Source organism: Balaenoptera musculus, chromosome 9, assembly GCF_009873245.2.
Source record: "Balaenoptera musculus isolate JJ_BM4_2016_0621 chromosome 9, mBalMus1.pri.v3, whole genome shotgun sequence".
Taxonomy (NCBI): domain Eukaryota; kingdom Metazoa; phylum Chordata; class Mammalia; order Artiodactyla; family Balaenopteridae; genus Balaenoptera; species Balaenoptera musculus.
In genome coordinates, this window is record NC_045793.1 from 18,097,308 (window position 1) to 18,346,573 (window position 249,266).

The 249,266-nt window shown below is 41.7% G+C and overlaps 4 protein-coding genes, 1 long non-coding RNA gene and 1 pseudogene across 8 annotated transcripts; 3 read left to right on the forward strand and 3 right to left on the reverse strand.

Annotated features, from left to right (window-relative positions):
- The first annotated feature begins 47,237 nt into the window (after positions 1-47,237).
- FAM180A (family with sequence similarity 180 member A) lies at positions 47,238-62,151 on the forward strand. The gene is made up of 3 exons (XM_036864192.1): positions 47,238-47,545; positions 57,746-57,846; positions 59,395-62,151. The coding sequence occupies exons 1-3, from the start codon at positions 47,470-47,472 to the stop codon at positions 59,737-59,739; spliced, it is 522 nt and encodes a 173-aa protein (XP_036720087.1). The 5' UTR covers positions 47,238-47,469; the 3' UTR covers positions 59,740-62,151.
- Positions 62,152-64,961: 2,810 nt separating this feature from the next.
- On the forward strand, positions 64,962-105,055 carry SLC13A4 (solute carrier family 13 member 4). The gene is made up of 16 exons (XM_036864191.1): positions 64,962-65,345; positions 70,474-70,602; positions 82,461-82,597; positions 84,492-84,664; positions 85,107-85,161; positions 87,780-87,819; positions 88,559-88,636; positions 90,355-90,539; positions 92,354-92,473; positions 93,779-93,880; positions 94,222-94,323; positions 95,043-95,140; positions 95,348-95,472; positions 98,690-98,851; positions 100,122-100,259; positions 103,745-105,055. The coding sequence occupies exons 1-16, from the start codon at positions 65,247-65,249 to the stop codon at positions 103,880-103,882; spliced, it is 1,881 nt and encodes a 626-aa protein (XP_036720086.1). The 5' UTR covers positions 64,962-65,246; the 3' UTR covers positions 103,883-105,055.
- On the reverse strand, positions 80,236-98,809 carry LOC118901138. Of its 2 annotated transcripts, none has more exons than XR_005021299.1 (5): positions 98,676-98,809; positions 96,305-96,374; positions 93,579-93,797; positions 92,335-92,675; positions 80,236-80,311 (listed from the first exon to the last, which is right to left on the reverse strand). It is a non-coding gene; the product is annotated as an uncharacterized LOC118901138 (long non-coding RNA). The 2 variants fall into 2 exon arrangements; XR_005021298.1 differs by having other exon boundaries at positions 93,579-94,581; positions 96,295-96,374.
- Positions 105,056-110,617: 5,562 nt separating the features above from the next.
- On the reverse strand, positions 110,618-120,464 carry STMP1 (short transmembrane mitochondrial protein 1). Its single transcript, XM_036864365.1, has 3 exons — positions 120,347-120,464; positions 112,471-112,524; positions 110,618-111,534 (listed from the first exon to the last, which is right to left on the reverse strand). Exons 1-3 carry the CDS (start codon positions 120,359-120,361, stop codon positions 111,460-111,462), a joined length of 144 nt encoding a protein of 47 aa, XP_036720260.1. The 5' UTR covers positions 120,362-120,464; the 3' UTR covers positions 110,618-111,459.
- A 9,190-nt stretch (positions 120,465-129,654) lies between these two features.
- On the reverse strand, positions 129,655-213,919 carry NUP205 (nucleoporin 205). 3 transcript variants are annotated; one of them, XM_036863661.1, is made up of 43 exons: positions 213,857-213,919; positions 206,994-207,136; positions 205,587-205,758; positions 203,616-203,760; positions 203,069-203,228; positions 202,039-202,267; positions 200,653-200,817; positions 195,737-195,912; positions 192,950-193,066; positions 192,630-192,767; positions 190,280-190,430; positions 189,024-189,229; positions 186,831-187,013; positions 185,661-185,711; positions 184,930-185,139; positions 181,729-181,828; positions 181,151-181,288; positions 179,807-179,996; positions 178,351-178,471; positions 176,500-176,581; positions 176,019-176,183; positions 175,561-175,685; positions 172,494-172,608; positions 168,365-168,514; positions 167,731-167,802; positions 167,211-167,368; positions 166,610-166,690; positions 165,531-165,722; positions 164,443-164,710; positions 164,252-164,350; positions 155,372-155,520; positions 154,241-154,432; positions 153,232-153,353; positions 151,565-151,703; positions 149,410-149,536; positions 144,300-144,376; positions 142,118-142,246; positions 141,770-141,896; positions 134,177-134,343; positions 132,119-132,242; positions 131,206-131,334; positions 130,560-130,633; positions 129,655-130,010 (listed from the first exon to the last, which is right to left on the reverse strand). In XM_036863661.1, the coding sequence occupies exons 1-43, from the start codon at positions 213,882-213,884 to the stop codon at positions 129,858-129,860; spliced, it is 6,039 nt and encodes a 2,012-aa protein (XP_036719556.1). In that variant the 5' UTR covers positions 213,885-213,919; the 3' UTR covers positions 129,655-129,857. The 3 variants fall into 3 exon arrangements, 2 of the variants coding, with proteins under 2 accessions (XP_036719556.1, XP_036719557.1); XM_036863662.1 differs by lacking the exon at positions 166,610-166,690 and having other exon boundaries at positions 213,857-213,912; XR_005021239.1 differs by lacking the exons at positions 129,655-130,010; positions 130,560-130,633; positions 131,206-131,334; positions 141,770-141,896 and having other exon boundaries at positions 213,857-213,912.
- LOC118900848 lies at positions 168,822-170,166 on the forward strand (annotated as a pseudogene).
- Positions 213,920-249,266: the final 35,347 nt, after the last annotated feature.

Genomic DNA, 249,266 nt, shown 5'->3' on the forward strand with positions numbered 1-249,266 from the left:
GAGTTTTTTATCATAAATGGGTGTTGAATTTTGTCAAAAGATTTTTCTGCATCTATTGAGATGATCATGTGGTTTTTGTTCCTTAATTTGTTAATGTGGTGTATCACACTGATTGATTTGCGTATATTGAAGAATCCTTCCATCTCTGGGATAAACCCCACTTGATCATGCTATATGATCCTTTTAATGTGCTGTTGGATTCTGTTTGCTAGTATTTTGTTGAGGATTTTTGCTTCTATGTTCTTCAGTGATATTGGTCTATAATTTTCTTTGTGATATCTTTTTCTGGTTTTGGTATCAGGGTGATGGTGGCTTTGTAGAATGAATTTGGGGGTGTTTCTCCCTCTGTAATTTTTTGGAAGAGTTTGAGAAGGATCAGTGTTACCTCTTCTCTAAATGTTTGATAGAATTCACCTGTGAAGCCAGCTGGTCTTGGACTTTTGTTTGTTGGAAGATTTTTTATTACGGTTTCAATTTCATTATTTGTGATAGGTCTGTTTATATTTTCTAATTCTTCATAGTTCAGTCTTGGAAAATTGTACCTTTCCAAGAATTTGTCCATTTCTTCATGGTTGTCCATGTTATTGGCATATAGTTGTTTGTAGTAGTCTCTTATAACCCTTTGTATTTCTGCAGTGTCAGTTGTGATTTCTCCTTTTTCATTTCTAATTTTATTGATTTGCGTCTTCTCCCTTTTTTTCTTGATGAGTCTGGCTAAGGGTTTATCAATTTTGTTTATCTTCTCAAAGAACCGGCTTTTAGTTTTATTGATCTTTGCTATTGTTTTCTTCGTTTCTATTTCATTTATTTCTGCTCTGATCTTTATGATTTCTTTCCTTCTACTGACTTTGGGTTTTCTTTGTTCTTCTTTCCCTAGCTGTTTTAAGTGTAGGGTTAGATTTTTCATTTGAGATTTTTCTTGTTTCTTGAGGTAGGATTGTATTGCTATAAACTTCCCTCTTAGAACTGTTTTTGCTGCCTCCCATAGGTTTTGGGTCATCGTGTTTTCGTTGTCATTTGTTTCTATGTATTTTTTTATTTCTTCTTTGATTTCTTCAGTGGTCTCTTGGTTATTTAGTCACGCACTGTTTAGCCTCCATGTATTTGTGTTTTTACAGGTTTTTCCTGTAACTGATTTCCAATCTCATAACATTGTGGTCAGAAAAGATGCTTGATACAATTTCAATTTTCTTAAATTTTCCAAGCCTTGATTTGTGACCCAAAATGTGATCTATCCTGGAAAATGTTCCATGTGCACTTGAGAAGAAAGTGTATTCTGCCACTTTTGGGTGGAATGTTCTATAAATATAAATTAGATCTATCTGGGCTATTTTGTCATTTAAAGCTTGTGTTTCCTTATTTATTTTCTGTTTGGATGATCTGTCCATTGGTGTAACTGGGGTGTTAAAGTCCCCTATTATTATTGTGTTACTGTCAATTTCTCCTTTCATGGTTGTTAGCATTTGCCTTATGTTTTGAGTTGCTCCTATATTGGGTGCATAAACATTTATAATTGTTATATCTTCTTCTTGGATTGATCCTTTGATCATCATGTAGTGTCCCACCTTATCTCTTGTAACAGCCTTTATTTTAAAGTCTATTTTATCTGACATGAGTATTGCTACTCCAGCTTTCTTTTGATTTCCATTTCCATGGAATATCTTTTTCCATCCCTTCACTTTCAGTCTGTACATGTCCCTAGGTCTGAAGTGGGTCTCTTGTAGACAGCATATATATGGGTCCTGTTTTTGTATCCATTCAGCCAGTCTGTGTCTTTTGGTTGGGGCATTTAATCTGTTTACATTCAAGTTATTATCGATATATATGTTCCTATTACCATTTTCTTAATTGTTTTGGGTTTGTTTTTGTGGGTCTTTTTCTTCTCTTGTGTTTCCCGCTTAGAGAAGTTTCCTTGGCATTTGTTGTGAAGCTGGTTTGGTAGTGCTGAATTCTCTTAGCTTTTGCTTGTCTGAAAAGCTTTTGACTTCTCCATCAAATCTGAATGAGATCCTTGCTGAGTAGAGTAATCTTGGTTGTAGGTTTTTCTCTTTCATCACTTTAAGTATATCCTGCCACTCCCTTCTGGCCTGCAGAGTTTCTGCTGAAAAATCAGCTGATAACCTTATGGGGATTTCTTTGTATGCTATTTTTTGTTTTTCCCTTGCTGCTTTTAATATTTTTTCTTTGAATTTAATTTTTGTTAGTTTGATTAATATGTGTCTTGGTGTGTTCTTCCTAGCGTTTATCCTGTATGGGACTCTCTGTGCTTCCTGGACTTGGGTGACTATTTCCTTTCCCATGTTAGGGAAGTTTTCAACTATAATATCTTCAAATACTTTCTCAGACCCTTTCTTTTTCTCTTCTTCTTCTGGGACCCCTATAATTTGAATGTTGGTGCATTTAGTGTTGTCCCAGAGGTCTCTGAGATTGCATTCAATTATTTTCATTCTTTTTTCTTAATTCTGCTCCTCAGCAGTTATTTCCACCATTTTGTCTTCCAGCTCACTTATTAGTTCTTCTGCCTCAGTTATTCTCTTATTGATTCCTTCCAGTGTATTTTTCATTTCAGTTATTGTGTTGTTCATCTCTGTTTGTTTGTTCTTTGGTTCTTCTAGATCTTTGTTAAACATTTCTTGTATTTTCTCAATCCGTGCCTCCATTCTATTTCCGAGATTCTGGATCATCTTTACTATCATTACTCTGAATTCTTTTTCAGGTAGATTGCCTACTTCCTCTTCATTTATTTGGTCTTGTGGGTTTTTACCTTGCTCCTTCATCTGTGACATATTTTTTTGCCATCTCATTTTTTTTTTTTTTTTTTAATGAATGGGATTGTGTTCCTGTTTTACTGGTTGTTTGGCTGGAGGCTTCTAACACTGGGGTTTGTAGGCTATTGGGTAGAGTTGGGTCTTGGTGCTGAGATGAGGAACTCTATGATCCCTCACTCCGATGAATATTCCCTGGGGTCTGCCAGGGCTTGTGAACCAAGATCCCGTAAGCCACCTGGAGTGGCAAAACAAAACAAAATACAACAATAACAAAGTAAAAAATAAAATTAGACTAGGAAACTAACAGATATGTTAGGAAGAATATAAAAATAAAAATATAGATGAGTCAACAGCCAGAAGGTACATCAGTACCACAATACTAAAAAGAGGGGGAGGGAAAAGAAAAAAAAAAAGGGTGGGAAAAGACCTTGGCTGTGGAGGGTGGGGCCTAAGCAAGGGTGAGGTTTGGGTGGTGGGCAGGGCCAATGCTCAGGACCCACAGGGCTGGAAAAGGCCCTGGGGGCTGTGGGGGGTGGAGCTTAGGCTCAAGGAACAGAAGGGGCCCTGGCGTGCCCCCCACCCCTGGTCTCAGAGGGCAGGGGACCTCACCTGGGAGCCCAGCAGCCTTCCTGGACTCAAGTGGGCAGGCCAAATGCCCTCCTGTCCTCTCCTGCTCCTCTGGTCTGGGAGGGCCCCTCCCTGGAGGGCCACTCCTGCCCTTCTCTCCTGATCTCCCAGCCTCCCTCCTATGCCCCCAAGGACCCACGTGGCCTGGAGGGGGCTTTGGAGGGCAGGGGATTGGCCTGGGAGATCAGCAGGCTCCCCAGGCCAGAGTGGGCGGGGCAATCACCCTCCACTCCTCTCCCGCTCCTCCTGGAGAGTCCCTCCCACCTGCCTCTCCTGATCTCCCCAGCCTCAGGGGCACCGATCCTGTCTGACCTCCACTTCTCCTGCCCCCTCAGCCCCACTACGTCCTACTGGTTCACTTTGGGGTTCCTCCCGTCTCCTTGGGCATCAGAGTCCTCCACCAGCTGCTGGCAGACGCCCTAGTTGTGGGGACATGCTAACTCTACACGGCCATCTTGACCCCCAACTCCCACATTTCTTATAAAGTCTCTAAGCCCCTAGCTGCCTAAGTTAGTAAGAAATCAAGACGTACTTCCAGAACTTCCTTCCAAAAACCATTCCAAAACATCCCAGGCTTGCCTATGCACACCAAAGGGCAGTCCCACCTACTCTCAGCACATAGCAGCTAAGCACACAGCTTTCCTACTTAAAGCAGATCCGGTTCCAAAGGGCCATTAGTCTAAAGTTAAGAAGCCACCTCTGGATTCACTGCCATCAATAGGACTGTGATTCAACCACGTGAAGCTTTCACACCACTTGTGGATAATATGTGTCCTTTGGGGCAGTCTTCTCCAGAAGAAGCCAATGTGGTCATCATCAAAAAGACAAGAGGTAACAAGTGTTGGGGAGACTGTGGAGAAAAGGGAACCCTCGTGCACCTCTGGTGGGAATGTAAATGGTGCAGCCACCATGGAAAACAGTATGGAGTTTCCTCAAAAAATTAAAAATAGAACTACTGTACAATCCAGCAATCTCACTTCTGGGTATATATCCAAAGGAAGTGAAAATAGGATCTCAAAGAGATCTGTACTCACATGTTCACTACAGCATTATGTACAATAACCAATACATGAAATCAACCTAAATGTCCATCAACAGATGAACAGATAAAGAAGATGTGGTACATATACACGATGGAATATTGTTAGGCCATGGAAACAAAGAAATCCTGCTGTATGCTACAACTTGGATGAAACTTGAGGGCATTATGCTAAGTGAAATAAGTCAGGCAGAGAAAGACAAATACTATATGATCTCACTTATCTGTGGAATCTACAAAAGCTGAACTTAGAGAAACAGAAAGAGGAATGGTGGTTACCAGAGGGTGGGGTATTGGGGGAAATGGGAAGGTATTGTTCAAAGAGCACAAACTTCCAGTTATATAAGTAACAAATTCTAGGGATCTAATGCACAGCATGGTGATTATAGCTAATAATACTGTAACATATATTGAATATTGCTGAGAGAGTAGATTTAACTTATTATTATTATTATTATTTTGGCTGCGTTGGGTCTTCGTTGCTGCGCGAGGGCTTTCTCTAGTTGCGGCGAGCAGGGGCTACTCTTCTTTGCGGTGCACGGGCTTCTCATTGCAGTGGTTTCTCTTGTTGCAGAGCACAGGCTCTAGGCACGTGGGGTTCAGTAGTTGTGGCATGTGGGCTCAGTAGTTGTGGCTCACGGGCTCTAGAGCGCAGGCTCAGTAGTTGTGGTGCATGGGCTTAGTTGCTCTGCAGCATGTGGGATCTTCCCAGACCTGGGCTCGAACCTGTGTCCCCTGCATTGGCAGGCAGATTCTTAACCACTGCACCACCAGGTAAGCCCGAGAGTAGATTTAAATGTTCTCATCACCAAAAAGAAATATTAATTTTGTGGGATGGAAGTGTTAGGTAATACTATCATGGTAATGATTTTGCAATATCTAAGTATATCAAATGAATACGTTGTGCATTTTATTTTTTTAAACTTTGAAAAAAACAAAGTTTATTACTTACAGGTCCTGGAAATTACACGGCACACAGGGGGGCCACACAGTGAGGTTGCAGGTAGAGAGAGAAAGAGCCTTTGTGCATGTTAAACTTACACAATGTTATATGTCAATTACATCTCAATAAATCTAGAAAATAAATAAATAAATAGGCCAATATCACCTACACTGAACGCCTGTTGCGGCAGGTAATCCCCCACCCCCACCCCGCTCCCTGCCGCCCCCGGATGATCTCTGCAAGTATCCTAAGAAAATCCTTAATATCTGTGATCTCCAGGCCAGTGTGTCTGATGTCAGCCCCTCAAATTCACTCTTCGATGCGGAGCAGATTTGAACAGGCCTTGAACCTATGGGCCACGTGTGGCTTGTGATGGTTCAGGAGAAGCATTTTACCACCTATAGGCTTTAAGGTCCTGAAGAAACTCCTAGCTCTCATCTGAACCAACATTAAGCCAAGACTTCCGACAATGGTGTTCATCCTCTCATCACAGAGGCAAATGTCTCTGATTTCACCAGTTGCTCTTCTTGCTCTCCTGTGACTTGACAAATACCTCACGTGTTGCTTGATCTACACTTTGCTCTTCTAACCGCCCCTACTGTCTCGTAAAAATTCACTATACATATGCAAAACACACTAAACTAAAAAACAGTATGGCTGCTATGAAAGGACATTGTGTGACCTCCCCTCCTGCCATCTGTTGTGGGCAGGCAGAGCTGGTGCACTTCAGCTCTGAAGCAGGGTTCTGCACGTGGAGATTTGAAGGTGGAGAAGCTTCTGTGCTCTACTCAGTACCCCGATAGTTCCATTCTCCATCCTTGATGCCTCTGCTCCTAAAACATGATATCACCTCCAATGCAAGAGACCCAACAGCCCAGGACCGGCCCATTCACCTAAGGAGTCATCAGGACAACGTAGCGGAGACTGCAATCCACAGGGATAAAGCTGCCCCAAGGCACAGTGCTCCCTTCAGCTGCAAACATGCAGGGGCTCCTCATCCCCCAGCATTGCACCCAGCATCCCATGGTGCATCCTATGAAAGGGGGTGGGAACCTGGACTTCAAATGTTACAGGTCCAATAACCCACTCTTCCCATCTGTCCATGCAGGAAGATACACACACACACACACACACACACACACAGAGTTATTTTCTCCCTAAAATCATATTCATGGCTCCAAGATAGTTGGATCTAAAGTAGTTCCTGAAAAGGCCAAATACTGTGGCCAAAATTAGCCCTCTCTGAGTCCTAGGCCAGACTCCCCAACCCTCTGGTGAGCTTTCTCTCAGAGTCTTCTGTTATCCTTTCTTGCCATCTAACCTGCTGGGCAATTCAATTTATAACATATGTTATAACAACATTAAATTTCCTAAAGAGGGAATAAGGGTCTCAAACCATTCCCTCTCTGGAGATACCTGTGCTCCATATGTAAATATCCCCAAACTCTCTCCATTACAGTGAACTTGCTCTGCACATGTATTACTGAAGAACCATTCCATTAACTTTCCTAGCACAAGACAAAAGAAAGTAGAGATATAAAAAAATTGGAAAGGAAGAAGTAAAACATCACTATTTACAGATTCTATGATGATACACCAAACAACCCAAAAAAAATTGACAGAAAAACTATCCAAACAATAAGAATATTTAGTAAGGTAGCAGGCTCCAGGACTAATAAACAAACAATAACCCTCTGAAGATATAATGGGGGAAACAGGTGCCATTTACAAGAGGAACTAGAGAGAAAAAACATAAAGTTAACCAAAAAAGTTCAAGGCCTATAGGAAAAAAATTTGAAAACAGTTCTGAAAAGAAACAGAAGACGATTTGAACAAACAGAAAGGCATACTATGTCGTGATATGTCAATATTTTGTAAAGAAATTAATAAATTTAATATACCAATATAAATACCAACAAAGTTTTTTTTCCTGGAGCTAGACAAGATGATGCTAAAGTCCTCAGAGACAAATAAAGTAGGAAAATTCTGAAAAGAACAATGAGTAGTATTCATATTAGTATTATTAATGATCACAGTAGTATTACCAAAATTTTAATTTAGTATTACTAGTGTATAAATAAGCAGACAGACTAATGTAACAGTAGAAAATCCAGAAATAGTCTCAAATACATGAAGGAATTTGGTATATAATAAATCTGGAAAATCTGTGGGGAAAACAAGGACTTTTCAATAAAAGATATTATTACAACTAGTTAGGCCATCTGGAAATAGTTTGTAAGCCATACCTTATGCCATAAACGAAGAAAATTTTCAAATGGATCAAGAATTTAAATATAATGATAAAAAAATCTGAAAACAAGAGAATTCTTTTAAGGTTATAACCTTAGAATGGTTAAGACGTTTCTAAAATGATTCAAAATCCAGATGTCATGAAAGAAAAGATTAAAATTTTTTACTATATAAAAATTGAAACTTCTGCATGAATAAAAACAAATAGCCAAATGAACTATTATAGACAAAGACCAATGACAAACAGAAAAATATTTGCAACTCACATTCCATATATACAAAAGGCTCTCTCACAAAATGACAAGTAAAAAGATCAATGGCCTAGAGTCACATGGGTGAAGGATACCCCATAAAAAGGAAATACAAATGCTCTACCTCACTCATAATAAAAGATGTAAATTAAAGCCACTGAGATACCATTTTCTTAATTAACAAATTGGCAAGAATCCAAATGTTTAATAAGGCAGAAGCCTGCAGAGGAAACAGGTCCTCTCACTTATGGCTGGTGGGAGTATAAATTGATACAGTCCGTTTGGAAGCAATTTGGCAATATCTATTAAATCACAAAGGCATGTTCCCTCTGACCCAACAATTCCACCTGCAGGGATTCATCCCACAGTCATTCTTTTACACATGCAAAATGACCTGTGTACAAAGTGACTCACTGAGGCATTGTATGCAATAGCAAAAGATTAGAATCAACTTAGATGTACATCAATAAGAACCTGATTAAATAAATTATGGCGCAGCTTAGATAGGCTGGGACCTGGGACCCTTTACCGGAATGCTTGCACTTGTGCCTGTCTCCATGGGCAACAGAATACAAAGAAACTATAGGAACTAAAAATAAACACATGCGCAGTTGGGGCAGTCATGAACAATAAGAGACAAAAAGGCCACAAACCAATTGCCATTTCAGAGGTGCTGGGAGCAAAAGTAGGGTACTACCCAAGATCCCTGCACACAGCACCACCAAGGCGGCGGGCAGACCACCTATGCCACCCCTCCGGCCTGACCCACCCCTACCCTCACCGCATTTAAGGAACGAGGCTGCCCTCCTCCTCAGAGAGCGAGCAAGGGCACGTGTTACTTGTTTTCACTCCTTTGTGCTAGAGCATGAGTCCCAGTAAAGCTTTGCCTGAATTTCTCACTTTGCCTCTTATCAATTTCTATTGATTAAAGAGTCCAAGGACCCGAGTCAGTAACACAGCCACAAAATGGAATATTATGCAACTCTAAAAAGGAATAGGAAAACTCTTAAGGAACTGATATGGAAAAGTCTCCAAGATAAGATGGTAAGAGGAAAAAGTAAGGTACAAAATGTAAGGAACACTGTTAGTTGATTTTTAAAAGTTGGGAGAGGAAAGGCTGTATATTCCTATTTGTTTGTACCTGCTTTAATAATACCTCTTAAAGGATGCACCAAGAAACAAATAATATGGGATAGCTGCTGGAGGAAGAGAAGCTGGCAGGACAAGGGAGAGAATTGTGAAGGAGCCATTTAACTATATCTATTTATAGTTTTCATTTTTGAACTATGCAAATGTATCACCTATTTTAAAAAAGAAAATGGTAATTTTTTAAAGAATATGCTGAACAAGGGAGATTAAATGGTATTTCCTTTGATTAACACAGGTTGTTAAAGCCACTCTCACAAACATAAAATTAGGCTACTCTCTGCATATTGCCTAGGGGGCCACTGTGCTGGCATTCCACTCCGAACCAGTGGGTCTCAGCCCCCAAGGTGGGGACAGTGAACTGTCAGCTCACATTCCCTGTTTTGGAGCCAAACCCTAACCATCCCTGGATTAGTGGGGGAAAAAATGCAAAAATAGGTAGCCTGGCCCAAGAAAGTCTTTCTTTGAGAAACTAAAGCTTATTTCCCAAACCATACAGTAAATTTTTAATGAGTTTATGCAAACTCAATACTCATTATGGAGCTACAACTAAATAATCTGCAATTATATTTTAAGATAGAAATTGCTTTTAGGCAAGAATACAAAAGAATAAAAAGCCTAAATGCACCTGATACCTCCCACTGTTTCTCCATAATTGTACTTTTACACATGACGGTGGTGGTCTGGTCTACAATTCTCTCAGAAGCAACATTTCATGCTCTACCACTTGTGCACTTACTATTTGATGTGTTAAGGTCAGTTCTTTTTTTTTTTCTTTTTTTAATTAATTTATTTATTTTTGGCTGTGTTGGGTCTTCGTTGCTGCGTGCGCACTTTCTCTAGTTGCGGCGAGCAGGGGCTACTCTTTGTTGTGGTGCGCAGGCTTCTCATTGCGGTGGCTTCTCTTATTACTTCTCTTGTTGCAACAAGAGAAGAGAAGAGTAGCGTGAGCTTCTCATTGCGTTTCTTGTTGCGGAGCACAGGCTCTAGGCTCGCGGGCTTCAGTAGTTGTGGCATGCGGGCTCAGTAGTTATGGCTCACAGGCTCTAGAGCACAGGCTCAGTAGTTGTGGCACACAGGCTTAGTTACTCCGTGGCACGTGGGATCTTCCTGGACCAGGGCTCAAACCCATGTCCCCTGCATTGGTAAGCGGATTCTTAACCACTGTGCCACCAGGGAAGTCCCAAAGGTCAGTTCTTATCTCTTAGATACCACAACATAGGCAGATTTTTGAATACTTTCTTTCCATTAGAACTGTGGCTATTTAAGCAACAATGTCACTCTCTGAGTTAAAATGGAGGAAGTGGAGGCCCTTCATGACAGCCCATTGTTGACATATCTATTCCCTTGACTTGTGCGCAAAGCAAGAACATGTTTGGAAGTTCTCTGGGGCCAGAAGCTGTGCCTTCTTCTTCTGAATCCTCAAAGACTGAAATGTATCACCTGGCACACAGTAGTGCTCAGCAAAGGTTTGATAAATGAATGATGAGGTGAGAGAGAGGAAATTGACCTACCAATGCTTAGGAGACAGCAGAGTCCAATTTTTCTTCTACCATCAGATAGCAAATACAGGAGGATTATTTAGGAAGCCTGAGAATTGCCCAGGGATGTGGGTGGTCCATACAATTCAATCTCTGGTGGCAAATCTTTAAGTGGATCATTAACTTTCCATGGACAGTGGACATGACCAGTAGGAGAACAACGGCACCAGCATGTTTCCCCATAGAGCTCCTGAGTCATAGAAGCTGTACCCACAGGGGTTGAAGAAGATCAGAAGACTGGGGAGGAAGGTGTTACTAATAGCAAAGGCCCCGATGGGAAGCTGAGTCTCAAAGAAAGGAAGTTCAAGACCTGGATTGTTGGAGAAGACGGGGAAAGAGTGGACAGAGGCAAACGGCAGGGTGGGTAGGACGGCCAGTCACAGAGGTGGACATGAGCCTCTCTTTCCCTGCCACCTTCCTTCTCTTTCCCCTACTCCTCCCTTTAAAAGCTGGGCTATGGCCTAGAGGGGGAAACTAAAGTTGAAGAATAAAGCCCACACAACGCGTAACCACAAAAAAATTAATTTGAACAGAGTCAGCCAAGGAAAAACAGGTGGAGGTGGCAATCGGGAGCTATTGTGAGTTCTTGAGTAAGGAGATGCAAAAGCAATGTGTTGATAAGATCAATTTGACAGAGACGTGCAAGACCTATTGGGAAGATGCTAGACTGATCAAGGGTGCCCAGTGAAGTGCTGTTAGAATGATGGGAGTTGGAGTGAGAGTCAAGGCAAATATTTCATTTCTAAGGAAGAAAATAATTGCTGCCTGGCGGACCGATTAAGGACCAGGTGTGAAGTGCAGGGAAGTTATCATAGAAGATTCTGAGACATCTGAAAAACAGGCAATGAGTTCCCCTGGTAGGAAGTGGGTAATTGGGAAAGGAAGCTCGGATTTGGGATGCAAAGATGATTAATGACGTTAACTAATGAGATGAGTATGATTGTGGGCAGTAGCCCACTGAGGTGATGGCAGAATCATCTGTACTAAATACCCTCATGTGGATCTTCACCTGGAGGAAAGACCCCGGCCTGTCTTTATGGTCCACAGTACTGGACTTTCCCACATCAGAACGTGTTTTCATATTTCAACTCAGTGACAACTTCTATGATATATGATTTTTAAGTCCATTGCCTATAAGCTCAGAAAAGGCGTAAAGGCTGTCATTTGGGGGCTCACTCCTTTTGCACTCAGTGTCATCAAGTTCAATGAACATCAGATTTACAAGCCCTGAATGAGCTGCTCTTCAGGGGCTCTGCTCGCCAATCTGCTGATGGGCCCATTTTACCTTTTGGCTTTCCCATAATTACGTGTGTGTGTTGGCCTGGCTCACTTCACACCACTGACAGGACCCTGACCTTTGATTGAGTTTGTGAGCTCAAACTTGGTAGAACTCACAAATCTTTTCCTACTGAATGTCTCATTGAAGATAAGTGTTTTCAGGTTGCCTTACTTGGAAGGAAAAAGCAGCTCAGAATAGAAATCTCCTTCTTGCAGAGAAATATACTCCCCTCCCAAACGAAGTCAATATAGAGAGGGAGTCCCTGGAAAGAGTAGGGCCCAGAGTGGGAGTGGGTGAGGCGGAGGCTATTTTTAGGCCCTGATGTCGCCGCCGGATGGCCATTGGCATCAATGGACAAAGGAGGTCCGGCCCATTGGACTGTGTTCCTTGGCCGACATTCCAGGAGCTGCTGGCTGAGGAAGGTTATTTTCTGCAAGGAAAAACACACTGTCCAGATGAATGGTGGGTCTGTCTGAGGACTTGCTGAAAGGTCTTGGTGTATTTCAAAAGCAATCCTGGCTTCAGTGAAGCAAAACTGAAGAGCTTCACTTCCAGGCCCACCTGGGTCTCCTCCCCCCACATTCCCCTCTCCTCCCTTCTTCCCTGTCCTCCTTTGCCTTCCATTTTCACCTGCCCTCCTCCCTTCCTCATCTCACCAGACAGCTGCCTTGGCAAGGAGGGAAGGGCGGACAGACGCAGGAGCCCTTCAACAGGAGGCAGGAGCAGCTGCAGCCCACAAGTCACAGGATCCCTGCCCGGACACGTGGCCGGAAAATGGGTCTTTCAGGACAGGCAGGACCAAGTTTACTGCCTTTCACGCTGCTTGAACCCAGTGTGACCTGGTGCACCTCTCAGATCACGTCCTAGTTTTTGGAATAAAAAGTAGTGTGTTGGTATGACGTAGTTGCAAAATTACAAAAAAAACCCAAAACAAACCTGGAAACAGGGGGATTGATTGGAACAAGACTAAATTCATGTCAAGCCATCTAATTTGAGATTTTGGAGTCCCACGTTTCCTTGCCTCAAATAGGGTCTGGCTCAACTCCAGAGCCCAGCAGTGGACTCAGAATGGAAATGGAACCTATCAACTGGCCCCCTCTGTTGGGATGGCAGCTCATTCAGGGCTTGTAAATCTGATGTTCATTGAACTTGATGACACTGAGTTCAAAGAGTGAGCAGAATTCGGAGGGTCAGGAGTTCTTTGTGATGACTATCCAGGACGTGGGCAGGCCTGAGGATACCTGCGCTCCTGACTCAGGGTCCCCTCATCTCTCAGAAAAGCAGGTAAGAGTCCTCTTGCCAAAAATGGTAGGCAGCCAGGAGCCTAGCCAATAGAATGTGTCTATTGTGAGGCTCGCCTGCCAAATATCTCAGCACATATATGTATCCCTGAATGAGTCTTTGTTTGGTTTTCGCATTTTTGGAAACGTTATAGAAATGGAGTCATGTGTTCATTCATGAATGGCTCCTTTCACTCAACATTGTTGCTGAGATTTTTTTCCCCAAGTTAATGCATGAGCTGTCATGCATTCATTTTTCAGTGTATATAGCACAATTTATGCATTCATTTTCTCCTGTTTCTCCTGTTGTGGATATTTGTGTTGTTTCCAGTTTTCTTCTTTTGTTTTTAACAACAGTTCTGTTACAAAGATTCTTGTGCTCCTCTCCTGGAGTTCATACGGAAGAATTTCTCTAAGGGGTACATAGTGGAATTTCTGGGCCATGTGGCATCTTTAGCTTTTCTAGATAAAGCCAATTTTTTCCCCAAAGTACTAATTTACACATCCACCAGTAGTGCTTTGCTCACATCCATGGTATTGTCTGAATTATTAATTTTTGCCAGTCTGGTGGCATAAAATAGTATTTCCTCCTTGTTTTAATTTACAGTCCATGTTTAATCATGAAATTGAGCGTTTTTTCATATGTTGTTATCCGTGTTTCCTTTCCTATAATGTTCCTGCTCTTATATTTTCTCTATTTGTATAGTGTGGTTTACTTGTTTCTTAGTGGTTTTTAGGAGTTATTTATATATTCTGGATAATAATCTCTTTTGTTTATATGTGTTACAAATACTTTCCCCCTGCTTGGAGCTTTTATTTTCACTCTTTTTATAGTCTTATAGTAGTTCTTAAGGTGGTAGAATTATCAGTCTTTTCCTTGCTGCCTTGCACTTTTGTGTAACATTTAAGAAATCCTTCCCTACCCTGAAGTCTTAGAGATGTTCTGTGTTTTTTCTAAAAGGGCTTAGAATTTTGTCTTTTACCTTTGAGCCCTTAATCATTCTGAATTGAGTTTTGTACGTGGAGTGATACAGAGTTCCAATTTCATTTATTTTCCATATGAATAATTATTGAATAGTGTAGCACTTCCCCACTTTTCTGTAATGCCACTTTTTCCATTTATCAAATTTCCAAATATGCTAAGGTCTGTGTCTAGGCTGTTTTGTGCCAGTGGTCTTTCTGTCTATCCCTGCACTAATACCTCACCTTTATTATTATTTTATAATGAGGCTTGATAGCTAAGAAGGCAAATCCCTCCTCTCTGTTCTTTTTTCTTGTAGACTGTGTTGGCTAGTCTCGGACTTTTGCCCTGCCACATAAATATTAGAGCCAGCTTGCCAACTTCCATGAAAAACCATGTTGGTATTTTTACTGGAAATGCATTAAATCTCGAGCTCAAATTTGGAAAAATGGACATACTTTCCTTACATTTTTATTGCTATTGTAAATGATAACTTTATCAAATTAAATTGTCCAAATGTTACTGGTGTGTAAAAATGCAATTGCCTTGTTTATATCATGTTTATAATTGGCAACCTTGCCAAACTCTTATTATTCTAACAAATTGTCTGTGACTCTATGCAAACAATCATATCATCTGTGAATAATGATAGTGTGGTGTCTTCCTTTCTAATCCTTATACCTTATAAATCTTTCTTTTTTTCCTTACTGTACTGGCTAGGAAGTGGTAAAAGCAGGGATTCTTGTCTTGTTCCTGCTTGCTAAAGGATCTGCTTTTTCAATTTCATCATTAAGTGTGGCATTTGCTGTAAGTTTTCTTTGTACACCGATGGTCTTTATCTGGTTTAAAAAATTCCATTCTATTCCTGATTTGTTAAGAGTCTTTATCATTAAGTTAACGTTGGATTTTATCAAACAGTTTTTCTGCTTTTACTGAGAGAATGCCATGCGAATTTTCTCACTGGATCTGTGAACATGGTAAATTATATCAGTCCATTTCAAATGTTGAACCAGTCTTGGATTTCTGGGTTAAGCCCTTATTCCAATTTAGTCATGATTTGTTGTCGCCCTATATATTGTTCATTCAGTTTGCTGATATTTTGTTTAGGATATTTGTATCTATGTTCATTGAGTAAAATCAGCCTACAATTTTCCTTTCTCATATTGTCCTCATCTGCTTTGGGTATGAAGGATTTTTACTAGCATCATAAACAGAGTGTTCTTTCTTTTTCTATTCTAAGAGTTTGTGTAATATTTTAATACTCTGTTTCTTTAAGTCTAGTGAAACCTACTTATAGGGCTGGCATTTTCCTAATGGGAAGAGTCCGTATTAATAATTCAGTTTATTTTATTCAATGATTATAGAACTATTTAATTTTTCTATTACTTTTAAGTCAGTTTCAATACTGACTTATAATACTGACTTCAATACTGAGTTATATTTTCCCCACTAATTTGTCCATTTCACCTAAGTTCTACTGGTATAAATTTGTTCATAACAATCTCTTATTATGTTTAATCTCTGCTGTATCTGCTGCATGGTCCCTTTTTTTTTTTTTAATAGTTTTAAATGTATTTATTTATTTATTTTTGGCTGTGTTGGGTCTTCGTTTCTGTACAAGGGCTTTCTCCAGTTGCAGGGGCCACTCTTCATTGCGTTGCGCGGGCCTCTCACTATCGCGGCCTCTCTTGTTGCGGAGCACAGGCTCCAGACGCGCAGGCTCAGTAATTGTGGCTCACGGGCCTAGTTGCACCGCGGCATGTGGGATCTTCCCAGACCAGGGCTCGAACCCGTGTCCCCTGCATTGAGCAGGCAGATTCTCAACCACTGCGCCACCAGGGAAGCCCTGCATGGTCCCTTTTTTATTCCTCATATCTGTTTATGTCTTCCTTCTTTGTCTCATCAATTTTTCTGGAAGTTTGTCAATTTAATTAGTCATATCAAAGAACAAACTCTTTGTATTGATCATCATTTTATTCTATATTTTACTCTGTTTACTACTTCATTAATTTCTTCTCAAATATTTATTATTTTCTTTATTCTACTTTCTTTTAACTATTTTAATGTCCTTTTACTAACTTCTTAGATTGAATGCTCAATTCCCTGATTTTTAGCCATTCTTATTTTGTAACATAAGCATTTAAAGCTATAAATTTCCCTCCAAATACCACCTTAGCTGCATCTCACAAATTTAGATATATAATATTTTCATTATTTACAAGTCAAAGTGTGTATTTTATTTTTCACAAAGTAGCATATAGTTCAATGATTTTTTACCAAATGAACACTCAACTAACCACCAACTAGGTCAAAAAATAGAATATTACATGTACCCCAGAAAACCCCTGAGCATCCCTTCCCATCTCTATACTATCCCCCCCTCCCCAAAGCTAACCATTATCCTGACTTTTATGGTTATCTTTTCCTTTTCTCATAGTTTTAACTCCAAAGTGTTTGCCCCTAAATACAACAGTTTAGTTTTGCCAAACTGTTTTGGTTTTCTGTTTGTTTTCTGTTTGTTTATAAATGGGTTCATACGGAGTATATTCTTTTGAATTTAGTTTCTTTCACTCAACATTAGGCTTGTGAAATGCATCCACATTATTGTTTATAACTAGAGTTTGTTATAATTGCTTATAATTCTCCATTGTATAAATATATCATGATTAATTATCATCCTACTCTTAATGGACATCTGAGTTATCGCCAGTTTCAGGCCATTATGAATAATGTTGCTATGAATAATCTTGTAAGTCTCTTAGTGAATATGTGCCTCTATTTCTGTTAATTATACACTTATCAGTAGAATTACTAGCTCAAAGGGTATGAGGAGCGTCAACATGAGTAAATAATGACAATTGTTTTCTAAAAGGGTTGTACCCAATCACACTCCACCAGCAGTGTAACTACTGTTCTACATTCTTATCAACATTTGGAACTGTTTTTCTTTTCAATTTTAGCCATTCTGATGAGAAGGTAATAATTCCAATTTGCGTTTTCCTGCTTATAATGCTGTTGAATACATTTTCATGTGTTATTCTCAAGAAGAAGAGAATATTAGCCACTGTTAAAGAAAGAATTAGTAAACTGGAAGATAGATTTGGAGAAACTATCCAGAATACAGCACAGAATGGGGGGGAAAGATGATTAAATAGAAGTTAAATGACATGAAAGATAAAGTAAGAATATTTAACATATAATTACTTGGAATTCTGAAATAAAACAATATAAATAATGGGAAGAAGTAACATTTGAGGAGATATTAACTGAATTTTTCAAAGAATTGATGAAAACCACAAATCCTCAGAATCAGGAAGCCCTATGAATTTCAAGAGATGTAAAGTTTAAAAATCCACACTTTTTTTAGTCAAAGAATACCAAAGAAAAAAAGAAGATCTTAAAAGCAACCAGAGAGAAAAGAAAAATTACCTATGATAGAATAACAATTAGATTTACTTCTGACTTCTCAAAGCAACAAATAAAGCCAGAAGACAGTAGAATAATATTTTCAAAAACCTAAGAGAGGGCTTCCCTGGTGGCGCAGTGGTTGAGAATCTGCCTGCCAATGCAGGGGACACGGGTTCGAGCCCTGGTCTGGGAAGATCCCACATGCCGCAGAGCAACTGGGCCCGTGAGCCACAATTACTGAGCCTGCGCGTCTGGAACCTGTGCTCCGCAACAAGAGAGGCCGCGATAGTGAGAGGCCCACGCACCGCGATGAAGAGTGGCCCCCGCTTGCCACAACTGGAGAAAGCCCTTGCACAGAAACGAAGACCCAACACAGCCAAAAATAAATAGTAAATAAATAATTATTTAAAAAAAAAAAAAAACAAACCTAAGAGAGAGTCTTAGAATGTCGACTTAGAATGTATATCCAATGATAGTTCCTTTTAGGAACAAGGATGAAATAAATATATTTCAGACCAGCAAAGAGTGAAAAAGTATACTAACAGCAGACTCTCACTAAAGCAAAAGACCAGATCATTGGCTAAATGTTGTGGAAGCCAATAAAAAACAGGAAATTCATAGGAACCAAAATAGAAGCTATAGTAGATAACTTTGAGGTATCAACTCAATCCTCCTACCCTTTTTTTCTGAAAACTAAAAAAATATATAATGTTCAAAAAGTTAACAACATGCCTCTCATACAAATACAAAATAAACATATGTCAAGATTTGCCCACTTCATTACTGAGGAAATCAGCAGTATAGTGAGGCTGGTTCAAAGGAGAAGTATAGTTAAAGGAATATACAGTCATTAAAGAAAGAAAATGTTGGAATAAGATTGCTAGGTTAGGTACAAAACTAGTTAACATGCTTATGGGCAATAAAACCAAAAACTTTGGTTATATTTTCTACCAGATAGAAATCATTTGAATATCTACTGGACAAAATCTATAAGTTATCATGTAATTTCAGAGTCTGGGCCTTTAATCAGTAGGAGAAAGTGAGTCATATAAAGATACATTCCTCTAGATAATTAAAGAACCCTAAGGTGGTTAAGCAACACTCCAATATGACATTGAATGGACAAGCTGTCTTTCTTTTGCCTTATTTCCAAATTTGAGATAATTTTTCTTAACAGAATAAATCCCCACCTAATGAACTAAACAATGGCAGTAATGCTGGTATCACATGACTCACAGCCTAGGTCACAACTGACCCAACCTACACTGCTCAGCTTCTCTACCAGGTGTTGGGAGTTGGGACACCATCCTCAAGACTCCCCTTTGAACTAGGGAGCAAAGTGTGCCATTTTGTGGCAGCCATGTTTATCCATGCTCATGCCAAAGAAGTAAAAGCTGGTCTACAGACAAAAAGAAGCATGGATCATCCTTGAGAAAGAAGCAAAGAGTCCAGCTGGCCCCACGTGAGAGAGAGAAAAGTGAGAATGAAATAACTGCTAGGTTCTTGATGGCTTTCCACTCAGTTCCTAGTTCCAGGTTTTCATGAAGCTCAGGCTATAGTTCTTGGCCTTGATTCTTGAGATACTCCAGTATTCATCCAATAAATTCCCTTTTGTGCTTAAGGAGAGTTAAGTGACTTTAAAAACAAGAACAACAACAAAAGAGTAATCCATGATTTGAAAACCCAGAGAATCAAGACAGAGAGCAATGAGAGACTTTGTCCAATCAATGCAGATCCACAGATCCTGGGGCAAGACCCCCTTCCTGAGTCAGAAGACATCATTCTTGTGTGTTTCCTGTTAACCCAGGGTAAGGGTTCTCTGCTATGCAGCTAAGTACCACATAGCAGACAATTAGCTAGGACTTATCATGAGCCAAGAGCTGCAATGGGCTAAGCCCATGAACTCATTTACATGACGTATGTGGCAGATCAAGGAAGACAGTCACATCTCTGTTCTTTCCAGCTCCTTATTGGCCATTCAGATAGCTTACAGCTGACATCTCACAGCATGTGGCATGTCCTCTCTTGCTTATATTGGTATAAAGAAAAGCACAAGAAAATCTCTGTAGCTCTTTAGTTTGACTTATCAGGGAGGTGCAATCATGAAATTAAAATACCGACATCTCCAGTGGAAATTCTCGCTTTTATATTGAATTTTGTTTTTATATGTTCAAGCTTCCAAGCTAATACTAGACACTAGGACCTCTCTAGAAAGATGCAAAGAAAAAGGAAAGAGAGCCACAGGGAGGAGGGAGGGAAGGCAGTGATGAATGCATGGGAAGGTAGCTGGAGCAGGACAGGACCCTGTGAGAGAGAGAAAATAGGGCCGAAATGACATAAATTAAATCTGATAATCTATGGCAAACATGGGAAAACCAGATATCACTAATTGTTTGCCCTGTATAAATCTTTTTAAATTTACCCTGGTGTGTGTGACAGGAAATAAGAAACTGGAAAGGGACTTTTATGAAAAAGCTTTTCAGAATATGTTAAATAACAAAAGGTCCAGCTCTTTTGTGCAATCACATCAGATAGAAACTCAGCAGGCCCGAGGGCCACTGCTGCTTCTAATTAAGGCCTCAAGGTAAGGCAGCCCTTTAGGGGGTCTCATCCCAGCAAAACATAAATTCCACCTCTGTCTCTAGCAGCAGAAGGCTGGCTGGGGCTCAGTATACTGTGTTTGTTCTCAGCTTGCATGAAAAGTGGCAGGCCTCACCTGCCTTCCAGACACCCTGCAAGCAAGTTTATTCTAACTCCGATGCTCTTGTTCAAAGGACTCAAAGCATGGGTAACAGACGTTAAATAGAGGAGGAATGAGAAGCAAAGCATTTTTCCTTTTTATGTGTATTTTTGTGTGTCTGTGTGTGTGGAGGAGGGGTTTTATACGTGAAAGAATTACTACTGCTTTCCTCTGCAAAAAGATGCCGCATCTGTCACACAGGTGTCGGTGCTGAAATCGTAGGCTCGGGTAGAGGGTCTTATTTCAGCCATGGGTCTCAAGGAGAGGGGTTCTCAAAGTTTAGTGATCATTAGAATCACCTGGACAGCTTGTCAAACAACAGATCACCAGCCTCACCCCCAGAGTTTTTGATTCAGTCGGTCTGAGGTGGTGTCCAAGAATTTGCATTTCTAACAATTTACCAGGGAAGGCTGATGCTGCCACTTCAGGAACACCACTTGGAAAATCACTGTTCTAGGAGAGCAAAGAGAAAGTGAAAAGGCGAAGAATCACCCGCTGTGGAACCTCAGGCCCAGCCTGATTGATTTTTTGAGACACAGGTGGTAGACAAAGAAAAGACAGCTGTGTTTGGATCTGAGCAGCTATGTGAAAGGGCAAGCTGACAGCAGGCAGAAGAGAGTTCTTAAGTGATTGCCAAGTGTGGAACAGTTTGCATGAGGAGCGGGTACTTAGCCAGAGGGTGAGTGGGATTCACGTTTACGGCAGGAGGGGGTGTGGGTCTTCTTAACCCCTGCCCCAGCTTCCTAGGCCTCTGTCAAGGCCTTGGGTGGGACCTAGCTCTTCATTTCTTCCCCCTCTTAGACGCTGTGGGTGTCCGGGCCCCCCAGGCCCAGCCCTGCCCCAGTTATTGCCACGTCTCTTGCCCCTCACTGCCTGTGTCTCCCTCTGTAGGAAAACCGGGCTGGTGAGAAAGACCCTTCCTCCCCTTGGCTCCTAGTGAAGGAGGACTGAGAAAGCATCTAGGTTTTGGCCTGAGCTGCAGGGCACTGTCTGCCTCCAAACTCATTCCCCAGCCAAGCACCCCTCACACCCAGTCAGTCCTGCCCGGGGTGGGTCATTTTGTCAGCTGTGGGCGCAGGGAAGGGGCTCTGTCTTACAGAGGGTGTTAAAGTAATCAAACAAGGAGGCCATTTGACAAGGCTCTAATGCCATGGCAGCCTACTCAAACCAAAGTCTAATCCTGTAAGTGCCTCAAAGTCACAAAATCAAGATGCTAAGGACGACCAATCACAAACACCCAGCCAGGCTTTACGCTATAGCCAATCAAATAATTCCCTTACTTTGCTTCCCCACTTTCTCTCTGTAAGTCTCTCCCCAGCTCCTGCCTGTCAGGGAGCTCCTAACCATACTTTTGTCTCAAATAAACTCTCAAAATTTTTAATATGCCTCCGTTTATCTTTTAATATGGGGAACAGGAATACAGCATTCATTTTTCCACATGGTTTTCCCTTCCTCACTGACCACCCCTCCACCAGTTCTCAGTGAGGTAGTACAGGCTGTACTAAGGAAACAGCCATGGCTCCTGATCTCAACCACAGGTGGCATGAGTCATGGCAGGACTACCTACGTAATTTTCAGGGCCAGTGTAAAATGAAAGTGCAGGGCCCCTTTTTCAAAAGTATTAAGAATTTCAAGATGGCGCCCGCAGAGCATTAAAGCAAGCTTGTGGTTCCTCTCTGTATTGGGCTCTGAGCAACCATGCTGGTCGCATGTCCATGGGGCTGGACCTGGTCATGGGTCATCTGTGGAAGACTTAGCATTCAGGTAAGAAGCTCTAAGCTCTCCCTAAGCGTGGCCGCTGCCCCCACTGGGCTGTAGGGAGCCTATCCTGCGGAAGGAGTGGGAAGGAGAGTGAAGTCAGATAGACAGGAAATGCAGTCCCTGACCTCAGAGACTCTCTGGGGCCCTGGGAAGGCAGACACCAACTGCTGGAGAACAGATTCTTGGAACAACTTCCCATGGCCAAGATGATGTGGCTGACTCCATATATCTAACTCGGCTTGCTGGTGCTTTTCCAGCAAGTTTATCCAGGAAAGGTAAACACAGGAGACCCCTCTCTTTCAAGGGCAGGAAAGGTGAAGCTGAAATTAGGAGGCTCAGGCACTTCTGTATGATCATGGCATTTTGATGTCAGTTTCTGGAAGCCTCTGCCAGTATTCAGAATTCTCATGTGCACATCAGAGAGCTGAACTACCTGATCTCTAGTCTCTCCCAGCTCTACGAATACGTGCCCAGCCTTCTTTAAAACAAAGTTCCAGGTATCTATTATATACCAAACTGCCCCAAAAATTGGTGGCTTAAAACAACCACCACTTTACTATCTCACAATTTTGTGGGCTAGAAATTCAGAGAGGGCTCAGCCATTCAGTTTTTCTGTTCCACATGGTATCAACGAAGGAGACCCAGGACAGCTGCACTCACACGTCTTGTGGCTTCATGGGGATGCCTGGAAAGCTAAGCCCAGCTGGAACTGTCCTCTGGAGCACCCATATGTGGCCTTTCAAACCAGGGGAACACAAGGTAGTGAATTCTTAGATGGCAGCTCCCATGAGCTTCCCAAAGCTCAGGGCTCCCAGAAGAGCATTCCAAGGAGCCCAGCAGGGAGTTTAAAGTCTAGACATGGAATTCCCAGAATGTCACTTCCACTGCATTCTGTAGGTCAAGAAAATCACCAAGGTAAGCTCAAAGCAAGTAGAGGAGAATTGGATTCCACCCCTCAATGGAAGGAGTAGCAAAGGATTTGGGGCCATTATTGATTCATTAAGAACGCTGTTTATATAAGAAAGAAAATAGAGAACTCCAATCAGCATCCCCATGGTCAGAGAAAAAGCCTAGGCTGAATACCAAAATGTTAGGGAATGTACATTTTATGTTTTAAATTAAAATGCTTAAGATACATAGGTCCTATTTTTATATTGATTTGTCAACTTTTTTTTTTCTTTATTTTGACCAATTGTATGGGATAAGAATCTCTCTTATCCCTGTAAGTTTTTAAAAATGCAAGAACTTAGATCCATCAAAATTTCTTATTTGTCCTTAAGGATTGAAAGCACAAAGCATAGTGTGTGCTTGCTAATTCAGTACAAAAACAAAAAACTGGGTGCCCACTCTTTTTTGCCCCAGAGCTTCCTGCTACAGCCTCCGTGGTTCGTATTGTGAGGCTCCATTTCCTAGAGCTAAATTGCCTTCGTGGTCGGCCATCTGCACGCCTTTCCACTTCATCTTGGTTGAACTTCCCATTTTCCAGAGCACATCTCAGCCCCATTCCTCTCAAACACATAGACTCTCTTCCTCTGACTGCTTCTAACTTAAGCTGGGTAAAGCTCCTCCCTCCAGAATTCCAAGGAAAACCAATGTTTTCCTAACTCCGATTTTGAAATACCCACCACCTACCAACCCCTCTCTGAAGTCATTGCTGCTCAGTTTCACTAACAATCCAACCCCAGGGGCCATCACATCCTCAGCTCCTACAGACCCCATCAATGGCCCATCAGACCCTGCACACCTCAGAGTCCTCTCATCCTTTTTTTGCCCTCTCATCCTTTTAACGATCTCTGGGCTTCCCCGCACATTTCCCCACACCTAGGGTGCCTTCTCTGGCAAAACAGTCTCTGGCAAAACAGTACCTACACTTTCAGACTATCCTTCCCCATTAAGCCTTTTCCAGTGAACCTCACCCACAGCTGTCCTTGCCTCACTTTAAATCCCAACAATCCTGCCTGTGCTCCACACCACCTCTCTCCCTGTGGCCTGTGCATCACACGCAGACTGCTTCTAGCTTGTGACACATGTCTCTTGTCATTCCCTCCAAAATGCAAACACACTGAGAGCAGAGACTATGGTTTATGGGCGGGGGGTGGGTAGTTATTCAGTGTAGAGAACAGAGTTGGGTTTCACAATATATACTCTAAAGATGCATATTAAAATTAAATGTCTAAAAATGTACATATTTTGTTTTTTACTGAGGTATAGCTGATTTATACAATATTGTGTTAGTTTCTGCTGTAGAGCAGTGATTCAGTTTATATATATTTTAAATGTATATAAATTGTGCCAGGCACAGGACTAAGTACTATACGTTATTTAATTCATACATTTAATTCTCATCCTATACCACTATTACTCCCTCTCAGGTCTAATTTTAACAAAATTCCACCAAAAGGAAAGAATTTGGCTGCCCCACATAGTTCAGTAGCATGGGATTTGGCATCTGGGACAAGCACGGCTCAGGATGCCAGATAAAGGCATGAACAGCATCAGGTGGGGTCAACGGCAGTGATTTCCTGGCAGGTAAGCTGCAGCTGCGTTAGGAGGGACATGGCGCTGACTGCAGGCAGAGAAGGAAACAGATAAGCCTGAGCTACGGGAAGCAGGCATTTGTGAGCAGCGGGCAAGAAGTAGGTTTGCTGTTCTGGGAGACAGGAGCCATGTAGGAGTTGTGAAGAATGAAGTTGTGGAAGCGGTGGGTGGACCTCTAATCCCACACCCTCAAAAAGGTCAGACTTTGTTTTATTATATATTTTACCAAAATTGGAACCAGGGAGAAAAAGAACAAGCCACAGAAATTCATTCTTGGCTCCTCTCAGAAAATTGAGCCACAAACCACAATCCTAAAGTCTGTTTGCTATTGAACATGCAATTCAGGGACCAAAAGGCACTGGCACATCTAGTGGGCTTGCTGGCTCAGTTGCCAAGTTGGCCGGTTGGGGACATCTGCCAGCAGCCTGCTCTGGTACACTCTGTTCCTGCCCAAATCTACTGCAGTAATTAGCTTTACTCATTAGTTTCGAGTAAATAATCTCCTTGTCACAGCTGGGATCCTTTATCAGAACAGTGGACATTAGGGTTTGCAGAAGCAAATGATTTTTTTCCCCCTGGAGTTCCCTGGAACACTAAGTCATGACCCAGAGATCTGAATGAGGCAAAGAAACTCCCAAAGATGTCTAAAGTTCTGAGGAATAGCTCTGCCTAAAGGGTGGAAGCATCAGATATTAAAAACAAATGAAAGACAACAACAAAAGAAAACCTTTGAAATGGATGTTGATCTTTTCTTCAACTCAGTTTAGGTTCAGATCAACAAACATGCCAAAGAATCTACTACATGCCAGGAAATGTAGTCTGGCCCTCAAGGAGCCGAGGAGACTGATAAGGAAACTGGTAATGAATGCACTAATAGTGTTAATGCGCTAATAATGCACAATGATAGCAGAATGCACAGAGAGAGGGCGCCCTAACCCAGCCTGGGTCTTCAGGGAAGACTTCCTGGACGTGTGACTCCAGCACTGATTTAAGATGGGAAGTAGCAGCCAGGAGCACTTCTGCAAGACTTGCACAGGAGGGAGGCATGGGGTTGATTCTGGGCCTTTTAAAACAATTGGCAAAATACATGTTCTCAACCTTTTATCCCTTGGTATCCCATCATTATGCCCATTTCAAAGGAGAAAGTGAAAAGAGAGACTTCAGCTCTGTCCTTGGATTGCCTGTGGGGTTGGGGTTAGGAGGACAGTGCTGGCAGGACACCCACCTGCCTCAGGTAGTGCCCCATGGTGGCAGAATATCCTGTCCCTGAACCTTTAAGCCCTGCCCCCCCCCCCCACAAAGTATTGCCAGGGGCATCTGCAGCACCCTTAGTGCCAGGGGCATGGTCATTGCCAAAGAGGGGGCCAGACTGCTTATAGCTTCAAAGCCTGCCTGGGCCAGAGCTCAACACCAAAGCCCATTCTCCTTTCAGCAGAGGCTCACTGTGGAATTCAACCCAGAGCTGCCCGACAGAAGAAAGGAGACATGGGTAGTCAGAGGGCAAAAGGGATATGTCATCTCTTAGGTTGACTGGAAACCACAAGTTGGGGAGAAAAGGCAAAGAGGTAAATAACTGCATGGTGGTTAAGAGCATGGGCTTTGCAATCAGACAGTTCTGGGTTTAGGCCCCAGCCCTGCTACTTCCTAGCTGTATGGGTACATTCCCTGATCTCCCTGCACCTCAGTTTCCTCATCTGTAAAGTGGTACAATAGTAGTTACCCCAGTGGGTTGATGTGAGAATTAAATGTTTACATGTAAATAATACATGTAAACATGTCATGCAGTGTCTGGCGCATAGTAGCTACTCAATAAATATTAGCCATTGTTTCTTCTGTCCATTTGCATTCCCCATGTCCATGCACAGGATGCCTGGATCCACTAAGGTTTTTACCGGAATCATCTGGATCATTGCCTTCATTTAATCATTTTGGAGATAGCCAATGATTTTTTACACTAATGTATTTTTTGTAACCAGAAAATGAAAAAATACTTTCTAGTAGCAAAGAAGAGTTCCTGGGGAAGGCCAGAGCTAGAACAAACAAAGGTGTCCACCAGGAAGCAGTTCTCATGTCCTTTCAGGCAGAAGGGATTCATTCAATGGGACTTTGCCTTACTGGTGGTCAGCCCTGGCTCACGGGCACATTTAGTGATGTGTGGTGTCTCAGAATGGACAATCCCTTTGAATCCACAGTGACCCTAGTCCTGGGGTGAGATGAAACAGAGAAGAAAGGGCCTTTGACATTTGTTCATCTGAACTAATTCATGTCACTTTTACTTTGATTAGCAGCTACTTCAGTGAAGGCACTGCTTTAGAAATCACTGTCTTGGTCAGAGACAATCAGGGGCCAAGCAGACTGTCCCTTGATTATGAAATTAACACTCTCCATCCACAATTGTGATCACAATCACCAAACTGTACTTACTTAAAGCTGTGTACTAGCTCAGCATTTGAAATTCACATTCATATCCATGACCTTCCCATGAGAGCAGCAATCCAGGATTTTTATCCCTATTTTACAGAGGAGGAAACAATCTCTCTGAGAGCTTAAGTACTTGTACGGCTCCATTCAACTAGAGAGGGGAAGAAACCAGGGCTTACCTCCTGGCCTCCTGATTCCAAAGCTCTTACTGTCACTAAATCAGGCAGCTTTTGCCACATGGAGAGGACATGCTGCACATTTTTTTTCCTTTGGAACCTAGAGGACACATTTCTAGGACGGCTGGCTCCAGTCAGAGAGCAGGCTATGCTCCTGGAACCACTAACCCCCATTACGTCGTGATCTATCCATCCATGGAGAGAAGTTTGCAACCAGCTTCATCACACTCCAAATTCTGCTGTTATCAGAATTAGAAATAGTATTCAGTCAGCTGGCCAAGACTGGGCAGAGGGCAACCTCGGGGACTTACAGACATTTTAGGGGGAGGAGGAAAGTTCATTCTCAATGGAAAGTTGCAGGCGTTGCTCTAGCTAGCCCACCTCTCTGACCTTCAAGTCATCCACTGTATCTTTTCTCAGGCTTTAGTCTTCAGGAATAAGATGGTACTGAATTGACTGTGGCGGAAGAATTCTTTGGGTAGGGGAAGCAAGAGTTGTGACCACTGCTCTCCTGGAAAGTAGGTTTTGGATGGAAGGCTCATGAAAAAGTAATCCTGTGTCCAGAGAGTCTACTGAGATCCAGGCACCAACTGGACCCTGCAGTGTTTTTGGTACCCTCCCAAATAGAGGGGAAGACAGAAGTGTCACCTAGACGGGCTCAGATATCTGTGGAGGAAATGAAACATTCAACCACTTCAAGAGGAATGGTGCTGGAAAGCACAACATCAGGATGGTGGACTTTTCTCCAGGTGGCAAAGAGAAAGGCCCAGAATGCCAGAGCTATCTTGAATATGTTCCAGTGATTTTCTTCTGGGCCACTGCAGCTTACTGAACACCAAGCCCCTTGACCTCCTCTGCCGCAGGCTGACAGACGTTGCCCATATCCCAGATGACACGCTCAAGCACTAAGTCAGCCCATACTGACTACTCTGGACTTGCTGTCACATGAGGAAAAGAAACCTTCCCTGCAGCCTAATACACTCCTCCCAGCTATAGCCAGGCAGAGCCTTCCTTCTCTGTGCTCTCATTTGTCTCCTGGCACTTGGGAGGAGAGTCAAGAAAAGTAAGTGGAGCCGACTGGCTCCCCGACTCACACAGAGGAGCAGGCCAGGAACTCAGTGCCCTGACCTCAGCAATGCCCAGCCCAAATTTGTCTGGAAAGTAGAGGATGCTTCTGTCCACAGAGCCCCGGCAGAGATGGTAGCAAATAAGGTAGGTAGTTTCACCCCATCCCCTCCCCTCTGTCTCTCCTCACCTCTTGTTCCTCCCCTCTCCCCCTTCCCTTATCCTCCTGAACTGCCCAGACCCTTAATTTCTAGGCTTTTGTCATATTCTTCCTCTGTGGGTCAACCTCTCTATCTCTCCGTCCCCCAAAGAATTGTCTGGCCTAGGATCCAACAACCCTAAGACCCTGCTCTCAGCCAAATGTGTGGTTAGGAAGACTCTAAGGACTAATTCAATGAGAAATAAGTTTCCATTGCTTATAAGTTTATTTAAAAAAAAGAAAAAGGAACCAATTCATTCCAAAAGGATAATCACTTAATATGTTTTGGTTCTCAGGGAAATATGCATTTTTTAAGGTGACGGTCATTAACCTTAAGACTTATGGCAGACGTTTGGGCATTAAGACAGGCATTGGGGAAATATTTTGCAGCAGGAGCTGTATCACCATGTGGGGCTCCCTGGTGTGATAAATCTCCCCTCCCCCTCTGTCCAAAATGGTCAGCCCTAGGTCACCCAATTTCCTCTGAAATCAGAATCCCCTCATCCAGCTGCCGGGAAGAGAGAACAAAGCTGCCAAATGATTATTATTCAAGAACAAAGCAGACCATTTATTTTAGTAGGTTCAGAGCCATTATCTCCCCAGGACACATGCTCCAGTCAGTGTGTGCTAGCTTTATCCAGCCACGTTTCCTTCTGTCCCCAAATCCTTAAAGACCGAGTTGTTCCTCTTGCTAGAGCAAGACAAAAGGGAACTGGAGAAAGAAATTTGTGGTAGCAATGACCTACAAACACTGTTCTGTCCTTCCTTTACTGCCTGGACACCTCCAAGGCAATAGGATTTCCTGTCTCTTCTAGAAACCCCAGGTGAATGAGAGAAGTTTCGAGAGAAGAGGACCGGGGCAGCCATCTTCCATCTGATACAGGAGGAGCAGGATACCCTCAACATCACCACCATTATCAAGGATCCAGACTTCTTTGCTGCTGAGGGTCCCAAGAAAGGATGCCAGATAAAACACAGGAAGCCTAGTTAGATTTGAATTTCAAATAAACAGAGAATAATTTTTTTAGTATGTAAGTATATCCCATGCAATAAGGGGGACATACCAAAAAAAAAACCCATCATTCATTCTTCATCTAAAATTCAAATTTAACTGGGCGTCCTGGATTTTTGTGTGCTAAATCTGGCAAACTGATCACGTCATCCCTCCCCACCCCCACCTCCTGTACCCTCCCCCACAGCTGGCTCTGGTCACCATGCAGTCCTGGACCGGTCACCTGCAGATGAGGATTTATGTGCGTACACACCAGAAGCATATAAAATGATATGCATCCAGGTTCAGCATTGAGGAGCATCGGAGATAAATCTCACTGGGAGACATTTCATGTCTGGCTGCTTCAGACTTGCTTTCCTAAGGTCATCTAAAAAACCAATAAATATGTTCTATGCTCTCAGAGAAAACAGGGACCATTTCTCTAGAGGAAATGGTGAAATTTTTGAGGGAGGCCTCCTGCTTGCATATGTCAATCTCCCTGGGCCCAATCTAAAAATTGTGAGGTTTCAACTAGATTCCTAAGACCTTTCCAGTTCGAAATTCTGTGAGTCTGTGCACCCCTGGTGAGCTGGAAAGTCCTGTCTCCCCCCCTGATGTGCTGCCCAGACCTGCTCAAGTCCCAGGACACCCAGGGGGCCAGCTCCTGCCCCAAATCCTCTCTCAGTGGCAGTCCCAGAACAAATTGCTCCCCACCTCTTCCTGAAACCTCTGACACTTCTCCACCTTCCCAGCCTCTCCCTCCCATCTCAGATATGGGTCCTGTTCAGAGGTCCTCTTTTGAGTTGGGACCTCAAGCCTTCTGGCTCTCTCACTGGTCTATCTCATGGGTTTATCTCCTGCATCCCCAAGAGCAACTGGTCAAAAATAAGCAACGATCAATATCCCTTAAAGAAGATGTGGAACATATATACAATGGAATATTACTCAGCCATTAAAAAGAATGAAATAATGCCATTTGCAGCAACATGGATGGACCTAGAGATTATCATACTAAGCAAAGCAAGTCAGAAAGAGAAAGACAAGTACCATATGATATCACTTATATGTGGAATCTAAAATATGACACAAATGATCATACCTACAAAACAAAAACAGACTCACAGACATAGATAACAGACTTGTAATTGCCAAGGGGGAGGCAGATGGGGGAGGGAAGGATTGGGAGTTTGGGATTAGCAGATGCAAACTATTGCATATAGGATGGATAAACAATAAGGTCTTACTGTATAGCACAGGGAACTGTATTCTATATCCTATGATAAACCATAATGCAAAAGAAATACATACATATATAATATATATATATTAAAAAACTGAATCATTTTGCTGTACAGCAGAAATTAAACACAACATTGTAAATCAACTATACTTCAATAAACTTTTAAAAAAACAGTCATTATCCCTGATAGTGACCTACTAAAATTTAGGCTGAAAAGCAATCATATAGATTCCAACACTGTGAGGCCAGACATGAGGGGTCTATGGTAGGGTCCTGGATGCACTTCAGCAGCTTGGCAAAACTCACCTATAAAATCACATTAGGTTGGGCTTCCCTGGTGGCGCAGTGGTTGAGAATCTGCCTGCCAATGCAGGGGACACGGGTTCGAGCCCTGGTCTGGGAAGATCCCACATGCCACGGAGCAACTGGGCCCGTGAGCCACAACTACTGAGCCTGCGCGTCTGGAGCCTGTGCTCCGCAACAAGAGAGGCCGCGATAGTGAGAGGCCCGCGCACCGCGATGAAGAGTGGCCCCCACTCGCCGCAACTGGAGAAAGCCCTCGCACAGAAATGAAGACCCAACACAGCCAAAAACAAATAAATAAAATTTTTAAAAAAAGTTTAAAAATAAATAAATAAATAAAATAAAATCACATTAGGCCAATAGTACCCAATCATTCTTCTAACAAAATCATTCTTCCCTCTCACTGCCATTTCTTTATTCCCCTTTCTGTCCTTATTTCTGTTTGTGTCCTCTTTCACCATTTACATTCAAGTCAATTCGTCCATTTGAATTAATTGGCCAGTAAAGTCTTTGGAAAGGTCTGTCCATCTTTTCTTTTAATTAATTCCCCTATAAGATCCATGTAACCAACAGCTTATGTTTTCTCTCCGTTCCTTCCATTTTTATTCTGCCCAAAGTAAACCATAAAGTTCCAGTGAATTTCAAGAATCCAGAATCTTAAAATTCACTGGAACTTTTATTTTATAACTTTACATATAAGGTCCTCTGAAATCTTTTTTTTTTTCTTTTTTTGGGGCGTCTTACCAAAAAGAACTCTATCTTCTCATGCACTTAATTGTTTGGAAAACAGACACACAAGAGTCTAGTCACCTGCCCAAAGACATTTGTGAAATTTTCTGGGATTAAGAAAAACAGTAAGATAGGATTTTGTGGTAGAAATGTTTCCTTTTATACTTTACGTATGACTTTTCCCAATGCCAAAATTTTATGACTCCATCACAAAAATCCTCCCGTGGCTTTCATGGCTGCTAATGGCAGTATTTAGGGGCTTCTGGCTTCTGACTATGAGAATCTCAGGCTTAACATTCCAGGATACTGGCTTTACTCCTGGTGAGAAAAATCTCTTTGGTGTAGTGTCTATTTCTATTGTTTTGCAAGAAGGAAAAGAAGCCACATAATTAAGCCTGGAGCACGAGGAAAGGAGCTCAAGGAGAAGATGCCTATGCGGAGCCAGGACAGTGGATGACAAAGCAGATGAAGAGGAGACCCCCCCTTCCTCCGATAGAAGGTCATGACAGTCAGTCTCCTGCCCCTCCGCCAGCCACTGCCCAGCTGATGTTTAATATAATACAGGTTTCCAGGGAATGGAAGTTTAAATTTCAGTGTCTCCCAGGGAGTTGGTTCATTTGTTCACTCACAACCCTTTACTGCATATCTGTCACCTGCCAGATACTGTGCAAGACACAGGAAACATAAAGGGGAATCGGACCCTGTCTGTGCCCTCAAAAAACTCACAGACTAATACCTGAACAGCTCTACAAAGAGTAAGTGCATCACGGTGCATCTTTGCGTGTTGAACTGAAAGCACAGGCTCTGCATTGCAGTGGTTCTCAACCACGGACTATTCCATCCCCCAGGAGATATTTGGCAATGTCTGAGGGCATTTTTGGTTGTCACAACTGGGTTAAGGGGTGCTACTGGCATCTAGTGGGTAGAAGCCAGGAATGCTGCTAAACATCCTACAATGCGTAGAACAGTGCCCCCCAACAAGGAAGTATCCAGCCCAAAATGTGAGTAGCGCTGAGCTTGAGAAGCCTGGTCTAGTGGGACAAATATGCTGTGGTCAGTTCTATCCAGTTGGCTCAGGAATTTGAGTCCACACGGCCACTTGTGTTCTTTTCCTGGTTCAACCATTGATTGGCTTTTACCCCTAAGCAAGTTAATCCACCGCTTAAGTTTCCTCATCTATAAAATGGCACTGGAGTCTCTGATCTCCACATCCCTTCCTGCATAAGAATCTATGGTTTCACAGGGTCAGTATTTGTACTTTCACTGAACTCTGCTCCTGTGAGAAGAATGCCTTGACCAAGGTCTGTTGACTCTGCTCCAAGTCAAGGAGCTAAGCTGGCTTCCTGTGTGGATCCTGAGGGTAAATTGGGGAGGGCAAGTGTGACCTCTGCCCGAGGACTGCCATTAGGAGGTCTTTATCTCAGAGCCTAAGTTTTCCCATCAGCAAACAAGAGACACAACTTGTCTGCCTCCCTGTGTCAAGAAGAAAGGATGGAGTAAATGAAGCAAGATGGAAAACTACCCAGGTGCTGCTCTGGTGACCAGGTCCAAACCATACACCCCACTCTTCCCCCTTTTGGGGGGCTCTGAGGAAGTGAAGTGGTAGGAGGGACCATGCTTAGAGCCAGCTCAGCGGCCTGGGCTGCTGAGGGGAGGAGAGGCATCAGGACCTCTTTATAGGGCTTTGGAACTGCCTGAAGGAGGACCTTTGTCATTGTCTCCCTACACGGTAGTTAGACTTGGATTCTTAGCCACATATTTTAGGCACTGGGGCTGGGTGTGGGTCAAGTGCCCTCAGATTCATTCTCTCTCTCTCTCTCTCTCTCTCCCTCCCTCCCTGGCTTCAAACTCATTCACCAAACAGAAAGAGCCTTTCAGGGCTGTCGGGCTGGAGGAGCCCGAGAGCAGCTCTGGAGCAAAGGGGGAACCAGCCCCTTGGAGGAAGGAGAGAGGCTCGCATCTAGCCCTAAACACAGGCCTTTTCACAGCTCCCGCAGTGCTGGCTGTAACCAGAAAGGCAGGAAAGGGAGACAGGGCAGGGCTGTCTTTGGCAGCTACTCTGATTTCTGTGTTACTGGCCTCCCTGTACTGGCAGGACACAATCAGGTCTGCAATTGGAGTCTTTGTGTCCTCCCCTTGCTAGACCAGTGCCATCTGACGTGGCAGGTTCTGTGTGCAAGGAACAAATGAAACCTTTTTTTTTTTTTATTAAAAGAAAAACTAAAATTCAGCGATATTAAGTAACAGGCCCAAGTTACTTAAACTGCTAGGTCAGGGGACTTCTATTAGTGTTGCTTACTATTCAGTTTGCTTCCTTGAGCTTATTAACAGTAAATGTTCCTTAGTCAGTGAACCACATATTTCCCATTCTGTATTGTTCATTGTTTGGGTTTTGGTTTGGGTTTTTTTTTTTTTTCTGGTATAATTTACATTCAGTAAAATGTACGAACCTTAAGTATACAGCTCAATCACACACACATGCAGCATTCATCTGGATAAAAATATAAAACACTTCCATCATTCCAGAAAGTTCTTTCATGCCTGATTCCAGTCAATAGCCACCCTAACCCCAAGAAGTAAATGCCTTTTTTTTTTTTCTTCTGTCACCATAGTATAGTTTGTCTATTCTTGAACCTCTTATCAACCTCGTATTCTTTTGCTCAATATGGTAATGTTTTTTAGGTTCATCCATGATGTATCAGTAATTTGTTCTTTTTATTTCTGGATAGTATTCCATTGTATGAACATACCGCATTTTGTTTATCCATTCTCCTATTGATGGATAGTTGCACTGTTTTCAGTTTGGGGCTACTATGTTCATGTGATTTTTTTAATTAATTAGTCTCATGTGCCTGTTTTAATTCTCTATTCAAATGAACTTTAATGAGAGCCACCCTCCATGGGTCACAGCATGATGAGAGAGGAAGAGGTACCAGCTGACCTTGACAGTCCTTTCAGCCCTGAAGTCCTCTAACTCAGCCTCTTCTCTAAGAGCTGCTATGGACCACCTACTTTCACATGGGTTGTGACAGTGTTTTCTCTGAATTGCAGAGCAGAGAGTGGTTGTTTCCTCATAAACAGAGATATGACTCCTGCACCTACGAGTTCACCAACAAAGACAACAGGTCTTATTCACGTACAAGAAATACACCCATTTCTCTTCACCAGATGACATCTATTCACAAAGGAAAGATGCTCTCCTGTTCTACCCACTGGAGAGGGGCCAGCTGCCATGGTGAGATGTAAGTAGGTGTCTACTTCAGCCAGCTCTCCTGTCCTCCACGGAAAACTACAGCAGCTTCTCCCTTGAGGTATGTGGGAAAGAGCAAGGTTCACAGCGGGAATGTGAACTGGGTCTCCAAAGCACTTCTGGCAGATGGAGCTGCTGGACCCTTCAGTGAATTCCCACCACTCATTCTTCTTCCTTCTGCTGTTTATTTTGTCTAACACTAGCTTTAAACATGTCCATACTACACCTTGTAAGTCTAACTGCGGTGCACACTGAAATCCAGCACAAAGTCAGGCGTCCATTTAACCACAGAAAGGGTCTTTCTTGCCCATACAAAGAAAAGATTGGGTGGGGGGGGATTTCTCTGGCAGTCCAGTGGTTAGGACTTGGTGCTCTCACTACCATGGCCATGGGGTTTAATCCCTGGTCGGGAACTAAGATCCAGCAAGCCACGTAGGGTGGGAAAAAAAAAAAAAGAGAGAGAGAAAAAAAAGAAGATTGGGAACAATCATTTGGATGATGCACATAAGAAATAATCACTTTGCCTTAAGGTTTATTCAACAAATATTGATTGAACCACAAAGACGCAAACTCCTAATGGTCTGAATCATTATTACTGTGCTAACATCCAGCCTGGGTACCAACCAGCGAAGTCCTCCCCTCCTCACACATTCCTGGGACAGAACACACCACAGAAAGGGTGGTGGGAGGTGACAGGGCAGTGTGGGGGGGGGGTGGCAGGGGGAGGAGACACAAATTCCATCTCATTCCCTCTTGGGCTTCTCTCATCCCTCCTAGCTCAGCCCTTGATCTCTCCTTTCTTCCACACCTCTCCTCTTCTCTTCCTAATTAGTTCCATTTCTCTACTGATCGCCACTCTTTAGGGGTTCACAAGAAAAGGGAAGAGGACAACCAGGTGTAGATGTCACAACTAAATAGCCTTTACGCAAGCTTTCAGATCCCCCATCTCCCCTTTAAGCACGGCTTGTCCCTCAAATTACCCCGCGTGTACCCCAGGAATACTTCATCTGCACCAGCTGACCTAATACATCACTGTTTTCCCAGCTCCTTCAAATCAAGACACATACCTCTCATCTCCCACCCACTTTGCTTTTCTAAGATAGGAAGCAAAACAGTTCCCTGGGATCCTAATGATCGGGTCCAGGCCCCTGAGCTCACATGTCTCTCATCCTCAAAACAGGCAGGGGTGGTGCTTGTCTGTTACTTGACTCCTCCTTCCTTTCCCTAGACTGGCCTCCTCCTTTTCTTAAAGTGACAATACCGTGTATAATCGGCTGCCGACAGCCTCATCCCACCCCAATCAGCCTTATCCTAGCCCCTGGCCGGCCCTAGCTCTGACGGCGCCATCCAGAAACCAAGGTATTTTTCTAACCTCTCCCCGCCCTCCACCCACCTCTTGTTCTTTCAAGAACAAATTCTCCCCCCACCTCAGAATTTCCAAATAAAGAAGAAAAGATAAAAGAGTTTCTTCCATTTTGATAGCTGATGAAATAAACTAATTGTCAGGTTTGGGGTTTTTTGTTTTTTTTTTACCAAAATCTGATTCAGAAATGAACCAGTCCTGAACTGGGTTTGGATTTTAAGGACAAACCTAAAAGAGCTTCTGAGGTATTTTTTGAAAATTCCCAAAAGTAGCCAGGAGGTGAATTTGCTAAGCTGTGGTTATTGGCATAAAGGACTTCGAAGGCAGGAAATTCCGTGCATAACTAGCCTCTCTTCCTGAAGCCTGCCGGGATCAGGAAACTAGACTCCTCCCCGGCTATTTCTCCTGGCTTCCCGGCCACCCGCTGGCTCTGACGGGCTGGTCCGATGGGCCACTTACTGTAAGTTATAGCTTCATAGTGTATTTTCACATCCACTTCATCAAATCCCTTCCAGGCGAGAGTTTAGGGGAGAAGATGGGCTTTAACTTGCAGAGACACCGACCACTTCTTCCATAAAGTCTCAGCACTATCTTCTCCTTCTATGGAATCTAGTCAAGGAGCAGCCAAGATGACCACCCCAGAGAACTTTCCATTTTGAGAAATTCCTTCTGGATCTCTGACGTCTATTCCCACCTCCCCACAACACACACACACACACACACACACACACACACACACACATACACACACACTACATTAGTCATGTTACAGTCTAGCTATAACAAACATTCCCAACATCTCAGTGGATTAGCATACTAAGGCTTATTTGCCTCTCACATTTAATACCTGTTGTTCTTAGCAAATATTGCCTTGATTGTGAGTTTTTTTCTAAATTATATGTCTTGCCTTCTAGGTCATAATTCTTGGAGGAATTGTGACTTATACATTATGTAACTGAGATGTCCCTCTTTACAGTTTGTAGTACAAATAGCCTCAACCAGTTCCCAGAATTGGTAGTATCTAGAAATCCAGTCTGTATTTTTCAAAACCCCAACTCCTTTGCCTCTTTATATCCAAAGATATCTGACTTCTGATTAGTATGTAGGTAGGGGATAGAGGGAGAAAATGCAAAGGAAATGAGAAGCCTTGGGAAGGGGTCAAATCTTATTTAGTCTTCTCTAGCTGTGCCAACAGCAGTGGCAGGCTGGTGGATGGAGAAAAGTTTTACCTCCCTGGGTGTAGAGTCAGGATAAGCCAAGTGTCCCTTGGAAGCCACCCTCTGGCCTATGCTCAGTCAAGAAACTACACCAGGGAGAGGGAGAGTTGGAGGAAGGTGGTCAGAAGATACAAAGTATCAGTTATAAAATAAGTACGAGGGATGGAATGTACAACATGATGACTATGGTTAACACTGCTGTATGATACATAGAAAAGTTGGTAAGAGAGTAGATCCTAAGAGTTCTCACCACAAGGAGAATTCTTTTTCTTTTTCTTTTTTTTATTGTATCTATATGAGATGATGGATGTTAACTAAACCTGTTGTGGTCATCATTTCACAAAATATATAAGTCAAACAACCATGCTGTACACCTTAAACTTATACAGTGATATATGACAATTATTTCTCAATAAAACTGTGGGAAAAAAGAAAACTACACCAAAAATCTGAGCTCCTCTCGCAAGGATTCCTTCAGCTGTTTCTCAGGGTGAGCCAAACCCTGGAGAACTGGGTCAGGATGGGTTCCAGCAAGCACCTCGTGGACCCAGAACCATTACCCCCTTCTCTCCAGCCTCACTCAGGTGGACCCATCAGATTTTTTTTTTTCTGTCTCTCTCTCTCTCTAACTTCCTGGTAACTTCATTTTGGGAATCCACTTGCCCATCTCTGCAACTGGCCATGATGAGAGCTGCCTGATGCCAACAATAATCGATCTCCCTAATTCTGCAGTCAAATGCTCTGCCACTGAGCTATACCCCCATCTCCCTAATTATGAACCTCAGGAGGAAGGTGCAAATATATATGGCAGATTGTATTAATGTTCACCACATATTCCATTTTTCCATCCTATGGGAGAATTATACATCCCTGCCCTGCTGAACTCAGGAGTTGCCCCCTGACTTGTTTTAGCCATTTATTGATAAATGCGGGAGGAATTGAAATATGGGACGTGTGTCACTTTGGAGCAGAAACTGTAAGAACCAGAGTGTGGTTTACATGAATCTTTTTCCCTCTGCTATGAAGACCAAACAGTGCTTCATATAGAAGCTGCTCCACTATCCAGGATCCCAGGACAAAGACAACATGGAGTAAAGCCATGGCCAGCTCAGGATGCATGTGTCGCATGAGTGAGAAACAAACCTGTATTATTGTTGTTGTGAGCCACTGAAAGTTTGGGGCTATTTGTTAAAGCAGTGTAACCTTGCAAATCCTGACTAATAAAGTTAATATCCAGTCCTTCCCTGCCTGATTACCCTGGGACTCCTTGTGCAAATTACACCACCTTCTCCTCAGAGCATTTCACACCACAAGAGGCTTCTCAAAGAACTCATTTTGCCTCTCCTCTCAAGGTCTCCTGCCTGCCTTACATCTGTTTAGTAAATGAGGAGTCTCGACATCTGCCCTGAGGTGCCCTTCTGGTTCAGCTTCTACAGAAACTGTTTGGCAGTTCCACTTGCTAAAAAAGGAAAAAGTAGTAATCTCTCAGAGGGCAGAGCCACTGCTTATGTTTTCCCCAGAGTGGCTTGAACATGGTGGACACCAGTGAATGCTTGTCATCTGGGATAATTCTGAGAGGAATTCACAGCATTCTTAGCATAGTCAGAAAACCTGAGCAACGGATGGGGACACCGAGAACTTGTTCCATCCAAATCTCTACTTATGCCATGTCCCTGTTTTAGCAACCTCCCTCAAAAACAAACAAACAAACAAACAAAAAACCCTAGAAGCAAAGGGTATAATTGGTTATTTTTAATCTGAGAAAGAAAAAGATCCTGGGCTGGGCAAGTCAAGCTACCTAATGGAGAATGGAGACGAGGCAGTCATCGGGTCGATACAAAGCCAAGTAGCTGACCCGATCACACTGCAGATGTTTTAGTGACACGTAAACCCAGCTTCAGAGGCTGTGCCAGTACAGCCTGGTCTTGACGGTATTTCCACTGGAGGAGAGGTCTGGCCCATTTTGTTCAATTGGCCCATCAGTCGGTGGGCCACCTTGACTCCCCTGTATCACTGCTCCAGCTGGCAGAGCTGGCAGCACCTGGCTATTGAGGGCCCAGGTCAACACAGGAGCTGAATTACCCCAGTGTTCCTTTTGCTCAGTGCACGTTGCAGGGGAACGGCCTGGCCTGCCTGGCACAAGCCTGCACGTACGACTGAGCCAATCACGTTGGCAACCTTTGAGGGCCGACGACATTTCTGCTTTGGAGGCTGGCACTTCATAATTACAGCTATGTTTCTGTTGTCGTACCAAATTACCTCACTTAGAGCCTTAAAATAGAATCCAGCCTAAAGTTGCTGACTGAACAAACAAAGAGGGAGGCTTCTCAAGACTCAAAAGCTGGGTGCTGAGCCAGAGGGCAGGGCTGCAAGCTCGACCCAAAAAGTCCTAACTGTGAAAATCCTATGACTCCTCTCTTCTCGCCTAGTGATGGAGACTGGGCAGTGCCACAAAGTCATCTGCTCCCAAACTAGAAATGCGAATTAATTTGCAGTTCTGTCTCCATCATGCTCCCACTCATTCACTCACTCATTCATTCATTCATTCAATATTTTATTTACTTCCTCTATGAGACCTACTCTCCCTGCCCTCCAGATCACTCTCCCCAGCCTCTCTGCTCTGTGTCTAGGAGGCTGACTTCTACAGACCACATCATCAAGCTCCCTTGCCCTCTGGCTGCCAGATGGGTTAGGCTGAGGGGAGCAGGAGATGGAAATTAGAAAGTGGGAGAGGTGAGAGGTCAAGGCCTTTATTCCCCTGTTCCCTCCCTGCTCGGCCAGGGTTTGCAGTAGTTGCGTTCTTCTACCTGGGCCATAGCTCCTGGCAGGTTGCCCCTCTGCTGCAGATCATTGCAAATGGTTCATTTCTTCCCCTTGTCCCTTCAGGCCCAGAAGTGGTGTATGAATTTTCTAGAGCTGCGGTAACAAAGTACCACAAACTAGGTGGCTGAAAACAACAGAAATGTATCACTTCACAGTCCTGGAAGCTAGAGGTCTGAAATCAAGGTGTTAGCAAGCCCACGCTCCTTCTGAAACACGTAGGGGAAACTTCCTTGCCTCTTCTAGCTTCTGGTGATTGCCAACAATCTTTGGTGTTCCCTGGCTTATAGGTACATCACTCCAATCTCTGTCTCCATCACTATACAGCTGTCTTCTCCCTGTGTGTCTCTGCCTATGTCTCCTCTTATAATGACACCAGTCAGATTGGATGAGGACCCACCCTAATGACCTCATCTTACCTTGAATACATCTGCAAAGACCCTATTTCCAAATAAGATCACATTCACAAAAACAGAGTTAGGACTTCAAAACATCTCCTTGGGGACTTCCCTGGTGGTCCAGTGGGTAAGACTCCATGCTGCCAATGCCGGGGGGCCCAGGTTCGATCCCTGGTCAGGGAACTAGATCCCACATGCTGCAACTAAGAAGCCCGCATGCCGCAACTAAGGATCCCACATGCCACAACGAAGATCCCACGTGCCGCGACGAAGACCTGGTGCAGCCTAAATTAATTAATTAATTAAGAAATATAGGGACTTCCCTGGTGGTTCAGTGGTAAAGAATCCGCCTTCCAATGCAGGGACGTGGGTTCGATCCCTGGTCGGGGAGCTAAGATCCCACATGCCCCAGGGCAACTAAGCCCTTGTGCCACAACTACTGAGCTCGCTCGCTTCAGTGAGAGAGCCCACGTGCCACAAACTACAGAGCCCACGTGCCCTGGAGCCCATGAGCCACAACTAGAGAGAGAAAAAACCCACACGCCACAACTAGAGAGAAGCCTGAGCACCACAACGAAGAGACCACACGCTGCAACAAAAGATCCCGCATGCCTCAACAACTCGACGCAGCCAAAAAAAAAAAGAAATATATATATATCTCCTTGGAAGACATACTTCAATCCCTAACAAGTGGTAACAGCCTCCCACCATGGCTAGTCCCTGGACTGCTCCCTTAATCCTTTCACTCCTTTATAAATAGTTCCTTCATTAGAGTCTTTTCAATTCCTTTTTAGAAAGTGCCACCTGTTTCCTGCCAGGACCTTGACTGAGACCCCTATTGCCTGGCTGCCCTAGAGCACCTTGTAAGTTACTGGGAATACAATGGTGAGCAAACATTAGCACAGTCCCTGCCTTCATAGGGCTTACCGTCTGCCATTTCATTGGCTGAATCAAAATATCACAAAGTAAAATTGCAACTGGGATGCGATACAAAGGAGAGGTTCACAGAGCCCTGAACATGCTTAATCGGGGAGTCACTCTAGTCAGGGAGGGCTTCCCAGGGAGAGGACACCGGAGCCAGAATGTGGAGGATGAATGGAGTCCACCAGATAAAGAGGGGATCTTAAGGTACACCCGCCCCCGGCTAAGGGAGAAGACCCAGAAGAAGGAAGCCAGTGTCCCTATTTCCCCCCAAAGGCAGATCTACCTTCATTCATATCCTAATCCATCCACAGGTGGCTCTTCTCTCCAGGAAGAATTTACACTGTCTCCTGTCCTCACAGCTGCAGACCCCAGCAGAGAACCCCGGTGCAGAAGAGAGCCCCCACATCAGAGAGCAAGAGGCCATCCCCAGATCTACAGGTAAAGAGCAGCAGCACGTCGCAGAGGGCGTGGCAGGGAGCAAGCGCCCTGGAAACCCAGGGACAGAGACGGCCAGCGCACACGTCAGCCTCAACACACCCAACACCGAAACCGCCGTGTCTGTGAAAGCGGCGCCTCCCGCTCTGTGTTCCCAGACTCACTGGGGACACCCCAGCATGTCTCATCTGCTCCCCCTCTCCCTTGCTCAGCTCCTCCTCTGAGAAATCATTGTGTGTTTCTGATTTTACCTCCTCGATCTTCCTCAAACCCATGCTTTCCTCTCCTTCACCACTAGCTCCTGCCCTGTTTCAGGTCCTACGTCTCTCCCTAGAACTTTGCATCCGCTCCTTCCTTGACTGGTCTCTACCCTGGCAAATCCACCCTCAACAGCACAGCCACCAGAAAGCCAACCACCTCGCTCCCCTGCGGGCGACCCTCCCTGACCACTTCCTCCCAGGAGGGTATAGTCCAGGTGTGACCGGGCCCTGCCTTCCCGCCAGCCTGTCTCCCACTGCCCATCCCTGATCTTCCAACAAGGCCAAACCCCTTTAGCTCCTCGTACACATCAAGTCATCTCTCCGCTTCTGTGCCATTTTTCAGGTTGTCCCACCTTTCACTGTACCCTCTCCCACAATCTAGTTACATCCAGCTCATGCCTAAAATCTTGATTCAGGTGTCAACCCCTCCAAGAAGCCTTCCCTGACCCCCCTCCTCTCTCATTTCCCACCATAGGATCCTCCATTAAATCTAATATCACGTGCTCTAAATCTCTGTGGAGCTATTTCCCGCAGTAGAATGAAGATCCTTGATGGCAGGAACCATATCTTATTTGGTTTCCTATACCTATTGCTCCAAAAGTAGACGAATGAATGAGTGGAATGACAATCAAATGGGGGTTGACTGGGCCACTTCTGTGCTAAGGTCAGATGCCCTCAAAATGAACAGAATTGCCCCCCCCCCCACTCACACACAACTATCACTATTACATGGGTTCCCGCTCAGCTCTCCCTCTACTGATCATTCTTCCAACCTATAGAAGCTGCTTTATTGGTATTTGTTTCATCTCAGTCCCTAATAGGCAGTATATGGAAGTTTCTACCATACAGTAGTTGTGTGACCTTCATTCTTTATCCTTTCTAAGCTTCAGTTTTCTGTAAAATGGACTCTATTACAGCATCCACTGAACAGATTTGCTGTGAACATTGAATGAAATAAGGTGCATGGTCAGAACTCAGTAAACAGTAGATGTCACTAAGCTGGAAAATGGTGCTGACAAGAGATACACAGGTAGGTGCAGTGGGAGTTCAGAGGTGAAAATGGATTTGACAACTGTTGCCTTAAGTAGAACATCCCTCCCCCCAAAAAAGTATTTTACACATGATCAGTAGCTGTGGGAAACTCCACTGTTGTGGGTTTACTGTGCTGTTAGAAAAGGCAGTGCTTGCATTCACTTGCCAGTCTTAACCAGCGTGCATGGAATTGCAGCAAGACCAAGAAAAACATGGAGAGAGAAAAAAATCAGTGTGTTAGGCCAAGGTTTCCCAAGACTTCCATCAGGCTCCTAGAGAAACTGTACAGGTTCGCCTCCTGCTGCTGGGGTGAAGTGGTGGGAGAGAGGGCCTGCCTTATCAAATGAAATGAGTAGCAAACACATTTGTTCCCAGCCCAGATCCAAAAGCTAATCCTCATCCTAGCTTAGTAATTAGTAGGTGACAGTTTGATGATTGCATTTGAAGATGAGAAAGTCCAGGACTGGAGGTCAAGACTGTGCTTTCTGGTTCTGGTTTCCAGGACCAGTGGCCAGGCCAGTCATGTCCATCTTCCCTCCCCAGCAACCTCCTCGCTCATGGGAGTTCTCCTGGCAAGAGAACAGGGGGAGTGGAAGCTTTCTCAGTTTCAGCATCAATCAACAAACATTCAAGGGGCAACTGCAAAGCACCCAGTCCTGTGCCAGGTCCTTTGGGCAAGCTCTGCAGATTTAAAAAGGAAGTACACTGAACAGCAAAGGAAACCATCAACAAAATGAAAAGGCAACCTATGGAATGGGAGAAGGTATTTGCAAATAATGTATCTGACAAGTGGTTAATATCCACAACATATAAAGAATCCATACAACTCAATAGCAAAACACCAAACTGATTTTAAAATGGGCAGAGGAACTGAATAAACGTTTTTTCCAAAGAAGAAGTACAAATGACTAACAGTTACATGAAAAGATGCTCAACACCACTAATCATCAGGGAAATGCAAATCAAAACCACGAGATATCACTTCACACCTGTCAACAACGGCCATCATCAAAGAGACAAGTGATAACAATTATTGGTGAGGATGCCAAGAAAAGGGCAGCCTTAAGCGCTGTTAGTAGGAATACAAATTGGTGTAGCCACTATGGAAAACAACATGGAGGTTCCTCAAAATATTAAAAATAGAACTTGCGTATGATCCAGCAATCCCACTTCTGGGGATATATCCAAAGAAATGAAATCACTATCTCAAAAAGATATCTGCACCCCCATGCTCATTGCAGCATTATTTACAATAACCAAAACCTGGAAACAACCTAAGTGTCCATCAACAAATGGATAAAGAAAATGTGGTATGTAAAAATACAGTGGACTATTATTCACCCGTAAAAAAAAAGGAAATTATGCCATTTACAACAACATGGATGGACCTTGAGGGCATTATGCTAAGTGAAATAAGTCAAAGAAAGCCAAATACTATATGATCTCACTTATACATGGAATCTTTTTTTTTAAATTTATTTATTTTTGGCTGCGTTGGGTCTTCGCTGCAGTGCGCAGGCTTCTCATTGCGGTGGCTTCTCTTGTTGTGGAGCACGGGCTCTAGGCACACGGGCTTCAGTAGTCGTGGCACGTGGGCTCAGTAGTAGTGGCTCGCAGGCTCTAGAGCACAGGCTCGGTAGTTGTGGCGCACGGGCTTAGTTGCTCCGCGGCATGTGGGATCTTCCCAGACCAGGGCTGGAACCCGTGTCCTCTGCATTGGCAGGTGGATTCTTAACCACTGTGCCACCAGGGAAGTCCCTATACATGGAATCTTAAAAAACCAAACTCACAGAAACAGAAAACAGATTGGTGGTTGCCAGAGCTGGGGGAGGGGGGAGAAATGGGTGCAGGTGGTCAAAAGGTACAAACCTCCAGTTATAAGATAAATAAGTTCCGGGGGTGTAACGTATATCATGGTAACTATAGTTAATAACATTGTACTGTATATTTGAAAGTTGCTAAAAGAGTAGATCTTAAAAGTTCTCAACACAGGAGGAAAAAAATGTGTGACTATGTGAGGTGATGGACGTTAATTAAACCTACTGTGGTGGGCTTCCCTGGTGGTGCAGTGGTTGAGAATCCACCTGCCAATGCAGGGGACACGGGTTCGAGCCCTGGTCTGGGAAGATCCCACATGCCGCGGAGCAACTGGGCCCGTGAGCCACAACTACTGAGCCTTAGCGTCTGGAGCCTGTGCTCCGCAACAAGAGAGGCCGCGATAGTGAGAGGCCCGCGCACCGCGATGAAGAGTGGCCCCCGCTTGCCGCAACTAGAAAAAGCCCTCGTACAGAAACGAAGACCCAACACAGCCAAAAAATAAATAAGTAAATAAATAAATTTAAAAAAGAAAAGAAGACTACTGTCTTTAAAAAAAAAACAAAAAAAACCTACTGTGGTCCTCTGGCTGCAGAACCTGCCCTCTTACCTTCTAGCCCAGCGCTGCCCAATGCAGTAGCCACTGGCCACATGCGGCCATTACTTGAAGTGCGGCTGGTCTGAATTGAAATGTGCTAAATGTGTGAAATACACATTGGATTTCAAAGACTTGGTATGAAAAAGGAATAGAAAATATCTTCTCAAAGTTGTATTGATCACATGTAGAAATTATAATATTGTAGATATATTGGGTTAAATAAAATGTATTACTACAACTGATTTCCCTGTTCCTTTTTACTTTCTTGACATGGCTGCTAGAAAATTTTGAATTACATTTGTTTCTCGAATTATATTTCCATTGGAGAGGGCTGTTCTATATTGACCTCATAGTTTGCTTCAAGCATTAAATCAGTGAATACAATGAGAGCACCTAGCACAGTACCTGGAACAAAGTAAGCACCCAACCGCTATTCCTAATACTAGAAAGATCAGTGTTTTGCAAATGGTGTAGCCAAGTTTTCTTTTTCAAGCAACTTCCTCTAACAGATAAAAAAGCACTTCTGATTGAAGCAAAGGGGTGTCCCTTCCAGCAGCTCATTCACCCTGGCACCACCTCCACAGCTTGGAAACCCACAGAGTGAAATCAACTTTAAATATCCTGCAAGCTTTAGCATGGTACGTCTATAATTTCAGAGAAGGCGAGGAAGTGGTGTTGGACAAAATCAAGGTGTCTATGGCAGAACTTTAAAAATGGTCATGGATCTTAAAAGTTCTCACCACAAAAAAGAATAATTAAGTGATGCAATGAATTTGGTTGCTCAAGCCATGGTGGTAATCATCTCGCAACAGAGAAGTGTATCAAATCAACACGCTGTACACCTCAAACTTACACAATGTTATATGTCAAGTATATCTCAATAAAAATTAATTAAGGCCAAAAGAATGATCTTGGAAAAACACTACCATTTTGCTTGAGAGGATCAAAGTGATTTGCTACCAGATCTAGACAGTCCAGAAATCGGGGGGTCACGAATGTGAATGGGGTCACCTGTGGGCCCCTGGATCACCACCTGCCTGCGCAATCCCCACGCACCACGGCAGCTCTCTCCTGCTCCTCACTAGGGCTAGCTCCAGGGAAGGGAACAAGTGACACTCAGCCCAGACACCACAATGACTTTGCTGTCCTGAAGGCAACTCTGGGCTCAGTCAGCCCCGGCGTCTGCCAGGCAAGCCACCTGGCTCTTGCTGCAGCCCTCGCCCCTGGCGCTGGGGTGTGTGTGTGTGTGTGTGTGTGTGTGTGTGTGTACGGGGACAGCGGCCAGCTCTTTGCCGGGCTCTCTAACAAGTTCCGCAAGTCTGTTTGTTAAAGAAAAATTCCAGTGGGTGCATCCAACACATGGAACTCAAGTACAGAAATTATATTTATCCACCCCACTGCCAAGGAGATCACATGCCCCGTGAGTCACTCCAGATGTGCTCAAAAACAGAGTCTCTCTGTGGAAGCCCAGTCCCCCAATCCCAGAGAGAGTAGGATTAACAGAGGTCCCGCTCCTGTTCTCCCCAGGAGGCAGCCCTTGCCTCTACCCTTCTGAGGCAGGAGAGGGCATCTCTGCAGGTCTGAAAAGGAAGGGGAGGTAAGGACGATATCGTCACACTGGGAGGACCAGTACGGGCATACCTGTAGCTCCTGGGGTCCCACTGGGTCTGAGGGCGACTTTTCACCTTTTTGGAGGAAAAGATGTGTTGGAAGACGTTGCTGCTTCTGCTGTTGTATTATGATGCTCAGGCCACTCTGTCGCACAGGTGGAGCAGGGGTGAGTTGCTTTTAATTTATTTGTCTGCTTGATGCTCATTCTTCTTTCTTCAATACAATTAGGAATTTGGGGGGAAGAAAGGAGAGAGCAGGAGGAAATTAGAAGCCCTGCACCCTCCTTTTATCTCATCTCTGCCAATTGCTTTATGCTTCTCGACATGCTAGAAGGTATTAGAAGGTGATGGGGGAAATGACACCAAAAACTCAAAGTCGCTGAGGGAACTGGGTCGAGGGGGAGAATGCAGAGAGCATCCCTTTCTGACAGGCCAGAGGGAAGTCATCTTTGCTTCGTAGAATGTGCACAGACTCCCTTGAGTTCCCCCCAGGCTGCTGCAGCTGGGCAGGGCGTGCGGAGAGCAGGTGCTCAGGACTGATACTGACATGAAGGGACTGGGGGTGCTGACCGGCAAGAGGCCTGCTACCTGGAGGGAGCGGGGTGTCCACATGGAGGGCCCCACGCTGCTTCCTGAGCAGGAGTGGACACATCTTTACAGCTGGAGAGAGCTGGTCCAGCAGCAGGAGAGGACGAGTAGCCCCTCAGCATCCTCGTGTCTGCCTGGCAGCTACCGCCCTGGCCAGCCCCCTCGGAAAGGAAGGAGCCCAGCAAGGCTGCTCCCCACGGCTGACTTCCTTGCTCTCGGGACACAGCTCCTGAGAGCCGGCCTGGCATCTTTTATGGCTCCCGTGGGCAGACACTGGCAGCACCTCCAGTCAGTGAGGGTTTATCACTTAGGAAGCAAGGGACCAATAGTGCTGACTGCTCCACACCGATCTGAACTGAAATCTTTCCACTGCCTGAAGTCAACTGAGGTCTCTCTCCTGGAAAGAACTGGAAAAAGAAGTCAGGCTCACTGGTGTTTCCAGAGATCCAAAATCGGGTGACGACTGCACAGCAGCAAGAGGATGAGCCCCCTGGTTCTCAACGAGAGTGTCAAGGAAGGAAGGAACGGCCAGCTGGGGCACAGGGCAGATGTGAAACGGGGGAAAGCAAAAGCCAATGCACTTATTAGGGTTTTTATTCCCTCACTTGTAAGCATCTCCCTGCTCATCATGTGCACAAACTCTGGGGGCAACACTCGGAAGCACAGAGCAAAGAGACCTTGGCGCTGTGTTCTGCCACTTACCCCTGTGTGACACTGGGGGCCTTCCTTAATCTGCCTATTAAAAAAGGATGATAATATCCACTCTTTAACGCACAGGCTGTTAGAAAGCCAAATGAGATGATTTGATTTGTTACAAGGCTTGTAAACACAATAGCCGCATGATGAGCTATCCTGCAAGGAACTCCCAGATTTAAGTTCTGCCTCTAATTGGCTGTGTGATGTCTGGGAAGACTTAACCTCTCTGAGCTTTAGTTCATGAACAGGTAACATATTAACAGTAACAAAAACTGACCCTCACTGTGTTGCCATGTGAGGATCATATTGAAAAATGTAAATAAAACGCTTTGTAAGTGATGAGGAGCTATATAAATGTCAGCTATTACCTACTACTTAAAAAATGAAAAAATTTCATTAAAGAAAGTCTGAGGTTCTCAGCAGAAAACCTATCGGTTCTATAGCAACATCCTGAGAGCAACTGCTCCGGCTGCACCCCTCCTCACTGGGGAGGGTCTGCCCCCCAATAATGATAACAATCTGTATGAAGACACAAGGCCAACACAGCTGAAATAGAGGCCATGGTGAGGCAGCTGATGTTAAGTGCTGGATTAGCCGTTCATATCAGTGTTCAGGGCCAACACATGATGCAGAGCCCTTCCAGCCATCATCGAAAGTCTTCCACGTAGTTGATTTTTTTTTTTTTTTCGTTTTTAACATTTTTTTCTAATCATGAAAGGAATACACAGTTGCCCTTTTTTTATGACGGAATGGGAGTCACACCCAGAGAAAAACCAATTTTTCCAAATGTATTAACTGTTCCTTTCCCCTGCATCCTTACCCCAACCCTGCCCCCCTCCCCAGTGCTAGGCCTAATTTAGAAGAATTCCCTTTGGAAACAGTCAGAGGGCGACTTCTCCCTACAAAACCCTCCTCCTCCATCCCCCTCAGCACCACCCCCTGCCTCCACGGGTAGAAATGTGGAAATAAACCCAAAAGGAATACACCCTGCCATCAGGACATCTTTTTTTTCCTACCGTTCTCCCAGCCTCTCCCTTGGACGCGCTCTCTAGGATTCCGCCCTGGGAGGCAGCTCCCTGCGCCAGGACGGCTGCGCCAGCCCCACCGACTTGATTAAGACCAAGGGCCTCACCTGTGGTTAGCGAGGCCTCTGGGAAGCGGACACACCTGGCCCAAGTCCCAGCCCCACCCAGGTCCTGCCGGCACACCACCTGGGGGGCTGCCGGGAACTAGCCAGTCTTTAAAAAAAAACATACACGTATTATTTCCTATAAGTATCTGATTTTTATTAAATACATATGTTATTTCTTTGAAAAGCAGTTTCATAAGGTAGGGTGGCCCTTCAGTGGTGGAATGTATGTCATCTTCAGGTGTCCAGTTTAGTGCTGTGTATGTTTTCAGTCGTGAATATTCCGTGAAGGGAAGGTCCCCGGGTGGGTGTTTTCAGTAAGTGTCAAATGACTCACCGGTCCAGCATGACTAAGTAGCCACCTCATTCACTCCATGGTCACTGCCTTAGGAGGCGTTATTCTGACCACTAACAGGTAAGAAAGCTGGAGGATGGGGGAGAACTTAGCACTCCCCAGATCCCTCAGCTGGAAGCTTAGAGCTGGATCTCACTCCCCCAACCCAGTCTGCAGAGGCAGAGTCTCAATGTCCTCATCCACGCCCCCGCATCCCTTCCAGGTGCTCCCCCTGGGCGGTGGCACATTCTGGCCAAGGGGAGCCAACTCACAGCAGCCCTTTCAGAAGCACTCCAGAGGACCCCAACACACGGGGCCAAGATCCTGGCTCCCTCAGGACATCACTGTGTTTCCAAAGGGCTGGTCCAGGAGCAAAAAAGTAAATGACATCAGTAGGATCTGGCAAAAGACCTTTTATAAATGAGAGCTTTTCCTTTCCACACCCACGGTCATTTCCATAGAGTTGCTTCAACTGATTCATTAAAAATATGGTTGTATTTTGGTATAATATGGTCTACAGTGTGAATCCTTTCCAATAAGCTCTTTGGTACAGATGGTGTGCACAGTTACATGGAAACCATGGTCAGCCTTAATATTCTGGTTTTTTTAACCTATTTGGGAGATGGGAGGGAAGAAGAGATTTTTATCCCAGGTTATAAAAAGTCAAAGAGAAGATTAGGCTCAAAGCAAAAATAGGCTCTTCCATTTAGGGAGGCTTCTGCCTATACGTCTGGGCAAGAAAGCTTGAAGGAGGTAAGGCTTGGGGAGCAAGACAGGTGCAGGTGCAAGCCTTGACTGAGATCATTAAAAGTAGCTTCTCTGGGTATGAAGGGAACCCTTCTTTACTGTTGATGGGAATGTAAACTTGTGCAGGCACTATGGAGAACAGTATGGAGGTTCCTTAAAGAACTAAAAATAGAGTTACCATATGATCCAGCAATCCCACTCCTGGGTATATATCTGGAGAAAACCATAATTTGAAAAGTTACATGCACTTCAATGTTCATAGCAGCACTCTTCACAATAACCAAGACAGGGAAGCAACCTAAATGTCCATCGACAGATGAATGGATAAAGATGTGGTACATATATACACAGCAGAATACTACTCAGCCATAAAAGAGAATGAAATAACGCCATCTGCAGCAACATGGATGGACCTAGAGATTATCATACTAAGTGAAGTAAGTCAGAGAAAAACAAATATCATACGATATCATTTATATGTGGAATCAAAAATATGATTCAGATGAACTTATTTACAAAACAGAAACAGACTCACAGACAGCGAAAACAAACTTATGGTTACCAAAGGGGGAAAGGGGTGGGGGAAGGATAAATTAGGAGTTTGGGATTAGCAGATACAAACTACCATATATAAACTAGATAAACAACAAGGACCTACTATTCAGCACAGGGAACTATATTCAGTATCTTGTAATAGCCCATAATGAAAAAGAATATATATGTATAACTAAATATATATGTGTGTGTGTGTATATATTCATATGTCTGAATCACTTTACTGTACACCAGAAACTAACATAACATTGTAAATCAACTATACTTCAATTAAAAAAAAAAATCAGTTTCTCCTAGACCCAAACAGGGGTTCCTCATAGATAAAAGGAGGGTGTGATGGAGACAGGAGACAACATCTACTTTCTGATAATTATCCAGGACCTGTAACTGCAAATAAGTTCTAGAATCACCCTGTTAAAAAGAGAAGGATTTGATGAGGCACTCTGAAAACAATGGAGTTGAGTAACAAGGAGAGTGAATGTGTTTCTGTGGGATTGTTTATTCATTCAACAGTCATCGGCAGGATTTTAGGCACTGGGAATACAGCAGTGAACAAAACAGACAAAATCCCATGCCCTTGTGAGCTGACATCCTAGTGAAAGGAAACAGACAATAAGCACATATAGAAATAAAACATCTGGTTCATTGGATGGCAATAAAGTTGGGACAGATTAGAGGGTATAAAGGATCACAAGTTTAAATAGGAGAGTCAGGGAGGGCCTCACTGAGGAGGTGACTTGAGACCTGAAGGAAACACAGGAGTGAGCCATGCAGTCTCCAGGGAAAGAGTATTCCAGGCAGATGGAACAGAAATGCAAAGGCCCTGTGGCAGAGGCATGCTTGGTGAGCTCAAGCAACAGTGAGGAGGCCTGCAGCTAGAGGGGCACGAGCCAGAGGATAATAGCAGATGAGTGCAGAGAGGTAGTACGAAGTCAAGTCGCGTAGTACCTGGTGGCCATCTGAAGATCTTTGGCTTCTACTCTGAGGGAGACGGAAAGCCATAGAAGTTTCTGGGCAGAGAATTGACATCATCCAACCTATGTTTTCACAGAATCGCTTTACTTGCTGTGTTAAGAATACAATGAGGTGGACTTCCCTGGCAGGTCCAGTGGTTAAGACTCTGCGCTTCCACTGCCGGGGGCACGGGTTCGACCCCTGGCAGGGGAACTAAGATCCCGCATGCCGCGTGGCATGGCAAAAAAAAAAAAGAATACAATGAGGGGATGAAGATGGCAGCCAAGGATGGAAACAGAGACACCATTAGGAGAAATGTTCAAGGTTTGGACCAGGAGGCTAGCTGGGATGCGGTAAGAAGTAACCAGATTCCACATATATTCTGAAGGTAGAGCCAACAAGATTTGCTGATTAGTGTGGTGTGAGATGTGAAAGAAAGAGAAAAGGCAAGGATGACTGACAACTCCCAGGTTTTGACCTGAGCAACTACGAGAGATGGGAAGACAGCAGACAAAGCAGGAGATGCGGAGCAGGTGTGATGGATGGCGGGGGTTGGGACTGGGTTGGGGATCAGGAGAGACAACTATTACGAATCCAAAAGGAGACTCCCGCAGTTCAGTTGCATATCTAGAAGTCAGGCCCAGAAGTACACAGCAGAACATCCGTACAAAGCCAGTGTGGCTGGTGAGAGGGGAGAGACCCAGGCTGAGGCCAGGAGGCTGCAATGCGAAGAGATGGATGAGGAGGAAGAGTGGCCAGCAAGGGGGGATTTTTTTTAAAAGAAGCAGCAGCAACGTGTTTTCATGCTGGCTTGAAAGATCAGTAGAGAGGGGAAAATTAACGACGTGGGAGAGAAAGGTGGAAAGGTGAGCGACATCTTTATTGGAGACCTCGTGCACGCGGGGAAAAGTTGGCTCGAGATAAGAGCAGGGACACAATAACAGAAGGGAAGTCAGAGGATCTGGGCAAGAGGCCGGTAACTGGTTTAAGGAGAAAGGAGGAGGTGTGAAATCATCATCCATTTCATGCTGAAATAGAGTGAGAGGAATCAGGAAGTATGGGTAATGGTCAGGCAGCATTTCGGGACCCTCCTGAGAATAACGATCACGCATTTCAAGTGAGACCAATTAACCCAGGTGCAGCTGTGGAACAGGTAGAGAGATGGGTTGTGCTTTTGCCTAGTGACTGCAAAGGAACAAGGAGGGAGCAAAGGAGATGAGGATTTGTGCAAGAGAATGATCACAGGGCTGTAGAAATTTGACCTTGTATATCACATTATCAATCAAAGTTAGAGACTTGTTTAAATATGTGTGATTCATTTAAGAGTATGTTTTATACCGTATGCATTCATTCATTCCTAATTAACTACATGTATCCTTCCCGGGGTTACACACAACTGAAGAACGCCCAGTCTTGCGGCAGATGCACCTAAAAGAAGATAGCGTGGTTCACCCTATCGGTGAGATTGGGGGTTTTTTGTTTGTATGTTTGTTTGTTGTTTTGTTTTAATTTTTATTTTATATTGGAGTATAGTTGATTAACAATGTTGTGATAGTTTCAGGTATACAGGAAAGTGATTCAGTTATATACCTATACATGTATCTATTCTTTTTCAAATTCTTTCCCCATTTAGGTTATTACAGAGTATTGAGCAGTGTTCCCTGTGCTATACAGTAGGTCCTTGTTGGTTATCTATTTTAAATACAGCAGTTAGGTTTTGAAGCCCTTGAGACCTGGATTTTAATCTCAGTCCTATTACAAACAAGTTGGGTGGCCAAGGGCAAGTTTCTTAGCTTCCAAGTTTCTTCATCTATAAAATGAGATGTGAATGTTTACCTCACAAGTTACATAAGGAAAGCACCAAGCATGCTGACTGACCCACAGTGAGCTCATAAGCTGTTAGGATGTCTGGGCTCCACGTTTGAACAACTTTGGCCTGAGGTCCAAATGTGTCTCTCAATAGAAGACACGGACAGAACATCCTAAGACACATGAATCCCAGATCCAGTTCCTGAACTAACTTAGTGCATGTGGCGTGAACTTTAGCAAGTACATTTTTTGTTCCATGCGGGTTGGTCCAGTGTATCACAGATACTCAGTGTCCCCTGAAGGCTCATGAGTCCGGGGGGTCGGGGAGGAGGGGCTGGCTCCCCTGCCCGAGGCTGGCCAGTACAGCAGACCTTCATGCAAGGCCATGGGGGGGTCTCTGGAGTCCCCTGATCACACCGAGTGCTCCTTGTGGGCATATTCGCAACCTGAAGAAATAGCCGGAGTGTGGGCTGGGTGTGGAGCGTTAAGTGAAAAAGGAAGAAACAAATCGGCCTAGTTTTACACCAGACAGAAGACACGCAAAGTCAGTGATCTTAACAACACCGTCCCAGCAGCCTTCCTGCCCAAGGCTCCGCACTCAGGTGGTGCCCAAGAGGGAGTGGGATCTTTCTGCCAGTCTCTGCCTCCCCACCCCGTTCCCCTCTCTCCCTTCTCCCTCCGAGAGGGTGCAGCTGCTAACAGCCGTCCAGCGGGAACATTCAGGCCTCAGAACTATCAGCCTCACGAAGACTGGGCCGCTTATGATCGCTCCCAGCGAGGAGGGAGTCGAACTTAAAACGACCTCTTAAATTTGGGAGATGGGGCAGAAGGGAAAGGAAGGAAAACCAGCAAAGCCTGAATTGGAGAGTCTCCAGGGATGTTCTGTTTTGTTGTTGTTGTTGTTTTAATACCTAGTTTATTTTTAAAATCATTCCAAAATGTATATATTGAGACTGCACTCAGTACATATATTGAGCTCTATGCAGACACTGAGGTCAAGCAGAAGCATAAAATTCATTCCCTCCCAGGAGCCAGCAATAGACAGCAAGATGTGAAATGTGCAGAAAGGATGCAAGAAGAAGATTAAAAAGAGAATTAAGGAGATGGAGAAGGAACAAAACAGTGTACAGTGGGGTCCCAGGGAAAGGCTTCCTAGGGGCACGGGGCTGTTCTTCTAACCACGTGGGAGCCGGTCTGGTTTAAAGGTTTGCATGTGTACCTCTCGGAGTTGGTCAGCTCTCGGTCGGGCCATTTGCATTCTGGCAGGGTCCAGCCTCTGTCATTATGGACAAGGACATCTGATCTGGAGTGGCTGGTCGTTTAACTTCTTACCTGAATGTTTCGACGTGGGCCAGACACAGCTTATTTCTCGCCCACCACCAGCAGCATCTCCAGTGGAGATGAATTCAGGTCTCCAGACCTAGCCTCATGCACAGGAAGTCAGACACGGGCAGCTGCCGAGACGCCTGCCCCAGAGCTGGCTGCACGTCACAGCGCAGAGGGCCATAAAAGCCCCTGCCCCACACACACCGTCGAAGCAGCCACAGCAACGTGAGGGGTACCTGTGGAAGGTGGGAAGAAGGGGAAGGGGTCCATCTGTGGGACTCCGGTGCTCCCCACATATACTTTCTGAAGCAATAATCAGCCCTAGTCCAGAGGCTGAATTGTTTTCTAACAATCTTCCCCAAACTGTGTTATTATTTTAAAAATTATGAGAACAAGGGCTCTTGGAAGCAACATTTCCATTATTAAGCCCAGCTTTGCATCAGGAAGTATTTTCTTCCCAACTCTTGAGAACTAGGGGTCCACCAGGGGTGTGCATGTTAAAGGAAGTGGCTGTTCGCAGAGAAGCAATTGAGTGAAGCGCGTGTAGGTCTGGCCTTGAATAACTTCCCGGGAGGCAGTAGAAAGGGCCCTGTGCCAGGACCTTGTTCCCTCCTATCCCCTTCACCTGCTGCAGTGTGAGTTTTTTTAAAGGGAACAATACCTTTCATTTCACAATAACAGAGAAGACATAAAGGAGTTGCTCTCAGATCCTACCTTGAAAAGGGGGTTCATGGTAAGAAGGAATAGGCCACATCTTGGTCCAGGACCAGTTCTGGTCCTAGTGTCACCTCCCACCAAGGAGAAAGAAGGGTCAAAGTACACCCCTCCTTGTGCTGCCACTCTCTTGTCTCCGAGAACACGAGGGCCTTGGTCTCTTCAGATGCCCCTATAAGGCCTCATCGGATGGGAGTGAGCTCTGAACTCTAGCCGGGCACCAGCTGCTTGGCGGTGGGTCTGGGTAACCCAGTGGTTTTGGACACTGCCTGCCCGGGAGCTGTCAGAAGTCCCGATGCCTACATCCACCCCGTAGATGCCCATGAACTGGCCTGGGAGGCGGCCTTGGGCATGCAGGTTTATAAAGCTCCCAGGTGATTCTAACGCACAGTCAAGGTTGAGAAGCATTGGGCTAAATCGGGAGTGTCCACGCAGCAGGGACAGGTCCTTCTACACAGCCTTGGGTCAAGCACCTTCTCACTGTCAACCTAGGCTGCCATCAGAAGTACCTAGGAAGCTTTCAAAACGTTTACTGTCTCAATCACATCCTAGTCACTGAAATCCGAACTACTGGAGCTGGGACCCACACACCCTGGGTGACTCTAATGTACCGTCAAGGTCGTGAACCCGCGGAGTAGGAGATGCCTCGCCCTCCCGAGCTCCACCTGAGACCAGAGGCAGAGGCTGTGAGTGAGCAGAGGCTAAGGCCTTCTCACGTCCTAAAATCTATGATTCTGTGGGAAATGGGCACTTTTCTGGCAAAGAGAACAAATTCTGCTAAAATTCTGGGCCAGGAACTATCGCTCTGGAGTCTGTAGGCTCCATCCCCCGAGATGGTCTGCGGAAGCAGGTCTACCCCTCTGCCCGTCAAGGCCCCCGTCAATGCAGGGACGCGGTCTGCCAACAGCTGCACCTTGTGTGTGCACCCTGGAAACCTGCCAGGCTACGCTGCACAGGCCTAAACATGAAAGTACATTGATCCAAGCCCCTGAGGAACTTGTGGGCTAGACAATAAATGGATTACAGAGAAGGCAATATTACAGCAATACTACAGCCAACCAGCTTTTCCAGGAGGTGGGAGATTCCTACCAGTGAGCTTTTCAGGAAATGTCCTTTACGTTGAAGATGTTTCATTCTTATCACTTCTAATAGAAATCCTTGTTTATGCAGTTCCCTTCTTCAACACAGTACTCTGGACATCACTGGACACTATCTGGATGGCCCAAGGGCACCATTATCAAGAAGCAGAGCTGTCATGTATGGTTACGCAAATTGCGCTTTGCACAACTTCAGGGGGCCCTACTTACCTCGAGGTCTCACCAATTTTTACAGTTATTGCCCAGTTTTCTGGTAGATGACAACCAAGTGTCTTGAAGAAGCTGCCCCTTTTTCTCGCAGCTCCACCACCACTTGGATTCAGTCACTTTCAAGACTGGATGGCTAACCTTGGGGTTCACCCACGGGAGAAGCCAGTGCACGCAGCAGCCCCACGAGCTCACTCTTTTTTTCTTTCAGCCGTGCTCTTCCCTGCCGCCCATCGGCCAAAGAGATCCTCGTCGGTGCCCTTGAACCCCATCCTGCAGAGCTCCCTGGAGGAAGTAGAGCTGCTCTATGAGGTAGGCAGAGGGGAGAGTGGGCCACTCAAGTAACTCAAAAGGCATTGCTCCTTCTCTATGTTTTTTGGAGAAGTGACCTGAGTCCCTGAAAATGATGGACCTCTGCTGCCCGGGGACTGGCCTAGACTTGTGTGTGGAGGTTGTGGAATCCTGTGCATCCCAAAGGAAAGTGTTCCTCGTACCCTCTTCTCCTTTCCCGCATCCCGTCCCAGGGAAGGATAGCATTAGGGGTTTAGTCGAGGCAAAATTAGAGATTTAGGCTTGGCCCAGAGGTGCCTCTACCTGCACCCAAGCAACAGAGTGGGGCAATATTCCCCAGCCAGAGCTTTAAGACAGGACTCATCAGCAGTGCCCAGGCAACGCCAAACCTATTGTGTGAGTGGAGTCGTGTCTCAGTAACCTCATACTGTGACAGCCCCATTTTTGAATCTGGGGCTGCCCCAAAGGCTCTGTCCCTCTGCCTCTCACACCTCTGGCACCAAGACCCCACTCCTCCTCCAAACCACAGGTAAATTTCCCAAGGCCGCTTGGTTTGGTTCAGAGATAAAATTCCAGGCTCGAGACCTGAGCTTTAGTTCTGGTTCTGCCGCCCATCAGCTATGTAACCTTGCATAAGCCACCATTTCTCCCTGGGCCTGAATCTCCTCCGCTGTTAAATGAGGGACTCCAAGATCGCCAAAGTTCCCCTCCTGCCTTGACGTCCTCTGACATCCTGCATGTACTAGAACTGTCTGACCAAGAAGGAGACAGCCTGCCATAGTCAAGCAGCTGAGCCAGGCAGAAGATTTCAAATCCTGCCTCGGGGAACAAACTGGAAAATTCATAGCCTCTGCCAGGTCATGAACACGGGAGTCAGAGCAAGAGACCTGTTTTAGGAAGATAACAGACAGTAGCATGCAGGATGGATTAGAGCCGGGGGAAGCCAGAGACAGAGGGGAGAGTTAGGACTCTGAGTCTAAATTGTACTGATTAGGTTCCTGATATGAGCCTGGCACTGAGCAGGGGGTGCCTATGACAGACCTCACCCCTACTCTTAAAGAACAGTCAAGAAATGAGGACAAATCTCTGTAGCACACTTAATTCCTAGCACAATTCTCTGCATCCTTCTAATTCCCAGCTTCTGATTTTAAATTATCCAAAATAGTCAGTTGGTGCTTTAGAAGATCTTTGGTGGGTGGGAGGGAGGAAGGAGAGAAGGGGGTGATTCGGGACACTAGAAACAACAAAGAGTCACTTAATAGTGGCTTTGTGCCAGGCACAGTGATAGATGTCGCTCATATTTGTCTTATTTACTCCTCACAATATCCCAGTGAAGTATTGTTGTTATTAATCATTTCACAGAGGAAGAAAATGAGGCTGAGAGAAGTTAAGTGACTCATCCGAGGTTACACAGGTAGTGGGGAAAGTCAGAACTGGGACCCAGGTCTCTTGATTCCAAAGCTCTTTGCAAGCCGCCTCCCTACATGAACGCATGCGATCATGAATCCAGTGATGTCCTCAACAACGATGAGTGCCTCATGCTTTTCCACACCCCGTGTTTCTCCCCAGTTCCTGCTGGCTGAACTTGAGATCAGCCCTGACCTGAAGATCTCCATCAAGGACGAGGAGCTCGCCTCCCTGCGGAAGGCCTCGGACTTCCGCGCCATCTGCAACGATGTGATCCCCAAGAGCATCCCAGCCATCCGGCGGCTGAGCGCCAGCCTCTCCAGCCACCCCGGCATCCTCAAGAAAGAGGACTTCGAAAGGACAGCGCTGACCCTGGCCTACACAGCCTACCGCACAGCCTCGGCCCAAGGGCATCAGAAGGCTATCTGGGCCCAGTCCCTCCTTAGCCTCTTCCATGCCTTGAGGCACGACTTGATGCGGTCTCCATGTCCCAGAGCATCTCCCTGAGAGACCGGCTGGCACCAGGACCACGGAGCAGGGACCAGCACACAGTAATCCAGAAACTCTTCATTCTCTACTCCGTTTACAGAGACCAGCCACAAAACACATACCACCAACTCAGAGCAGCACAGATAAAATAAGAAACACCGATGCCCTTTGCCCCTTGTAACTTCTTGACAAGCATGAGATTGTGATTCGTATCATAATGTGACCTGGGCTGGAAAAAAGGGCTGGAATGGTAATTCAAGATGCCTCCAGAGGCTGAATGGTTTGCCTGGTGAATTGCCGGAGTCTAAGATATGCTTTAACATTGAGTGACTGTAACACAAACACCCAAGAGTGAGGACAGAGCCAGGAGAGACATAACAGAAGTTTGGGCATGGTGGGAAAGTGGGGGACAGACTTCTTTGGTCCTAAGAGATCAGGGTGCTGGATTGAATGAACATCTTTCCAAAGTTCTGTCGTAAGATATAAAGAAACTAGAGCTATAGCCAAATAAATACATTGTTAACCAAGGATATACTTCTCAACTTTTCCAAAAGTCCCCAAAAAGAATCAGTCAGAAAATCAGTTATGACCTATATATCTAGACTCTTCTTTCCTGAAGGCTGGTCTAATGTAGAGGAGAAACATGAAGGGGGCCAACAGAAATGCTACTGTCACGCCTTGCCTTTTGAACAGAGAAACCAAGCTAATGCAGAGAGGGTCATCCTAACGAAAGAGGTGGCACCAGTGCCACGGCCTGCCTATCCTAATGCTAAAATTATTTAGCATCATCAGAGAATTAAGTGCTCCAAATAAAAATGATTTTCAGATGACAGAATTTTACCCTTTCAAATGCCAAAACTTTCATTTTAGCAATATTGACTGGATATATATGAAAGCCAGTAAGCTTGAATTTAGTATCTTGGAAACATTCTAATGAAGGAGTTAGATGAGATCATCTCTAAGATTCTTCTACTTCTGAAATTTTCACAAGCATTTAACTAACTGTGAGATGTTACAGGGAGGACCCCTGGACCTGAGATGTCTCTGCTGGACTGTTTGTATCAACCCTGAAAGGTCCCAGGTTTTCTTAACTCTGAATCTGGTGTGAGTTTTTCTGTTGCCTTCCTCACTGTCAGGCGATAAAAGTAGCACTTTTCTTTGCTACCAACATAACTTGCCCTTTGCAATTTGTTCTTTCTTACTGGGCATCGCCTGAAAAATAAGATAGCAAGTCTTGTTATAATTCCACATTAAATGAGAGTTAATAGATGAAGGTCCCTGCTAGGAGTAAAGCACCTGGGTCCTAATAAAGATTCCTCACCAGCTCAGAGATCTTTCCAGTTTCTCCGAGGTTTACAGCTGGGTTCTGGAGGCTAAAGCTGCAAGAAGTCTTATCTTTGAATAAACAAGGATTCACTGGGCTAAATTTTTTATTCTGAAATGGGTATTTAACAATTGCCACTGAATGAAGACGAAAGCTGGTCTGGACTTCTTTAGAATCTTTGAATAAGTGAGCCTTGCCTACCAGGATGCAGGAACAAGGTGTTTATCATCAGAGAAAAATCCCACTTCGCATCCCGATGTTCTCAGGCTCAGAAGATTAATCAGTCTCTCTGGTTCTCATTCCCTGGTTATATTGCTCTTTTACCTCCCTCAAATACAGACTCTGATATATGCTTTTTTGTTCAATTTTTCTCTTTCTAAGATTGCATGTTCTCTGTGATGTAGTCACTCCACTTGCCTCTTTCTTTTCAGTGTAGTTGGTGTCTCTGCTGTTCTGTCTTTGGGTCCTGTTCTGATTATCTTTATATCCATTCCTCGAGGCATCTCCCAGTTTCTTCTGCTGCCTCTACTTGCCCGTACTCTGTTGCTCACTGTCTCCTTTGGGGATCACTGTTTGATTAAAACAAAGTCAAGACAGAGGTACAGACAAGTTTGGAATTGCCCAGAAAGCAGATTAGCCTCACGGCCTACCTTCAGTATTTGTGCTTTTCCTGGATGTGGGCTGGAGAGGGGGGTCAGCAGGGCCTCAATCCCTAGACACTGGGCAATACTCTAACAGTCAGAGTCTTGCATCCACCCTGGCACTCCACCCCTATCAGAATGGATCTGAGAGCTTTCTTCTAGTCACCAGGAGGAAAGACCCACCCTTGTCGTCCCTGCCTACCATGTTAGGATATGCATGGCTGCACCCAGGGGCAGGAGATCCGTGAATGGGAGGGTGGTTCCCAGGACCAGTGATAGCAATGGCAGTTCATTCACCCTGCCACAAAAAATTAAAGGCACTTTTGTACTGATAAATTGGGTCCATACTTATGTGGCAAGCAACTGAAAAAAAAAAAAAAGAATTAAGAAGGGCACAACCTTTTTAAAGACAAATGAAAATTTCATTTTTAGTAACTAGATACTTAAACACTATTTTAGGCTGAATACAAATGAATTGTTTACCACAAAAAGTTTTATAGCAATGACTTCATTTACAAGCAAAATCAAATATTCTCCTCACCGCCACCCCAAAACCCGACTCTTTGCCCAGTGAGCAGTGAGGGAGTAGCCTGGGTAGCAACGGACTCTCCCATTTTGCCTCATTAATGCCACACTGCACACACCACCATCACAACCCAGTCACATTTTGTCATATTTACTCAAAGAATAATTCAGAGCGTGACATTAGTAGTGGAAGCTTGCCTGTGACTCAGTGGAACCCTTCTGCCATTTCTGGACTGCTGGGAAATTTTAAGATCTAAAAATTCTGCAAGTTTCCTCTATAGCTGGCATTCTCATGGCTACCTCGGTGTCACTCAAGAGACATTGAAAAACATCTATATGCTGAAACCTTCATTGCTCTGTCATCTCACCTTGAATCTAACTAAAGGAGAATCACATAAGTGGTAAATCACATAAGTGGTAAAGGCCAGAGCACTGGCCTAAAATTAAATGCTTGTTAAATGACTTTACACGGTGCCCCTGACTTTCCTAACCCATTTTAATATCTTTCACTTTTTTATTGTGGTTAAAAAACACATCATATGAAATTTACCATCCGAACCATTTCTAAGTGTACGGTACAGTAATGTTAACTACATGTACGTTGTTGTGTGACAGAACTCCAGAACTTTTTCATCTTGCAAAAACGATACCTATGAAACCACAACTCCGCTTTTCCCTCTCCCTCCAGCCCCTGGCAACTACCATTCGACTTTCTGTTTCTAAGTGTTTGACTACTTTTGATACCTCATATAGGTGGAATTTGTCTTACATTTCTTAAGCAATGTATAAAATTTCCTTAGGAAAATGTTTTCTTTATCTAAAAAGTGGATAGAGTCCTGAAGGAGAACTACTGGTCTTACTATGTCACTCATATAATTTTATTTAACAAATATTCACTTATGGTGTAATAAAAATGTCATGATCGAGTTTCCAGGCTTAATGGAATCTTTATTATCTCATATTATCTCACCAAGGAATTTGAAGTGGCTCATGGGTTTAACAGAGAATGTTGACTTCCACAGCTGTTTATTTGTACCCAGTCTCTTTGATATTTGCCACCAAAACATCACACATGTGTTTTTGCTCATTCTGAGTTTCCAAATCATCACAAAATGAGGCCTGAATGTAGTAAATACAGTAGCCAGTCTTTAAAATGCATTTCAAGAGATGAGTCATCGTAGCGCATCCTACAATGGCAAGAAAATTTCAAACTGGGTCGGCCACAGTTGCTCCTGCGTTAGAGGTCAAGAAGAACTGGTTTTCTAAAGTCACCTTTCTGGAGTCACTTTGCCTTTAGCCTGGGGATTATTTCCAACTGGCATAGCTGCAAACCCTAGAATGCCATTCCTTGCGTTCTGTGAATTCAAGCGAACGTGAATTTCATAACCCTTGACTCTGCTCAGCATCTCTCAGATCAGGGCAATGCTGCCAAGGACCACCAAATATAAAAGTTTGGGGGCTTTCTCTCTCTCTCTCTCTCTCTCTCTCTCTTCTTTCTTTCTTCCTTGCCCCATATCCACATGACTTTTCAGAGAAAAGAGAATGCTTCTCCTGAACTGTAAACAGCAGAAATTCCAGCGTCCAAGGGCTGCAAAGGCCCTATTCCTGAACCCATCAATTTTTTTCCTGCCCTCCCACTTCCTCCTTGCACACCAGCCAAAGGAAGCCTCCTGCTTCTTTTTTGGTAAAGAGCCTCAGAGAGGGACATTGGAACACCTACTCCAGCCAGAAAGACCACAGATGTCTGGGCTCCAAGGGCCTCTGAAATGAGACTGGTATCTAGATTTTTCCAGAGAGGCAGTACCCTTCCCATTCTCCCTAAAAGGGTCTGTGGTCTTTCTGAGAGGCTAACATCCTCTGTTGACTCAGATGCTTTGTATTCACCCGGGTGCTGAAGCAAACAACCTTTGCCACCAGGGAAATCTAAAAGACTTAATATTCTATACGCTGGGGTAAATTTCTCCAGGATTAATATTTCATTTTCTCCCTGCCACCAGACATTTCATCTTCCTAAGGACTAGGTCAGCAAGTAGCCCTCCCAGAGAAAACTCAGGGTCCTATGCTTTGCGGCGTTAAAGCAGTGCTTGAGGAAGTGGGATTATGTTTACGGTGATGGTCATCACTCCAGCCCCTAGGATGTTTGAGAAACAAAAATAAGCTTTGCAAATTGCTTAGGTTCTGCAGAATCAGCAGGCCCCTGTTGGGACCAATCCCGAACTGCCTTTGGAAGAGATACTGACTCATTCTTTCCAACGTGCTGATTGGCTGTGAGGAATGGGCGTGGCTACTGCCTCCGTCCTGCGTCCCATAGGTGAAGGAAAGTTAAGGTGGGCCTCCAGCAGGAGTTTGTCCCGTGACAAAAAGGAATGTCTTGGGCACTTTTTTTTTCTGCTTTGGAGGCCCAGGCTCAAGGCAAATTATAATGGGAAACCAATTAGAAGGAAAGCAATTTGAACAGAGTTAAGGTGCCAGGTCCTGGGAGAAGAGACCAGCCCTATTTGAAGTCTCCATGGTCTGCTGACAAACTCGGGGGTTTGTTTTAAGGGAAGCGGGGGGACTAGATTTTTTTAAGGAAAGGGGGTACAGCCAGCACAGGTAGAAAGCGAAAGTGGTACTGCCCAAAACAGGCCATCAGAGAGAGGAAAAATGATGGAGGGCACAACAGACGGCAGCCAGACAGCTGCAGCAGAGGTGTAATCTTGATTGATTAAGGGGGCTTTTGCTGAGCTTTAGAATGAAGTTACTCCATTACTGATCAAGCAAAGAGAGAGCCATTATGCCCCCGTTTATCATCCTTTCCCGCTTCCTTTTTGCTGGGCATAAAACTATGCTCACCAATCCCACCTAAAACCGAAGGCGAGGAGGCCGGCCTTTGTTGCCAACAGGGGTTCTACCTGCCCTCCTGTTCTGCTCTTAAGACGAAAGAGGACTCTTGGAAGCCGAGAAAGGTTGAAGGAGTGTTTCTGGAGGGAGGCGGGCGTCGCCAGCAGCGCAGGCACTTGGCTGGCGCGGGCTCTGAGGGGAGGAGGTCCAGGATGGGCTTGCTGAAGGGCCTCCTCCGAGCCAGGAAGCTGCTGCTCGTCGTCTTCGTGCCTCTCCTGCTGCTGCCTCTGCCCATGCTCCACCCCAGCAGCGTGAGTACCAGCCGGTCCCCTCCTGGGGCCAGGGGGTCAGGGGGGAGGTCAGAGGGGAGGCCGGTGGAGGGAGCGCGGTGCTGGTGCAGCGCCTCAGCGTTCTTCTGTTGGTGTAAAGAAATGGAAATGCTCTCCTGGAGGAGGCTAACATACTTTCTGCCTAAAAACTGCCATTTTCATCCCTTCACCCCGTTCCCAGTCCCCCAGCCCCACGGCCCCCGGCCAGGAGTGAGATAAGAGGAAGGGCGATGGCTGGAGTGGCCGATCTGTGTGACACAGAGCAGTGGGCCAGCCTGCTCGGGGGCAGGGGCCAGGCGGACACCCGGTAAAGAGAAGGGCGCTCTGGAGAGCCGGTATTTGCCAGGAGTCAACATGTGACCATCCATATGGGAGAGCAACTGGACATGCAGGAAGACCTCCCAGTAGAGGAGGAGGATGGGGGAGGGAGGGGACTGTGGACCCCGGCCTGAGGTTCCCTGCGGTGGGGTCCCCAGCCAGGCTCTTGGGCATCTAGCCAGGGTCTGTGGGTGACCACGGTGGGCTCTGGTAACCAGGATTTGAAACTCTTAATCTCTCAAGCTCCTTCTGAACTTTGCGCAGCTTGGCAGCCTGCCCTGGTCCCATGCATATGGCCCTTTGATTATTTGTATCCTCTGTGTTTTCTTCTCTGTGCTCTTGAAGGAGAGACAGCAAATGACTTGATAAAAAAGAATAAGAGCCCCCAACTCTAGACTGTGGCCCAATTTTTTGTCCAGGTTTGTGTGAGCAGAAGAGCCTGAGCTCTGGCTCTGCTTCTGAGACCGTCATCTGCCTTCCTTGCCTTCCTCCGGCTCCTTTTCTCCTTCCTCCCCCTCCTCTCCCCCTCCCCCTTTCCCTCCTCCTCCCCTTCCTCTCCCTCCTCCCCTCCCTCCTCCTCCCGGTGGCTTTACCCCTTCCCCTAGCTGGCACTACCCTTGAGACTTTAGGAAAAATAAGCTAAGAAAGGTTAATCTTGTTTGTGGGAGGGGAAGGGTGTCTTCCACTCAGCTCCCAGAGTAACTTCGTAACCAAGATTAAATTATACAGTTAAAGGGGATTAGAATGGTTTCTTCAAAACAAACTGGTTTAAATCTTTAGTAGAATAAAAACTCAGAGCACCAGGGAGCTGCTGATGAAAACCGGGCTGGGATTAGCAGACAGCGATTGGTGCTGAAAGTTTGCCCGGCGTATACACTAGTCCATTTCCTTTGTCCCAATAGGTTGATTTTCTTTTCTTTTCATGTTTTTGTTTTGTTTTGTTTTACTCAATGTCAGACAGGTTAAGGGAATGCCAACCAAGTGGCACCTGCTCTTCTCACTAGCACCATCAGGCACCCCCCGTGTCCCCTGAGTCAGCCCCATCTCTGGGGACCATGACTCCAGGGGGTAGTGCTGCCATTTAATTCTGGGAGCCTGTCTTGGAGCTTCTCAGTTACCAATGACTAGTGAGAAGTATCCACGTGAAGAAGAAAACAAAATAACAAATTATTGAAGTAGGCAAAAAAAATCTATAAATGTGACAGAAGAGGGATGTTGTGGAAAAAAAAAAAAAAAGAGGAGAGACAAGGAAGGAAAGGTAAGCCTCTGCTCTGTTGGGGTCTATAAAAATTTTTGAATAGGTTTTTAAAGATGGACTCACTGAGACCAAGAGACATTGCCCTTCCTTGACCTAGCCCCTTCTGTCCAACTGAGTTTCACCTTAGGGCAGGGTTTCTCAACAGCCACACTAGTGACATTTGGGGGTGGGGGGGGGATAGTTCTCTGTGGTGAGGGGAGGGCCGTGCTGTGCTGTGCATTGTAGGATGTTTAGCTGCATCCCTGGTCTCTACCCATCAGGTGCCAGCAGCCCACAGTCACCCCCCACAATTGTGACAGCCAAAAATGCTTCCAGAGATTACCGAATACTCCCTGGGCGGCAAAATTGGCTCCAGTTGAGAACCAGTGCCTTAAGAGAAGAGAAATATGCTACCTCAGAGCTTCCCAGTCTGTGCTCGTGGGGAAGCCCTCGGGACAGCCAGCTCGATGGAGCCCGGGTGGCCAAAGCCCTCGGACCTGGCTGCAGCCTGCTCACCACTCGCCCCAGCGTGCCCTGCAAAGATGATTCCCCCGTGTGTCACCGTGTCAGTAAGACGCTGCCCTTCTTCCTCTGCAATGACGCAGAAGCACCTTGAGGTCACACTAGGCACAAACCACCACGCGGACTGGCTCTCATCTGTTCGGCCCCCTTGCGTCACACTTAGATTCTGATAGTTAATCCTTAAGATCCCTAAATAGCCTTGTTTGCTCTGGGCTGGAACTGAGAGAAGTGATCTGGGCAAGAGCTCCTGGTCTGCAGTTCTGATGGTTCTTCAAAGTGACAAGCTGCAGCTGCATTTTAGGAAGGATTAGTATGACCTCCCCTTTTTTCCTGCCCAGCTCTCTAAAGCCAGGGGCCCAGACTTGATTTCCCATATACAGAAGAGGAGGGTCAAGAGCGGGGGCATCTGTAACTAAGCCCGGCTTCAGCATCCCGGTGGGATAAAAGTTACACCCAACTCCCAGGATAAATTTTCAGAAGACCTTCCATTTATGACACCAAATTACGTGACCTCAAGCTCCTTCCAGTGGAGTCTGAATGGTATTTCATCGGGGTGGTCGGATTGTAGGGAAAGAAGCAGATGCAAACATCAGTTAGTAGCAGGGTCAGGAAGCATCCACTGTGGGGAAATGCCACTTTTGAACTCGCTCCTTTATTTGTCAACAGGAGCAAAAAAGAACTGACAACACTATCCCTTAAAGGCACTGCCCGAGTATGCACCAATCCCTACATTCCTGCTGACCAGTGCCAGTGATAAGAGGCTGTAGGTTTCTAGAATATTTTCTCCAGTAGATAAGAGAGACCTGTTAGCCAGCAGAGGAGCCCAGTTCAGTTCACCAACACTGATTGAGCTACCTGCCAGACCTCGGCCAGATGCAGGAACACAGGATCCTGTAAACAAACTTCACAGAGTATTCTGCATTATCTGAATATAAGCTTCCCTACTGAATTTTGAGACAGTTGAGAAGAGGCAAAAGGAAGTTTATGTAAATTCCATGGGTGTACTGAGTGCGAAATAGATGGAAAGGCCATCTGAAGGTGGTCTCTTGGCCATTCTTCTAATGAAAGTTAGAAAGCTCTAAGGAAAGTTCAGATAAAAATGATGGCAGTTTATCCTGTTCTTAATACTGCCGGATGAAGGTGGCTTGGTGACTTCCTCCAGTAACTTATTCTAATTCCTAACAATAAAAAAATTACAATCAAAAAGTTTACCTTGGCTTACCCAAATTCTCCTAATTCAAACCAAAACGATGCATGGTAGAAGGAAACAGCTCTTGCTCTCTCTCTCTCTCTCTCTCCTTTCTCTCCTTCCTTCACTCCTGGACCTGTAATGACCAAGCCAAGAAAGACTGAAGGTTCTTTGTAAGGAATAAGGGCTTCTCAGTGAGGGAAAGACATTCTATCTCCTTTTCTTCAACTAGAAACAACACCTGCCATTCTGTCCCTTTCCCAGGAAGGAGATGGGAATAAGTGAGCTCAAGTGTGCTGAAGGGCTTTGAACTCCTTTAGGTATTTTTATTTCTGCAGTAAAGGGAGCATTTCTCTAAATTGCATTCTTTTTCAAATGGAGCCCTTTTTTCCCCCCAGTATTGGTTCTGTTGTCTTATCAGCACTTCCAAAAGCTTTATCTTCTCTCTGATCTTTTGGCCCCAGAGGAAATCTCAGTGGGAGCTACAGTCAACAATTGTTGCGCCCAGTTCCCATTTCTCAACCCCCAACCCCCAACCCCATAATCCATGCATATCAGGAGGGAACAAGGTTCCAGCCAGCCAGGCTGGGTTAATCACTCCTGACGCCCCTCACTGATCGTGGCGACCTTTTGTAACTTTTGTGTAAGAGTTTGAGGACGCTTGTTCTGAACCCAAGGGAGAGATAAACAGAACAAGATTTGTCAGGTTCCTTGATCACCAGCCAGCCTCAGGGCAGGTCAGACCTGAGCCCAGTGGGTTTAGAACTAGGTATAAACGGAGGAGTCCACAGGCAGCTTGGATCTTCTATTCAGTGGCCCTCCGGAGTCCATTGTTAAAACCCTTGGACAGTGACCTCTCCCAAGAGTAAGCCCGTGACCTTTCTCACCACCATTAATCAGCACCATTCGGGGCAACCAGGATTACTGGAGCTAAGATTAAGGAGGACTGATTTTTTTTAATAAGAATGTTGTACTTATTTATTCTGTGCACCCCACGGTTGTACAACCAGCAAAGGGAGTGGGCTGGGGAAAACCCTGGTAAATTTCCAGGCCTTCCCTTCCAGATAGACAGCACTCTTACTCTCTTTGTCAGAAGGAAGCTTCCATGTGCATCAGGCAGTGGAGTGTCCCAGACACTGGTTAGGGCACTGGTTCTCAACAAGGGATGATTGCCCCCGCTCCCCCCGCCGCCAACGGACATTTGGCGACGTCTAGAGACGTTTTTGGTTGTCACAGTTGGGGAGGTGCTACAGACATCTAGTGGGTAGAGGCCAGGGATGCTGCTGAACATTTTACAGTGCACAGGACAGCTCTCCCCACCAACCCGGCAAGGAGTGATCCAGCCCCAAACGGGCCAGTTTCAGAACTCACATGTGAATCAATTACACAAATTAATCCCCGCCTTCAGCTACCCCAAGAACCTCTAGTATCTGATCAACTTGACACCAAAATATCCTGCCTAGACCAAGTTAAAACTGTGAACTCCACCTTTATAGTATATGGTCTGGACACCGCAGTTAATTTCAGTCCCTACCCTGCTCAGTTTCAGGAACCAACCGAGCTGTGATAGCATAACAGTCCGGTGGCCACCCTGTTGCAAACCAATGCAAGCCACGTGCCAGGCATCAGTTGCCCCAAGGAGCAGCCATAACTTCACCCACCAAAATACGATGGCATGTATCCACCAAACTTCTCTGCCAAGTCCACCTTTGCACCTCCCAGAGCTGTGTTCCAGTGCCCATGTTTGAGTCCGTGTGCCTCCTGCCTGAGCCCTGGGTCTCTTTTGGATCCTCAGTGGCAGTGGCTGTCCCTGTGACTAACCACCCACTTTCCTCCCCTTCCAGGAGGCTGCGTGTGCTTACGTGTTGATCGTGACTGCTGTGTACTGGGTGTCCGAGGCGGTGCCTCTTGGAGCTGCAGCCCTGGTGCCTGCCTTCCTCTACCCGTTCTTCGGAGTCCTGCGATCCAGCGAGGTTAGACCATTAGTCGCCCCCTGCTCGGTCCCTGCTGGGCCAGTGAAAGAGGGCTCAAGGTGAAGGGAGATTCACAAAGCAGTTGAGGAGGGGGCTTCTTTCACCCTCTGGAACAACCCATTAGCACTAAGCCTTTGCACCTGCTGTTCTGGACCCTGAGCTCCTTTCCTTCAACCCATGACCTTCATCTCCGTCAAACTGCCTCTTTCAGGAAGCCTTTTGGTTAATCACATCCAATTGTTCCTTCAGCCTGAAACCCTTTAGGAACTGTATGATTGGCACATTCAACCAGACTGCTGTTCCTCTTTCTCTGTCTTCTGATTGTCCATTTAGACTCTAAGCACTCAAAGGCAGGAATCAGGCCTCCCAGGTCCTTGGAATCTCATGATGAAGCTGAGCCCGTATGGAGTAGGTGCTCAATAAATGCTTGCCGACAGAGAGACTTACCATGTTTCCCTGAGTCCTGACAATGTCTTCACTTTCTCTAAAAAACATTTCTGTCCCTTCTTCCCCAACTCAAGATTACTGCATATTCTTTCCTTGACTGCTGTCTACCTAGAATCTGTCCTCTGTTCACTCTCTCTCTCTATGGCATTCTTAAAATTCTAACAGAAATTGTCAACAGGAAACCCAGGGTGGTGCCAGTGCAAACAGTTAAGCCTACCACAAATAGGAAAGAAGAAAATCACAGCCAGAAACCTGGAGCAAGATGAAGAATGGTCTTCATTCATTAACACCTGATTCCATTTGGATTATCTCCTTATAGCACCTGGTCTCCGCTTAGGGTTTCTGAAGGAGATTGAATGGTAGAGGTTAGTTAAGGACAGAGGCACAGAAGAAAGAGGAAAGGGAACTAATGTTTGAATTCCTACTAAAAATCAGGCACTACACCAGAAGTGCTGTATTAGTTAATACTCCCGAGATGTCTACAAGGTAGATATTAATATTTCCATTCCACGGATGAGGAAAGAGGTTCACAGAGTTAAGAAACTTACCCAAGATCACATAGTAGGAAATAGCAGAATTGGATTCAAACTCATACCTGTCAGATTTCAAAGTCTATGCACTTGCTTACTCTACCATAAGAAAAACACCCCATAATGTATCATGTAGCTTCATGGTGAGTTAATACTAAGAACTGTACATCTCTTCGCCTGTGTGATGTGAGGAAGGAATAATGAACCTGGGTCCATGGGATGCCTTAACCATGGATAACAGAATTATTTTTAAAGTCCAGAGATAAATATTAGGCCGTCCCCTAATTGCTGTACTTGACTACAAATTAACAAGTTGTCCTACTGCATGGACTCAACTGGCTGGTTTTTGTTTGTTTGTTTTGGTTTGGGGCAGTTTGCTTTGGAGGCTGTTGGTACGTCAGTTCGTTTGTTGGCACTTAGTAATCATAATAGCCTCAGACTCTCCAAAAAGGATAGCAACCCCCAAAACCCTCAGCAGTGCTTTTATTCCTGGAGATGGGTCCAACACCAGTATCCTGGGGACCCCCATGAAAGCTAGCCTGGCACCTGAAGCGCTAGGCAGTCACTCCAATTATCCCCCTTCCTCTGTGGAAAGAGAGCAGGTAGTTTGGGTCTGTGGGCATGCCTAAAAGAACAAGCACCAATATTACTTTTCTTAAGAGAAACATAAATGAACTTGTCCTGCAGATTTCTCTTTAGAATTGTGAAAGTGAAAGCCAATGAGTCGGGAGGTGAATGTAGAGAGCAGAGGAAGAAATGAAGTTATAGAAAGAATTGAAACTTAAGTAACATTTTTAAAGTGAGCTAACTATTCATTAAAAGACTAATATCTTTGTATTTCACTACAGACAGCCCAAAAGCCAACAGTATGCCTTAGTCTTAAAGTAGATGATGTCTCTATTTCCCCAAGGGCCTCCTGCAGCGGAATCTTATAGACAGGTGGGCCAATCAGCCCCTCCACACACTAGGGATGTTGCTAGGCAACAGTTCATCCTAGGGCCTGCCCATCTGCACAGCCAGGAAGGCTCAACCTATAAGGAGTCTAGGGAGGCAGTTGTTTTCAAAGGCAACAGGACTTTGTAAGGAGAAAAAGAAGACTTTCCGGGGAGAGATCAGGTGTTGCTATTGCTGGGGCTGGAGGTGGAAAACAGTGGAGAAGCCAGGGGCCAATTTTATCATTTGAGGTGAAAAACCCTACCCCATCTGTCTGATAAAGTGGCTTTGGCTGGTGATATTTAACAGCTGAGCTCCAGAGAGCAGTTTAAGGCCAAATATAATCTGTTTAGCTAGCCTTTTAAACTCAGATTAAAGGACATGCCGATCGGGTAGAGGACATGGGTTATAGCCCTTTGTGAGCCAGTTGACTTTGCAGACAGAGAAAATATCTATTCCACAGCCACCGACTTCTCCCCCACACCAGCATGTGCCATGGCTCCCTGGGAAAAGCTAGGCCGGGGGTCTACAGGAGCCCCCTACTCCAGACAAATCATCCACTTGTCACTCCCCAAACCCACCTTGTGCTTGCCCAGCCCCTTGCCAGGACTCAGGCCATTCTTCCACTTTGGAAAGTTCTCTCTAATTCCTTCAGCTTTTAAGATCCTACCCAATTACCCTGTTGGTTGAAGCCTTTCCAAAAACCTCAGCTAAAAGTGTTGTTCCCATCCCTTGGAGCCCCCTGATACCTTTGTCCTTTAAACGGTACATGAGATACATCAGATATACACTTGCTGTGGACACGTCCTCTCTCCACCCAGATTTCACACCCTCTAGGATTTACGATGTCTTACGCATACGGGCTATTCTTGCACTAGCCCTTAGTTCACGTTTCTTGATTGCAATGTTTCTTGATGGTGTGTCAGTAGTGTACTCTCCATATGAAGGAAAGCATGTGAATAGGATCAGTGTGACCCTGAATCTGTGGCTTTTGTCCCTCAGGTTATTCAGTCAACATTCAGAAAAATATTTTGAGTGCTGTACCTACCATGTGCAATACAATATGGGATGTTACAGATACCTTGCAGGTGACAAAAATGAAAAAAAATATCATTTCTGGGACTTCCCTGGTGGTCCAGTGGTTAAGACTCTGTGCTCCGAATGCAGGGGGCACGGGTTCAATTCCTGGTCTGGGAACTAAGATCCCACATGCTGTGTCGTGCAGCCAAAAAAAAGAAAAAATTTTTTTTTAAATATATCATTTCTGCACTCTTGAATCTCATAGCTAATGCTTTGGGTTCCCCCTGGGGCTGGATGTGTGCATATAAATGGTTAAATTTTACAGCGATGAATTGTCAGTCTGCAGGATTTTAAGAGTTCACTGTGTGCAAAGCTTAGACTGTCTTCTATCAGCCGAACTCAGGCGCTGAAAAGAGATAGAAAATGGTCAAAATGGCTCCTGACCTTGAGAAGTTTCTCCTCTAGCAGAGAGAAAGTATAAACCACATGGAATAACACAGTAGACCCTATGCAGTAATGCCTCTTTTTCTGGCCTTGCAGACCCCAATTTACACAATTTCACGTGAGGGAATGTTCTATATAAATGAAATTTACCCTGTCGAGTGCCCAAACTTTATATTGACCACTTTTCGACTGAGGTCTTTCCACAAAGCTCTATAATTTCCCTGGTCTTTTAAACAAATGTTGCTGAACATAAATTAACTTTTTCTTTGGAGCCTTTGATATTTCCAGGGATAACCATTTCTCAATCAGAGAAATGTGGGCTGGGTGATAGCACAGTTGAGTAACTTGAGCGCTGGTTGAAGAGCTGAACCGAAAGAATCTGAGTAACATGTTGGGGTCGCGCTGGAGAGAGAGCACAAATGAAAATAAGAAAGGCACGTTATCGGATTGCAGATGACTCAAAGCTAGATGGACCAGCTGCTGTACAGTGACAGAATCCATGCTGCCAGGAAGAGACAACGGACTGGAAGGGAAGTCCAGGCAAAAGGAAACTTAATAAGGATAAATGTTAGCAGTTTGTGTGAAAAAGATCTTTGGCTTTCAGCTGAGTATAGACTCAGTGCGAGTCGGCTGTCTGTCCAGGGTGGCCGCCAAAATGCCAAGCCTTTACCACATGTCAGGCGCAATGGGAGGTCCTTTACATGCACTGTATCTCTTAATCCTCTGGGAAGTGGCTATTATTTTTATCTTTGTTTTACAGAGGAGGAAACTGAAGTTAAGAGAGGTTAAGTAACTTACTCAAGGTGATACAGCTAGTAAGTAGTAGAGCCAGGACTTGAAGCCAGAATTGCCTGACCCCAGAACTTTCACCCTTAACTGCTAGCCAGTATGTACTGAAATCTGCTCAATTAATAAACGTATGTGTTCAGAGCAGGAAATTCTGGATAAGGAGCTCATTCAGAGGTGGGTAGCCAAGATGTCTGAAATCTAGAAGCTAAGTCACATGAGGAATGAAGAAAAGCCTCAAGAGGGGCATGATTTCTGGCTTGTACAGCTCAACATACCAGGCTCAAAGGGTCAAACCAGAACCAGAGTCAAAGCACCGTAAGGTAGATCCCCTCTCTGGGAGGGAAGACCCTGAAATGGGGGCCACACGTGGTCCTGGTGTTCCTGTCCCCAGAAACACAAGCCAGATGACCACGTCAAGGATACTAGAGGTAGACTCTGTGCCTTGGGAGAGGGGCTGGGCTCTAAGGCCCCCTTGACTTTAGGATTCGATTGGCTTGTAAGCATCCAGCTTCTGCTTCCCTCTGCTGGTGTACAGAGCTCAGTCCTGTATTTCCGATTTGTTTTTAGGTCTGTTTTTTTGTTTTGCCTCCATTGTGACTCTCGTTACTGTCATCATATATGCTTTGAAAGTCCTCTAAGCCTTTCTACCGTGTTGCCGTAGCTGGGGACAGTACCTGTGTCAATCAAGTGAGCTGAGATTCACTGTTTACAGGAGAATGGCATAGATGTGGGGACCACGTGGCTCTCTGGGGAACTAAAGGGCATGGTTTGAACACTGGGACTTGTAAAGAGCCTCAGAGATGCCCAGGGTCAGGAACTACTTCTGGTAGTGATTACACCTGCTCTCTATCTACCCCCCAACACATGCACCCACGCGCGCACGCGCATGCAGACACGCTTCTTCTGCTGTCTCAGTGGCCCTGCACTGCAGGCTTCTAGCAAGTCTAATTGAGATTCTAGCTCCTGCCAAGGCAAGAGAGGCAGCAAGGCAGCTCCAGCTGGAAAAACAAAACAGCCTCTACAGTCAAGTGATACTTGAGTCTGATGTCATGAAATCTGCTTCCCTGTTTGTTCCTCATCTTTCTGACCCACTGGATTCCTGACCAGCGCCTAGACCCTGACTTTCTGTGTGTAAACCTGGGGCCATTTCGTATAGCACTTTCCACCCTGCCTTTCTGGCCTCTACTCACTACAGAGGCTGACACCCCTACCTCCACCCCCCAGCCACACACACAGGCCTGTGAGGACACAGGCTGAGCATCTGTGCCCAGCTACCCACCCTCACCCACAGCCATCCAGACACAGCCCAGAGCTGAGCCCACACCCAGGCCATCCGTGGGCCCGATACCAGGAACCTACAGATCTTGCAGCCTTTTGAGGCCAAGCTAATGTTTCCACAGGAAGAGCTACAGGGGCAGATCCTTCAGTCCTGAAGAGACTCGGGACACCTTATGAGTCAGCATTTCCAGGCTCTGCGGGAGCTGGGCTGACTTCGGGTCAGGTCAGCACCCATCTGGGTCTCTCTGCTTTAGACGCCTCTAGGGCGGGGTTTACAAAGAATGTTTTTTAAGCAACAAAACCTTTCCTTTAAACTAAATCTTAGGAAAATCAATACATGAAACAGATGGAAGGGGAAGTCCTACTCTGATCAGGCAATGGGGGCCCAGAGCCCTGGCTCTTCCCTCCCAATACCTCACGGCCACCCTGTTCCCGCAGCTGCCGCTGAAGTTGCAGAGGCAGTGAGTGGTTTGAAAACCTCCGTCCTCAGGGAATACAGACAGGTGGTTAGGAGGGTGTCTGAGCCCGCAGAGACTTACCAGCAGAAACAGCATTCCTGCCCCCAGGGAAAGGCGGAGAGGCAACCACGCTGGACTTGGCTGCATTGCCAGGGTGGTGGTTGCAATGGTGTAGTGAGGGGCTTCAGCTCTGATGGGGGTTTAGCTCAGCCCGGAGGGGGCCCAGCCCACGCATCCCATCCTGGGGTCACAGCAAAATTGTTCAGATGAACCAAAAGAGCCTCAAAATAGGTCCGTTTCCAGAGACCACCACTGGCCTCCTGAGGGAATGCCACGTTCCTGCCACGTGAAGAGGCACACCCACGGCAACTCGCAAGGACAGCCTAGGTGTGTGCAGCCAGCAGCAGCGTGCCGATTGGCTGCGTGTCTGACGGGGCCGTACAACGCCGCCAATGCCCGTGTCAGGACACATTCAGATCCACGCGTTCTGCCCGTCTCTGGCTGCCACCGCCACGAGCAAGGACACTGGCAATGTGGAGAGGGTCAGGATCCAAGTTGGGAGTAGGGTAGAACTGAGTTTGAATCCAGTTTTCTCACTAACTAGTCTTGAGCAAGTTGTGCGTTGACTGAAATAAAAGTTGCAAGTTAAGTTTTATTTGGGGAACTTACTGAGGACTATGGCCTGGGAGATACCCTCTTAGGTAACTGAGGTACTGCTCCGAAGAGGTAAGGTAGGAGCCAGGAAATATATGAATTTTTTTTCTGGAAAAGCATGTAGTCAGACATCAAAAGACCACTGCTAATCACAACAGACATCTCAAGTTAATGATTTTAGTGCTTTTCTATCTATGGGAAGAAGTAAGAATCTGGGGGTCATTGAAATGATCCCTTAGATATGCATCTTAACTATTTAGGGCCAGTACCCAAAGTACAGAATGCTTCCTGTTTTTCTGCATCCTGAATTCCCCTCAGGGTGCACAACTGCAGTGGCTAATGGCTTGATCCTTATAGAAATGGAATGGAGGGCAACATTCTTTTCTTTACATTTGTAACCTCTCTAAACTGCCATTTTACTCATCTGGAAAATGAGAATAATAGGCACACCCACCTCATGGGGAGTTGTGAGGATGTTAGACCTACCTGAGGGACAGAGTGCCCATCACAGCACCCAGCTTATCTGCACGAATGATTCAATGGTCCATCTGTCTTCCTCCCTGACGATGGCCCTGTTCTTAGTGAGAAAAGCACTGAACTGAGATCAACATCCAGATTTCCATTCTCCTCAAACTTCTAGGATTAAAGCCACAACTCCCCTCACCTTCCCATTTAAAAAAAAAAAAAACTTTGTAAAAAAATTAAAACCTGACATATCCAGAGAGCAATAAAGAATTCCGTGACCAAAGAGAGCAATGTTTTTAAAAGCTCATCACTAACAGATGTTACCTGCAATTTACTAACAGTGAACTGGTCCGTTAAAAGACTACATTGGTCAACACTTCTGTCCTTGTGCCTCTCAATCCAGGCTGGGTTAGAAAACTCTTGAGATGTACTCACCCTTCACTTAAGAAAGTTTGGGGGAATCTTTGTCTTTTAGGTCCACCTTGCTCCTTCTTACTTCATTTCTTTCTCTTATTCCCCCACGTGGTCATGCTGGCATACCTGATTCCTAACCCTCAATCTCATCTTGAAGCGTTTCACCTTTTCACTTCTTTAACAATAATAATGGACCATTACTGAGCACTTCCTATGTGCCAGGCCTGTCTTGCATCATCTTACTTAAGGCCCATACAGATTCAATGTATTGTGTATTACTACTTAAAAGGTTGAGATGATGGGGGAACAGGGGTTCAGTATTTGGTCCAAGAACACACAACTCATCTGTGGGGAGCAAGCATTTGAACCCAGGTTGAGTTCTTACTTGCTATCCTCTGCTCCACCTTTTCAGAGTGGCCTCCTTGAGCCCATCTCTTCTTAAACACAGTCCAGAAACATCTCTGCTCTCCAAACTTGGGGTTTTGGCACACTGAGAAAAACCACAGAGCAGAAAAGCAGTAAAGGCGATAACACTGCCAACGCAAATGTCACAAAATCCAGGCACTCTAGCCATGGGAGGAGCACTCGTTTTAGAATCTAATTTCTCTTTGCAAATAGTTCTAACAATTTTCATTATCTAGTTTCCCAACTCACAGAATATTAGTCTTGGAAATTAGATAGTGGGGAAATGAATGCTCATGGCAAGTATGAGGACGCAACACATTTTAGAAAACGATTAAAATAATCCTCAAGAATCCTGGAACTCCCAGAGGGGTTGTAAATAACCAAGGTTTTATTGTAAAGAAAAAAAAAAAAATCAGTGGGCTAGAAAACTAACCAACAACACCATTGGACAAGATTTTATTTATTTTGCCTGGGCCCTCTCTGTATGCTAATGGCCTCAGACCAGGTCAGCCTTTGTGTGGAAAACGTAGTAACAGAAGAGCCACCAGGAACCCTGGCTGTCAACGTGGCGGGCCACGCTAGCTGGTTTGCATGTGTCATTTAATCTCCACAACAGCTTTACAGAAGATTGGGACTCATATAATCCTCATTTATTTTTTTAGATGAGAGAAATGAAGCCCAGAGAGGTTGAATAACTTGCCCAGCATACAGCTGAGTCACAAACTACACCCAGGCTACATCACCAAACACGTGGCATCGCTTACAAGGGGGCAGGAAGGACACATGAACAGACCTGAGCACACCAAACACCAAATAAGAAAACATCACAGGGCCAATATCCCACTAAACCTGGGCCTGGGGCTCTCACTGGACCGGGCCCAGGTATTTGGGGCCAGTGTCAGGGCTGTGATTATGAATAAAGATGAGGGATGTGGGCTGGCCCGTGCTGTCTGGGGTACCCAGAATTTCCCCTGGAGTTGAATTAGATGAGTGGTTTCTACTTGGCCACCCTGAGTGGCATGTCGAATAGTAACTTTAGATTCAGATGGACCTAGATTGATATCCCAACTCCACCCCTCACACTGTGACCCTGGAAAACTTCCTTAACCTCTCTGAGTCTGTTTCCTCACCTTAAGTGAGAAAGTGAATGCAAAATACATTTCTGGCATGTAAAAGGCACTCTACCACATGTTGGTTCCTTTCTCCTCGCCCTTGAGAGGAACCCTGAGAAAGTAGCCCCACCTCTTGTGCAGGCTCTGAGCCCCCTAAAAGGCCATCACCAACTGGGGTCTATTAGGATATGTGCCAAAGAGGCAGAAAACTAAAATGTTGTCAGTCAGTCCCCTGGGAAAGTAACCCTGGTAGCACTGAGTCTTTAAAAGCTTCACAGAGAGCCATGAGTCATGGGGCCAGTGGGGGACCATCACCAGGAGGACAGTGGTGTCTCAGGTCTTCTGTGGGTTCCTCTCCTTGGTAGACGGATGAAATTAAAACACCAATTCCACCACAAAGCTGCCTCTCAGCTGCCTAGGAACATGAGTCGGCAGTGAGGCAGGTCCTAGGCCCCCAGTTCAGCCAGCCCTCTCATCCCAGCAGTGCTTCCACCTCCCACTAGGGGGCAGCACCTCCACCCACCGTCAGGGCCCGAAGCTTTCCTGTCCCTCCCAGCGCGGACTCCGCCCCGGAGTCACAAGCCCAGCAGAGCTTCTCTGCCCTCCGGGAGCATTAGTGACAGTGTCCATGAGGACTGAGGTCGAGGACGAGGACTAGATTAACCACAAGCAGAGGGCTCTTACCCCAGGAGACGGTCTCAAGAGAGGAGAGATGATCCTTCTGTTGCACAGAACTCATCAACCAGACACAAGGAAATCTCTGTGGGCAAAAAGAGAGAAGGGAGAAATGGAGCAGGATACCTTTTGGGGGGCTCTTACCAAAGTGTTCCGTGCAGAGTTTAAAACTCAAATAATACTGAAAAGGTCACAATGAAAAAAAACAGCAGACTCCTTCCCCACCCCTCCCTCCACCAAATCCCACCTCCCCCGACCCAGAGTCAATAACTTAACTTTGTTAACTGCTTCTTCTGGTATTAAGCTCCACGGTCCGATATGATATTCTTATATTAATTCTTGAGTTATCAGTTTTAGACATTATCAGTTGACTTCTGATTATAGGAGGTGAGGATTTTGTACTCTTCCATCACCCAATTCTCCTCCCTCTACCTTCCTGGTACAGGCATATAATTCAATAATCAAAGTTTAACAGTATGATTATATAAATTCTGTCTACTTCCAACACCGCAGATTTTACTATATTTGTATTTCCTTCCCTGTTCAGTTTTTATTTTTCTTGCAGTTAAAAATGTTCTTGTTTTCTCACTTTAAGAGGATTTCTAAGTTAGGAGTTAAACTTTTCTCTATCTTTTCCTCCCAATTTATATCATGGTTGCATTGTTGGGAACAACTCTCTTGTATGTGACAAGTATTTATTGAGCATCAACTTTTCCATATTATCCTATTAGGTGCTAAGAGATACAGAAAGAAACATGGTCTTTGGCCTTTTGCAGCCTAGAATTCAGTTAAGAGACAAGAGAGATACGCATAAAAAAATAAACAGTACAAGCATGAAGCAACAGTTCAAGCATTGCCCTATGTGCTCTGTGATGTGTAGAGTTAATAGTACCCACAAGGAATGTTCTGGAGTCAGAGGCTAGAGTCACAAGGAAGGTTTCTGGATGCCACCAGGCCTGAACTGGGCTTTGAAGTCTCATCAAAGTGGAGATAAGGAGAGAATGTTCCAAGGGAGGGAATCAACGAAGAGTTGGTCCTGGAGCCCAAACATAGGAAACATGTTTGAGCAGGACTAGGTCTCAATTTCCTCGTCATTAAAAAGCAAGAAGAAGAAGCTGGTAACTGGTGCTATGGTTGTGTGAGAGAAAACCCCTAATCTTAGGAAATAAACACTGAAGTATTTAGGGATAAAGGACCAAAATGTACATGACTTACCCTCAAGTGGTTCAGGAAAAAAAAAAAAAAAAAACCTGTACAGACAGTGGATGGCTATTTCTTGCACTATTATCATTTTGGAACCCTTTGGAACTTCGGAATTATTTGGAGTTAAAGAGTTATTCAAATATAAAGTTTTTTTAAAGGTTTAAGGCAGGTTATAAAGACACCTTCAAGAACTCTGTCCTAAGGAAATAATCACATTTATATAAGGTTAACGATTTAAGCTGAAAATTATTCTTTGCTCCATTTACAGCAAAGAAAGAAAAAAAGAAATCAACTTAAATATTCAACAAAAGGAAAACGGCTAAGTAAATTCTATGGTACTTCATGCTGCCATTAGCATGAATTTTTCCAATAAATTTAAGTCTCATAAGAAAATGATCAGGGTACAATGTCAAATGAAAAAAAGAAGCAGGGTATAAACCAGTACAAACTGTATAAATCCAATTATGTATCTATATAGACATTAAAAAATTGAAGAAAATATACCACAGTACTAAGAGTAGTAGGATTAAGGGTAATTTTATCTTTAATTTTTCTATATTTTGAAGTTTTCCATAAGGAACATGTATTAACTTTCCAATAAAAAAAATGAACATAATTTTCTAAAAAGCTAAAGAAAATGAGATTAGTTGAAAAACCCAGGGTTATTTTCATAATTTTTAAGAATTAAGATAAAATTGTAAATATGTTTATTCTTTGAAATCGTATTCACATCGCAATTAGAATGGAGAAGAATATCTACCCTATAGAGTTGCTGGCAGGATTAAATGAAATCTTTGTAAAGTGCTTAGCAGAGTGCCTGCCCAAGGTAGTATGTATGTATGTACGTATACATAAAATTTTTTTAATTTAAAATTATATATATATGTAATATACATATATACAACAACTGGCTATTTTAATAACCCTCATCTCCCTGCTCTTTGCTTGCTAGCCTCTGGTTGAGCGTGAGTTTAGTCGGGCGGGGGCTGGGCCCCGGGTCGGGTAGGGGTGACCCGAGCTGGCCTCTGCAGGTGGCGGCCGAGTACTTCAAGAACACCACGCTGCTGCTGGTGGGTGTCATCTGCGTGGCGGCGGCTGTGGAGAAATGGAACCTGCACAAGCGCATCGCTCTGCGCATGGTCCTGATGGCCGGAGCCAAGCCGGGCATGTAAGTCACACTTAGTGCGTCCCCTCAGCTCCCAGTGGGCCCCCTGGACGGTCAGAGGGACGTCCACTTGAGGCTTTCTACCAGTGGGGATGGGAGGACACCAGGGCCTCAAGGCTCCCATCTCCCCCTCCAGTGAGAGGGCCTGTGACCATGGAATGGAGACCTGAGTGGGTGACTTTGGTGTCCTCTATTGGCACAATCTAAATAACCTGAGTAACCTAGACTGCCGGGGCAGCAGGTTACAAGATCTAAGGGGCTCATCTGGTAAAACAAGAGGGACCAACGTAAATTGTTTCCCAACCTTTTTCCCTTGTATCAGGGAAGAGGCTGGATGAGGAAGTGGTGTCTTCTCCTCTGTTATTTAAGGAGGCATGGAGGTTTCCTCCCATCTACCCTGAGTTCTTGTTGTCATTGGTTTAGACCAGAGGCCTGTCAAATGTGGCATCTGACCCGGCATCTGCAGGGCACTGCAGGCCCTCAGCTGCTTCCTCTTTTCTCTCTGCTGTCAAGAAGGCCGCTCGGGAATGTGTAGGAAGGTCAGGATTGAACGTTTTGTATGAACTCACTCCCACTCTGTTGGATAACCCTGCCCTTATCTTCCCTTTGGAATATCGTCCTCACCTCCTAGTTTACAACTCTCTTGCAACACTTTTTATGTAAGCTGCCCTGACTCTCCTGGGAGTCCAACAGAGCATAAATAAATAATATGTATTAGTTTTCATCCCTAGTCATTAGATGAAGACACGTTATACTTAAAAAGATGTTCCTGTCTCCCACTTAACCACAGCCTAACTCAGAGCATAATCACTCAGTAATAACCTGAGGTGTTGTACTCCACACTCGACCTCCTAGACACACAATGGCATTTCCCCACATCATGTTGAGGCTCTGCGGCTCTTTGAAACCCCCAGGTACTATCGTCAAGAATTTTTATCCCATTGCGTTTCTACTCGTCTCTATTTACCGCACCCTCCAGCAAGTTTCCACCCACCACGGGGCCCTCTGTTTGCCGGTGCATGTCCAGGGCAGACAAACTCATGTCTCCGTCAGCCTAAACAGAGACACCATCAGGGCTCTGGCACCTACCCGGTCATGATCCACAGGACAGCTGTGCTGGCCCCAAACTGTGCAAAGTCAATGATCCCACCTAGGGTGATCAACACGGGTAGTCTTTATGCTGGCTTCTCTTACGGAAATAAGAACTATATCTGTACAAACACACAGTGCATGTTTTCAAAGTCAAGGAGAACTTGAGAGTTATCTTTGTTAGTGTTTTCCTCCAAGTGTCAACTCATAGACACAGCCTTGAAAAAGTGCACACAGTGCAATGGGACACTGCTGGGCCGTTGGGGGCTATGCTTTCAGCGGTTGGTAGTGGGACAAGTAGTGGGCGGAACCGTAAGCTCTGTCCGTTAGTCTCTATTTGGTCGCTAATAACTGCGGTGACTTGGCTGCAAAGCAAGGAATGGGATGGTACTCGTAGGACTGCTGGCTGCAAGGGCCAAAAAGAGAATTCTTTTATACACAAAAAACACACATCATCACCAAGCTAATGTCCAGAGAGGAGAGCAATCAGGAAGTCCATGCCCTGTGACCCTACCACCAAAGCTATTCTTTGCTTAAGCAAGGGCTTTTCTTTTTTTTTTTTTTTTGGCTAAGGCCACTAGCCCACGAAGTGTGATGCATTCATTCAACACATCTTTATTTAATGTTTACTCTGTACCAAGCCCGGGGAGTACAAAGCTGAATGTATGACATAAACCCCCCATTTTCTGGATAAATGCCAGCACCAGCAGGCTTGCAGGAGGCCCCGAGGGAGCCGTGTGAGGGCGGAAGTTTCACCCGGGGAGGCGGGCATGCTGTGATGCGCCCCCCGCGCCTCCCTGCCTTCCAGGCTGCTGCTCTGCTTCATGTGCTGCACCACGCTGCTGTCCATGTGGCTCTCCAACACGTCCACCACCGCCATGGTCATGCCCATCGTGGAGGCCGTGCTGCAGGAGCTGGTCAGGGCCGAGGAGGAGCAGCTCGTGGCCGGCAGCTCCAGCGCCGAAGAGGCCGAGCCCATCAGTACAGTTTGCTGGAGTTCATCTCCCCTTTGCTCCTCCACCCGAGTGACACTGCACAGCTCTGCGCCCGCCCCCACCAACCCTCACCTGCCTCCTGCCTCTCGTCTCGCCTCTTCCCCTTCCTGGCCCTTTACCCCGTACCAGCCCTTGTAACCTGAAGCTTCCCTGTGACCCGCATTCCCAGCTCTTCCTGCCCTACTTAGAGCAGCCACCGCTGCTCCTTTCCCCCAAACGCTCAAGGATTACAACAAGACCCCAGGCCTGTCCGTGTCGCTGAGTCCCACTATGCCTTCCGAGCGGAGGGAAGGGGAGTCGTCAGGCACCAGGCCCAGCAGGAGCCTTGATGCCTTTGTTTCCTCATCCAGCCCCAGCCCAGAGCCCCTGCCCTTCAGGGTCAGGTCCAGACTCCACATCTCACATCTTGCTTTCCTTTGCTACCGTAGATCTCGATGTAAACAACAGCCAACCTTCCCTGGAACTCATCTTTGTCAATGAAGAGTGAGTATGACCGCCCTCTCCCAGACAGAGCCTCTTTCAGCTGCATGGGCCAAGCTCACATCTTACCACACCACCACCTCCCCCCGCCCCGATCTCCTCTCCATACCAGGGAGCCGCTTGCCAAGATCCTGAGGGCAACTCCCTTAACCACTGGGTATTGCAGGGCTGAGGGAAGAGGGGAAAAGACTACACTGACTTTGAGGGAGTATGTGGACTATCTATACATCTACCAAGTAGAATTTCAGCTAAATTGATGTCCCCCTTGGGAGAATAATATATTTAATCTACTAATGAAAAAAGGCTCACATTTTAGATGTCACTGGAGATTCTTAGAGAATCACAAAGTATTTTTTAGATATTAGATGTGGTCTTACTAGATTTGGTCTTATTAGATATGGCAAAGAAAAACTAGGTGGCAGGTAGGGGATTCGAGGACAGTTGGTGAGACAGCCACGTGCTGATGAAAAAAGAAGCTTTTAGAAAAGGAGAAATATCGTCTCAAACACCCATGTGAGGTAAATCCATTAACAGCTGATTTCTTTTGGAGATCTAGTATCAAAATGTGGTCTTCAAGGAATACTGGGATGAATAAGACATTTTGAAAGTCGGATTTGTACTAGAGCTCAGTTTTGCTATTTGCTCTTTTCATTAAAAAATGGAGAACTCACACTGAGTGAGACCAGCACGATGTGAAGGGACAGAGGCAGAAGGGTGCCATCAGCTTATCTTCCTCCCGTCACTGGCTCCAATCATAATATACTGGACTTTCCTCCCCAGCCTTGACCATATCTCAGGCAAATCCTATAGCTCTTCTGGTTCCTTTCAGACATTAGAATGATCTCGTCTTTAGATATTCGGCAGTCTAGTCCAGACTCATATCAAAACTTCAATCCCTCATCCGAAGCTTCTCCCCGCCTCCTCTCACGCTCTCACCCAACCCCCCTTCAGTCTGCAGGATAAGAGGTAGAAGTGAGCAGGGGAGACAGTTGACTTTTCTCTTACTCTTCCCCCACCCTCCTTCCTCTCCCCTCACCAACTCTCTGCATCTGAATTCTCCAGGGTCAGGGCAGAGGCTGTAGGGAGCAGGAAAGATAAAGGGGCAAAGAGGGTCTTGGCTGGAGGTATTCTAGAGTGCGGTCAGTGCCCTGAGATTCAGGCAGCGACTCTTTTACACGTCGGGCACCTACCTTCAGGGTCTTCGGAGTGCCCGCTTGAGGCCACCTCTGCACAGGCTGGGCCTCACGGCACGAGGTGCTCTTGGATGACCGCTTGGGCTCCCTCGGTTCTGTGCTCTGGTGGCCTTCTCCAGCCTCTTTATTCTGGGGACGCCTCTGGCCCCTTGGGCAGGGCCTTTTCAAGGTGGCAGTAGCCCAGCTACCGTCCCTGTGCCGCCCCCAGTAAAGGCCACCGGACACTGAGAGCACAGCCTGCTCCCAGTGCAGCGGGCCTTTTCTCCTCACTCTGGCCTCTTGGGCAGCGCGCACTGGCCTCTTGCCTTTGTTCTTTTCTGGATGAAAATACATGTCCCCAAACTCCAAAGCCAAAGCTCAAGTTGTCCCAGAATTCCTCAGCAGCGTGCAGGGAGGATCCAGGGCTGTCACGGTGTGAGGATGGCGGTCTTCTTTCACGCCAGCACCTCCCATGCTGTCTGAGGGGTTCCATGCCAGCCTCCTCACCCGATTTGGGAAGGAAGGTGAGGAAACATCACAATTCTCCTCCCAGCCTAACGACTCTCTCCGGTGAATGCTTCCTCTGAGCCCCATCAACGCCTTATCCTTCCCTGATAGAGCCTGGAGGTGGGTGATGACCCCAGGCCCCCACTTCCTGCACGTGTGTCCAGCCCCTCTCACTGGCCTTCCCAGTGGTTGAGCTCATAGCACCCACCGTCCTCAGAACTAGGACAGACCAGAAACATGCATTTAGTGCTCAGTGTAAGTCCGTAATGCTGGTAGTTAAATCCCCACCTTCCTCTCTCCTCAAGGCAAAGACTGGGGACCAGTAGGAGTGGGAGGGACTCAGCACACGCATTGCCTGCCACCCTCTGAGGTACAGCTGCTGATGAGAAATTCACCCCCATCTTCTTGCTCTCACATGCTTTTTACCATGTGTGGCCCTGGCCCTCCCTGCTCCTGTCGCCTTAGATAAGCATTTCATGTTTCTCCTCCTAGAAAGTGAGCCAGTGAGAACACGGTCAGGGGCCCAGGCTCTCCAGGCAGAGGCAGAGACAGCTTCCTCTCTGGCACCACCACTTAGCACCCACTGCCCTCGGGAAGTTAGTAACCTCTCTCTGCCTAGTTTCCTACTCTGTAAATGCAGGTGCTGACACCCGCCCCTTAGATCTGTCGTGAGGATTAAAGTCCGTATTTGAGTGCTCAGCACCTAATAAGCACTCCATGTTAGCTATTATTAGGAGTCTCGGTTTCCCTCCAAAGGAAACGCCCTGCCCCTGTTCCCACAAATCCTTACCACATCTCTGGAAGGTGAGATTCGTCTTCTTTGTAGCCTAGAACACCTGAGTCTAGAAGGGTCACTAATACCAAACACCAACATGGGGAGAATTCCCATCTCATCAAGTCTGGGCCACTGTCATTTTTCTCACTTCCTTTGCTTTCTTCCAGCACGTCGAATGCAGACTTCAGTTCTCTGATGCAGAACAAGGTATGGCCCTGGGTTTCTTCTGTGCTTTGAGATACTTGAAAGACCCTCAAGATAACTCAGGGCCAGAGAAGCCTGGCAGCTTGTCGAGGGCACAGAGGTGCTCCCCTGAGCCTGGACGCGTGAGGCTTTGGGCAGTTCTGAGCCCCAGCCCTGGGTACTGGGCTTAGCGCCACAAAGGACAGGTTAACCTTTCCTCGTGGAAACCCAATATTCAGCCATCCAGATATTCAAGAGCCACGTATTCAGCCTCAGGATCCCTTTCAGGAGGGATTCGTTTACAAAAATCTTATTACAAAAAGGGGACACCAAGTTTGCCTGCACCCTCTACGCGGCCTCACCCCCTCGCCCAGGGCTGGTTTTACATCTCTTCCTACCTCAGTCCCAATGGATGGGCTTTGATCCGTCCAAACTGTGGACTTGGTTGTGTGCGATTTTTTTTTTTCCATGTTCTTTGTGTTAAAGAAAAATGAAGGGTTCTTCGTTAGCTAATGAAGTTCTAGAAAGCCAAGCTCTCCTATAAGGTCAGAGCCATGTTTTTCCAAGTTTCAAAAGCCCCTTCAAATGGGGAACCTGCGAGAAGGAGGCAGGCCCGGTAGGGATGGCTCTCTACCACCTGCTCGCCCTGGTTCTGGTCTCCGAGTCCCACAGGGGGGAGGTGTGGGTGCCCCCAGGGTGATCAGGGGGCTCCTCCAGGCCCCACAGCCTCCTCGAGATAGTGTGACGGTCTGTGTCCCGACAGAACCTGAATGGCGTGCCCGCAATCACCAACTCGGCCAGAACAGCAAACCACCAGGACAAGAAGCAGCACCCATCTCAGGTACTGGAATTGCACCTCCTAACCCTGTTTCCTACATGAAGCGCCTTGAGCTTCCCAAGGGGCACTGCTCGTGAAGCTGTGAGGGTGTCAGGCTAGCGGGCTGTCGCCAGGCACACTTCAGCCATCTGTGTGTCTGGCCTGCGTGTGCCACGGAGATAAGACATCCCGCTCACTGTTGACTTTGGCAAGTCATTCCACTGTCTGAGCCCCAGTTTCTTCAGCTATAAAAACTGAGACTTGGTCTAGATCAGAGGTGTTCAAACCACTCCTCAAAGGTGCTTCAGGGGCATTGCAATATTTTATTCGAGTATCCTGAGATTTTAAGGCAACTGCTTTTCTGTTCCCTGATTTTCCTGGTACTTTATCACTGAAACAAAATGCAGAAGTAAAATGGACGTCGAAGGTGGTGTAAAATTGCAACCATCACTTATAACCCTTGATTTCAAATTTTTGTGTTCATCAAAATCATCTCAATTATGTAGCACCCATATCATCATGAATAAATGCCATTGTTTATTAAATACTAAACACTGGGCTGAGCATTTGCTCTCTACTCTTGGCTCAGTGAGGTAGCAACTTTGAACTCCATTTTGACAGAGACGCAGAGAGATGAAATCATGTACCCAAGGCCTCAGAGCTACTGAGAGGAGAACCTCGATTCAAATCCAAGTCTCCCTGACCCTATGTGTCTACTTTCAGTTAAAAAATAGATGTTTGCCCATTAAATGCTACATTTGTTTTCTCTATTGGAGGTCCATGTAAATTTTCATTAGGAGAAAGGATTGTGGAAAACCACTGGACCAGAGAATCTCTGAGGTCTCCTCCAGCTCTTATAATCAATGAATCTTTCAGGAAAATGTGGCGGGATCCAGCCTTTCCAGGGCCCTCCTAAGCAGATGGGGCAGTGGTTACGGGCTTTGAGAAATGTGGCAGGGTGGCCTCTTCCCCTTGGTTTTCCTATGACCTGGCCTGCTGACATTTGTACCAGGCTACTCCTAGTCTCACGATTTGGGGCCAGGCCTGGCAGGACAGAGGGGCACTTGCTTCTTTAGTCCACAGTTGAGACCAGAGGTCAGCAACCACGGACCCTGAAAGGCCGTCACATGGACCACGCAGGGCGTGAGAGGACCATGGCCAGGCTGAGGTTTATATGCAAGGGGGAGGGGAAAGTGGGAAGGAAAAGCCAATAGGCAAGAAGGGAAAAAGTGAGAAAGAAGGGAGGAGAGAATCACACACTTTGACTCTCCGCTCAGTGAAAGCTGGACTCTTTCTATAATGCAAAGCTTATTTTTTAGTCATCTCCCAACTAGGACTGTATTTTAATTCCACGTAGAATAACCACCTTCTATTTGGTATTTAGACACAAAGTGGAGAGCAGTCAGTTTTACTGGAATTCAAGTAAAAAACAGAACGTGCTGTTAATACTCATAACAACAAAAATAATAATAGCTTACCATTTGTTAAATGCCAGGAAGTGTTCCAAGTGCTTTCCATGTACTCTTCAAAACAATCTGGCAGAGAAAATAGGATTTTCCCCATTTTACAGAAACTGCAGCGGGGATGGGGCTGCCCAAGTTGGTAAAAGGTAGAACTGGGACTGGGATTTGTTTTTCTGACACCCAAGCTTTCCACTGCACAATGGTGCCCCTGTTTTTCACGCTTTGTGTGCCAGACAGCCCAAGCTGGGTTGGAGAAATTCACTGATTTTCCTTTGGTAGGAAAAGCCACCAGTCCTGACCCCCAGCCCCAGGAACCAGGAACTCAAAAGAAAGTACAAGTCCCAGCATGACCAAATGATCTGCAAGTGCCTCTCTCTGAGCATCTCTTACGCCGCCACCATCGGGGGCCTGACCACCATCATTGGCACCTCCACCAGCCTCATTTTCTTGGAACACTTCAATAAGTAAGTAATTCACTCGGTCAACAAATATTTACTAACCACCCACTGTGTGTCAGGGACAGAACCAGGTGCTGAGTATACCACAGAAAATCGAACCAGAACAGTTTCTGTACCAAGAGGGAAAAAAGATGATCAAGTCATTACAGTTAAATGTGACAAGAAGGGTGGGATTCTGCTGGGGGAGCCCTGCTGAGGGACCCCACCCAGTCTAGAGGGAGGAAATGACTCCCCCAAGAGGCGACGATGAAAGTGGAGACCTGGAGGCCAAGCTGGAGTTAACTAGATGAAGGGAGATCTTCCAGACAAAGAAAACAGTGTAGTAGGCTCAGAGGCAAGAGAGCAGAGCACATAAAAGAAAATGACAGAGGGCAAAAGGAGGCCAGGGAGGTGGACGCGCAGATCACAGAGGGCCTCGCAGGGCCCACTAAGGAACTTGGACTTCATCCGAAAGGCCGTGAGAAGCCTTTGAAGAATTTTAGGCAGGGAGTGAGGTTATCATATTTACAGTTTTGAAAACTCATTCTGGATTTTTAAAATGGACAATGGTTTGGAACAGAAAAGGCAGGCAGCAGGAAGATAATCCAGGACACAGCTACAGATGCCCAGGAGAGAGCTGATGGTGGCCTGGGCAGCAGTGGGAGGAGAAATGGCCAGATCTGAGCGAGATTCAGAGGGAGACTCGACCGGCCTGGGTAGGATTAGGAAGGGCCTGAGAAAGGGAAAGCCCAAATCTCATTGTCAGGCTTGGGGCTTCAGCAGCTGGGGAAGCAGAGTTGCCCTTGATGTAAATGAGGGGAAAGATGAGTAAATGTTGATACAGAGGTTGACATGTCCAGGTGGACACCTGGGCTGGGGCCACAGCTGTGCCCAATGATGAACAAGGAGTCCACCAGATAACCTTCTTGGCCCCCTAAGACCAAGGAGGCCCCCTAAGCAGTGGATGTTGATAACAGATTTGGAGATTCCAAGCCATGGTTCTCCTGTGGGCAAAGTTCACATCCAGAACCTTCACGAGGCTCTAGAGACCGAAGTTCTCCAGAACTGATGCCTTGTGTCCTCCAGTCAAAACACATTCCTTGGGGGCTTCCCTGGTGGCGCAGTGGTGAAGAATCTGCCTGCTGATGCAGGGGACACGGGTTCGAGCCCTGGTCCGGGAAGATCCCACAAGCTGCGGAGTAACTAAGCCCATGAGCCAAAACTACTGAGCCTGCGCTCTAGAGCCCCTGAGCCACAACTACTGAGCCCGTGTGCTACAACTACTGAAGCCCATATGCCTAGAGCCCGTGCTCCGCAACAAGAGAAGCCACCACAATGAGAAGCCCGCACACCGCAACGAAGAATAGCCCCCGCTCGCCACAACTAGAGAAAGCCCGTGCGCAGCAACGAAGACCCAACGCAGCCAAAAATAAATGAAATAAATAAATTTTTTTTAAAAAACCATTCCTTCAGTGACATTATAAACAGAGTACATCAGATTGCCTCCTCTATTCTGTTGTCTTGAAAACCAGATCAGAATCTTTACATAAATTAAGAGCAAACAGACCCAGAGTGATTCTCCTGAGTGCAAAGTATATACACTTCAGTGGTATCAATTTTGGTTGCTTCGATGCTTTTTTAGCTTATTTCATAATTCTTGGCAGGGCTCAGTACAGTTGCAGCTGCCAAGTGAGTCCTAGATAATCTTTTACCATATTTTTATCATTATCTCTACCATTAGCTCTGCTCTGTCTTCTTAAGGACCATTTAGCTTATTACCCCGAAATACCACATGGAAATCCATCCTTTTCTAATCACTGACCTGGTTCTTTCCCCTCCAGCCAGTATCCAGCAGCAGAAGTGGTCAACTTTGGCACCTGGTTCCTCTTCAGCTTCCCCATCTCCCTCATCATGCTGGTGGTCAGCTGGTTCTGGATGCACTGGCTGTTCCTGGGCTGCAAGTGAGTCCCAGGGCCCTGCCATCAAGGCTCTCCTGTCCATCCAGGGCCATGGCGCAAGCCCTGGAGGGTGCCACCCAGCGGGGAGCTGCCAAGTAACCACAGAGGATGCCCGGAGGAGGATGCGGTGGACTAGATGAGGAGTCAGGCATCACATGTTCTAGACACTCTAAACATACGTGGACTCTGCACTTCCCTATGAGCTCTGCAATGAAATGTTCTTAATTTCAGCCAACTGCTCAGGGGAAGTGCTGGATTCATAAAGAGTCTGAATCGGAGAGTGTTTAATGTAGTTCCATACAGAGTAATTTGAACTAATTTCTAAAGAAGTGATGCCAAGTAGAAGTTCCCTTAGGCTTAATTTTATAGACATGACTGATTTATACTTAGTAGCTGTATGAAATATGCTCATATCCCTCAAAATAATATTAGACATTCCCCATGCAATATTATTTCTAATATTAATTTGCTTAGCCAGCCTTTTACTCATTATGGATGCTTACTCCAAATTTGATCAGCTCCGAACACATAAAGGGAAGATGTATATGATATTTTGCTATTAGTCCGGGGACCCAACATTCCCATTGCTCAGGGAATGTTCTCTGAGTTGACTTTTTTTTTTAATACCTCAGAGACAATTATCAAATCAAAGATAACTGTATACTTCTAAGCCTCCAGTGTTGCTAATTGAAAAGTAACACCCACTTTCACCCCAGACAAGCCTTGTCTCTAGACAGATACACATACACACATCTATGTGTGTGTGCAACACACAAATATATAAGCATCTATACACATATGCCGCATCACATTGATTCTCACTTATGTAAAGGACGAGTGTGTAGAGACTTTCCCGGTGGCCCAGTGGTTAAGACGCTGCACTTCCAATGCAGGGGTGCGGATTCCATCCCTGGTTGGGGAAATAGGATCCCACATGCTGCGTGGCGTGGCCAAATTTAATTAATTAATTAATTGATTGATTAATTAATTTAAAAACCCAACTGGGCAAAAAAAAATAAAGAAGACAAGTGTGTAGAAACAACCCCACATAAGTACACTTGCACAAGTCCATGAGACATGACTTTACATTTATATACCAGAGACATACCCGAAAGGCTGGGGAGAAGGCTGATGAGAGGCTGTGTAACTTGGCAGATCAAGAGATCAAGTCGCATGATAGGTGGGGCGAGTGGAGAGAAGAGCCATCACAGCCAGCCAGCCAGTAGTTTAGTATTTGCTTAAGACCTCTTCTCCTCTGGGCCTCAGAAGTGTGCTTCCTTTATTCTTTTGCTCATTCTCCCATCTCAGTTTTAAAGAGACCTGCTCTCTGAGTAAGAAGAAGAAGACCAAAAGGGAAGAGTTATCAGAGAAGAGGATCCAAGAGGAATATGAAAAGCTGGGAGCCATTACGTAAGAATCAGCCCTTCACCCTCTCTCCTTCCCCAGGAGAAAGCGTGGCAGGTAAAGTGTGCACAGAGGCAGCCTTGTTCTCAGCGGTCCCTTGAGCTGGGGGAATTTTCCTCAGCTACGAATCCAGGCATTTAGAGGTGCTACTTAACGCCAAAGTCAAGCTGGCCCAGACTCTAAGGGCCACCCTTCCGCTCTGCTGTATTCCAAGTCCAAGTGGTTAAGCAGTAGCTGCGTTTTAGGTCCCCACTATTGGAGCTCTGCATACAGGAGCATCCCAAAGCAAAGTCTGAAAGCTAACAGATACTTCCCAATTCCTGGAGTGGGTCTGTTTTCTTTTATAGCTACCCGGAAATGGTGACTGGATTTTTCTTCATCCTGATGACGGTGCTGTGGTTTACCCGGGAGCCTGGCTTTGTTCCTGGTTGGGATTCCTTCTTTGAAAAGTAAAGGATATTGTCTCTGAGAACAACCCCCTAACCCAAACCCTTCAGGCAGTACCTGCCAGTGTCCCCTCCTAGATTCTGTGGGATAGTCGTGGACCCAGGAAGCACTTTGTTCCCTTGAAAGTCCCGCTTTTTCAGGGAAGCTACAGTGTGGAGTCAGGAAGAAAATAGTCTTTGGAGTCTGAGTCCAGGCTTGGGATCAAGAGCTGCCACTTACCATCCACATGACCTTGGTCTTGTTACTTAAGCTCTTGGAACCTCAATTGTTATGGGAGTTAAAGGAGAATATGTCTGTAGAGTAAAACACCACCTGTAAAGACCATGGCCATCGTGGCCGAGGCCTGTCCCACCCCTACATATTCCCGAGGGCCAGGGCCACAGGCCACAAGCTCTCAGTGGCAGCTTGTGACCCTCCCAGGAAAGAGAACTCATCCTTTTCTAGTCTCCTTTATCTAAATAACTCCTGACCACTCCTTTTAATAGGTCCATAAATTCACACTAAGACACCTACCCTAACCAGGCCCTGCCTCCAGACATTAACCGCTGCCCATTAAATCCACCACTGGACAGCATGGCAGCAACTGGCAAGAAGGAAGGTTGACGTCCCCTCTAGACTAGGTCCTCAAGAGAGGCGCTGTGTTCAGACAGGCTGTCCTGAGACACGGTGTTACCCCTGGGCTTCCTGACTCTCTCCCCAGCTCTTCTTGTCTCTTCGCCAGGAAGGGCTATCGCACCGACGCCACAGTCTCTGTCTTCCTTGGCTTCCTCCTCTTCCTGATTCCAGCGAAGAAGCCTTGCTTCGGGAAAAAGAACGATGGTGAGAGGAGTTCAAGAGAAGAAGTTGGGGCTGGCTCTAGTCAAATAATGGTCGAAGTCAGAATTTTGGGAGGAGCCTTACCAAAGCCCTTCCAACTCCTCCCAGAATAGCAGAATATCCTCTGGTTCATCAATTAGGCCCCTGTCTCCACAAATCACACCCATTAGGGTTCATCTGGCTCTGCCTCGCTGTCTACCTGTGATCCAGGGGAGGACCAGGAGCCCTCACTGGGGACGGAGCCCATCATCACGTGGAAGGACTTCCAGAAGACCATGCCCTGGGAGATTGTCATTCTGGTGGGAGGAGGCTATGCTCTGGCTTCTGGCAGCAAGGTAACCCTTGAATCTGTTCTTATTGGGTCCAATATTTCTCCAGCAGCTTTACCTAATGAGTCATTATGGTGCTGGGAAGGAAGATTCAAAGGCGCTGAGAGGTGAATGTTCACCCAAGTCACTGGGAAGGGAAGCAGTTCAGCCAGGAATGGACATCCTGTCCCACCTTCTAAGCTGGCACTACTGGGAACAGAGTTACAGATAGCTGTGCCACAGTCACGGCACACAGGCATTCACACCTCACTTATGGGCCCACACTGCTACAAGCAAAAGATGTATTTGACTTTGTAGGCATGTCCTTCTGGAGTTTTGACAGTGGTGATAGGTGTAAGGTGTAAGGGCCCAGAGATGCTGCAGATTGACTCACAGCAAATTGTGAGTCCATATGCATATGGACTCCATATGCTTATATTGAGACCCTTTGGAGAATGTATGCTAAAGCAGATGTAAATGCCCCCCGCTTCCTGACTGGGAGGATTCGGGATGAGATCTTTTAAAGGGGGCTGGTGGGAAATAGTTGATTTTCCTAGATTGTTAGCCCTTCCTGAAATAAACAGCCCTAAGAATCAAGCAGGTTAGGGGTCTCCCTGTTTTCTTCCTCTACCTCGTCTATCTACATTCACCCATTCTAAACTTGGCTCACTTTTGACTGCCCATTCATTGTGGGCCTAAATGCTCTCTGCATCAGTAACAAAGTCACAGAATCCTCCACTTGGAAGGAGCCATGGAGGACACTGAGTCCCATCTTCCCACCCAAATAGAGATTTCCCTCCAGGACACCTCCAGTGACAGGGCAAGCCCTGCACAGCCAACAAAGAATACTGTTCTTTACTTTCAGTTCAGGTCTTCTGGAGGTCTTACACTCTTTGTTCTGGCTTTCTTCTCAGGAAGCCTCTCCTCTCCTGTAATAATTATTAAAACAACAAAGACAATCAGGTCCCCTGAGATCATTTTTTTCTTCCAACTAAAACTCCCTAGTTCCTTTAACCATTCCTCATAGTAGTGACCCCTTACCATGCTGGTCTTTCTCCTTAGGACCACTTTGCCTTTGCTCAAACACAGTCCAGGGGTGGTCAGTCTAGTGCAGAGTAGAATAGTTAATTACCCAAGCCCCATCCTGTATTTTTATGGAAACTTTTATAAGGCTTCATTGTCATTCATGTCAATATTCATATTGAAACTGCAGTCAACTAAAACGCTTCATTCTTTTCATTGTTAGCCACTATTAAGCTTCATGTCCTTCAACCAATCCTGTATATATGCTGTCAATATTTTTGATTCCAAGTTCACAATATCATATTTATCTTTGTTGAATTTCAGTGGTTAGTTTTGGCCTCTGAGCCTAGCCTGGCAAGATCTCTTTTCTTTTTCTCTTTTAACCAAAATTGTGCATGTATAGTTGGTATAACTGTAGAACCTACTGACTACTACTTTAATAATATAATTCAGGTACAATATGTGTGATTCCTACTGAATTTCAAATAATTTCAGTCTTAACATTAGTGAGGAAAATCCAATAAAAAATGTTTTCATACCAAGGGTTTAAAAAATTAAGGTTTCCTTTGTTGTGTTTTTTTTCCTAACTTTGCAGTCTAATTTACCAGTTTATTTCATTATAGTATAAACTAGTTCTTCTGAAAAAAAAATTGCCATTAAGTTATTTCACTTTACGTACAAGTACTGTGTGGAAAACATGATAAATAAAAATCCATTTCTTTATAAAACATACTGTTTCCACTCAGCTAACTGCTCTCCCTCCCCTCTCTTTGTCCAGAGAGCAAAGTTTAATGTGTCACAAGAGATAACAATTACAGAGTTCCTGTAGGCCTTGAGGCTCTGCACCCACAATTAATTGAGGTAGTCCCCACATACTGGATTTATAGCTCTCGGTCAGTTGAGAAAAAAGAAAGGGAAGTGGTCCAAGGTAAAAATGGCTACATGACAGAATTCTGAAGCCCTTTGGTCATCAGTCATCTATGAGCATGCCATGAAGTGGCCAGGGTGCTGTGGAGATCAAATGAGGTTTCGATGAACTTGGAAAAGAGGAAAAAGGGTGGCCTGCGTACAGTGTAGTAAGGCAGTCTTTAACAGTAAAACATGAGTAGGGCTTACAGCTTGAGGAATCATAAAATGTCTCACCTTGCTTTCTGCCCTACTGCCCATTTCTTTATTGCATTTGCAGTCTAGAGGGTAAATAGGAAAAGTCAGAGCTTGTCAACCATAGAAGGGAGAGGAGGGAGGGTGGGGAGAGCTGGAGAATGCATATGGCAACCTGGGGTTTTTTAAGAACATAAACTCAATTGTGCCCTTCATTTTTAGGGGAGGGGGAGAGCCCTCATCATTGGCAGATGAACATCTTCCAACCTAATGAATTATTCCAAGTGGGAATATTCATTGATTTGAGTAGATGTGTATAGGTGTTGCTAATGGAAAATGTTCAAGCGTGGCAACATGCCTTTATATCGTGTTGCCAAAAAGCACGGGCAGATGGTAGATCCTGATGTCAGCCACGATGAGATTTGAACCTAACACAGGTCGAGACTGAATGACTGTTTCTAGGCCAGTGACGTGGCACCTTCCCCACTACATGGAGATAGACCTGTAACCCCTCTCTCCTTCATTACTCATGTAGAACTTCTAATGTTCAGTCTTGCCCATTCAAGGCCCCCAAAACCAGAGGAAAGGTTACTATCCAAACATGTTGATAATTTTTCCCATTTCACGGGTGATAAAATAAGAGAAATAGATTTCAAAAGCAGGATTAAGGATTACACTTGGCAATCTGTGTAAAGGGCATCGTTGAGTGAATGCACAGCATGAGACTGTCAGAGGCTGGAGAAAGAGTAACAAGTTTGAAGTTGAGGGGCTGATCACCCCAAAGATCTCCAACCCCTGCCAAGTCATATCAGTGCTAAGGAGGATCTCAGCAAGTAGAGGCTCTCCATGCCCTGTGATAATGACTGACCAGGAGGCCCTAATTAGACTGAATGGTGTACAATCATTTAAAAAAAAGCATTTGCTGGGCTACATAGTGATCTAATCATAAAAAATCAGGAATGCCTGTGGGTCGAGTCTGCCTGAAAACAGGGAAGCAAATTAGATGGCTCCTGGTGGTCCCTTTCAGCCCCTCACCATCCCTGACCTTCTGGAGGCTAAGAATTCCACTGGGAGTGGCCTTTCCCACTTTTTTCTCACTGCATCACCTTGTCTCCTGCAGAGCTCCGGCCTTTCCACGTGGATTGGGCACCAGATGTTGTCTCTGAGTAGCCTCCCACCGTGGGCCGTCACCCTGCTGGCGTGCATCCTGGTGTCCATTGTCACAGAGTTTGTGAGCAACCCAGCCACCATCACCATCTTCCTGCCTATCCTGTGCAGCCTGGTGAGTAGAGCAGGGTTCCCAGATATCCAGACCGGCTACCACAGGAACAGACAGGGGCAGGCCCGGGCCCAGGGGCAGTTCCACGGCTGGACTCTCTCTTCCGGTCATTGCCACAGCCTTCACTGATTGGTGTTCAAGCCATAGTTTGATAGATGAAGTCTATTTCAAATAGTAACTGATAAGTAAAGAGATAATTAATAACAGCAAGAGTTCTAGAAACCCTTTTCCAAAGGACTAGGCTTAGTTTAGGGGCAGCCCTGAATGGAAACAAGAGTGGACAAGATAACCTTAAAACCCTAGGATTCTAATTCCCCACAATCATCATCAACCTTTCTCTCCTAAGATGAGACCTAACAGGAGGGCGGGAGAAATAGCTACAGAAAATGGAGGCAAAATGCTCCCAGAAGTACTCTCGGCTGCAGAGACCAAAACCACAGCTCTGTCATCAGCGCCTCCACCCAGCTTCTCTGTCCAGGAGATTCTGAGAATTATGAGCAATGCCAGCCTCATTCCACGGTCTCAGAACAATTTGTTATTAATGGAATAGGGGAGGGAGCAACTGCCAGATCTCAGCCTGGCTAAGCAGCCCCAAAGGTAATGCACCAAACAAAATGCTGCCTCTGTCCCATTCTGTGAGGTGGAACCTATAAAATGAAGGCTCCTTCTCATTGCCAACAAAATAATATCCTCCTGTTCTTTCTAACCCCAAACTCCTCCCAGCCACTCTTTGCTCGTTGCTCAGATGACTCCCTCCAACTTCTCCCTTCCATCATCCTGCCTGTGTGAGCATGGGAATGCACTTAGTTAAAACTTGGCAACGTTGAGGGTAAGACCACGGGTTCAAGTCCCACGTAAGGCAATTATCTTACCTAGGAAAAAAAACCCTTAATTCTGCACCCCAAGAGCGAGAGATGCCTACTCCCATCAAAGCAGCTTATTCATGAGATTTGTGTTTGAAGAATTTCTCAGCTAAAGAATAAAATTTTAAAACCACTTCCTTAAACCAGCACCAAGAAATGAAACATCCCTTCTGGGAAGTAACTTGGAGCCCATGTTTCCATGGGAAGTGAGCGAGCAGCAACAGGAGCCCGTCCAAGGAGCCCAGCACTACATGCTTCTGAGGGCGTGATTTGACTGCCCCCAGCACATGGTGTCCAGCCAAGGCTAGCCAACACCAAGCCATCACCTAAAGCACATTCACGAGAGTAAGCACAGGAAATGCAAGTCTCATCTCAAGGCTAACGCTTCTGTGAATTCTCTCTTCTCCTAGTCCGAAACGCTGCACATAAATCCGCTCTACACCCTGATCCCAGTCACCATGTGCATCTCCTTTGCAGTGATGCTGCCAGTGGGCAACCCCCCTAACGCCATCGTCTTCAGCTATGGGCACTGCCAGATTAAGGATATGGTGAGTCGTGGGTGTCCTCTTCCTGCCAGGCCCACCTGCCATGAGAACAGGGATGACGGGCCCCACGGTCTTCTCCTAAAGTTTATTATTTTGTAAGCGGTGCCCTTGACCTGTCATAGCTCAATCTGCTGTGGCAGAAAGAATGGTCCTGGTAAAAGGTTTCTGTATGGTCCATGAGCACCAAGAATAGCAGAAATGTGCTCTTCCCAATCCTAATCTGGGAGAAAGTGGGAATGTGGACAGAAAAAGCTGGGACAGACATGGGATGTGACCCAGTTCCAGAAGGTAAGAGCTTGTTCTAGTCTTTGCCTCAGTTTCTTCATTGGACTCTGGGGATATTCACTCAAAGAGTTGCTGGTTTATTCACAGAAGGTTAAGTGTGAGACACTGTATGAACCTAGGGTGATAAGAACAGGATCCTTCTATTCAACTCTCTCCCCCAAGCAAGGAACCCCCGAAGCAACAACTACAAAATGAAGCACTCACAGCCCATTTCTTAGTTTTCAGCGAGGCTCACGGAAGACAGCTCTGAGGGTACATTTTGCCGCTGATTTTAGTGTGCAGCGCATCCACTCTCCACCCCTCAACCTGTGCTCACTGCTATGCTTTTTAATACCCAGGGCTGACGGGGTTGGGAAAGGAGGAAGAAACTAATACAGATGACTGGGCCGGGCTGACTGAAAGCCGGCCCCTTCACCCTTGCTGAGGGCCTATTTACTTTTCACTCAAATCCAAACTTGATCTCAGCAGCCCTGTAAATACCAAATGGAGAAAAGGAAGAGCTTCAGGCTGGGAGCAGATATTCAGATCCTTTCTACTTTCAAACTGCTCATCTGAGTCATCTGAATTACTTCAGGGAAGGGAGGTCACAGCCACCCCTCTGTCCTCCTCAGATCTTACTACACAACCCCGTCTGCTCCTACTGAGCTCTGCCCCAACTCTCCTGTCCCCACGAACCACCCCCCGCCGCTTCCCCCACTCCCGCTCCCTCTGCCATGAGCTTTCGCTGCTCACCCCCAGCCTTCTACCCTGGAATCAAGTGATCAGAGACAGTCTTTTGTTTTTTTTAACATCCTTATTGGAGTATTATTGCTTTACGGTGATGTGTTAGTTTCTGCTGTATAACAAAGTGAATCAGCTATACATATACATATATTCCCATATGTCCTCCCTCTTGCGTCTCCCTCCCTCCCACCCTCCCTATCCCACCCCTCTAGGTGGTCACAGAGCACCGAGCTGATCTCCCTGTGCTATGCGGCTGCTTCCCACTAGCTATCTATTTTACATTTGGTAGTGTATATAAGTCCATGCCACTCTCTCACTTAGTCCCAGCTTACCCTTCCCCCTCCCCGTGTCCTCAAGTCCATTCTCTACGTCTGCGTCTTTATTCCTGTCCTGCCCCTAGGTTCATCAGAACCTTTTTTTTTTTTTAGATTCCATATATATGTGTCAGCATACGGTATTTGTTTTTCTCTTTCTGACTTACTTTACTCTGTATGACAGACTCTAGGTCCATCCACCTCACTACAAATAACTCAGTTTCGTTTCTCTTTATGGCTGCGTAATATTCCATCGTATATATGTGCCACATCTTCTTTATCCATTCATCTGTCAATGGGCACTTAGGTTGCTTCCATGTCCTGGCTATTGTAAATAGTGCTTCAGTGAACATTGCAGTACATCTCTTTTTGAATTATGGTTTTCTCAGGGTATATGCCCAGTAGTGGGATTGCTGGGTCATATAGTTCTATTTTTAGTTTTTTAAGGAACCTCCATACTGTTCCCCATAGCGGCTGTATCAATTTACATTCCCACTAACAGTGCAAGAGGGTTCCTTTTTCTCCACACCCTCTCCAGCGTTTATTGTTTGTAGATTTTTTGATGATGGCCATTCTGACTGGTGTGAGGTGATACCTCATTGTAGTTTTGATTTGCATTTATCTAATGATTAGTGATGTTGAGCATCCTTTCATGTGTTTGTTGGCAATCTGTATATCGTCTTTGGAGAAATGTCTATTTAGGTCTTCTGCCCATTTTTGGATTGGGTTGTTTGTTTTTTTGATATTGAGCTGCAAGAGCTGCTTGTATATTTTGGAGATTAATCCTTTGTCAGTTGCTTCGTTTGCAAATATTTTCTCCCATTCTGAGGGTTGTCTTTTTGTCTTGTTTATGGTTTCCTTTGCTGTGCAAAAGCTTTTAAGTTTCAGTAGGTCCCATCTGTTTATGTTTTTATTTCCATTTCTCTAGGAGGTGGGTCAAAAAGGATCTTGCTGTAATTTATGTCATAGAGTGTTCTGCCTATGTTTTCCTCTAAGAAGACACAGTCATTTTTAAAGGCACTGGATGACGAGCAGGGAGCCGGTCCTGGGTTCTATTCCCAGCCTGGGCACCAACTCAAGGCTTCACTTTCCTCACCTGCTAAGTGAGGAGGTTCAAACTAGATGCTCTGTGTGGCCCCTTTCAGCTCTGAAATGGCCTTAATTTAGCTCCTTTAGGACCTGCCTCCTCTCATCTGCTAGGAAACATGGGCAGTTCTCCAGGCCAAAAGGCCCAGGAGGCCAGGGTGATTAATAAGTCCAGGGCTTGGGCCAGAAGGCAGAAAGGCACATCTAGTCATTTGCTTAGAACAATTTCCTAGCATTCATTTTTCCCTCGCAACTTTCCCAACTTAGTCCCAGCTAGTGGACTTGTGGTGACATGCTGTATACTTGGTCATCACCTGGTAGGATGCCAGCCATACTTACTGCACACTTTTCCAAATGGCCCTGGCTCTGCCATCCCTCACGTCCCCCTTCCACCTGGGAGTGTCAATGCCATGACAGAAATGGAAGGGGTCAGAGCTGTGGAGGTGACATTCCCTCAGGAGAAAGCAGCAAAGGCCCCATGCCAGCCAGGGTGCCTGTGTCACCTTCCTGTGGAAGGGCTGGTGCGGAGGCAGCTGACCTGTTGCCCCAGGTGAACCTAAGGTACACTACTTCCATGAGCTGTTCCTTGGGGGAAAAAAGGTAACAGTCATAGAATACAGGCTCTCCTACGAGTCTTATGTGTCAGCACATTAAAGGCTCTGAGAGGTTCCTGCTTTACAAGCTCTGTTTAATCTTGATGAACACAGTTCCCTATTACGTAGCTACAGAACTCTTTTTTAGCGTAACTTAACATCCCAAGATCTGGTGTTCCAAGTACATAGCTTCTAGGCCTCCATGTAATAGCGAGAGTGCTACAAACATAGAGAAGGTTCTAACGGCCGTCTCCCAGCCCCAAGTCCTCCCTGCTCTCCTGTCCTCAACAGTCCTGTGCCCCCTACAAGGCACCACTAGGGCACCCCAGTCAGTGACTGGAACAAATCAGGGCCACGCAGGTGGGCTGTGATCACATCAGGGGTGAGGCTCAGGCAGGGGACACAGGTGGGAAGCATCTGGGGATCTGCGCTGCTGCCTGCTCACGGTGACTAGAGTCTGTGTGTCCTGCTGCTTTGTCTCCTGCAGGTGAAAGCTGGCCTGGGGGTCAATGTCATTGGCCTGGTGATAGTGATGGTGGCCATCAATACATGGGGAATTAGCCTCTTCCACCTGGACACTTTTCCCGCCTGGGCTAAGGTCAGTAACATCACTGATCAGGCCTAACACAAGTGGGCAAACGGCCCAACCAGAGGAGCTGCCAGCACCCGGCAGGATCTGACCAACAGGCCAAGCAAACCACCAGGAGTGCACAACCCCCAGCAGAGGAGTCCGCCAGCTACCACCTTGAGTGAAGCGCAGGGAGCCCGCAACGACCAAATGCACAGGCTTGGATGTTAGTGTCTTCTGCTCTGCCCTCCTTCCTTAGCACCACAGCTCAAGGAAACCTAAAACCGTTCTCACTTCCTTGTACCTAGTCTCTCCAATCAGCTCTTTCTGAAGACAGGACGAGACAAAAGCCTGTCTTTGTTGCCCCTCAGAGGCTAAGCCTCACAAACTGACTAGTCTCACTGGGTTTGATGTTACTCTTAATTTCTCAATCCCTTGTAGGAGTAGAAGGAGAAATCCAAATCATCCTACCTATGCGCAGAGAGTGAAACCAGTGACTTCTCCTCTTTGGGGGGAAATCTCACCTAGAACTTGAGACCTAACGTTGGCTCCTTTCTCTCAAGTGTTTCTATCATAAGTTCTCTCCACAAAAAGGCAGTTCTTAGTAAGTCCTCTTTGTGGCAATCAGTACTCTTTTATCACTACTCTGATTCCTTTTTAAGCGTCTCTCTTCAATGGCTTCTCTATACCTTGGCACCAAATTCCTGTAAAGAAATAGTGTCCCCTTCAGGAAGAGGCTGGTGCTGTTCTCTCTGTCAAAGGAAAAGGAAGTTGAGAAAGAAGACACAGATTAGTGTCTCTCTCTTCACTCATCACTAACCATCAATACCACCGTGCTGGTTAAGTGTCGGGAGGGAGAAAAAACGTTCATACTTGTCTTATTAAGGAGGCCGAAACTGTGATTAAGACCATAGCACTATTAACGATATTGGAAGGACTTTCTTCTGGAGGTAATGAGTAGTTCGTCCCTGAGAAGACAAGCACAGAAAGGTCCAAACACATCAGTCACTTTCTACAAGTTAATGAGCCTCTTGAGGGGAGGGGAGATGTCTTACGTCTCCTAAAGTCCCCAACAACTTATACAATATAGTAAACTGTACCTGCTCAATAAATGTTTCCTTTGAGAAAAATCACTTTGGAAATCCAGGCCTCCTCCTTCCTCCTGTACTACACCCTTTCCCCCAAGACAGAGGTCCTTGCTATAGGACTGGATGAAGCTCCCAGGCCCTCCGGTCTTCAGGCATTACACATTTCTGATTCCTACCATCAGTTACTCGCTAAATACACCCTATGGGAAAAGGAGGACCCCATAGTTGCTGCACTTCTTGAACTGATTTTAAGTTACTATTGATAGCACATGCAGTTTTCCCACAATAATTAACCAATAAGTCACTCCCTTAGTTTATCAAGTATCTGTGAGTTATAAAATTCTTCTGTGCCAAACTTGCACCAGGTTTAATCAGGAATATTACTGCTTCTGCCAATTAGCTTAAGCTAAATTATCTGGCCACTTATAAAAGTGAATGAGCCCATATGAAATACCAGTATCAGGTACACTATGTCTGGTTTGACGAAGCCAGATCACTACAGTCACGTTGCTTTAAAATGTTCAGAAGAGTCAGGATGTCACTCCTAATGTCAGGGTAGCCAAATCCTCCAGTGTCTGACCTATTACAGAACTTAGACTCCAAGCCTTAAAGTCAGACAATAAGACAAAGGCACAGATAAGATGATTCTGGGAGTATAAAAAAGTAAAAGGAGAAAGAAAAGTTGACTTAGAATTAAGTTGACTTAGAAAGATTGGTCCCTGTTCAGCTATTTGAGACCCTGACTCACTCCGAAAGGGAAAGCAGTGGAGCCCCCCCTGCAGCTGCTGCCAGGTCCCCCAATCAGCTAAGCAGCCAGTTCAGAAAGGGTGTTTATTTCGGTCTGGGCAGTAGACTGAACAGCACTGTTCTCTCCCCAGACCAGAGATTCAGGCCAAAGAAGATTGCTCATTCCAGATATGACTAACAAATGTCAGCTATGACTAACAATTCTTTGTCTTCTAAAATCACTCTGCTGTTGGACAGGAACTACAATAATAGCTGTACTAGTCTTGTCACTTGCAAATATATTAAATTTGATTTTATCTTCTCGTATCACAACTCTACAGGGGCAGAAAAGCTATAAATGATCATCTTATACCAGCTCATTTCATAGATGATGAAACGGAGAAACACTAAGTAGAGCTGCATCTTATTCTCGACTATACATCAAATTTGCTTAAAGTTGTCTCTCAAATTCCTTTAAGTCACCCATGAAGTACAGGGTATACTATCTTTTATGTTAGTATTTACATGAAAAAGACTCACGTGCCATCTTAGTAAGTAAAAAATAGCTAGTTTTTCCTCCATTGCCAAAATAGATCCCTGTTTATTTAGCTGAACCCAAATAAAGTAGGTGGCTTTAGGACCCTGTTTGAAAAATACATCTGAACACTAGAATCACCCTCGCGGCACTAGCACTAGCGAGACATCCAAACCGTTAAAAGACAAAGGGAGGAATTCCCTGGTGGCGCAGTGGTTAAGAATCCGCCTGCCAATGCAGGGGACACAGGTTCGATCCCTGGCCCGGGAAGATCCCACATGCCGCGGAGCAACTAAGCCCGTGCGCCACAACTACTCAGCCTGCGCTCTAGAGCCCGCGAGCCACAACTACTGAAGCCCGCGTGCCACAACTACTGAAGCCTGTGCGCCTAGAGCCCATGCTCCGCAACAAGAGAAGCCACAGCAATGAGAAGCCCACGCACCGCAACGAAGAGTAGCCCCCGCTCACCGCAACTAGAGAAAGCCCACACGCAGCAACAAAGACCCAGCGCAGCCAAAAATAAATAAAATTTAAAAAAAAAAAAAAAAGACAAAGGGAACTGACAGCACCCGAGGGCACAGGGAGCTGTCCTGGGGCTGTGCTCACAGAATGAACGCCCAGCACACCGCCCGCACTATTTACAGGGCACCTTCTGCTTGGCCCAATCCTGTACAGCTGTACAGGTAAGAACCAGGCGACCACACTGCACTTTCCATAAGCAGGCGCAGGACTCAGATTTTGCAATGTCCCACCCTGCCCCACGCACTTTCCAAGACACTTCACCGTTGGGTTCTTTTGTTTCTCTCCCAGTGCCTCAAAACATGCCATCCGCTAGGTCTTCAGTACTTGACTACGTTGCACCCAGATTTAGGAAAGGTATAAACTGAACATTGGAAAATCCAAGTCTCACAGACTCCCTATTAAGACCAGGAAAGGTCTCAAAATATTTCCCCTTCACCGCCCTGTTCCTTTCCATAAGGCAAGGCCCTAACAGTCAGTAGGGAAAGAACTCATTCATCTGTGTAAGGCATGGAAATGCTATGTGCAAAGTCCGAGCCGGGAAGCTGAAGAAAAGCCTCATATGCTCCAGTACGGTATATAGTGTTCCTTCAGGAGGAATAACAGAAAAAGCATTTAAAATGTGGGAGAGCTCCGCAGAAAAACAAACATCAGCATAGCACCAAGGGAGTGAACTGCCCAGTGGAAGTGAAAACATGATGCATGTTACATATGCTCCATGAACCCGTTAAGTACAGAAGACTGGAAAACCCACACATTCTAACTTTTCTCTAGAGTCACACAAATGAAAATTGAGTAAATGAGTTAGAAAGAAGGGGCTTCCCTGGTAGCATAGTGGTTAAGAATCCGCCTGCCAATGCAGGGGACACAGGTTCGAGCCCTAGTCCGGGAAGATTTCACATGCCATGGAGCAACTAAGCCCGTGTGCCACAACTACTGAGCCCGCATGCCACAACTACTGAAGCCCATGTGCCCTAGAGCCCATGCTCCACAACAAGAGTAGCCACTGCAATGAGAAGCCCACGCACCGCAACGAAGGGTAGCCCCTGCTCGCCGCAGCTAGAGAAGGCCTGCGCAGCAATGAAGACCCAATGCAGCCATAAATCAATTTTTTTTTTTTAGACTTTTTTTTTTTTAAAGAATTTCACTTATTTATTTATTTATTTTTGGCTGTGTTGGGTCTTTGTTTCTGTGCGAGGGCTTTCCCCAGTTGCAGCAAGCGGGGGCCACTCTTCATCGCGATGCGCGGGGCTCCCACCGTCGCGGCCTCTCCCGTTGCGGAGCACAGGCTCCAGACGCCCAGGCTCAGTAATTGTGGCTCACGGGCCCAGTCGCTCCGCGGCATGTGGGATCTTCCCAGACCAGGGCTAGAACCCGTGTCCCCTGCATTGGCAGGCAGACTCCCAACCACTGCTCCACCAGGGAAGCCCCCAATTTTTTTTTAAAAGTTCATTATGAGTTAGAAAGAAGGAAATAAAATTGTCCCTTTAAATCAAAACTGCTTAATTGTATAAAACACTAAATCAGAAGAGACATCTAAAGACATCAACTGGTAACTTCAACTTATAAAATACAGCACCTTTTAACAATTTTAAGTAAGGTTCTTTTGGTTTTTTCTCTCCCTTTGGTTTTTGTTTGGGAGGGTTACAGTTTAAGAATAAGCTTTCCAGTTCAATGTATTTTTTAGGTTCCCAACATAAACCCTGAAGTCTTATTTTTCACACGTGAGTAACCTTCAGTAGAATTTTATGTAACCTTCTTAAGGTCAGGTGTAGCAAAAAGTTTCCTTAAGTCACATCAGCAGTAGTTTTCAAACTTTTTTAAAAGAAAAAAAGGCATGTCTTGCAGTGGTTCTTCCCATCCCTCCGCTGCTTTGTAAGGCAAGGGCCTCTACAAAACACCCAGGGAACGTACCTTTCAGTGCCACAATCACAATCACCACACCCCTTAAAATCCATGATGGTTCTGGGTTCCTCCAACACTATATCTCAGTGAAGATAATCCTGCCTGAGAACTCCGAGCTCCTTTTCACTCCTGCAAGAACCTAAAACTAGGAGAGGGGCTCTGAATGGTGACCAGGAAGTCAGCCTGCGTTCACTGTGTAGCAGTTTACATGGTGAAGGTGATTTGCTGGGTGGCTCCCACTGGCAGAAATGATCCTGTCATCGAGGTAAGTGTCACTCCTGAGGGAAGCTCCAAGTCCAAACAAGCTTTGTTTACAATATATACTTACAGAGACCTAATTTTCCAACATCCAAGTGACCCTCAAAGAAGCCACTCTGGGGGTGCAGTGGTTGAGAATCTGCCTGCCAATGCAGGGGACACGGGTTCGAGCCCTGGTCTGGGAAGATCCCACAGGCCGCGGAGCAACTGGGCCCGTGAGCCACAACTACTGAGCCTGAGCGTCTGGAGCCTCTGCTCCGCAACAAGAGAGGCCGCGATAGTGAGAGGCCTGCACGCCGCGATGAAGAGTGGCCCCCACTTGCCGCAACTGGAGAAAGCCCTTGCACAAAAACGAAGACCCAACACAGCCAAAAATAAAAATAATAAATAAATAAATAAAAATTAAAAAAAAAAAAAAAAGCCACTCTGGGAGGAACACACGCACAAATAACAATGCTCCATGGCTGATAACAAGGGATTCCTCTTTGGAAAGAGTTTTCCAAGCTTGTGGCTTGAAAAACCCTTTTGAATACCCTCAAGGATGGTAAACGTCTAGCCTTCGAGGCTGTAGTTCATTCTGCTAACAATTCAGTCATTCAAGATCAAACCTTGTAAGCCAGGTGGTATGATCAAGGTGCATACTATAGATTTTCATCAACAAAGAGAGTGACCATAGAATAATGACAAATTTTGCAGTTCATAAACTGGCTCCAAAAGTGAGTGCGGAAAAACAAAAGTATTCTGACCAAAAGCAACATGTTTGGACTAATATCTACTATTTATTGGACATTGCAAAGCACTGTGCTACACATCACATACATTATTTCAACTGTTTCTCATGGAAGCCCTATGAGGTAGGTATTGTATCCACATCTTACAGAGAACACAACAGTTTCAGAAAAATAAGCTGCTTGCCCCTGATCACACTGCAAGGGAGAAGCCAACCATAATATGATCCTAAGCAGTACAACCTGACAGGGACAAAACTTATCTCCATGTATGAAAGATCCATGTTTCCAAAGAGAAGCAGATCACTTCATTTTATAATCACATTTAGTATCAGTGGCATCACTGCCTGAAAAAAAAGGTCTCTAAACCATTCTTCCAGTTTACTAATTCTGCTAAAATGTCTTCAGAAATGGCGACATCAGTGAAGCTGTCTAACAAGCCCTCTGGAACAAAACACCCAGTGAAATGGGCCTTTATTTATATTTAGTGCAAAATACACTTCCAGGACTTGAGCTTGGAGCTATCCCCCTGCACAGATATGTATAATATTAGGTTCAAGGTTATCACTGTAATAGCAACAGATAGGAAACAACCTAAATGTTCCTCAGGGGCAGATTAAATAAATTATGGTATATTCATTCAGTAGAACCTTATGTAGCCAAAAAAAGAAAAGAGGTTCTTTGTTCCTTACCTACTGATATGGAATGACCTCCACTGGGGAAAACACTGTATATAGTTTGTTATCATTTGTATAAAAACCCCCATGTACATGTGTTTGTTCAGGCACAAAATCTTTCGCAAAAGGATACAGGAAACTAGTGAGTGCCTGACTCCAGGGTGAGGAACTAGGAGATGAGGGACAATGCAAATCACTTTGTATTGACCCAGGGGGAAAGTTAGGTATTTAAACTTCTTTTTTAATTAAAAAAAAATTAATTGATTATATACTTGAAAAATTAATGGACTGATTATACACTTGAAAAATTACAAGGGTAATTTATGGTTGCAGAAAGAAAAACACAAAAAGTCTTCTTATGAGAATCTCTATAAAGTTATAATTTAAATACATTTTTTTAAATGTAAAAAGGCATAAAATTTCCTTTCTACACAACTTCTCATTTATCTACCATGTAATGTCAAATGTGCCTGTAATCCCATAAAATAAGTATGATTCTTATGAGAGAACAGAGCCAGATCAAATGCATCATTAGGAAAAAACATGCATACCAGACTATGAATTCTACTGAGGACAAAGGCCATTACTTTAAATACTTTTGAATTCCCCAGTTCCTGATAGGGTTCTCAGAACAGGGTTTCTTGGTTAATGAACAGCAAATTGATTTATTGGTTAAATTAGCAACTATGGAGCTTCCTGACAACAACATAAAATTAGTGGATAATTCACCAGAAACTGGCTTCTAGATTTTCATTTTAATTACTACTTTGAAACAACATAATTTAGTACCAAAGGTTTAAACACCCAATATAATTGCTAGACTGTGAAATCAGCATTATTTATATCTCATCAGCTATACAAAACTCATCAATTTTTCTTTTGAAAACGGTAGTAGAAATCCCAAAGAATAAGGGAGAGACTACTAATTAAAGGTCATGTTTACTAATCTAGCACCATAATTCCATTCTCAGGACCTCCCAAGTGGCTGGAAGGAGGAAGGGAAGAAGTGAGGATGTTGGAAAAGTAAGGGCTGTTCTTAACTTGTGGCCCCATTTGTGCTGTAAGGCAATGCAGGGTCTAGCAAAGAAGAAAATTGCTGAGGCTGGAGATGAAAACAAAAGCTTTTGGTTCAGATGGTAAACGAGGCCCTCAAGAACAGTAGAATCAGTTTATCCAGGAGGCAGTGCTGGAGTCGGCCTCATGAACTAGGGGGTTTCTTCTTGGCGTCCACGTCCTTTTTAATTTCTTCAAGTTTTTTAGCCAGGTTTGGTATCTTTAAAGAGAAAAGAGATTATTATCATTTCGCATCTACCTAATCAATATTTTTTCATTTCTCTTCCTCTAAATATAAATGGTTTTTTTACTTTTCCTCTAAAAGAAACCTGCTCAACAGTGGTCTTTCTTAGCCTCGTAACTGCCTAAGAAGGATACCAAAAGATGTAAGTTAAAGTAGGCTCCCTCCCCAAAAGCCAGACCCTGACTTCTACTTTTGTATACCCACTTAGCCCCTCAATCCAGTGCCAAGTAAAAGTTGTACATATAAACAATAAATGTGACATAAATTAACAAGCACCTGCCTAGAAAACCACATGACTCAAGTGAAGGTTGACAAAGGGAATTCCCTTTATCACACTAAAAGCTTCACTATAAAACAAATCAAAAGTTAATATCATGTTTCCCTTCCTTATCTCTTTAAAGTAAGCATTACCTTTTAGGATCCCCATTAATGGGCATTTGTGCCACCTGATTTTCAACTTCCCCATCTGTAAAGTGAAGCTAATACAACTCCCTACTTCACAAAATGCTGTCCTCCTTATATGTGCTGCACTGTATGAATCCACCTCCAAATTACTCAGTCATCTCTACTACTGGGTAGGGTGCTGAAAAGATTGTCCAATTAAAGTATCACTTCACATGATTTTCCACAGAACTGTAAGAATCTAACAGTGTTACTCTGTGCTAACAAACCCAGCTCAGGATCACCATGAGACCACCTAAACTGATGGGATTTTGCACTCTTATGGTGACAGGCGCTTCTGTGAGTTCTGTTATTTTTTCAAACAATGGAAAATCTTTCTACAAAATTCAGGACTTTTTCCTCAGACCTATGGACCTTGTTTATGCTGGAAGGCATACCTTACTTCAGCAAACACAAGTCACTATGTATTAGTTACGTGAAATCAAGGAAGACGTGAATATGGTCACTTACGTCATAGTTCTGAGCCAGGTACATTCCCACCACGTTGCCAAGAGTAAATCCAAGCTGTAAGGATAGAACAGGAAGAGTCACACTGGAGACGGAGCTCTGTGCCATCCGATACCACACCAGATTACATGGATAATATTCTCCTAAGGAGCGCAGGACAGTTATAAGACCCCGGTGTCCAGGCTAGGGCCGTGCATAGCATGAAATTCACATCTTTCTTCTATAAAATAAACACAGAAATATCCTCCCAAAAGGTTAAAGAGTATACGAAAGAATATATGGTAGCACTGAACACACTGACCTTATAAATATTTGGCTGTAAGTTCTAGAAACTCAAGCCAAAATTCTGATTTTTGTTAAAAGCCCGTTTATTTATTTTTATTTCTTTGGTTATGAGATTTGTTATTTCTTGCTACATCAAGTAAAAAGTATTCAATTTTAAAAAGTATTCAGCTAAATCGTAGGATCTTAGAAAATGAAGGGACCTTCACAGTTCAATCTCTTCATATTGCAAGAGGCACCTGAGGCCTAGGACAGGGTCATTCATAACAGGAGCACAGGACAACCTAAATTAGATTCACACTCAAACACTAAAATATACAAGACATGAAGCAGGAAGCTGACATGCAACTGAGACAGCACATGGTTTAGCACTCTGCCGTGGGTGGAGTCTAACGGGCAGGGCACTTAAGACCTGCAGAGAACACAGGTACCCTAACCATCTCTTAATCAGTGACAAGAGAGACGGGCACGATTTTTAGAGAACTGTAAGTGTTTATCCCACTGGGTGACTTTTCCTGAACAAAAACTGTTTCATGAAAATTTAAAGCACTGCCTTCACACCAAAAGAGTTTCAAAGTTCCTTAAGGTTGGAGTTTTAATGATGATCTATAATTTCCTGGGTTTTTTCCCCCAATAATTAAAAATCTCCAACTGAACGCCTAACTTCTAATTTTATAAATTTGAACTGGCATCTGATTTTTTTTATCATTTTCTTTAATCAGTGTCGCTCCTATGCAATACACAGCAGAGGTTAACAGAGAAAAACTAAGCGCAGCACTTAACGCTAATGGTCATATGTGGTGTGGTCGAATTGTCTTCAAGCTGGAGAACTTCAGAACACAGCTGGATCCTTAATAAGTTTTAAGCTTACTAAGCTTTAAACACCAAAAGCATAATTTAAATAGGTTTGTTGTAAGTTAAGAAGCATAAAAGAGGCTATCAAGTCTAATCATAGACCATTTTCTGATCATTTGATTAATCAAACATATCTTGTGAATATTTTTACCAATGTGCACCAAGAAGCAAAATGATTTTTTTCACTCCTATGGGTTGAAACCAGGCAGTTAGAAGTTTTCCAAATCCAGAAAGAGTATTAAATTTGCTTAAAAAAAGAGGGGGAAAAAATCATCTAAGAATGTTAGCTCTAACACCAAACAGAAAGAACAGAGGGTTGAAATATTTCAAGAAAAATAAATTAGAGTTCTGGTTCTACCACTGTCTAGCTGTGTACCTTTAGGCATGACACTTAACCTCCTTGGCGCTTTGCTGATCTGAGTTTCCTGATTTATAAAACATTATACTAACAATGTTCCTTCTAGCTCCAACATTCTAGGATTCTTGGTTCTTACCACGCGTGTCTCAAAATAAATATGGCATATCTAATGTGTCTTCATTTTGGCAATTTCACGAGGCATCAGGGCACATGAAAAAAACAGCAGTTATTTTAAAACACAAAACAAAAACCATGGGTCTCTAGACAAGTCATATCCAATTCCAGTTTCAGAATACTGCTAGGTCTACCAATGGGATATTGTAAAATTACATACACAACATGAGAGAAATGGGCACATGAAGAGAAATTTGAGGAAAATGCATGACACCAGAAAAGCATTCATATGTTGTTCATGGGATACTCAATAGACAAGTTTAGACAGGTAAAAAATTTTAATCTGAATAAATAAAGGATCTCAAAAAATAAAATCTAAATCTGAGGAACAGGGACTCATTAGTCTGAGAAGTTAGACTGGAGCCAGAGTACAAAACGTCTCGAATGAGTCTGAAGCCTCTCTGCAGGCCAAGAATGCTTAACCTCCTCCAGGCCAAGACCTGGAAGCCTCCTAAGTGGTCCATCCGGATGGCTGGATGCTATCACCATGGTCTTCCTCCACATCACACGGTCCCCCCATAGTACTCCCTGCACAGAAGATAGTGCAGAAGGAAGGCAAATGCGTTCTTCCCAAGCTCAACACTAAATACATCACTATTATGTCCTCTCTGCCATCATTTTGAGACTTTAGGAATATGCAGCTTCTTCTCACAAACATATTGGGGACAATAAATGGTGAAACACCAGAAGTCTGGGGACTGAGGAGTGACATGAGCGAAGTAATGTAGAGGACAAACAAGTGAGAAGAAATCTGAAAAAAATCCTCCCAAATACATCTGGCCTCCAAAGGTTTTGATTAAAGGATTACAGTCCCTTATACCCTGAAAATCAATTTCATATCCAGCCCTGTGAAAAGATTATAAAACGGTCTCTATCTTAAAGAATTTATATGATGTATAGAAAGAAAAGCTACATATAAGTAAAATAGTTATGTAACAACAGAAAGCAGCACCCAGCACAGGACTTTGAATGTAATAGATGCATGAAAAACCAGAACTGGGTCGTGCATTAAGTAACAAAATGGGTGATACAGAAGTGATTCTTTTAAGAAACCATACCTGAAAGAGATCGGTGTACCTCAACTTGTTATTAAAGGTTCTAAAGATGCTGAGGAAGTGTTAAAATTTAAACTGGAAAGGGACGTGACTGTGGAGAATCAAGGTACAAGATAGGAATGACATGTGATGACCTGAATAAAAGAAACAGGCCCAGTTAGAAAAGTGGATTTGAACTAAAAAATGGAGAGACATACTAGTACAGAGAGCTGGGTAGGGGTAGCTGATGGACTTCAAAAAACAAGCAATGGAGTTTAGTTCATTTACAAAATGGTGGGGAGCCACTGACTGCTCTTTACCAGCAGCAACATGATGAAAGCACTGCTTTGTAAGCATTCACCTGACAGCTGTTCCCAAAAAAGGCTGAAAAAATACAGATTAGAGAAGGCACACGGGATAGCAAGCAAACAGGAATGAATTGTTTTTCTTCTTTAAAATCAATGAAGATCAATGGAGTAGAATAAAGGGTCCAGGAATAAACCCTTACATTTATGGTCATGTGATTTTCAACAAGGGTGCTAAGACATCCCGTGGGGAAAGAATGCTGGGACAACTGGATATCCACATGCAAAAGAATGAAGTTGGACCCCTACTTTACATCATAAACAAAACTTAACTCAAAATGGATCAAAGACCTAAATGTAAGACTTAAAACTGTAAATCTCTTAGGAGAAAACATACGAGTAAATCTTCATGATCTTGGGGTAGGCGATGGTTTCTTAGATATGACACCAAAAGCACAAGTAACAAAAGAAAAAAATAGATAAATTTGATTTTATCAAAATTTAAAACATTTGTGTTTCAAAGAATACCAACAAGAAAGTGAAGAGAACCCACAGAATGAAATAAATATGTGCAAATCATGTATCTGATAAGGGACTTGTACCCAGAATACATAAGGAATTCTTATGACTGAATGATAAAAAGACAACCCAATTTTAAAAGCAAAGGATTTGAATAGACACTTCTCCAAACGAGATATACAAATAAACGGCCAACAAACACATGAAAACATCATTAGTCATGAGTCATTAAGGAAATGCAGATCAAAACCACAATGAGGTGTCTCATCGCACCCACTAGGACGACTTAAATCCAAAAGATGTATAAGTGTTGGCAAGGATATGGAGAACCTTCATACGTTGCTGGTGGGAATGCAAAATGATGTAGCCACTTTGGAAAAGTCTTGCAAATCCTCAAAAAGCTGAGCACAGAATTACCATCTGACGCAGCAATTCCACTTTAGGGTATACAACCAAGAAAACTGAAACATGCACCTACACAAAAACTACATGAATGTTCACAGCAAGATTACTCATAACAGCCAAAAGGTGGAAACAACCCAAATGTCCATCAACTGGTGAATGAATTAACAAAATGTGGCATATTCACACAATGTAATAATAATCAACCATAAAAAGGAATGAACTCCTGATTCATGCTACAACATGGATAAACCTTGAAAACATTACGCCAAGTGAGAGGCAGTCAGAAAAGACCACGTATCGTATGATTTAACTTATAGGAAATGTCCAGAACTGGCAAATCCAGAGAGACACAAAATAAATTAGTGGTTGTCCAGGGTTAGGTGTGAGGGGAATGAGAAATGAATGCTAATGGTATGGAGTTTCTTTGTGGGGGGCAATAAAATATTAGATATAAAAATTAGATAGTGGTGACACTTGCACAACTCTGTGAACATATTAAAAAACCACTAAATCCTACACTTTAAATGGGTGAATTGTATGATATGTGAACTAACTGTATCTCAAAACTATTAAAAAAAAAAAAACAGGGGCTTCCCTGGTGGCGCAGTGGTTGGGAGTCCGCCTGCCAGTGCAGGGCACACGGGTTCGGGCCCTGCTCCGGGAGGATCCCACATGCCGCGGAGCGGCTAGGCCCGTGCGCCATAACTACTGAGCCTGTGCTCTAGAGCCCGCGAGCCACAGCTACTGAAGCCCGTGCGCCAAGAGCCCGTGCTCTGCAACAAGAGAAGCCACTGCAATGAGAAGCCCGCGCACCGCAACGAAGAGTAGCCCCCGCTCGCTGCAACTAGAGAAAAGCCCACGCGCAGCAACAAAGACTCAACTCAGCCAAAAATAAAATAAATAAATAAATTTATTAAAAAAAAAAAAAAAAACAGTAAGATTTGGGACTTCCAGGGCTTCCCTGGTGGTGCAGTGGTTGAGAATCTGCCTGCCAATGCAGGGGACATGGGTTCGAGCCTTGGTCTGGGAAGATCCCACATGCCGCGGAGCAACTAAGCCCGTGCGCCACAACTACTAAGCCTGTGCTCTAGAGCCCGCGTGCCACATCTACTGAGCCCACGTGCCACAACTACTGAAGCCCTCACGCTTAGAGCCCGTGCTCTGCAACAAGAGAAGCCACCTCAATGAGAAGCCTGCGCACCGCAACGAAGAGTAGCCCCCGCTCGCGGCAACTAGAGAAAGCCCCCGCGCAGCAACAAAGACCCAATGCAGCCAAAAATAAAATTATAAATTTATTAAAAAAAAAATAAGCCCATGTGTGTTACAATGTGTAAGAATATTGGAAAGCACTGAGATGCAGTATGCAAAAGCCGAGGGAGGAGGGATTAAAGAGGTGATTAAGAGTACCAGGTACTGCTGCTCTGAGAGATAAGAAAAAGCAATGCATTACCCCAGTAACAGTACAACAGGCAGTGTACACAAGCCACAAGCAGTGCCCATCATATCAGGTTTCCCTTTAAAAGCTTCAAAAGTTTCCTTACACCAAACTGGCTAAACCATGCTGCAATTAAGGAAGCTACTGCAGTAAAAGCAAGGGGGAAGAGGCAGCAGGACCACAGCAGCAAGTTTCAATATAGGGATGATGGGCAAATATTTTAATCCAAGGAGAAATGAACAATGAAAAGAAGATATAAGGAACACAATCAGGTGCAGTGGTTTTCAAATACTGTTCCAGGAAATGACAACCACAGAAAACATCTTGGAGGGTTCCAAAATGGGTGATGACAGAGCACCCTCCAAGATATTTAACTTGTGACTATCCTGTCACTTCCAAAACCTGTTGCATCACTACCCTTCTGAGGAAAACTGATCCCCATTCCTGAGCAGAAACTCAGAGTACAACTGATACCTTGCCAAGAGAAACTGAGCAATATCTGAGTCCTTACTGTCATTGTTTCAAGTACTTTAATGTATTAACTCATTTTTAATCCTCACAATAAAATCATGAAGTAGGCTCCCATTTTCAGATGTGGAAACTGAAGCATAAAGAATTTAAATAACTTGCCCAAGTTCCCACTGCTTAAAAATGATGATTCAAAGGCAGGAGTCTGATTCTGGAATCTGACCTCTTAAGCACTAGGACATGATGGCTGGTCACAGGTTAAAAGCTCGAGGAGATCTTAGGGATCATCTACATCAACCCCATTGTTTTATAGATGAAATGGCTGAAAGCAAGGAGAAAGATTCGCCCAAGTTCAAATGAGCTAGTGAATCATTTGACAGAGGTAGAATCAAGGTAAAGTAATGCTATCACTTCTTTCAACAAATGTAATGAGGAGGTGGGAGAACATCCGTGTTACTTCTGAGCTAGGAATTTAATGAATGGCTTTGGCATCTCTCCTTAAATGCTGAGAATTCTGAATTTGCATTATCAGTCACATCCATATTCATACACAGCAAAAGTTTATTTCAAAATCAAATAAAGGGCTTCCCTGGTGGCGCAGTGGTTGAGAATCTGCCTGCCAATGCAGGGGACACGGGTTCGAGCCCTGGTCTGGGAAGATCCCACATGCCGCGGAGCGACTAGGCCCGTGAGCCACAATTGCTGAGCCTGCGCGTCTGGAGCCTGTGCTCCGCAGCAAGAGAGGCCGCAATAGTGAGAGGCCCGCGCACCGCGATGAAGAGTGGCCCCCGCTTGCCGCAACTAGAGAAAGCCCACGCACAGAAACGAAGACCCAACACAGCCAAAAATAAATAAATAAATAAATAAAATTAAAAAAAAAACCAAATAAAGTCACTCTGCAAAGGTACTTACAAAGTTAAGTGTAAATGAATCCATGTCCTTCCTCCCAGTTATCAATGAGCTACGGCTGTATAGAAGACTCAATTACATCGTCTTACACTTTGGGGCTGACACTGTCTTTAACCTGAGTGTTTCCTACAACCATATGGCAGTAATTATTTCTATTGACTCCTAAGCTAATACCCAGTTAGGACACTGGAGAAACTTCCAGAAGCAGAGGTGTAGCCATGTCTTGTTTGGGTAGTTTACGTCAAGGATACTCTCTTTCGGCCTAGAGATTGAAAAATTAATTACCATCTCAAAAAGGACAGAGGGGCACCTTTTCTTCTTTAATCTCTTTCATAAAGAACGTAACATTTGGGAAAGTATCTCATCCCAAGAGCACTCAATTTCCATCGGCCACCTGGAAGGTATTAGAATACCTGCCTCTTATCAGAATCAGAATTTAAACATCCAGTTTTGAAGGCACGAAAACCTGGAAGAAAGACTTTCACCTGGAAGTTTGGCAGGTCCTCCTGAAACCTTCAACCAGGCAATCTTTGAAACACACTGGGGCTTTGCCAGAAAACCCGCTTTCAACTGAAGTAAAGACCCATGAAAAATAATTTGTTTACTCATGGAAACAGTCGTTTTACCCTACAGTGAGCATTTTGGAAAAATTATTTGTACACCAGGGCCTGACTCAGGCCAGCAACCAGCCGTCCTCCGTCTGGAAGCTATAAAAGGTCTGACGAGGGCTTCCCAGGCCTCTAACTCTAGCGGTTTACTCCTTTAGAGTTTATTCCTGGCCCTCCTACGTTCTCAAAGACGCCAACCAGCAGGGCTCTCAGTCGGGGACGGGGTATGTGTCTACGTCAGGGGGTGGCAGGGCAGAAAAGTCATTAAGGCCCCCGGGAGCCTTAACTCGAGGAATACACAAAGCACGCGGACACGTCACAGAAGAGCTTTGAAAACGCACGCTCTGACCCCTCAAAAGTTTTAGGGACTTGAAGGGCGGCAGAAAAATGCCGGCAAAAGGATTTGGGTGAGGCAGAAACAAAACCCCGAGGCCCACCCCGACAGGCGACTAGCAGGCGCGGGGGCAGTGGGACCCGAGGGACCCACGCCCAGGGCCCCCAGCTCGCTCCTCGGCAGCTCCACTCACCAGGAACTGGAGCATAGTGTCAGCAAGGAGGACTCGTAGGTCGGCTGCAGCTCCGTGGGCCGTCCGAAAGTGCCTCCCCCGGCGCGACGGGCGGAGCCCGCGGCCGACTTCCGGTTCACGCCCCGCTCCGCCCCTCGGCACCTCCCGCCTCCCCTCACCCGGAAGCGGCTCCGGGCGCCCCCTGGCGGAGCTCCTCGGGATCACCTCCTGAACTGACCGCCCGGCGCGAGCGTGCGGGGCCGGCTAGGAGCAAGTCCCAAGCCCCAAGCCGGGCTTGCATTAGCTTTGAACATTCAGATTCCAAGGCCCAGTCCTCAAATCCCGCTTCTGTAAAGCCGGGTCGGGGCCCAGGAATCTGTATTATTAACCGGCATCGCCACACTTATGATGCACAGCCAGTCTTAGAACTCCCGGACCTAGAAGGATCACAGCAGGCGGTGGTTCCCATCCCCACGTGCAAAGCGGAATCACCTGTGGAGCTTTTGCGATATACTCCACTGGGGCCCCAAGCAGAGTTGTATTTTTCAAAAGCTCCACAGATATGCTGTGTAACCTGCGTTGAGGATCTGTGATAGAGGTTAAGTAGTAAGATGGAGGCCTTTGGAGTCTGGCACAGCTGGGTGCAATTCATGACTGCCGTGCACTTCCTGGGGCAGCCAGAAACGAGTTACTTAACCTCCCTGAAGTTTGCTTTTCTTCAGTGTAAATGGGGCTAGCACCAGCTCCCTTGCTGAACTGTAGGGGGATCAAATGAGACAAGGTAAGGGATCCATAAATGCTTGTCATGTGTCGGGTGTGGACAGTGAGATCTGGAAGACCTCTTCCTGGCCTCTCTGCACACAGAGCTGCCACCTCCTACTCCTGGTCTTCGAATCCCTCCACAACCTCCATCAACACACACACTTACAAAGCAAGACCACCGTCTTCTCTTTGCTCTCAGCCTTTTGAATTCACCCTTATCTGCTATATTAAGTAGAACTCTGGTTTCCAATAATAAAAACAAAATCATATTAGCTTAAACCAAATGAGAGTGTATTATACAGTAGACAACAAGGAGGAATAGGAAAGCTATTAGGAACTAAGCAGCATTTTCTCTCCATTTCTGCCCTTCTCCATACATCTGTCTCATTGTTCTCTCTCTTTGCTTTACGTTTTTTTTTCTGCTTTCCAGAATATGGCCACTGTTACTTAAATTTACTCATTAAATGGTCCATCCAATAGAAAGCCTGGATCACTCTTTCATTACCATTTTCAAATACCTGGGAAAGGAACGATGATTGGTGTCAGTTGCTTTCCAATCAATTGTAACTAGAAGGGACAGGGTCTCTTTGAACTAAAGTGGCTGCCAAGAGGAAGGAGATGCTGGTAGATGGCTGTAACACACTCTACTTTCCAATATGTTTAGGTTAAAACTTGAGTCAGTCAAGTCTTGACCAGGGCTTCTCAAAATTAATGTGCATTCAGATAACCTGGGGATCTTGTTAAACTGCAGATTCTAATTCAACATATCTGAGTTGGGTCCTGAGAGTCGGTATTTCTACTAAGCTCCTAAGAGATGCTGCTACTAGTGGTCTGTGAACCATGCTTTGAGTTACAAGACACCAGACTATAAGCTACATGAGGGTGAGGACTTTATCTATTTGGTTCACAACTCCATTCCTAGTGCCCAGAAAGTGAACACAATATTTATTGAAATTCCTTGTATAAAACCTTGTCTCCTTCTTACAGATAAAGCCTTAAATGAAGTCTGGCTTTTTCCCCTAAGGCCTTTTCAAAGGCTCTCTCTCCATAACCCCAAATAACCATGAGGCATGGAAAAGAAAGGCAGGATTCTTTGACTACTTTCAGGTTATTATTTAAATGTTCTCATATTTTAAAAACCTCCTTTAAAATTCATGTCTTCCCTCTACCCCTTCACAATGCCTTAACTTACTGACTTCCTAGGCAGTCCCCTCATTCACTGAAGGTTTGGCATCTAACAGCCTTCCATTCAGTCCCAAGCTATCATCATCATGGGTGACTCCAAAGGCCATGAACACTTGTATGTTCAAAGAATCCTTACCTCTAATGACTTTGATCCCCACACCACTTCAGCAATCCACCATCATGTTCATAACCCACACTTTGTCACCTCCTGGACCTGCTCCACCTGTGAAGTATTACATTCCAAAATCCTACCTTCTATCCTATCAACTCTTTGACCTTAGCCAGATGTCCAGTCTCTCAGCTGTTCCACATTCTCACAAGCTATGAGCTTCCTCCTGGCTTCACCCTTTTCTATCTGGTCTAAACCCCCAAGAGATCAGAACTCCAATCAAGGACCATTAGCCTCAAATTTCATATCCATTGCCATTCTATGATACTTGCCTTTCAAAATTTTAATTCTTGATCAGTCTGCCTTTTTCAGTTCCATACCAGTGATTCTGAGCATCAAATGCGTATAACATGGATCATTCAACAAATGATATTGATCTAATGAGGTTCACTGTTATTTTTCCACCTGGAAAAAATAATGTTGGGTTCCTACTTCACACTTTACACATAAATAAGTTACAGATAAATAACAACCTAAACAAAACAAAGCAAAACAAAAAGAAATATTAAAATCACTAAAAAGGGAGAAATTCTTTTATAATTTCCAAATTTGAAGGTTTTTCACATGACCCACATGGTACAAAACCCAGAAGCCATAAAAGACTGATAAAATCAACTACATACAAATAAAAAATTTTCTGTATGGCAGAAAGGAAGAGAGAAAGAGAAAGAAAGAAAAACATTATTTGTAAAATAAGTGACAAGGCCTAATTTTCTTTATGTAAAAGAGCTCCCACAATTCATTGAGACCAACAATCCAATAAAATGTGGTCAAAGGATATGAACAGCTCATAGAAAAGGAAATACAAATGGCTCAAACATATGGAAAGATACTCAGTGACATTCACACTAAGAGAAATGTAAATTACTACCATAATGAGGTGTCATTTTTCTCCTGATTAGCAAAAATCAAAAAGCTTGATTATACACTGTATTGGAAAAAGTAGGGAAACAGGCATAGCTATACAGTACTAACGGGGATACAAATTTTTGTTGTTGTTGTTTTTTTGGCTGCGTTGGGTCTTTGTTGCTGCGCGTGAGCTTTCTCTAGTTGCGGCGAGCGGGGGCTACCCTTCGTTGCGGTGCGTGGGCTTCTCATTGAGGTGGCTTCTCTTGTTGCAGAGCACGGGCTCTAGGGGCGTGGGCTTCAGTAGTTGTGGCTCGCAGGCTCCAGAGCACAGGCTCAGTAGTTGTGGTGCACGGGCTTAGCTGTCCTGCAGCCTGTGGGATCTTACCGGACCAGGGCTCGAACCCGTGTCCCCTTCATTGTAGGCGGATTCTTAACCACTGCAGCACCAGGGAAGTCCGGAAACATATTGCTAAAAACTTCTGTGGAGGGCAATTTGGCCCAAACTATCAGAAGTGTAAATGAGCATATCCTTTATCTCAGCAATCGCATGAACTTGTGTATATTCAAAAACATTCATCGTGGCAAAAAAAAAAAAATAGAAATGTTAATAAGTGAGTAAATCATGCTATATACATACATTGAAATACTGTGTGTACATGTGTGTTTGTGAGAGAGACAGAAAGAGAGGGAGAGGTTTTATATGTGTTGATATAGAAAGATCTTCAGTATAAGCGGAAAAAAGCAAAGTGTTGGTATGGCAAATAGAAAAAGAAGAAAGAAAGAAAGAAAAACATCATTTGTACCTATGACAAGGGACTAATTTCCTTTATATAAAGAACTCCTACATATTTGAGGCATATGACAGAGGCAGTATTACCGATCGGTGAGAAAGCATGGGCTATTCAATGAATCATAAAAAGAAAATTGATTATCCACATGGGAAAAAAGTAAGTAAAGTAAAACTAGATCATGGACATTCACATGCAAAAAAATGAATCTAGACACAGACCCTTCACAAAAATTAATCAAAATGGATCATAGACCTAAATATATAACACAAAACTATAAAACTCCTAGAAGATAACATAGGAGAAAACCTAGATAACCTTGGGTATAGTGGTGCCTTTTTAGATACAACACCAAACACACAATCCATGAATGAAATAAATGATAAGCTAGATTTTAATAAAATTAAAAACTTCTGCTCTGCAAAAGACATTATCAACAGAAATAGAAGACAAGCCATCAACTGGGAGAAAACATTTGCAGAAGATGAATCTGATACAGGGCTGTTATCCAAAATACACAAGGAACTTTAAAACTCAACAGTAAGAAAACAAACAACCTGATTTTAAAATGGACCAAAGACCTTAACAGACACCTCACCAAAGAAGATATACAGATGGCAAATAAACATATGAAAAGATGCTTCACATCATGTCATCAGGGAAATGCAAATTAAAACAACAGTGAGATACCACTACACATCAATTAGAATGGCCAAAATCCAGATCACTGATAGCAGCACCAAATGCTGGAGAGGATGTGGAACAATAGGAACTCTCATACACTGTTGGTGGAAATGCAAAATGGTACAGCCACTTTGGAACAGTTTAGTGGTTTCTTACAAAACTAAACATACTCTTACCATATGATCCAGCAATCATGCTCCTTGGTATTTACCCAAAGGAGTTGAAAACTTATGTCCACACAAAAACCTGCACATGGATGTTTACAGCAGCTTGGAACATAATTGCCAAAACTTGGAAACAACCAGGATGTCCTTCAGTAAGTAGGTGAATGCATAAGTAAACTGGTATATCCAGATAACGGAATACTATTCAGTGCTTAAAAGAAAAAAAAAAAGAGCTATCAAGCCACGAAAAGACATGGAGGAAGCTTAAATGCACATTACTAAGTGAAAGAAGCTAATCTGAAAAGGCTACTTACTATATGATTCCAACTATACGACATTCTGCAAAAGGTAACTATATGACATTATGGAGACAATAAAAAGGTCGTTGGTTGCCAGGGCGGGTGGAGAAATGATTAGGCATAGGCAAATCGCAGAGGATTTTTAGAGCAGTGAAAATATGATGTACGATGTTACAATGAAGGACATACGTCATTATTCATTTGTCCAAACCCATAGAATGTACAACACCAAGAGTGAACCCTAAGATAAAAACCATGGACTTCAGCTGATTATGATGTGTCAGTATAGGATGTAGGAACATCCTTGGTAAAAATGTACCTGGTGAGTGATGTTGATAACAGGGGAGACTATGCAGGTGTAGCTATAGGGAGTATTTGGAAAATCTCTGTATCTTCCTCTTAATTTTGTTGTAAAACAAAAATTGCTCTTAAAAAAAGTATGACAATTGGAAGTGTTATCAATGGTGTGGACGAACAGGAGCTCTCACCCTATGGGTAGGAGAAAATTGGTACAATCCCTAAGAAAAATATTGCAATGTCTAGTGAAATTGAAGCATTTAATCTCCAACTCAGGATTTCCATTTTTGGTTGCATCATCCAGAGAAGCCCTCTTATATGTATGATAATCATTATTGCAGCACTGCTGGTAATAGCAAAATATTGGGAACTTAAATGTCTACCAGCTCACCAATAGTAGAATGAATAAATTAGGGTATTTGTAAAATGCAATACTATAATTCAATAAGTATAATAAATGAGCATGAGGGATTATCAAAAACACCATGTTAAACAAAACAAACAAAAAAACCAACCTGCAAATTGCTTCATAATATGACGACATACTATGATGACACAGACGGTCCAGTTGTCCAGACTCCACGCTTCCGATGCAGGGGGCACGGGTTCCATCCCTGGTAAGGGAACTAAGATCCCACATGCAGTGCAGCCAAAGAAAAGAAAAAAAAAATAAACTGATGATACACATATATAAATTAACAACCTGTAAAACAATACTTTGTAGTGCCTATGAATACACATATGTAGTGGAAGTATAAAGCATAAATGGGAAAGAACAACAACGAATTCTTGGTGTTTATCTCTGAGAAGGAGGGAGGGCAATGGGATCAGAGAATTCACAGGAGCCTCAACTGTATCTATATATTTTTTAAATTGAAGTATAGCTGACTTACAATACTGTCTTAGTTTCAGGTGTACAGCACAGTGATGTGATTCAGTAGTTTTGCAGATTACATTCCATTATAGGTCATTATAAGATAATGGGTATGATTTTCTGTGCTAAACCGTATATCCTTGTTGCTTATCTATTTTATATACAGTAGTTTGTACAATATCTGTTAATCCCATACCCCTAATTTGTCCCTCCCCCTTCTCTCTCCCCTTTGGTAATCACAGGCTTTCTGTATCTGAGTCTGTTTCTGTCTCGCATATACATTCATTTGTATTATTTTTTAGATTCCATGTATAAGTGATAGCATATAATATTTGTCTTTCATTGTCTGACATTTCACTAAGCATAATATTCTCTAGGTCCACCTATGTGGCTGCAAGTGGCAGTATTTCATTTTTTATGGTTAATATTCCATTGTATATATACCACATCTTCTTAATCCAATTGCCTGTTGATGGGCACTTGGGTTGCATCCATGTCTTGGCTATTGTAAATGGTGCTTCTATGACCATTGGGGTGCATGTACCTTTTTGAATTAGTGTTATCATTTTTTCTGGATATATACCCAGGAGTGGAACTGCTGGATCATATGATAGTTCTATTTTTAGTTTTTTAAGGAAATTCCACACTGTTTTCCATAGTGGCTGCACCAATTTACATTCCCCATATTTCTTTCTTTAGAAAGATATACAGCAAATATAATTAATTTTAAGATTTGATAAAATTAGCTGTATGAAGTGATAGAGTGAACAGAACACCCAGATGGGCATTTATTACCTTGACTATATTATTTGTATGATTGAAACAGTATGCAATTCAATAAAAATATTTAATTGGAATGAATGATAAAAGGTATGGTTGAAACATTTTTTAGAAACAAGATATTCATGGTCTCAGCGTATCAAGCCACAGATTACTCATTGCAATGGGAAAGAGAACCTTTACAACAGAGATGGTTTGTCAAATACTACCATAACCAAATGATCAAACAATATAATGGGACAAACTGATACACACCTCTGATATGACACGCTGAGGCATATCACCTGAATAATTGCAGTATTCTTGCCAAAAATGTTTAACCTGAATCTAATAAAGAAAAACCAAAAACCCTTTTCAAAACAGCTAAAAAAAGTCAATGTTGTAAAAGACCCTCTCCTCCCCCAAAAGACAGAGGAACTGTTTCAGAATGAAGGAAGCTAAAGAGATAATTAAATGTAATGTGTGATAATTAAATCCTGGGTTTTAAAAAAAGTTCTAAAAGTACATTTTTGGGGCAACTGAGAAAATGTGAATATGGACTAAACATTAGAAAATATTGTTGGGAATCCCCTGGTGGTCCAGTGGTTAGGACTCCTCGCTCTCACTGCCAAAGGCCCAGGTTCAATCCCTGGTCAGGGAACTAAGATCCCACAAGCTGTGAGATACAGCCAAAAAAATTTAAAAAGGCAAATGTCTTTAAGTGTGATAATTGTATTGTGGTTAGGAAGGAAATATCCTTGTTCTTACCTGCTGAAATATTTAGTGATAAAGTGTCATGATGTCTATGACCTACTTTCAAATAGTTAAGGAAGCAAACCAGTATATATACACATAAAAAAAAGAGATAAAGCAAATGTGCAAAATGTTGATAACTGATGAAGCTAGGTGAAAGGCATATGGGTTCATTACTTTTCTTTCAACTCTTATGAAGATTCAAAGTTTGTCAAAATAAGTTGGGAAAACAATAGACAAATACTTAGAAAAGACTAGATTGTGTATGACTGCTTTTATAAATAGCTCAGCTAAAGCTCAGACAGCTATATTTAAACATCACTAATTTATCAAAACTAAAACACTAATAACTAGGAAGAAGGTACTCACCTCTTTTTGATTTTCTAATTCCACCAAACTAATTAACTCAGTAAAAACAACATATTAAGATCCTATATTTATTTAGTATTGTTGAGGAATAGATGAATCTACCTTTAAATGCTAAAACTTTTTTAAACAAGCCATCTAAAATCTCCTTCAATCTTCTTTGCTTTGCTGAAGAGCACATGCTGCATCCAGTAGCCTCTCTCCACGCCCCAGGGAACAGTGCTGAGTCAGGCGGCGTGTGCCTCGAGTGCTAGCCTCTCCCCGTCGTATTTATTACACAAACAGCATTTCTGGTCAGTCTTTTAAGTAGCATACGTGCAGCTGCAATCCTTCCTTCTTCTCCCTCCCACACACTTCTCCACTGCCCTAACTTTTGACCCCCAGTCTGCTGTAATTTTGGAAGAAATGATGGGAAAACAAAATAAAGAAGCTTAGTAAACCCCAAATCTTAACTAATTCCAAATTAGCTAATATCTCTGTCCTGCAGAAGGCTTCACACTTCAGAGGTTTATAAGATGCTTTGAATCTGTGCCCCAGGCTCTTTTTGATTATTTCTGTGTTCATGCCTGTGTTCCACATGATAAAGTTTACCATATGCCTCACCAGTGGAGCAACAGTCAGTATTACTATATCTGGGACCAGTTAATTATTCATTCACATCCCTCTAAGAATGCTATTTATTAACAGGATGCTTTCCAGCTAAGGCTTGATATTTATAAGTGGTAGGCAGTAGATTAATTTCAAAATACAATAACAATGACAAAGCCTTTTATAAATGCTTAAAAAGCCATGGAAATTTTATTATAAGATTAAGGGAAAAAAACCCGTAACACCATAGAACTAAGTGTTAATTTTCTGCCACTACCTGAGAGTCAAGACTCTTTTCTCTCTCAGCAGTCTCTTCTATATATCAGGCTGAAATAATTTTTGGCTGGAAACGGGAAAACGGACTTTCAGATGAGGTAGTCACGTGCACATAAATACTATCGGGCAAGAAATAGAGTGGTGATTGGGTAAATTCTTTTTCTCTAACTGCAGCCATCCTATTAACTATATGAGAAATACAGGCAGATGATTTATTTGAAAAGTTCCACAAATATTTTAAGGAACAAATGCAAGTGATTATTTTGTCATTTACATGCAGAAAGGAAAAAATAATTTTAGTAAAGAGATGGCTTGACTTTAAAGAGCATTATCATAAAAAGTGTAATGTAGCTACAAAGAGAGAAAAAATTAGAATTTTCAGACTATGCCTTTAATTTAGCATTCCGAATAATACCCCTGGGGGAAAACCATCACTGTGGAAGGATTATTTGTTGAATTCCAGATAATATTGACCATTTTATCTAGAAGATAAAATTTCAAGAGACTGACCACATATTTGTTTTTTTAAAAAGTATTTATTTATTTATTTATTTTTACCAGTGAGGACGAAACCAGGCAAAGAAGTTTACAGAAAAGAAGTCCATATATAAAGAAAGAAATAGCAAAATATCTTTTGGTCATAATTTAGAAAGAAACTATAAAAAGGAGACAGTTTTCCCCAATTCCTCTCTTCCTCAGAAGAGCATACACACAGGCTCTCAGTTCCGTGATATCCTCAGCAAGCCTCGGATACGTCTGACAAGAGCTTGTATGAAACTATAGCGAGATCGAACTTTTGAATACAATCCTTCAATGTCCAGAAGTTTCTTTTGTAGTGATTCTCCAAAAGCACTGATGGCATCAGCCTGAAGCTACAGGTAACACAGGTGACATTTCATTATTAAGTAGTCTCAAATACTTCTTTTATTCTATGTCTTCCTATTTAAAATACCTTTGAATTTTTGTAATGTGGTCCTTTCCCATGTGCCAGATTAACTCAACATTCACATTTTCCACCCTAGAATTTATTGGTATGATACTAATGTTTTTCCTTCTTTCCCTTGTTGTATAAATGTGTAAAACTTAAAATTTGCTTTAGATAGCAATAACTGTTGATATACGGAGTTTCCAGATCATGATGCCTACCCTTACTGAACCCTTACTATGTTCTAGGCTCTACCCTACGAGTCTCACACATGAAGCCTCATTTAATTCTGACAAAATGCTTACAGGTTGAATTATCATTCCCATTTCTGAGCTGAGGAAATGGAGGCTCAGAAGCTAAGTAAATTGCTCTGAGTCATGTAGCTAATAGGTGGCTACACTAGAATTCAAACTTGAAAACTATTATCTTACTAATATACCAGTCTTTCCCTTTTTACTTTCAAAAAAAAAAAAAGAGTATGAGAATAGAACCTTACCTGGTCTATATCATGTTGGCTCACTACTGTCAGCCCACTTCTAAAATCCAGATTGCTTTCTGAAGCGAAGGAATCTAGAGATAAAGACACAGTCAAACCAGCTTTGCAGGTGTGTGTCTACTACACAATGGAAGAACCTGATGGCAATGAACCACAGTGCCGTGAAAAGCATGGGTCAAGACTGAGAACTCTATTTCAGCTTTCAGTAAATGGAAGCCCCTAGGAAGCATTTCGCTGTTCTAGGCCAGGGTTCTCTCCCTTATTGGGTCCTAAGGGATCCAATACACGCTCATCAGTCACAGAAGGTCCCTCGAGCAACAAGGATCTTGGCCTAGGCTGACCCATTTCCATTCTTCTGGAAAATTATCTGTGACCAGAGGACTCTGGACCGGGGTCAGCCATTAACTGCAAGAAGCTGAGGAGCAGCTGAAGGCAGCCTCTACAATGCTCTTGCGCTCCACACAACTTCCCATGGACAGAAGGGAAAATACAAAACACAGCTATGCCTAGCAACTAAGCAGCTCTTGATTACCTAGTCCACCCTTAGTAACCTGAACAGTAAAAAGTAGATTAAATGTAACTAGTTTTTTAAGGTGCTAAAATCTATAGGCGTTTATGGTTCACTAATTTTCAGAATAAAGTTTACCTTGCAGTCTTCTGCTTTTAAGTAAGGTCCTGGAGGCAAATAAGGAATCTTGAGAATCCGTGGGTGTGCAATGTAACAAGTAGTACTCCAGATGGCGCCAGAGAATAAACAGGCAGGTCTCTATGATAACTATAGAGGAGAGCTCAGATTAAAGGAAAACAATCTCGTCACATGATTTTGCAAAACAGTTTCTGAGGGCTTCCCTGGTGGCGCAGTGGTTGAGAGTCGGCCTGCCGATGCAGGGGACACGGGTTCGAGCCCTGGTCCGGGAAGATCCCACATGCCGTGGAGCAGCTAAGTCTGTGCGCCACAACTACTGAGCCTGCGCGTCTGGAGCCTGTGCTCCGCAACAAGAGAGGCCGTGACAGTGAGAAGCCCACGCACCGCGATGAAGAGTGGCCCCCGCTCGCCACAACTGGAGAAAGCCCTCGCAAAGAAACGAAGAACCAACACAGCCATAAATAAATAAATAAATAAATATTAAAAAAAAAAAAAAAAAACGTTTCTGAGCAGGCGGGAAAAGAAGAGACTGCACCATTCAGTGATGTACCACAGCCTCAGTCTAATAAACTGGACGTAAGGTCCCTCCAGAAAGCAGCAAGATGTGCTGAGAGGAAGCGGGTGGAAACCGTGGGATGCTGTGCCAGCATAGCCTTCAGTGTCCTTGTCTCCTGTCCGGACAGAAAGTGTCTGTGTATATTATGAGGATTACTAGTTACTCTAAAAGGTAGGAAAAATATTTTCAATTTAGAAATATATCACACATTTAACTAGAAAAAAACTAACAGTAATTATGTCCCCTTCCATATGATTCTGATACACAAATAATGTGAAAATAAGTAAACAGTTCCCACATTTGAAAATTCTCTTAAAGGTCACCCTTCAAGCCCCACTATGATTCCATTAAGGATACAAGAACAAAGGGAGAGCAGTTTAGCTCGATTGTTGATCAGCTTCACCAAACGCCGCCTTGCTAGAACATATTTCTGGGTAGTGGAGATTTTATCAACACCAGCAGGCATCACAGACTGACACAACTAAGAAAAAAAACAAACACAGTATTAAGAATGACATATATTGTAACAAAAATTTAATGAAAATCTATATACTATAAGTAGTCACTTGTGATACGTACTGTGAAAAACATTCAAATAAATTTAAACATCCTTGCAGACAAGAGTTAATTATCTAATTAGGAAGCTAGTAATTTTAAAAAACGAGAGCCGAAGAAGCAGTTGAATTCACAAATGAACGTTCATCTGCTGCTTTTTGAAAGTCCAGTCCCTGAAACAGACATTTCCAACCTGCTGATGGGCCAACCAATCCTGAATTTCTTGTCAAATTAAAACAAAACAAAACAGTGGGATTTCCAAGCAGTTAGTGTCACAATGTCGCGTGGAGAATTTCTATAACAGCTGTCAGGTATCTTCTGAAGAAAATGTGAATTAGACTTGTAGAGCGTAGTAAATACATGATCATCAACCAGAACCTCCCCTGATCCCTTCTCCATCTGGCATACTTGCAAGCACAATGGGTCAATTTAACGTGCAGACACTGGGTTTGGCAGCAGGTGTTCTGCAGTGGGACTGGTGGAGTGCCACACGCTTTACTGTGATGCTGCAGCTCCTTCTGCGCCTACTAGCATCACCCAGGAGCTGTGCACGAAGGGGAAGGACTGCCGGGTGTAAACCACACAATTTCAGGGATTACCTGAACCCAGTCAATAACACCTGCCTCAACCTGTACTTGCTAACTGTGTGGCTTTGGATAAGTTAGTCAATCTTTCAGTGCCTCTGCTTCCTCATCTGAGAAATGGGAGACACAACAATATCTGCCTAAGGTATTCAGGTAGAATATGTAACTCATGGCTTGGCACATCATAAACTCTCAATAAACGTCCCCTAGAATTATAAGAATGGTAAAAGGGAGTAGGCTCTGACTACTCTTAAGAGTGACACGGTGTTTTTCAGAAAACCTGGTGTGAACCAGGAATGGCTCAACATGCAGGCTGCCACAAAAGACACCACGAAGCTTCAGCACTGGCCAAGGGAAGCCTTATAGCTCAGCTGTGCCAAATGGAAAGAAAGGCAGGCTACTTAGAGAGCGGGCCCAGTAACTCAGCATCTTTAGCTACAAATAAGTGCCAGGGTATGATACTGGATCATTGAGAGAAGGCAGTCAAGTCTGATACACCATCTCATTTGTCTGAAAAATTCACTTAACAGATACTGAAAATGCTGAAGGAACAGAGACATCTTACCTAAGGAATCACTTCTAACTGAAAAAACATCTGCACCTAAGTATCTCAGCACAGATTTTTAGAGTATAAATTACCAAACTCTTTATTCAAAGGCCAGCTGCTGAAATTTCTACTGAATAGCAGGTGGTTTTCTTGAACAGGTACAACTTCCTGTCACTCAGTCAAGAGTTTCTATGCTCATGAGGTGTGGTGCTTAGGTGAGGAACTCTTCTTCAAGCCACACAGAGCTCTGAGTCATTGTAATTCCTTTCATCTCACTGCATGCATCATCTTTACCTACAAGTCTGACACCAGACCCCTGGTCCTTACCAGTAAAAACAATGGCTTCTCAAAAGTCTCCATCGCTTGGGACTTCCCTGGTGGTCCAGTGGTAAAGAATCTGCCTTACAATGCAGGGGGCACAGGTTCCATCCCTGGTCAGGGAACTAGGATCCCACATGCCGCGGGGCAGCTGTGCCCGCACGCCACAACTGCTGAGCTCGTGCGCCTCAACTGGAGAGCCTGCATGCCACAAACTGCAGAGCCCAGGTGCTCTGGAGCCCACAAGCCACAACTAGAGAGAGAAGGCCTGCACGCCACAATGAGAGAGGCCTGCACACCACAACGAAGAGCCTAAGTGCCGCAACTAAGACCCGACACAGCCAAAAATAAATAAAATAAATAAATAATAAATCTTTTAAAAATATCTACCGCTCATTATAAGATTTATACCTCTTTTATCTCATCTGGAGGAAGTTGCTCCACGTTCTGTAGCTTGTTGACACTCCGTCGATGACTGTCGTAATAGCTGAAGAAATCATTAGCGCTCTGTTTCAGCAGGTAGACAATAATGCCCAAACCAGGTAGGCGCCAGTATGGAACCACTGGAGCTTGGGTATCTAATAGAGTTGATAAAAAACAATGTTCTACTTATAGCCGTTTTATATGAATCTCAAATGACCTGTTTTTTTAAAAAAAGGAAAGCCCAGGAATTTAAGGGCATGTAAACTATTATTAAAACCAATCCAAGACTACTTTTAAATACCATTGACAGTTCAAAGGAGTGGTTAGGAGCTACTGTAATGAGGTGGGTACATAAGGCTGGAGCCTTGAGACAATAAGGAAATCTGGCTGACGGACACTGAGACAGCTTACCCTTTACTGGGTGAAGACCTCTTTGAGAACTCTATGGAAGTTATAAACCTTTACACCCATCTCTCCACCAACCCCCACCCCGTGCACACAAATACAGTTTATAGTTTCCTGACCCCAGGTGAATAACTCCTGCCTCGCCCTGTGGCTCTACTTATATGGACTCATTTCCAGTCTGCATCTTTCTGGTTGCTGAGTTCCCAGATCAAAGTTATTCTTCCAAAGAGACAAGGAGAATACTAACAAATAGTTAAAAAATAGATAATTAAATTTAAAGTTTAATAAGTCTTCTACCACAATAACTCCATTTGGATAGCAAAACAAAATAATCTGCCTTTTACTTGACGACTTTCTGATGAAGGTATAAAAGAAAAATGTGATGTTGGAAAAGTTGTTTGTAGAGGGAAGAAAAACTAGGCGAGCAATAATGTTACTATTCTATTGATAGAGATGGTTTGTGTGGTACAAGTAAAGCAATTTCCTCTTGTGACTGAGGGATTTCTTTGAGAAACACCTTGGCAATTTCAGGTTTAATATGGAGATAAACTTTGTTTAATGGCCCCAACTGCCATGAATACTGAAGGAGAGATCTACATTTGCTTTCTTCACTGTCACCCCCTTGAACTTTGCTCCAAAGTCCGATCTCATAGACCTTCATGTGGAGGGGAGAAGAGAGAAGAGTCCCTTGTCAGTGGATTCTGCCACCAAAAAAATATCCTATACTCAGCTGATCTGCCAATTCTCCTTCACCAGTCTCAGTGAAGATGCGACAATCTTTATGATACAGGTCATCACAGAGAGCCTTCTTCTAGTGAAATTAGGTATGCTGGTCCCCAGACAACATTTGTGTGACCTCAACTTGGTAGGAAGCTATCCATAAGTACGATGGTCTAATGCTGAGAGTATTCCAAATCACTTCAGGAGTTCTTATATACTAACTTGCTTAAGCCTAGAAAATATTAGAGCACTCAGAGGCACCAGAATTAGACATCAGATGAGGATGGCTCATGAGATATTTAACTACAGAAACAGATTCTGCATAAAAGACCATGAAGTCAAAGAAGTAGAAGTTCTACAGGAAAGGGTCCCTTGATCACAAGTAATAGTAAATACACTAGAGGATAACAATAATACAAGAGCAATAATAAGAATAATAATAGCTAACATTGATGTCATGCCAAGCACCAGGCACTGTTCTAAAGCACTTTACACATATTAACACATTTAATCCTTACAATAATTCATCAGACGGAGCTTGTTATTACTTCCACTTTATAGACAAGGAAACTGAGGCACAAAGAGATAAGTCATTTTTCTTAAGTCACTTGTAGCACTGGGATTTAAATCCAGGCAGTTCATCATCAGTCTGTGCTCTTAACCACAAGGTTAAACTATCTCTCTATAACTAAATATTCTAGAACCTGCCAGATACCTACCCATTCATATGTCTAGAATTGGCAGAGAAGAATATGCTTATTAACCCTTAAAAAAGTCTGAAGAAAAATAAAGACCAATTTATAAGGTTTCATAAAGTTCATCTTTAAGTATTAAAGACCAAAAATTGACATGGTATGCAAAAGACTGGCTCAAAATGAAAAGAAACTAACGAAATTTTAATAATTATTAGTGATATTAATGTTTTGAAGAATAAATGACAAAATTACAATTTTGTTTGAAAAAATCTTATGCTCAGGTTAAATTTGTTTTAAAAAGTTAGATTCAAAGGGGAAGAAAAGGATTGCCCTCTTGAGGCAGAGCTAGAGGTCTACATCAAGCTACAGACCTACAGGGATTAGTAAACAGATTCATGCTCATTTACAAACTCCCAGACAGAAAGGGGACACGGCAGGTTAAATGTCACTGCTGCGTGGTAGGAAAACCACTCTTCTGAATGAAAAGGGGTCTTTGAGTAGGATTCCCAATCATTCCATGCCCCTCCAAGTGAAGAAGACCTCCTTTTTCCTATTTGCTGAGCCACCTGAACTAGCACTTTTCCCTCATGCTGGTGAGGCTGCACCTTTGTAGTCAGTGATCTTCCTGGCAGCAAACTTTTTGAATATAGGAGAAAGCTAGAACTATGTAGAATTAATTTGCTTAACTAGAACTATGTAGAATTAATTTGCTTAACTAAGTCAAAGAAATTGTTTTATATATCCAGTTTGAATGATTTAAGCACTTTACTCCATAAAATATTACTATAAATCTTTATAGTTACTTCCTCAATTTCTTTAAGACATACTCTCACCCAAGGCTACTCCAAATGAATCACTGAATGACAGGTATTTTTAAGTAAAGGTATCTTATTAGGTTTTAAGAACTTCTGCTTCCAAATATGTCAAACTAAGACCGTACCAGACAACGGCCCACTCCCTGCTCACGGCAGAAAATAAAAAACCTAGACATAACACAAAAAATAACTACCTAAAGTTACCAAAGTAAACAGGAGCAGACAGACGCTGGTAGGGAGTGCAGGCACACTGGAAAGAGGGCAGATGGAACCTGTACAACTCTAAGCTCCCAGCTCATGGCCTTCGGCCTGGGGCTAAGTACACCCAGCAGTAGCACAAGCAACACAATGCAGAAGCAGGAGTGCTGATGGAAAAAGCACAGTCATTCACGCCTGACAAACCAAAAAAGGAGCAGCTGAGAAGCCGGGAAACCATGACCAGTGAAGAGAGTTTTAGGGGACTGCCAGAAGAGCAGAGAGGGGATCCCTATGGCCACCCACATCGCTAACTGACCCCTGAACCATGCAGGCAACACACTCAAAACATCTCAGCTAAAGGCAAAGGACATAAACTGGCGCAGCAGCTGTCACCCAAGAATCAGTGTTCACGGGTCAAAATAGCCAAGGTAACTGAGCCAAAACAAAAGAAAAACACCATACAGGGAAAAAATAATGGCATCTAGAACCTTCAAACCTTTGTAACGTCAAGTATACAATTTTAAATACCCAACATATAAACAACTAAGAAAATGGAACACATTCTCAAGAGACAAGGATACCAAGCAAGTCTAATCCCTGATAAACCAGATGTTGGTAACTAATGAATGAGCGTTTTAAAGTAGCTCTTATAACTATCCTAATTGAGGGAAAACAAACAATGAAAACATAGTTAATCTCAGTAGAGAAAATAGAAATGAGATAAGAGAATCAAACAAAAATTATAAAACTGAAAAATACAATTTCTGAAATAAAAAAAATTCACTGGATATATTTTGCCAAATAGAGCTTATTGAGGAAAGAATAAGTGAACTTGAAGATAGAGCAACTGAAGTGGTCAAAAGGCACAAACGTCCAGTTTTTAGATAAATAAGCACTAGGGATGTAATGTACCATGCAATAAATATAATTCACACTGCTCTATGTCATGCATAAAAGTTGTTAGGAGAATAAATCCTAAGGGTCCTCATCACAAGGAAAAGAATTTTTCCCCTTTTATTTTGTATCTGTATGAGATGATGGATGTTCACTAAACTTACTGTGAAATCATTTCATGATGTGTGTAAGTCAGATCATTATGCTGCACACCTTAAACTTATACAGTGCTGTGTGTCAACTATATCTCAATAAAACTGGAAGAAAAAAATTCCAGTCTTCAATTATCTGTAAATGGGCTTCCCTGGTGGCGCAGTGGTTGAGAGTCTGCCTGCCAATGCAGGGGACACGGGTTCGAGCCCTGGTCTGGGAAGATCCCACATGCCGCAGAGCAACTGGGCCCGTGAGCCGCAATTACTGAGCCTGCGCGTCTGGAGCCTGTGCTCCGCAACAAAGAGAGGCCGCGATAGCGAGAGGCCCGCGCACCGCAATGAAGAGTGGCCCCACTTGCCACAACTAGAGAAAGCCCTCGCACAGAAACGAAGACCCAACACAGCCATAAATAAATAAATAAAATAAATTTAAAAAAAAAACAAAAAAACAACAATGCAATTATCTGTAAATATAGTTGCTAACGTAAAATTTACATATTCATATGATACCAAAATATAAACAAAAAATTACAAGGAGGAATGGTTGCAAAAAATAAATGATCTGCCCATTACATTTACCTTCAGGGCCTTGAAATCATGCTAACATACATAAACTGTAATGCAACTTTACATGAGATAGTAAATCAAATAATAAAAAAGTATAGCAAATGTTCTCATCCTATTTCTTATAAATAAAGAGCATTACAAAAAAAACCCCATAGTATCAAATCATCTAATATATGTTTGAAGAGAATGGGGCTGAAAATATTTGAAGAAAAAAGTCAAAATTTCCCCCAAATTGATAAAACAAAGAAATGTATAGATAAAAAATTCTCAACGACACTAAACGGAATAAAAACAAAGATGCCCACACCAAGGCACGTAACAGTCAAACTGTTTAAAGAGGAAGAGCACATCTCAAGAGCAGCAACAGAAAAACAACACTTTACATATAGAGGAACAATATTCCCATCAATGACTGACTTCTCATGAGAAATCATGGAAGACAAAAGAAAGTGAAACCATATCTTTAAAGTACAGAAAGCACAAAACTACCAGCTCAGAATTCTATATCCAGCAGAATTATCCTGCAAGAATGAAGGCAAAATCAAGACATTTTCAATAAAAGAAAATTAAGAGAATTCATCACTAACAGACCCGTACTTATGTTAAGAAATTTTTCGGCCTGAAGGGAAATGACACCACGTGGAAACTCTGATCATTGAGAAAGAATAAAGAGCATCAAATGTGTTTAATATCTAAATAAATGCAAAAGACTATTTTTTTCTTTTTTACCCTTTTGTTCTTTACTTATAAAGCATTAAATTGTTTGAGATAAAAATTATTGTCTAAGGGAATTTATAGTGTATGTAGATGTAATACATGTAACAATTACAACATAAAAGAAGGGGGGAATGTGGGCCTATACAGTTGTAAGAGTTGTAAATTTTGAATGAAGTGGTACTATATTAACAATAAACAGGCTGTGAAAAACTATGGCAACTCCTAAAAAAAAAATAATACAAAGAAGTGTAGGTAAAAACCCGATGGTAAAATTAAAATCAAATTCTATAAAACAGATTTTTTTTTAAAAGCAGGTAAGGAAAAACAAAAACAAAAAAACAGAGAAAGGAGGTAGAAAGCAAATAATAAGTAGAAAACAATTAAATGATAGACCCAAATCCAATCATATCAATAATTACATTAAATATTAAAGGACTAAACACACCACTAAAAGCAGAGATAGTCAAAATGGATTAAAGAAAAAAAGACTCAACTCTCTGCTGTGTACAAGAGATGCACTTTAAACATAAAAACATGGATAGGATGAAAATAAATGGACAGAAAGAAATAAACCATGTAAACCATAAGCATAAGATATTTTGAAAAAGAAGAACAAAGCTAGAGGATTTATACCACCTGATTTCAAGACTTACTGTTGATATAAAGCTATTGAAGAATAAGTATATAAAGACAGTGTGTATAAAGTATATAAAGACAGTGTGGTATTAAGAGAAAGAACATACAGATAAATGGAACAGAATCGAGAGTCCAAAAATAAACCCAAATTTATGTGGTCAATTGGTTTTTGAGAAAAGGTATCAAAGTAATCCAAACAGAAAAAGATAATCTTTTCAACAAATGGTACTAAAACTGGACACAGGCTCATCACTAGTCATCAAGGAAATGCAAATTAAAATCACAGTGAGATATAACGACACAACCACTAGAATGGCTGACAAACCAAGCATTGGCAAGGATGTGGATCAGCTAGAACTCTTATACATGGCTGGTGGGAATGCAAAATGATTGTACTTTGTAAAACAGAATGGCAGTATCTTATTTAGTTAAACATACCACAGAAGCCAGCAATTGCATTCTTAGGCATTTAATCAAAAGATATGAAAACATTACGTCCACATAAAGATTTATATCCAAATATTCATAGTAGCATTATTCACAATAGCTAAAAATCTGGAAATAACCCAAATGTCTATCAACTAGTGAAGAGATATATTATGGTATATTTTTAATATGGAATACCAGCCAGAAATAAAAAGGAACAAAATAGTAATACACACATGGATGGATTTCAAAAACACTGAGCTAAATGAAAGAAGTTGAAACACAAAAGACTACATATTGTATGATTCCATTTATATAAAATTCTGGAAAAGGCAAAATAATAGACACCTTGACCAGGGGCCAAAGGAAACAATCACATGCAAAGGGACAAGAAGAAACTTTTAAGGATGAGGGAATTATTCTATATTTTGGTTGTGGTAGTGGTTACACACTGCATAAAATTACAAAAAGTACTCAAACTGTACACCTAAGATGGGTGAATTTTGTTGTATGTAAATAAAAAACCTCAATAAAAAAATTTTTCTTAATCCCACTTGCTAGGACATTTTATAATGGAGTTAGACAAACAAGAGTTCTTAGCATAACATATTTTTTTCATAATATTATTCTATTAAATAGATATTTTATGTGATTAAGCAATTTTCAGAGAAAATAAGACCCTGAAGACGATGAAAATGTGACAAAATGATTCACAGAAATCTCAAACAAAAGGTTTCTTGAGATCACCACCAGTCCATCACAATACAACCACCAAGATCCAAACGGGCTTTGGCTTTTGGATGTCCCATGGGACAAAAGCTTTAACCAATCCATAATCTGGCCTCATATTCCTAATCTTCCCTACTGGGTCACTAGGGAATCATAGGCTACATCAGCTTACTAAGTATCGAAATTTTACTTTGCTATGTTACAGAAATTTGGAGCTGAATACAAAACCCAACTGACACACTAAATTCAGCTTAACATGATTTAACATACAAACTGTCTATTTTCATACTTTTCACCTGGCTAGTTTACTCTCCAATCCTAGAGCCTTTAGGCTCTCACACGCTACATAAAACTATACTCTCCCCACATGGCTCTTCCAGATTCATCCTCAGAAAATCGCAAATTTCTCTATTCTTTCCAGTTCTCCAGCTGTATCCACAGGTCCGACAACAGTACCTCCTCATCACTCCTTCTTAAAGAAGTCATTTTAAAAATTTCCCATTCATTACTGGTGGTAAAAAAAAAAAAAAAAAAAAAAAATTGCATCTTACTGGGGCCAACTAGAGCTTGTCATAACCCTGGCAACTTAATTCCTCAAATACAGAAAGAAAGAACTAGCTAGCTCACCTTGCCGGGGCCCATCTCTATTAATGGTTTCTGACAGGCTAGGGGTGAAGAGACACACAGCATGCTGAAAGGTAGGGGAACTCTGTAACATGAGTGACTGGCAATATTCCATGACATTGGCACAAATCTACAAAGGAAGAACAAGCAGTAACAAAAATATTAGCTCCCCAAATGCCTCATATCATGGAAATCCAGATTTGAAGGAGAACAAAGTTATAGATCAGTTTGTAAAATTACAACAAAGTTACAAATCAATTTGTAAAATTACCCACATCTATTATTTTTCTCAAATATCTCCAAAAACATAAAAAGCTTAAAGAATAGTTACACAACTCTCACTCCTCTTACCTGCTGCATAGCCAGTTCGATCTCATCTTTCTTGCTCACTCTATCCCCCTCCACATTATCATCTTGAAATTTAAACTGATGCAGTCTGTCAGAGCCACCAAAGCGACTTAGTAGTCCTAAGCACTGGCGCTAAGGAAAGAAAAGATACTTTTTTGTTCATATCTATTTGTATATGTTTAAAGTTAGTGACCTATCTTTCTTGAGGGAGATAAAAAAGAAAAACTCAGTGGGGAGTGAAATCACTTGTTAAAGCATCTAATTTCTTACTTCCAACTGACTCAACTAAAGTTAGCAATATTAAAATTTACCTTTCTGCAAATGTATTTACTTGGCAGACAACTCATTAAAAGAATATTAATTCTTTTAGCAGTTAACCCCCACTAAAATCTAAGTGCTTGCTGAAGATTTTTTGTATCACACCAAATAATTTCTTAGTAGATTCCCATTAAATAAATACTAATCAGTAAACAATGAGAAGCAAAATGAGATGGCAAACAGAAGCAGATTTGTGATAATTTTGTCTACTAAGGCTCAAATTTAAAGGCTCTTACTCCTGTGGCTGCTTCTGGGGACTTCAAAAAGGAGTTGGGAACACAGAAGTAACCTTGGCAGATAAATCACAAAGCTCATTTGTTTGAAATGTTGGTACTTTTCACTTGAGAATATAATTGTTCCTAAGGTTCTCAGTGGGAAAGGACAAGCTTTGCAAAATTGGCAGTAGGTCCAGAATCAGAGATGTCGGTTCCAATTACAGGTACATGACTTTTTGCTATATGTCCTGGGACAAGTTACTTAACTTCCTCAAGCCTCTGTGTTCATATTTCTAGAGTGATAATAGCAATTCCTACCTTATAAGATTATTGTTAGGATTACCTGAGACATTGAATTGTATTTAAAGTGCTTAGTACAGTGTTCTGCACATAGTAAGTGCACAATAAAAACACGTTTAAAACATTGGTATTACACATACACACACTCACCCCTACATATATACATCCATATATATTATATAATATCTAATTTAAGCTGATGTTAGTTTAAATAATAAGTATGGATGTATGGATAAGGCAAAACATACTAAGGAGATTATAATATAAACTTAATTTGTCAAAATACTCTTTTTAAAACTTAAAACTGGCTGTTTGCTATTCTTACAGACAAAAACAGATGCACTAACACATTTCCAGAGGCTACCTTATGAAAGATGCATCAAAAATATTTTTTTCTCCCCACCAATGAAAAAAGTTAGAAGGCTTAAAAAAAAAAACCAAAAAAAAAAAAAAACCAGAGTATTTTGGCTTGGTTAGAGAGAGTACAAGCCTTTCTGGAGTGCTATTTGACAATGACTCAAAATGTACTACTTGTATACCCATGCACCCAGTGATAACAATTATGCCGATGGTAGCATTTTTCTTTTGGAAACTTGAAAAACAGCTCATGAAAAGAGGACTGGTTAAGAAAATTACTGTATCTAAAACAATGGAATATAAATTCTACTATATAAATATAATTCTTCTGCAGCCAAAAAAAAGTGAAGGTGCTCAAATCAAAGCAGGCCAGAAGGCTCCCAGAAAGACTGTGATAAAATATCTAATTGATAAGCTATCTACTATGTTTGAATATATTGAAAAGAGATTACATAACTGGAGGAGAGTTTGGGAATAAATTAGAAATAAGTACATAAAACCAAGCAAATTAAAAAAAAGAAACAATTACTTACTCTAGGAAAAACATAATGTATAGAAAAGTAACATATGGTCCATCCATGGCTTATTCATAAATGACATTTCATAGTAATAATAATATAACACTAAATATTAATCTAATCGAAATTATGATACGATTAGAGTTGGGGGTGGGGACACGTTACGAGAGAGGTACGTATTGTATGACGGAAGAACAGGAGTAAAGAGATCTAAATTCTCATCCTTCTCGATGGAAGGTCAATAGATGACTCTTAAAATTGGAAAATCAAGTAGTAGTAACATAAGCATATTATTTAGAGATATGAAAGAATCAATTAAAACCGTTGCCGGGTTTACCCAAATTCAGGGAGCAGAGTGGGGAGGATCAGTGAGAGGACTGTTGTATTTTGTTACAAGTCTTACATCTGCTCTTTAAAGAAGTAAAAAAATTTTTTTTAATTTAAAAAATAAAAAAGAAGTAAGAAAGAATCAGTTACCTGGAATCTTCCAATATGTCCCTGTAGCTCCATTAGAGATCCTTCATTTACATCAACATCAAGTTCACTTAGTATACCTATAACATTTGGAATGCTTTTAAATGTAGTTTTATAATCAAAAAAATAAAAACATTAAAAAACCAGGAATGGTAGTTTTACTATTTTATATTTATATATGTATAAATATATATATTTATATATATATGCATAAATAGACACAGACTCTACCATGAAGGAGGTTTGAGAAATACGACTTTACAAAGATTGCGTACCACCACCACACAATATGTAAGTGTACCACACCACATATTCAGTCATATGCAAGCTAAATCTAGACTGAATCAGTAATTCAAAAAGGCACTTCAAAGTTTTTGAGAAAAATCTACTTTTTATTTATAAACATAAAAGTTAAAATTTTCTAAACTCAGCAGTAAATTACTTTCTCATGCAACACTTCAGAATATAAAACACTAAGAATGAAATGCATTTCTTTTTTCTTTTATCTCTTCTATGTATTGTACCATTTGATTTTTTTTCTTTTCCCTTAGGCAAAGTACAGTTTACACATACACAAAAAAGTTGCCATTCAATTTCTCAGTTTGGACCCATTACGAAATCCCTAAAGCTGATCAACCTTTTACAGTACCATGGACTCCCTTTATTTCTATTGAGCCCTCCAAGCAAAGCCATGGGTCATTCTCTCCACTGGTTTATTTCTTTGTTCCATGACTGTAGCCATGAGGAGAACCCAGCTGATCCTGTCCTAGCCACCCTAAACTAACTATCCATGTGTTTTCACAATCCCTTTAATCCATTTCTTACTTCCAAGCATACACTCCATAGCACATAACCCGGAACCTTATCCTTTGCTCCTTATAATGACAAGCCTTCCTCCTTTTAGATTTCTCAGCCCATCAACCTCTACACAAACCTACAGAAAATACTCATATCACTTGGCACATGCTGGCTTGTTACCTCACCTGCACCTCACTGCTCTACTAGCTCCTTTCCCTTTCCCACCTCCACCTCCACGGGGAGTAGGCTCCCAGAATCACTTTATTTAATTACTTTCTAAAATTTACCCTACCGCAGAGGATTTTTCCGCACTATCTAAAAATGTGTTCAGGTCTCCCTTGTACTCCAAAACAAAACAAAACCAAGTAAAAACCTGGTTAATATCAAATTCTTGAAATATTTTTTTCTCCATTTGTTGCTTGTGATTCTTATGCCCTCCTTTTCCATCTTAACCCCTCGAAAGCTGGAGTTTGCACTTAACACTATCATGGAACTTTGGCTTTTTCCTGTTTGTCTCTAACCTTTCTGATCTCTGCAACCTGTGTTGCTGTTCCCCAGTTCTTTCATTCCTCCTGCACACCAACTGCTGCCTCTATTTTAAAAACCTAGCAATTCTCAGATTCTTTTTTCTTTTGGCAGCACCGAGTGGCATGCGGAGCTTCCCCAACCAGGGATCGAACCCGTGTCCCCTGCAGTGGAAGCACAGTCTTAACCGCTGGACCACCAGGGAAGTCCAATTCTCAGATTCTTAAGACCTTTCCACTACATGCCACCTGAGTGCTGTGGACCATATATATCATCCTCAACTCCAACAGAGTTGGAGTTCTACAGAATATCTGTGGGTATATTCTACAGAGTATCTGTGGGTCACAGATAAAAAATTAACCTGATGATAAGTAGTTGAGGAGGTACAACATATCTGGCACTGGGCTAAGCATTTAAGACAAAACCATATAGTAAAATTACAGGATAATACAAAACCATATGTAATCAAGGGCTGAACTGGGCAGAGTAGGGTTAAGAGGAGTATAAATTATTTTTAAACGTTATTTTTAAAAATTAGGAGGGTATTTGGCATTATCTTTTAAAATTATTTTAAAGTGTGTGTGTGTGTATATATATACACACACATGTATGTAATGGTATATATGTATAAATATATATATATATATATAAGTATATTTATATCTGACCAAGCACTGCCAGGAACTTACCAAGCCTACCAGCTCAAATATACAAAAATGTATATGTATACGTACACACACACACACACACACACACACACAAAGTTATTAAATGCCACACTGTTTGAAATTTTTAAAAAGATCAGAAACAGTCAACGTGTCATAGGGGTCTGGGTAAACACCTCACAATTGGAAAACTATTCCACCAATTAAAGAGTGAGGTAGGAACTATACATGCCGATGAGAAAAAATCCCCAAGACATAATGTGGGGAAAAAATTACAGAGCAGTGTGTATGGTATTTCATTTGTGTAGGGAGGAAAAAATTTTTACACCACGTGCAGAGAAACTGCTGGAAAAACAAAGTATAAATTGATAATTGGTTCCTTTTAGGGAGCAGGAATTGCTGGTCAGGGTGCTTCTACTTTATTCTTTTATTTTGTTTGAATATATCATGAGCATGTTAAAATAAACTGTGCCTTTCTGAATATAACTTTAATACAGTGACAGGGTTAAATGCTGCTATTAGCAAAATACAGAATATTTCAAGTATTTTTAAAAAGTAACGAAAGGAAAATTCATCAATAAAATCACCTTGCCAGAGGATCTGATAAAAGGTAAATTCTCTCTGTACTAACTCAGGACTTCTGGATTAAGATGGCAGAATGAAGTAGTATCATAGAATGTCCCTTCTATAATCAACCTACAAATAAATGAAATTCACCAAAAAGGGAAAGGGGCCAACTAACGCCATAAATACTAAAGCATGGTGGTGGTTAAGGAAAAAAAAAAAGGGGGAGATGAAGAAAATTCCAGGGGAGTAAGTAGCATAATTCAACTCATGACCCTCATCCCACCCCTCAGAAGCAGTACAGAGAAAAGAAGATAAGCCAACAAACTCTTGCAAATTCTCATGGAGACCCCGCAATTTGCAAAGAAGCATATTCGGGTGATTAAGTAAATTAAGTAATTAGGAGAACTAGTAATTAGGAGAAATCAAGGTAAAAACCATTTGGAGAAGAAACACTACATTGCACTATGGGACCTTAGTAAAGGCAAGAAGGGTGGCCTGTCTTGGTATCATCTCAGGACACTGGAATGAAGTGGGGAAATGAACATAATAAGCACACAGGACTAAGACACTCCAAGGCTGGGTGGAGTTGACCCTGGGATCTCCTCAGAATGAGCACAGGCTCTAAGTACCTTAACATGCACTGCACTCCGCCCTGCCAAACTCTCTCCTTCTCCCAACACAAAGGGCTCAGGCACTGAGGCATGCCCAGAGAGGAAAAAATATTGCGGGTGTTGGGGCAGAATCAGAAGTTGGCCTCAGACTTCCCCACAGCAATATAAAGATGGAGGTAGTAGAGGCTAGTAGTTAAGCACACAGACTCAGAAGCCACACTGCATGAAAAACCCTACAGTATTATTTGTGTGACTTTGGACAAGTTAACCTCTCTGTGCCTCAGTTTCCTCATTTGTAAAACATATGACATTATTATTAATAGTAGGCCATGCTGTCATTCAAGAATAAAGGCAACCTTTAGATGTTTGTAAACATTAGAGAGTTCAGGGAAGATTATATACTTTTTCTTAGGGGAGGGGACCTCAACATGAATTAAAAATACCAAGAGATAAATCAAAAGAAAGAACTCAGAAATGGTGAAGCTATAGGAGGAAAAAAAAGAATTGGTGTTTTTCTGTGAATCCAGGCAAATATATAAGTAAAACTAAATAGCTGAAGTTATTATGGTTGCAGGACTGAATATAAATGATATTTACTTGACAAAGTAAAAATAATACAAGCAAACAACATGAGGGTGGAAGAAGTAGTGTAAAATAACTCATTGCTTCATCTTTCACATCAGGAGTTAGTTGATTCTGTCTAAAATTTATATGTAGTAAAAAAAAATTTTTTTAATGACCAAAATATCTTAGTAATTTATCATAATCTTTTTTTCTTCTTAATCATAGTGATCTTTTAAGAACTAATATCTCTTGTACACTTGTAGTAAAGAAACATTTGTCTGGAATTCATCAATGTCTTCAGTTTCTCTTCAATTAGTTTTTCATCTGTAAAGTTCACATAAAATTAAATAGTTGTTTTCTAAAACTGCATGTAAAAGGTATCCCATTCTCGTAAATTACCTCTGTATGTCTGTTTCTCTCCACCGCCCCTCCACCCCACTAATACATACATATACATAGAGCAATGTTTGAAAAGCTACTTACCAATGTTAACATTTGATAATTTCTAGATAGTGGGATTTGAGTGTTAATTATTTTCTTGAATTTTTTGAATTTTTTTTATACTTACCATATATCACTTTTATAAACATATTACTTCAAATAAAGGCAGTTGGGCTTCCCTGGTGGCGCAGTGGTTGAGAATCTGCCTGCTAATGCAGGGGACACGGGTTCGAGCCCTGGTCTGGGAAGATCCCACATGCCACGGAGCGGCTGGGCCCGTGAGCCACAACTACTGAGCCTGCGCGTCTGGAGCCTGTGCCCCGCAACGGGAGGGGCCGCGATAGTGAAAGGCCCGCGCACCGCGATGAAGAGCGGTCCCCGCACCGCGATGAAGAGTGGCCCCCACTTGCCTCAACTAGAGAAAGCCCTCGCATGAACCGAAGACCCAACACAGCCAAAAATAAAATAAAATAAATAAATAAAGTAGCTATAAAAAAGAAAAGTGCTTTAAAAAAAAAAAAAAAAAAAAAAAGCCAGCACCTTCATTAAAAAAAAATAAATAAATAAATAAAGGCAGTTAAGGGGACTTCCCTGGTGGTCCAGTGGTTAGAAATCCGCCTTCCGATGCAGGGGACGCAGCTTCAGTCCCTGGTCGGGGAACTAAGACCCCACATGCCACGGAGCAACTAAGCCCGCGTGCTGCAGCAGAGGATCCCACGTACCGCAACAAAGATCCTGCGTGCCGCGACTAAGACCCGACGCAGCCAAAAATAAAATAAATAAATAAATAGATTTTTTTTTTTTAAAAAAAGGCAGTTAACTCTGTTAGTTCCAATCTCAAATAAGTCATATATAGCTGCAAAGTAATAATAACCTCATTCTATTAAGTGTATGTCAGTCTGTAAAGCACTGGTAAAAATCCATTCAACATAATCAACTCACCAGGAAGTGCTGCTTTACTTATAATTCCTGTCAGCAGAGCCAATTCCTGCAAAGACCCAGCACTAACATCCTGACAGCGCAGGATTGCTTGTATGGTATCAGAATGAGAAATGAGAAACTGCAACACCTAAGACGAAGAAAAGGAGGGGAAATGGAAAAACAGAGGTGGAAGAGTAGGAAATTGTATTATAAATTTATATCCATCTGTTTAATAACATTGAAGCAAGTAATTTAATGTAATGAATATTAGATAAGCAGTTGTCTTTTGCATTTATGTAATTTATTTCTTCAAGAAGCAAATATCTAACTAAATTTCATAAGAAAGCTAAAGATAAGGATTATTTCGAAGTTTAGAGATTAATACACTTAGAAGCTACTATAGAAGAGTATAATATAACTTGGAACTACTGTATGAAAACTATTATTTGACCCCTATATTTTTTATTTTTGTCTAAATGGAACTAGAACATGAATTTAAAATGAGTGTGTACAAAAATGACTTACTGGGACTTCCCTGGTGACTCAGTACTTAAGAATCCACCTGCCAATGCAGGGGACACGGGTTCGAGCCCTGGTCCGGGAAGATCCCACATGCTGCAGAGCAACTAAGCCCGTGCACCACAACTACTGAGCCTGCGCTCTAGAGCCCACGAGCCACAACTACTGAGCCCACGTGCCACAATTGCTGAAGCCCGTGTGCCTAGAGACCGTGCTCTGCAACGAGAAGCCACTGCAATGAGAAGCCCACACACCGCAACAAAGAGTAGCCCCCGCTCGCCACAACTAGAGAAAGCCCATGCACAGCAACGAAGACCCAATGCAGCCAAAAATAAATAAATAAATTTATTTATTTATTTTTAAAAAATGACTTACTGAATTCAAGTTTGCTCTGTGAAAGTCTGACTAGTGTGACATGGGGACAGTCACATAAAAGCTTTTGTCTAGCTCTCTTTTGATATGATGAAAATAAATGAGATACAAATCTTGACCTCCAAACTCTGCCCTTTCAGCTTAGCATTTTACAGTGTACCATCATAGAAGACTCCACTCATTTTCACATTCAAACAGTTTCTTAACTAGATTATAGATGCCCTGAAGGCAGGGACTACACCACAACTGGCTGAACATTTGAATCTCTCAGGAACTGTGCCCCTTTTATTTTTTAATACAGATTCCTGGCCTCAGCCCATCATTGTTGGACATGAAACTCAGTAATCTTCATTTTTTAAAGAAGCTCTTCAGGTAATTCCGCTACGCTCAGTATAAGACTGGCCTTGTATCACAATGTCCCACTTCTACTAAAAAACCTTAATCTCGAGAAAGTAGAAGACAAAGTTTTTGAGTGTTAAAGAACTGACTCAAAGGCCGCATATGAAAGGGGTAGAATGTCACCTAGACTAATGCAATATAAAATCAGGTACCACACTAGAAACAGCAGCATTCTATCTTGGGAAGGTATGCCTGAAGACTGATGGCAGGGAAAGCAGATAAAATCACCATAAATTATTAGGATGTGTCCTAATTCCTGAGGGTATCATAATAATAGAGCAACACAATAAAAAACTGCAGATTCTTAGTGATAAGTCTAATTAATCAGTGAAAGGTTAAATTGTATATTGCATTATTAGTCTAAGAAACAAACATATTTTTGAAGATTTCACTGAAAAGCATTGAAAATAAAACTAATTTATAGTGTTTGAAGGAAAAATATTTTATTAGAAACTCACTTATTTAAATTACTCATTCTTTAAATATCACAACTAAAAGTGGCATTATCATCTATCTTTTGTATTTTCTGCAAGGTCTAATAAAGGAACAGCATTCTCTAATAAAAATACCTGGTTAAATTACATTTTAGAAGCCAGCTTATTTCTATCACAATAACTGCTTCCTTTTGCAGAACAACAAATTTAGATCTCTTGCCTTCCATCTCACTATTCTATTAATTAGCTGTGGTGTTTCATTCAAACAAGAGTACAAAAACAGACCAATGAAGTTCAGAGCAAAGTGCAAGGGGTCTATCTGCAATACCCAGCTCTGCCACAGACAGAACGATTAAGGTAAATTCACGTCAAGCGTTCTATGCCTAGGGCTTCTGCGTTTGTAAAATAAAGGTTTTGCACTTGATGATTTCTACACTAAGGATTCCTCTTACCTGCCCTGCTGCCTGCAAGTGCTGGGCCATACTAGACGTGAGGATGACCTGGCACAAGCGGAGAGCTGGAAGCAGAATCTGGCGGTACCGGTCCACTGGAGTAGGGATGAACACTGGGGCATCTCTCAGGACAAACATGCTTGATTCACATCCAGTGAACAAGGAGAGAGCAACAGTCCAACAGTTAAAACAGTCCCCGACCATCTCCATGGCAAACAATCACAGGTGGCTAATTAAGATGTGAAGCTACTAATGAGGACTCTGTATCCCAGAGGTACAGTTAGTGAAAACAGTTATCTGAATGTTTTAAAATCTTTGTAAAGAATATTTGCATAGATTTGAAAAGACAGTGCTAAAATTCCCCAAACATACTTATTCTACTCTAAATGTTCCCATGGGCCACAGAGACTATGTGTGAGAAACAGACAGAAACAAAAGTTACTCTCCCCAAATTTCCCTCTTGTACATCCATAGCCAAAAATGAATCTACATTGTCCATTATATAAAATAAAACAAGATTTTAAAAATTAAAATGAGATTGTAAAATCACTTAACCTTTAAGATTAGGTCTCAGAACATTGTATTAATAAACTATTATTTATTGTAAATATTTCTATTTAAATTTTTGAACAAAAAAAATGGTTGCCTGTTGAAGAGAAAAGAATGAAAGCAGAATATGGAAATAATAAGAAATAACAGAAAGGCTTTCCAAAGACAGGCAATAATAATGTGCCATGAACTGAGGAATACAATTTACTCAATCCTCTTCACCTAAGGTGAAAGTAATAACTCTCATGTTTAAAACCTCAGAAAGTGATATTAAAAAAATTTTCTTTTCTAGAAGTAAAATATTTCTATAGTTAAGCCTGAAAAACTCAAACATACAATTTGGCAATGGATCTTTTGAAGAAAATTACTCAAACTGACCTAAATGTTATTTAACAGTAGGAGGGTATGCTATAGGCCCTAACAATGCTGCAGCCATGTAGACAAAAAAGAAAAAATTCATATTCAAACTCAACTGAGAAATCTGCTAGAAAGTTTGAAACTTAAAATAGTTTCACTTGAAGCTTTCAAATTAGCAAGCAGTTGGTAAAATGTTAAAATGAGAAAAATATAAAATACTATTCAAGTCATCAAGAAAAGAAAATCCACAACGAATTATAATTTCATTACAATACTTTAAAAGACCAGTATAACTGAAAATATGTACTTCTACTAAACAGAACAATAAAGTTGGGAAGAAAAACGTCTAACAAAATGCTCTCCCATTTCCCTCTTATGTTACTGCTCTAAAATGGAAAGCACTAGGTCCCTACCCACTTTTACCCTTATTAACAACTTCCATTTATTAGTTAATGGCAGGGGTATATGACCAAACAAAACCATCAAGATGAGAGTACTGCTCCAACAGAATTATAAACGGCAAAATTATGTTTGAAATTTTTTTTTCTTTAATAATCCTTTACTGGTAACTTTAAAAAAAGCGGCAGGGTGGTGGGGATGGTGGTGTGATGAATTGGGCGATTGGGATTGACATGTATACACTGATGTGTATAAAATTGATGACTAATAAGAATCTGCTGTATAAAAAAATAAATAAAATAAAATTTAAAAATTTTAAAAAAAACCATTAAAAAAAAAAAGAAATTGATATGGATGCTTACCCCTGTGGGTCCATTTCTGGGCGCATGTCATAGACTTGGCATTGTGCCAGCCTCACAATCACCCCAGACCTCAGCAGCTCTAAAGCGCCCTGCTGTATCTTGGCCACTCTTGTGAGAAATGCCTAAGAAGTTATGAAACAAAAATCATCGGTACAGAGATCATAGCCAAGGGTCTCACATTAAAATGAGACTTTCTCATAGCACATTTCTGATGTGTAATCATTGGTGAAGAGAAATTCTGAGCTAGCTAGGAAGGGGCATATTATACCACCTTAACCATAGGATTTTTATGAGGAGTAAATGGCACAGCATATCTGAAGTGCTACATACGCCTTGCATGGATTAAGCATTCAACTAAATCATCGTGTGGGCTTATGGAGGGCAGGGAAGATTGTTTTGCTCACAGCTGTATCTCTACTACCTAGTGCCATACCTGGCATGTAACAGATATTTAATAAATACTTGTTGAATAAATGAAGGAAGGAGGGAAAACAGAATTAATGAAGAATCTAAGACTTTAGTGCTTCTCTTATTGTGACATTTGTGGTATTTTTAAGCAGGAGGAAACAAAACAGATTTGGAGGAAAGGAAATGAATTATATATACTGTATTGAAAAATCCTGTGTTTAAAGTAGAACCAGCACATCTACACTGGAATTTCAACAGGCAACTAACAGTCTGATTTTCGTTGCAGAAGGACATTTTTGCTCTCTCTTCTCCTCATAGGCCACTGGCTGTCATGTTGCTTTGCCACCACCAGCAATCGAAGTGAGTAAGCAGCAGTCTCAGTACCCAACTAACCCTCTCAGGACCATTTCAACACAACTTTGGCATGCTCAGAAGATACAGTTCTAGCACATGTCCCCAAATTTAAAACTCCTTAGAAATGATTACAGTTTGTATGATAGAAACATGCAAAATGTAGGCCACGTTAATTTTCTTTAATATATCCTTAACCCCAAGGGGAAATGACCTGTTGATCTAACTTCAAGTGAATATAAAGCCTTACCATTTTGGATTCGTAAGTATAAAGGGCTTTTAAAAGGGGAGGTTGTGGAGTGAGTAAGCTCTGCAAAGTATGGTCATCTTCTACCAAGCTGTCCACAAGCACCTTCAAATAGCCACTGTTAGAAAGATAGAGAAGCCACTGCTGCTGCTTATCTACGGAGACAATCCGATCAAGTAGAGCCAGTGCCAGCATCTGACGGAAGAACAGATCAAAGTCCAAAATGTGGAGATGGCTACCAAAATCAACAACAGTAACTCCCTTTATCTGGAAATGTTTAAAAGTTTTCTTACAAGGAGAATGGTTGCCTGCAATACAATTCTCTCTCTCTCATTTTTTTTTTTTGAGAAAAATGTATGTATGTATCCAGAATCTTGATTTATTAATAAAAGAAAAAATTTCAGGGTAAAGTTATATTTCTGAAACAAAACCTAACACATTAAAATAATGGCATTAAATATATTTTAGCAAAATCTAAACATTACTTGTTGGAGGAAAGGGATTTTTGGGGAAAAATAGCTTTTTCCCTTCCAATTGTAAAGTTTCACATGCTCCTTGTAGAAAACAGAAAGCTATACAGAAAATACATTATCTGATAAACACAGATTACTTTGTTCTATGTCTTCCCAAATTTTTTTTTAACATAATTGAGAGCGTACTACATGATTCAAATGCTATGTAATTTTCCACCAGCAGGAAATTATCTTCTCACTGTATTATCACCAGTATGACATAATATTTTAAAGATATATAAATGCAAATACTCCTTGAAAAAGCAGAGGAAGATACATTCAGTATAAAAGCTACGTATCCAGCATTCTCCTATGCCAAGATCTTGACTAACCAGCATCTCTGCTGGTTAATTTCTACCAGTGTAAGGCAAATCTCAAAGTTAGCAAAAAGATTATTCTGAGGGTACAGTCTGAACTAATAAAGGATTCTGAACATAAGTAAACAAAACATATGAATGAACAAAACAGAAATTCCAAATTGTAGTAAATAAGAAAATTCACTAAAATATATTACAGAAAATAATTCCCAATATATAACATACATTTGAAAAGCTGATCCAGTTTATGACTTAATAAGTCAAAATATCTATCCAATTATAATACTAAGCAGGAGTTACTGTACCCTTCCAATCTCATGACCATCACAGGCATCTCGACAGACCACTTCCATGAGGGCAGCACCATAGCTCTCAATGATTGCTATGTTTTCTCGCTGTAATTTACTAAACACATCTTCAGGGGCGGTCAGCCTTTCCCACATGGTTTTCTTGGCTAAAGGGTTACAATAGAAGACATATAAAACACTCCAGCAAAAAGCAGTTTGGTATCAGAGTAATTACACCTCATACATGACGACAACAGAAAAATCCTTCCATTATTACCTGCACACAAAGACCCATCAACCGATGAGTCTAGGCAGGTAAACTTTAAGAACACAATGCACTATTCCATGAATGTACACTGAGATAACAATGGTATTAGGAAAAGGATAAACTATCCTTAAAGAAATAAAAATGAATTATGAAACCCCAGGAGAAACATTCCTGTATTTATTTCACTAATCAATCTGGTTTTATCTTTTATTGAGATCTATGAGAATTTGGCTACAAAGGAGCAGGTACAAAGTAGACAAAGATCTGCTTCCAAAAAACAGATATTTTATTCTTTTATATTTTTTAATTGAAATATTCATTAAAAAGAAAAGGTATACTCATTATGAAGATAATTTAAATTAATTTAATTTAATTTAATTCAAGGAACACTGATTAAAGATAGGATCATATACTTTACATAGATTCCTGTAAACCTTTTAGAAAAGTTTCATAAATACACTACATAAAGCAATAATCTGTATTTGAAACTAATCTTATGACTCTTCCCCAACTAGTACATGGTAGCAGTTTGGTTTTTTTTTAACATCTTTATTAGAGTATAATTGCTTTACATTGGTGTGTTAGTTGCTGCCGTATAACAAAGTGAATCAGTTATACATATACATATGTTCCCATATCTCTTCCCTCTTGCGTCTCCCTCCCTCCCACCCTCCCTATCCCACCCCTCTAGGTGGTCACAAAGCACCGAGCTGATCTCCCTGTGCGATACAGCTGCTCCCCACAAGCTATTTATTTTACATTTGGTAGTGTATATATGTCAATGGTAGCAGTTTTTAAACTGAGGAAAGATTCTCAAGACAGGGTGATCAGAATGGAGGACAAAACAAAGCAGGTTTAACCATGAAAAATAAAAGTAACACACAATGTGGCCTACATTCCACTATAAAGTTTGCAGCAGTCAAACCTTCAGAGTTTTAATGATATTTTCTCCCTAAAATATCTTTACCACTACTTTGATTTTATTTTAGTCATATTTAATTTCCAATAGTGTCAAAGCAGGGTATGAGATTATTAATTTTCTCAACTGTGTCACTTCCTTCGGTCACCTGGTCCCATCTACTTCTCTATTTCACCTCCCTCCACTCTCCACCTGCACCCCGACGCTGCCGCCACACTAGCCCTCGAATTCAGCACTTCCTTCAGTCTCAGGATCTTCGCACTAGCTGTTCTTTATATTCTTCCCCAGATCTTAGCATGGCTGCCTCCTCTTCGTCATTCCAGCCTCTATCAAATATCACTTCCTCAGCTACATCCAGCTTCCCTCCTCCTCCCACCCCACACACAATATATCACAGTACTATTTTATCTTCTCCCCACAGTACTTATTTATCAGATTTACTCAAATTATGTTATTTTTTAGTTTCCATGCTTGTATCTCTGTCTCCTCACATCGAATGTAAGCTTATTAACAACGGGATTCTGTCTTGTCTACCACTGTTTCTCCAGAATTTAGCACAGTGTCTAGCACATAGTAGAAGCTCCAATATTAATTACTGATTGATTGACAGCTTAAAGGCAAGTTTAGAAACTTTGCTCCAGGGATGCCACCAGATGCTCTCAGGGTCGGGTACCACGGTGGGTGGGTTTTCAGGAACCCAGCCTGAGGAGCTACGGCATCTCCTCTTCTGTTTTACGCATAGGACTGCCACAAAATTATCTGAATAAAGGCTTTGGACAAAAGTCTGAAAGCCACTACTTTATAGGTTTAACATTTTTTAGCCATGAATTCCTTAGTTCAAACATTGTGGTTGAAATGAGGGTAGAGAGATGCTGGCACATCACTCTAGAGGCTCTTCCACATAACCCCTCAGGTACCCCTGCAAGAACCCTAGGGCTTCACAATGAAATCTGAAAAACAATGGCTTGCAGAAGACCAGTTAAGTATCAAAGAAATATTTGATTTCAGTTTTCAAACTATGAATAGATCACAAAGTTCCAATATTACTACTGACAGAACTACTTAGAAATAAGAAAAATCTAATTCTACAGTTTAATTAGACCTTTCTTTAAACCAGACTCATAGACAGAGAACAGACTTGTGATTGCCAAGGGGGGTGGGAGGTGGGGGAGCGATGGAGTGGGAGTTTGGGGTTAGCAGATGAAAACTATTACGTATATAGAATGGATAACAACAAAGTCCTACTGTATAGCACAGGGAACTCTATTCAATATCCTGGGATAAACCATAATGGAAAAGAATTTTTTTTAAAAAAAGTCCTTTCTTTAAAATCCTCATTTTTTTTTTTTTTGGCCGTACCACGTGGCATGCAGGATCTTACTTAGTTCCCCAACCAGGAATCGAACCCACGCCCCATGCAGTGGAAGCCCAGAGTCTTAACCACTGGACCACCAGGGAAGTCCCTAAAATCCTCATTTTTTTAGGGAATTCTCAGGCGGTCCAGCGGTTAGGACTCCGAGCTTTCAATGCCAGTAGTTAGGACTCCACGCTTTCACTGCTGAGGGTCCGGGTTCAGTCCCTGGTTGGGGAACTAAGATCCCACAAGCTGCATGGCACAGCCAAAAAAAAAAAAAAAATCCTAATTTTTTAGGGGATAAATTAATTCATTAGAAACCACCAAGATGATTTCTTCTACTTCAATCTTTCCCTTCTTCCAACATACCATATAAACCACTGCCACACAAACTTTCCTAAATACCAACTTCTTCATATCAAATTAATCCCCTGCTTATGGCTAAGACATCCTCCTGGTTCTTTACTCCCTCCTAGTTTGGGCCTTGCCTGAAAAGCCCTCCATTTATTCTTATGTAAATGCAACCCCACCAGAAAAGTCCAGCAAAACTCTCGATTTCCTTTCTCTTCTTAACTCTTATAAAACTTGTAATTTATACTTGGGGTTGGCAAACTAAGGCTCATGGGCAAAATGTGATCTCCCACTTGTTTGTTTTTTTTGTTTTTTTTTTTTAATTTTTTTAATTTATTTATTTTTGGCTGTGTTGGGTCTTCGTTTCTGCGCAAGGGCTTTCTCTAGTTGCGGCAAGCGGGGGCCACTCTTCATCGCGGTGTGCGGGCCTCTCACTATCGTGGCCTCTCTTATTGCGGAGCACAGGCTCCAGACGCGCAGGCTCAGTAGTTGTGGCTCACGGGCCCAGCTGCTCCGCGGCATGTGGGATCCTCCCAGACCAGGGCTCGAACCCGTGTCCCCTGCATTGGCAGGCAGATTCTCAACCACTGCGCCACCAGGGAAGCCCCTCCCACTTGTTTTTGTAAATAAAATTTTAATGCAATATAGCATACGTCTCTGGCTTCTTTTGCACAATAATGGCAGAGTTGAGTAGTTGCAACAGAGAACATATGGCTTGCAAAGTCTGAATTAGTTATTATCTGGCCCTGTACAGAAAAAGCTTGCTGGCATCTGGTCTATATCATCCAATTTAAGGCTTATTGTTTTATAAACACATATATTGCCATTTTTACTAGGATAAAAGATTTTATGAAAGCAAGAACCCAATTAATGTTTCCTGCTTCCTGGAACAACTAAAAATAATCAACCACCAAATGATTACTGATTTTTGTTTGTATTGTAAAAAGGGGAAATAATCTAAATGTCCAAAAATGGGTAGGCTAAATAAATTATGGTACATCCATAAGTGGCAAAATCTATACAGGTATTTAAAATGTTACTTAATGAGGCACGAAAAGCTGATAAAATACTAAATAGAAAAGGGAAGATTTAAATCAATAAAAAAAGATGGCTGGCTATAACCAAAATGTCGTGATAGTTATCTTAGAAGGGTAAAATGTGTGACTTTTCCTTTTGTTTATTAGTATGTTCTAAATTTCCTATAATCAATATTTATTTTTAAATAAAAAAATAAAAGCTAAAAGATATTTTTTAAATATCTGATTATGAATTTTTAGTCAGGTTCTAAGGTTCTAGGACATGACTCAGGTTGTAAAAAAAATAAAAGGAGTGGTGAGAAGTGTACATCTAAATTCACATCAAGCATAAAGCCTGCACCCACTATACACATATATATAGCTATAGCTGGTATTTTTATTTTTATTGTTTTATTTTTATTTTTTGGCCACACCATGCAGCATGCAGGATCTTAGTTCCCCGACCAGGGATGGAACCCACGTCCTCGGCAGTGAAAGTGCAGCGTCCTAACCACTGGACTGCCAGGGAATTCCTGTAGCTGGTACTGTATTTTTAAGTCACTTATTGGAGTCGGATTCACAAGAACAGAGTTAACAACAGGCAAGATGCTCTATGAAATCCTTTTAGTCCCACTACTTTATGACTAAAATCAGAGGTGTACTTGTACTATAATTCTAGATCATACTAACACCTAGACCATAAAAACTGAAAATCTCATGATAGGATTCTAAAAAATTTAATAATGGCAAGAGATTATCTTTTCTAATCTCTTTTAAAAAGATGATTGGATATTATGGTTTCATAAACAAAGAACAACAGGAATATTCTTGATCAAAAGTCGCAATAGCCCAGAAGAATTATGAGCAGATCAGAAAATTCCTCATTCTTATTATAATTCCTAATTCTTATTTATAAATAAAAGATACTACCGAATACCATTAACTTGTCAAACTTAAAAAGAAAAGCCAGTTTAGAAGAAAATAGAACATATGAGAAAAACTTATAATAAAAGTGCTTAAAATTACAATTTAAACAATTTTAAAATTAAGAATTCAAACTGACATCTTCCATACAGCTATATCAATCAACTATAAATTAAAGTTGAATGATATGCTCCTAGAAAATGGAAAGTTAAAAATGAATCTGTTTTAAAAGCAATATAATCCATTTTACTGAAATTACAACAAAACATTCAAACAGGGCTAATCTCACAGAAATAAAAGTAAGGAGGATGCACTATATCCTCTACACTGAGGTGTTAGCATAACTTTATAGGTTGGCTTTATAAGCTTTTATTGAAAACATCAATCTGATTAAAAATATGCTGAAAAGTGTATATCTTCGTCATTATCAATCTGTTTTTAAATGTGAAATATTTTTATAATACTAGAGCTTAAGGAACAGATCAATAGAGAAATTAAGAACATAATAATTGGGGTTCATATTAAACATTTAGGCTCTGGTCAAATTATCCACTTTTTCTTTCTAGTGGTCACTGGTAGAAAAGAGAGAGAAAAAAAAAGGTGAAAAAAATACAAAGAGATATATTCATGATGTCAATGGCTGTCAACTAAGCCCCAGGAATTACAAATGCAAAAGCAATGTCTGATTTGAACTACACTGTTCTTAATTAAGGAAACATATAAGATCCTCCAAATAATTTTATCAAAAAAATATTGGGTTGGCCAAAAGGTTCATTTGGGTTTTTCCATATCATCTTACAGAAAAACCCAACTGAACTTTTGGGCCAACCCAATATATGCTTTGGTTCCTCCCCAGATCTACTGCATTGCCAGCTCAAAGTGATAGGATCCACCCATATGGATTTTCAGAAAATTAACTATATGCTTAAGAGACGTCTGAATTTCCTTTTCCCTAAACTGCTCATATCCTTTGCCCATTTTTCTGTTGGGTTATTGATTTGTAGATGCTCTTTATTTATTAGAAATTAGTCATTTGTGATATGAGCTACAAATACATTGCTGATACTGAATTCTAATTCTCAGATCTGTCAAAAAGAAGCAAGTCACTTAGCCTCTCTAAGTCAGATTCCTTTTATACCAAACAGGGAAAATGGCTGCCCAGTATTCAGTACATATGTTTATATAAAAATAAAGAAAAATTGGTATGAAAAAATAAGTATATAGACATTAAAAATTCAGTTTTTGTTTTAAAACAACAGAAAGTAGGTACACTGGCACAAAAGTATGTGCTCAATAAATATTTATTAAATTTAATATTTCTAATTTGAAAATTAAAAACACTAGTATCTAGGGAATAAAGTACTTTGCTATCTATCTAAAACAAGTCAAAATAAGCAGTAATTATGACTAAGAAAAAAAAGCTACTTAAGGGATAAAATTGCTCTAAAAATAGATCATTTGAAAATTAAAAACAAAGGAGAGCAACTTCCCTGGTGGCACAGTGGTTAAGACTCCACGCTCCCAGTGCAGGGGGCCCGGGTTCGATCTCTGGTCAGGGAACCATATCCCACATGCATGCCACAACTAAGGAGCCGGCGAGCCACAACTAAGACCCGCAACAACCAAAATGAGAAAAATAAAAATAAATAATAATAATAATAATAATAAAAAGATAACAGATTTTTAAAAAAAGGAGAATCTTCTTTTATGGTCACACTGCTTTTACCACATCTTGATAATGACTTCTTATAAAGCACGTTGTAGAGCTCCACCTAGTGGTTAAGTGGTGATTTTTGCCAATTCAACTAAATACAATGTTAAAAAATTTTTTTAGTCAAGAGGAAAATGCGGGAGGTGTGTTGGCGGATTATCTCTCGTAAAAAAAAACTCCTATTTGTTTAAAAAGTTTCTCTGAACTATTCTTTTTAACGACCTTAAAAATATTTTTGTGCATTATTTATGCTGGTAGGAAATTCCTATAAATACATCATTTGGCTCTTATTACATTCTAAGGGAGATATTATACAAAAATATATAGCCAGTAATGAATAATATGAGATAATCTAAGTCTTACACACAGAGTGGTTTTTAAGAATCTGTGTACAGGACTTCCCTGGTGGCGCAGTGGTTAAGAATCCGCCTGCTAATGCAGGGGACACGGGTTCGAACCCTGGTCCAGGAAGATACCACATGCCACGGAGCAACTAAACCTGTGCGCCACAACTACTGAGCCTGTGCTCTAGAGCCCACATACCACAACTACTGAAGCCCATGTGCCTAGAGCCCGTGCTCCGCAACAAGAGAAGCCACCGCAATGAGAAGCCTGCGCACCGCAACAAAGAGTAGCCCCCGCTCGCCACAACTAGAGAAAGCCCGCGCGCAGCAACAAAGACCCAACGCAGCCAAAAACAGATAAATAAATTTATAAAAAAAAAAAGAATCTGTGTACAAAATAACAAATACTCGGGCTTCCCTGGTGGCGCAGTGGTTAAGAAACCGCCTGCCAATGCAGGGGACACGGGTTCGAGCCCTGGTCCGGGAAGATCCCACATGCCGCGGAGCAACTAAGCCCGTGAGCCACAACTACTGAGCCTGTGCGTCTGGAGCCTGTGCTCCGCAACGGGAGGGGCCGCGATTGTGAGAGGCCCGCGCACCGCGATGAAGAGTGGTCCCCGCTTGCCGCAACTGGAGAAAGCCCTCGTACAGAAACGAAGACCCAACACAACCAAAAATAAATTAAAAAAAAAAAAAAAAAAAAAAAAAAATAACAAATACTCATTAAGGTTCTCAGAAAGCACAAGGAGCCCATTATGAGAAGGTACTTAATGACAAGTTCTTAAATAGCAGAGTAACTCTGGCAAAGAGTATTATACGCTGGTCTCCTGAATAGTTAAAAACATTTTTCACATTTGGCGATGAAAGAATCCATATTATTAACTCTTATTTAAAAATGCTAACTATACGGGAATTCTTTGGCGGTCCAGTGGTTAGGACTCCGCGCTCTCACTGCCAAGGGCCTGGGTTCAATCCCTGGTTGGGTAACTAAGATCCCACAAGCTGAGCGGCGTAGCCAAAAAAAGAAAAAAAAAAGAAAAAAAGCTAACTATAGTTTACAAAGTTGATTTATCATTGTTTTAAATACACAGATCTTGGGCTTCCCTGGTGGTGCAGTGGTTAAGAATCTGCCTGCCGATGCAGAGGACACGGGTTCGAGCCCTGGTCTGGGAGGATTCCACATGCTGCGGAGCAACTAGGCCCGTGAGCCACAACTACTGAGCCTGCGTGTCTGGAGCCTGTGCTCCGCAACAGGAGAGGCCGCGACAGTGAGAGGCCCACGCACTGCGATGAAGAGTGGTGGCCCCCGCTCACCGCAACTGGAGAAAGCCCTCACACAGAAACGAAGACCCAACACAGCAAAAATAAATAAATAAATAAATTTATAAATACACAGATCTTTTGACCAAGAAATTCAACTCCTTGGAATTTATCCAAGAAAAAATTCACATTAGTACAAAAAGACATATGTATGCTACTGATGAGAATTTAAACTGGTAGAAGGCCATTTGGTAGAATCTATTAAAATAAAAATGTGCACCCTCTTTCACATGGAAATTCCACCATGAAGTATCCTTCTTGAGAAATATATAGGCATATAAAAGAATATTTGATGCAGCTTTTTTGTGATAGTAAAAAATTAGAAACAATTTAAACACTTATGAATAAGGCAAATGGTTAAACAAATGGTACTTCTATACTATGGAATAACAGAGCTATTTTAAAAGATATGTACTGTATGTATTGTTCAATGGGACCAGAGGTGAGTGGGAGTTACAAAAATATATAAGCTAAAGTAGTATTTGAGGGTCTGTGTTTACATTACTTTTGTACCATTGTCACAATTTTAGAAAAACTAAACATTCTTCCTTGACTTTAGAGGAAGCACTTTGATTCCGTGAAGACTCATTTATTATAGCTTTGCTGAGCCAAAAGATGAAAAGGTGATTTTTTTTTTTTAATTTAAAGTAACCAATCTCTAAAAACAGAAAAGACAGAAATCTAATTCTACCTGCTTCTAAGGTGTCTGGTTCATCCGGTCTCTGGGCAATCTGTAAGTAATAAAGCAGAGAGCCATACAGATGCGTCCTCACTCGCTGGAATCCGCCACCTAGGAAAATATAGCAGCATAAAAACCTTTTTTCAAATTAAGTTAAAACAAATACAGAAGTTGTAAGTTATAGGAAATTTAGATGAAAAAACCTGTCTTCAAAATGAAGTCTAACAGTTTCTTCAATATGATATGAAGCGAAGAATCTCCAATAGAGGCAAACCCCACCACTGCATTCTCTGCGGGCGGAGGTGAGGTGCAAGAGTTATCAAGCACAAAAGCATAATGAGCCTCTCCGGGTCCCAAGACTACTGGTTGCTTCTGTTCTGTGCGAACGGCTTGGCTTAGGTGAGCGGTCAGGGTGAACACAGCACCTGCTACCACCGGCATTAACTCCTGTGCTGCTTCATCATCCAGTATCTTAAAGCAGAAAGACAAATCAGAGTGAGCACCCTGCTTTCAGCTACAGTCATTAACATGTCTTATACATTTAGCTTTTCAATTACCATAAGAATATAAGAATGGGCTTCCCTGGTGGCGCAGTGGTTAAGAATCTGCCTGCCAATGCAGGGAACACGGGTTCGAGCCCTGGTCTGGGAAGATCCCACATGCCGCGGAGCAGCTGGGCCCGTGAGCCACAATTACTGAGCCTGCGCGTCTGGAGCCTGTGCTCCGCAACGAGAGGCCGCGATAGTGAGAGGCCCGCGCACTGCAATGAAGAGTGGCCCCCACCTGCCACAACTAGAGAAAGCCCTCGCACAGAAACGAAGACCCAACACAGCCATAAATAAAATAAATAAATAAAATTAAAAAAAAAAAAAGAATATAAGAATGGAATTGTATTGTTCAAACACAGTAGAAGCTAATACACAAAAAGAAATTTAAATAGAATGCTGGGTAATGTGTTGTTAACCAGAAGGGAGTCCTATCAGAATCCCCTAGAGGTTTTTTGTGGAAATTAACATAATGGCCTCACCACTAGAGTCTCCCATTCAGTAGGTCTAGGGTAAGATGTGTCATGTAGATTTTTAAAAAGCTTCCTAGAAAATTCTGATACACACTCTGGTTGAGAACCGTTACTGTACAGAGCTAATACCTTTCTCAAGGAAAGTCTTAACACTGGCATTGCACAACTCTATTTACTCCAAATGGAAAATGGGAAAAAAGGAGTGGCCAACTATATGTTTAAATGATATAAATATTCGTTTGGCAGTATAAAGTAACTTATGAAGCATGTCACCTTATCATGCACATCTTGTAAAATATCACGAATAATCAGTTGTCGATCCTCTGCCTGAATGAGGTCCTGAGGGCAAGCTGTCAGTATAATTTCTACCAGCTGCCTCCAAGACTCCAGAGCATGCCGTTTTGCATGAAGACACTGCAACAATTTGTTTCTTCCTACCACGTACTGAAGTATAGTGCTGATTTCCTAAAGCCACAGAAATTGAATTGCAAGGTTAACACACAGGCAAATAACGTCTTTCAACCAACAGGTTCCTATTTTTAACACTGTCAGTTAATCCGAAAACATTTATAGTATACTCCGGAAACCTTCCACATGCTTACAAGTCAGCAGATAACTTTTCACATTATACTGGTGGCCAAATTTTTAACACTGTCAGTTAATCCGAAAACATTTATAGTATACTCCGGAAACCTTCCACATGCTTACAAGTCAGCAGATAACTTTTCACATTATACTGGTGGCCAAAGCTATGAAAAATAATAAATAAGGCTGTGTGTGTGTGTGCACGCACGCATGTGTGTGTGTGTAAGGCAGGGGGCAGAGGTGACATGGGTGGAAATGAGTTTTTAACCCTATCTTCTCTTTTCTTGCAACTGTCTAGTTATATTTACTCCGGAACACTAGAGTTCCCTAAAACCCAAGTTCAATGGCATGTTTCCTTGATGTGTCTTTTATTTCTTTGCCTCTTGCTTTGGCCTCACCAACTGTGTTTCCATGAATGTGGTTCTTCCCACCTGCTCTCTTACCCGTATCTCCCCATTTGTGGTGACAAATGACTCCTTCCTCGCTGATAGGGAGCATGTGAACTCTATTACACAGTATGAAAAGGTTACAAAATCCTCAACTAGCTTAGCAGAAAAGATGTCATTTGTTCTGGCATCCAGACATTAACTCCAGTTCAGCTTTTAACAGTCACAAAGTCAAAAGTGAAAGATACCATTAAAATTTAACTTTTAAGTAGTTTACTAATAATGAACTAGAAGTCAATTCGCTGTTTTGCCTTCTAACTGGCAACTTAAGTAGTTAAATAGTTAAAAGGTTAAAACTAACATATACTCAACAGGGCTCACCTCCATTAGTAGAGGTCTCTGTCCTATGGCTGCCATACCCTGAAGGGCATTTACTTCGGCTACAAGAACTCTATGAAGAAGCTATATAATTGAGAAATGAGAGAAAAATAAGACCATTTCAGACACTGGTAGAACAATAACCTAGCAATTACTCTAAACTGCCCTAGAGGGAAAAGTTTCAGATACCTTTATATATAATCTAATAGTGGCACTGTCCAGTTTCTGTCAAAAACAGTATATATCCCTCACATGCCGGAGAGTGGTACCAAAGAGCGTCTGTGGCAGGAAAGTTAGTGGAACTGCACGGGATAGCTTCTTCCTACTAGTGAGGTGATTACCATTTACCTGGTAGAGAGTTAAATAGGTAAAACCACTCCATAGTTATAGCTGGGTAGCATGACTACTAAGAGGAAGGTGATAGGGAACCTTTTATAGAGGCAAAAATTAGTGTGGCCTATTCAGTTTTCTTTCCTGACTGTTTGAAAAGTGAAAACCAGTCCAATAAACCAATATCTCTATCAGAAAATAAAAAGTTATTTTTTCCTTAACGACTCAAAGTCTGAACCACTTGATACTGCACATGCTCTAAAGAAACGCTCACCTTGACATTGCAGACTGTCTGTCCCCGTAAATTCTTGTGTTCACAGTTAGCAATAACTTGTTCAATCTGGGCCCGATCAAAGAAATCCAATTGCAAAGGCTCGGGGATCTCCTGACTGAAGTCAATGGAGTCGAGAATACTGAGAATTTTTCGACGTACTAGAAATAATAAAAAGTAGTTCTATTTTACTTGGGACACTGAACAGAAGAGCTAACCACTGTACTCAGCTCACCCTCAAAGACAGCGCTATGTTCAGAAAGGACATCAGTCTGGAAATTGAAGACTGTGTTGAAATCTAAATTGGATTTTATTTCTAATACATTCATTTGCAAAAATATTGTTTTCCCATCCTATCATCTTAGTTATAAAAAAATTTTTTTTTGATGACAAGCAATCCTTTATATAGCTTTTCTACATCAGTTCAGAATTTGCAGATACAGGCATTAATTACCTCTTGAAATTTTATGCAATTTAATATAAACGTATCTACAAATTTATTACAAATTCAAAGGGCTTTTACCTTTTGTAGCAGTGTCAAAGTGCAGGAACCCAGAGACAGACCTATTTTCATCTTCTATTCCTCCTTCCCCATCTGTTGGAGCATCAGTAATAACAGATCAGAAAAAGAACAACACACTCATAAAATTTATTTGGAAATAACAAACACAAGGTATTTTATTTCTATGTCACTGTTTCTAGGTCAAAGAGCCCCTTGCAAATGGATAATTAAAATGCAAAGATGATGAGGACTTATCAACAACATTCATCTAATTCTTTCCGTCTCTATGAGATCCACTTCACAATTGTAGAGAGCATAATCAGAACCCCAAAAGAGGCAGGACCCAATCATGCCAGTGAGATGATTAGGAAAGCTTATGCTTAATTGGCATGCAAAATACGTATTAGAGTCATGCTGGCTCAGTGTGACAAACTCCACTGTGTATCTGTGTCTATGAATACAGCAAAATGTGAATGCTCCAAACAACAATAAAATGGCAATTATGGGTGATTTTGTGTTTTAAGGAAAAGAATTCTAAAGGCAGAAAGAACTTGTTTGGCCTACAATCACATACTAACCATAAGATTCAGATCTGAGCTTGCATTCACACAGACCAGTCAGCAGCATAACAATACAAATGCCAACACATGTTCACCTGAGTATGGTTTCACTGGCATGTCATCCAGTAGGAGGTGAAGGAGCCTCTGGGTGTGTGACCGTTGGCGATTCAGAGAAGTCACCCTTAGTTCTATCGAGGCAGTCTTCATCAGCCATGACATTTGGTTCAGCATAGATATTTCATATTCTGGAATTGAAATATGAATGTTTAGTTTCCCAGTATAATAACACAAGATCAGAACAGACCTAAAATCCGCAACTCACCAGCTATTTTCCCATGTAACATAGCCAATAACTTATGAAAATTGGCACCATAATAATTTATCACTCTAGAAAATTAAAAAAGAAAAAAAAAAGATGCCAAGGGAGAAAAAATAAACTAGTATATGTGTATGAAAGGTGAGCAAAAGCAATTGAAGATCAAAAGAGAATCAAGTTTCTGTCAACAGAATAATTTCACACAGACGTAGAGGATTCTGAGTCTACCATAACAGATGCAGGCCATCAAGTGTGTGGTGGTGGGAGACGGCGCTGTAGGTAAAACTTGCCTCCTCATCAGTTACACAACCAATGCCTTTCCTGGAGAGTATACCCCACTGTCTTTGACAACTATTCTGCCAATGTTATGGCGGATGGAAAACTGGTGAATCTGGGCTTGTGGGATACAGCTGGACAAGATGATTATGACCTATTACGCCCCCTACCCTATCCACAAACAGATGGATTCTTAATTTGCTTTTCTCTTGTGAGTCCTGCATCGTTTGAAAATGTTCGCGCAAAGTGGTACCCTGAAGTGTGACACCACTGTCCCAACACTCCTATCATCCTGGTGGGGATGAAACTTGATCTGAGGGATGATAAAGACACGATTGAGAAACTGAAGGAGAAGAAGCTGACACCCATCACCTACCCGCAGGGCTTGCCATGGCCAAGGAGATCGGTGCCATCAAATGCCAGGAGTGCTCGGCGCTCATGCAGCGAGGCCTCAAGACAGTTTTTGATGAAGCTACCTGGGCAGTTCTCTGCCCACCTCCCGTCAAGCAGAGAAAGAGAAAATGCCTGCTGTTGTGAATGTCTGGGGCCCTCCTGCCTGTCCCGTCCCCCAGGACCCTTTGTACGCTTTGCTCAAACGGTGAAGACTTTGCACTCAATGCCAAGTTTTTGTTACAGATTAGTTTTTCCATAAAACCATTTTGAACCAATCAGTAATTTCCAGGTTTTGTTGGTTTAAAGTGTAAGAGTTCAAACTTTCACATTCTATTAAAGTTTAGCCCTAGAACGACAAGCTTCCTTAAAGCTTTATTCTTCAAAGCCCCTATTCTTGCTCAGATTAAGAGTTGCCAAAATACCTTGTGAACTAAGTTGCACTGCGGGGCTAAGAACACTAACCACTAAACTGTTTAAAGACCTTTGCTTGGAAGAGACTGTAGCTTCTGAGGCAGGAGATGCAGACGCTCGCTAATGAGTTTCAGACGTGAAGAGCAGTACAGCCTCCTTCCTGAGACGCTGTCATTTAATGCATCCTGATTGACCAGCCCATGTTCACTACCTAACATTGTACTTTACATCATAATGAATGAATGTAACAGCTCGGCTCTTTGGATCAATCTTTTTGATTTCACAGTGAGATTTCTAGAACAAATTAGTGTGTTAGCCTTTGCGAGATTTTGAACAGAGCTCTTACTCCTGTGCTCCCTCCGATGAAGCATTCTGCTCTGGCCGTGGGTGCGCTGGGTGGCGTGTGTGGAACACTTGTGATCAGAGGATGAAGACAGTATTTTAACAAAATATGGAGATTAATTTACACTACATTGTATACGTAATAATAAAACTTTTAAAAGTGTCACAGGTAAAAGTTTTAAAAGGTTAATTTCTGTCAATTGCAGTAGATGATGAAGAAAGGTCAGTATCATCAGTAAGTGTTTTCTTAAGCTTTTCCTTTTCCTTAAACCTGCCTATCCCTCCTGAAATTGGGCATTTAATGCATCTTTGACCTGGTCATTCTCATAGTTTCAAACTTAGTAAGTGCTTTTCTTATAGAAACCGCCCCCCCCCTTTTTTTTTTTTTTTACAAATTTATTTATTTTATTTATTTATTTTTGGCTGCATTGGGTCTTCATTGCTGCTTGTGGGCTTTCTATAGTTGCGGCGAGCGGGAGCTACTCTTTGTTGCGGTGCACAGGCTTCTCATTGCAGTGGCTTCTCCCGTTGCGGAGCACGGGCTCTAGGCACGCGGGCCCAGCAGTTGTGGCTTGTGGGCTCTAGAGTGCAGGCTCAGTAGTCGTGGTGCACGGGCTTAGTTGCTCTGTGGCATGTGGGATCTTCCCAGACCAGGGCTTGAACCCATGTCCCCTGCATTGGCAGGTGGACTCTTAACCACTGCGCCACCAGGGAAGCCCCTAGAACCCCTTCTTAATGAGCAATATGCCTCCTTGTATTATAAAATCTTTCTGAATATGCATTAGAAAAATTTTTTTGTAGATTAGTAAAAGTGCATTCCTGTTTTCATGTTACTTTATTCAAAGCCAATAAGTGCTTTCCTTGGTCTTCTAGTAACTAGGTATAAAAATCATGTGTTGCAGCTTTACAGTTTTTAAAATACTTCAGATATTCTTAAACTGTAAACCTTGCCAGATCACCGACACTGCACCTGGACTAATAACACTGACCCCCCCACCGCTTGCCTCACTGAGTGCACACACGCTTCCTGTCCTTGCCCGAACAATGTTCCTTGGGATCTCTGAGGTTCTGTCAACCCTGTGCTCATGCTAACAAAGTTCTGCACAACTTACCCACTGGCAAGAATATGAGCTTGGACCTTTCAACCACTAGAACAAAATTTTTTAAGCTGACAGTTGCAGAATGGTGGAGTGTTTTTACATTGATCTTTTGCTAATGCGATTAGCAGTATGTTTTGCATGTATGACTTAATAAATCCTTGAATCACGAAAATAAAAAAGAAAACCCAAGTAATTCTCAAATATTTAACTTGTTTAAAAAAAACCACTATCATAAAATTTGATTCTTATTTCAGAAAACAAATACATTTTTAAAAACTAAAATAAATCTAAATTGCATAATTTTATGATGTCTTGAGATTATGAAGGACATTTGGTCTAATATATAATTAGGACTGGGAATGTCTTATACAATAGAAGTTTTTGAATCCAATATTATCTCAATATGCCTGGCTTTGAAGTCCTAAATTATGACAGTTTTATAAATATAAAATTCACCAAACACTACTACTACTGCTAGTAATAATGATTACAAGCAAAGCTAGATCAATTTTTTAAAAGTACAAAGCATAATAGGCAAGATATTAACTGTTTTTTTCTAATTAGGTATTAAAAAGGGTTTCTTAAAAACTTTCTTATAAACAAAATCTTAGGGCTAAAAATAAAATACACTTATTACGAAAATGAAGTGAAAATTTTTGCCACTAGGTAATTCCCAACAGTCTCTCACACCACACTCTAAAAAGTAAACAGAAGCTGATAATTACTAGTAATGGAAATTTATTATGAAATTTGTAAGCCTAGATTTCCTAAAACATAAAGATGATGCAAAATAAACTTTAAAAAAACTCAATAAAACCACTACCGTCTGGATATAATATGAACTCAGAAAACTTATAACTTGATCAAAAAGAAAATTATATAAAATAGAATCCTATAAAACATAGGTAGCCTGGGATAACTGTGTTGATCAGGCCAATAAACTAAAGTTATAAATAGTTTCCATCGTAATTAGTTTTCTATTTTTCATTTCAAGACCTGAATTGGTTTCAATATATACACAAGAAACAAAAGTAAAACAGATTTTTATGAAACAATTTCACTCAAAAAATCTAAATTTCCAAAATCTTTTTATATAAATATTTTCTTATCCCTTCAACACAATTTTAAAATTTTATTTGCTAGTAAAAGGATCAAATTCCATACTTAACAGGCTATTTTTAAATAATTTTATGCTGGCAGTTAAAACATCAGGTTTCTCAAGCACAAATTACAAAAGCAACCCAAAGGAACAAAGAAGCAAAGTAATAAAATGAGAACAGAATTCCACAAATTCTAAAACTGCTACCCCCAACTGTTATGAAATTAAAATCACTCAACACATATTTTACAGATTTGTTTTAATAATAAGGGAAAATAATGTCCTACCTTTGTTAGAAAATGGTAAATGTTGCAACTGAGAAAATAAGAAGTCCTGGCTGGTTCTCAAGTATCTCATAGTAGGACCAGATGTATCAGAGCATGCACATAACTGATATATCACCTAAAGAATTACAGTAAAATAAGAAAACTCCCAAATCAGCTTTTTATATTATACATTTTAAGATAAAAGGCGAACTTAAATCTACTAAGTGGAAACTAAGACCCATTAGCAACTAAAGCAAAATGGATAAACACATGTACATATAAAATAAAAGCTCAGAGTTACATGCAGTTCTTGGCACACTAACTCAAAATATACTGGAATACAATTGGAGAATGCTGACAACAGTACTATAGGACTAATCTTGAAATCACCCTAAATATATTAATATTGAGTTGGCCAAAAAGTTTGTTCGGGTTTTTCCGTAAGATGTTATGAAAAACCTGAATGACATTTTTGGCCAACTCCAATATATATACATGTAGTTAATTAACAAGTTTTAGTATTTTAACTATTATTAGTAGCAAATTACTCAGAAGTAACTTCTAAAAACCAAGGTTATGTATTAATCAGTTGATAAAAATGTTGGGATCAGAGAATCCCTTGCAGGTATCTAACCCTATGTATTCCCAAAGAGCAATGGTTCAGTATTCACCAATTCAGTGTCCGCTGTGACTATACAACTAGTAATGACAATGGACTGTAAATTCAATTTGTGTCTAGAAATACAGTCTTAAGAAAAATATAAAATAACAAAAGGTAACTAAAGATGTTGAGTAAAGCAGAGTAAAAAGACTAGAAACAACCTAAGTGTAATTTATATTGTAGCAGCATAGAAAGTTTATGGGGCGGGGGGGCACAAAACTGTGTGTCTACTGAACATACCTAAATAAATAACATGTATACCCAAGGTAAAGATAAGAAGGGAACACAAGGTAAAGCTTAAGTACTTGCAGATGTATGCTTGTCTTTCAAACAGCTTTGATATTGTTTTTGACACTCTATACTGAACTTCTCAAAACAAAACCAAGTTATTCATATTAGATGGTAAGTTAAGAAGATTCAAGAACAGATGCTCAAATATGCTCAGATATGGGAGAAGTAATACTATTAGAGGGAGAAGGACAAAATAGTGAGTTCCAAAAGCATGACAAGCCACTTTACAAGGGTTTGCGTGATACACTTCCTAGTTCCCAAGACCAGGTAGGAAAAATCTCCATCGTTAAAGTGAAGAGAGCAAAGGCACAAGATTCAGTGTCAACTCTTCAACCAGAAGACCTCATACTGCTGGATGATGAAAGTATCAACAAGGCCCAAATTATTTCCCTTCCATATGATCAAATTTATTTTTAAACTAACAAGCTCTTCTTAGAGGTTTAATTTTTTCCTGAAGCATAGTGAAGTATAAACCTAGAGGTTGGAACTTCCCTGGTGGCACCATGGTTAAGAATCTGCCTGCCAAAGCTGGGGACACAGGTTTGTCCCCTGGTCCGGGAAGATCCCACATGCCGCGGAGCAACTAAGCCCGTGCGCCACAACTACTGAGCCTGTGCTCTAGAGCCCGCGAGCCACAACTACTGAAGCCCGCGCACCTAGAGCCCGTGCTCCGCAACAAGAGAAGCCACCACAATGAGAAGCCCGCACACCACAAGAAAGAGTAGCTCCCGCTCGCCGCAAGTAGAGAAAGCCTGCGCGCAGCAACAAAGACCCAACACAGCCTAAATAAATAAACAAACAAGCAAACAAACAAATAAATAAACCTAGAGGTAAAGGAAGCCTCTTTCATAAAAAATGGAGCAGTGCTTCTTGTTAAAATGCAGATTCTGACTCAGCAGGTCTAGAGAGGGGCCTGAGATTCTGTGCTAACAAGCTCCCAAGAGGTGATGCTGATGATGCTGGTCCACATTTTGAGTAGCAAAGTCAGAGCACGTGTAATAAACTGGCGGACTGCTGGTTTAGACATGTTTTGTTTGGCCAGTACAGTGTTTCGAAAATCAGAGGTTCTGGCAAACCAGGGCCTGCATCCCAACAGGGTAAAAATGAGCAGGGGCTGAGTAGCAGGGCATGTGCTCTCCAGTCTGCCAGATTGTCCTCTCCCTCTCCTCCCCATCTATTTGTCTTAAATCTGGTTTCATTCACTTACTTCACCTGCCTAACTCCTTTAACCCAGATGATTAACCTTATCAATTGCTTCTACCTAAATATGTCAAAATCTGTAACACTGTGCTAAAATATACATCAAGTTTGTTCCCAAATTAAGGGATTCACAGGAAGACCTAGCTGTAGTACTTAGAAGTGAAGGGTTGTTTGGATAGCTAGAGGATAGAGGAAAACAGTAAAGAATTACAAAAAGAAAACCAGGAAAATAACAAAGAAAAATCTCCATGTTACTATAAGTTAATGACGCATTTCTTATCATGAAAATGAGAGTCAGGGTGTCACTTAAATTGAGAAATTAGTCGTATCTTATAAAGCCTAGTTCTTAAAACACTTATAAAATGAATAAAACAAGAAATAAACAAAAGAATAAAACAAGTAAGACAACAGTTCTCATTACAGTTTAAACTTACATTAATTTCACTGTCTACCACCTTACATATAGCTGTAGGGCTGCATAATTTACATGGTTCTTAAAAAGTACTTTCACTTACATTCTTGCATTCTCATGTAAGTCTCACAACAGCCCATTTCACAGATTAAAAACTCAGAGAAGTTTCATGGCACGCCCAAGGTGACGTAGCTAGTTAAGGGGCAGAGATAGGAACCAGAGGTCTTCTGACTCAAATCTACTACTCTCGTCACCAAAAGGAAACAACTTGAAACACAGCATCCTTGAAAAGTTCCCACATTATCTGGTCTAAATGCATCCAACTTCCCTTATTTTTCAAATGATCAACATATAGGATCATGTAGATCTACAGGATTTTTATCCATAAATGAAAGACTGGTCAAACTTCTAAATGAAACTCATTTCAATTCAGTCATACTGTTATACTTTCATATCTGCGATGGAATCAACCATCTAATTAAGCTTCTTCTCCTAAGTGCTACAAAGTGCAGCCCTCTGTATACCTGGTAACACAGCTCAGCGAGTTGAGGAGATTCTCTCACTGCCACCGGGCCTGTTCTCCCTTCAGTTCCCTTCTCCAAGATGTTTAAGATGGCATGAAGGCAGGTCCGAGGGCAACCTAACACTCCTGCATAAAACCAAAAGGAAATTCAGCTTCTCTTTTCAAATGTCTGCATTAGAAACCTTAAAATACCTTTATAAAACTTAAATTCCATACACATATACCCTACCATAAACATCCTTTCAAATATTGATACAGAAAATTTATTAAATACTAACTTTTCAAGGCTTAGTTTGTCCACACTTGATCTAAGTCCTAAAGATTGGCCCATCACATTACCTTTCATACATTATTTATTTCTTTCAGTGAATTATCCCATGAGCCTGGAATTCAATAAATGACCATTTAGCAACATAAATATGAAAAGAAATAAATGCCTATGTGTCTTAATGGCTATACCTGGGTCTTGTAGGTTTGTGGTACTGACAGGTTTCTTCAATTCAAAGCCCAATAGGTAGAGAGCAAGATTTGGTGGATTGCGTTCCAGAGAGGTGATGAGAAGATTCAAGATGTGGATTCTTGTTTCATGATGGATTCCAGCTAATTTCTTTTCAAGTTCTGATCCTTAATGTGGAAATCACAAAACAATAAAAAGTTAACATAAATCAAATGGAAAAATATAAAACTTGTGTCCCAAACCTCCATGTTTTCTTTAGTTTTAGTTTACTTGATTAGCCATTACATTAAGTTCAGATTTAAGAGGTTTCCTTGATTAGCCATTACATTAAGTTCAGATTTAAGAGGTTTCCCAAAAGCCTTATATACTTTTATGCTAGCAAATTCTCAAATTTCTCTTACATCACCACTAGACATTCAACAGTTTTCTTTACAGTAAGCATTTACATAAAATAAAAAATATACATGTTAATCTAAGACATACCCTCTTCTAGACGTACAAATTCTTCTGTATCTTCACTATCCAAACACTCCACAAATCCAGCCATCAGCTTCTGACTTACACTCTGAAGTCATATAAAGATTTTTAAATGACTAAATATTAGAGAAACTATGATAAATATGATATATATTTATAAACATTTTTCTATAAAGAAAAAAGGCAAATCTGCTCCAAGGAAAGTATTTAGGTTTTAGTTACATTTTTAATTAATATAAAACTGAGTTCCTTAACTGAGTGCCATTTAGCTTGCTATAGAAATAAAGAAACAAAAACTTTTAAAGTTTATTGGTTTTAAAACTTGCTTCACTAATTTTCTTTCCCAAAGAATCAAACTAGTTTTTTTTAAAAATAACATTAAATTGCTATTTCATAACTTCTTCATTATATACTCAATGCTATCAGATCTTAACTAAAATATAAAATAAAATTCTCATCTTCTCTCTTTAGAAATGTACACGTACACCAGTTTTATGTTTCTGGGCTGAGAGACTAGATACTACTTTACCTCCTTTAAGAACTCTAGTAGGATGCTATGGGGACTTCCCTGGTGGTCCAGTGGTAAAGAATCCATCTTCCAATGCAGGGGGGTTTGTTCCCTGGTCGGGGAACTAAGATCCCACATGCCACAGGGAAACTAAGCCCACACGCCTCAACTAGAGAGCCTGCATGCCGCAGACTACAGAGCCCACACGCTCTGGAGCCCGTGCACCACAACTAGAGAGAGAAAACCTGCAAGCCACAACTAGAGAGAAGCCAGCGTGCTGAAACAAAGAGCCCGCGCGACACAACTAAGACCCAACTCAGCCAAAAAAAATAAAAATAAATAGATACACTTAAAAAAAATAAAAAAAATAAAAAACAAGAACTCTAGCAGGACGCTAAAATTGGTAATAACAATTCATACTCAAATGAATGCCAGCAAACTGAAAATCTTCATTCAACATCGCCTAATTAATTATGTGGTTTCATGAACTTCATCCAAAAACCAGATTAGACATCTGTATTTTACTATAAATAATGGTTCTCAACCTGGGCAGTACTGCCACTCCAGAAGGCACTGAGAAATATGTGGGGGCATTGTGAGTCATCACAACTAGAGATTACTGCTGACAGACAGTGGCAGGGGACCAGGGATGCTAAGAGTTCTGCAATTTGAGGGACAGTTACACATAAAATGAAGATCTGTCCCACCCAGAATGCCAGAAGAGTCCCTGTTTCAAAACATGGAAAGACAATAATATTCTTCAACTAGCAAGAGAAGTGATTACCAGCATAAAATACAAAAGGACAAATGTCTATAAAGAGAAAGAAAAATAGCAGATTCCCCAGTTATAGCTATTCAGTGAATAGAAAGAGAACTATTATAAATTGGGCTAAAAGAGGAAAACATCTAAAAACATTCTCCAGTGTATCAAATGAAGTGACACAAATGTGGGTCACCAAAAAGCCATAGAAGTAGACAACTCACAACAGTGAAATCAGAATTGCAGAGGCTCACTCACCACAGAGGCAACTGAGGAAGGGTGAAACAAAGGATGCAAAAAACAAACAGAAGTTGCATTTACAAACCTAATAATCACTTTAATGTGCCTGGAGTAGCAACAGTCTCATTAGGCCATACAGTCACATACCATAATATAGAGTATAATCACATACTGTAGTATATGTAGCATCACTGCGAATGCTATTATCGTCAAACACAAATCACAGCCCAGCACATGGGTAGGCTTTCACCCATCATATACAAATATACTTACTCTCAGAATTTTTCCACATACAAGAATAAGATGTACTCAGGAAACACCAAAAAATAACAACAACAAAATCAGTTACCTGGTCATGTGTGAAATCTCCAACCAATTTTATCTGAATATTGGAATTGCAAGAGATACAGCAGAGGATCTTGGCACTTTCAAAAGCCAATTCTGGATTAGTATTGCCATGATATAGGTATCTTTAAAACAAGAGAACATTTGAGGAACTATGTGATGAAATTTTTGCTTCTTACTATTCTCGATACAGGACATTTAGAATCAGGGCTTCCCCTACCCATACAGCACTTTTGGGTAAATTAGACAAAGGTTTCCCCTTCTAACTAGATGTAACCTGTTACGGGTTGAATCATGTTTTCCCAAAATTCATATGTTGATAGCCAAACCCAGAATGACCTTATCTGGAAATAGAGTCTTTGAAGATATAATTAACCAAGCTAAGATGAGGTCATCAAGGAGAACCCTAATCCAATGACTGATATCCTTATAAAAAAAGGGAAATGTGGACACAGACACACACACAGGGAGAATGCCGTGTAAAGGTGAAGGCAGAGATTGCGAGATGCTTCCACAAGTCATGGAACACCAAGCACTGCCAGCAAACCACCAGAAGTTCAGATTATACAATGAAAAGTTTGCTCCCCAGCCCTATCCTCCAAACATCCAATTTCCCAAGAGGAGACAAACAATATTAAGATTATGTCATTTTGCACTTAGAAATTTTTAGGACATACAGTAAGTTAGAAAGGGACTTCCCTGGTGACACAGTGGTTAAGACTCCGTGCTCCCAATGCTGAGGGCCTGGGTTTGATCCCTGGTCAGGGAACTAGATCCCACATGCATGCTGCAACTAAGACTTTGCATGCCACAACTAAGGAGCCCATGAGCTGCAACTAAGGAGCATGCCTGCTGCAACTAAGACCCAGTAAACCAAATAAATAATTTTTTTTTAAATGCACTTTAGGGGCTTCCCTGGTGGCGCAGTGGTTGAGAATCTGCCTGCTAATGCAGGGGACACGGGTTCGAGCCCTGGTCTGGGAAGATCCCACATGCCACGGAGCAGCTGGGCCCGTGAGCCACAACTACTGAGCCTGCGCGTCTGGAGCCTGTGCCCCGCAACGGGAGGGGCCGCGATAGTGAAAGGCCCGCGCACCGCGATGAAGAGCGGTCCCCGCACTGCGATGAAGAGTGGCCCCCACTTGCCGTAACTAGAGAAAGCCCTCGCATGAACCGAAGACCCAGCACAGCCAAAAATAAATAAATAAATAAATAAAGCAGCTATAAAAAAAAAAAAAGAATCCTTTAAATGCACTTTAAAAAAAAAAAAGTTAAAAAGAAGAAAAAGAAATTATAAGGTTCAGAGTAATTAAAATCAGAGAAGCAAAAGAAGATAATAATAAAATGAGACAAAAAAAAATTTTAAGTGACGCATTAGGGAATCTGACCAGATTTGGAAATCAAAGCTAGAATGCCATCTCATTCATTTCATCATTTCTCTACCTACAAATGGAACTTACCTGGCAATGTTCACCACATTATCAGCCTTCTTGGTTCTGGGATTGATTCCCTGCAATAGCTGTTCTAAAGGACAGACTATTAGAGCCAGCTGACTCTCTCTTAGGAGATCCATAAAGAGGTTTTCCTTTTGCAGAGTAAGATTGAGAAGTGCAAGGCAATGTTGCACTGCTTTCTCCAGGTGTTTCTTCCCTACAGAGCAAAATCAAAGTTAGAAAGTTCTACATGAATCTTAGAAACTCATAATCAATTCTTAGGAAAACAAGATAAAGGACAAGTTCCAGATTCAAAAAGACCTCAAGTTTTCAAACCTTCAGCAGTAACTTCACAAAACTCCTCACCCAGACAAGTCATGGTAACTTTTGTGACTCAGATTACTTTAATGCAATGGCTTCTTAGTAATTTTTCCTGTATCCTTTCCCTGATTTTTTAGAGCAATGGTTCTCGGATGGGAGTGAGCTTGGCCCCAGAGGACATATAGCAATATCTGGAGACACTTTAGGTTGTCACAACAAGGGATGTGCTGCAGGCATCTAGTGGGTAGAGGACAACAGGACAGCCTCTACACTAAAGAATTATTCTGCCAAAGGTGCCAATGGTGCTGAGGTCAAGAAACTGATTTAAAATAATACATAACCATTGTGGAAAATCTGGAAAATAAAGAAGCAGAAAATATAAACAAGAGTCACCTATAATCCCACCATTCAAATTTAAAATACATGTGCTCTAGAGCCAAACTGCCTAAGTTCAAATCACAGCCCTGACCCTGGAGAAAGATGTGAAACCTCTTTATGCATCAATTTCCTTATTCATACATGGAAATAATATCATCTATCACATAGGGCTTTTGTACAGGTTAAATGTATTAATACATGTAAAGTGCTGTTAAAATTGCCAAATGCATAGTAAGCACTCAATAAATGATAATAACTAGTAGTAATAGTAAATGAAATTTATTGAACACTATGTACCACACTCTATAGTAAGGGCTTTTACAAATACTGTGAAGAAAACAAAACAAAACAAAGATTAAAATTTAATTAAATTAATTAAATTAAAAAATTTAAAGTTAGACATGTTAAAGATGTTAAAGTGATAAGAGATAATTATGATTACCTACCAAAGATCCTGCAATAAGACAGTTATAATGAGAGTCTCTGTACTTTAGTCTGCTTTCACTTTTAATATACTTTCATTGTATGACTCACTAAAACAACACTGTAGATACAGAGAGAGAATCTTACAGTGAAAAGGAAGTTCAGAGGTCATCTACATCAAACCTTCACTTTACAAAAGACAAAACCAGCAAAACTGTTTTCAATATATGAAGACATTCAGGCACATACCAGGGAAAGGAGCATAGGTATCAAGCTGCTTAACGCCTTCCTCCAGTAAACTAAGAGCAAGCTCCAACATTGGTGACTCATTCAGAAGATGATACATCAGGCTAAATCCTGGTGGCTTATAGGCTATGATTTCTTCTCCTAAATAGAACATAACATAGTGCAAAAGATGGTGAATTAGTATTTTTGTCACACCCTTGATTTCTCTGAAATATGTGAGACTTGTAAATTAAATGGTATCTAAACAGATGAAGGCAAGTTTCAATTTAGAGACAGTGACACCAACTATATACAGTGGTAATTTCCAAAAGAGCTGATCTGCACATAGCAGTTAGTTCACATGTTACATGTTAACTCACTAAAGAATCTGTAAGGCAATGTTCTTACTCCTCCATTCAGTGAAATTTTACTTTATTTTATCTTGCTCAGAACAATCAAAATGACTTAAACAATGCACCAAAAACCATAAAATTATAATTTAACTTAATTTATAATTTATAGCTTATGTATAATAATTTATAAATTATAAATAGGTTTATAAATAGCTGACACCTTGTTTGAAAGTGACAGAATTAAATTACCTTGTAGTTCCACAAACTGGTCTACAAAATCTTCAAGTTGAGGTTCATAATCTCTGAGCAATTTATAAAACACCGCCAAAACAACCTCAGCGACTTCCCACTATAGAAAAACATAAATATTTCAATAACAGTAACAGTTCAAGGTGATAACCTTGCTAAGTTTTTCATTCCTCCCACTTTTCTCTAGAAAATGAGTGAAGTCCCCTTTCTACTTTATTTATGCTAAGCAATATAGAAATCCCGGTTCATTTTGCTTTGTTTTGCTAAAGGACAATGGATTGGCTAATTTTTCAAGGTACAACATTTGTAAAAGCATTAGTCTAAAAGAAACATTTCTATAGCAGATATTTGGGCTTTGTTAATAATCTAAAGCACTCAGTAGCTAGCCATAGTCAATTTATAATTAAACAACACCAGATTTGAACACCTCTCCAAAGTGTCAAATATTTCAGTTTCTCTAAGAATCTCAGCTAGACAGGATCAGAGGAATCATCTCATTTAATCAACACTTATTTTGCAGGTGAAGCAAGTGAAGCTCAGAGCAGTGAATGATATCCCCAAGACCATAAAGCTTGGAAGCAAACGTGCTAGAGGTCCAGCCCTGCACTTCTAATTCCCAGACCAGTGTTCATGGCTCTAGCCAAAGTTAAGAATCAAAAAAAAGAACAAAAAAAAGTTAAGAATCACTGGTAGGCTTCCCCCAAACGACCTCATTATCACCTCTTCAAAATGTTTTTAAAAGCTATGTAACAACAAGGAAAAATATTTATGCCAAAGGGAAAATATATATAACTGTACAGACAATAAAATTAAACTGTTTAAAAAATCCACTGCATAGAATTTTAATAAGGCTGAGTTTGGTAACTGTACATGGTGGTTTTTTAAATATTACTTTAGTCATTATTTCCACTGTACATTATTTTATCACGGCTAATTTTGAGAATTGGGACAATCATTTTTTAATTATTTTTTAAAAATTATTTACTTTTCTCTATTTTCCAAATTTTTCAAAATAATCTGTTTAAATAAAAAATGCTTATCACCACATAATAATGGATTTTAGGATTAATAAATATACACACTGCCTCTAACACTCTGTTTATAGTTATTTATCTCAATCCAAAGCACTGTTTTTGAGAAGCTAGTGTTCTAAAATACAAAGATGTAAGTTGAACCTTAAGAAGACTTCCTAGTGAAATAAATTCACAAAATTGAGGGAAAATTTCTTAGGGTAATATGTGGGGAAATAAATGGTAGCTGGGAAGAGCAGCAGTGCTAGAAACATAGAAACGCATGGGTGAAAAATAATAAACACGGAAAGAAAGTTGCTGACTAAAGCTCTAAACCCTTAGGTCATAATGACCTTTTTAAGAAAAGGCAAATACGATATTTAAAAGAAATGCCAAAAAGTATCAGAACATTTTGTTGAAGAGATTGCAATGATCAGCATCCATTATCCATCTGAAATGACTTTTATTAATGAGACATGGCTGCTGTTATAGTTTTCATCCAATAAGGAAACATATGTTAAAAAGGTAATTCTGGGCTTCCCTGGTGGCGCAGTGGTTGAGAATCTGCCTGCCAACGCAGGGGACACGGGTTCGAGCCCTGGTCTGGGAAGATCCCACGTGCCGCGGAGCAACTGGGCCCGTGAGCCACAACTACTGAGCCTGCGCGTCTGGAGCCTGTGCTCCGCAACAAGAGAGGCCGCAGTGGTGAGAGGCCCGCACACCGTGATGAAGAGTGGCCCCCGCTTGCCGCAACTAGAGAAAGCCCTCACACAGAAACGAAGACCCAACACAGCCAAAAATAAAATAAATAATAAATAAATAAATTTTAAAAAAAAATAGAATCTAGGCAATAAAATAAAGTCTAACCTTTAAAAAAAATAAAAATAAAAATAAGGTAATTCTAGGGCTTCAATAAAATGTATACCCCTCTCAGTGTTTATTTCTACCACATGAGAAGCAAAACTTCTAAAGCAACTGACAAAAAATAAACTTCAGTTATTTGGGACTAAATATTAGAAACAAACTATGTCCAATGATACGGCAATGAAAAATAAACTATGCTAGATACAAGTAATGATTATGCAGTCATTAAAAAGACTGTTTTCAAAGAATCTTTAATAGCATGAAAAAAATCCTCATAATACTATGTTTAGTGGCCAAAAAGGGATACAAGCTAATGCAGCTCATTATCTCAGTTTAAGTAGATATGCATAAGAAAAATAATAGTTAACCTTCCCTTGGCAACAGGATTATGGGTGATATAATTTCTTCATATATTTTTCTATATTTTCCTAATTTCCCAAATTAGCATGAACTATATTATTTTATAATCATTAATACAACAAATAAACCCAACAGGTTCAAAAACAGCAAACTATAAAAATAAAGCAGAAATGTCCCTACAAGATATATCCAAGGGTAGTCTGTGAACCAATAAACAATATTATAGACTAAAGTGAATTACATCAGAACCTGGAATGGTTTCTTACATAGCTTAGTGGTTATGAGCTTGGATCTGGAATCAGAGTCCTAGGTTCAAATCCTGGTCCTGGACCTTAAGCAAGTTCCTTAACTTTGCTAAGCCTCCATCTGTAAAATGGGAATATTAATAGTACCTGCCTCGCAGTAATATTAGAATTACATAAGCTGATATATACATTTAGCTCAGTTGTGAGTGTATTGCAACCAGAGCAAATATGTACATAAATGTCAGTGCTCCCTCAGCCGCTATCCACGGCAAACATACCTAATGAATCACAATCTGCCTTCCCACTAAACCAGACTCCACAACCCAGAAGTGCTACTAATCATTAGAAATTAGTGTGCAAGTTTAAACTTATTTCAATCCCTAACCAAAATCATCCCAATAAAGGATAGTGTGTTTCCAACTGCCAAAGGTGTAACACTTTTGGTTCAATTTTGGTCAAAATTTGTTCAATTAAGGATCTAAATGACTATGACTTCATATCAATTAAATTACTGATCACTAAAAAGTCACTGCTTTGGTTTTAATGCCTTAATTTATTTTTTAATGCATATAAACCAATCAGACCACGGATATGTCAGTATAAGACCATGAATTTTACTAACTTTCAAAAGCTAAAATGAGCTTATAGCATCTTGTACCTCTAATAAAAGAAAAAGCAGCAATAAATGAGTAAGGAGACAAAAGTTTTTCTCTGAACATAACCTTTTCAGCTGCTCTCCGGTAAGCTCTTGTACGGAATCGGAGAAACACAGAATCTCTAAGGAACTGCAAATAAGGGTCAAAGCCGGGAGGCCGCAGTCCAGCACCCAAATTAGAAGGAAAGGAGCTCTCCACCAGGGTACTAATTAGCTGGCAAAAGGCACGAGTTAATGGGTATTCTTCACATCGGGATTCTATCTCATTTAGTTCCACCTTCCAAAGAAAAATAAAGGAAATTAGGTAACATAAAACCATCAGCTATAAAGTGCAAAGCATTTTTCAGACATTAACTCATTAATATCGGTATAATATCACACCCAAAGACCCACACAGATATTATCATTTTTTATTTAGAGGTAAAGACACAAAAGTTAAAAATGGAAACCTTAAATGTTTCTTTAAAAAAGAGGAAGGGGGCGTAGAGAGAAGAAAAGAAACGAAAACAAGTAAATTCTCACTTTAGGGTTGACCCAAGTAGCCTAATTAAATTGAGTTCAAACCAAACTTTCAGTTTGGATGGCTGCCATCTAACATGCCTTTCCAACTCCGAAACCAAAAGTATTTTGATTTCTTTCATAAAAAGTTTCATCTCCATTTCAACACAAAAAACCCTCAAATGAAAATACATTAAAGTTGAAAATTACAGAAACCTAATAGGGTAAGAATATTTTTTCTTAGTCTTTTTATCATGTGAATGTATGAATATAGCATTTAAACTAAAAGGAAAGCTTTACCTCAATACCAATAGCTTGCCTCTGGCTTGGAACTCTTACGGTTTGCAGTATCTTAAAATAATAAGAATTAGATGTTAGGAGCACTCATTTATCAATGAAAAGAAGCAGCTTTGCAATAATATTCATATACAACACCCACCACATCCTACATCTTACAATGTCTATCAGAAATGACAACTGAGAAGTCTCTGATGAACTTTCATTAGCAATTGCGTCCAGGTTCAGGGAGAACTTCCAATTACCTGGGATTCAGAAAACTGGTAATTTCTAAGTGCACACAAGATGTGTTTTCAGCAACTTTCCTCTCAGATATTCCAAGAATGAACCTTAAAAGGATTTATGAGATGAAATCTCACCCAAACACACTTCATCTTAGGTATAAAGAAGCACTTAGGACAATGATAAGTACTGACATGCTCATGAATGAAAAAATGAAGTATCAACACTAAACTAAAAGTGGCCAAGCCTCCAGCACACACCAACTCCCTTAATTTTTGTTTTTATAAAGTATCATTAACATCTTCAGGACACGTATGTCACAAAACAACTAGGATACTGCTTCAAAACAGTAGCTTTACCAATGTGTCAGAATCATAGGCTCCCTCATGTGGTATTATTTCTAAGACAAACATATATTCCTCCTAACCATTTTACTAGAAAAATCTCTATAGGACACATTCTTATTTTCCTTTTTTTACTTTACCACATATAGAATAACTCTATCTTGACATAAAAATTCCAATAGGGCTTATAACTAAAGAAATAAGAGTTGATAGAGACACTTCACTCGTCTGCTGTAAGACAGGAAGGGCACAGAAGGAAGCAGCAAAAAACATAGGCATCTCCCACATTTAATGAGTACAGATGGCTTCTGAAGGCTTGTATCAGCCTAGTATCAAAGACAGAGTTGAGGAATGTATTAATCTTACAAACACTGAAAAACAAAGAGAAGAACCAGTCTCCAGTAACCCAGTGAAGCTGTCAGCTGATCCAAGAGAAAAACCCAAGCCTGTTAGTTTCTGATGCTATGCTTAGGACCAAAATCATAACTTTCTATCTGTGAAGTTCGTGGTATACTATACGTTTCAGTTGGATGCACTTGCTTGTACAATATTATCAAATCTCACTTCCAAACTGTAATAATGTAAATAAGATAGCTCATAATACTACCTGAGTGTATTCCAACGACTGCCAGAGAGAAGCAGCAATTTCAGGAGATTTTCCAAACGCTGCAAGTGTCTTCAATAGTTCGGCCTTTAATACAGGAGGGATACTGCATTGCAGGAGTCCCAGAATCACCACCACGGGGGTCCACTGAGGATGTTCACAGAGTGCCAAACGAGCATTTTCACTCTGAGTATTGAATACAAAAAGAACAAGAGAGACTTTCCATTTTCAAAAGCTAAGAAAAATGACCAGTAATCATCTAAATTGCTAACACTTACACTGAGTATTCATAGGCTTAATACATACTAAAACAAAGATAAGCCTACAGCAAATGCTTGAACTCTACCAGTAGATCAAATCAGATCACTAGCTCAGTCAGTGTAAAAAATGGAGAAAAGATAGCCTTTGTAGAATTACTTTGACAGCTCTAAGAATGGAAAATAATACATACAAACAGAGAAAGTCTTCCAGGGTCACATAAATCTTACATAGGCATTTTACATCTTTTCTGGAACAATGTTAGATATGAATGAATAAAATACCTTGTCCTTTTCTGAGAAAAAAATGGAAATACACACACACGCACGCGCATACACACACTCCCACACACACGGTATCAAGTATCACTCCATTTTAATTCAACAAGAAATAATTAACAGGGCTTCCCTGGTGGCGCAGTGGTTGAGAATCTGCCTGTTAATGCAGGGGACACGGGTTCGAGCCCTGGTCTGGGAAGATCCCACATGCCGTGGAGCAACTGGGCCCGTGAGCGCGTCTGGAGCCTGTGCTCCGCAACAAGAGAGGCCGCGACAGTGAGAGGCCCGTGCACCGCGATGAAGAGTGGCCCCCACTTGCCGCAACTAGAGAAAGCCCTCGCACAAACGAAGACCCAACACAGCCATAAATAAATAAATAAAAAAAATTAAAAAAAAAAGAAAGAATTACAAACTTTATGTTTCGACCTTTAATACTATTTAGCATTACTTTAAAAACCAGTAGGTTAGAAGACACTCTTCCTATCCTTCGGAGAGAATGTCAGACTAAGGAACTTAGCTTTGCTCTAGTGAACAAAAGAAACAACTAGAAGAGCAAATGGGACCTAATTAAACTTAAAAGCTTTTGCACAGTAAAGGAAACCCTCGACAAAACGAAGACTACCTACTGAATGGTGGAAAATATTTGTAAATGATATGACCAATAAGGGGTTAATATCCAAAATATATAAACAGCTCACACAACTCAACATCACAAAAACAAACAACACGACTAAAAATGGGCAGAAGTCCTGAAAAGACACTTCTCCAAAAATGACATGCAGATGGCCAACAGGCACATGAAAAGATGCTCAACGTCACTAATCATCAGGGAATGCAAATCAAAACCACAGTGAGACACCACCTCACACCTGTCAGAATGACTATCATCAAAAATAACACAAAGGCGAGAATATGGAGAAAAGGAAACTCTCCTACACTGTTGGTGGGAATGTAAACTGTGCAGCCACCGTGGAAAACACTATGGAGGGTTCTCAAAAAACTAAAAACAGAACTACCATATGACCCCGCAATTCTACTCCTGGGTATATACCTGAAAAAAACAAAAACACTGATTTGAAAAGATACAAGCACCCCAACGTTCATAGCAGCATTACTTTTTTTTGCCAAGATACGGAAGCAACCTAACTGTCCATCAAAAGATAAATGGATTAAGAAGATACGATAGATATATAGATATATAGATATATGAGAAAAAATGTTCAGTAAATAAATTTTCTTTTTAATTAAAAATACTCTTTATGTGTATATATATATATATGTATATACACAAGAACCTATATATCCACACCTATGCTAGGAAACCTTCTAGAAGGATGTGTATCCAACAGCTCATTCTTAATTTGCCCTTCTGATTATTTTCTTTCAGGCTTAGGCTATTATTTTCATACACACTTATGGCAGTAAGCAGGGGCTACCAGAACTATACCCTCTAAAGGTGAAGAAACAAAGAACTTAGGAACAGAATAGCATAAAATACTAACCACAAAAAAAAAAAAACAACACAATGTCAAATATATATGCTAAATTTATCACTCATAAACTTTAAGCATTATAAGGAAACTTGGGGGCTCCTTACAATGCCACTGTGCTAGAACACAAATAAAGTTACATTCTCACATGCTGTGGGTGGGTTACCTACCCAAGTAATGATGGTAGATGTGAGCTGTAAAAAAGCAATCAACCCGTCCTGCTCCTTCTGGGTGATGCCACGTGAAGGAAGGTGACGGTACTGGACACTATCAGCACTCGGAAGATCCTTCCGGAGGTGTTCATGGTAAAGCATCAAGGAGTGAAAGAAATGTTCCCAGGAAACAGGACTGCCGCCTGCCCCCTGAATATTTTCAACTGTAAAGAAACACAACACAGCACAGAATTTCCTTTCAAAATTGTCTAAGCATTTGCTTGGAAATGGAGGAAGAAAATAAATTTAAAACAGTAAACTTTGTTTGCCTTTGTCCTAGATAAGCTGTGTGTTGAAAATGGGTTAGACACCCTCTGTAAACTAAACTCTGGATCAGTTTATCCCTGGGACTAAAACTGGGTGGTGCCCATGTAATGCAAACGTAAATTACTTTGGATGTCAGTTACCTACTTCGAATCCAGGACAGTACTCTGTGTTGTCATGTAACTATACAGGGCTGCTTTTCCCATGAGTAGTTCCCAAATGTTGAGCTTAAATTAAATTCCCAAAGAGAGAGAGAACTACAATCTAGATTTGCAAATTACAGTACTCTATTACATACCAAGCACTGAGAGCAAAAGCCTAGCAGATAAGACAAGGAAGCCTTGACAGAATAGTCAAAACAGAGGTCTTGGAGCCAGGCAGATCTCAGTTCCAATCATGGCTTCCCTGTGACACGTGACCTTCGGTAAATTACTTAACTTTGCTAAACCTCAGTTTCCTCACATGTAAAAACGAAAGTAATAATATCTACCTGACAGAGGTGTTTAATAAATATTTCTTTCTCTTCCCTTTTGCACTATTTTTGGTGTAACCAGACTCAATTCTGAAAATTAAGTGAGGAAATTGGGAGAGGGTTGAGAGAAAAACTGTAAGAACAGAAATTTAGAAAATAAGGACTTATGAAGATAAAGAAGTCAAACTTACGTAGCAAAGGTGTATATTTTGCTTTGAGCACCAGATGTGTTCTTAAAAATGTATATTAATTCTCATTTCTTAAACTGAACTGTATTTTATAAAGCAAATGGAAACTCTCCAGTCTGTGAGACCATAATCAAAGCATCGCCATACATAAAGCCAGCAGTGGGCTTCTCTCTGTTATAAAAATAACGTATATGCCCAGTAGAACATAGCACATATAACCAATGTGCTTTAATAGGTAGAAGGATACTGAATGTCACAACAAACTTAGACAACATCTAGATTTTTCTTACCATGACTGCTACCATTGACTTTGAGTAGACTAAAACAGTAGTGGGCACACTGGGGCCCATTGGCCAATCCCTGGAGCATTTTCAAATAAGGAATATAAATAGTTGGAGGCAACAGGTCACCCATTTGCCTAACAAACTTTGACAAGACAACCTGAAACAGGGAAAAACCAACAGTTTACATAAAGCATATCTTAACTTTAAGCCAACATGGACTAGCTAATAAAGACTACATATGAACTAAAATGAATTAAGTACTCTCATTTAACTCCCCACCCAAGACAAAATAATCTGGTACTCTATTTATGAAAAACTGCATTTTCAAGTTTGTCATTAGCAATTTAATGCAATTATAGAATATCTTTGTGAACATAAAATACATTTTTAAAAACATCTTAATATCACAAAACATAAGACTACTCACATTCTAAATATGTAAAACAATTGAAGAAATTTACTCATTTAAAATTAACTAGCAAATTCAAAGGTACACTTAGAACCCAGAGTTCCTAAATCCCAGTCAAATTTAGTATGAAGATCTAGGAACCCGAAAGAACTTTTTATAGTAACCTAAACATAGTCTGTTTTGTGTTCTGGCCAATACATGTTCCTACGTTCCTGTTCTCTAAGTCCACTTCTTAGATTTCTCTTTTCTCTTGCTTATACCTTAAATCTATTATCAACAACTAAACATATTATTCAGACTAATTAGTTGGAACTCAGAACCAAAAATGTTACAGATCTCTGGAAATTATTGTTAAATCTGTTAAGTATAACAATTTTATGATTATACAGAAAAATATCCTTATTTTTAAGAGATACTAACTTAACCAATGAGAGGTGAAAGGTCATGCTGCCTGTAATTTACTTTAAAATAACCCAGCAAAATAAAAGCAGTAGAAATAACAAGAGTGGAAGTGAACATGGCAAGATGTTAACAGCTATTAAATTAAGATGTTGGGGAATTCCCTGGTGGTCCAGTGGTTAAGACTCCATGCTCTCACTGCTGAGGGCCTGGGTTCAATCCCTGGTTGGGGAACCAAGGGACCACAAGTTGCAAGGCCAGAAAAAAAATAAAAAAAGAAATTCTTCTGGGGAAATTCCCTGGCAGTCCAGTGGTTAGGACTCCACCCTTCTACTGCAGGGGGCACAGGTTCGATCCCTGGGAACTAAGATCCCACATACCGCAACGCAGTCAATAAATAAATGATTAAATGGAAAGGGGCATTTGCTGTAAAAATAATAAAAATAAATTAAGATGTTGGGTGTTTATTATAATTATTCTCTCTTCCATATGTTTGAAAATTTTCATAATGGAAATTTTTTTTAATATTTAATTAGTTTTAATAAACCCTTCTCCAAAACTTTTTAAATGGAAAAAAGTGAAACAATAAATGTAAGAAATACAGTTAAAAAGAGGGGGGTCCTGGGGCTTCCCTGGTGGCGCAGTGGTTGAGAGTCTGCCTGCCAATGCAGGGGACACGGGTTCGAGCCCTGGTCTGGGAAGATCCCACATGCCGCTGAGCAGCTGGGCCCGTGAGCCACAACTACTGAGCCTGCGTGCCTGGAACCTGTGCTCCGCAATGGGAGAGGCCATGACAGTGAGAGGCCCGTGCACCGCGATGAAGAGTGGCCCCCACTTGCCGCAACTAGAGAAAGCCCTTGCACAGAAACGAAGACCCAACACAGCCAAAAATAAAAAATAATAAATAAATAAATAATTTTAAAAAAAAAAAAAAAAAGAGGGGGGTCCTGATCTTAGACTCTAGCATAAATGAAAATTGTATATGGCATGAAAACATCTAGAACAGAAAATCCCAAAGAGATGAAGACAGATATGGCAATCCATCTGATTTGCTGCTGCACAGCGTCCTTTAGTTACTACAGGATAGAAAATGGACTTTCTCCTACATTATCTACTGACTCATAGGCATTCTGTCATTAATTATAACTTCTAAGCCTTTTTCCTGCAGTATTTTTACCTCTCCTATCTTCCTCAACTTGCTAAGAATGATGTATATTCTTTGTCATGCCTATAGAGGACAGAGTAAGTTAATAAATACTAAGTAAATCCAAGTAAGTGACTCATAAAGAAACTAGACAATTTTCTGTGTCTAGTGCTCCGATGCATAGCTAGTATCTAATAAAAGGCTGACTATATAAACTCCAAAATGATCAGATCAATTTAAGAGTTTCAATTTCCTTAAATAAAAGGAAAAAGTATAAATGTCTAAAGGTTACAATAGTGTTCATTTGCATGAACAGCAATAACAGCAGGAAATACCATTTTTCATGTTTTTAAGATTTCCAGTTACCATCCCAGAGTACAAAAGTAGAAAAACTAGGAGCTCACCTGGCGCTGAGGGGGTCGCTGATGAGCTACCCCAAGGTAAGAACCCAGGATAGTGGAAGTCTGAAGAGGCTCTGAGGGACACCAGTATTCTAGTGCAAGCTCCAAATTAAAAGGATTCTTTTTATACAGCTCACCAATCTGCAAACAGTAAACAAAGACTGTGGGCAAATGCCTGTAACTCAAAAATTACTTTTAAATAAAAATTTACATTTTTATTGAATTCACTTGTATATTTAAGATATTAGATCTGAAATTTTCCAAAGGTAGGGAAAAAATAACGGAGAGAGGGAGATAATAGTCCATCCAATATAACAACTTACCAAGAGCATTAATTGTTCCAGATCCCTTCTAAGTGAAATGGGGGGTTCGTTGCCCATCTGCATACTCATGTGAATCATTCGAGCATCTTCATCTGCCCGATTCCTCAACTGCTTCACCTATTAAATTTATTATATAGTTTATATGTAAATTTATTATATGGGTTAATAATAATGAAATCAGAAAATCAGGCAACTGTCTAAAAGTGATTACATAAAAGAAAAATATTGTTTAAATATCTATTCCACTTTAATAATGTGAAGAAATATGCTAGGAATTTTACTGCAATATTATTAACCATAATTTATAATATCTTAAAACTTCAATGCATTTTCCACTACAGATAAGTTAATTTTAACTAAAGTGTTTCTCAATTACTGACATTTTGCGTAGGATACTTCTTCACTAGGTTGGATGATTCTAAACATTACAGGACATTTAGCATCCCTGGTACTACCTACTAACTACTAATACCACCACTATAGTCATGTAATGAGCAAAACTAGCTCCCCAAACATTCGCTAATTAAACAATGTACTTGTAAATAACTCAGCAATCAAAGAAGTCTCAAGGAAAATTACAAAATACATTAAATAGAATAAAAATGAAAACACAACATATCAAACTTTGTGTGACCCAGTTAAAACAGAAATCACAGATAAATTTATAACATTAAATGCCTATAGTAGAAAAAAATAAAGGTTTCAAATCAATAATCTAAGCTTCTGTGGTAAAAAACTGAAATGATTGGGGCAAATTAAAACCCAAGCAGAGAGGAAAAAAATAATAAAAGCAGAAATCAATAACAGTGAAAGAAAATATAAGAAAATCAACAAAGCCAAAGGCTGGTTCACTGGAGAGATCAATGAGATTGATAAATCTCTAGCCGGGTTAAGAAAAAAGGGAGAAGACACAAATTAACCAATATTAGGGATGAAAGAAGAAACATCACTACAGATCATACAGACATAAAAAGTATGATATTAGGAATATTAGGAATAACTTTATGCCAATCGATTTGATAACTGGAATGAAACAAATTCACTGACAGACACAAACCTTCAAAGCTCATTTAAGAAGACATAGATAACCTAAATAGTACTATATCTAGTAACAAAATTCTAGTGTCCCAAAATTGTGTGAATAAGTTCATTGTTTACCCTATCCAAACCATATATGACTTTGTTTATTCAAACTCCTCTCAGCCTTTATCTTTCCAGATGACCACTATCTTTCCATAGTAAAAGTCCCTTCTGGACTAATAACTAGGAAAAAGTTGAAGTCTTAACCCTTTCTAAGGCTTCATTTCCACAAACGTAAAATGAAAGGATTTCTTCCTATTCCAAAATTCTATGATGTTAATCTATCACATCCTTCAAGGCTGATGAGGTCTCAAGTTACCTGTTAAACACTCCTTGACTATTCCAGTCCTGAGTGAGCTATCCTTAGCCTAAGAAATCCACTGTAATTTACTGTCTATACCTGTCATTTACTTACTGTTACTACCTGTATTTTTCTGTGTATATCTCATTTCTCCAACTAGACACCAGGGGTCCCCAACCCCCAGGCCGTGGACCAACAGTGGTCCGTGCGTGGCCTGTTAGGAACCGGGCCGCATAGCAGGAGGTGAGCAGCGGGCAAGCAGCAAAGCTTCATCTGCCGCTCCCCATCGCTCGCATTACCGCCTGAACCATCCCCCCCAACCCCCTTCCCCGGCTCCCGTGGAAAAATTATCTTCCACGAAACCAGTCCCTGGTGCCAAAAAGGTTGGGGACCGCTGAACTAGACTATATATTCTTTGCTGTCAGGGAATCAATCCCCTACTTATTTGTTTTCTTCACAATTCCTAGCATGGTTACCTGGAATACAGGAGAAACTCAATGAACACTTGATTCATTATATCATGAGTAAGCACTTCATTCCTTGTTTGCTACCATTCTGGGTAGTTTTTCCATTTGCCTTATGTTTTTCAGTAGGTAAGATACCAGAACTGCACATCGGTATCACAAGTGTAGACCCTTCGGGTGCTTTTTTTATGCACACACACACAAAAAGCAGTTTTATAGGACTTTACCCCCTCCTTTACTTCCTGCCACCACTCTGATGGCTTCCTTGGCACAAAATGGCACACAGAACATATGCTATGTAGGAACTGTCTGAAATGGCTCTAAGAATTCCTTTCTGGATCAAAGTTATAGCTCGAGCACTTTATTCAAATGTAACCTCACTAAAGGTGGGCAGGGCCCCTGGGCCCTGTTATTAAGAAAAAAAAAAAAAAGAAAGGAAAAAAAGCAACCTTTGCATTAGTTTCTTAAACCCATTACTTTACCCGTATCTATGTGGAGGTCTATTTATACACTATAAGAGTCTAAAAAGTTATCTATGAAACTATAAAACTGGAGATTCTCCACTATACCTCTTCTAAATCATGTATAAAAGGCATTAAATAAGACAACCTTAGCACTGATTCTCCAGGGTAGCATGAAGTTAATAATTTTCTCCCCACAGAAGCATTTTCATTTGCCCATTATTTTCTCATTACAAACCATTCTCAACATCAAATATTTCTTCCTTTTAGCTTGTTCTCAGTTAATGGGTCTTACATTATTTCATGTTCATGAATCACAAACTAATTCACAAGCTGTAACATAACAACTACTGCCAAATATTAGTCTACAGTAAAAGATTCTATTAGTTTCCAAAACATAAAGTTAGTTAATTAGTCAATTTTAAATTATTTTATAAAATTCTTCTACTACTTTTTACTCATCTTACATTATTACACTTACCTTCATTGGCATAAGTGCCAGGAAATCTGTAATGAGATTATGGATTCTACGAATATAAAATTCCTCCTGATAGAAGTTTTCTGACACCACTACGGATTCAGTGAGGAACAGGAAAACACTGTCTGCAATTGCGAGCTCTGCCATTGCTTCATCTGCTTCTGTGAATTCAGCCAGAGCTAGGAACATATTTAGAAAAACAGCACATGGAGGAAAAATTACTAAACTAGATTATAGTATCTCAAAATATTCTGCTGATGGTTCAAAATTCAGATCTCTTCTCAACCTTCTAACATGTTCTGTACACAAAATAAGACAGTGTGTAACTGTAATTGACTCACAAACCCCAAAGAACTACAGAAAAAGTACATTAGAAAATCATCTACTCTTCACAATAACAGCGAGAGTGATAAAAAAAATTACTTAAGGGATTTCCCTGGTGGCTCAGTGGTTAAGAATCCGCCTGCCAATGCAGGGGACATAGGTTTGAGCCCTGGTCTGGGAAAATTCCACATGCCGCGGAGGGACTAAGCCCGTGCGCCACAACTACTGAGCCTGTGCTCTAGAGCCCGCAAGCCACAACTACTGAGCCCGCATGCCACAGCTACTGAAGCCTGCGTGCCTAGAGCCCGTGCTCCACAACAAGAGAAGCCACCGCAATGAGAAGCCCCTGCACCGCAATGAAGACTAGCCCCCGCTCGCCACAATTAGAGAAAGCTCGCGCAGAGCAACGAAGGCCCAACGCAGCCAAAAATGAATAAATAAATAAATATATATATTTTTTTTAATTACTAGGTAATTTTGTGATAATCTGTCTTTGAAAAAGAAATGTTAAATAGCTTATTCTGCTTCACTGTCATAGAGACCAAATACATTCTGTTACTTAAAGTACACTTTCAATGCCTTGAAAAGGGTCAGGAATAGATATAAACCAGGATAGTCTCAACCAGAGGAAAAGAGATTGGTTGTTTTTTTTGTTTGTTTATGTGTTGTTTTGCATTTTGAAATAAAGTCTGTATATCTACCCATATCATACAAACTCCTTGAGAACAAAACAGTTTCTTAATTCTTTATTACTACTAACAGTAATGATTACTAAAATTATTAATTATTAATATTAATTAAATATTAATAACAATAACTAGTTCCAAGCCTTCACTTGAATGCAGAAATACTGGAATTAAGAACTATTTTTTTTTTAAATAAATTTATTTATTTATTTTTGGCTGTGTTGGGTCTTCGTTTCTGTGCGAGGGCTTTCTCCATTTGCGGCGAGCGGGGGCTACTCTTCATCGCGGTGCACGGGCTTCTCACTGTCGCGGCCTCTCCCGTTGCGGAGCACAGGCTCCAGACGCGCAGGCTCAGTAGTTGTGGCTCACGGGCTTAGTTGCTCCGTGACATGTGGGATCTTCCCAGACCAGGGCTCGAACCCGTGCCCCCTGCATTGGCAGGCAGATTCTTAACCACTGCGCCACCAGGGAAGCCTACTTACTTGAAGACTACTTACTTAGGTAATAAAGCACACTAATATCTTAATGTAAATTGAATTTTGTCATCTCAAAACAGTATATAAAAATTTTAATCAGTTTAGTAAAATTCAAAACACATTTTTTATAAAATAATGTAATAAACATGTTTTATAAAATGTCCAGAAGTCTACAAAAAGAGCAGGAACTAATTTTTCAAAATTCACATCTTTGTTAAAACTCGTCTGGATTATTTCAAGAAATGACCATTTCTGCAATATAAGCTATTCATCTTTTCTAGTAATTTTTAAAATATAAATTAACAGATAAAAACGTATACTTTAAAATGTTCATTATAGCAAATTCTCTGGTGGTTCAGTAGTTAGGATTCCACGCTTTCACTGCCGAGGGCTTGGGTTCAATCCCTGGTCAGGGAACTAAGATACCACAAGCCATGCAGCACAGCCAAAAAAAAAAAAAAAATTCATTATAATACCCCTAATTTCAAAGATTATAAGAGGGTATGAGCATGTAAAACTAAAGAGATTAAGTAGCCAAAGATCTAGGACTTGAAACTAGGCCTGGATTCCTATTCTTATCTAGTGAAGTATATAGTATTTTCTACTGTGCCTCTCAAGATTAGGTCAATGGTACAGTAATTTGATTAACTATCACATAGCTACTTAAAAGTATACAGTAATTTTATGCCAGAAAAGTACTGAAATAAGACTTGTAAATGAATAAGAGGTGTAGTTGAGAAACAGAATTTGTACATGTCTGTAAATGTCTAATTCACCATCTACCAGCTTTAACATAAAAAAATACTAGGACACGGACTTCCCTGGTGGCTCAGTGGTTAAGAATCCACCTGCCAATGCAGGGGACATGGGTTCGAGCCCTGGTCCAGGAAGATCCCACATGCTGTGGAGCAACTAAGCCTGTGTACCACAACTACTGAGCCCGCGTGCCACAATTACTGGAGCCCATGCGCCTAGAGCCCATGTTCCACAAGAGAAGCCACTGCAATGAGAAGCCTGCGCAAAACAGCAAAGAGTAGCTCCCACTCCCCAAAACTAGAGAAAGCCCATGCACAGCAACGAAAACCCAATGCAGCCAAAAATAAATAAAGAAATAAATTTATTTATTAAAAAATAATAATAATACTTGGCCAAAGAAAAACTTGTAACACAAAAAGAGCTTTCCATAAGCAGTCTTGAGGGAAAAAAACGGAGCTGGAGGAATCAGACTCCCTGACTTCAGACTATACTACAAAGCTACAGTAATCAAGACAATATGGTACTGGCACAAAAAAAGAAATATAGATCAATGGAACAGGATAGAAAGCCCAGAGAGAAACCCATGCACCTATGATCAACTAATCTATGACAAAGGAGGCAAAGATATACAATGGAGAAAAGACAGTCTCTTCAATAAGTGGTGCTGGGAAAACTGGACAGCTACATGTAAAAGAATGAAATTAGAACACTCCCTAACACCATACACAAAAATAAACTCAAAATGGATTAGAGACCTAAATGTAAGACCAGACACTATAAAACTCTTAGAGGAAAACACAGGCAGAACACTCTATGACATAAATCACAGCAAGATCCTTTTTGACCCACCTCCTAGAGTAATGGAAATAAAAACAAAAATAAACAAATGGGACCTAATGAAACTTCAAACCTTTTGCAAAGCAAAGGAGGCTACAAACAAGATGAAAAGACAACCCTCAGAATGGGAGAAAATATTTGCAAACGAATCAACAGACAAAGGATTAATCTCCAAAATATATAAACAGCTCATGCAGCTCAATATTAAAGAAACAAACAACCCAATCCAAAAATGGGCAGAAGACCTAAACAGACATTTCTCCAAAGAAGACAGACAGATGGCCAAGAAGCACATGAAAAGCTGCTCAACATCACTAATCATTAGAGAAATGCAAATCAAAACTACAGTGAGGTACCACTTCACACCAGTTAGAACGGGCATAATCAAAAAATCTACAAACAACAAATGCTGGAGAGGGTGTGGAGAAAAGGGAACCTCTTGCACTGTTGGTGGGAATGTAAATTGATACAGCCACTATGGAGAACAGTATGGAGGTTCCTTAAAAAACTAAAAATAGAATTACCATATGACCCAGCAATCCCACTACTGGGCATATACCCAGAGAAAACCCTAATTCAAAAAGATACATGCACCCCAATGTTCATTGCAGCGCTATTTACAATAACCAGGTCATGGAAGCAATCTAAATGCCCATCGACAGACGAATGGATAAAGAAGATGTGGTACATATATACAATGGAGTATTACTCAGACATAAAAAGGAACAAAACTGGGTCATTTGTAGAGATGTGTATGGATCTAGAGACTGTCATACAAGGGAAGTAAGTCAGAAAGAGAAAAACAAATATCGTATATTAACGCATATATGTGGAACCTAGAAGAATGGTACAGATGAACCAGTTTGCAGGGCAGAAATAGAGACAGACGTAGAGGAGAAACGTATGGACACCAAAGGGGGAAACTGGCGGGGGGGTGGTGGTGGTGGGATGAATTGGGAGATATGGATTGACATATATACACTAATATGTATAAAATAGATAACTAATAAGAACCTGCTGTAGAAAAAATAAATAAATTTCAAAAATTAAAAAAAAAAATCTTTCCACAGCCCACTTGGGAACAGCATGAGACTAGAGAACAAAATGTTCTGGAATCATACAACTGATAAGATACTGGAATCTGCTGACACTCTAAGACTAGGAAACATTGACATGGACTGTAAACGTTAATAAAACCTTTCCAGATTTACCCTAAAAACCTACAGAAGTGACAATTTTGGGGGCTTCAAATTACAACAAAAGCATAGTTCTCACCCTGTTAGAGTAAACCACTATTAGTATGATAATTACATGAACGTAAACAGCAGAAGAGGATATGCTATAGTGGGTAACAGATTGTTAGAAGTCAGATTCCCCATCCATTATTGATTGAACCAAATATCACCTAATGTACTGTATTTTAAAATAATAGTAGTTTTTAATCTGACACAAAGTGAGAAAAATTAGTCTGTGAACAAAACCAAAAAGAAAAATGTAAAAAAAAATACTGTTACACTGTCATTTCAAATTTAAAACTCTTAAGGAAAAAAAGAAGCTAAAAGAGAATTGTCACTGGCTGCAAGAAAGGGAAAAAATTTTTCAAATAATTTCTTTTGGGAGACAAGAAAAAAGGAAAAGATCCGTATTTCACAATACAAAATTTCATTTACCGCAACTCTAGGTATCTTCCTAGGCTCATGCTTATACATGTTAAAGATAACACCTTTTTCTTACACGGCGCAGCCAAAAAAAAAAAAGAAAAGGATAACACCTTTTCTGAAATGCCGTTAAATGTTGATATGTCATTTCCTCATAACAAAACGACCTACAATCAGTTTACCTGTCACATCAGGGAGCTGAGATATCCCCCTCAACGCCAGTGCCCAGGCAAGTCTCACAGTGGCTTGCAGCCCCGGCAGTTTCCAAGGCTGTGAGTCTTGAAGACGAGAGTGAACTGTTGCAATATATTGTCTCTCTGTCAACAGTGGAAGTTGATGAATCATATCTGAAAACAAAAATAGACAACTATACCAAAGTAGAGAAATTTTCACTTTTGATATACAGGAATAATGTCTAAGAATCAGAAAGTCAGAGTATTCCCATCAAAAAATTATGACTAATTATAATTAATGTTTGAAATAATAAGTATACTATCATAAAAACAGACTACATCTACTTAATTCTGTGATTCATTTCATTCAATACAGGAAATCTGACCAATGCATTAACTGGCAGCATTCCTATATGAGAAGCACAGGTACTGCTTGTTATGTGACACACAATGTACTATGTGACAATTTGATTGGAGGTAAGGGGTAGTTGTATTTTAAATAAGCCTTTTGTAATGGCTAAGGATGATCACCAAAGAGGAGTGGGAAATGTCTGGTCTCCTCACATACCTAACGAAAGGAGACGGGGATGATACAGTCAAAAGCAGACAGCGGACAACTGTTGGAATAATTATAAATATTTATGACATTAAATGGCAATAAGCTTCCTTTGTGGGAATCATTTTTGAGATCCTCAGTTCTAAGCAGTAACTGTTTACAAGGTTACCAAGAGAAATTTTATCTACTTCACAGAAAAAAAAAGTCAAAGATAATATATTACTAAAAATTATAGTGATCCTCCCTTAGAATGAAAGGTTTAAAATGTGAATAGTAAAGAAACAAGCAAGTAGGGGGACTTCCCCGGTGGCGCAGTGGTTAAGACTCCACGCTCCCAATGCAGGGGGCCCAGGTTCAATCCTTGGCCAGGGAACTAGATCCCACATGCATGCCGCAACTAAGAGTTTGCATGCCGCACCTAAGGAACGGGTGAGCCACAACTAAGCAGCCCACCTGCCACAACTAAGGAGTCCACGTGCCACAACTAAGGAGCCCACCTGCCGCAACTAAGACCTGGCACAACCAAATAAATTAATTAAAAAAAAAAAAAAACAAGCAAGTAAATTAGGCATGCCTAACTCAACAAACATATATTGCAAATCCTTTAGCACTTTCCCATTCCAAAACCTCAAAAGATAACAGAAATATCTAACGGGGCTGCAATTACTTTAAAAATGTGATCTTATATCTAAATATTCAAATATGGATGAATTACACACAAAGGAATAAAATATACTATTTTTATCTTAGTTGTTAAAAAACCACCCTTCTTAAATGTTATCTCCACAATTAAATCTGATTTTTGAAATAAATGTATTAATAGGTACAAAATCCAATACCATCACGTTCCTCTGTGCTTTGTTCTATAAAACTGATATCAAAGCAGTACAGAAGTGCCATAAGAAGAGCCAGATTCACTGCATCCAATGAGCCATTAGCCTCAACAGTCACTCTTTCCAAATGTCCAATAAGGAGCAGAGTGTCATCTTTGCCTAAAGGTGATTGGCAAGCCCAGGCAAAAAGGCTTTCTGCCAGAGACTGCCTGCACTCCTTGATGAGATCAGAAACCTAGAAATAAAGATGAATGATTATCGGTATAAATAAATTACACTGAAGCCTGATCTTATTCCAAAATGTAAACTATCTATCATAAAGGCGAACTATATAAATGTATCTGAATCCATAAGTGACCCTAAAATCTCACCTCTGCAATTCTGAACAAACCCTACGGTTAATTACTCATTCTTAAGTCCCAACCTCCTCTATAGGACAATCAATTTCTTAAAGGCCTCAGGGCTTCCCTGGTGGCACAGTGGTTAAGAATCAGCCTGCCAATGCAGGGGACACGGGTTCAAGCCCTGGTCCGGGAAGATCCCACATGCCGCAGCACAACTAAGCCCGTGCGTCACAACTATTGAGCCTGTGCTCTAGAGCCCACGAGCCATAACTACTGAGCCTGCGTGCCACAACTACTGAAGCCCATGCACCTAGAGCCCGTGCTCTGCAACAAGAGAAGCCACCGCAATGAGAAGCCCACACACCGCAACAAAGAGTAGCCCCCGCTCGCCGCAACTAGAGGAAACCCGCGCGCAGCAATAAAGACCCAACACAGCCAAAAATAAATTTAAAAAAAAAAAAAAAAATTTCTTAAAGGGCTCATTCCAGAAAAAGTGCTAGCATGGCACATAGTGACTAGAAAGAGGCTGAAACAAGTGCAAGTCAATTTCATGGACACAACTGCCTACACACTTTCCTATGCATTGTTAATTTTCCTATGCCTGTATTAGAAGAATGTTCTAAGTGACATGACTTTTCTGCCTCCAAGATGTGACACAGACAACCCGTGAATTGATGTCATTGAACCCTTGCCTCTTTTCGATGTTTTTCACTGCCCAAACCTCTCTCACGCTGTAGTTTCTCAAACTCATTGTTAACATCAATCTGTGACACAAGAGTAAGAACTTTGTAAGTCAATCCTTGCTCCATCAGCTCATCAGTAAACCGTGTTGTCATGGAAACCAGCTCTGGACTGTAATGAAAAAAATCAATAAAGTTATAATGAACAGTAATGTTTATACTTTCTCATCACATGGATATAGCAAACACTCTTTTGATGATAATGTTGGGTTACTGGAAACAACCAGGATGAGCTATAACCTAGCTCTTGCCATTCTTTTTAAATCATTGTGTTTCAATAAACTTCTAACCATAAATAACTGAATTACATTTCATTTGTAAACAAAATAAAGCAGGTTTAAACTGTTGTGTCATTCTTGGCAGAATAAGGGAGTTATTTATTACTCAACTTAGGTTATACACTTAAATTCTACATACTAAAGAGAATTTTTGTTTCTAAAATTATAATTCTTCAAGCAATTTCTAATTAACCCCTTGAAATCCTAGCATGCAAACAGACCTGAGTTCGAGGGTCCATGTCTTTCCTCGTCGAGACTGTATCAAGGCTTTCAGGGAATTTGCAATGCACCGCTTTCCATCCCAGTATAAAAGAACAGCTACTAAGCCTCTGGTGAGGCCAGGAAAATGTGGCTGCTGGTGCTCTCCTAGGAAAGGAAGTTGAGAAATAATTTAGTAAATAAACACATATGTGTTTAGGCTGAGACAAAAATCACTATACCAATGTGCAGTTCAAAGAAATCACAGAAACCTTAGGGTTTAAAGGGTCTTAAGAGTCCTCTACTTCAAACATCTACCCACTGTTTTATCTCTTTCACAAAAAGTCTTTCAAATATTTGTACGTTTCTTCCCCTAGTAAATTAAATAACATTTTCTTATGTTTCAGCTTTTACTCACCCTTTTTAACTGCTCTCCTTTGAATAAGTTCTACTTTGTCTTTTCTGAACTACCTTGCCTATAGTTTCAGTTTCATTTCCTATGGTTTTTTTCGCCCCTTGGCCCAATCGCTCTTACACTCTACTCCCTTCTGTTCCCCAAATTCATCTCACTGCCTCACACCTCTTACAGGAGATTTCTTCTGTCTAGATGCCCTCTGTCTTCCTGAGTGCACACCTACTCCACCTGACATATGCCTACTCATTTTTCAACAACTACCGTAAGCCTCGTTATCTTTGTGGACTTCTCTGTACAACCTGAGGTCAATTTAAATGCCTCCCCTCTGGACCATCCCTGAACCATGCATTAATGCACATAATGGTGGCATAGTTATTGGTTTCCATGTCTTTCTCAATTACTAGACCATAAGCTCCTTTACACCAGTTGAAGTTTTATTCATCTTTATATCCCTGGAGTCTTAACACAGTGCCTGGCCCATAATATGCACAGAAAAAGTAATTGTTAAATGAAGTTTTGAGTTAAACTCAAAATTCAAGCATGTCCAGTTAACATCTGCATCACAGAATGGGAAAACGACCTTAGTCATTCTCAATATCATATTTCTTTTAATGCAGCCTTAGGTCAGAAAGGATTCTGGCAGCCACATTCTATCTTCAGACATATTAGACTTTCTTTCAATTAAAATGCCCACCTGGCTTCTTCACATGGTTCCCTTGCTATAATTAAAATGAACTGCTTACTATATGGAAATTTCAATCTTTTCTCTCTACAGCAGCCAGAGAAATAATTTCAGTTATTCTGGATTCTGCAACTCCTGCTTAAAGCCCCTGCCAACAACCTCCCACTGTAATTAGAATAAAATCCAAATAATCTTCATGGCCTGCAAGACTATGATCCAACTCCTGCTCTGTCCTCGTCTTCCTTCACTCTCCCTAGTTCCTGATGTTCCAGCCACAGTGGTCTTTGTATCCTTCAACAGGCCTTTGTTCACACCTTGAGCTGTCTACTCTCCCTGGAACACCCTTCCCCAACAACTCTGGTATCTTGTCATCAGGCAGGTCCCAGATCAAATGTCCCAATCTCAGAGAGGCCTTCCCTAAGTACCCAACTTACAGGTGCCCCCTATCACCCCCCATGTCTCTATATCCCATTGCCTTGTTTTATTTTCTTCGTAGAACTCAGTATTATCGAAATTATCTTATTCTTTACCTATTCATTATTTGAATCACCCCCTCAAAAAGAAACTCCAAAAAAGCAGTGACCTTACCTTCTTTCCCATTATATGACAATAAATGCTTTGTGCTACAAAACTTCTGAGATGCAGTCATTCTTTGCTAGTCAATTACCATGAAAAAGTCTATCTTAATACAGTTAAATTTCCTTTAACAACTCTGATCACTAAACTAAAGCCTTCTCATTAGTCACAGATAAACAAAAGGAAACACTGTGAATATCAAATAAGCTACATCTTTAGAAACTATTTTGGAATCTAAATGATATAATATTTTAAATTACAAGTGAATAATTTTACATTTATGTACTACCTTACCATAGATTCAGTTAAATGTCAACCTACCAGCAAGGAGAAGCTCAACAGCTGCCAATTCTCCAATATCAAAAAGGTCACTGAGGATAAAGGCTTCTTTAATGAGCTGTTCAGGAAGAAGTCGGGTTCCCTGTTGACCCTGGATAGCAACTCCCTCTGTACTGGCTTTCTGAACCTTCTCATGTTGTTGAACATTTTTTGGCTACAACAATAAAAATAAATAAATAGGATCATGTAATGAAAATAGCACATGGAGACAAGGTAAATTGTTACCTAGAGAAGTTTATTCACAGGCAGTCTGGTAAAGTGACAAACAGGAGCATTTCTTATCAGATAAAGGTCTAACTATCAGATATAGTTAGACCTTTATGAGGTAACATTTTACATCACTTTCAACTTTTTATACTGTTATTACCTTCTCAATAACTGCTTCTGCTAAACTCTGAACTACAAAATGTTGAGAAATCACACAAAATAGCATACTATTTTTCAAATGTCTAAGAAACTTTCTAATTATATCTTTAATAAATATAAAAACAATAAATCTTCAAGTGGGAAATAGCAAATCGAAAAGAATTATAGAATTAATTAGTAGGGCTAATGATAGCTTATTAGTATGTTATTTTAAAATGTAGTCTTATTTGCAAAAAGGCTTACTTGGTGCAAATATTTAACAAATAACATATAGTATAGAATTACTTGATAGATCATAAAATCTTAGGTATTTACACCTTGAAAAAGGCCATACAGTCATTTAATTCAACTTCTCTATTAACAGAATGGAAAAACTGATGCCCAGATAAGTCAGGTGACTTGCCTGTGGTCATACAACTCTTTAGTGGTAGAGCCAAGACTGGAACTCAGCTCAGTTGGCTCCCAGGCTAGGGCTCTTAAATAGTTCTTAGATGGTCTTGCTGGTCTATAAAAAAAAACTGTCAAGCAGCAGGGAAAGGAGCTTCCAAATATGAATCCCTGCCACTGAAGTACTCTACCCCTGGTTGAAAAGTACGTCAAGATGTAGTGATTAACAATACGTAAGAATTAACTGCTAACACAATTTACATAACATTATGAAGAGTTAAAATGTTGAAGTGTACCTGGGAATAAATAAAATAATCAATCTTACTACGCTTAGACAGATTAACTATAAGTCAGAAATTCCAAGGAGGCTCATATTTCTGAAATATATGGAACTTTCTAAATTGTATTCAAATACTATTAAGATATCTCCTAGCTAGAGATAAATACAATATTAACTTCTATGGAGAAGAGAAAAAAGATAATAATTGCTCCCAGGAAACTTCCAATTTTAGAAAAAACTTGAATCAATGGACTAGAACAAGTAACATTTCATTTACATGCATTAAGAATGTACTTGCTCCTTCAATCTTTAAAGGAAAAAGCAAATCCAAGAAGCAAAAAAAGAAAATTTCCTACTGGGTTTCTGAACAATGAGATGAAGTCAGGTTTGTGTTTCTTCAAAATCATGTCAAGAAGGTGGACAGCTTCAGGTTGTCTTCTCCAAAGAGCATTTCCCACAGTCTGCCAAATATCTTTGTAAGGACCCCACAGACTAGCAGCTTAAAGAAAAAAAATAAAAATCAGCATCAAATAAAACATATATTTGGAAAATAAGGTAAGGTTATCATCTATACATTTTAGTCATGCTCACAGCTACTTTTAAATAGAAGGAGTTATATATACAAACCAAACATTAATATAAAAGAATATTAGAATTCACAAGCAATAATATAAACGTCATTTTACCTAACTTAATATAAAGTAAATCCTGACTTTAAATTGGAATATCAGCTGAACCTGGTTTTGTCACTTAGTATTAGTTATGTGACATGGAGTGAGAAAATAACCTCTTTGAACTTCAGTTTCCTTTTATATAAAATAGGGACATCACCTGCTTCATAGGGTTGAATGAATTAAATGAGATAAACTAGGTAAAATATACAGTATAGTGTCTGGCATATCGTAGTCACTCAATAAATGTAACTGCCTTTCCTTCCCTCCCTATCATCCAGAGGAAAAGCAAGAATAGGGGGGAAAAAATCAGATTCTGTAAAACTTAGAAGCTGAAAAAACAAGTATTTTATTTTGGCTGGGACACTAGCTATTAAAAAACAGCATAGAAATATGGAATTCTTTTGTAAACTCATATAAAAAGGATCACATTTTGCTTTGTAAAGGTAATAACAATAATAAGTAATACTTAGAGAGCTTTTGCTACTAAGCATGGTTTGAAAAACACGACCTGGGAGCCCAAAGTTTCTGTTTGCAAACAATCAGATATGGCACCCCTATGTTTATAAAGACTCTGAAAGAGAAACTAATCAAAACCACTCACTCACTCAACAGATAAACTAACTATAGCTTAAACCGTAAAGGGTGGTCTGCAAACATGTTTAACTGCCATCTGAGAAAACACAAATCCCGCCAAAGTCACCAGAACAGTCAGAATGACATGCAAGATAACCTAACTAAATGCATTACAATCTTATGAACAATGTTGTCAGAAGGCGGCAATTTACTGGGCAGATTTTTTTTTTTTAAAAGGATGTGCAGGGAGAGGACAGACTAGACCAGTCAAGCTGGATCATCCATTCACTCAACAAACATTTACTGAGGGCCATGCATGTGCCAGGGACTACAGAGCAAGCAAGACAGACAGGATCCCAGGCCTCAGAGAACTTACAGATTGACAAGAAAGACAGGCATTAAATGCAGGATTCAAAACACAACTACCGGGGCTTCCCTGGTGGCGCAGTGGTTGAGAATCTGCCTGCCAATGCAGGGGACAAGGGTTCGAGCCCTGGTCCAGGAAGATCCCACATGCCACGGAGCAACTAAGCCCGTGCGCCACAACTGCTGAGCCTGCGCTCTAGAGCCCGTGAGCCACAACTACGGAAGCCCGTGCACCACAACTACTGAAGCCCGCGCGCCTAGAGCCCGTGCTCCGCAACAAGAGAAGCCACCGCAATGAGAAGCCCGCGCACTGCAACGAAGAGTAGCCCCTACTCGCCGCAACTACAGAAAGCCCACGCGCAGCAACTAAGACCCAACACAGCCAAAAATAAAAATAAAATTTAAAAAAAAAAAACAGAACTACCAGTCTAACGGAGAAGTACAGAGTGCTATGAGAACATATAAAAGGAAGACTCTAACCTAATCTGAAGGGCAGAGCAGGAAGTTATGCATCAGGTCTTTGGTGTGGGGATGTGGAGGAATGGGAATCACCATGTCTAGACCTTACATAGAGAGCAACCATCCAACTCCCTGCTTTGCTTCTCCTGTTTTGATCCTAAACTTGCCAATCTTCTAATGAAAAATATAGCTCGTCATATAAATTTCTAGAATTAAAAATGTGCTGATGAAATGAGCACCCATGCAGATGTACTTCCCACTAAAGATCAATTAATTGACATACTGGTTTATATATCTGTCTTCCCAATGTGATCAGAGAACATCAATTACCGGAATCTACTCAACACTGGATACACTAACAAACATCACAGTTCCAGGCCTGCCAAAATGAGGACCTGACCCTGGATCCTGGTGACTGCCTGTGAGGTGCTAGTTGGATGGTGACTAACTGACTTCCCTAGAGATCATTTTCTTGGCTCTTTCCAGCTGCAAAGGACAGAGTAGGTTTGAGCCTTGTATTCCTGGCCAAGATGGAATTTTTCCTGTTAGTAAATGGGAATGTTTCAAGTAGTAGATGACAAAATGAAATTGGACAATGGTGTGACCAATGGACTAACTAAAATATGAAGTGTCAGGACCCAAGGATGTTGGGTAGGTAAGCTACTCATGAGGTGACGCAACCTTAACCAGGATGAGGGCAGTAAAATAGAAAGGCAAGGTCTGTTGGTAGAGTCAGAATTGGTAACTGATTGGCACAGGGGATGAAGGAAAGTTATCAAAAATGACTTGTAGGCAAATGTGAAACTTGCCTTACCACAGGTATTTTTAAAACCTGACAAAAAGCTAACAAAAGTAAACTGTCTGTAAAAGCAATACTCAATAGAACCCCTGAAGAATACCTTTCTTTGCACTATACATACTTAGTTTGAATAAGCTCAGTGAATTCTAAAAAGAATTCCACTTCCCCCCTTTTGTGGGGAGGCATCCAATAACAGATCAAAAATCTACACTAAAAAACCCCACAGAGGGCTTCCCTGGTGGCACAGTGGTTGAGAGTCTGCCTGCCAATGCAGGGGACACGGGTTCGAGCCCTGGTCTGGGAAGATCCCACATGCCGCGGAGCAAATGGGCCTGTGAGCCACAACTGCTGAGCCTGTGCGTCTGGAGCCTGTGCTCCACAACAAGAGGCCGCGACAGTGAGAGGCCCGCACACCGCGATGAAGAGTGGCCCCCACTTGCCACAACTACAGAAAGCCCTCACACAGAAACGAAGACCCAACACACCCAAAAATAAATAAATAAATAAATAAATAAATTTAAAGTACGTGCAGAAAAAACCAAGAATTTAAAAAAAAAAAAAAAAAAAACCACAACTACCGGGGCTTCCCTGGTGGCACAGTGGTTAAGAATCCGCCTGCCAATGCAGGGGACACGGGTTCGAGCCCTGGTCTGGGAAGATCCCACATGCCGCGGAGCAACTGGGCCCGTGAGCCACAACTACTGAGCCTGCGCGTCTGGAGCCTGTGCTCCGCAACGGGAGAGGCCGCGATGGTGAGAGGCCCGCGCACCGCGATGAAGAGTGGCCCCCGCTTGCCACAACTAGAGAAAGCCCTCGCATAGAAACAAAGACCCAACACAGCCATAAATAAATAAATAAAATAAATTAAAAAAAAAAAATGCTGGTAAAAGTATTAAAAAAAAAAAAACCCAGATACCAGCCTCCTGAGTCCATCATTAACATCAACACATCACAGAAGGTAGTTGCAACAAAGATTTATATTCATTTTGTCTTTGGTTTGACTAATTTTGGTAAATATCTCCCTGTTATTGATTACAGATGAAAGGAGGCTATAATTTTTCCAAATTACTAAATATGTATTTTTAATATAAGTCATTTGCTTGTTTGAGGAATACATTTATTTTCCTAAATTTTAGGAATACCTCCAGCAAGTCACATTTATTCACTCATTCATCAGGTACTAGGTATGGGTAAGCTCACAGTGTAGTGAGGAAGCACATTTACCATACAGTCATACATAAGGGCAATATCCATTATGGTATGTGCTATGAAGGTGAAGTACCCAGGACAACGATCACATAATAGGGGAATGTGACCTAGCCAGGGAGATCAGGGAAGGGAAGGATTCACTGAGCAAGTGATAATTAGGCTGAAATGTGAAGGATAAAAGTAGGAGTGGGAGGTGGTGGATGTACACTCCAGGAAGAGAGGACAGCATGTGGGTTCCCGAGGCAAGAGGAAATGCTGCACTCTCAAACCCCTGAAAATGCCAAGAGAGCGAGAATACCAAGAAGGGATCAGCAAGGGAGGCAACTGCCATACCTTGCAGGGCTTACCTGCCCATGTTAAGGATTTGGGTCTTTACCCTAAAAGATCAAGTGAGATAGATTTCAAATGTCTGGTGGACTTAGTGAAACAGAAAAGCATGTAAATGTTGAGAGCTGTTCAGGAGGATGGGAACAGACTAGAGTGGCTAGAGGTGGAGAAGGTATGGCGACAGGGTCTGAACACTGAGCAATCTTTGAAAGGTTTGACTGTGAAGAGGAGCAAGAGGACAGTAAATGGAATGAGGCATGAGATCGAGGTAAAGATTTGGGCAATTGGTGGAAAGAAAAGGAACAAAAGAGAGAGGACGGAACAACGGGGAGAAGAGTGTAAAGGGCGGGATTTACCTCAGACAGGAAGACACAGCGAAACTGACGCGAAAGAGTGCACATATATCTAGGTTTGTAGGTTCAAGGGTGAAAAAAAGAGTTCATGCCTGTTGGCTTCTATTTTCTCTGTGACTAGGAGACTGAGGGATCAGTTGGAGCTTAAAGATCTGAGGAGTGTGGAAAAGGTCTGAAATAGACAATGCTATGAACAGGACAGGGGTGACCAGACAGCCACCCAAGGACTGTCAGTGTTAATGGGTGCTTACTCACAAGCCTGTAGGTCTACTCAGCCGGGCTGATACAGGTCACAATACTAGTAAATCATGCCGCTGAAACTCAGGCATAGGCCTTCAAACTCTACCTCTACTTTTTTCCCCTTCTACAACTCTAAGATGTTTAATTTTTTTTTTTTTGAATTATGGTAAAAAGCACATAACATAGAATTTGCCATCTTAAAAACATTTTGAAGTGTGCAGTTCAGTAGCGTTAAGGGCTTTCACATTGTTGTACAACAGATCTCCAGAACTCTTTCATCTTGCAAAACAAATTTTGTACCCTTAAACAACTCCCCATTTCCCCCTCCCACCAACCTCTGGCAACCAACATTCTTTGCTTCTATTACTTTCAATCCCTCATACAAGTAGAATCATAACAGTATTCGTCTTTTTGTTACTAGCTTACTTCACTTAGCAGAATGTCTTCAAGGTTCATTCATGCTGAGTATAGGACAGGATTTCCTTTTTAAAGCTAAATAACATTCCATTATATATCTATAGACCACATTGTTTACCCATTCATTCGTCAATGGGCATTTGGGTTGTTTCGCTGGACATTTACTTTTCTTAAAAAAATATTCTCCTGACTGGGCTCTTAAAAATGTTTCCTTTCTATGTTGCCAATTAAACACTCCTGCCACAAGGCCTTGTTATACAATGTATACTCTTTGCAGCTGTTGGCAACTCCTTTTCCTTCAATGATTTATGTTTAATGATAGTAACTTAAGACGAGTACATACTAAAGAAAAGTGTATAACCACACATACAAGGCACAAGCCTTGTTTTAAGTTTACATCTGTGTGGGAGGGCAGGACAGCAATACTAAGGAAGTAATTTCACTACTAACATTCAGATATATGGAAATACTATGTAATGAAACGAATTACGTTTTGCTTAAGTAGGAGCATGTAGACGTTTAAGTATCAAAGACTGGCTTCGAATCATTAGCTGTATAACCTTGGAGAAGTTACTTAACCACTCTAAGACTCTATTTCCAAACCTGTAAAATGGGGTGTTTAATAGCAGCTACCCCAGAGTTGTATAAAGGGGACTAAATAAGATGAAAGTACAACGCTTAGTCCAGTGGCTGCGAAAAAGGAGGTACTCAATAAGCATAATCATTCATTATTATAAAACAATGTATCATAGTGTTTCCGAAATGGTTTGATTTGCAAAAGTCAGGTTTAGACAAGTTTTCAAGAATATCAGTCGTGTGAAAAGAACAAACCAGCAACAAAAAGACTGTATAGGGACGGAAAGAAAAGGCGCCCAGAAAAGAGTCCTCTTGAGTGAGATCCTCTACAAGCATTTACCACACAGACGTGCTCTTAACCGCCCACGAAGTTTAGTACGGCTCAATCAAGGCATTCTGAGCAGGAAATTCTTCATTTTCAGGCCCGCTCCGGCCGCTGCAGCACTTTTGGCATCCTCGGCCCGCCCACTAGGAGCCAGCGGTGCATCCCAGGAATTGTGACAGTCAAAATGCACCCACTCTTTCAAACGCCCCGATGGGGGCGGGGGGATTCCGCCCCTGATTGAGAATTGCCCAGAGGACCCAATCCAAATGTTCCAGAGTTTCTTTACTCCCTTCTAGATTCTGCCCCTCCCGGAAGATCTAATGCTCCAAAGGTACAGGAGCATCCAGGGACGGGCCACACACGCAGAGCTGGGAGTCACGGCACTCCTGGGCCACCTTCCGGATTACAGGCTTCATAATCAAGGGACCTCTCTTCCTGTAGGACCCCACCCACCCACCCAACCTCCAAGAAGGGCCCCAGTGTCCATTTTGAGGTGCGAGTTTTCAGCCTGCGCTCCTGGCTGAAAAATATCTCACGTCTCCCGGCCTCATTGCCGGAGAACTGGAAATCCTGCAGGAATTCGGACCGCAGACACATAATGGGGTGGGGAATGGAAGGGACCAGACTCGGCCCTGGGCTGCGAGAACTGCACGCCAGGTTCCATGGGACCAAGCCTCCGTGCCTCGATCCTTAAGCCCCAACTCTAGGGCTAGAGCCGCAGCGCCGACGCGCGCCATTCAAACTGGGGAGGGGCGGGACTCTAGGCCCAGAGCTAGGGAGAAGCGGGCACTATGCACAAGTGCGGACCTGGACTCCGAGGAACCTCACTGCCCGCATCTCTGCCTGAAGAACGGACCAGCACCCTGCCCCACAGCTTGCCTTCTGCCCCGGCCGCACCTACCCGAATTTACCGCCAACAGCGTCGCCATCTTGCAGGCGAACTAACGGAGCCCTCCCGCCGCACGGAAGCCCCAGAAGAGGGTGAGGCTGCCCGGGGCCGCGCCTAATCAGAAAGGGACCCCGCTGGCCCTTCCGAAATCCACGCTCGACCGACCCAGGCGTACAAATACTCCAAAATCTGCTCTAAATCACAGACGTCAATTTTCCCCGGGATTGACGAAAATTCCCATTCAAGTCAGGCGAGGGTAACCAGTTCGAAGACCCGAGGTCCTCGAGTTGACGTTAGTCGTGCAGTGCGTCCTGGGACTTGTAGTTTGTTTCTAGTGATTAAAGTTGGTTAGCTGGAACAGAAAAAGACTGTTTATTGAAATGACGCCCACTTATGATATTATGAAAGCCGTAAATCCAAATAATTATCTCCATTTCAAATTAAATCTTCCTTGCGTTACTCCCTTACTTTGGGGAGTGGAGTGGGGTGTAAGGTATCTAAACCTCAAAAAGCCATTTGATGGGTTGCAAACTAAGTTCATTACATTTCATCTACTGTATATACCAGTGTATTGCGTCAATATAGTTGCATGCAGTTAAACAATCATAACTTTTTATTATGAAAATTTCAGATGTATACAAAATTAGAATAATGAATGACCAGCTTCAATAGCTGGTCAGTTCCTGTTCCTCACCCCCAACACAGGAGATTATTTTGAAGCAATTTGCAGACATATCATTTCATAAACACCAAATATTTTTCTACCTAAGCACCCCCAAATAACTGGACCTTCTTTTTTCACTTGCTAAAGTTTAGTTTGCTAATTTTCAAACTAAAATACAGTCATTACCATTTGCTATCATATGCCAGATAATTATTAAGAATTTATTAAGAATTTGCTATCAAACAACAAGGTCCTACGGTATAGCACAAGGAACTATATTCAATATCCTGTGATAACCATAACGGAAAAAAATAGGAAAAAGAATGTATGTATATGTGTGTATAACTGAGCCACTTTGTTGTACAGCAGTAATTAACACAACATTGTAACTCAACTATACTTCAATAAAAAATAAATTAAAAATGAATTTGCTATCATATACCAGACATTTATTAAGAATATTTATTAAGAATGTTGTTGTTGTTACATTATCTCATTTAATCCCTGAAACAATCCTACTAGGGAAATATAATTATAGCTGCTTACTTCATAGATGTTCCATGTACCTCACAACCTCACTTTATCAACTCCTCCAACATTCCACTGAGATTGGGAGAAAATAGAGTTTATAGTCTCATTTCACTACTGGAAATCAGAATTAAATAATTTAAACAAAATCACAGAGTACATTGTTAAGAATAGCAAGCATATTCATTCTTCTGAACAAATAATATTGAAGGACACAATGTACATTAGGTGGAACAAAAAAGTCACGGGTAATTTTTTTGAAAGTCATTGTTATATAGAGACAAATGCCAGATTACAATGAAAGTGGTCTTAAGGAGTGAAGGGGAAGAGAGAATGAAAAGGTAAAGGGATTTTTTCCGAAGTTTAGCATGAAAGTGAGAAAAATATTGAGCAGAAACTTGGCAGGAAGTGGCATTCAAAGAAGATTTTCTTTCTCAGCACATCTATTATGAGCCTTCCCCTCACACACTCTTTAAGCCCACACATTTCCCTCTTGGTAGATCACTTTCGATTAAGGAAATCTAACTTCCTGCAACTCCCCCGTCACCCATCATCTCACGTACAGGCATGCTCTCACTTGATTGAGGTTTCCTCAATCCATAGCAATTGGGTTATTAGCTCCTCTAAAACTGCTCTCAGCATGGTCACCAGTGATCGATTGTCAAGTCCCACAAGCACTTTTCCGAATACCTTAGAAATTCTTTTCTCCCTTGACTTACGGGGCACCACCCCTCCTAGTTTTCCTCCTGTCTTTATAGTTCTTCTTTTTAAGTTTCCTATATGGCCTTCTCTTTCTCTCTCTCTTTTTTTTAAAATAAATTTATTTATTTTATCTATTTATTTTTGGCTGTGTTGGGTCTTCGTTGCTGCGTGCGGGCTTCCTCTAGTGGGGCTACTCTTCATTGCAGTGCGTGGGCTTCTCATTGCAGTGGCTTCCCTTGTTGTGGAGCACCGGCTCTAGGCGCGTGGGCTTCAGTAGTTGCGGTATGCAGGCTCATGTAGTTGTGGCTCACGGGCTCTAGAGCACAGGCTCACTAGTTGTGGTGTGTGGGCTCAGTTGCTCTGCAGCATGTGGGATCTTCCCAGACCAGGGATCAAACCCATGTCCCCTGCATTGGCAAGTGGATTCTTAACCACTGCACCACCAGAGAAGCACCTTCTCTTTCTCTTCTCATCATTAAATGTTGTTCTTCCCTTTTGGTCATTCCCAGCCTCTATTCTACCATTCTACATGCTTCTGGGATCTATGGCTTCTTACCACCACCTGTTTGTTGATGAATTTTGTATCTGTATCTTTAATCCGGTCCTCTCTCCTAGGATTCAGATTTGTATATCCAACTTGTCTACCCCACACTTCTATTGACTGTCATACAGGCATCTCAAAATCAATTGATCCAAAGCTTAAATGAGCACTTTTCTCATAAAACTCAGTCCCCTGTATCTACTCGGTTGCCAAAGTTGGAAACTTGGGATTCACTCCATATTCTTCCTTCAATTGCCATATCTTATTCATCTTGCCTCATAAATATTTCTGGAGTCCTTTTTCTCTTCTCTGCTCCCTATGCCATTGTTCCATTGAGGTTTCATCTTCTTATACCTGGTATTTTGCAATAGCTTTCTCAAGGGTCTTCCTGATTTCCATCTCACCCCTTCTCTTGGTCTCCCAAAGTGATATTCAAATACACAAATCATATCATGTATGTGCCCTAATCAAAATTTCTCAGTGACCTAGTTCCTATGGGTAACATTTGAAACTTCTTAGGAAGGCACTCATGCCACTTCCTGATCTGGTTCCGCCTCCTTCTTCAACCTCCTCACGCTTATTCTCCCTCAAGTGCCCTTTACTCTAATCACTCTGAACTATTTGTTATTCCCCAGGTACGACATGCTTTCTGGTACCGTGTACTTGTACGTCTGCTTTCCTATCCGCCTGGAATACCTATCTTTCTTTCTATGTCCCTCTGTCAACCACCCACCAAGTTACCACCACCCACATCCCTGAATTCAAGCCATTATGTAATCATCTGCCACACTGAATCTGGGTGGGCCTTCTGACTTGCTTGGACCAAAACAGTAGAGTGGAAGTGACGCTGGGTGAGCTCCAAGCCTAGCATTTGAGAGGCCTTGCTGCTTCCACTTTTGCTTTTTACTGCCCTGAGACATCATGAAAGGAAACCCCAGCCAACCTCCTTGAGAATGAAAGACCAGGAGGAGAGAAGCCTAGCCAGCCTCCAGCTGTTCCAGCTAAACCAGCTGAGTTGCTAGACATGAGTAAGGCCATCTCGGATGCTCTAGTCCTAGTTGAGCCATCACTTGACTGCAAATGGGCAAGTGAGTCCAGCCCAGAGTTCGGAATTGTGAGCAAGTAAAAGGCTGCTGTTTTAGACCACAGTTTTGTGGTTTGTTATGTTCAATAAACAATCGATTTACTCCCAGAGAGTAACAGCTATGTCTTTTTACATTTGTACTCCCTGCTGCTGCCACATCCCTGGCTTACAGTCACAATTCAGGAAAAAACAATTTGCAGACCTTGGTGCTTCCAAGATGTACTGGCGGAGAGAGAGGCCATATGTACACAATTGTGGCTAAGAGCACAGACCCTAAAGCTAGGCTTCCTGGATTCAAATTCTGTGTCCCTTGCTTATTAGCTGTGAAACCCTCCTTAGTGGCTCAGTTTTCTCATCTCAAAATGCAGGTGATAATATTAGTATCTACACTGTAGAGTCGTTAAGAGGCTTATTCATAAAGTGCTTAGACTGTGCCTGACATTTAGTGCTCTGTGAGTGCTGTTTAAACAAAAATAAACTTTTTCTAAGGCAAAATAAGTGCTAAGTGGAGGTATAGTCAATTACTTAGGAGGAGTTTAACCAAGTTGTAAGAGTGCACTGCAAACATGGAAGTAATAGCAATTAACCAATTTGTGATTTATCTGGGGTAAGGGGTAGAACTGTGCCCTCCTCTAATTGATCCATTGTTTGTAACTTCCCTCATTGCTCCAATTAATTGTTTTAACTGTATACACAAAATTCTTTGAAATCTTAAAATAAGAACAGTTAATTCTTTTTTGAAAAAAATGAAGTATAATTACATACATTATATTAGTTTCAGGTGTACAACATACTGGCTCAACACTTGTATGTACTGCAAAATGATCACCATATAAGTCTAGTTAACATGGTCACCATACACAGTTACAGAATTCTTTTTCTTGTGATGAGAGCTTTTAAGATTTACTGTCTTAACTTTCAAATGTGCAATACAGTATTATTAACTATAGTGACCATGCTGTAATTCCATCCCAGTGGCTTATTGATTTTATAACTGGGAAGTTTGTATATTTTGACTCCCTTCACCCATTTCACTTATCCCCCAACTTCTGCCTCTGGTAACCACCAATCTGTTCTTTGTATCTATGACGTTTGGTTGTTTTGTGTGTGTGTTTTTTTGGCTGCACCACATGGCTTGCGGGATCTTAGTTCCCGGACTGGGGATTGAACCCCAGACTCCCGGCAGTGAAAGAGCTGAGTCTTAACCACTGAACCGCTAGGGAATTAATTCCCTGTTTGTTGGGGTTTTTTTAAGACTCCACATATAAGTGAGATCATATAGTACTTATCTTTGCCTGTCTGACTTATTTCACTTAGCATAATGCCCTCAAGGTCCATCCATGTTGTCACAAACGACAAGATTTCATTCTTTTTTTTTTTTGGCCGCATTCTTTCCATATCTTGGCTATTGTAAATAAGATTGTAATGAACATGGGGGTGTAGATATCTTTCCAGGACAGTTAATGCTTTTTTTTTTTTTTAATTTATTTATTTTTAATTTTTTGGCTGTGTTGGGTCTTCGTTTCTGTGCGAGGGCTTTCTCTAGTTGCGGCGAGCAGGGGCCACTCTTCATCGCAGTGCTTGGGCCTCTCACTGTTGCAGCCTCCCTTGTTGCGGAGCACAGGCTCCAGATGCGCAGGCTCAGTAGTTGTGGCTCATAGGCCTAGTTGCTCTGTGGCATGTGGGATCTTCCCAGACCAGGGCTCAAACCCATGTTCCCTGCACTGGCAGGCAGATTCTCAACCACTGCGCCACCAGGGAAGCCCCAGGACAGTTAACTCTTATTTGGAGTCCAGGAAATAAAAATTAGGGAAAATTACATGAAGGAAGTGGCACATGAATGGACAGATGCTAGAATTTTACATGGTCACTAGAGCGTATGGGGGCTGGGAGTGGCGGAACAGATCAGTGAAAAAGTGACAAAGTCCAAGGTTTCATATTTACAGAGCTGCTAGAATTCCTCTGGACAAGGCTTAGAAATTTAGGTGAGTTTCAAGTTCTGTGATTTTCCACATCCTGCCAGTGGAGGACTCCAGGCATGACAGATTCACCGTCATGTGTGCCCCCAGTCAGGGGCCAGCTGTGGGGTTGCAGTGGCAGAACTACTGGCCTTGGAACACTGGCATTCTCTGGTGGAGTAGGAAACAAATTTTCCCCAGATTTTCCCTGAGAGAGTCGCAACCACAATGCAGCAAATGACTGCGTAAAAGCCTCCCTTCAAAGGCAGGATTATTCCAACAGCCCCCTAACTGGTCTTCCTGCCTCCGGTCCCACTCATTTCCAGTTCACCTTCCACAGTGTGACCAGAGGGCCCACTTCTTCCCCTCCTAAAACCCTTCAAGTTCTTGTCACTATCCTGAGGGCAAGTCCACACTTCTTACAATGGAATACAAGGCAGTTCACGACCTGGTCCCTTCAGGCCTCTGCAATTATACTCACACCTACTCCCCTTAGGCTCTTTAGTGATTATTGCGGTTACTTAGATACACATTCTGAGCCTCTTCCGCTCCTGGAGCCCTTTACCAGGGCAGCTCCCTTCTTCAGGGGGTATTCCCTCTAGCTGCTGGTGTCACTTCTTCCCTCCAAATCTTTGTTGGCACTATCTTCTCGTTCAGGAATAACTTTAACCCCTTCATCTGGTTACTCTTCTCAGGCATCACTTCTGCCCCGCCCCTCCTACCTCAGCCTGGACTACACACCATCCTGTGCTCTCCAATAATGTACTGTAATTTCCCACAAGTTTGTCTGTCCTTCTGGACTGAAAGCTGCACACAGAAGAGTAGAGGCAGCTAGTAGCCAACAAACGTTTGTTGAATGAATAAAGGTATGGAAAGGTCAAGCTGCTGTCTTCTACCCATTGCCAGACTATACCATGGGCTCCTTGAAAACAGCTTCGTATACCACCATCTCTCTTGCAAGCGCCTGAAAACTCTAGGAAAAGAAGGCTGGTCCTTCTTTTCCTCATGCATGGATTGCCAATACGGACCTGAAGGGGATAGGGTATTCCATACTTCGTTATATGAAAAACACCAGGGCTCCAGCTAAGGAATTAGCTGGTTGAATCCTCTCGAGAGGTTTTCCTATACATACGTGTGAGAACTTGTGTCCTGACAGGAGGCATGTGCCACAGAGGTGCGTGACATAGAACAGGAAAATGAGCAGGGGTAAAGGAGTGTAAAAGTACTGGTGGCAAAGTCAATTTATCTGATCAAAAAAGAGTCTGGGTTGTATTCTGGGAATTAGCATGAATACTTGGCTCCAGTCTTGGGCAGCAGTGTGTGAAGGACAGTGGGGAGTTACTGAGGAAAGCAGAGCTCTGTCTGAGTGTGATGAAAAAGCAGAGCATTCATCCTATCAGAAGAATACTCAAAGTGAAACTATGTACAAGGAACAAGAAAGCATTAATTGAAATAAACTACCGTACTGTTCAGGACATGATGCAAACTCAGAAACAAAGGACAATAGGAAACATTCCCAAGTGCAAACAAATGCAAAATAAATAAATTAGAGAAAGAAGATTTTAAGACACCAGATTACCATGAAGCTGTTGTGTGTGTCATATCTCTGCTTCCATTTTGGCCTAGGGCCATTCTTCAGTGATGTGTATTGTGTATCTTCTCTTCCTGCTTCATGGAAGAGTTGAGATTTTAGGAAGGGACTAATCAGCAGTGTAAGGTTTACATGCTGGTGGAGTTGAGGAGAGACTTTTGAGACAGGTTGCCCTGAATCTAAATTTCTACCTTGGGCTTCCCTGATGGCGCAGTGGTTAAGAATCCCCCTGCCAATGCAGGGGACACAGGTTCGAGCCCTGGTCGGGGAAGATTCCACATGCCGCGGAGCAACTAACCCCGTGCACCACAACTACTGAGCCTGCGCGCCCCAACTACTGAAGCCCGCGCGCCTAGAGCCCGTGGTCTGCAACAAGAGAAGCCACCGCAATGAGAAGCCCACACACCACAACAAAGAGTAGCCCCCACTTGCTGCAACTAGAGAAAGTCCACGCACAGCAACAAAGACCCGATGCAGCCAATAAATAAATTAATTTATTTATTTATTTTAAAAAAATAAAATCTTAAATTTCTACCTTGCCAGTGACTCACTGTGTGATTGTAAGCAAGTTTTTCAACCTCTCTGAGTTTCCTCATCCATTAAAATAGAAATAATACTTTCCCTGAATTGCTGTGAGGATTCAGTAAAATAACATACGAATTTAATATAAAACACTTAGAAGATATTCTGCTGTAGTCATAGGACAATCAGTATAAAGAACAATGAGGGTAGAATATGGGGATTAAATAAAGAAAAAAGAAGCCATTGAATGAGTGTCTGATAAAGATACATTGTATTAATGCAGTCAGCCCTCTGTATCCGTGGGTTCCACAACTAAGGATCTAACCAACCACAGATCAAAAATACCGGGGGAAAAAAATTACAGAAAGTTCCAAAAAGCAAAACTTGTATTTGCCTTGTGCTGGCAACTATTTGCATAGTATTTACATTGTATTAAGTATTACAAGTAATTTAGAGATGATTTAAAGTATGGTTGGGGGGGAGGACATGTGTAGGTTATATGCAAATTCTACGCCATTTTATATAAGGGACTTGAGCATCCTCAGAATTTGGTATTGGTGGGGGGTCCTGGAACCAATCCCCTGTGAATACCCAGGGATGACTGTGTTAATAATAGCATAGCATCAACGAACTCTTTTAATGAGGCTCTCATGGCAGCGTTAACTCAGCCATGTTGCATAACCTTATACATTTTAATTTACACATTTCATTTAATAAGCATATAAGTAGTAATAAGACTAATTTAGATGCTTTTAAAATTAGACAGAAAATTAATGTGGCTGCTAGAACTGAGTTGAGTATATTGTGATTTTAAGATTCTTTAAAAATATATTTATTTATTTTATTTTTGGCTGTGTTGGGTCTTCCTTGCCGTGCTCCGGCTTTCTCTAGTTGCAGCAAGCGGGAGCTACTCTTCATTGCGGTGCGAAGGCTTCTCACTGCACTGGCTTCTCTTGTTTCGCAGCATGGGCTCTAGGCGCATGGGCTTCAGTAGTTGTGGCTCAGTAGTTGTCACTTGTGGGCTCTAGAGCGCAGGCTCATTAGTTGTGGCTCACGGGCTTAGTTGCTCTGCGGCATGTGGAATCTTCCCGGAGCAGGGCTCAAACCCATGTCGCCTGCATTGGCAGGTGGTTTCTTAACCACTGCACCACAAGGGAAGTCCTGATTTTAAGATTTTTAATCTCCAGTCATAAGCGTGACAATGCCAAAGCAAGGTAATCATTTTAAAAATGTAGTTAAAAAAAAAAGGTACTTTCTAACATTGAAATATTGTTGCTTCTTGGTTTCTAAAATTACACCTGCACAGTACCTAGACCAAGTCTGGGTATTCATTTTTTTTAATTGTGATAAAATAAACATGACCTAAAATTATGACCATGTTTAGGTGTACAGTTCTGTGGCATTAAGTGCATTCACACTGTTCTCAAAGCATCACCACCATCCATCTCCAGAACTTTTTCATCTTTCCCATCCAAACTTTGTACCCATGAAACAACTCCCTATTCTCCTCTCTTCCCAGCCCATGGGCAACCACCATTCTACTTTCTGATTCTATGAATTTGACTACTCTAGGTACCTCATATGAGACAAATCATACAATACTTGTCCTTTTGTGACTGGTTTATTTTCACTTATCATAATGTTAGTGTTCATCCATGTTGTAGCAGGTATCAGAATTTCCTTCTTTTTTAAGGTTCAATAATAGCCCATTGTATGTATAGACCACATTTTGTTTATCCATTCATCTGTTGGACACCTGGGTTGCTTCCACCTTTCGACTATTGTGAATAATGCTGCTATGAACATGGGTGTACAAACATTTCCAGTTCCTACATTCAATTATTCTGGAATTATACCCAGAAGTGGAATTGTTGGATCATATGGTAATTCTGTGTTTACTTTTTGAGGAATCACCATAACGTTTCCACAGCAGCTGCACCATTTTACATTCCCACCAAACAGTGCACAAGCTTTTCAATTTCCCCACGTTCTCATCAATACTCGTTATTTTCATTTTTTTGATAATAGCCATTCTAATGGGTATGAAGTCATATCTCATTTGGTTTTTATTTGCATTTCCATAGTGATTAATGATGTGGAACATCTTTTCATGTGCTTATTGGCCGTTTATATATTTTCTTTGGAAAAATGTCTATTCAAGTCCTTGGTCCATTTTTTTTAAATTAATTAATTTATTTATTTATTTTTGGCTGTGTTGGGTCTTCGTTTCTGCGCGAGGGCTTTCTCTAGTTGCGGCAAGCGGGGGCTACTCTTCGTTGCGGTGCGCGGGTCTCTCACTATCGCGGCCTCTCTTGCTGCGGAGCACAGGCTCAAGACGCGCAGGCTCAGCAGTTGTGGCTCACGGGCCCAGTTGCTCCGCAGCATGTGGGATCTTCCCAGACCAGGGCTCGAACCCGTATCCCCTGCATTGGCAGGCAGATTCTCAACCACTGCGCCACCAGGGAAGTCCCGGTCCATTTTTTAATTTGATTTTTTGTTGTTATTGGATTTTTAAAGTTCTTTATATATTGTGGATATGAATCCTTTCTCAGCTATTCATTTTTTGGTTTCATTTTATATGTATTTGGTTTTTTACTGCATTATTTTAGAAACTATGATCACTCCACAAGTGACCAGGAAAAGTTGTTAATTATGTTCACAGTCGGAGAGTCTCCTTACTTTGTTCATTTTTCAAACAGTGAAAGTATAAAAGAGAAAGTTTAAATCAGCATAATCCCAGAATTTTTTTTGTTGACAATGTTAGGAAACCTTGGTTATGATTCAATCCTAAAGCTAGCCAATGCTTATGAAAATTCAGTCCATTCTCCTGAGTTCAGACAGAACAAGGCATAAATATGACAGAGAAGAACACATTTCCCAATAAATACCATCTCTCTCAAAAAGATGATTATAAATTTAGGAAATATATGCAGACAGGAGGTTTGAATCTACTGTTTAATATAATATAAATAAGAGGCATTAAGTACTTTTTAAATGTAAAAGTCACTGGTATCATTGCATAGTTGTAAATAAGTTCTGTAAAGTCATAAGGAGATATAGGAAGGAAATAGTATGTCAAGACTTCAAAAGGAAGGTGACTCTTTGATAGGAATAAATACAGGCCAAATCATAAAATAGTAACTCCTACTAAAATATATGTTCTGTGTGGGCAGGGATACTTATTTTATTCACTCTTGTCTCTGAAGTACCTAGAACAGTACCTAGCACCTCATAGCGGGCGATCAATAAATATTTGTTGAATGAATGAATATACAGGAGAAAAATGTTGGTGCACAAGGCAGAGTGAGATTGAGAGAGAAAAAACTACTGAGAAGAACCCAAGGAGATAAAAATCACAAGCAAAATTAGAAGATATTTTAAACCGAATGAAAGTTAAGCATGTCTTACTCAATATTTTATGATAACCTACACTATTGGTGGGAATGTAAATTGCTGCAGCCACTATGGAGAGCAGTATGGAGGTTCCTCAGAAAACTGAAAATAGAGTTACCATATGATCCAGCAATCCCACTCTTGGGCATATATCCCAACAAAACTATAATTCAAAAAGATACATGCACCCCTATGTTCACAGCAGCACTATTCACAATAGCCAAGACATGGAAACAACCTAAATGTCCATCGACAGATGAATGGATAAAGAAGATGTGCTATATATATATACAATGAATACTACTCAGCCATAAAAAGAATGAAATAATGCCATTTGCAGCAACATGGATGGACCTAGAGATTATCATACTAAGTGAAGTAAGTCAGAAAAAGAAAGATGAATATCATATGATACGCTTATATGTGGCATCTAAAAATTTATACAAATGAACTTATATTTACAAAACAGAGATAGACTCACAGACACAGAAAACAAACTTATGGTTACCAAAGGGGGTAGTGGGAGGGTGGGGAGATAAATTAGGAGTTTGGGAGTAACATATACACACTTATATATAAAATAGATAAACAACAAGGTCCTACTGTATAGCACGGGGAACTATACTCAATATCTTGTAATAACCTATAATGAAAAAGAATCTGAAAATGAATATATACGTGTATAACTGAATCACATTGCTGTTCACTTGAAACTAACACATTGTAAATTAACTATACCTCAATAAAAAATAAAGAAAAAGAAAAGAAGAAAGAAAAAAAAGAAAAGGTACAAAATCCTTTCAACAACGAGAACCAGTCCAGGTCCTGAACATGGATGTGAGTGGCAGTACTACCTACAGTTACGCAGGGCAACATTTCTACTTAGGGCCAACCAAAAGAGGTTAGAGCGACAACACCTGCATCTGGGCCTCCCCAGAGGTCACTCCTGCAACAGGCCTTCTTGGCCTTCTTGACCTCTAACTCATCTCAGCATTATCGCCCCTACCCCTAAACTGCTCACTGGTGGGTGACCTAACGGAGCTCTGGAAAGCATTTCCCTTTTTGCTGTTCTGGTAGGAAACTTGGATCAGTAGCAAGCGGAAAAATCTCCAGGGAGAAACCTCACTTGCAGGGGCTGCTGCTGGCCTCCTGGCTCCTGGGTGTTTCGGATCATGACTCTAATTTGCAGAGTTCTCATTTCATCCGCGACCCAATCAGTCCTGGACCTCTGCTGGAGGTGGAACTGCGTCCTTATAGCTAACCTTAATTTGCTGAATCTGAAATATGGAGCTGAGTAGCGCAGTTAAACTTTGGGGCATAGGCCGTTAGCTGCGCAGGTGACATTCTCTCCTTCTGTCCTATCCAGAGTGAGAAAGGCCACTGTTGCTCAACAGGGTAAAGGCAAGGTGAGGTTGAGGGCAGAGGCAGTTCAAGCAAGGTGCTACCCATCACCTAGGGCCTGAGCAGAGACTGGGAAAAAACTGCGGCAAGGGAAGGCCCCCAGCAGGTTTTGGAGGATAATGGGAGACAGAGCCTGGGGCCGTTGCCAGGAAATGTGAAAGCCAGGAAGTTGTTGCAGAGGGCAGCTGGCAGCCTCACCCTGAATCTAGAGGTGCTACTGATGCATCATCCCAAACTGGACTGTCACAGTGTGATGCCAACTAGCATTAAGATGATTTGACTCAGTGATTTTGAAATTGCAAGCTGTGACACATTAGTAGATCTTGAAATCAGTTTATTGAGCTTATGCCTCAATATTTTTTTTACTGAAAAAAAATAGAATATAACAAAGTATCAGGGCTTCCCTGGTGGCTCAGTGGTTAAGAATCCGCCTGCCAATTCAGGGGACACGGGTTCGAGCCCTGGTCTGGGAAGATCCCACATGCCGCGGAGCAACTAGGCCCGTGAGCCACAACTACTGAGCCTGCGCGTCTGGAGCCTGTGCTCCGCAACTGGAGAGGCTGTGACAGTGAGAGGCCCGTGCACTGCGATGAAGAGCAGCCCCCGCTCGCCGCAACTGGAGAAAGCCCTCGCACAGAAACAAAGACCCAACACAGCCAAAAATAAATAAATAAATTAATTAATTAATTAAAACAACAACAACAACAACAACAAAATATCAGTGTCTCATGAGTAATAAGGGTATGTTCTGATTTGTAAAAATTTTGTTTCAGCTCTATTTTGTGTGGTGTAAACTAGGTCTCCACGTAAAGTGGACTTCCGACTAGGGGTCATGCCAACAAAGTTTGCTAGCAATGGCTAATTCCCCTCTCTCTGATTTTTTGCAATCCCATCAAATAATCTATTGACTTGAATTTAGCTACCCATGTAAAAAGATGGCATTAATCAATAAACACAAGAATTCAGTTGCCTGACAGTTTTATTTTTCATTGTGAATTAATAAATGGCATTTTGATTCTACTATTATCACTCTCTTGTGAATTTTTCTAGCATGAGTCAACTTCTTACTGCCCACATTCCACTGCTGTAACTAATAAAACGGATTTCTAAGTCAACCAATGCAAGGACTCTGTAACAGAACAGGGTTATTTCAAAGCAATCACATCCTTACTGATCTTTTCCCTGCCCTCTGACCTGCCTCCCATCTATCTTCCACCCAGAACCCAGGGTGATCTTTTTAAAACATAAATCCAGTCATTGCAGCCCCTTCTTAGAACGTTTAAAGGTGTTTAACTGCATTAAGTTGAACCAAGTGAAATAGAAATCGAGCAGGACCCTGTGCGGCTCCTGGGCTCAGAAGCCTTTCTGTGTCCCCTGTTACTTGTTTATAGGGAATAGAATCCAGCCTCCATGACCTTCCCTGAGTCCCAAAGGGCAGATTGGAAGAGTTGCTAATCAGGGAAGGGAGGGGATGCCGAGACACGGGAGGAGCAGCCAAGAAACAATAGTGCAGCCTTGGGGCAGGGTCCTGGTTCCTCCTCAAGGGATACACATAACAACATCTTTGAGTTCTTTACAGGACTAAAACCCCCAACAAATGGAAGATGTTATCATTCTTCATTCCAGAAGAAGACCACCTGAGGCCAGATTAAAGGAGTGCAGGCCCTGCACACACCCTACTCCTTATCAGCAATCCTGCCCTTGAACCATTGCTGTAAAACCCCTCACCAAATCTTCCCGGGTTGGGACACACAGTTTTGAGGGGCATGAGCCTGCTGTGTCCCCCTTTGCCTGGCAAAGCAATAAAGCTATTCTTTTCTACTTCATCCAAAACTCTGTCCCTAAGATTCAGTAGGCACTGGTGCACAGAGGCTATGTTTTCAGCATCAAAATCACTGGTCAAAAGTGAAAATCAGGGCTTCCCTGGTGGCGCAGCGGTTGAGAGTCTGCCTGCCAATGCAGGGGACACGGGTTCGAGCCCTGGTCTGGGAAGATCCCACATGCCGCAGAGCAACTGGGCCCGTGAGCCACAATTACTGAGCCTGCGCGTCTGGAGCCTGTGCTCCGCAACAAGAGAGGCCGCGACAGTGAGAGGCCTGCGCACCGCGATGAAGAGTGGCCCCCACTCGCCGCAACTGGAGAAAGCCCTCGCGCAGAAACGAAGACCCAACACAGCCAAAAATAAATAAATAAAGTAAAGAATTATAAAAAAAATGGTTAAGATGGAAAAAAAAAATTAAAAAAAAAAAAGAAGTGAAAATCAACAATTTTATGTTGATCAATCTAATAAAAATAAAACAGAAACTCCTCACCTATAAGGACTTGTATGATCTGGATCCAATCTCGTCTCTTTGTTTTAAGCATGTTCATATCTTCATCATGCGATGGTTTTCCTTTTTTCTTTTTTTCTTTTGACAACCCACAACAAGAAATACATTTACATCATCATCCAGGATCCACATGTATATAAGAAAATGTAATGTGCTTCTGGCCTTGATTGCAACATTACTTCCTAAGAGAAGCTTTCTTTAACCAACTTATGTAAATGGATCCCACCCCGTCCTTGATTCTCTATCATTGCATCCTATTAATTTTGTATAGCACTTAGCATAATCTGAAGTTCTACATTTACTTACTTACTTGTGAGAAAAAGTAGCCCCCTGATATCCAGGAGCTGGCCAGATATAATCACTTAGGCCTTGGTGTTGCTGTGAGTTGGCCCAGCACTCATAGCTAGGTCTTGATGTTTTCCCACTGAACATAAACGATGTGACACAATATCAACAGTAGATAAAGGCACTCTGTGACCATGATGAATCAAGACCAAAATAAGACCACTCTGTAATCACATCTGAATAGGAGAGAAAATGATAACATTTTCCAAGCTATAAAATGCCAAATATCCTCCCTCCAGCTAATATGAGTGACTGTCACTTCTTTCCCAACTACAGTTTTAGCCTTACTCCAGTCTGCCCTCCCTATAGATAAGATAGATTGATATGATGAATCATATAATTATTCCTGCTTCCTGAAAGCACCCAATCCAGACCAAACCTCTGTTTCCTTGAACCCTCCCCCAAATTACCCAAACAAAATCCAAATCTTTTAAGTCCTTTCTAAAACCTTCTTACTGAAACGCCCCTCGTTTCCCCATGGTGTTATTAACTCATTTGCAACAATGAGTTAATAAACTCAACTTGTTCAACTATACCTGTGTTCCTGGTATATTATTCACCAATATATTCCCTGGGCTTTTCACAGTGCCTGGTACTTATGAGGTGCTTAATAAATATCTTAAATAAATAAATAAATGAGAATAATTTGTTAGCTTCCACCTTCCTGGGCAGAGGTGGGGGACCTGTCTGGGTGACTGGCTGACCTTCCCAGGACACTGTTCTGCATTGCTGTGTGACTTCATAGCTGTTAGCTTTTCTTAAACTATTGGTGCTCTCTTCTCTGATCCTCTCTCCTACTAGACAGAGGGGTTTTCAATTCTTTTAAACGTGTTCAAACCAAATTCTTCCACGATCTTGGCTTTCTGAGTTCTCAGTGCTTAAATATTCTCTGGATGGCAACAGGCAAAGCCCAGCTCTCACCTCTGGGTCTGAAGAGTGGTCCACTGCGATGCTCTTTCCAGGCAAGAATTTCTTTGACAAACCTCTCCTGACTCCCTCACTCACCCTACCTGGCTTCTAGTATAATAGTTTATCTCTGTGTTGAGGTTCACTGTTAAGCATCCATAATTTTAAATTATTTTTTTCTGATTATAACAATAACACATGCTCATCACTGAGCATTTAGAAAACGCAAACTAGTTCAAGGAATAAAAACTGAAATTAGCTGTAATCCCATAGTTAGAGATCTTGCTTTAATTCCAGCTGGACATATTGATATTAATATAAATTATTAATACTATGTATTTACATTGTTCCTCTTTTTTGGGGGGGTTATAATGTCACCTTTAATTATTTATTTATTGAAGTATAGTTGATTTACAATGTTACATTAGTTTCAGGTGTACAAAAGAGTGATTTGATATTTTTATAGATTATACTCCATTTTAAGTTATAAGATATTGGTTATATTCCCTGTGCTGTACATTACATCATTGTATCTTATCTACATTGTTTCTTATGTGTAGTTTTTTTTTTTGGCCGAGCAGGATCCTAGTTCCCCAACCAGGGATCAAACCCAGGTCCCCTGCAATGGGAGTGTAGAGTCCTAACCACTGAACTGCCAGGGAAGTCCCTCTTATGTTCTTAATAAGAACATTATGAGCATTATCTTCATCATTAAATATTCTTTGAAATCACCATTTTCAACTTTGTCATTCTGCTCAGAGAACATTTATGTGCTAAGAATTCAAAAGCCAGCGTATTAATCCAGTGCATGGATATACAGTCCTAAATTTATGTAGCCGAGCTTCTAATACTGAATATTTAGATTTCTTCTAATTTTTCATTGTTATAAATACTTTGATGAACATCTTTATGTATGAATCTTTGTCCATATTCTTTAGAAAGTTTTCCTAGAAGTAACATTATTAGTTTAACATGCATGAGTTCTTTAATGCTCTCTATAGATATTGCAAAATTGTTTTAAAGAATTTACTTTCCTTCCATAGAATGAACCTGATTCTCCAACCTTCACCCACACTAAATATTACAACTTTTAAATATATGTTATTAGGTAGTTTTTTTTAAAGTGATATCTAATTTTAACTTGCATTTTTTATTGCTGGTCAAGTTCGGGAATTTGTTGAAATATATTTCTTTAGGAATCCAAATACTCTCCCTACCTTATGTTTAAAAACATAATTAAATAAATCATAATACCTTAAAAATAATGTCATTTAGTCATTTTCTCACATAAACTATTTATTATAGGACCCCCATAAATATGAAACAAAAAGGAAACAAGTCTGATACTGAGATAATATTTTAAATCAATACTGTGGTGGAAAAGTCAGGATATGCAGTTGCCATATTTATATTCCATGTTGAATTCAGAATTATTGGTGGGGGAAGAAATTGCCAGGTCATAATTTCAAGGGATGAGGATTTAGAAAAAGACTTCTATAAATTTTGCATATTTATTATGTGCTACTGGGTTAAGCCATGACTAAGATTAGAGACATGAGGGAAGAGAAGGAAGTGTATTCCAGACAGAAATACAACTCTGCCAAAGGTTCAAAAATATCCAGACATTTCCCCAGTGGTGTTTTGCAATTCTTCATATTTGCATTTTTCTCATTACAAAGACCCTAGCCTGCAGCCAGAGCTATTTTACCTCCTCAAAATTCTCTGAACAAAACTGCCTGGATCCAGATCTCTATTTTTAACCCCCCTGAAACTCTTTTTGAATAAATCACTTGATCTAAGTGTGTGAAATACGCTCTGAGCTCTGAATAGCTTCAATTATATTACACTCTATTCAGGTAAATTCAATCCAACAAACATTTATTGAGAACCCACCATGAAAAACAAACAAAAAAAGAGATCTGTAGGAATAACAGATATATCAACACATAACTGCAATACACCATGACTCTCTATGTGATACAGATGGAAATAAAGGACCATAGAAATACAGATAAAGGGGCTTCCCTGGTGGCGCAGTGGTTGAGAATCTGCCTGCCAATGCAGGGGACACGGGTTCGAGCCCTGGTCTGGGAAGATCCCACATGCTGCGGAGCAACTGGGCCCGTGAGCCACAATTACTGAGCCTGTGCGTCTGGAGCCTGTGCTCCTCAACAAGAGAGGCCGCGACAGTAAGAGGCCCACACACCACGATGAAGAGTGGCCCCCGCTCGCCACAACTAGAGAAAGCCCTCGCACAGAAACGAAGACCCAACACAGCCAAAAAAAAAAAATAATAATAATAATAATTAATAAATTAAATAAATAAATTAAAAAAAAAAAGAAATACAGATAAGGGACAGAAAGAAAAACTCCTCTTACCTCTTTTCCTTTTGTTGAATGGGTGGTTCAAAGGTTTTTCAGAAAGTAAAGGAGAGAGAGAAGAAAGAGAATGGGGTAAAAAAGAAGAAAACAATTTTAGTTTCTTTCCCATACCCACAAACCTACCCCTCTCGCAATTTAAGCCCTAGTTAGTACTCTGAGATTGATCCGGAATTGACGTAAGTAGCCAAAGCTTTGGGGCAGATGGCTGAGGATTTATTGGGCAACATGAATGGGCCACAGGAGTGACCAGCTATGTGGAAAACTAGATCAGATATTCTAAGAGGTATATGCATGCGGTTGTATTTCTAATTTTCTTACCACTTGGTTGAGATATGATTTATATGTAAAAAGCTGTACATATTTAATGTATATAACTTGATGAGTTTGGGTTAAGTATATACCTGTGAAACCACCACCATCAAAGCCACAAATATATCCCACATTTTCCTCCCACCTCCATCATTAGTATTATTATTGTTGTTTGTCTGTCTATGTGCGTATGTGATAAGAACACTGAAGAATTACCCTCTTAGAAAAAAACAGAGCTGGAGGAATCAGGCTCCCAGACTTCAGACTATCCTACAAAGCTACAGTAATCAAGACAATATGGTACTGACACAAAAACAGAAATATAGATCAATGGAACAGGATAGAAAGCCCAGAGAGAAACCCACGCAACTATGGTCAACTAATCTATGACAAAGGAGACAAGGATATACAATGGAGAAAAGACACTCTCTTCAGTAAGTGGTGCTGGGAAAACTGGACAGCTACATGTAAAAGAATGAAATTAGAATGCTCCCTAACACCATACACAAAAATAAACTCAAAATGGATTAAAGACCTAAATATAAGACCAGACACTATAAAAGTCTTAGAGGAAAACATAGGAAGAACACTCTATGACATAAATCACAGCAAGATCCTTTTTGATCCACCTCCTAGAGTAATGGAAATAAAAACAAAAATAAACAAATGGGACCTAATGAAACTTCAAAGCTTTTGCAAAGCAAAGGAAATCATAAACAAGACGAAAAGACAACCCTCAGAATGGGAGAAAATATTTGCAAACGAATCAACAAACAAAGGATTAATCTCCAAAATATATAAACAGCTCATGCAGCTCAATATTAAAAAAACAAACAACCCAATCCAAAAATGGGCAGAAGACCTAGATAGACATTTCTCCAAAGAAGACATACAGATGGCCAAGAAGCACATGAAAAGCTGCTCCACATCATTAATTATTAGAGAAATGCAAATCAAAACTACAATGAGGTGCCACCTCACACCAGTTAGAATGGGCATCATCAGAAAATCTACAAACAACAAATGCTGGAGAGGGTGTGGAGAAAAGGGAACCTCTTGCACTGTTGGTGGGAATGTAAATTGATACAGCCACTATGGAGAACAGTATGGAGGTTCCTTAAAAAACTGAAAATAGAATTACCATATGACCCAGCAATCCCACTACTGGGCATATACCCAGAGAAAACCCTAATTCAAAAAGACACATGCACCCCAATGTTCACTGCAGCACTATTTACAATAGCCAGGTCATGGAAGCAACCTAAATGCCCATCGACAGAAGAATGGATAAAGAAGGTGTGGTATGTATATACAATGGAATATTACTCAGCCATAAAAAGGAATGAAATTGGGTCATTTGTAGAGACGTGGATGAATCTAGAGACTGTCATACAGAGTGAAGTAAGTCAGAAAGAGAAAAACAAATATCGTATATTAACGCATATATGTGGAACCTAGAAAAATGGTACAGATGAACCGGTTTGCAGGGCAGCAATTGAGACACAGATGTAGAGAACAAACGTTTGGACACCGAGGGAGGAAAGTGGTGGGGGTGGTGGTGGTGATGGGATGAATTGGGAGATTGGGATTGACATATATACACTAATATGTATAAAATAGGTAACTAATAAGAACCTGCTGCAGAAAAAATAAATAAAATAAAATTCAAAAATTCAAAAAAAAAAATAAAAGAATTACTCTCTTAACAAATTTTAACTATACAGTAGTTACCTATAGGCACTATTCTGTATAGCAGATCTCCAGGACTTAATTATCTCACATAATCGAAACTTTGTACCCTTCAACCATTACCTCCTCATCCCCCTCTCCCCCCAGCTCCCGGCAATCACTTCTACTCTCTGCTTCTATGAGCTTGACTACTTTAGATTCCACATATAAGGGAGATCAGCTGTATTTCTAATTGAATGGATCTTTACAGGTTACAAAGTCCTCCTTCCTTCCTATGTATTCTCATCTGTCCTCGTAACAACTTGGTAAATGAGGAGTTTTTTTTTTAAATTTATTTATTTTATTTATTTATTTTTGGCTGTGTCGGGTCTTTGTTGCTGCGCGTGGGCTTTCTGTAGTTGCGGTGAGCGGGGGCTACTCTTCGTTGCAGTGCGTGGGCTTCTCATTGCAGTGGCTTCTCTCGTTGCAGAGCACGGGCTCTAGGCGCATGGGCTTCAGTAGTTGCCGCACGCGGGCTCAGTAGTTGTGACTCACGGTCTCTAGAGCGCAAGCTCAGTAGTTGTGGCGCATGGGCTTAGTTGCTCCGTGGCATGTGGGATCTTCCCAGACCAGGGCTCGAACCCGTGTCCCCTGCATTGGCAGGCAGATTCTCAACCACTGCACCACTAGGGAAGCCCAAATGAGGAGTTATTATTCTCCAGTTTTGCAGATGAGAAAACTGAAGATCAGACAAATTAGGTGACTTACCCAAGACCAGAAAGTCTTGCCATCCAGAAAGTGAAACAGCCAGGCATGAAACCTAAGTCTTCTGACTGCAAGTTGAGTGCTCTTTCGAGAAGCGGAAAGCCAAAATACATTAGAAGGCATGCTCGTATTATCCATGCATGCAATGGCTCCAGCTTCTAGAATTTTAAAGATCCCTTTTAAAACCTGTACTAAAAGCTGGACTTCAGGGACTTCCCTGGTAGTCCAGTGGTTAAGGCTTCACTTTCCAATGCAGGGGGTGCGGGTTCGATCCCTGGCTGGGGAGCTGAGATCCCACATGCCTCAGGCAAAAAAAAAAAAAAAAAAAAAAAAACTGAAAAATGAAACTAACAAACATAAAACAGAAGCAAAATTGTAACAAATTCAATAAAGACTTTAAAAATGGTCCACATCAAAAAAAAAAAAACTTAAAAAAAGAAGCTAGACTTCAAAGGGGAGGAAGTGAGGAGGAAGTTTTTAGTTATACCACGGATTTAGGCAAAAGATGCAGGAAAAACATAACGCTCTAAAATGCTCTAAAATTTTCACCTGTCTCATAAAAGGAGAGGTAAAGCTGAAGAAGAGAGCTAGATAAGATCAACTACAACAGGGACTTCCCTGGTGGCACAGTGGTTAAGAATCTGCCTGCCAATGCAAGAGACACAGGTTCAAGCCCTGGTCGGGGAAGATCCCACATGCCGCAGAGCAACTAAGCCCATGCTCTGCAACAAGAGGAGCCACTGCAATGAGAAGCCTGCCCACAACTAGAGAAAAGAAAGCCCACGCGCAGCAAGAAAGACCCAACGCAGCCAAAAATAAATAAATAAATGTATATTAAAAAAATAAAGATCAACTACTACAGTATTATCATCCTATTTTCATTTATTACTTATTATTAAGTAATAATACTAATACTCAAGTAATACTCATTATTAAGACACTTAAAATGTACTTACAATATTCCAGGTACTGTTTAAGTATCTTAGATGTGTAAACTCATTGAATCTGCACTACAACTCTAAGAGGCAGGTACAATTATGATTCCCATTTTGCAGATGAGGAACCTGAGGTACAGAGAGGTTAAGTAAGTTGCTCAAGGTCACTTAAGCAGTAAGTGACAGAGATCCATGATACAGACCCACAACACTGGGCTTCTCAGGGCCACTTAACCACTATACTGTACTACCCCTCTGGTCCCTGCAAAGCTCCTCCCAAGAACAGCCAGACTTCCGTTTGACATGGGCTAGGGATGTTCCTCCACACTGTGCTCCCATAATGCCTTATACATTCCTGGTCAAAATACTCCTCACATTTTCTGTTATCACGTGTTTAATTGCATCTTTCTCCGTCATCTCAAAGTTAAGGCGGCAGATTCTGTGACTCTCTTATTAACCACTGTAACCCAAGCATCAGGCTCAATGCTTGGACCATAGTAGTTGCTCAATGCATATTTGTTAAACTATTGAGTTAAATTAATCTAACAAGCACTTCTATAATGTTTACTATGGGCCAGTCACTGTTCAAAGAGCAAATATTAAACACCCTATGAAGCACTACGTACTATTTTACAGATAAAGAAACTGAGGCACAGAGAAGTTGAATGATTGGAACACGGTCACACACTAGTAATAAGTAACAAAGTCAAGATTAAAAGTCAGGCAGTCTGACTCCAGAGTCCACATTACTACTAAACTGAATAAATACATGAATGAATGAATGAAACATCTATCTGTATGCACTATGTAATCTGGGACTGCTGTTCCTTAGGCTTTTGTGGTCAATTAGCTTTCCTAGTGGCTTCTTGAGGGCTTCCTTTATGGCTCACTGTTATTTTTCACTGGCCTCCCCCAGTGGAAAGATGATGAACATTACAATTGCAACTTGGCTGAGTAAAGTACCAGATATTTCTGTCTCAGTTACGCTGCTTTTTATTTAGTCTCTACAAATGTCTCAAGGTGGAAATAGTTGTCTAAATCTTTGGAAAAGAACTAAAGAACTGGATTTTCATAGCATTGCTAGATGTCAGTAGAGTGCCAAATGGGAAAAAAAGGCTAAAAGAATGATTTTATTTCCAAACATGCAGCATTATTTTGCTGAAATCCCTCATGTCCCAAGTAAATTTTGTGATAAAACGTTGAAACAAAATTAAATATACATATTTAAAATATTCAAACAAACTTCTATGACATTTTCTGCAGTTTATTACTTACTTGATTTGTTCTACAAAAGCTTGCGCCATGAAAATAGGATCCTGGTTTCTTAAAAACTATTTGATACCTACTGGAATATTGGGAGGAAAAAAAGGCATAGTTTGGAAGTAAATGTGCCTGAACATAAAAAAAATTTTTTTAACTCTTGAGTCTCTTTACTGGTATTTCAAGGACTTGGAATGAGAAAATCACACAGAACTGTGCTCTCAGTGATGGAGCAAGAGTTATTATAGTCAAGTTTATATTTTCTCCCACTTTATTCTCATCAGAATATGAAACCTGTTTGCAGCATATGGGCCACTTCAGTGTGTAGCACTGGCCCTGGTATCCCCACAGGTGTTCAATAAATACTTGCTGAAGAGAGAGTAACATAGAAGGTTAGATATCCAACTCCTGTGTTCTAGAATGGCTCTTCCAAAATGCAGATCAGCTTCTCCAAAGAGATAAAAGTGAAACCCCAAATCCTGTTTTCCTCAAAGTTTTTGTGGCAGTCAAACCCAAATGAGAAATCAGAAACCATGAACCCAAAGTTTTTAAATGGAGTTGTTTCTCAAGGTCTTTCAGATGAATCATAAATTATGACGGTTTTTGTCTCTGTGTCTGAATTTTCCCCCAAGTAGAAATAATTTTTTATTTTGGTACCACATTGAGCATGAAATGAAAAGAATCTCTCCCTCTCACCTCTTTCCCCAGGCAACAGATTCCTTCTCCAGAGGGAGTTACTATTACTAGTTTCTTATATATCCTTCTGAAGACATTCTTTGCACATACATAAAATTTTTTTTCACATATGATAATATACCATACACATACTTCTGGTCTCTCTTTTTCACACACCAGGACGTGATGGACATGGCTCCACACCAGCGTATATGGATCTGTATCTTTCTTTACATGACTACACAGAGTTCCACTATATGAATATACTTAATTTCTTTAGCCAGTCTATCATTGGACATTTAGAATTTTTATAAGCAATTACCAGCTATTATAAACAATACTGAAAAGAATATACCTAAACATACAGACCACAGGTATTTCAGAGGGAAAATAATATTACGTAAACACAGAAAAAAAAAGGCTCTTTGAAACCCTTTTAGGGGTACTTATTTTCAAATTTTTAAAAAAAGGAAAAAAATTTAAATCTCTAGTAATTTAGTAGGACAATAAAGTATAATAGAAATTAGAGGTTTGTAACATACAAAAGAAAACTGGATTCTTTTTGGAATGAATGTTCTCCTTATGAATAGGTTGGTTTAAGAGTTAAGTGAAGTGTTTGGATAGCAGCACAAGACGGTTGAAGAGAAATAACTTCAGCTACACGTGTGCAGATTTTTCCGTTGCACAAAAGCCTTAAAGCTGGAAAAGGTATAAAACATGGGACTACAAGTTTGAAATGATTAAGGCTGGGAGAAGGGTCTTAGTCATGAAAACAAAGTAGAATGAACAGGTTCAAATAGTTTTGCAGAGAAGCATGGCAAAGGGAAAGGCAGAGAACAAGAGCAAGAGAGTTATAACGGAACTAAGGACAAGTCTTGAGCTGAAAAGAAAGGCTAACTATCCAAAGGATGGCTATACAATGATCAGTCCGAATAGGGTCAGCAATGAAATCCATGGAAGCCTCTTTGCCAACGTGATTTTGCATCTCCATGACCAATCCTGATTCTTTCAACTTGGGGGAGTATCAGCCAGGGGAAGCCGGTGGCAACAAAGCAAAAATACCAATCAATATGCCACCAAGTTTTGCCTGAGTATCTGGACAGCTAAAGACGATGCATGTGACCTAGGCTCTGCAATTAGATGCTCTTTCTAGGACTCTGAGTGATGCAAGGAGGAAGGGCTAGTCAGATTTACTTGTGGCAGTATGCAACAGAGGCAACAGGGCCATTTGAGACATGCAGAACAATGGCGATGGATGCGATGCCTGTGACATTTGTGCTCTTAACCAGACTGCTTCAGCTGCCAGCCCCCTGGTCCCTGCCTGTTTTCCAAGCCTGGTTCTCCATTTCCAAGCCAACTGAGTGAGTCATCCAATGTCCTTCTAATACATTTATTTTCCACTTTTGTTAGCCAGGACCCATCACTGTTCTTTGTCTTCAAGAACCCCGACTGATACAGTGAACGTGAAGTGATTGGGGCCAGCCTCTGACAGAAATAAGGACAAGGGCAGAGATCCCCACAACTGGGTCCTAAAAGGGAAAACCTCTGACACTGGGCTATAGACTTGGTCTCAACATGCAAGGCCAGAAAAGCAAAAAGCAGGGCAAAGGTACATAAGGGCTGCACTGGTCTCTGGGAATTAGATAACGCTCCTTCCTTCCGATGAGGTTATTAAGACTATTGGAGGATAAATGTCTGAATGCTCTTCTCTCCAGCAAATGGGAGCTGGTTGCATGCAGGAGAGGGGAAGGGCAGAGAGTGAAGAGGAAATTGATGAAGATATCCAGGGCAAAACTGCAGATTTCAAATCCAATTGTTCAAAGGGAGCTTGGTGGAAGGCGGCAAAGGATCTATAACTTGGAAACAGTAAGACACTATGAGCAGGCTGAGTGATTCTTTGTGATACTAGTACAGAGGGAGTTGAGCCCTTGAACTCATTTGCGTTCCTCGCTGCCATATCCTCAGTGGTGCCTGGTACACTGTAGGTCCTCAATAAGTATTTGTTGAATGAATGAAAGAAATCGTTAAAATTGGGACACCCACCGTTAGTTGGCACCTCATCAGGGCACCTCATGTAGGTAGGATGGGATAATATTTGGGGTTTCAATCTAGACCTGTCTGATTCCAAAGTCCAAATTCTTAATCATTGGTATATATTATTTACTTCTTGGACTCCAGCAGCAGTAATTGCTCAGGGTTTTGCCACCTGCCAAGCCACGTGAAGGCTCCCATCATGGCTGCTAGTGCTCACCAAGCTGTCACTTGCCCTAGTTGCCATCGCCTCCCTCTCTGTGCATCATCATGGAAGATATGCTGGATTTTTCAAGGTGCCAAAGCTCCTCTGCATTCTGGGCAAATATGCTTTGGATGTCGTGCTTTATGAATGAGTATTAGTGACATGATATGCTCGTATATCAATGTCACACAGAGATTTTAGGGACACTGCTCTTTCAGAGTTGACTCATAGCTCACATTTCCTCCTCTCCCTGGTACATACACCTGCACTTGGGTGCCCACATTACTCAGATATGAGTTTATGGAGGGGGCTGAACTAGGACACAAATCTGAGTAACACACATGAGTCAGTATCATCCCCTGGTCCTCCAATGACTAAGGCTCTGTTACAGTCCTGTATACCAGGTTCTTCCCTGGAGACTCATGTCTCTCAGGAGATTTTGGGGGATCTTCTACAGGTAGAATTCTGGTGGCCATCCCTCGGTCTCCCAGAGGCATCATACTTGTATGAATCCTAGCGTTAGATACAAATGAGATTCTCCCTGGGGTCCTTCTTGGACAAAATTAGCAGTTTCAATCACATATAATAAATTCTCTTTAAACTTCCATGCAATAAAATCAATAAGATGAAAAAAAATCTAAATCGTTTCCATTTTATATGAAATTATGTAAAAAGCAAAATGATAGTTATAGAAAGCAGGTCTGCAGTTGTTTGAGAGTTGCGTAGGAGGAGAGGATTGACTGCAAAGGGGTAAGAGGAAACTTATTAGGGTGAGGGCACTGTCCTATATCTTGATCCTGCTGGGGGTTATATGATTGTATACCTGTTGTATGAGTTTAGAGTCCTTCAGAAGCGGACCCAGAGGTAAGAACTTGGGTGAAAGTAGTCACGTGGGAGATGATTCCAAGAAGTGCAGAAGTACAGGAGAAGTATGGAAAGTAAGACAGGAAAGAGAGAAAAAGGGCACATTAATGATCAGTTTACCATAGTGGGCAACTGGTGCTCAATCCTGCTTTGTTTTGACTTGAGGTATATTCCATAATCTCTCAGTGTTTCTGAGACATTTTATTTTAAACATCACCTTTAGGATTAATATAATTAATGTAGGCTTTCTCCAGTGAATTTTTGTTTTCTTCTACCAAGTACCTGATGGTATGAGAAGTCAAGGGCAAGACTGGGTTACTGAGATGACCCACTGAAGGGTACCTACCCTTACTTTTTGAAGTAGGGCATTTCAGGGCCCCAGTCAAGGGCAGAGGATCTCCACCTTCAGATGTGCTGAATTCCAACCCCTGTTCCTTAAACCCCAGCTGTCCATGAAGCTACTCCACTTTTCAGCTGTTCCCCTCAGATTAGCAAATGGCACCAGGGTAAAAGCAGTAGCTCTTTAGCATATTTAACAAGAGGGAGATCTTTTTTAAAAATTTTATTTAATTTATTTTTTTGGCTGCATCAGGTCTTAGTTGCAGCACGCGGGATCTTTGTGGAGGCATGTGGGATCTTTCGTTGCGGTGTGTAGTGTGGGTCTTCTCTAGTTGTGGCGCATGGGCTCCAGGGCGCATGGGCTCTGTAGTTTGCGGCACGTGGGCTCTCTCATTGAGGCGCATGGGCTCAGTAGTTGTGGCTCGTGGGCTTAGTTGCCCCATGGCATGTGGGATCTTAGTTCCCCGACCAGGGATTGAACCCGCATCCCCTGATTTGGAAGGTGGATTCTTTACCACTGGACCACCAGTTATGTCTTTGATGCTTTTTAGTAAATGCTTCTGGTATTTATCCAACTTTTTTTCAGTTGCCTTTAGTGAAAGGATAAAGGGACTCATATCTAATGAGGCCTCAAAAGCCAGGAAGTGGAGTGAAGAGAGGCAAATCTGGACAGTCCTAGAGGTTCATTCCTGTCCCTCTTGCAGTATTGTGGTAGATTAGATTACTGTTCAGCAAATATTCATTCCACCCAATAAGAGGAGTCTACTTCCCAGCCCTTTTTTGTTTTTTGGGGGCTTTTTTAGCAGAGCAGCATGTAGGATCTTAGTTCCCAGACCAGGGATGCAACTTGCATCCCCTGTATTGGAAGGGTGGAGTCTTAACCACTGGACTGCCAGGGAAGTTCCTTTCCCAGCTCTTTTGATGTTGAACTTGGCTGTGTGACTTGCTTTGACTACCGAGATGTTGCCAAATGTGTTTGCACATTTGGACTTGCCCTCCTGCATCTATCTCCCCCATTGCCATGAGAACTTTCCTCAGGAAGCTGCTGCCCCTTCAGCCTGGGCCCAGAATGAACACACATGAAAGCAGTCTTGAGCCCAACCTACAGAAGAGCCAACCCCAACTGGACTTGCAGCTGAAAGCAGAGCCACCCAGATGAGCCCAGTTTAGATACATTGACCCCAAGCTGACCTACAGTTGTATGAGAGAAAACAAATGATAATTCTTTTAAGTCACTGCATTTGTGGGTGGGGTTTGTTACACAGCACTTTTGCTGCAATAGCTAGTCATACAAGTAGCCTAACTCGAAGCTGACTCAGCAGATGCAAGTTATCGCAACAGATTAAAAAAAAGGCTATTATCAGAATCTGAGCTCCAGAAGCTTCTCTTTTCTAACAGGTCATTCCCCAACCAGGAGGTTCTCATTGTTACATAATTGCCTAGATGCCCCCCATTTCCCATTCTGTATAAGTAGTTAAAACATCAGAGGAGTGTGGTCCATCACCTGGAAAACTCCTTCTGGGGGTATACCCACTCTATTTATGCCAGGCTTACGCATGTGCCTGTGTGGGATAATGAGGAATAATGCTCGTGCTGCATCTCCAGAATGTTTTCCCCACTAAATCTTATTTTGTATTTATACTACGCAGCACTAGGGGTGTGTGTGGGCCTCTGCTTGCTTTGCACAATAAGGGGAAAGGTTGGTCAGAATCATCTTGTATGCTGTTACCAAAAGCCAGAAATCCCAATCTCTCTGTTGAAAACCCATCACCCAAATTTAACAAATATTACTATTTTGTCATGTGCATTATTTGCAGTTTCATACTGATATTGCTGATATATAGGAATGCTACTGATTTTTGTATGTTGATATGGTATTCAATGACCTTGCTGAATCCTCTTTAGTCTTCATTGTTCATATATTCTCTTGAATTTTCTATGCTGACAATCATAATATTTGTATATAATAAGAGGGTTTTTTTTTTTCCTTTTTCTTCCTAGTTCTTATATCTCGTTTCCTTTTGACATCTTTTTGCGTTGGCTAGACCCCCCCAGTATGATGCTGGATGGTAATTATGATAGCATGACATCCTTGCCGTGTTTTAAAGAAAATGCTTTTAAAATTCCACTATTATGTGTAATGTTTGCTGTAGGTTTTTAGTGGATTAAGGAAGTTCCTTTTTATTCCTGTTTTGCTAAAGTATATATTTTAATAATTGAACATTGTCTTTTATTGAGAGCTTTTCCTGCAACTATTAGAATGATCATATGTATTTTCTATTTTAATCTGTTGATGCGGTAAATTATACTGCATTTATCTCCATAAGTGAAGGAGTTGAATAAGAGAGGCATTATCGATTTCTTGAATGATTGGCAAAATGAGCCTGTAAAATTATTCAGACTTGGTGCCTTTCAGCAAGGGAAACCTGATTACTATTCAATTTTTTCATGAGTATGTCCCTGAATAATATAATTGTTTTCACCGTGAAAGAAATCACACAAAGGAGAGTACAAAATGCATTTGCATCTCTTAAAAATAATAGTGGGGCTTCCCTGGTGGTGCAGTGGTTGAGAATCTGCCTGCTAATGCAGGGGACACGGGTTCGAGCCCTGGTCTGGGAGGATCCCACGTGCCGCGGAGCAGCTAGGCCCGTGAGCCACAATTACTGAGCCTGCGCATCTGGAGCCTGTACTCTGCAACAAGAGAGGCCGCGATAAGGAGAGGCCCACGCACTGCGATGAAGAGTGGCCCCCACTTGCCACAACTAGAGAAAGCCCTCGCACAGAAACGAAGACCCAACACAGCCATAAATAAATAAATAAATAAATTTAAAAAATAATAATAGTAACATGAACACCTGTAGGTCTACAAGATAGATTAAGAAATAGCATCAGTTCTTTAGAAGTTCCCTGTGTAACCCTCCAAGGTCATGTCCCTTTTTCTCTGTGTAGGGATAACCATGTCCTGAATTTTGTATAAAACATGTTCTTATTTTTCTTTGTAATTTTAACTCTACCTATGTATCCCCGGATAATATTATTTAGTTCTCCTATTTTTGAACTTCATATAAAATGTATCATACTGTTATCTATTCATCTGTGGTTTTCTTCCTTTGCCCTATATCTTGTTTTTGAAATTCATTCTTTGAAATTGAAATGTATACCTGTAGTTATTCCTTTTTTTTTTTTTTGCTGTATAGTAATACACTGTATTAAATTACTCAATTTATCCATTTTACTATTGATTTACATTTGGGTTATTTCCAGTGTTTTTTTTTTTAATTAATTAATTTTATTTTATTATTTATTTTTGGCTGTTCTTTTCAGCAAAGAACTTGCCAGCCAGCTACTTATCTTGGTAAAAAACTTTTATTGGAACCAAGGCCAGAATTAGTGGGAGGAAAGTGAGGCAGTGTTGTGTAAAACTCAGGGTCAGATTTTGTCTTTATTTTACATTTTAATATTTTGTTCATCATGGATTTTTTTTTGCATTAATGTTGATTTTAAAAAGTGTTCTATCAAAATATTATTTACCTTGATGACTGCATCTTTGAGTGCTTGCTTAAATTTTGTGCCCAAGGCAAGTGCCTCCCTCACCTCATCCTAGTTCCAGCCCTGCCATAATCTAAACTACTTATTATTTCCAGGCTGCACTTTTGCAATCGTTTCCTAACTGGTCTCTCCACTTCTATATTTGCCACCCATCTTTGATCCATTCTCCATGTGGCTGCCCCCCTTGATCTTTTGAAAAGACAAATTGATTATGTCACTTCTCTTTTTCAAACCATTCAATTGTCTCTTCTTTTTTTTAATTAATTAACTTATTTTTGGCGGCCTTGGGTCTTCGTTGCTGCCTGCGGGCTTTCTCTAGCGGCAGAGAGCCGGGGCTACTCTTTGTTGTGGTGCGCGGGCTTCTCATTGAGGTGGCTTCTCTTTGCTGAGGAGCATGGGCTCAGGCGCGCCGGCTTCAGTAGCTGTGGCGCATGGGCTTAGTTGCTCCGTGGCATGTGGGAGCTTCCTGCACCAGGGGTCGAACCCGTGTCCCCTGCATTGGCAGGCAGTTTCTTTAACCCCTGTGCCACCAGGGAAGTCCCCAATTGTCTCTTGATCTAGAACACAATCCAAATTCCATGTAAAACCTTTCTTAGTCTGGATTTTACCTTCTTCCCTAACCTCATCTCCTACCACTCTTTGAATGCCACAACTTCACTGGTTAACTTTCCATTCCTGGAATATGCTAAATTCATTCCTGCATTGGGGTCTTAGCACAGGCCATTCTTTAAATGGGTGATCCCTTCCAATTTCATATTAAGTCATCTCTTTAGAGAGGCTGTCTAATCTAAAGTAAATTCTTTCCTGATATATCTACTACTCTGTTCTTTTTCCTTCTTAAACCAACAAATAAGTAGAGTTTTACTTGCTTATTATTTAACTTATATTCTGTGTTTTCTTTTAAACCCTAAGGTCTCTGAGGGAGCTTAGTGCTTTGCTCACTTACATATACCCAATATTTAGCACTCAAATACTAAATAATTAAAACCAGAAAAGATAAATAATAACAATAAAACTCCAAGCAAATGGATTTTTGGAAAAAAAGCCTCACATATAAAGTGGCATTAATATTCATTAATATTAAAGCAACCTGGTCATAACAAGGATCATAAAACTGATCATTTCCTTTGGCCCAGTAGGTCTACATTTGAGACTATATCCTAAGAATATAACTTGAAATTTTTATTTATTTAAAATATCCATATATTAATAATTTGTGAAGGTTGGAAAAATGGGAAACAACCCCCAATGTTTCCTGTTTTCATTCTCCTTCTCCAGCCTAGATAAGCCAAACTGTAAGTTGTTTCTTTGGCAGAACCCAAGCAGAAAAGCATTATTAGAGAAAAACCACTAAGTTGGGCAAAATACAATCAGCATGACTTTTAAGTTCACCAGTCTCAGATGGGCAATCGTTATTTCCCTGAAATGCTGTTGTTTTTCTGATGAACCTGTTCTTCTCTCTACAGATGCTATTTTAATATTCACCATTCTCCTTGGACCAAAGAAGCCACCATCTACAAGGCCATTTAAGTCAGAAAACATGAGAGCTATTCATGGGAATGTTTCCTCCTTATCCATTACATCACCAAGTCCTATTGTTTCAATCTCAGGAAATATCTCTTGAACTCATCACCTCTCTTCTATCTTCACTGCCACCACAATCAGAACCAAGAATATTCTCTTAATTAGTTGCTCCATTTTCATTCTTGCTTTACTCCTATCCATTCTCCACACAGCAGAGTGACCTATTTTTTAAATGTATAAAACTAATTCATACACATAATAGATCAATATAGCAATTCATAAAGGCAAAGTTGTATACTCCCTCCACCCCTTTCCAACTGCAATCCCCCAAAGTAAGCAACCACACACTAAATATTTGATGTGTTCGTATTCTCCCATTCTTTTTTCTGTGCTATACATAAACATTGATTGATTCTTTTTTATTTCTAAAAAAATGGGTAACATTATACACAATATATCATGTTATAATTTACTTATTTATTCTTTACCTAATATCATGTCATGGACATTCTTTCAGGTCAATATATAGTTCTTTCTCTTTCTCTTTTTCATATAGCTATGTATTATTCCAGAGAATGGAAGTACAAAAACCAACTTAATAACTTCCTCAGTGATGAACATTCAGTAGCATGCTCTTCTAAACATGTAAATGAGATCATGCCTCTTTCCTTCAAAGGCTTTCCTCTTCCCATGGAAGAAGATCCACATTTCCTACCATGGCCTGCAAGGCTCTGGAATGATATGGCCCTTGCCTCTATTTAATCCACCTTACACCCCACCTCCGCTTGCTTACCATAACTCACACTAGCATTCTAGTAAGGTTTTTCCCACCTCATTCATAATCCCTGCATATTTTCTACTCTTAACCTGTAAAGATCTTCCCTGACTATCCTCCTCTTGCTCACCAATCTAAATTAGGTTCCCCTCAAAATAATTCCATTTGCAGCAACAAGGATGCAACTAGAGATTATCATACTAAGTAAGTCAGAAAGACAGGGACAAATACCATATGATATCACTTATATGTGGAATCTAGAATATGGCATGAACCTATCTACAGGGCAGAGACAGACTCACAGACATGGAGATTGGACTTGTGGTTGTTGGGGGGTAGGGAGAGGGATGGACTGGGAGTTTGGGGTTGGGAGAGGCAAACTATAAAAAAAGAAAAAAAGAAAACAAATTAGGTTCCCCTCTTAAACAGTCTCATAACATCTTGTAAACATCTTCACAGTACTCATCACCAGTTATAATAATCTATAAGAAATTATATGTATATACTTGTATTTATTTATTTATTTAAAATTTATTTATTTATTTATGGCTGCATTGAGTCTTCGTTGCCGCGAGCGGGCTTCCTCTAGTTGCGGGAGCTACTCTTCATTGCGGTGCGTGGGCTTCTCACTGTGGTGGCTTCTCCTGTTGTGGAGCTCAGGCTGTAGGTGCATGGGCTTCAGTAGTTGTGGCTCGTGGGCTCTAGAGCACAGGATCAGTAGTTGTGGCGCATGGGCTTAGTTGCTCCGCGGCACATGGGATCTTCCTGGACCAGGGCTTGAACCCATGTCCCCTGCATTGGCAGGCAGATTCTTAACCACTGCGCCACCAGGGAAGGCCCACTTGTATTTATTTAAATGTCTGATTATTTCATCTCTGCCTCCTGCAAGAGGCACCCTGCTCTATGAGGACAGAGACAATGTTTTGCTGTACCACCATCACCTAGCACAATACTCAAAGGTAAAAAACATTTATTGAGTGAGTAAATGGTATGTCCTACACTGAGGAATCATTAGGCAGCTAGGTAATAGAATTGCATATTAATTAACCTTTTAAATGATATGTGTTACATGGATGTCTATATGAAATTATACATACACACATAAATATATGAAAAATTTGTAAAATAGTGTAAAAGGAGCATTGGCCTGGGAGGATAGTGGCTCTGTCACTAATTAGGTGGTGACCTAGGAAATGTCACTTCCTGTTAGTCTCCAGGAATAAATGACTGTCAGTAGGTATGGGATTGCCCCCTAGTGTTGGATACTCTGGGAGGTACTACTGACCTTTAGAGGGTAGGGGCCAGGTAAGCTAGACTTTCTGCAAAACGTGGGACTGTTCCTTACATGAAAAATTATTTTGTGTCCCTCATGACTTTTAAAGAGGGCTCTTTTTTTAAATTTAATTTAATTTATTTATTTTTGGCTGCGTTGGGTCTTCATTGCTGTGCGCGGGCTTTCTCTAGTTGCGGTGAGAGGGCTCTACTCTTTGTTGCGGTGTGCGGGCTTCTCACTGGAGTGGCTTCTCTTGTCGCGGAGCACGGGCTATAGGCGCACAGGCTTCAGTAGTTGTGGCTCGCGGGCTCTAGAGCGCAGGATCAGTAGTTGTGGCGCACGGGCTTAGTTGCTCCGCAGCATGTGGGATCTTCCCGGACCAGGGCTCGAACCCATGTCCCCTGCATTGGCAGGCAGATTCTTAACCACTGCGCCACCAGGGAAGCCCGTCCCTCATGACTTTTAAATGCCCCCAGTGCAGGTGAGAAACCTGTATATATGATCAGTACCTAAAGCCTGACCTATTTTGCATATGAACACAAAGCTGTTTTAAATTATTACAGAATTCTAACAGTGAGTGTTTTAGGAATGCATCTACAGTGGACACTGAGGACAGATAAGCGTTGTCACCAGAGGTGGTCAATCACCATACTTGTGTCAATTGGTATTTGGAGCTTTCACATTCATGGGGATTTATAAGTGCCAGCAAATGAAGATATGATTATATTTTCTAGAATAGTCATGTCTGAGCATTTATATATTGAAATACAAATCACTGTATTATAAATTACTTTTATATCATATATAGGACATTATTTTGATTTAAAACAAGATCATGTATGTAGATGAAATTCATAAATTATCCAAGAATTTCATTTTAGGCTAATACCAGAGATAATG

Excerpts from the sequence above, each read along its gene's own strand:
- FAM180A (XM_036864192.1), top strand. The coding sequence starts at position 47,470 with ATGTGTTGGAAGACGTTGCTGCTTCTGCTGTTGTATTATGATGCTCAG. Across the intron at positions 47,546-57,745 it reads GTCGCACAGGTGGAGCAGGG|CCGTGCTCTTCCCTGCCGCC; the intron begins GTGAGTTGCTTT and ends TTTTTCTTTCAG. Across the intron at positions 57,847-59,394 it reads AAGTAGAGCTGCTCTATGAG|TTCCTGCTGGCTGAACTTGA; the intron begins GTAGGCAGAGGG and ends GTTTCTCCCCAG.
- SLC13A4 (XM_036864191.1), top strand. The coding sequence starts at position 65,247 with ATGGGCTTGCTGAAGGGCCTCCTCCGAGCCAGGAAGCTGCTGCTCGTC. Across the intron at positions 95,473-98,689 it reads CTCTGGCTTCTGGCAGCAAG|AGCTCCGGCCTTTCCACGTG; the intron begins GTAACCCTTGAA and ends TGTCTCCTGCAG. Across the intron at positions 98,852-100,121 it reads TGCCTATCCTGTGCAGCCTG|TCCGAAACGCTGCACATAAA; the intron begins GTGAGTAGAGCA and ends CTCTTCTCCTAG.
- STMP1 (XM_036864365.1), bottom strand. Across the intron at positions 111,535-112,470 it reads ACCTGGCTCAGAACTATGAC|ATACCAAACCTGGCTAAAAA; the intron begins GTAAGTGACCAT and ends TTCTCTTTAAAG.
- NUP205 (XM_036863661.1), bottom strand. The coding sequence starts at position 213,884 with ATGGCGACGCTGTTGGCGGTAAATTCGG. Across the intron at positions 167,803-168,364 it reads GCCAGTGAAACCATACTCAG|ATGGGGAAGGAGGAATAGAA; the intron begins GTGAACATGTGT and ends ATGCTCCAACAG. Across the intron at positions 154,433-155,371 it reads ATGGTCATGAGATTGGAAGG|ATGCTGGCACTGGCTCTACT; the intron begins GTACAGTAACTC and ends TTCTTCCGTCAG.